Source organism: Rhinopithecus roxellana, chromosome 17 (assembly GCF_007565055.1).
Source record: "Rhinopithecus roxellana isolate Shanxi Qingling chromosome 17, ASM756505v1, whole genome shotgun sequence".
NCBI classification, from domain to species: Eukaryota; Metazoa; Chordata; class Mammalia; order Primates; family Cercopithecidae; genus Rhinopithecus; species Rhinopithecus roxellana.
Window position 1 is genome coordinate 107,994,077 of NC_044565.1, and position 288,358 is coordinate 108,282,434.

Consider the following 288,358-nt stretch of genomic DNA (forward strand, 5'->3'; position numbering starts at 1 on the left):
AAATAAATAGACCTCTCCAGTGGGAATCCACAAAACGTCCCTCTAAGATGTCAACTCTCCTGCCTTACACAAAGGTTGAACAGAGGTATAATAAGGACTGTTAGGTTTGAGGACTGAAAATCATTTGCCTGCCTGGAGTTCTGCAGACTCTTCCAGCTTCGCTTTCCCTCCCAAGCCCCAGGGACCAGGCCAGTGACTGCTGGGCCTCAAAGAGACCAGAACCACATAATATGAACTTTGTAACTCTCTGGTGTTTGTTAGCGGGGCTAATCACTCACATGTTTTTACTTTTACTGATTAGCAGAGAATCCTTAAAATGAAACAAGATCTGAATGCTTCCCTGTAGGGGCAACAAGAAAGTAGACAGGTTGCATTCCCGTCCACCAGCTTTAGGGGCGACAAATCTAAGGGGCTAAAGGAGTCCTCCTTGGCAGTTTCATGCTGGACTGAGCTCCAGAAAGGTCCAGTGGAACTTTCCAAGAAACGTCGCCAAAAGATTTTTAAAAGGAAAGAGGCGTGGTGGTGAAGAGGTGCTAAAGAGGTAGTGTGGTTAGCCCAGGCCTGGGAGGTTAGTATGGAGGCTGTTTCTGTGACCCAGCTTAAATGGGGCCCAAATGAGGCAGCAACTAATATGACAGAGAGGAGAGGAATGGCACAGGAAGTATTTGAAATTAAAATCAACAGTTAATAACTGAATTAGAGACAGTAGATACATTTTAACTTAGTTGAAAAGATCATAAACTTAGTGTACTTGAGTTCACATTTCAGTCATTTCACATGAGCCAAGACTTTATAGTTTTCCAAATAGAAAGGTCATGGTCTTTCTGGAAATAGGACAGAGTTGGAAAATAGCCTTTTAATGAGCAAACTTTAATGAATCAAAAGTTTAGGGATTAAAATTCCCATGATGAATGTGGGTTTAAAGAAATATTACACAATAAGAGTTTTCTGAGTTTATCCAAATTTTGAACACGTGTAAGATTTAAGCAAAGCTAAATCAAATTAGTAGCAAGGCACACTCTGCCCTTTTTAAATGACTTCCAGCTAGAAAATCCTAGGATGATAAATATGCTGTCCATTAAAAATATTGTTCTGCTTAAAAAAATGCTGACAGCAAATTAAAATACAAATTATTTTACAGGCAAATCAGATCTAGAAACTTTTGAATGTATAAAACATGTAAAAATCGTTAATCCAGTTTCACACAGCATTTTTAAGAAGGGGGTTCCTTTCTGGTTCTTTTAAAGAGTAAGTGTTCTAGTGCACGCAAAATATTTTCACTTACCTTTTTCTCAGGATTAGAACAATTGTATGCATAATAAAACTTTTTGGATGTACTTCTACGGCACCCTCTCTGCCATCCAAAACCGATCCTAGTCATAGAACTGGGAAGAACCATCCGCATTCTACACGGGAGTAGTAGGAGCAGAGAGCCACAGCAATGCAGCAGGGAAAGAACTTTGCTCTCTTGGGCCAATGGTTTTGGAAAGGGCATTGCCATTGCAGTAGTTCTCAACCACAGTACACCAGGGTACCCTCCTTCAGCCCCATGGAGCCTCATGATGGGGTGGCTGTCTGTAGTTGGCAGAAATCTTCTAGATGCTACGGCTATGCCCCCACCCTCAACATGGCATATGTGCACACATCTTACATGGAGACACACATATGCTGCCCACATCACTGATATCTAAATGTTGGTGGCAAAACCCCATGCAATTCCAGCTGAGTGAGTTTAATGATGGGCTATAAATGAGTGCTTTGGTGGAGAATGCCTTGGTCGCCTCCATGGATTTTACCTGTGTCAAGATTAAGATGTTGGTGGGGCATGGTGGCTCACGCCGGTAATCCCAGCACTTTGGTCAGCTGAGGTGGGCCGATCACTGGAGGTCAGGAGTTCAAGACCAGCCTGGCCAATATGGCGAAACCCCATCGCCACTAAAAACATAAAAATTAGCGGGGTATGGTGGTGGGTGCCTGTAATCCCAGTTACTCGTGACGCTGAAGCAGGAGAATCACTTGAACCAGGAGGCAGAGGTTACGTTGAGCTGAGATCGTGCCACTGCACTCCAGCCTGGGAAAGAGAGAGAGACTCTGTCTAAAAGAAAAAAAAAAGATTGAGATGTTTCCAGAAACTTTTTTTTTTTTTTTTTTTTTCTGTTTTGTTTTGCTGTCACTTCTACAGTAAACCATTGTTTTTCTGGCACAAACTTTAATACAAAGATCAGAACCTGACAGGCCAATGCAAATACTGCAACTCAAAAAGCTGAACACCTCTGCCTGACTTACTGATTGCTTGCTTTCATCTTTTCCATATCTTTGATTATCCTTGAAACATCTTGAAATTAGAAAAAAAGAATTACTGGTGAAAAGATGTAGGCAGGGATGTATAACAAGGGACAGAGGAAATTGTACAAATTTGTTAATTTATTACAAAATTTTCACTCACAGAAAAACACAAGAAAACTTTTATACTTTTATATTTGGGAAAGGAACTGGTATCTCAGATACAAAATAATTTACACATAAGCCATACAATTTTATTTTATATAGAAATAGGTCATTATTACAACGACTGTACAATTCACTACGCTTCATCTTATAATTACATAAAATCTTTTCTTTAGAAACATCTCAACAAAACATACAAAAAAAGCAAAGTGCATTTTGAAAAGGAAAATCCAATTCTCAGTATTCTCATGAAGATATGTAGAAAGATGCAGCATTCTCACTCAAAGGGCCAGCACATGGCGGGGTCTCCTTGGGGACCGCAGTCCCCCAGGCCTGTCTGGCTTGCGAAACCTCTCCCCTCACAGGCTTGGAGTTCTCAGCAGAATTCTGGAATGTTGGCTGGCATGATTGTGCTTTGCTTTGAGTCCACCTTTGCAGTTGCAATCAATGAAGTAAACAGGAAATAGTCCAGTGTTTTATTTAGGGGCTAAAAAATCACCACCAGCATGGCATGGGGTGAAAAGCCTCATCCCATTAGGGTTTAGGCCAGAAAGTGTGAATTTGTAGCTTGGTTAATAACAACCAGCTTCTCTGATTGGTGGGCTGTTGTTGTTACAGTGGTCTCTGAATGAAGCCATGAGACCTTATTATTTTTTTTAAAAAACAGAAAGTGCCTAAGTTATTTCCTCTGTGCAGCTGTGCAAATTAAAACAAAAACAACCATTTAAAAATAATGAAAAATAATCTCTTTATTCTCTCTCTCCAACAGATCTCTGACCCAGTCCTTCTCCAATACAAAGGAAAGACGATCAAGAGTGAAGGCCAGCTAGCGCAGATGGGCGGGCCGCAGGTGGCTAGAGCAACCAGTGCACTCTTGGGGGATGCAGCGAGATGCGCCATCGCTGAAGGTAAACCGACCAACGATGCCTACACGGGGCACCTGGTTCCCGTCCAGTATGGCTATAGAGTGTGCCCAAGAACCTCGGAGGCAAGAGAAACACGGTCAGTATTCCTGATCATTTCCACTGCAGCAAGCACTGCACTCCACAGATGGTTACCATCCAGGAGTTCTGAAACGTATGCAGTGTGCACAAAAGCCAGGGGTTTAGTTCAGACTCCTCTCCCCATCTCCTGTGGCCACCCCCTCTCATCCATTGGTTAAAGCTGATTGTGTCCCGACTTCAGTGCCGGGGCACTATCGGGGCGGCTGCTGGAGGCCTGATGACTCAGACAGACTGCTGACCCTTCGGGGAGGACGTAGGGGCTGGGGCTGTGCTGGGGGTGGTTGGGGGTAGCCCAGGGTCCCTGGCTGTTGTGAGTAGGTGGAGAGAAGTAGTGAGTCCTGCTGCTCACTGTGCAAAGAGGTTGGTGCCTGTACCTAGAAAAAAAAAGAACAAAGGGCTTCAGAGGTGGTTCTGATGTCTGCCCCTCAGCTGTCTTACAGGGCAGTGTGGGGCATGCTGCAGATTGAGTTAAGACTATAGGGCTGTCTTTCTTGGGGGTCATGTGGGGAGAGGTGGCTTTGGCAAGACCTGGGGGTGTGGTGGGGATGGGGACGAAAGGAACCTTAGGGTGAATTCTGAAGCTAACTTCTCCGCCAATAGCGGGGGCACTTTCTGGCCCAATCAGCCGAGGCCTGTGGCTGTGGGGTACGGTTTCATAAACACGTGCACATGATCTACGTTGTAGCCAGAATGTTTTTGGATGATGGAACCTGAGGCCACATGCAGATAGTTGACAGGGCAGAATCCAAACACACATACAATTTGCACACTTTTCACTGCTGGTCCCTGATACCGTAGCTACCTCCAGATTCACCAGCACCTACTAGGAGCACCTTGATTGGAAGTTTACAAGCTTCGACTGTCCAAAGCCTGACTTTGGAAACTTCAATCTTATCACCCACTTTTCCCTTCCATGAAATCTCCTCCTGCAAGTAACCCAGCACCCCCCTGCTCTCAACACTGCCCAGGCACAGCTGCCCTGAACTTTTGCTCAGGCTGTCTGGCTGGAACACTGTATCTTCACCCTCACCCACACTTCAGGCATTTCCTGGACATCAGACTCGGCAGTGGATGCCTTCTGAGCCCTCCCTCTTCTCAAGTCCCTTCCTCCACGAAGGCTTCCCTACCACAGCACTCCCACTCTTCCCAAATCCGAGCCTGACTGCACTCTGTGCTAACCCACCTTCTGCACCCCACCCCGAGGCCCCTAAGGGCAGTGAGTGGGCCGAAGAGCTCTCTGTATTCATAGCCCGCATCTTGTATGCAACAGGTGCGTGCACACTTGTCTGTTGCTCATTTCCCATCCAAAATCACTTCTGGGTCTCGATAACTGACAAGATCTGCAAAGCCAAAGTCTGAGCTGACTCCCACTCTGCGTGGGGTCAGGGAGATCTGAAAATTATAGCACAGATGGCTTAGCAGCATTGGAATTAAACTACATTCTAGAACTTCAAGGACAGCTATCTTCATCGCTATCTACAGTACTCAAGAGGTCTCAGCCTCTGCTCATTCTCCATGGCTTTGCAGGTGCAGGTAGAGCTGCAGGCCAGGGAGGAAGCCCCCCAGGACACAGAAGGGCTGGGTGAAGAGGGGCAGCCTGCACATGGGCAAGGGAAGGCCAGGCTCTTCTGGAACTTGGCAGACGCAGACGTGTGGCTCCCACGTGAACCTGCAGATCAGTGGCTCTCACCCTCCCTGCTTTTGGCAATCTTGGCATTTGCCTGAAGTGATTTTTGCCTTCTAAGTAGTGACCACATGTAAATGAGCTCCAGATTTTCCTGGCAAGCCCAATTTCACACATCACTGTATTTACTAGGCAGGTTAATGGATCTTTAACTAAATGTGATTTAACTTTATGTTTATATAGGACTTTATAAACACACTGAAAAGTCCAACATAGTCATCAATGTTTTTTGACTTCTGCTCTAAAAACTATGAACATGTCTAGATGCAAATCCTTGAGTAAAAACTACTTTTTAAAAAAGGAACCTTTTCAGCACATAACCACATAAGGCATAAGAGCCGACTCGTAATTTCACATACTCCGTAGACATAGACTTCATAACCTTTAAGCATGAAAAACAATCAAATGAGAATCTTTCTGGGGCTTACTTCTATACTAGGGATAGAACAACCTTGAAAGCAAGGGAATAAAATATCTTTGAGACTCGGGGTGCAGAGTGTGGCCCGGCTCCCAGGCCTGCACGGGGACCCCCTGGGCCATGGCACCCACCTGCAGGTAGTGCTGTGGTGGCTGCTGCCGAGCCTGTGCGGGCTGCAGGGGTGACGGTTGGGAGGCGGGGAAGCTGGGGTGGAGCACTGCCTGCCCCATCAGCAGGACGGGCATCGGGGCACTGCTGCTGTTGACGGGGTGTGCATCTGGATTTGGAAACACGGTCTGGCTCTGTGCGTACCTGTTTCACGTGGGAAGGAGAAAACAGGTCCTTTAAGAAAGCAATATTGATATGACACCCAAAGCATGAGCAACAAAGAAAAAAACAAGTAAGTGGGACTTCATAAGAAACTTTTAGCCAGGCGCAGTGGCTCATGCCTGTAATCCCAGCACTTTGGGAGGCTGAGGCGGGAAGATCACAAGGTCAGGAGATTGAGACCAGCCTGACCAATATGGTGAAACATCATCTCTACTAAAAATACAAAAATTAGCCAGGTGTGGTGGGCGCCTGTAGTCCCACTACTTGGGAGGCTGAGGCAGGAGAATAGCTTGAACCCGGGAGGTGGAGGTTGTGGTGAGCAGAGATCACGCCACGGCACTCCAGCCTGGGCAACAGAGTGAGACTCCATCTTAAAGAAAAAAAAAAAGAAACTTTTTTGCATCAAAAGACACTATCAACACTATCAACAGAGGGAAGAGGCAGCCCACGGGGTGGGGGAAGACATTTGCATATCACATATCTAATAAGAGACGGATACTGCAATATATAAAGAATGCCTACAACTCCACAACAAGAAACCCAAACAACCCAATCAAAAAATGGGCATGGGGCTGACATTTCTCCAAAGAGAAGCTAGAAATGGCCAACACACACATGAAAACATGCTCAGCATCGCTAGCCATTAGGGCAAAGCAGATCAAAACCAAAATGAGATGTCCCTTCACACTCATTACAATGGTGATTATCAAAAAACCAGGAAGTAACAGGTGTTGCTGAGGATGCAGAGACATTGGAACTTTAGTGCTGCGTTGCTGGGAATTGTCAAATGCTGCAGCCACTGTGTTAAATGTTGGCTCTGTGTCCCCACCCAAATCTCATGTTGAATTGTAATCCCTAGTGTTGGAGGTGTGGCCTGCTGGGAGGTGATTGATCGTGGGTGGGGACTTCCCCCTTGCTGTTCTTGTGACAGAGTTCTCCCTAGATCTGTTTGTTTAAAAGTGTGTAGCCCCTCCCCCTCTTTCTCTCTCTCCTCCCGGCCACGTGAAGTTGTGCTTGCTTCCTCTTCACCTTCTGCCATGATCATACGTTTCCTGAGACTTCCCAGAAGCAGAAGCCTGTACAGCCTGCACAATGGTGAGCGAATTAAACTTTTCTTTATACATTACTCAGGCTCATGCATGTCTTTATAGCAGTGTGAGAATGGACTAATATGAATGTATGGTAATTCTTCAAAAAATTAAACACACACAATAACCATTCTACGATATGATCCTGCAATTCCACTTCTGGGTACATACCCAAAAGAAGTAAAAGCAGGAACCTGAAAAAGATAATTGTACTATCCATGGATGTGTATAATCATATTTTGATTTATTGTGAATAAACCATTATATAATAAACAATTATTATAAACCATTATTCACAATAACCAAAAGGTAGAAACAATCCAAGGGTCCACTGAGAGATGAATGGATTAAAAAAGTGGTTTGTCCATACAGTGGAATATTATTCAGCCTTGGAAAGGAAGGAAGTTCTCACACATGCTACAACGTAAATGAACCTTGAAGACATTATGCGAAGTGAAATAAGCCAGTCACAAAATGACAAATGTTGTGTGATTCCTCTTATATGAGGGCTCTGGAGTTGTCAAATTCTTAGGGACAAAAAGTAGGATGGTGGCTGCCAGGGGCTAGGGGGAAGGGGTATTGGGAGTGGGTGTCTAATGGGTACAGGATTTCAGTTTGAAAAGGTGACAAAGTTCTGGAGCTGGATAGTGGCGATGGTCACACAACTGTGTGAATGTACTTAATGCCATGGAACTACACACTTAAAAATGGTTAAAATAGTAAAATTATGTGTATTTTGCCACAATAAAACATTCTTAGGCCAGGTGTGGTGGCTCATGCCTGTAGTCCCAGCACTTTGGCAGGCCAAGGCAGATGGATCACTTGACGACAGGAGTTCAAGACCAGCTTGGCCAACATGGTGAAACCCCGTCTCTACTAAAAATACAAAAATTAGCCAGGCATGGTGGCACATGCCTATAATCCCAGCTTCTTGGGAGGCTGAGGCAGGAGAATTGCTTGAACCTGGGAGGCGGAGGTTGCAGTGAGCTAAGATCGCACCACTGCACTCCAGTCTGGGTGACAGAGCAAGACTCCATCTCAAAAAACAAAACAAAACATTTTTTAAAAAAGAAAGAGATGGTGATGATAATGGTCCACTAACAAGGAGCAGAGAAAGGCCGTTTAGGAACAATCTGGGATTATGGACAGGAGCAAATGTCTAAAGAGACTGGAGAGAAGTCTGCTTTGCGTGATCTTTTTTGGAGGTGTGATTTCCCTGCATGGGGTCATCTGCGACAGGCACTGGGGGTTCCAGACTTCCCCTGAGGAGGCATCTGTGTGTGTGGGAGGCAGATCCTGACACACCCTGGAGGGTGGACTGTTAGGTCATGTCTGGAAGAGACAGTCAGGGAGATGGGGAGGGTATAAATTATCGATTTGACCAAAAATGGCAGTTAGAATTCCCAGAGGAAAAACTTTCCATACTTGCCTAGTTCATGGCGTTTTAAGCATCTCTGGAAAGTGATGTAACAAGAATTTTTGCTTCCACTTTCTTTCTTTTTTTTTTTTTTGAGACAGTCTCGCTCTGTTGCCCAGGCTGGAGTGCAGTGGCACAATCTCAGCTCACTGCAACCTCTACCTCCCTGGTTCAAGTGATTCTCCTGCCTCAGCCTCCTGAGTAGCTGGGATTACAGGCACATGCCATCATGCCTGGCTAATTTTTGTATTTATAGTAGAGATGGGGTTTCACCATGTTGGACAGACTGGTCTTGAACTTCTTACCTCAAGTGATCCGCCCACCTTGGCCTCCCAAAGTGTTGGGATTACAAGCATAAGCCACTGCGCCCAGCCTGTTTCTACTTATTTAGATCATTTAGGAAGAACAGGTAAAATCTGAAAGCAAAACCAGCCCACTTCCCCCTGCCTAATGATAGACATGAACGGACAGCTCCTCACCACCTGCAGGTCCCTCCTTACCCTCCTGTGACCAAAGGGAGGGCCAGAAAGTCTCAGGGGCAGAGGCTGCCTAGAAAGTTATCCTGAGGTGTGGGGAGAGACCCCAGACAGGGCCAACAAGGTGGACTTTGAAGATTCAGGGAGCCAAAGGGGCCTGTGGCCTGGAGTTAGCTGGCCTCCAGCCCCACCATCTGCACTGTGTGGCCTTCGAGAATGTAATCTAACCCGTTGAAAGCCCAGCCTCTTCACTGGTTTAAAAAAAACAAAAACAAAAAACAAGCATGTGCCTATACCCTAGAGATTTTATCGGGATGAAATGAAATAATGAACATACAGACCCTGACCCTCAGAAAGGCAGTAACCATCTGCCGTTACTCTCAGTGCTGGCTGAAGGAGGACACGGAAGAAGGACTTCCAGGGAGAGGGGCCTGGGGGTGCCTGCAAGGCCTCTACATGAGGGCATCCCAGGCCTGATCGGCTAGCACTGTCCTGGTGAGCTCTGGACACGAAGTCAGCCAGTGTTAATATGAAGGAGATGTCTGTGTGATGGCTCTATTTCGGCCTCATTCCCAAGGGCCAGAAACTGTTTTCCAGCAACTTTTAAACTATTCCCCCTGTGTCTCCAGTAACCGCTGTCCCTAGTAATTAAGTAGCTGAGTAAAGCTGCTCTGGTCCTGCGAGTGCTAGTGGAGAGGAGGGTGGAGAAGGGAGAGCCGGGGCTGCTCGTCTGGGAGGGAAGGGCCCAAGGACAGTGCCAGAAGCACGGAGCACCAAGTGTGCCTGTGGAATGTCAGCTGGAGCCTGGGGGAGGGTCCTTGAAAAGGGGGATGGTGCTACACCTTCCAGGGATGTCTCCAGAGGTGAGGGCTTTAGACCTGTAAAGTCAGAAGATGATGGCAAACAGCGGGGTGTGAATTGTTTCATTCAGTGCTGCTCTAAGCATGGAGTGCTGAGTTTTTTCTGCTTAAATGGGACACGGTAGAAGAAAAGCTGAGGGGCAGTGTCCCCTTCACAGCTGTGGGCACACTCAGACGCTGCCTTTAGTGCAAGGTTCATGTGAGTGCCGCTGGCCCAGGCGGGTGAGGCTGCCCAGCCTGGAACCACTCCGCCAGCGCTTGCCTCCTGCCTCCCGCCAGGGTCCACGTACTTGACTTGCCGTCCCGTCCTGCTGACCTCCGAGGGCTGCCTTGCGTCACAGGACCCGGGCATCATGGGCTGGATGGGCTGGCTCAGTAACAGCCTTTAAGCAGAGGTAGGGAAATAGGAAACTGATCAGCACCTGAGCCACAGACCCACTGGTCATGGCAGCACTTGCTCAGCCCGCCCGGACCCTTTATGGTTGACCCTAATCCCCACTCCCCTGGCTTCATTCTCAGAGGATGATGGACACAGTGGGTAACTTCCCCTGGACCTCAGGACCCCAAGCCCTGTCCTTTGCTTCCTTAGCTGAGATCAACTGTGGACATTTTAGAATCTGTCTGAACTCCGCCTCCGTCTAAAGCAGAAAGCTGAAATGAATGGGGTAAAATGATGCCTGGGTTATCCTTTCAACAAGGGCAGTCTCATACCTGAGCTGCCGATCATGGCTGAAGTCTGGGCTGGGCTGGCACTGGCTGGCATCCTGGGAGGTGGAAGCAGGTGTGGTCAGATTCAGACTTGGCGGGAGCACAGCTGTGGCACCGCTGAACGGGGACACTAGGCTGCTCCCAGAGCGGCCGCTGCTCTGCATTAGCTGTGAGCTTCTCATTGGCTTTGGACCCTGGAGCATCATTTCAATGAGAAAGGTAAGACTTGGACTCAACCCTGGGGCCATCTCTCCAGGAAACCTCCCAGTGTCTCCTCCTTCTATCTACCCTTGCCTTTCCTCTACATCAGAACCTCCCAACTACTGAATTACTTTGATCTTGTGACTGTCTTCCCTGTTGGATTGTATTTGAATCCCTTGGGCCTAGGACAATGCTGGACTCCAGGCAGGCAAGTAGCAAATGTGCCTTGAACTGATCTACTTTCTGCTTCAAATGCTACTGCAGACGTGTGGCCCTTCTGGCTGCTTCTCCAACTCACCAGGCCTACTCCTGCCCTGGGGCCTTCGCACAAGCTTACTGCTCTGTGGAATGCTCCTCCCTGACATTGACATGGCTCATTCTTTCACCCCCTCAGGTCTTGACTCAAATATTATCTTCTTCACGAGGCCTTACCTGGCTACCTCTTTACACCTCCAGCCCATTCCTGGCCCTCACCGGCATTCCTGTACCATTGCACGTACTGTAATTTTCATACGTTTGTCTCTTTCCTCACTTGGAACAGAGATTCTTTTTTCTTTTTTGTTCACTGCTTTCCCTCAGTGCTCAGAATTTCGTGCCTGGCACACAGTGAGCTGAGTGAAATAATAAAGGAGTGAGGAAGTGGGCCTGCACCTGCTTTGGGTTCTCTGTCTGTTTCACTGACTGTCCATTCATCCGATAACACAGTACTCTCATTCTTAAACTTTTTACAAAATTTCCAGTATCAGACAGTATGAATCCTTCCTCAGTTTCCTGTTTTCCAAAATTAGCTCTTCTCACCTATTTTTCTGATGACCTTTTAAATCAAAAGGCTGCATTTTCATGCAAAACCCTTACATTTGAAGAAAGATGGCCTAAACACTTCCACATGTGTGCTTATCCGTATTGTGCTGCAGGTTATGTAAGTTCCCAGATTCTCTACTGAACTGCAAGCTCCTTGAGGCCCGGGACAGCTCTTGCTCATCACTATTCCCTGGGTCTTGGTGAACTCAGGAGCTCAGCTGACATTTACTAAAGCCATGAGGGCACGGAAATGTGAGGCTGGAGGAAAGGCTGCCTTCCCATCTGTCATCCTCCAGGAGCCCTGCTCCAGACTTCTCAATTCCATTCAGTTTGAGTGCCATTTATCTGCTGGCAATTTCGTCCAACTGCAAGGTCACTGGTGGCTTGGAATAGGTGGAAATGGCTGCAAGGGTTTGGCAAGTAGTCTGGGGGGCCTGGAGGAGCAGGGAGGCCTAGAGGGAACAGTAGGGGCCTGGAGGAGCAGTGGGGGCCTGGAGGAGCAGGGAGGCCTAGAGGGAGCAGTAGGGGCCTGGAGGAGCAGTGGGAGCCCGGAGGAGCAGGGGGCACCTGGAGGAGCAGGGAGGCCTAGAGGGAGCAGTGGGGGCCTGGAGGAGCAGGGGAGCCTGGAGGAGCAGGAGGCGCCTGGGACAAGGGACAGTGAACAGCAGTGGCTGCTCACGTGGGTAATGGTAAAAACCAGAGTAGATGGCGAGGACTGTGGACGTTGAGTGTTGGGACATTCAGCTGCCAGGGGGTCTCTGGGAGGGCCATATCTGCCTCCAACCCTAGGTCAGCATCAAAGGTGAACGTTTCTGCTGAATGATATCTTTAAGCACAAGAGCGAGGGACTGAGGTGGGTGTTTGTAAAACACAGAAGGAAGCCAATACAACTTGGGGTTTCAAAGTGACTTTAACAGAAGCAGGAGAAGAAGGCTCACTCCCAAATCCACCCGCAGTCCATCAGGGAACAGGGCCGTAGGCCTCAGTCCACGCAGGCTGCAGCAACCAAGTATGTCCCAGACTGCAAGAGGGTGTCTGCTCTAGAGGCAACGAGTGAAGCTGGCAAGGGCACATTTACCTGGGTTGATATCACACTTGATTCTCTGAGCAGGTGCTGGCTTGTGACCTGGGCAGAGGAGATCTGCCCTGGAAGTTGGGGGCCTGTTCCGAGCTGGGGCTGAGTCACTGCAGCTGACCTTTGCTGTAGCTGCTGCTGAGCCTCGGGTCGCTGGGTGCTGCTGAAGCTCAGGGATACAGCTGGCTGCTGCAGGAACATCTGGGAGACCAGAAATGCTGGTGAGGTAGGGGTCATGGGTACCTCACCAGTGTGCACCTTCTTTGCATTCCCTGTGCCCAGTAAGAACTTTCTTGCTCTGAGCTGCCTAGAAATAGTTCATTTACTCCACTGGTGAACATGAAGCACCTGTGATGCCCCAAGCTCAGTGCAAGGCACTGGCCACAGAGCCAGGGGCTGGAGACACTCTCTGCCTTCATGAAGGTTATAGGCAAGTGACTGAGGCCTAACAGTGTGAAAGCTGTTTAGACCCAGATGTTCTCTAAATAATGTGATGTACTTGTTTAGAGTCTAGGTTGGCTTACCAGCTTCTTACTAGAAGGGAGAGATACCTGGTGAGTGGAATGCATGATGCAGTAATGATAATATTGCATCATGATAATAGGGGCAGAGGGATGGCTCACCTGTGGCCTGGGCCGCATTGCCCCCGCAGTAGGACCAGGCTTTGTATTTGCCCTTGAATCTCTGACTAGTGACTAGTGTCTGTACCTACGCGTGGTGACTCACGCCAGTAATCCCAGCATTTTCAGAGTCCGAGGTGGGCGGATCACCTGAGGTCAGGAGTTTGAGACCAGCCTGGCCAATATGGTGAAACCCCATCTCTACTAAAAATACAAACATTAGCCAGGCATGGTGGTGCATGCCTGTAATCCCAGTTATTCAGGAGGCTGAGGCAGGAGAATCGCTTGAACCTGGCAGGCGGAGGTTGCAGTGAGCCAAGATTGCGCCTCCAGCCTGGGTGACAAAGAGAGACTCTGTCTCAAAAAACGAATAAATAAATAAAAGTAAAACAGTTGTTTAGGTGCTTAGAAAGATTTTACTTCTTAGGTTTATAGGTCTGCCTTATTAGCTACATAAAATGTTTGAAAGATTCAGATAAACTAAATGTGTAAATGAATAGCTTTGGTAGATAATGTTGATTATTCACAATCAACTTATCAACTAATTGAACATAAATAAAAATCTAGTTAAAGCATTGCTCTTTTTAGACCAAATTAGTACATTCATGAATAAAACAGAATCTGCCAATTGACTCCAAAGTTTTAAGAAAGACAGCTTTTGTAATTTTAATAATAATTTAACGAAAGACCTGAAACTGGCTTTTTAAACAAAAATACCTCTTGGGTATTCAAAACATCAGATGGCATTGTGTCTGTCATGATTCTCAACATGCGCTGTTCCAGTCCATCAGGCCCTTAGCTTGGAGTTCTTTAGGGGGAAGGCTCTCTGGCTCCCAGCCTCTTGATGTTTTTCACCCCATTCCTGTACTCAGTGCAGTCCCACCTCATATGCAGTACAGGACCGACAGGCTGACATCTGCTGAGTGTCAGCGCAGGTTTGGAGAGGCAGGCGAGGATCCCACCCTGCAGACGTGCTGGGGAGACTTATGGATCAGTTCGCTAACGCGTCTGCTTCATGGGTGGGGTTGAGCCACTTACCAGAGGCCCGAGATGGGCAGATGGCTGAGCTGGGGCTGGGTTCTGATCTTTCTCCATCCCATGGGACCTCCCCAAACTCCTCTCATGCCCCACCCACCACAGAGAAGCCTGCAGTTTTGAAATGAGGACTCCTTGTCACTTTAGAAATTAAGAAGAATTTTCTGGGTATCCATCATTTTACACATTTTGAGGATTCATGTTTCATGCAGTCCCAGCTCCCTATTAAAATATGACTTGTTTATAGCACATAGGGGAATATATACTTCATCACTTCAGCAAAAACCTAGTAGTCAAACCCAATTACCATGCGTTTTTCTGGTAGGATACAATTTACCTTTTGATTAGAGTTTGAATAAATTCAACCTTTACTGATGACAGGCAGTATAATTTATCTTAAAGCAGACCTACCTTAGCTCAAATTCCCACCCTACCATTTACTAGCAGTATGGCCTTGGGCAATTTTAATACCTTTTCAAAGCCTTAGTTTCCTCATTAGTAAAATAGTGACATTAAGAGCACATACCTTATTAAGGACTAAATGAAGTTAATGCATAAAAATGACCTGAGACATAGTAAGTACTGAATGAATGTCAGATAATAACATTCAAAATGAAAAAAGGAACTTTTTCCTCCTTTGCCTCTTTGGGCATATAAAAACTGTTTGATAAATGAATGAATGGAATAAATGCATGTATGAATGAATAAACATATGAATAGCAATTTCACTCAGAGAAGGGCAAACTATGTCTGCTAGTGTTATTTATGTAACAGACTGTAACAGACAGGTGTGCTACTCTGTCCCATCAATGCATATCCTCTGACAGTAGAAACGCTCTCCTGTTTATCTTTCTGTATCCTCACAGTGCTTAACCACGTGCCTGGTAAATAAAGGATGTCAGATGGATGGATAGATTAAAGGATGGATTGAAGGAAGAAAGGGTGGGCAGAAGGATGGATAGAAAGGAGCGTGACTGAAAGAAAGGATGGACAGATGGTGGCTGGATGGAAGGAAGGATGGATGAATGGAAGGATGGACAGATGGTGGCTGGAGGGAAGGATGGATAGATGATGGCTGGATGGAAGGAAGGATGGATGGCAGGATGGATAGATGGTGGCTGGAGGGAAGGAAGGATGGATAGATGGATGGATGAACCAGTTGGGGAACACATCATTTGCCATTGCTACAGGTGTCCTTCTAGGTATTCCTTTGAGCAGCCAGCAGAGGGCGTGCATGCTCTCAAAAAGAGCAAGAGGCAGCCTTGGAGGGGGCGATGGGCCTTTCAGCACAACAGCTCCTCCATGTAGCCCCCCATTCATGACCCCATCCAGGTGCAAACACCAACAGCCCTACAGGACTTCTTCCTCATAACCCAACATTTTTATGGAAAAAAAAAAATAGTAAGCATCACAAGCACATATAGCCTCGAAAGTTTTGAAGCAATGAAGTAAAAGCATCGCAAGTCCACTGAGGTTGGGATAAAGGCCACTGGGTGGGGAGACTGGTTTCTGGTTTGCTGCTGGGCACCATACTTCTGTAAGGCCAGCCTCCTTCCCCAGAAAGGATTATCAACAATAAAGTTGATAAAATATCTGTTTATCAACAATAAAGTAGAATTTTATGGCTTAAGGGGATGGCGTCTTAAAAGGGCTCTGAGGTCAACTTTGTGGAAAACGTGAAAAAAAAAAAAAAAGTTCTCCAAGTGAGAAAAGTTGTCGGAGAAAACAAACCAACAACTTCTAGTTTTCAAGAACAAACCGATCCTACACTCACAGATGATTTCTCATTAGTGTTATCTGCTTATTTCTACAAATACTTGTCATTACAGTACATTTTAGAAGTATACAAAATAGACAAGTGATATAATGAAACCTTGGCATCATCATTAGGTTTCAAAAATTATCAATGTTTTGTCATTCTTATTTTATCTATCCCTCTACTTTTGGGGGTAGGCTGGAGTCATTTGTAGTTGCTTATTTTTCACACTTGAATCGCACAGTTTAGTTTAAAAAAAAAAAACAAATATCACATTTTGGAACCTATTTCTTTAAGTCTTACAAAAAAACAAGGCAGACTCCTTGAGGAAATGTCCTCTGTCTTGACTATCTGTGTGGATTTCCATGATCTCTGGAAAATTCCACTGCAAAGATAAGGCCTCAGGAATGAACACAGGGCAGGAAGGCACCGGAGGGCGCGATTCCCACGCCGGCTGGCTCAGAACATTCCTCGGTGCACTCTGGCATAGGTACTTTGGGGTTAACCAAAGGCATGGGTCACAAGGAGGAAAAATACTTTGTTATAACAGGAGTGAAAGCAGTAACTTTGCTGCCTGTTATTTTAAAATTCAGCCTTAATGTTGAAAAGGCAGGAAGCAGAAAAACTCCAGGCACTGAGGGGGATGTTCATACGCCTACCTCAATTTTAGCAGTTTCTGGCTCGATTTCCCCCTTCCTGTTAGTGTAAAAATTCCATTAAAGCAATTGGAGTCAGGCAAGCATTGGGCTCCCAGTCAGGCCCTGGATCGGTGAGAAAAATATTCCAGCTGGGAAGGCGTAAGTAAAAAGCCACTTTTTACCTATTCTGGTAAAAGGTGGAATGGCAGCTTGGTGACTCCATTTCTTTTCACGAGAAGCCTGACCCTTTTCCTGGTCAATGTAAGGGTGCACCAAGGAGGTGGGAGAGCAGCAGGGCTCTGGCATGGCCCAGGCTGTCTGAGTGAAGCCTGCTCAAGGTGCACACACGGCGTCTTGAGGGGAGCGGGCGGGGAGGTGGCCTGTCCAGGGCGGGGCTCTTCTCACCTCTGAGAGGCCTGTGCAGGGGCAGGAAGGGGAGGGACAGTGAGCCTCTAGAAAGCCACCAGGAGTGCAGGCGGAGCTGCTGGGACCTCAGTGAGGCAGGATGGCCAAATGAGCAACTCCCTAAGCCCCCAGACACTTGCACCGCTGTGTGTTCATCTCAGCGTGCCCTGGCTCACCCCGCGCTGGGCCCCGACAGAACCCGCCTGTCTCCTGTGGTAGGTGTGGCTGCACTTCAAGAGCTGTGTGGCCAGGGGAGGGTCTGCGTAGATGGGTGATGGGGGAAGCAACAGGGACAGTGCTCCGGCAGAGATGTTATTTCTGCTTCTTTCTGTCCCTTCTAAGGGTCTCCAAATGCTTAGTGCTCTCAGGGCAGACGCCAAGGTTAGCTAGAGTTACATTTACAATCAAAGGCTGGGTCAGAATCAGGCACTTCTGAAGATACACAGTCCTGGACTAATATAAGTAAAACATTATATATTATTAAAAGAGATCCAATATAAAAAGGTGTTCCTCCAAAACAAAACAAAAACCAAAACAAGACCTCTCCAAACAATTCTAGTATCTGGGGGTCACAGTGAGAGCTGCCGCTGCTGGGGCTTGCAGAGCCTCCCTGCTGGCACACCACAAATGGGGTGACACCTAGCTCCCTCTGCAGCCTCCAGTAGGCTGTGATATGGATATCATCGTCTCCCACATCTCCCTGGATGCCTGCGTTGGATGAGAAACAGCAGAGCTGCTTCCATCTCCTCCTGATGGCAGCCTGGCCTGGGAGCTAGGAAAGCAAAGTTACAGAGGTGCAGGGAGGTGCTACCCAGGACCGAGGCAGGCATCCACGCAGGGCAATCCAACGCCAAGTGCACAAGTGCAAACGCAGGTGGAGGCAGCGAGTAGATGTGCCTGCCAGAGTGAGGGGCGAGGGAAGACATCAGGGTGTGGCCCGGAGGCAGGGATGAGGACCGGGGTTTATTCCTTGTCCTTTGCGGAGACTGCAGTATGCTTTCATAAGCAAATGGGGGCTTGGCAGGGCAGTGCACAGGGCTTGGGAGGAAGTCCTGGCTGCCTGGAAATGGTGGCAGGACCCCTCCCCATTCGGCAGCAGGGACAGAGGCCAATCCGGGAAGGGGATCACCTGGACGTTGGAGTCCTGGACCAGGCAGAGCTGCTCCTGGATCTTGTGGAGCTCTTCCTGTTGCCACCGGATATTGGCCTGCAGGATCCGCGTCCGCTGCTCTAGCTGGTCTTTGATGGTCTGGAACATGCTGAACTGTGCCGAAAACTTCAAGGTGGAGCCGAAAAACATAACCAGATGAAAGAGTTATTTCAGCCTTGCAGGCAGATCTTGCTGCTGCTCAGTCTGTACACTTCATTTCCGTCCCTTAGCCGTCTTTCCCAGGGTCCCTAAGGAGCCCGTGGCTGGGTCCTGGGCAGTGAACAGGGGCTGCAGATGAGGTCTGGGCATCCCTGGGGCTCCTGTGCCAGTCTTTCTCAGGCTGGCTATGACAGCAGGCCCGCCTGAATCTGCAGACCTGACTTACTGCCCTGCAGTCTGGGAGGGCCACAGAATCGGGACAGGATTTTGTAAGCAATGTTTACAAACTGATATTCCAAATTTGGAGAGATGAACAAATGGTTTTGGAGATGAATGTCAAAAGCAGGGCATCAGAGAGTCCCTTTTCCCCCTCATTTAGGGCATAGCAGTTTGTATGTGACAGCTTCACAGGCATTTGTGGGTCTGGTCATTATCCTAAATCTGATCCTGGCTCTCTCCAAACCAGCCTGGGATCATAAAGGACTTATTCCCCTCACCCTCCCCACTCCAGGCTTACTTGCTACTACGCATGTCTCTGAAATCTGTGCAAAAAAAGAACAAAACAATCACCCGGTCTTTACCCTGAGGGTCCCCCTCTCCAGTGTGACCTTGAGGTAAAGACAGGGTGATTGTTTTGGGCCTCCCCTTCCTTCGGACCCTTAATCCTTTCTGGGAAAGGAGGCCGGCCTTACAAAACTTGCAGGTGGTCTCTGCCTCCTGTCCCGTCACCCTCAACACAGGCTCCTCTGCTTGCAGGAAACACTGGGAGGGATGGCAGGAGGGGCCTGTAGCCCCTGCTCTGGGCTCTCTGGGGCTGTGACTCCCGTATCTTGAGGCAAATGAGTTTGCTAGATTCATTTTGTTTTTCTCTCTCTCCCTTTTCACCATGACTTGGCCTCCACTCCCTCAATCTCTAGCCCAACAATCTCCTTAGTCTGTTTCCCGGCCACTGTCTTTTGCAAATGCCCCCAGGGCCTCTCTCTTTTCCTCTGCCCTTTGACCTCCCAGACACAGAGAAGCAAGGAGACCAGGAGAGTTGAGAAACAGATAGGATGAAATAACTGAAAGCATAGCTTCTGAGGCAGCGAAATAATAATAAAAAGAACCAGCAAGAATAAGAATAGCAGGTGCTGACATTTGCAGAGACCCTCAGGTGCCAGCTGCTGCCCCAGGCAAGTAGAGGTATGTGTGTTACACTTCTTCACAACGAGCTCATGCCACCGCAAGAGGCTGCACCCTGCTGGAAGTCACACAGCGAGATGGTGGCAGCACCAACATGCAAATCCCAAGTCTTAGGAGCTAAGCGTGGCCAACGAGTTTTGCCCACAAGACACTCCCACCTTGACCAGAGCAGCTTTGACCTCAGACTTCCTTTAAAAGGAAGGTTCTGTTGCTACCCATGCATTTAAAAATACCTGCGCTGGGCCGGGGGTGGTGACTCACGCCAGTAATCCCAGCATTTTGAGAGTCCGAGGTGGGCGGATCACCTGAGGTCAGGAGTTTGAGACCAGCCTGGCCAACATGGCGAAACCCCATCTCTACTAAAAAATACACAAATTAGCCAGGTGTGGTAGCGGGCACCTGTAATCCCAGCTACTCAGGAGGCTGAGGTAGGAGAATCACTTGAACCCGGGAGGCGGAGGTTGCAGTGAGCCAAGATTGCACCACTGCACTCCAGCCTGGGCAATAGAGTGAGACTCTGTCTGGGAAAAAAAAAAATATATATATATATATATATAAATTAAAAAAAATACCTGCGCTATCCCAGACTCACAAAAATCCCAGTCAGATTGTGACTAATTAGACCACTCTGCGAGGATTTTGAAAGAGAATTCGATGGAGAAAACAAACGAGCGATCGCAGGTATTTAACAAAACACAAAAGCTTCTCTGGCAGGTTCTACAAAGTTGGGAAACTCAGGGTTGCCCCTTCCACCTGCAGTGGAGGCGGCTTATGGGGGCCGAGCTGGCTTGGAAAGGGAGAGGTGACGGGCTGGGTTAGGAGGTGGTAGCTGCCTCTCACGTTATTCTGATTTTTTCAAGGCCTGCCAGACACCCCATCATGGGGCCCTCCTTACCTTCTTGATGGTGATGTTTTTGATAAAGAGATCTACTCTAATTTAAAGACAGTTTAGAACCACAGTATGAAGAAAGAGGCTTTTTGGAAAACCAGCAGTGACCCAGATAACCACTCCTGAGATTTTGGATTTCATTTTTCCCTCCTTTCCCTGAAGGGTGAGGGGAGTGAGAGGAAAAACCCCAGAATCTCATTGTTTCACACGCAGTGGGTATGGGAAGAACTGTGTGGCTTGGAAAGTCAGTATTATGCAGGGATGTCTTAGAGAATATAGTTACTGGCTGGGCGCCGTGGCACACGCCTGTCATCCCAGCACTTTGGGAGGCCGAGGTGGGCGGATCACCTGAGGTCAGGAATTCAAGACCAGCCTGGCCAACATGGTGAAACCCCATCTCTACAAAAAATACAAAATTAGCCAGGCGTGGTGGGGCGCATTCCTGTAATTCCCAGCTACTTGGGAGGCTGAGGCAGGAGAATCGCTGAAACCCAGGAGGCGGAGGTTGCAGTGAGCCAAGATGCTGCCATTGCACTCCAGCCTGGGCGACAAGAGCAAAACTCCGTCTCAAAAATAAATAAATAAATAAAAAGAATATAGTTATGATTAAATATAGTACATATGGCAGACTAAGAAGTTCAATAGATGAAAAATCAGAATTCCAAAAGGGACTGCACCACACCCTTGTGTCTTATAAACACAGACATTCTTTATAATGCAAGACCCAGAAGTAAAGACATCTTCATTTTATGCCCCCTTTGGATTAAAAAGTTACTAATTTCATACCAAATATGCCTTGGAAATGTAAAGAGAAAAACATTATTCAGGGCTTTTTTATTATTATTATTATTTTTGGCCTGATGAGGGTGAATATAGGCAGTTTTAATGAGTAGATCCCAGAAGGCCAGCTTTTACACCACTCCTTAAGCCTCACTCTAGCAAGCAGCACGCCTTAGCACGTGTCTTACTCCAGGAATGCATGAGAGTGCCCCACTAAGAGGGCATATGTTCCAAAATAGTTTTCATCAGTGGTGACAGATGTGTGCCAAGACAGAGAGGGGCACCTGCTGCTGAACCACCATCTGGGACGCAGCTCTAGCTTGTGGCCATGGTCTGGGCAGAGCTAAGTCTCCTATGAGGGACCTGAAGTCAGAGCTCAGGCCTGGGCAGGGTTTGTCACTCCCCGTGTTCATTACTCCCTGCTGAAGTACATCCCTGCTGTCCCCCTGCCGCACCATCTGGCAAGCTCCTACCCACCTTTCAAGGCCAAGTCAAGCGTCATCTCCTCCAGGAAGCCACGTCAGACTTCCCTGGGCAGAGTATTTCCTTCATGGTTCTATAAAAACGCATGCCCTGCCACGGCGGCGTCTCTGTTTACATGCCTGTCTCTCCCTTTAGTTCTGAGTACTAAAAGCAAGGGCTGACTTACATCTTTACATCCCTAACACCTCGCTCACTGACTGACCCAAATAGTAACTCACCGAATGTTGTTGAAACAAGGATGGAATTACTCAGCAAAGCCGTAATCCCTCTCTTTTCTTTCTTTTTTTAAACAAATGTGCTATTTATAGTGCTGGACTCACGGGTTTTAGATCCTTTCAGTCTTTCTATGACATGCAGCCCAATTCACACCTTTTCTAAAACACCACGGCCAATTGGGAGTCGTAAAGAACAAGAGGAATGTGGAAAAGTGGCAAAGAGGTGAACAGAGACTGTTAAAAGAATTAAAAAAACAAACCCTGGACTTTTGCAGCAACTTGGATGGAGCTGGAGGTCATTATTGTAAGTGAAGCAACTCAGGAATGGAAAACCAAATATCATATGTTTTCACTTCTAAGTGGGAGCTAAACTATGAGGCCACAAAGGCATAAGAATGAAATACTGGACTTTGGGGCTGGTGGGAGGAAGGGTGAGGGGCATGAGGCATAAAGGACTACATATTGGGTGCAGTGTACACTACTCAGGTGACAGGCACACAAAATCTCAGAAATCACCACTAAGGAACTTATCCATATAACCAAACACCACCTGTTCCCCCAAAACTATTGAAATTTAAAAAAAGAAAAACCCAGACACCAGAAAAAAGAACTTGGAGAACAGAGGGTGGGTGTGGGGGGAACCTCATGCTGGACACAGGCCACATGCACATCAGGAGGGACATTCCCCCACATCAGGGCCTTGGTTGGTACCCAAGTAAGTACACAAGACCGTCAGCGCAGCACACTGCGGGCTGCTGGCTTGAGAGCGGCTGCCCTTCCCTGGGTCCCAGACTCACCTGTGCCATGGGAGCGGGTGTGCTCTGGAGAATGGTCTGAGGCAGGAGCTGCTGTGTGAGGTCGCAGGACGATGGGGAAGGCAGAGGGGCCTGTGGGAGAGAAAGGGACTTTGTTACCACTGCTTCTGCCGTTCCAGGAGACAGGGATGTGGTCTCTTGGTCCAGTGGGTTCTCTGCGTTCCACACTGGGGTGAACAGCTGAAAGTCAAGACTTCTAGAAAGTATAGGTGTCTGTTCCCTGGCTGCACTGCTTCCCATGCAGGGCACACAGGCAGAGCCCCCGCACAACCGGTGCAGGCTCCCGCCCCACCACAGTGTGCTCTGCCAGGCTGCTGCTACCCGCCCAAGCCTGGTAGCTCAGCTCCGTTTCCCTTCCCTTGCCTGCCGTCCTGGACTCCGCCTTGGGTGGATTTGGTTGCCCTCCTCCCAAATGGATTAATTCTTAGTGGTGCCATCAAGCAGGACGATGTGCGTGAACTGCTACCATGAGCTGGCCCGTGCATCCGTATCTTTTCTGCTCAGTGCTGATACAGAGGGACAGACCATGCATGTTTGTTCAAGAACTCATCCAGGCGGTGAGGACTGGGGCAATTTCACCAGCCTCTATCCAGAACCTTTTGAGAGACTCCGGGGAAGTGAGCTGAGTCACATCTGTGTTCCCTGATCACTGGGGTGGGTGGGGGAGACAATGTATAGGAACAAGAAATGAAACACTCTGCTTCACAGGCTAGTGGTTTTTTTTAAAAAGAACAGTGAAAGGACTCGTCTCAAGTTATTCCGATATGGCCCCTAGTTGCTAGGGCCTATATAAAAAGCAGCTCAAATGGAAAGTGTCACCCAGGACAGCACTGGGAGGGAATGACACCAGGAGACCTTGTTTCAGTGAGAAGTCCTAGGCACAGGGCTGAACCAGAAGCTGGTCTGGGCTCGGTTTCCCTGCACAGCTGGGAGGAGACGGAAGCACTCTGGGCCTCCATTGTTGGCAGAGTGAGTCACACTGGACAGGAGAGTCTAGAAGAATGGCAGGCACAGCTTGCAAGCGCATCTGGAGGTGGCTGGAGAGAAAATAAGTGGTCTTTGCCATGTTCTACTTGAAAATGAAACGCATCGCCCAAGCTTCTCAAGCAGGGTGCGCAAAGCCTTTATGGAGACAGCAGGCAGGAAGGTGGAACGTTCACTCCATCTCCAAAGTGACAGTGAAGTGTGGGTGGGAGGGGCTTGGCAACTATCTGGAGGTGGCCCCTAAAATTCCTGGCTACTTCTCTCATCTAGAAGTGGAGGTCTTTATCCCTCTCGATGGGTGAGCTCGGGACTGCTTTGACCAAGAGGTATGGCAGTTGTGACACTATGCTGACTTCCATGGCTAGGTCACAGAGGGCTGCATGGCTCCTGCCTGCCTCTCCAGATGTCTCCTCTTGGAACCCGGAGTCCACCACCATGCCAGGAGCAGCCTAAGGCTTGAGAGGCCTGTGCAAGTCGATGACGGAGGGCCTCGGATGAGCCCAGCCCTCAGCCACCCAGCCTGGGTGCTGGACATTCATGTGCAGACACCATCTGGAGGAGGGGGTTCTGTAGCCTAGGCCCATGAGACCCCTGACACCAAGGAGCAGAGAAGTGCCATCCCCATGATGCCCTTTCGGAATTCCTGACCCAGGCTCCATGAACTTGATACACATGGTTGCTTTAGGCCACTAAGTTAGGTGTAGTTTGCTACCTGGCAATAGATGACCAGAGTGGTACATGCCAGCGACTTTACACATGGCCAGTGCGCTTTCTCAGGGCCATGCATCCCCTGACGTTCTGGAAGGATCTGGCACACGTTGGGGTCGGGTCCTACCTGATATGTGCAGAGGTACATTTTTGTTGCCACTGAGCTGCTCAAACATTTACACCAGCATGAAAGGGGATTTGAAACAGAAGAATCCTAATTGTGTAGCCTCAGAGGCTCTAGGGGTATGACGGTATGACCCCGGGTTTGCAGTTTTGCCTTTTATCCTTAAAATTCACTTGGATTTTGTATTCTATGGATATGCATCCATGTTAATTTTGTCATGCAAATGTTTAAAATTAGTTGCCAATTAAATTACTTAACTTCCCACCCCCATCTGCCACCCTACACTCTCAATCCCTAAGTAAGAGGATCCTCTGGGCAGACGCAGCACATCGCCTGTGGCTCTGCAGCCCCCACCACTTTGTGGTGTATTCCCGTGGAGGAGTTTGGGGTCACCCACTTACCGGCATGGTGGCTGCCTGGCTGAGCCCAGTGACAGGTAACTCTTGGGGCAGGGTGGCTGATCTTGGCAAAGCCGGGGTGCTGGCCTCTGCCATCAGCTTGGTGGGAGTGGCTGTAAGAAAGCAACGAATGACCTTCCTAACTTAGACGTACTTAGCATGTACTCATCCGAAGAGGAGACCCATGACCGTGGTGTGCTAACACAAGAGCTCAGTTGGGATCGCTGACAAAGGAAGTCCACCATGCAGGGTTGAGGTGAACCACAGAAGCCCAGCCTGGCAGCAGGCAGGAGAAACCACAAACACTCCCAGAACTTCATTTCTGCTGCTTGGTCCAGTGAGCTGCCTGATCAGATCCCTCCCCAGAATTACTAAAAGCAGCCAAGGGATCAGATCTGTGCACCACCCACTCAAGGTCTTGGCTTGGCACGGAATGGATACCAGAGTGTGGAGAGGTGATCAGAAGGCGGGAAGTCTGGGAAAGGAAAGGAGGAGTCTAGACTGCATGGCAACCTCTGTCGGAGGCACAGACTGCCCGGGGACCCTCTGTGGGGCTGTCCCTCTGGTCCGATGGCATCCCCCGTGCCACTCCCCATCCATGGACTTGCACTCACAGGTGGGTTCTGACATGGCTGTGTGTGAGGATTTGTGGGAACTTCTTGAGGAAGCTGATGGCGAATGACTGGTATTAAGGCCCGAGGCACCCACGTCGAGTGCATTAAAGTGCTGCCGAGGTTCCAGGCTTGAGCCCTTGTCCTGAAACAGACACATCAAACAGTCCTCATGTCAGCATCCAGAGGAAAGAATCACTGGGTGTGACTTTAGTTCTAAATATGTCGACAACCTCAGAAGCTGCTGAGACAAATACCATAGTTGTTTAGGGACGATTCCAAAGACGCTTGGGTAGTGTATATACATACATGTAACCTAAAGCCCCAGAGGCTTGCAGCCGAAGAGCAGTGTTTATTACCCTTTCTTGCCTTTGGTTTTTATTGTTTATATTTTCATAACTGACTTTGCATTTTATTTTGTCCACAACATTGTCACCTCACCACCCAGCATCTTGACTTTCCAAGAAGAGGGAAAGAGTTCTAGAAATAAGGTTGCTGCTGGCAGTGGATTGTAAACTCATCCAGTGGGACAGGTGCCTTTGGACCTTCCTGGGTCTTTCCCACGCTTTCTCCTGTGACTCATTCTCTGCAGCCTCAGTGTCCCCTGGAGTGGAGAACCAGTGAGGGCAAGGGGTCGCTTGTCTTTTAACCTCTCGTTCCTGACTGACCCTGGCTCTCAGGATGTCTCTGCCTCAAATACAGTGTGACGAGAAAGCAGCTGTGACCGTCTGACTCTGAGGGACTGTTTTTCCATCCTCTGTGGCTTAGCTCTTATAGGCACATGAAAATGGGTTGTGTTGGGGCTGGGCGCGGTGGCTCATGCCTGTAATCTCAGCTGAGGCAGGCGGATCATTTGAGGTCAGGAGTTCGAGACCAGCCTGGCCAACATGGTGAAACACCGTCTTTACTAAAAATATAAAAATTAGCTGGATGTGGTGGCAGGCGCCTGTAATCCCAGCTACTTGGGTGGCTGAGGCAGGAGAACAGCTTGAACTTTGGAGACAGAGGTTGCAATGAGCTGAGATCATGCCACTGCACTCCAGCCTGGGCGCCTGGGCAACATAGTGAGACAAGGTCTAGAAAAATAATAATAAACAAAACAAAGGCTGGGATCATTTTTAAGCTAAAGAAGAAAACAAAACAGTGACTACCCTCCTGAGCCGCATTCCTACCTAATCTTAGAAGAATGGAAACTGCCAGCATCTCTGGGCTACGTCAATGGGCTGGTCTGTGTCCCATGGCCTTGGGTATGAAATCCCATGTGTGCATCTGTGTGGCTGTTTTTTCTTTTGTGTCACGGCTGCAGTGGGGGTGGACGCTGTGTGCGTACAGTAGGGCTGAAGTGACTGACATGTGACCTACGGGCCTTTGTGCAAAACAGAAATACCAGATGTGGCTGGATGTGCTGAGGTAAATGGCAATTTGGGGACCTTGCTGCTTGGTTACAGTTTCCCTTTGACCAGGCTCCTTAGAGCGGGGTCCCAGGACACGGCTCTTTGTGAATTACGTGTTCCTAGTCAGCAGAGAAGTCGGTCCAGGAAGTGAGCATAAGCACAGAGGGACTTTGATGCCCATTTGACATCTCTGCACATCACATCCACACACAGGAGGAATCTGCATTTTACAAATGCACTGGACAGTGACAGACAGCAAAGCTATAAAAACCAAACTGGTTCAACATCACAGATAGTTTGGGAGATTTGGTGGCAGCTTTTACTTTAAAGGGATTTCTTAACCCAGTGCCCAAGATTGTGTTTGTATTTTTGTTATTATTTTCTTTGAGACTGAGTCTCACTCTGTTGCCCAGACTAGAGTGCAGTGGTGCCATCTTGGCTCACTGCAACCTCTGCCTCTGGGATTCAAGTGATTCTCCAGCCTCAGCCTCCCAAACAGCTGGGATTACAGGTGCGCGCCACCACGCCCAGCTAATTTTGTATTTTGTGGAGACTGGGTTTCTCCATGTTAGTCAGGCTGGTCTCGAACTCCTGACCTTGTGATCTCCCTGCCTCAGCCTCCCAAAGTGCTGGGATTACAGGCATGAGCCACCGCGCCCGGTGATTGTGTTTATATCTATACATATGTGCATTTTGATGAGAAGACATTCTTTCACAGGGCTCCAGTACTCCCCAAGGATCAGAAACCTCAATGATAAATTTCTGACTGGATGATACACACTACACCTGTTCTTCAGCCATGATGTATGGTGTGTCTAACATCTGCCTATTAGCAGCTGAATTCCCTTCTATGACATGATACATAATGTATAGTGTGACAGGGCTGGGTAATAAACACTTCCATAAACAATGTCAGCTGCGTCCTATCAGCGCGCTGGTGATCAATTGCCATGGAACACACCACCACACGACACAGCAGCCGGGGAGGCTGTGCCAAGGCACCCACTGCTCTCTGATCTTGAAAGGGTATTTCTCCTTCCTCCCAACTTGGCCCTTCAGGGGTAAGAGATGCTTCTGTTGGACCACAGACAGCCTGCAAGGCTGGACCACTGCTGTGGCACCAGCCTCTGGCCCAAGGCTCTGGATTTGGGGTCACTGGGCCCCCTGGAAGTTGAGCTTCATCAATTTTAAGAGGTAGTCCCCTCTCCAGCACTCACATTTGAATACTTCTGAAATTAAGACATGTCCTTCCCTTGATGAAAAGAAACTCTTGTTTCAGAGATTGGTTGGCAGCAATTTTTCTCTTAGTGGGAGAAAAAAAATCACATGGAGGCCAGGCATGGTGGCTCACGCCTGCAATCCCAGCACTGTGGGAAGCTGAGGCGGGAAGATCACTTGAGGTCAGGAGTTCGAGACCAGCCTGGCCAACACAGTGAAACCCTGTCTCTATAAAAGACACAAAAATTAGCCGGGTGTGGTGGCGGGCACCTGTAATCCCGGCTATTTGGGAGACTAAAGCAGGAGAATTGCTTGATCCGGGAGGTGGAGGTTGCAGTGAGCCGAGATCGAGACTGCACCATTGCGCTCAAGCTGGGGCAACAAAGTGAGACTTTGTCTCAAAAAAAAAAAAAAAAAAAAAAAAAAAGAAAAGAAAAAAAGAAAAATTCATGTGGATCTTCCAGTTGACAGCTTCCTTAACTTCGATGAAATACAACACTCCCTCCCTTTCTTGCTTTTTTTCCTTTTCTCCCAACATTTGTGTCTGCTTTAAGAATGGACTCTGAGGAACAGGGCTCTAGTCTACTTGCAGATGGTCCCTAAGGTTCCCAGGAGCTGTGGCCCAGGAGCAGGGACAAGGAGACGTCTGGCTAGGCAGAGGGGAGCAGAGGGCTCAGTGTGGAAGGAAGGACGGAAGGGGCTCTGTGGAGGGAATGCCTTTCTAAAGCAGGGCTCCCTGACCCCGAGCTGGTTCCAGCATGATGTTCACCAAGACACCTGAACACAGAAATAGAAAGCACAGGTGACAGGGAGGATGGTGTGCGAGGGCAGTCTCCCCATCGGGTGCCTGCGTCCTGGAGAGGGTGCCTGGGTCCTGGAGGCGGTGCCATGGCCCTCAAGCAAAGGAAGACCAGGGACTCTGGAATTCCTCCACAACCCAGCAGGGGAGGGAGGAACTCCCCCGTGTCTTATCTGTGGAGGAAATGCCCAGTGGACTCACTGGAGCCATGCTTGTAAGGCTGGAAAGTCGCCGAGCCATGCCTTGAGTCCAGGGGCTGTGTGTAACCCAGCTCTGCAGGCTCTTTCTTTCTTTTTTTTTTTTTGAGATAGAGTCTTACTCTGTCATCCAGGCTGGAGTATGGTGGCACAATCAGAGCTCACCATAGCCTCCATGTGATGGCCTCAAGGGATCCTCCTACCTCAGCCTCCTGCACAGCTTGGATGTGTCCTTCCATTGATGAAAATAAACCCTTGTGGCAGAGACTGGTTGGCTGCATCAGCCTTGGCTGTATCCATCTAGCGGGGATGGCCATACCTTTAGTGCTGAGGAGTGGAGGGCCTCGGATGGCGGGTCTTCCAGAGCCAGCTCCTGCCTCCTTTCCACCCGGACATCTGCATAACTGCACAGGAAATTAAGAGACCGCAGTGGAGATGGAGCATTCCAGGACGGGACAACACCCCCTGAACAGACTGCAAGGTACATCGAGGTTCTCTAGGTAACCCTTGCCCCCCACAACAGTCAACACAGAGGAGCCTAGCCTGCGACTTGTTGGAAGGAATGAGCGTCATTCTCTGCCTTAAATTCCACCTGAATGACTTACAATATGACGTTCAACATCTTTTTATTTCTAGGATGTCTTTATTCCCCTCTCATTTACTATTCTTTTTACTTCCCTGAAATCTCCAATTGTAATTGTCTTTAAAAAACCCATTTTCATCTATGGGATAAGCTGCTGCCTTTAAATAATTAGAAGCCTTTCTTGAAACCTGCTCAGTCTGGACCGTGCATATGGAAGAGTGACACGAAACTTTTTTAGTAGTTCCATTTCTCAGAAAGTTTCCTCTCAAACAAACGCAGGAACAGCCAAATCCAGACCGTAGATGAGCCCACAGGCCCACTTTTCAGGAGTGTGGGTAAATCCACTCAACCCAGTGATGCCTAAGTGATCCCATGGTGCCTCTGCCCTGGGTGTGGAGACCCCGACGTGGCTCCTGGGCCTCTGGAATGCCTGCCACCTGATTCATTCACTCTGTTCTCTCCCTCCTTTCTCTGAGAGTTTCTTCCAAGGATTTGAGAGGTGGAGGATGGAGAAGAAGAGCTGGTAGAGGGCACAGCCTAAAGAGCGAGGGGTCAGAGCTGCCCAGCCTTCCCTGGGGGTAGGAGGCCTTCAGGCAGAGGACCAGGCTGGGTGGCAACAGGTGGCTGCCATGGAGTCAGAGACCACTGCTCCTGCATGCCCAGTGGTGGGCTGGGAATCCAAGATCAAGTCCCTGAGCGAGGGCACGAAGTGTGGTCAATCAGGGTCATTGGCTGCTGAAAACTAGTGTTTCTCCCCTATTCTGCATGTTAAGGAAGAATGCCTGGTTTGGTGACCTGATGTATGTATGGGGTGTGTGTGTGTGTGCACAGTGTCTGTTACATATATATAGTCATGTGCTTATGGGACATTAGTGGTTCCCAAAGACTGGAACGCCGTATTTTTACTGTACCTTTTCTGTGTTCAGATGCGTTTAGATGCACACTTACACCTGTGCTATGACTACCTGTAGTGTTCAGCACAACAGCATGCTGTACAGGCGTGTAGCCTAGGAATAATACACTATACGGTATGGCCAAGGTACCACACCATCTAGTGTGTCCAGTACACTCTATGATGTTTGCATGATGACAAAATCACCTAATGACACATTTCTCGAAACATCCATTATCAAGCAGCAAGTGGCTTATATAAGAAATGCATATGAAATTTAAAGTAGGTTTTTCTAATTTGTGGAATACTATGCAGCCATAAAAAAGAATGAGTTCATGTCCTTTGCAGGAACATGGGTGAAGCTGGAAGCCATCATCCTCAGCAAACTAACACAGGAACAGAAAACCAAACACCACATGTTCTCACTCATAAGTGGGAGTTGAACAATGAGAACACATGGACACAGGGAGGGGAACAACACATACCAGGGCCTGTGGGTGGTGGGGGTGGTAGGGGACAAAGGGAGGGAGAGCATTAGGACAAATACCTAATGCATGTGGGGTTTAAAACCTAAATGATGGGTTGACAGGTGCAGCAAATCACCAAAGCACATGTATACCTGTGTAACAAACCTGCACATTCTGTACATGAATCCCAGAACTTAAAGTTTAAAAAAAAAAAAAAAAAAAAAAAAAGGCATGCTGTCCTTCCAACTTTTCTTTCTTTGCCCTTCTCCAAGGCTTTTCTGTAGGCCAGCTTAAAACTAATTTACGTTCTTAAAATTCTGTAGTGCGGGAGAGGACCATTTTCCCCTTCATCCTTGGGAGCAGTGACCCACAAAGGCGGTGTCTATGAAACCCTGGCCACGGTGCGTCTCTTTGAAGTCCTGCTCACCCGCCCTGGGTGGAGGGCTCCCTGAGGCCAGCAGGGACCTCCCAGGAACCTGCACCCACTGGCAGCCAGGCTGTTTCCCCAACACTGCCTCAGTTGCCAGCAGGGGTTTTTAAAGCATTAAAAATAAAGGGGAATATGTGTTTGAGTTATTTAGAGGTAAAATTTAAATTTTCTACTCAAAGCAGGAACAAGGGAAGGCTGTGGGTTGGATGGAGATGGGAAAATATGTAAGTAGGTCAGTGAAGCAGTCACTTACTAAGTAATATCCTGGCAGCCTGCGAGAGTCCATGAGGCGTTCAAAGGGGCCTGACTGAGAGCTTAAAAGGAGTCTCAGCCCTGGGAGGACAGAGCCAGTGGTGCCCGGAAGCGAGCTGAGCTCTGGGAATTGTGCTGTTAATGGCAGGGGATGGCCTGGGCTTGATCCTCGAAATGGGGAACACCTGAGTGACTACTGATCTGACTCGGCCATCAGGGGCCACCCTGTACCCCGCCGAGGTGTGACAAGGACACAGCCGCACCCCTGCCCGTGCACGGTACCTGACCACCGAGTGTGTGCACACGATGAACTCGGGCTTGGAGTTCCACTGGTGGTAGGTGATGTAATAGTGAGTCTGCAGCCAAATCCACTGCTGACCTTTGGTCAGAAACCGGTAGCAACACGACTTCCCTTTGCCAAACTGCATCACTGTGAGTAGAAAATGGATTCTGCATATAACCAATGTTAATATAAAAGTGATCCTTTCCCCCGGAGTTATTGTTAAGATCAGCTTTCAAAAGGACAATACCAAACATGGCTTGTTTCCCCGGTTGCCCTGTATTTTAAGTAAGTATCAGGATCATGGTACACTGTCATGAATTCTTAAACAGTAGAAGAGTGATCCATATACTTTCCCAAATGCTCAGAAGCTTAAAGAGATCCTCAAATAAGGGCAGATGCAGACAGATTTTCAAACTGCAGGTTTAATGAAACAGGCCCAGGTTTGCCTGCTGCTCATCTTCCCGCGGCAGGCAGGGCTGTCTCTGGAGCTGCAGGAGCCCAGGAGAGAGCATCCAGAATTGGCCCGAAAACAGACCTGCCAGCCAGCAACCTCTGGACGGACTCTGTGGCTGTCAGTCAGCGGTTCATGCACAGCTGACACAGTTCTCAAATAAAGAGTCGAGGACAGATGCCTCCACCCCAGGCTTCCTCCTTCCCCAGAGCCGCTGGAGCCCCCCATCGTGATGTCTGTTGGTGGCTCCTCCAGGGGTGTCCAGAGCGGAATGGAGGCTGACGGTGTATCAAGCCTGGGCAGGGCAGAAAGATGGACTACGGATTCAAGGAAGAAGAACGATTTGGGTTTTATTGCCATAGTGCCTGGAATTTAGTACCTCTTTAGGTAAATGGTTAAGAGAAATCTCAACTAGGAAACTAATGCCACAAAAGGACACCGACTTGGAGAATGGGACTCTCTGAAGAGGAGAGAAGCCCAGCAGATTGAGGGTGTGGCCGCCACAGAGCAAAGACCTCTTGCCCCAGCCATTGAGAAGCCTTTCAAATGCTGAACGTCATTCTTCACTTGGGGATCTTGTTAAAATAGACACCCTGATTGAGTAGGCCTGATTCTACAAGTGTAGCATCCTTCCCATGATGCCTATGCAGCATGGTCCTAGACCACACTTTTGAGGAGCAACAAGTTACAGTTTTAATGATTAGCTTTAAATTCTAACAGCCGATCCAGATGGAACTCAAGCCTATTCTTCCTTCCCTCTCCACAGAAGAGAAAGTTCTGGCCAGACACGGTGGCTCACGCCTGTAATCCAAGCATTTTGGGAGGCCGAGGTGAGCAGATCACTTGAAGTCAGGAGTTTGAGACCAGCCTGACCAACATGGTGAAACCCTATCTCTACTAAAAATACAGAAAATTAGCTGGGCGTGGTGGCACGTGCCTGTAATCCCAACTACTCCGGAGGCTGAGGCGGGAGAATCGCTTGAACCCGGGAGGCGAAGCTTGCAGTGAGCTGAGATTGCGCCACTGCACTCCAGCCTGAGTGACAGAGCGAGAATCTGTCTCAAAAAAAAAGTTCTCATGGGTACTACAGGTGAGGCATCTTTTAAAGCACAATGTTAGTGGTCAGTTCATGCATCAGGATCAACAGGTCAGTGTTCCTGTTTAAAGTTAAGAGTTGGCACTGAAAATACAGCTTTAAGTGGTTCATTCTTAAAGCCACTTGCTAAGTGAGAACTTGGACAAGCTTGTAGTTCTCACTCCCCCACATCGTAAGTCCCATCTCCCATACATTTGCTAATGTGTTCCCCTCTTCTGTGGCAAAGAGCCTTCCCTGAACCCAGCTGTGAGGGTCCTCTTGAGTCTCCCAATATGCTGTGTGCATCCCCTTCAGTGCACCAACCACATCCCACAAAGTCATCCATTTCTGGCTTTCCCAGCAGACCTGCCCTGCAGGACAGCAAGTAGGTACTGATCGCCCCCATCTGCCGGGCTACTCAGTATCCGGCCTATGGTTAGCGAGAAATACATATCTGCTGATGAAAGAACAGTTATGAGAACCCGGTATTTTATCTCTGAAATGCATAACTTAAAAAAAAGTCCCTGCATCACCTTAGTTTCTTAATTAGGGTTCAACAGGGCGCCTGTCTGGATGACAGTGGGAAGGTGCTAGGGTTTGGGGCCAAGTGAATTCCAGGTGAAAACCTGACATGGGGGTAGATGCAGGTAAGGGGCCTCCACCATGCCCCCAGATCATCTCAGAGAAAACCAAGTTCCCCACCTTAAAAAGAAACCAGGTAACGAGCAGAGACATCTGGAGTCCTAGAGCCCTGCTGCCGGGCCCCACTGGAGTGAACACAAGGCCCCCATGCCTGGGCTGGGCAGTGGTACTCACGGTGCTGGTGGCACCTGGCCAGGAGCTCCAGGTCATCGATGTGGTAGTAGTCATAGCCTGAGGTTCCCAGCACTTCAAAAGGCAGGTATCCTATGATTGGAGGGGCTCTGCACAAGGACAAAGAGGACTTGTCATCAGGGAGGAGACACACTGCAGGACTCACCCTGGTAGCCATGCCTTTCCATAATGATCAACATGGAGGCCTCATTTCTCAAGAACAAGGGGAGAAAAATAACTCTGCAATGGTCAAAACCAGAGAGGCTGTGTTTTCCAAGGGGCTCAACCTTTTTTTTTGGCATATAGATACTCCTTTCCCTTGGCATAACTTGGCCCAGATAACAATAAGCTTTATCACTTCTGGGTAATTAAAAACAGCTACAGATTGGATCAACCCAACACCAAAGTGTAATACAAAATTAAAGGGTGGGGAGGGGCGATTTGGAGTTCTTCAATTGCAAATCATGTTACAAAAGAAAAAGTAAAGATTGGGCTCAAGGATCAAAGGAGGTTGAAAAAAATGAGATGAGAGATTTGTCTCACACTTGCTGCTGCCTTCCTGGGAGCTAGGAAGGGCCCCAAGGGAGGACCATCCCAAAGACGGCCCGGGGCTGAGGCATCAGACCCGAATACAGAACATATTCATGACGGGGCAGATGCAGTTGGAGAGCAACCACCCACCCTTGGCAGGGGCGACTGTTCCTAGCGCCAGAGAGTCCTTCTCCTTCAATGGACCAGGGCCGACTCTACTCTCCCAAGGAGAGCCTGGCTCACGCAAACAAGACTTGAGAAGGGCCCAACCCAAATATGTTTTTCTTTTCTCAAACCTGTGATCCAGAAATAAAAATTTCCATTCCAAGCTATGCCTTGAAGTGAATTCCTCTAAAGGTTCGTCAACTATGCACATTTCCTGTATTGGAAGCAGAAAAAAAAAAAAAAAAAAAAAGTTGCTTGGGTGCCAGATGCTCACCCTAGGTTTGTTCAAGAGGAACGCATGGTGGGTAACAGAAGTTAAAATCGTTTTGAGCAAGTCTCCAAGTCGTGTTGGACTGAAACTCATCATCTGTAGCTAATTTCGGTATTAGCTGATACTAAATTTATTTCACAAGCTGGGGAAAAATACCTAGGAGCCAAAATGTCACACCATCCCTTCCCATTATCGAGAAGTGTGGCAAACATGTGGAAAATGGCTTTTCATCGCAACCTGAATTACTCATTTAACTCAAGAGTCATGCCATCGATGTTGAAGCAATCACAGAGGAGAAAAGGCAGACAAACCCCCAATGCTCCGACACTCGGTTCTCACCCAGGCCTGCCCTGGATGGTCTCAATGCCGGCGTGAAAGGTGGGAAGATGTGCGGTTATCAAACAGCAGAACAGCAAGTGCCACTGCCTTCAAACAGAACTATTTGCAGGAAACGGGGCAGGGGAAAGGGCGTGTGTGCAGGCACAGAAGCCAGACACTTCGATTTTCAAAGCCAGTGACAACTTCCCTGCAATTTATTCCCTCCCCAAAGACCATTAATTACATACAACAAAATGTGAGTCAATCATAACAGCTCTGCACAATGAACCTGCCTCTCAGATACTTGCCTTTAAGAATTGTGGTGTTGCCAGACGAACGGTGGCAATGAAGCAAACCTCCTTTCCTAGTGGCACCCGGCAAGGTCTTGAAAGGGTGTTGTCAAAACCGTTACAGGAGGGGCTAGGCACTGGGGGGTTGGGAAGAAGAGGACACATAGGTTAGCCCTGTCCAGTGACATCAGCCAATTCCTAGCTGGCACTTAACCGTAAGCCAAGCACTGCCCCCAGGGTTTATGTAGAGCATATTAACTCATTTCATTCTTACAACAACTGGACGAGGTAGGTCATACTATTATTCCCATTGCAAAATGAGGAAACCGAGGCACAGAAGGAAGTAACTGGTGCAAGGCCAAAAAGCTTGCTGGAGCTGGGATTTGAGCCCATGCTGGTCACCAGCATTCAGCACTGCCTCTCACTTCCACTAGCCCTATGGCTTATTATGCTGGGAAAAATAGTCTACAAAATGAGAAGACAGGCCGGGCGCAGTGGCTTACGCCTGTAATCCCAGCACTTTGGGAGGCTGAGGAGGGAAGATCACTTGAGGCCAGAAGTCTGAGACCACCATGGCCAACAAGGTGAAACCCCCATCTCTACTAAAAAAACAAACAAACAAAAAACCAAAAATTAGCTGGGCATGGTGGTATGTGCCTGTAATCCCAACTACTTGGGAGGCATGAGAATCACTTGAACCTGGGAATCGGCGGTTGCAGTGAGCCAAGATCGCACCACTACACTCCAGCCTGGGTGACAGAGTAAGACTCTGTCTCCAAACAAAACAAACAAACAAACAAACGAGAAGACAGCCTCATTCTGCAGTAACGGTGTGAATACTCCAGTCAGTGTTTTAAGGTGAATTCCATAATCAGTGTTCCTGATACTGATGGTCCCAGGCAAAGTAGGGGTGTCTCAGCATCATTGACACCCCCTTCCCACCCGTCTTGGCTGGCACACCTGGGGTTCAAGGGCCTCTGTCCTGAAATTCCCCCTTGGGAGCCCAGGCTGATACAGGGGCTGGGTCTGGGCCACTGAGGAAACGGGGCTCAGGATTTAGGGTCATCCCCAGAGGAACATAACGCCTACAACAAAACTTGCTAGTTTCCTGGCGTGGCCCAGGTGACAAAAATCCACTCTCACGCATCTTCTTTCATCTTCTCACACATCTGGGAGGGCATTACTGTCCTAGGCCCAGAATGGTTCTATAATTAACCACAGGCACTCAGAAACAACAGCAGGGATGCCATCAAGTTTTTGGGCTCTAGGCCCAGGGTTCTAACAGGGCAGGGGGGGATGGTTCGAGGCCCACACCCATGGGCGCCTATCATGACGACAGCCCACACCTCCGGTAGCCTCGGCAGAGTCTTCTCTGTGGGACTCGGTCCCTGCCTCCAGGGCAACTGTGGAGAACCAACTGACCTTCTAGGCCAGAGAAAAAGTTAGCTACTTTCAGATGGAGTTTTCCAGGTGGGATAAAGAACCCTGTTAGATAGGAGAAAAGTCAATTTACTACGTACATGGAATTCTCAAAATTGGCTACGCGTGGGGTTCCCTTGGGACCCCGGGCACCGCTGCCTGGGCCCTAAACAGGTCAGCTAATTCAGAAACTCTAGGATAAAGCCCAGGCACCGGCCTTCTCAAAGGCTCTGCAGGTTCACCAGCATGCAGCCAGGCTGAGGATCCCCAGGGCTGATAATCTGTGCTGCGTTTTTCACAATTATATCCCGCACATTCTGAACTGAAATATCATGATGTTCTCCAAGTTAACGAGGAACATATCGAGCATCAGAAAGCTAAATCATCATAAAATGAAATCTGCAAGATTTTCTTTGGATTTTAGCTTTCCAATCACTTTTTAAAATATATATATATATATATATATATATATATATATATATATATATACACACACACACACACATATACACACACACAGGTTTCTAAAAGATTCTATAATGTGGTCTTCTCTCCACTAACATGAATAAATTCATTTTACCAAACATATTCTCTGAATTCATTCATACAAATACTAATGTTTCCAAACATGAATATAAAGTGGGCAAAATAAAAAGCAGTGGTCTCTGGAGAGCTTACATCTGTCACAAGTTGGCTTAGCCTATTGCAAATGAATTTGTAAGACGAGCCAAGAAACTTATCAAAGGGAAGGAAAACAATTCCACATAAGGGACGGGTCTACAGATGTGAACATCTGCATAATTGAAAAAAAGAGAGACATTTCAAAACTTCCCAGATGTGAAATCCTCTCTCTGCTTGAATCTAAGAGATATTACCCAGCCAGATAATGACTAATAAAATTCTGACTCTTTCAGAATACCAAGACCTTCCAAACAAACTTCTGAGGACCTCCCAGGAATTTTAGAGAAGGCCTCCCCCTTAATCTATCTCTAAACGATGCAACTTCTTTGTACGATCCTTTCAGCTGTTACGTTTCTGTGCTCTGTCAGAAATGCCTTCCCCCGATTCACTGTGAGGAGGAGAAGGGGACAGAAAAATACTGTGAAGTGGGAAACGCCTGCCCCAAGACATCCTAGCCCTGGTTCCTTCTTCAAGGGCAGCAGCGACCTGGCCCATGGACATTAGGTGGATGTATCGCAGAGCTTACTGTCACCCTGGCTGCTCCCCAGTGCAGTTTTATCTGCTCTTTTACAGCATCTAGGTCTTTCAAGATAAAAATGCACCCCCAAAAGGGAAGTTTCATTATTGCTTGTAGCCTGCATTTGATGAGCTAGATATTTTACAGATGTCCAGAACGCAACAATTTCTCTCTTCAAGATGCCTTTCCCACCAAAAAACTTAAAAAACTGAGGACATGATCAAGGGTGATAATAAATCCAGGATGAATGTTTTAATATAGGCCAAAGAAGAAACCTTGGGGAAAACTAAGGCAAAGAAGATACTTTGAACTTTTTGCCAGTTGCATTGGAAATAACTTTTCCTCGCAGCATGAGTCTTCTTGCGTATTCTGGAGGCAACACAGGCGCAAACTGCTCCCTGGGACTTCAGAGTCATATTTAGCACTTAGAATAACTTCTCTGGCACTTTGTATCCCAAGGTAGTTTAAAGACATTAATTAATGATTCAATTAGTTGTTTCAATTTAAGTAATAGAAAGAATATATCTAATGACAACTGCCTTCCTGAGACTCTCAGAAGGATTAACCACTAACTGCAGGAGCAGCCCTGTTTTCTCAGATCTCTGACCACTCACAATATACAGAAAAGCAACTCATCCTTGCTCCATTTTCCCCGCTAGGGTCGTCTTACTCAAAATTGACCTTACTCTTGCCAAAAGCTAAATATATAGCCTTCCCCATGGCAGGAACTGGGGCTCATTCTCTGTCTCCACCTCTGAGCAGGTGTCCTGCGCACAAGTGCTCAACATGTGTTTATCAGATGAATCTCCCATGAGATGGCCTGGCTCATCTCCAAACCCTAGCTTAAGGTCCAGTTCGGGAAGACATCATCTCATCCTTGCCAGCAACTAGCACACAGGCCTTGGGACCCCAAGGTGGCTTCCCCTCTGCAGTGTGACCCACCTTGGTGCTGTTGGTGGCCTGTCTACTCTGCCAGCTGTGGGAGGTGCCCGTAGCACGTGGCCTGGGTTCCACTGGCAGGCAGGTGAGCTCACTGCCCGACTGATACATTAACGCTGGTCAGCAGGAGGCCTGGCCAGGGAAACTGCTGCAAATCAGCACACGGCAATCACCACTCTGTGATGGAAAACAGAGCAGGTGTGCGGCGTGGGCTACTTGTGGAGACGCAGAGCTAGCTTGCTTTTTGAGACAGAGTCTTGCTCTGTGCCCCAGGCCTGTGCCACCATGCCGGGCTAATTTTTGTATTTTTAGTAGAGACGAGGTTTCACCATGTTGGCCAGGCTGGTCTCAAACTCCTGACCTCAGGTGATCCACCTGCCTTAGCCTCCCAAGTGCTGGGATTATAGGCGTGAGCCACCGCGCCTGGCCTCGTGCTGTCTTGATGGTCTTCCTATTAAAACAGTCCACAGGTTATCATGTCCTGAAACTTTCATTACACTCTTAACTTCAGAGACCCTGAAAGAGTTTTGTCTTGGGCTGGTATTCTCGGGATTCCAAAACCAGGAGAGTCCCAGGGACTCAGAATGACTCATGTCTGCCTCACTTGGAAGCACCCAAGGATGGCTTCCAACTCTGTCTGATGACAAAGGTGAGCTCCCAAATCAGCCATGATGAGGAGAAAAAGATGACTGCGAGGGCAGGAAGATCTCAGGTGGTAGAGAACTTTTTTCAGAAGGGCTCAGGAAGGAGCACGGAAGATGCAGAAATGGTAATAGCATTAGTTAACAGCAAGGGAATAGAAAGAGCTGGAGAGAGATGTCTGGCTCTGTTCCACTGAGTTACCAGCTCACTCATCAGCACAATTAGGTATTCTCATCGGAGATGACCTGCTTATGATAAATCAGTTGCAATGGCTGGAGGAAAACATACTAATAGTCCACAAGGAAGTGACAAATAGCTTTCTCGGCACTTCTCGAAACAAACGAAAAACAAGGCTGACAGGTGTCTGGGAAGATATGAAACTATCAGTGATGAGGTTTCGCTCCAGGAAGAATAAAGCTGTTAAGTCCCAATTGTGATAAACATCCAAAGCATTCAGGCTATGGCTTTGGAATGCTGAGGGGAAAATAACTTTCTGCACATTCATGAGAAATCATCTCCCACTAATTGAGCACTATTTTCAGACTCTTATTTTTTTTCTCTTCAGTGTGCTTGACCCAATGTGTTCTGAATAGCCAGGTGACTAGGTTCTTAGGAGAGCAGCGTGATAATCCTGCCCACTTCTTGGCAAGGGCACTGCCTACCTTACCCAGGGCATATTTGACCCTTTCCTTTCTTTCAGTTCTGTTTTGCATAGAAAAGAGCAATGTTGGAGAAAAGGCAGGAGACACAAGCGAGAGCTGGGGCTTTGCGATTTTTTTTTTTTTTTTTTTTGAGACAGGGTCTACCTCTTTCGCCCGGGCAGGAATGCAGTGGTGCAATCTAGGCTCACTGCAACCTGGACCTCCTGGGCTCAAGTGATCCTCCCACCTCAGCCTCCTGAGTAGCTGGGACCACAGATGTGAGCCACCATGCCTGTTTTTTTTTTTTTTTTTTTTTTTTTTTTTTAAGGGACAGGGTTTCACCATGTTGCCCAGGCTGGTCTCAAACTCCTGAGCTCCCATTATCTGCCCACCCAGCCTGTCAGAAGTGCTGGGATTACAGGAGTGAGTCACCGTGCCTGGCCTGGCTTTGCAATTTGCTGGATTAATAAATGACTCTAAAGGGAAACTGCATGTCTTACTCAAATATTTCTTCTTCCCCCCGGCAATTATTAATGAAAATTGAGTATTTTTAGGGGCTAGAATGTGATGGTGTTGAGAAGATATCCACTAGATGGTTGGTGTGGATGGGCCAAATTATTTGTATGTTCAGGAAAGCGAACTTCCCTCGTCCCTGTCTTCCGAGTGGATCTCTCACGCACATTTTTATCATGATTATGGGACAACTTGTATGAACGGTGCCCCCACTCCCAGACTGAAATGAGCAGAAAGATGAGGTTGCTTAAAAGCCTGCCCATTCCTCACTGTTCCATTTTAGTATGAAGCCTAGGTGTCTGTGCGGGATGATGCCCTTGGGGCACAATTTTTTTCATAGTGATTTTAACTCCTCTGCGATCTCTCTGGCATCACTGACCCCTGCAGGGGAAGGATGGCCTGATTCTTAGCTGGGTGGAGGGGACACTCTGCTTCCCACTCTTAGGGTCCTGAGTAGATGAGACACTCCTTCCACGAAGCCGTCCACACTTGCGTCTCCATTCCCAGTGAGGTCTGGCGTGCATGCGCTTTGTTCCCTTTACTGAGGCATCTCAATTAAGCTCAGCAAGGAAAAAATTCAAACCACCCCAAAGCCATAACATGAGGCAACCTCCAGAAATCCCACGGAACATACAAAGTCGAGTGTTGTAAGCTGCAAAGCCTCCACTTCTGCCAGTATTTCAAATCTGGTTGTGCGGTTAGAGGCGAGTAGGTAAAACGAGGGCAGGGAAAACTTTTATACTCTGATGTGTGGTTTCTGGAAAGCCCGGAGTGGAATGTTTGCCGAGGGTGACCTATTTGGAACCACACCAGCAACTTTTGAAATACTGCTTTCTGGATTTGTCAGACGCACATCTACATCCAAGTCTGGAGGAGGAGCAAAAAGGCTCAGAGAAAGGACTGCCTTCTTGCATGAAGTTACCTTTCAGGATCTGGAAGCCTGCATATTAGGACCCCGTAAAGCAAAGACCTTTCCCCATGCCTTTGAAAATCACCCGGCCAGTTTCTTTCCACTAAAAGTGGGGTCGGGTGGGGCTACAGGACCTGGGTGCCTGGGGTTTGAGAGACACTATTTTGCTGGCGAAGCAAGAGATGGAATGGTGTATTTGTCTGAAAGCATCGCTCTTTTGTTGTTGTTGTTTAAAATATCTGTTACAAGCAAACATAGCCCTAAATAAAATCATCTCGTTAAGTTCTATTCTGGAAACAGTCGATGAGAGGAAGACAAGGGCTGCTCCTACCAGTGGTCCATGCCAGTGCTGCTGGCTGGCCAGGTCCAGCGTGGGCTTTACATGGGAAGAGAATGGGACACGGGGTTACATATCCCAGCTCAGAGTCCTCCAAGAAGCTCTGCACAGACTGGGTTCGAAACTGTCCTCAAGTGAAACTCTTTTAAAAAAGACTACTTTCTTTTTTTTTTGAGATGGAGTCTGGCTCTGTTGCCCAGGCTGGAGTGCAGTGACCGGATCTCAGCTCACTGCAAGCTCCGCCTCCCGGGTTTATGCCATTCTCCTGCCTCAGCCTCCGGAGTAGCTGGGACTACAGGCGCCCGCCACCTCGCCCAGCTAGTTTTTTGTATTTTTTTAGTAGAGACGGGGTTTCACCGTGTTAGCCAGGATGGTCTCGATCTCCTGACCTCGTGATCTGCCCATCTCGGCCTCCCAAAGTGCTGGGATTACAGGCTTGAGCCACCGTGCCCGGCCAAAAAGACTACTTTCTTGTCCCGTTTCCTGACACATATTTCTTCACATTTATTAAACATCTAGGTTAAAGATGTGAAGTCCTGTTTTCCCTCCCCTGCCCCCAGAACATCTGTGGCGAATGATGAAGTCCTAAGGAGTGACCAAAATGTGCAAACATTGAAGTAGGGGGAAATTCCACTTGGCTGAGGGACCCGAGCAATGGCTGGTGTGTTTACACTGCCACAGTGAACGGGGGCAGAGGAGGGGGGGGCATCGTCTGCTGGGGAGTCTGGACATGTTCCGTTGAAGAGTGTAATGTCACCTCGTTCACCAGAGCAAAGGGGCTTTGTTCCTCCCTTCCCCTCAAATTCCTACGAACTCACCCCCTTAACGTTGTGTACAGAGCCTGACAAATCCCGGGTAGCCACGTGGGTGGGCAGACAACCAGATGGGACCCTCATCTGTGTGCTTCAAGGCTCACCCAGAGCCCTCTCCGGCTCAGCCTCACCCTCTCTCCTCGCCCTGGAACCTACACATCTCTCTTTGGTTTGGGGCCTGAGGCTTCCTGTTGATGTGATTTTTGAGTGGTGGCCCAGGGACTCTCTCAGTCTTGGGCCAACTCAATTGATCAGAGGAGCAAGAAGAGAGCGCGTTAGCCATGGAATACTATACAGCCATGAAAAGAATGAAAATATGTCCTTTGCGGCAACATGGATACAGCTAGAGGCCATTATCCTAAGTGAATTAACGCAGGAACAGAAAACAAAATACCACATGCACTCACAAGTGGGAGCTAAATATTGAATACACGTGGACATAAAGATGGGAACAGTGGTCACTGGGGGCTGCTGGAGGCTGGAGGGAGGAGGGAATGAGGGGGTGAAGGCTGAGGGGCTGCCTACTAGGTGCTGTGCTCACTGCTCAGGTGACAGGATTGTTGGTACTGCAAACCTCAGTGTCAGGCAGGGTTCCCATGTGACAGACCTGCACATGTACCCCCTGAATCTAAAATAAAAGTTAAGCTGGGTGCGTGGTTCATGCCTGTAATCCCAGCACTTTTGGAGGCCAAGGCGGGAGGATTGCTTGGGCTCAGAAGTTTGAGACCAGCCTGAGTAACACAGTGAGGCCTCATCTCTACAATAAATGAAAGAATTAGCCAGGTGTTACAGCATGCGCCTATGGTCCCAGCTACTCGGGAGGCTGAGGTGGGAGGATCTCTTGAGCCCAGGAGGTGATGGCTGCAGTGAACCATGATGACGCTACTGCACTCTAGCCTGTGTGACAGAGTGAGACCCTGTCTCAAAAAAAAAAAAAGGCTGAAAATATTTTCAAAAGAGAGAGAGGATGTCAGGAGCATGGGGCAGGGAGTCCTGGGTCGGGACATCTACTGGCCTCCAAACACCCAGGCAGCTGAGTTGAGGCGGGGGCTTGATGGTGGTGGCAGGCACAGAGTGGGGAGTGCACAGAGCCCACAGACGAACGTCCCCAGCCACACACGGCTGCTTCAGAGGCCCTCAGTGTGGACAAATCACAAGGCACCAGAAGCGACACACTCCAGTTTACCCAGCGCGTACCCACCTGTGTTCAGTCTCCACCTTGGATTTAAGGCCAAAGAAGTGGCTGCAGCTCTTCTGCCTGTGAGTACCCGCTATCCCCAGAACGCACCGTGGAGCTGGTCGAGGAGACAGCTCTGTGAGCTCCTAGGGAAGCTCTCTAAGTCTCCAGTCTGGTCTGAACCCTGCTCTGCTCTCCACCAGCTGTGTCCCGGGGCCAAGATCAAGCCTCACTTTAGGTCAACCTATTTTTACCCGCTGCTTATTGACGTGCTGCGTAAGGACTATGCTAGGCCCAGGAAGCGGGTACAGTGAGTAAGGGTTGCTGTCCTTCCCATTCCATTATTTATACATATATATAAAAAGGACAGGCATCAAATAAGAATGTACCACATAACACTCCACCAACTAAACTGCTCTGCAGAAATGCTAAGACTTTTCACGGTCATGGACCAAGGTAGGTTTCCTAAATAGTTCATTAAGGTGTGAGCAAGTGTCCTATAAAAAATACAACAGCTAGGCCAAGGCGGGTGGATCAACTGAGGTCAGGAGTTTGAGACCAGCCTGGCCCACATGACGAAACCCTGTCTCTACGAAAAATACAAAAATTAGCCAGGCATCGTGGCACATGCCTGGATTCCAGCTACTTGGGATGCTGAGGCAGGAGAATCGCTTGAACCCTGGAGGCAGAGGTTCCAGTGAGCCGAGATCGCACCACTGCACTCCAGCCTGGGTGACACAGTGAGACTCCATCTCAAAAAATACCAAACCAAACCAAAACAAAACAAAAAAAACCGATACTTCTTCTACACAAAAATAATATCTAATATTAATATGTAATATGTGTAGATTTTTATTCTACACATATTACATATTAATATTAGATATTATTTTTTCAACTTTTGCCACACCTGGGAACTTGGAGCTTGGATAAGTTGTATGGGGAGGCTTGTGTAATAGCTATATTTTCTAGTTTCTTTCTTTTTTCTTTTTTTTTTTGAGACACCGTTTTACTGTGTCACCCAGGATGGAGTGCAGTGGCACAATCTCTGCTCACTGCCACCTCCACCTCCCAAGCTCAAGCAATTCTTATGCCTCAGCCTCCTGAGTAGCTGGGATTACAGGTGTGTGCCACCACACCCAGCTAATTTTTGTATTATTAGTAGAGACACGGTTTTGCCATGTTGGCCAGGCTGGTCTCAAACTCCTGACCTCAGGCAATCTGCCCGTCTCTGCCTCCCAAAGTGCCGAGATTACAGGTGTGAACCCACCGCACCTGGCCCACATTTTCTGGTTTCTGTGTTTGACGCTTTGCCATCTGGGGCCTTGCTGGTGCTGGAGGGACTACCTCTCCCAGGGTTAGCTAATTCCTAGGGAGGACAAAAATCACCTTCAGGTACCTTTCATATGCAAAGCAACCCACCTAGAACCCACACCCCAACCAGGTCCTTTAGGCTCTCACGTTCTGGGCCCTGTCCCCTGCCTTAACCAACCCCACAGGCATCAGATAATCAGGGACAGCTCCTCCCTCCCAGAGCCCACTAAACTTATTCAAACTCACCAGTGCTAAGCCTGCCCACCCTCTCTCACCCATTCTTCTCTTGGAAGCTACAGTAAAGGTTCCCTGGGCCTCCTGACCAGCGCCAGTGCTTCTCTGTGTGGCCCTGCGTGGTGGGCTGTGTGTGTCTCCTGCTCCCAGGGAACCGAGAGCGCGAACCTTTCCCTTCACGACAGTTATTGCCACAACTGTGTGTCTTCGTGTTTGATTAAAACACATCTCGGGTGCCCTTCACACAGCCTGGCATGTGGGTGCAGGGCATCTGACATGCATAGGCACAGGCATCGTAGGCATCGTGGAGCAGCAGAATGCCAGGAGGCTGGAGCGGGCCTGTGTCTGTGTGTTTCATTCCAACACAGATGTGTGAAAGGGAGCAGGCACTGGGCTCTGGGTTAGAGGGTCTGGGTGTGAATGTGGGCCCCTGACTTCCCTCCCACACATCATAGCTGCAACCCTTCTACGTGTCCATTTCCTCCTCTGTGAAGATGGGATGATGCCATCAACTACCTCAAAAGGCTGTGGCGAGGATTACATGATCAATGCAAAGCCTGAGCTCTGGGCCGGGTGCTTAGAAAGCATTCCCAGGGCGAGCTGTTTTTGTTACCTCGTTGTTCAATGTTTATTTAGAAGTAAACCTATGAAGTCAAATTTGAGTTCTTATTGGAAAGCATATCTCATAAGTCACAGTGGTTAAATATTTGCAATTTTATAGGGTGCTCTTTTTTTTTTTTTTTTTTTTTTTGAGATGGAGTTTCACTCTGTCATCTAGGCTGGAGTGCAGTGGCACAATCTCAGCTCACTATAACCTCCGCCTCCTGGGTTCAAGCCATTCTCCTGCCTCAGCCTCCCGAGTAGCTGGGATTACAGGCACCTGCCACTATGCCCAGCTAATTTTTGTATTTTCAGTAGAGACAGGGTTTCGCCATGTTGGCCAGGCTGGTCTTGAACTCCTGACCTCAGGTGATCCACCCGCCTCAGCCTCCCCAAGTGCTGCGATTACAGGCGTGAGCCACTGCATCTGGCCTTTATAGGGTTTAATCTGAGAAATTCATTTGTCTCTGACAATTTTTGCTATCTATTTTAATCCAAGTTAGAATGATATTTCATGTACTCCACAGTTCCACGGGGAACTCTTGTCTCAAGAAAGCCCCTTGGACGCTGGTTTGTAGAACAGGCTCTGAAAAGCCACTCTGCACTCTTGCTATCAAATTTTCCACATTCAGTGCTGCGTGTTTATAGCAGTAATAGTTTCCATACAAAAAAAAAAAAAACCTCACACATAATTTCCACACATTCTCTCAGGCAAACAAACACTATCTCAACCCACAGTGAAAGCAGAGCCTTGCTAGTTGAAAAAAAAAAAAAATCCCAGGTATTCAGAATGAAGCCTGCCTATTTCCTTGAAATCCTCCAAGATGTGGTAAATGACAGGATGCTTCAAAGGGATATTTGGCAGCATCTTAATGAGATCGTGGAAATGTAAATTCACAAAGGATACAACTGCTGCTCACCAGTCAATCACAGGCTGGTTTTCTGGTTTTTTGGTTTTTGTTTTTTTTTTTTTGAGACAGAGTTTTACTCTTGTTGCCCAGGCAGAGTGCAAATGGCGCGATCTCGGTTCACCGCAACCTCCGCCTCCCAGGTTCAAGCAATTCTGCTGCCTCAGCCTCCCCAGTAGCTGTGATTATAGGCACCCGCCACCATGCCTGGCTAACTTTGTATTTTTAGTCGAGACAGGGTTTCTCCCTGTTGGTCAGGCTGGTCTCGAACTCCCGACCTCAGGTGATCCGTCCGAAGTGTGTGCACTGTTGCCATGGGGCAAGAAAGAGCAGCATCCTGTGATTCCCACCCCTGAGGGCCAGGGTGCCTTTGCCCTTTGCCCTCTGTGCACGTGGCCATTGGGGTGTGTTGCCATCGCAGTAGCTGCCATTATGGCCAAAGCACGTCAGTTTTTAAAAATTGTGGTAAAACACAAATAACATGAAGTTTACCATCGTAACCATTTTTAAGTGTACAGTTCAGGAGGGCTAAGTCCATTCACATTGCTGTGCAACCATCCCCACCATCCACCTCCAGGACTCCTTTCATCTTGCAAAACTGAAACTCTGTCCCCATTTAGCAACTCCCATTTCCCCCTCCCTCCAGCCCCTGGCACCCACCATTCTACTTTCTGTCTCTATGAATTTGGCTATGGGTTCCTCATATAAGTAAAATCATACAGTATTTGTCCTTTGGTGGTTGGTTTATTTCACTCAGCATAATGTCAAAGTTCTTCCATGTTGCAGAATGTCAGAATTTCCTTTCTTTCTAAGGCTGAATAATATTCCAGTGCATGTATATACCACACTTTCTTCATCCATTCATCCACTGATGGACACGTGCGTTGCTTCCACCTTTTGGCTATTGTGAATACTGCTGCTATGAACACAGGTGTGCAAATATCTCCTCAAGTCTCTGTCTTCCCTTCTTTTGCATACATACCCATATGTAGAATTGCTGGTTCATATGCTAGTTCTACGTTGAATCTTTTGAGGAACCAGCACACACATGTAAAGCAAATTCCAAATCACTGTTTACATTAACTCAATGATAAAGTTGTCTGGGAGGAAGGCCACTGCATTCTCTACAGAATGGCACTGGTATCACACTAGGGCAGTGCTTTTCAAAGTCCATAGCCCCTGGAAGCAGAACCCCAGAGCACTCCCCAACTGCACGTTCCTGGGCCCTACCCTCCGATCTCCTGAGCTAGACTCTTCAGGGCAAAGGCTGAGGATCTGCCTCTTAACAAGCTGCCTCACCCAAAGAACCACTGCACCAGGGTTAGTATGATGCTGGGTTCTCTATGAGGGTGCCTCTTAGGTCAGTTTCTTTAACTGAGTAGCCCAGCGAGCTTCCATTGACTCCTTTGTGTGGTTCATTAAACATTCATTTCATGAAGTTTGGGCAAGCCCTTCAGATGTGTAGGATGAGGCATGGTTAGGCCTTGGCTTTATCTGACTTTGCCCAGACGTAGGGGGCCACTTGGGAGGATGGACCTCCCACCACTTGCGACCACCTTAAGCCCTGGATGGGTCTGTTCCTAGAAGGGCCTCCCAGTTGGCCCAGCAGCCCACCATCCAGGCATAAGTCCTGCACCCTGGACCTGAAAATCATGCTGGCAGGATTACACTAAAGTTTTAGCATCTAGTTGGAGCCTTTTAAACAAAGCATGTATATTTATGCAAATAACATACAACAAAGGACCATCTGAGGTGGAAGGAAAAATCCTGCTTAGCCTCAATGTGAGGACTTGGTGCCATTACTTTGGCTGTTTCTAATAGAAACCCTGGCACTAATTTGACTGAGGGGATAGACCCACCATGTCCAGAGTGAAACAGCGGTAAAGAACGCCGCAGAAGTTAACGCTGTCATCTTCTGTTCTCTGCATCTCCCCCTCATTTCTGCAGCTCATCTTTCTGTTTTTGATTCCTTTGGTATTTTTCTCATTTCCTCTTTTTTCCCTTTTCCCTGTCAACACTTTTTTTTTTTCCCATCTTTGCTGCTTTATGAAATGTTAGCTGTTTCAAAGTGATTTGTTTTGTATTGTTTGGAGGAGCCCAGAAAACAAAATGCAGGCCTTCATGAGCTCAGCCCATAACCAAGTCAGCTCGGGATTTGGTTTCTGAATTCCTGGCCTCAGACCTGCATTCCCATTTCGCAGGGGTCAAAAGAGAAAATAAGTGTTTTAGTCTAGTTCAGAGCTGTTGTCTCTGCAGTCAGAGTTTAGACAATTAGGTATCCGGGTAATTTCAGAAAATAAGACTTTGCTGCTTGGCTTATCCTGCTTGATAATTCATCCAATGCAGATTGCTGGCTCATTGTCAAATGACCCCTTGGCTGTGCATTAGGGCCACAGTGAGCAGAAGAGCTACGGACCGGGTCTACTAAAGCACGCTCACAGCAGTACTGCGAGGGGAGGGAAAAAGTGCAGAAGGCAAAGGTTATGGATCGTCACGTCACCACGAAGGCCTGTTCGGCAGAGTGTGTAGGCTGAGCCTGTTCTGTATTCACTGTACGTTGTTTCTCACAGTACAGAATTATTTCATCAGCCTGAAGATAAATAAACGAATAACGTGTGTTTCAGCGGGACTGTGTGCACCGGCACAAACAGGTGTGGGAGTGTGTTCCTCTCGAATGGGAGAGAACATTGATGAGCACAAAAACACATCCTGGGGACTTGAAAATTCAAATGCAAATGTGAAAAGCACACGTTCTCCCTCCTCCTCCCTGGGCGATTCTTAATGCCCCCATGTGCACGTTTGCATGAGAAAAGACACTGTCACAATTATATGACAATTAAAGCTTACCATTGTTGTAAGAGCGAAAATTTCCTACAAATTTTATGTATTCATAAGTTGGAAATTCCTTTGGGTTCAAGCTGCCTCTGAGAAGGTGGCAATAAAACTCTAAATCGCTGTCAGCTGGGCCGTTAAAGGAAGAAGAGGAGAGAAAGGGGTCGTGAGCATCGCACAGACTCTAAACAAGTAGCGTCTCTGTGAAAACTCTTACGGGATTTAGTCTACACATGGCCAGGCTAGTTCTCTCATTACAACTGACTTTTGGACCTGGTTTGTAACCCTTGCTGCACAGGGGTTTCCTTCCATCATTCATAGATATTTTGCATTCCATACATGGACCCAATTAGTCTTAATTTGCTCCCAGATGTCTGTGGTTGGTGACGTCGGCATTGATTCGTTCCAGCTGTTTTCATATGGTATATTAAAATAAAGCAGCTCATATAGAGCTGCTCCCTTTAATTTAATCTTTTTGCTTTGAAGTAAAATCAGACGTATGACAGGACAGATTATTCATGGAAAATGGACTCAGGCTTGCACTGATGCAAGCAGCTTTGCTACCTCATGCAATGGTGTATGCTTCATTAAGCGACACGTGGTTCATGGGGCATCAAGGTTAGCCTTCTATCTAGGTTGCCAAATATTTTGATAAAAACTTCTAAATTCCACAGAACACAAAAATGTATATAAATAACCAGGTGAGAGCCTCAGGAGGACAGAATTTGCATTTTGGACCTAATGATTCAGTTTTCAGTTGGTTTCTTGATATTATATGAATTTAGCATCACAGTATCCTCCACGATGAGCTGATTCCTCACTGATGTTTGCACTGTTTCTTACTAAAAGACTCTCATGTAAAAAAAAGAGGAATCTTGTCATATACACAAAATAAATTATTATTCTTGAGTTCTCTGCTTTCAAATTTTCCACATAAAAGCCAAATGTCTTACATATTCCAAATTCCAGTTTTAGCTTTAAACCTAAAATATACCTCTAAGGATCTTGGAAATGTTCTGAGTCATGAGGAAAATTATTCTTAAAATTAGTTCTCCCTTCTTAATTCATTCTAACCTCCTTTCAAAAGCAAAATTCTCATCTTTCTAGCTTGTAAAACCACAAAAATTAAACTTACATTTTAAGTATTCTGGGGAGGGGGAATCCGTCACAAGCATATGGGAAGAAAGGATTTTATAAACTTCTGAATGTTCTTGTTCTGGGAGGAAATTTAACAAATTCTGATCCATGACATCCGACTGCAAAAGAAAATAAAGGACAAAGGTACACCCTCAACGCAGATGAAAAACAAAAGCAAAACAAAAACTGCACATTCACAACGCAGAACTGGTTTCTGAAATGGAAAGTTCAATATCTGATTTTCTGTGGACACTCTCAGTTTATCACTCCCTTGTTTTAAACAGTTACCTAAAAGGTTGTAGGTGTTCAAATACGTATGTGCTGTTGTCTGTGGGCCCACGAGGGAACTAAGAGTGAAGTCAGACAAACGTAGGAAGGACTCCTCTCGCTTGAGAAGTGCTGTTTGCTGACACTCCTGTGCGTTGGCTCGGGTGGCATGGCCCCTGTGCACACCCGGTACGAGGCCAATCATTTATTTAAATGGCTCCAAAGAGCCCATGGGGTTCCTTTCCTGACCCTTAGGGCAGCAAAGGGCTGCCTGTCTACTTCTTAAACGTCTTTAAGTTACGGAACTGCACGTGTTTTTCTGAGTACCTTGGCACTGTAGCTACAAAATAAAGATAAGGTAAAGATTGAGTGGTGTCCAATAGAACTATCTGTGATGATGGAAATGGTCTGTCATCTGCGCTGCCTGTAACAGGAGCCACTAGCCACACGGTTACTGAGCACTTGAAACATGGCTAGTGAACAAGGGACTGAATTTCAAATTTATTTTATTTTATTTTTTGAGATGGAGTGCTGCCCTTGTTGCCCAGGTTGAAGAGCAATGGTGCGATCTCAGCTCACTGCAACCTCCACCTTCTGGGTTCAAGAGATTCTCCTGCCTCAGCCTCCCAAGCAGCTGAAATTACAGGCGTCTGCCACCATGCAAAGCTAATTTTTTGTATTTTTAGTAGAGATGGGTTTCACCGTGTTGGCCAGGCTGGTCTTGAACTCCTGACCTCAGGTGATCCGCCTGCCTCGGCCTCCCAAAGTGTTGGGATTACAGGCGTGAGCCATCAAGCCTGGCCCATTTAATTTGAATTGAAATTTAAACAGCCACATGTAGCTAGTGGCTACCATATTGGATATGCAGGTAGGAGCTCACAGCGGACAGAGGAGACAGGCACCTCTCTCTTCCTCAGTTTCCCTCAATAAACTCATCCACTCTCAGAGCTTCAAACACAATCTGTATACACTTTCAGATTTGAATATCCAGCCAACTCTCTCATGAGCCAGCCTCAACGTTCCAACTGCCACTCACATGCTCCCTGGGGACCACAGATGCACACATGTCCCGAACATCAGCATTCTTTCCCACCCATACCATCTCCAACCCCTGTGTTTGCATCTCCATCAACAGTATCATCGGTTGGTCACCTGCCTGTCCCAGACACTCTGGTGGCATCTTTGTCTCCTCTCCTTCTCGTCCTCACCCTCAAACCAAACAGTGTCCAAATGCTGACCATTTTTCTCCCTCAAATTCTCTGCTCCATCCTCTTCTATTTCTCCAGCTTCCACCCTAGTCCAGACCCCTATCCTCTCTTGCCCAGGAATGATTTGGCCAAACTGGTCTTCCCACATCCACTTTGGTGCCTATTTGTTCTATTGTTCAGCACCAAATTTGTTCTCCATCAGCAGTCAAAGCAGCTCATATCAGATCAAGTCACAACGGTCTCTTGGCTTCCGACTGCTCCTGGGCTGTTTCCTCAGGCAGGAAGATGCTGCACCCTGCCCTTGTGTTTAACGAACCCCTGTGCAACCTTCAGGTCCCTGCTTTGAAGTCACTGCCTCTGAGAAAGCCCCAGGTGACACCCTCCACCCCCACTGATGATTTAAGGGCCTCTGAGGGAACAATGACCGCCTTGATGGGACATCAGGTGACTAGTATCATGGCAAGGCAGGTGAGAGCTCAGAGCCCAGGCTTGAAAGCAGGTTCTGCCCCTCCATGCCGCATTTTCCTCAGTTGCAAGAGGAGGAAACCATGAGGGTTCCATGAGCTCACTGGCCTCCACTGCTGATAAAACAACACATGGCAGACATTCAATAAATGCCAAGTGTGATTAGGCACTGAATGGCCGGTTACAGAATGACTACAAGGGCACCTGCACCACAGTGACGTTTTCCTGTACAGCTGTGTGCTGACTGGTGCACTCTGCCTCCCTCCCTCCAACTGGAGCTCCAGGAGAGCAGGGCCCAGTGCCTTGTTCACCACCACATCCCCGATGTCCAGGACGGTGCCTGGCCTTCGATAATACTGCACTGACCAGCTGAAAGAATGGCGTGGCCAGCACTATGACAGGTATTAAAACAAGGGGCCCAGGGAACACTGCGGATGGTGCGCTGCCTCCAAAATGACAGGGTAGAGGAGACTCCTGGGGAACAATTCCCAGAAGGAGGAATCCTTGAGTGGGAACCGGGGGACAAGACAGGGTCTGCCAGACAGTCAGGGTGGGAAGGTGCTCCAGTCAGGGCATTCAGCGTGCACAGGGGCATGAGGTGGGCGCTCTGACCATACTGCAGGAAGGTGGGGAACAACAGGGAGGGTGAGAAGCCATGAGAGAGGAGGTTGCACAGGGAAGCAGGGCCCAGATGAGAGAGGCCTCAGAGGAGTCAGGGCTCGACCCTGTGCCAGGAGGAGCCATGAAGCACCTGAAGGAAGAGGGTGGTCAAACTGCTCATGTGTTTTAAAGAGATCCTGTGTGTGGTTTGGAGGGAGAGAGCACTGGAGACCCAGGCTGGAGACGGCCAGGGTCTCAATAGAGACAGGGGAAGGAGTGGAGAGGAGCAGACAGAGTCCCAGGCAACTCATCAATATTGTAGTTTAACCAATACTCACTGAGAGCCACCACGTGCCAGCCGCTGTTGGACACGGGGAAGACACGTTGGGAAGCAGGCAGAACCCCTCTCTGCCTGCAGTCAGTGTTCCGGTGGATGTGAGGACAGTGGACACAGCTTGGTGGCTGATCGGAGGACGGGAGGAGGGAAAGGAAGGACTCAGCGTGGCTTCCACAGGCTCTGACTCGGACCCACTGGCCTTTATCTTTACGGACTAAACTCGACCAGGATCCTCTCTCATCTATGCTACCATTTCTCATTCTGGCTTTCTCCAAGTTTCTTCGGATGTTCTGGTTTTATTTTAAGCCCATTCTCTCTAGTTTTTTTAGAAGATGACTCATGTTCACAGATGACAGTAGTCTTTCTTCTTAAAGATATTTCAAATACTTGAAAATGAAAACTAAGTGACTCCATGGCCTCTTCTTGGAGCGCTCCATCTGAAGCCACTTCCCCTGACATTGGGTGTGGCAGAGAGCAAGGCTGGGTGGCTGCCTGGCCGGGTCACTTGTGTGAGAGAACTTACTGATATAGGTCCAAGGGCCAGTATCAGGCCACAGGTTCTGCACAGAATCAAGATGAATGCTGGATGCAAGTAGGGGCAGGTATGATATGTGGGAGGTTGCGAGGATGATGAGTTAACACACAGAAAAGGCTTCAGACTGTGCTTGGCTCTTGTATGTATTTGCTAGTACATTGCTATTACGCTATTTCCACATGCTGAAAACCAACACAAACAATGATCATTTGAAATTTTAACCCTAGTGCTTACAGGAGAGAAGATGACATCTACAGTTGAATGATCCCCTGAATGAGCTGAGTTCTGTTTATTCAAATAATAGCAGTTACGGAGGCAAGGGAGGGAATGTGCCATCCACAGCCGTCTTCACAGCAGAGTCCCACGATCGGGAAGGTCACCTGCCCGTGGAGGTGGGCAGTCCCCGCTCCCAACTGCCTGATGGGCCTTGAACAAGCAGCACCAGTGCAGTGACACCCAGCTGTGTTAAATGAGCCTGTACTAAAAGCACAGTGAGGCTGAGCTGGAAGTGGGCTGGATGGACACTTCCTCCCAGCGTGTCCCTGAGGCGCTCTGGCGGTTTTGGCTTGAGATCTGTGCTGGCTGCAGCGAGAAGAGGGAACGGTGAGCAGCCCTGGAGAAAGTTCACCTTGAGAAAAGAAGGGCTTATGGGAAGTCACTTGGGGTCTTAGGCTCCCTAAAGGACCAGGAAGTTGGCGGCATATTTGATCCACTTAGATTCAGTTTAGATTCAAAGTCAAACTCATGGCCATACAGCTAAGCTTTCAGAAGGCATTGTAGAGAATGGCTTTGACTTTGTAACAGTAAGAATTAATTGCGATGTAAAAGGCATGAATTATACAGAAAGAATCTCTGTTCATCAAAATGCCCTAAAAAAGGGGGAAAGGTAAGCCACAAAGTGAGACAGGATATTTGCAACACATACGTCTGTGGTATGGCCCAAAATTAAAGTTCTAAATTATATGCTGCCTTGGTATCTGGTAAAATTGGAAGGGCCTCAAATGGCCTAACTGCAGGCTCCCTCCCCACACAGATGAGGCCCCCCAGCCAAATCCCCTTCTTATCACGGGGGCAGGTACAGTTTCTGCTCATCCCTGAGTAGCAGGTTGTGAAATTATTCAAACAAGTCAATCCCATCCTCTTGTGGGGACCGGGGGTCACCTCACCCTCTTGTTACTGCAGAGCCTGCCTCCCATAGCCTCTGCTGGTTCACTCTCTTCCCACGGGCACCCCTCTGTGGCCCTGTGCGGTCCTCCTCTGGGGTGTGAGTATCTGTGACTAATTAACTGCTGTTGGCCTCATCCAGTGTCAGCTGTGGAGTGTTCAGACATCCCCATTACCCTAGAGTGGGGTGAATGAGAGGCAGTTAAAACAATACCTGCCCACAGCTTGTGCCTGGATCGCAGAAAGCAAGCCTCCTCACAATTGCAAGAAAAAACCCAATCAAAGGGGAGGATGTCCAAACACCTGAGCAGGTAATTCAGAAAAGATGGAATCTAAATGGTTGACAAACATACAGACACTCAATCTCATTGGTAACTGAGAGAAAAGCAAAGTAAAACTCCATGAGACACCTTCATGTACTAGATTGACAAAAACAAGAAGTCTGACAATGCCAAGTTCTGATGCCACAGCACGGCGACGTCTCCACCTTGCTGGTGCGGGGCAAACTGGTGCCACCGCTATGGAATCATTCTGGCATTATTTAGTAAAGGTGGAGGCAGAGCTTGCCTCAACCCAGCCATTCTCCACCTAGTCAGTCCTCCAGGGATGCTTGCAAACGTTCATCAGGAAACACTACAGGATGTTCACGGAAGTAACTTCCAAGAATTCCTAACTGGGATGAACGCAGGAATTGCAGCACATTCCTACGACGGAACACTACCCAGCAATAAGAAGAGCCCACAGCAGCTACATCTGCCAGTGTGAGGCAGGTGCACCGCACAAATGGTGCTGAGCAAAAGGAGAAGTCACAGGAGTCCATTTTCAATGATTCCATTTACATACAGTGAAACAAAAGGCGACACCAACTTAAGAGTTTAGCAGTGAAGTCAAAGTTGGTGAAACTACAAAGGAAAGCAAGCAAACAACCATCTTAAAAGTCAGGAAAACGGTTGCCACCAAGTGGAAGGTGGGGGTGTGATGAAAAAGGGGCAGACAGGAGCTTCCGTGGTCCCAGCCACGTTCTATGTCTTCACCTCAGTGACAGCTGCATGTATATTCACTCAATCAATTTAATACTGAACGTATGTTTTATACACACATCTGTATGGTATATAAAAATCAAAAGGCATTAAAAAAAACTAACTAGAGGCCTGGAATATTTTAATCCATGATCCACTCTAAGCTGCAACCACACCTGTCAGGGCTCTGCTCCGACCCAGAGACACCTCTGACAAAACGACGTGGATCAGGTGGGAGCTTCCAGCAGGTGAGGGCAGGGTGGGGTGGGAAGGGCAGAGGGATGCTTCCTGAAAAGCATGTCTCATGGTCTTGGCCTTGCTGCTGTGCTTTGTGGTAACACAGGCCAGGGGCTTTGGCTTTCCTTTTCTGGGACCTCTTCCTGCTGTGCCCCTTCCACAGGAACTTGGCACCAAATCCCATTCTGGTCTTGTACTTTCTTCTTGCTGGGGCTTGTACCTGGTGAGCCAGCATGATATGGAGGTATTTTCTGGCCTGCAGATTTCTCCAGTTTTAGGAACACTTGTGCCTTATTTTCCTTGGGGAAGGTAGGGTTATCCATACACACAGTTCTCACATTCAAGGCACTCCCCACCCGTGGCAAGCTGCCTGCAGTTGCTCATAACCCCAGTTATGAACTCAGTCCCTCGTTCAATGAACACTTAGGCACATGGCAAATGTTCAGGGCTGGGGATATGATGTTTGCCTTAAGAGCTTAGCATGGTCCAGCTCATCAGACAACACCGCATCTATGAACAAATCAGAAAGTAACCCAGGAAGCTAACTTTCAAAAAGTCAAAAAAAAAAAAAAAAAAAAGCCCAAACAGGAAACACAGATTATGCCTACTTTTGGTCTCTCATTTGGTTCTGCCTCAGCCATACCCTTTCCCCATTCTGTCCAAGGCACGTGACTCATGCCCCTTGCATCTCTCCTGCAAGGTTTTCATTCCAGAAGCTCCCGTGAGCCCTTGGCCTCCATTGTATGCACGTCTGTCTTGCTTATGTTCCTTGCCTGTGTCAGTTCTAGACACTAAAATGTGCTGGTGTTGCCATTACTGAAAAATTCTCATTATTATTGTTATTTTGTTTTTGAGACAGGTCTCACTCTGTCACCCTGGCTGAGGTGCAGTGGCGTGATCTCGGCTCACTGCAACCCCCTCCTCCCAGGCTCAAGCGATTTTCCCACGTCAGCCTCTCAAGTAGCTGGGACTACAGGCACACGCCACCACACCTGACCAATTTTTGGATTTTTCGTAGAGCCAGGGTGTTGCTGTGTTACCTAGGCTGGTCTTGGACTCCTGACCTCAAGTGATCCACCCACCTCAGTCTCCCAAAGTGCTGAGATTATAGACGTGAGCCACTATGCCTGCCAGTTCTCATCTTAAAATCACTTTGCTTTGAGCTATTTTATTCTCTTTTTTTTCTCCGCCAATTTGATAAAGAAAGTTCTAGGCTATGTCATCAGAAACTGCTGTACAAAAATCTATCACACGAGCTTCTGTTACATCTGAGATGCTGGCAGTGTGAAGGAAAGAGAGAGAGACTTGAAGCCCCACAGCCTGAGAAGTGGGAAGGAATTCTGGCTGCTCTTGTCCCCCTTACAATGGCTCTCCAATCCCCAGTCACACAAGGGGCGTGGGATGGGACCCTGGCAGGCCAGCCTGTGCTTGGTGTGACACCAAGAGGGGTATTGCTGCCGGGGTCCCCAGCCTCCTGCCCTCTGCTACCCTGTGTCCCAATCTCCACGAAGAAGAGCCGCTTCTTCCTCGAGGACTGACCACCACCTCTCAGCTCCTCATTCTCGCTTTCGGAGCCCCACACCCTGAAAACATCCAGCTTTACTGTGTCCTGTATAGGATTCTGAGGAGTGGTTAAGGACCAAGCTCTGGAGCCAAAGTGCCTGAGTTTAAAACCCAGCTCTTCACTGGCTGGCTGTGGAACCTTAGGTACATTGTTTAATCTCTCTGTGCCTCAGTTTCATCATCTGTGAACTGGGTAACTATGTACTTCATAGGATCCATAAGGATAAGGAGAGCAAACATAATATAGCCTCGCTCCGGGCCGGGCATGGTTCTATGCGCCTACACATACCAACGCATGTGAGTGACTCTTAATGGGTGCCTGCTACACTGTAAGTGCTCAGTGTTAGTCACCCAAGGTTTAATGGGTGAAATCTCTCAACAAAATTGCAAACTCCAAAGGAAAGACAACCTCACAAGTTTTGAAATGTTGCATCATGTGTGGAAAGGACCTGGGCTCACAAGGAGTGATATTTAATCATTAAGTGTGCATCTAAGTAAACCACACCAAAATCAGAATTCCTAAAGTATGACCCAAATCCTAGGCACCAGAAAGACACCAGAGCAGAGTGGTGACCAAGCTGGGTTCTGCAGTCAGCTGCCCCCATGGTAAGCCCCGCTCTGCCCCTCACTGCCTGGGCTACTGGGGCTTCCTCGCCATAGTGGAAGTCACGGAGGTCTGACTCCCAGATCCGCTCCTCCGCCCAACCAGCTGTATGCTGACTGCACCAGGGAAGTGTCCATCCTCAGCAGCCTTTGCCTACCCACTTGCAAAGGAGGATCTTGGTGAAAACTGGACAATGAAAGCTAAAAGTAAATTGCAGTTAAATGTGGGGACTGCCCAGCCCAGGCTCACCTGCACCAGGGAGTTGAGGGCTGACTCCCTGTGTTTGGACATGGGTATAGACACAGACTCTTAGTTTGCATTTGAGTGGGTCCAGCATTGATAAATTAGAGTCGAGTCATTTCTGGCCCTTGTAGAGTTAGAAAATAACTTATGAAAGTGGTCCTAAATTGCTCCATAATTTCAGGTCGGAAGAATTTGCCTCTTACTTTCTAAGTCCTGTCTGCCACATACAGCAACTGGGTCATCAGATAATTACAAGAGTGTAAAGCAGAACAGTGCAAATCCTGTTTACTCAAACAGCTCTGGCTCGTATCTCTCATTCCCAGGTCAATAAGCAGGCCACGTGTGGTTGCTTTCAGTCAGTGCCTACCACTGCCGAACCCTTGCCATTCAATACAAAACATAAGCGCCCTCCAAAGAAGTGCCCCAGCTCTTCTGTCCTTAGACACACTCAGATCAGCCCAGCTTATCTGGGTTGATGATGGGGGTCACTTCTGTATTAATGGTGGCAGCCCTATCACTGGCCTCCTGGCCAGAGATGAACATCAAGGTGCAGCTGCACCCCCAGCTTCCTCCTTCAGGCTGAGTGAGGATGAGCCTCTTCTGACGGCTATCAAGAAGAGAGAGCCCCCCTGCTCCCCGCCACCAGCCTGACGCACCCTTGTTTTAGGAAATGGGCTGGAACACAAAGGGGAGACAGATTAGGTTAGATGAGGGCCTAATGGGAAGGCATCTGCTTAGCAACATAAAAAATGCTTTTGTGGGCCACGGCTCAGTGAATGCAAAGAAAAATGTAGGCAGCGCTTCGATCCGCACACAGCATCGTTTGCAGAAACGGTGGGACGAGGGAGTGGCTTCCAGGGAAAGGTACGGCCCAGGATGATGCGGGCCCTGGGCCACCAGCAGGGCAGGGCTCATCACTCTAAGGCAGATGGAAGCTGCCCGTGGAACAAGGCCACACTGCTCTCTGGGCAGGCGCAGCTAAGGAGAGGGAACCATGGTCCTCCAGTATCATCCTGGCCCAAGCTTTCCTATGTGGGAACCCGGGGCAAGCTTTCCCCTTTTCGTCACATCAACTGACCGCCCATCCACGGATGAGCAGGTGCGGGGGGCACTGGGGAAGTTTGGGCTGGGCTCACTGGGAGGAGAGAGGACAGAAGAGAGAGGACGTTTTGTTCTTGTCCATCACACTTGCTGCTCCTGGTACAGCTGTCATTCTCACTCAGGCTCTGTAGGAACAGGCAGTGGTGTGGCAGGAGATGGAAGCCTGGTCAGATGCCCATGAAGGAGCCTCAAAGGTGGCTCCTCCACCAGCCAGGTACAGACCTGAGAGTCACTGAGTCAGGGCTTACCAGAGAGCCAGCAAGGCTTATGCAGAGAGGAGGGAGGTAGGGAGGGAGGACAAAGGCAGAGGGAGGAGGGAAGAAGAAGGGAAGGAAAGGAGGGAAAGAGTGGGGAGGGACATCTGTCAGGGCCTGTGACCATACCACAGCCCCTTGTGCCATCCTGGAGTGTCCATGGTGCACTCCTGGAATGCAAAGCCGACCCTCTCCAGGTCCACCCAGACACTCCTCACTCCCCAAGGCCTTCCAAGACATCAGTCTTCCCAGAGCAGTTGAACCGCCAGGAACTAGCCGTGCTGCCGAACCCTTACCACCACCAAGTGCTGCTACCCAACTGCAACCTCAGACATGTGCCAAGTAAGCCCCAAACCATGTTTCAACCCAAGTCATCTTTGTCCTCTCCCTTGATCAGCTGTCAGGTGACCCTGGATGTCTGTCAGCCTCCATGATGGCTCTGAGCTCCACTAACAGTGCTGTGACTCTCTCATCAGTCCCCATTTCTGACCCCGGAAAAGAATCTGGAGCCACAACTCCCACTCCAGGCCTTGCCTGTTCCAGGATGGCACACACCTGCATCTGCCCTTTTCCTGGAAGGCTCCTGGGACCTTGACCTCGGCCTGGTCCTGTCCCCAAAACTCAGTAGTCCTTTACTGTCCACCCCCTTCTCACCTGCAGCCCCCTGACACCTGCACCACCTCCCATCTGAGATCTAATGATTCTCAACAGAAACATGATAACGTGAACCGGTTAAGGCCATTGGAGCAGAAACTCACCGGTAAATGCCCAAGGAGAGGCGTGATACTGTCAGAGACATAGATGATGCTGCCGTCTGTTGTCACCGCGATAATGAAGCCATCTAATGCCTGTGGAAAATGCAACATTTGAAAGCTCCTTAGCAATGCTTTTAGGGAGGAGCATGTCACCGAAGCAGAGGACACTATTTCAGGACACTGGCTTTGTTTGATAATCCTCAGAATATTTCCACGAATAACCTCACGGCACTTCTTGGCCTTCCACGGAGGACAGCTTCTTACAGAGAATGTGTCTGGCCCAGGAAAAGCATTTGCAAAAGCACTACAGGATCAGTGAAAAATGTGACCTAGTGGCATAATAAAATAACATTTAGCCATGGAAATTCTCTAAGTAGGTTTAATGATAAGCACATTATTAGCCTGATTCAGAAACACCACCATTGCCATTAAAAACATAAGCCATAGCTGATGGTTCCCATCTCCCTACCCCTGCCATCACTGAGTTCAATGGTAAACATCTGCCCTGATAAAGACATCAGACCTAACAGATGCACGAGAAACAGAAAGTATGCCTGTTGGCCGAGGTGGGCCTCTGCTCACATTCATTGCCACAAGACAAATGCCCACTGAAGGAACTGCTTGTAAAGAACATTCACATGATTCTACAGGGCTGGGTGGGTGTGGGGGTTGTGTAACTCAACTGGATCCATAAGCATTTCAGAATGTCTGAAAAATTCATGCATTTGAAAGTCTCTACTGAGTACCTGCTCTATGCTGGGTACACTGTCCTGGGTGCTTGTGATATAACAGGTTGAAGGGGGGCAATGCTTTCTCATAAAGCAGACACTTTTGCTCGTGGTTTTTTTTTTTTTTTTGAGATGGAGTCTCACTGTCGCCCAGGCTGGAGTGCAGTGGGGCGATCTTGGCTCACTGCAACCTCCGCTTCCCAGGTTCAAGCGATTCTCCTGCCTCAGCCTCCCAAGTAGCTGGTATTACAGGCACACACCACCATGCCCAGCTAATTTTTGTATTTTTAGTAGAGAGAGGGTTTCACCATGTTGGCCGGGCTGGTCTTGAACTCCTGTCCTCAAGAGATCCGCCTGCCTCAGCCTCCCAAAGTGCTGGGATGACAGGTGTGAGCCACTGCGCCCGGCCACTTTTGCTGGTTTTAGATTACTTATTGGGATTTATTTTGGTGTGGGTGCTTGTAATGCTATCATAAGATGTATCTGAAAGTTGATTTCTAAAACAAAGATGACATAATTCAGCAGAGAATAGGATCATAGTGGCACCTGGCTGTCTAGGTGAAGGGGAGGAGTGCCAGTGAAGGGGAGGAGACTAGAAATGAAGCCTACCTCTCCAGAAAGCAAGTCTTTAAGGGAATAATAGGCCCAGGGAGACTTTCACTGGAAACCTGTCATTGTCGATTCACTGACTTTTTCTTTGAAAGACCATCTTTCCCGAATCTGGAAATTTTTCCGCTTAGGAAAAAAAGTGAAATATGTGCTTAGAAAGCTCTGGAAGCATGTTGCATGCACTCAACCAGATGGTCACATGATGTCTGAGAATCTGCGTGGACGAAAGGGCATTCATTCTTTCACGTGAGGAGGGTGTGGTTAAGTGCATGGCAGCAGAAACCCGGAAGAGGCCAGGAGCAGTGTGTGAAGGGTACCTTTGTAGCATATGCCAAAATGGGGAAGAGTTCTTTTCACCAGGAAAGTTAACAGTAGACTCATTTATTATTTTACACTGACAGCTGGCAGGATTTAGACTGAAGAACAGATTCAAGTACGTTTCTTAAATGGACCTCATCCTCTTGGATGACATCAGTGGTTCTCAACTGGGGGTAATTTTGGTAATGTCTGGAGGCATTTTTGGTTGTCACCACTGGAGTGGGCGGTGTTGGCATCTAGTGCTGCCAAACATCCTGTAATACGCAGGACAGCCCCCACGACGAAGAACTACCAGGTCCAAAATCACCATAGGGCAAGATTGAGAAATGCTGGGTTAGATTTGTGAGTTACGGTAAACGAAGAAGTACATCCCAGTAACTTTTCCTTCCCAAGTATTTTTCTAAAAATGTTTTAAAGTCATCTTGGCAGCCCTCTAGGAGGTGAATTTTTTTAAGGGCTAAGGGTACTGTTGATGACATCAGTGAGACTTTTCTGGAAAAGGCAGATTGGAAAACTGGGTAAAGCAAGGGCAGTGCAAATGGTCTTGCACAGTGAGCCCATGTCCCTCCTGAATGTCTAAAGCAAGCGAGTGCTAAAAAGCTGAAGGTATTTATAGACGGAAGATAACTTTCATCAGCTCACTGGCATTTCCATCAACTCTATGAGAGCTGCACTGAGTCACTGCTTTGAGAAAGCTTGCTATGGTTCTGGAAGTCCCATCAGTAGCATCTGAAAGGGATTCAACAGCAAGAGACTGCAAAGTGCTGTGCCCCTCTCCATGGAAGGGTGTTTTTGACTGGGGTGTTTCCAAAGGAGCCATAATGGCTCAGAATTTTATACCCGCCACACACTAGAGGGAAAGGAAACCTTCCCTTTCTGCTAATTCCTGAATCAGTTGGAACATTTCTTGTGTTCTCTGGGACAACCTCTGGGCTAAGAGAAGAGATTGCTTTTCTGATTAAAATTCAGAAATTTCCACAAGCTCCCTATTCTCCGGGCCACAGGCACTTTGTCTTCTCTTGAGTGAAATTGTTCCAATGCTGGTAGCCACAGTCTTTGCCAGCTGATACTTTACCAGCTCAGCTGGTCTGCAGCCAGGTCAATTTTGTTTTTTCAAACTTCACAGCTATGTGAGTCCCCCTGCAGTCTGGTTTTGTGCCTCTTTGAGAGAAGATGGAAGAAGACAGGAATCACATCTGGAGGGCATTAGCAGTTCCCTAGAGACATGATGGGTTCTCTCCTGGGCTCTGTCCTCATTTTAAAAAGGGAACATCCTGGCCACTAAGACATGGCACCTGGATTCTTCACAGTCTCTGAAATGGCTCTGAAAAAAACAGAGGGAGGTGCAGCTGGAGAGAGACCCATGCTATGGGAAGGTTGCACTGGACAATGATGACATCACCCTGGAGGCTCTCCATCTCCCCCAACCACAGCTGGGGCTCAGGCCATCAGGAAGGAGATGCTAGAAGGCTCCAGTCACTCAGCACTAGGTCCGAGTGAAGAGCAACAGGTTGGAAGAGAAGCCTGACACAGTCAGGGTCAGCAGTACTAGTTGGTGGCCTTCCCAGACCACTCACAGCTGCCATTCACCCAGAAGGCCTGCTGGTTGTGCAGCTTAATTTCAGATCCAATTCATTCATCTAGCATGATTTCCTTTCTACCGGCTTCTAGGAATCTACACCGGGAGCAAGGGAAAGTAAAGACTATACAAATATCAATCTTCCTTGTCTAGAAATTCCAGTCTCCTGAATCTCAGTCCTGTCTTCTAGCCCCGAAATTTATTCATTTTTAACTTTACAAAAGCCCTATTTCCTCAAATACTTTCGATAGTTTGAAACTCACTGGGAAAAAAAAAAAAAAAGGTTGTGCTACAGGCTCTTAAAAAAAGGCTGCTGCTATAGGGTTATGTGTTTTAACTACTTTTCCATAAGAATTAAAAGATAAATCGATTTATGTAAATTAGCATAATGATACATTAATTCAACATTTCACAAGCTGCTTTAAATTTAACATACTTAAAAATGCATTGCTTCTGCAGAAAGTTCTGTATTTTCTTTAAATATAGTTCACATGTAGATTTAAGTATCTTTCATCTTATGCAAATGTTCATTAATGCGTTTACATTTCATAATATTTGGACATCTTCATTCTGGCATTTTCTTACTCCAGTACTTTCTGTTTTCTGCAAGTTAATCTATGTAAATTGAAGTTTACATCAGTCTTATATAGGCACATAGATATGAGAGAGAAAGATTTATCCCCAGAAGCCACTCTGCAAACACCCTGCCAGGAACTACTGGTCTAACTTCCCTTTGCTGAGCTCATCTGTCCCAGTTCACCTCTTCTTGGTGGCAGGCCTGGATACGCCATGCCTGGAGCTTTTTCTGCCCCACTGCCATATCCATATACTCCGAAACTTATCCCCAGGTGAGAAACCACAGCACCTTGGCAGTTGTTTCTGTAGAGGCTTATGCTCATCTGTACTGAGGAGTTTCACCCATAATCAAAGATATGATGTTGAGATCAGCCAGGTTTTCACAAATATAGCCCTATAGATGAGTATGGGGCCTCTGACCCAGAGGGAGGAACATGAGCATCTCACTCAGCACAGAAAGGGCGTGAGCCGGATGGGGAGGCACCGGGTCCCTGTGGCTAACATCTGTATGCCATGTGGGTGTAATATGAGTTCAAGTTCAAAGCATATCTTTAAAAGACAACTTTTAATTTCAAAACGTGTTTCTACTAAGAGAACATGTATAATCATAGCAGTCTAAAGAGAAGACTCTCTGAGTCAAATGACAGTGCCAGCTGATTCATCTTCCCGCTGTCCTTCTCCTCTCTCTACCTACCTCGAACCCACCCTTCCTGGCTCCCCAGCAAGGTGTCCTCTGGTTGTGATACCATCAAGGGGTTCATCCTGTGGTCACTGTGTTGAAAGCACGTGACCACATTCAACTTTGGGATTCTTGTTGACATGGCCCACAGGCAACGGCAGGCAGAGAGCCTCAGGGAGGGTATCTGTTTCAAAGCCAAGCCTTCCCTGGATCAAGAACGGTAGTTTCCTTTGGGCACAGGGGCTTATCTGCAACAAGTAGCTACATTTTAACTGGCAACTGTTTAAGCGATTTTGAAAGTGCATTTCACCTCCAACATCAGCTGGGTGAATTCTTCATTACTGAGGAATGAAGGCTTCCAGTCTTGCTGAATGTCACAGATTTCCGTTTGCGCTGAGACTTCTAAAAAAGAGACACAAATAAGCCTTTATAGTCAATGGCACCTAGAAATTGGAATTAACAGATGAAGCACATGTTACTTCTGTGTAATTTTGTGTAAACTTCTGTGTAGTTTAATTTAAGAAGCCAGCATAAGGAAATATGTTACCCTGATTTCCAAGGACTGGGAGCTTTGAATGTTCTCACCTCCCTTAATGAGGCTTTAGGGAGGATCATCCCCCACCTTCTCTATGGCTGGGGTGCCTGCCCTTGCAGGTGGTACCACGGCCCTGAATGTCTACATGACGAACTCCATCGCCAACAGTTGGAATTAGGTAGTTGCCACCTACGAAGGCAACAGGAACAAACACTGGGATGGTGTGACACCTTCCTAAGTGGCTTCTTCATGGTCCAGGTGAAGCAAAACACTTCACAGACCTGGGATTTTAAAAATTCCAGATACATCTTAGGCATGTGGAAAATAACCCACTGTGTTATACAGAACATACCATACTTTTCCGCATTTCCGTTATTGAAATACAGCACGCTATACCCATACACAGAATGTATTCTTCTCAAAACTTATTGGGGTTAATCTACAGTTTATCCATTTCATGCAACTGCCTTGTACTGAAGACATTATGCACATTTATAAATTTAAATAGTCATTGGCCTATAAGGGGTTCCTTAAATATTTTAGCTCTTCTGCACTTTTAATGAATGTTTTGTTCTATTATTAAATTATTTCTGATAAGATAATTACAGGTAGCTCAAATGCAATATCAAACACTGTTTGTTTTTCCTTCTGTTTATCCTCCATCTTAAACCAACATTTTGCTCCATTTCATGTAGTAATAGGTTTCTTCAGAGACTATTTCCTTGGTGCTAAGGAACATAAGACTCATATCTCAGAGAATAAAACTAACCTGTTTAACAACTTCCTGGAGAATGCAAATGGTCCAGGCAGATAATCCATCAACTTTAAGCCAGGAGAAAGATTTCAAGGCTCTTTCCTTTGTGCCTGTGTTTTTGATAATCTCTCTTACATGGAGCATGAGGAATGGATTCTGCCATTTGAATGAATGAATATGAGTGAATGCAGCAGCTACTCATGAACAAAGGATGTAAAGAACTGAGTTATGGCCGGGCGCAGTGGCTCACGCCTGTAATCCCAGCACTTTGGGAGGCAGAGGAGGGCAGATCACGAGGTCAGGAGATCGAGACCATCCTGGCTAACATGGTGAAACCCCGTCTCTACTAAAAATGCAAAACAAATTAGCCACGGGTGGTGATGGGCACCTGTAGTCCCAGCTCCTCGGGAGGCTGAGGCAGGAGACTGGCGGGAACCCGGCAGGCAGAGCTTGCAGTGAGCCGAGATCGCGCCACTGCACTCCAGCCTGGGTGACAGAGCCAGACTCCGTCTCAAAAAAAAAAAAAAAAAAAAAAGAGCTGAGTTGTGCATGTGACCCTGTAAACCCCCACTTGTCCCAAAATCCAATGTTCCCAGCAGTGCTTGGCTCCACCAGGAAGGTTCTTTCCTTCAAGGTGTCAGAAAGAACAAGTTGCTGCTGCTGTTATACAACGTTGGATTTTTGTCTTTGTGATTTTAAAGGGGCACAAGAGAGCCGCAGTGAGCCTTTGGTAATTGAACACTGGAAGAAACCCAGGAGAGGAAGCTGTGCTGGTGGTCAGGCAGCCAACAACACTGAGAGGGCCCCTGGAGGAAGGGCCGCACTGTGGGGACACACCCAGTGCCAGGTGTCATACGCACATGGTGGAATGCAGCATGGGAAGCAGAGGCAGGTGCTACATGCACATCTTGGCCAGAATCTGTTCTGTGGTGCTGGCCGAGGCGAGGAAGAGAGGGTGCAACCCCACCTCTTCAAACAAATGGTTGCCACAGTTTGGCCACTTAGAAAAGAGAGGGACTGAAGATGTGCTACAATATTAACCTCACAAACGCCTTTCCTCTTCTCCCCAATATGCACACTCAACTGTAAGACTCTTTTGACCACTAGGATCAAACTGTAGATTAATTGTTTGTCTAGCAGAGGAGTCTTTATGGCAGCCCAAATTTCATTTAGATAGAGATCCATTCAACGTAATGGTGAAGGAAAATGAAAGACCCACTTCTTTAACCTAAGTAATTTTTAGATCATTCTGTGTGACTGGGTATTTTGTCAACGCTAGCATAATAACACGGAAAGCAGCCATCTCATTCACTTTGTATTTCAACAATTGAATTAGACTCCTTGGAAGTGAAGGTTCAGTTCATAGCATATTAAAAAAATATGTTAGATACGATGTCTTAAATCGAGGAAAAAATGTTACACTGGGAAATAAAATTCTGTGTTATGGTCAAAGTGGTTTCCACATTTCCAGGGAAACAAAACCACCTGAGAGCCACTTTTGTAGGAAAACATTGTGATTAAGAGCCAACCCCGAGAATTCTACTCCAGTATCACCTTTAGCCATTTCCTAGAGTGCTCAACTCCCGACTGCTCCTGGTATATCTGAATAATAAGCAGTATATGTTTGAGATGTATGTGGTCAAATAAAATCCTGGAAAATGGGGCAGAAATTCCACAGCTGTCCTGGGTAAATATTACCCTGTTCAACAGGGAAGTTTCTCCTTGTTCTACAGCTCTCCCCACCTCACCTTCCATCCATGAAGACAGACACATTAAAGAGGTGTGAATGAGGAATGGGATTTAATATTAGGAGAAAATTTCATTAGGTCAGCTTGAGACTCACTCAGGAAGAGGATAACGTGTAGGCCAGCCTGACCCTGTAGAACATTTAGATGGATGTAGATAAGGATGTCCAATATGTCCTGCCTATTTACAGACTTTAGGGACGTCTCTCTTACAATAGCTACTGTTACAACATTTTGCTACAAAGAATCATGATCAGATTCTCATTTTGATTTGTATTACTTGTACAGTCCAGGATCAAAATTTATTTCCCAAGCTGAGAAAACAACAATGCTGAAAGATTATTGGGGAAAGAGCTAAATAATTATAGCAACTACTTGGACCTAATCATCTGTCCTTACTTATCATGTGGTCTGCCTTTAGCATGAAGGCAGGAAGCATGTTGAAATTCATAGTTCTTAATCCTCACTGCATGCCGGAATCACCTGGGGAGCTTTAAAAATGCTGATGCCTGGGCCTTACCTGACCACCTGCTGGTGAAAGGCTCTCCACCCTCTACAACAAACAGCCCTGATTTGCAGTGTTTGTCCCTTTCTGTGGTGTAAATATGCCTACCGTGGCTGATCTCAAGCTACCAACTTTGGCAAAACTCCTGAAAATTGAACAGTCTTCTCTTGCACGCTGGTATCCCAGTGTGGTCCCACCCCTAGAGATCGTGACATACTGGTCTGTGGGGGGTTACCTGGTAATATGTATTTTTCAAAAGCTCTTCAGGTGATTCAAATATGCACACAAGGTTGAGAACCAGTAGTCTAAATGGACACACTCAGGAACAGCTGTAGTGCAGCTGTGGTATAAAGAGCCACAAGAAGCCCTGTAGATCGCCTCTCGTGGAGGAGCCATAGAGTGTAGTGCTAAAAAGCTGGGCTCTGGAGACAGGCTGCTGGGTTCCGGAGACAGGCTGCTGGGTTTAGATTCCACGTTTTCCTGGCTGTCTGAGTTGGATGAGTGACTTGACCTTGTGTGCTTCATCTGTGCGATGGAACTAACTCGAAGTGCTGCCATGGGCCAGGCGTGGTGGCTCACGCCTGTGATCCCAGCACTTTGGGAGGCCAAGGTGGGCAGATCACTTGAGGCCAGGAATTCGAGACCAGTCTGGCCAAAGTGGCAAAACCCCATCTCCACTAAAAATACAAAAAATCAGCCAGATGTGGTGGCACGTGTCTGTAATCCCAGCTACTTGGGAAGCTAAGGCAGGAGAATCGCTTGAACCTGGGAGGCGGAGGTTGCGGTGAGCCAAAATTGCACCACTGCACTCCAGCCTGGGTGACAGACCAAGACTCTGTCTCCAAAAAAAAAAAAAAAAAAAAAAAAAAAAGCGCTGCCATGAAGAGGAGCTCTATGTAGAGGAGTTCCTGTATGTAGAGCTCCTAGAATACTGCGCAGCTCACAGCAAGCCCTGCATAGATGCTTACGGTCAGTATTCTCTACTCTGTTGCAGATGTCTGCAGAGTTCATGTCCATTTGGATTGCAAGTAAAGTGATCGCTCTGCTTTTTTGCTTTAATCCAAGTTTTGCTCTAACAACTCTACTTCCTCAAAAAATGTACCAGGAATTTTCTGCTTTCTTTTGAACATGAAATCAGAGACGGGTGAGATCCTGGCATGATCCTGATTGTGCTTAAGTGGGTTGTGAGGACTAGACCTGCGTCTTAGGAAAAAGGTGAGCTGAAGCAGGCTCTCCCGGTGTTTGGAGGCTGCATTTCTGCTGACTGATCCTTTCCAGGACTCAGATTTGACAATTCTGTAATTCCACAGTGGACAGAGCCTGGCATAAATGTCAGGCTGATGAACTTGATCCCAGCTGTCCTATTTAACAGCTGTCCTGCTTCTCAGTGGCACTGACCTAGTTTGAGTAATTTGCACAAAATATCTTGGCAATCAAACCAACCTGCTATTTCACTTGGCTAAATCATTATTTAGGAAATATAACCATTTTGATTAAATTATCAGGGCGATCAAATACTGCTGGAACACTTCATTCCAATCCTGCTTGATTGGTCTTCCCTGACTTTTAACAAAAGCAATTAACATGTTCTTTATTCTCTCCTGGGCAGCTTTGGAAAAAAATAATATGAGGACATATCATTACTGTCACATTTTTAATAGGTATATATGATCATCAAAGAAATAATAAAAGAATAAGAAGTATAATGAAACTTTCTGATGTCCCAGCCGCACCCTCTTTTATGAAATCATCTTGTCTAGGAAAATGTTCCGTGGAAGAGACACATCACTGCCTGCCTGGAAGAACTGTAATTATTTCCTCACTAAGTCTGACATTTCTGACTTATTATGTTTGGTGTCATGATTAAAGAGGAAAGAATTCTGCTCTTCCTGCTTGCTAATAAGCCCTCTCCAGTATTCTGTGACTTTCTGTAACATCCTGGGTGACTGGCAGGGTAGGTGCGATCACACTAACAGGTAAAAGGGTTTGAAGGAGAGGAAAAGGGGAGAGAAAAAGATTTGAGAAAGACGTGAGTTCAAGGATGGGGTCAAGTGGCATATGCAGGCAATCATGTGATGGAATATTATACACTAAAGAAAGGAACCAGCAACAGCACTGGAAGAATGGGAGGAATCTCTAAACATCATGTGCATAATTCATGGTTCCATCTGAATAAGGCCCCAACAGGCAAAACCAACCTATGATGGGGTTAGAAGTCAGCACAGAGGTTCCTTCTTTTGGGAAAGCAGAGGAAGACAGGAAGGGGCTTCTATTTCTTGACCTGAGTCATTGGTTCCCTGGCTGTGTCTGCTTTGTGATAATCAATTCAACTGTACAGTTATGATATGTATAGTCTCTGTATGTGTTACTTTTATAAAGTACTACAAAGTTAGAAAAAGAATGGAGTGCCAGGATAACTGGAAATCCACATGCAAAAGGATGAATTTTCACAGCCTACCTTACGACATCCACAAAAACAAACACAAAATGGATCAAATATCTATGCTTAACCTAGTTTAAAATTATAAATCTCTTGGAAGAAAACATAGATATAAATCCTTATTACCTTAGATTAGGCAATCGTTTCTTAGATAGGATGCCTCAAGCACAAGCAATCAAAAGAAAAAAAATAAATTGGACATTAACAATTAAAATTTAAAACCTTCGTGTGTCAAAGAGTATCACTTGAAAAGTAAAAAGACAATCCACAGAATGGGGCAAGATACTTTCAAATTCTATACCAGATAAGGGTCTAGTATCCAGAATATATGGAGAACTCTTACCACTCAAGCATAAAAAGAAAAATCAATGATTTAAAAACGGGCCATGGATTTGGCCATTTCTCCAAAGAAGATACACAAATGGCCAATAAACACATGAAAAGATCATGAAAAGGAAAACAGCATTAGTCATTGGGAAATTCAAATCAAAGTCATATAAGATATCACTTCATACCCACTAGGGAGATGGTATTAATAATAGTTATAATAAAACAAGACAGTAACAAGTGTTGGCAAGGATGTGGAGAAATTGGAACCCTCATACATTGCTGCTGGGAAGGTGAATTGGTACAAGCCACCTTGGAAAACAGTTTGGCAGTTCCTCAAACAGTTAAACACTACCATTTAATGCAGCAATTCCCCTCCTAGGAATACAAACAAGAGAAGTGAAAATATATATCAACTTACAGATTTGTACATGAATGTTCACAGCAGCATCATTCATAATTTCCAAAAATTGTAAACAACCCAAATATCCATCAACTGATGAATGGTTAATCAAAATATGGTATTAATATATCCATACAACAGAATACTGTTGGTCCATAAAATGGAATGAAGTACTCCCGCGTGCTAAAACACAGATGCTAAGTGAAAGAAGCCAGATACAAAAGACCACATACCGTATGATTCTATTTGTATAAAATGCCTAGAATAGGGGAAGTGATAGAGATAGAAAATAGATTAGTGGTTGGCAGGATCTGGAGGGAGGGGGAAGAACGGGAAATGATCGCTAATGGATACAGGGTTTCTTTTTCGGCATGATGAAATTAGATAGTGGTGATGGTTACATCACCTTGTGAATATGCTAAAGACGCCTGCACTGTACACTTTAAAATGGTGAATTTTATGGGATGGAAATTATATCTCAATAAAAACACAATGAATGTGACGTTAAGAAAATACATTCTTTTCACTGTATTTTTTCATGATGTAGCTCCAAAGACCAAAGAGTTCAAGGGCAGTGGCAGAGAGGGATGAAATGACCCACACAGTCTGATCCCACAGGAAGGGAGTACTCAGCCACTGCGTCTGTTCAGCATTGAATAAAAGTCACTTATGCCAGGGATTTTTGATCAAGATGTTGTCACTGTGAATGCCACACTGCTTCGGCTGGGTGCTGCCTGTGAGGTTGTTTTGGATTCTCTCGTCTGGCTTATAATGCAATTGGGAGGTGTGTGCCCTCTCCCCACCTAGCCAGAGATGGGCTGATAGAGGGTGGAGTGCCTTTGAAATGGGAAGCCCTCAACTGGTAAGGCTGGGCCTGGCTGGGGAGACAAAACCAACCAGGCAGCCCAGATTGGTGAAGTCATCACCACACGGACAGGGAGGGAGGAAGAAAAACAGAGAGAAGGGTGACCTTTACCATTGTGTTTCTGCAAAAATCCGATGACCTTTTCCAACACGGTGGTTTTGTCCATTTTCCGTGTGTTACCAGGCAGCATGGAACTGAGCTCTTTGATGAGAACATTGAACTGGTCCCGACGCTTCTTCTCAGACTTGTTTCGAGAAGCTCTGTAAACACAAAATGAACAGGTTACTGGAACATCCCACGTCACAAAGGCTTTGCGATGAAACAGAAGCACTTTCTATTAGATCACATTCTATTGTGATCATCTATCTTATCAAAAAACTCTTTCAGGAAGGTCACGCTGGCCACATTTCCGAGGCAGGAGGATAGAAAATGTTTTGCTAGACTCTTGGCCACAAAGACAGATGGCATTAATAATCAGTGAGTTCTGACTCAGCCGCAAAATCTTACACAGATTACCTCTGAGAATGGATGCTGCTCACTCGGACTTCACAGAGCTTTCGCTTTGAGAGAGCAAAGGACACACTGCTGACTGAGATGGCTGTGCTCAGAGAGCCCTTCCTAAGACTCAAACCGTGTCCCCTTCAATCCAGAACACCCAGCCTGGTTCCGGGGCCCAAGGGGTGGCCAGGTGTCCCGTGTGCCACCAGCACCTATGTCCTGGCCCCTGCTCCAAAGAGCTCATCGCCCTGTTCAGGGAGGCAAGACACACCCTGCCCACAACAGCCAGGGCTGTGCAGACCCAGGGCGGACATAGGACAGGTACTGCACATGGCTGTCAAGCTGCTAAGAGGAGATGAACCCTTTTTAAAATGACATGGAGGAAAGTTAAATGCATATTACTAAGTTGGAGAAGCCAGTCTGAAAAAGCTACACATTGTATGATAGCAAGTATATGACATTCTGGGAAACGCAAAACTACAGAGACAGCATAAAGCTCAGTGGTTGCTAGGGGTTAGAGAGGGAGGAAGAGAGGATTTTTAGGGCAGTGAATCCACTCTGTATGACACCGTACTTGTGGATATGTGTCATTACACATTTGTCTAGACTTGGAGAATGTACAACACAAGAGTGCACCTTGATGTTAACTCTGGGTGGTAACAATGTGTCAGTGTAAGCTTATCAGCTATAACTAATGCATCACTCCGGTGGGGGACGCTGACAATGGGGGAGGCTGAGTGTGTCTAGGGATGGCCCAGAGGGATATGGGAACTCTCTGTGTCTATCACTCAATTGGTCTGTGAGCCTAAAAATGCTCCAAAAAATAAAGTCTATTTTAAATAAGTGACACCCTGTGCTGCACACCTATAGGAGAGATCAAAGTGAAGCTGCTTCGTTTGAGGGGAGGGGCCTCCCCCAAGCCACCCAAGCACCTCTGAGGACCCTGAGATCCTCAGGAACTTGAGTAGGGAGTCGTGGCTCTCAGGGATGCGCTAATTAACAACCAACAAGGAACACGTGATGCAGAAAGCCCTCCTGAGAAGTCCAGAAACAGCGCTACTTGAGGGGCCTCCATCTTCAATGACATGCCACAGGCCCTTCATCAACAATCCACCTATTTGAAGGTGATGCAGGGCTGAGAAAGCTGGCTCACTCCTCCCCAATTCACTGAAGACAGACTTGTTCCAGAAATCCACTCTCAAGAGAGAGAACAGGGGCCCAAGAGGCCGGGCCCATAAAACACTGCTGCTTTTCCAGGCACCTGGGGCCCGGGATCATGGTTCCCAGGGGAGCAAATCCTTCACCAGGAGGCTCCTGGCCAATGTGCGGTCAGGACAGAGTGTGCTGCTGGATTTGGATCCACCTCCCTTGGAGCAGGTATACATATCTACAGGTAACAGTATCAATAAAGACTCTGCTTCCCAGGACAGCCCTTGGACATAAAGGGACATATTTCCAAAAACCCTTTCCCTAGATACCACGAGGACCCTAACCACTCAGTTTGCCGCTGCCTAATTGCACACAACCTGCCTTTATTTCAACACACATGTTCACGACCCATCTTTTACCTGTCCTATCTCAGTTTAGGCTGTTTCCTGATAACATGTGGGCAATTCTTCAAAGCTCAGCTAATGTGCGCGGTCACCACCCTTTACCTAGGGGTCTTCTCCTGCCTCTCCCCTCCTCCCTGTCTGTTCTTGGATTCTGGATTAAGGGACTTCTACAAAGGCCCTGTCCCTCGCCGAGCCACTCTCTTTACCTGCGCTCTCTCACATCACACACTAACTGCAGGCGTGGCGGCAAGATGTTGCAGCGTCTTGTTGCTAGTCCAGGCTAAAAGACCATGTTCAAACACACAGGAGAGAAGAAAGGAACCTTTAACTTTCCGAGTGAGTGTCTATGCATTATAAATAATTTTTTGGCCTAGATTTTAAAGAGTGACATGCAACCTCCTTAGCCAAAAAAAGCTCTGTTCCTGTCCTAGTTTGCCCATTATAAATTATTTGTGAGCCGATAACACCCAGCTCATTACTGCTCTGTTCTCTTCTTCAACGGGTGTAATGACGACCAACACGGCCTGGCAGCAACTCTGATGAAGGCTCCCATCGTTAGTGACAGAGACAAGCTTGTTTCCATCCACCTCCGGCTGGGACACACTGTGGTGCCCACTGGAAACTGGTCGCTGTCAGCTGGTTCCGCTGCTCTCAGGCAACAGAAAGAAAATGAGCCTGGAATGACCTTATTCCCAAAAAGAGGGTCCTCTCGGCAGGCCCCGAGACCACCACACACAGACACTGGGATGAAGGTTTTGAGAGACACCCCAACAACCAGGCTTTGGTTTTTTGTTTTTGAGAGAGAGTCTCACTCTTGTTGCCCAGGCTGGAGTGTAGTGCTGCGATCTCAGCTCACTACAACCTCCGCCTCCCAGTTCAAGCGATTCTCCTGTCTCAACCTCCCGAGTAGCTGGGATTACAGGCACGAGCCACCACACCCAGCTAATTTTTGTATTTTTTAGGAGAGATGGGGTTTCACCATGTTGACCAGGCTGGTCTCAAACTCCTGACTTCAGGTGATCCACCCGCCTCGGCCTCCAAATGTGCTGGGATTACAGGCGTGAGCCACCATGCCTGGCCAGGCTTTGGGGTTTTAAGGCATTTTTAAAAATTCAATAAAATTCATCCATTTCAAGTGCATAGTTTGGTGTATTAATTGGGTAACTACCACCAAAATCAAGATAACAGTTCCCTCTTCCTAAAGAGGTTTCTCCTGTGTCTTTGTGACTGACCCGCCCACCCCCAGCCACAGCCACAGGCAACCACTGATCTGCGGGTGGTTTCACCTGGTCTAGAATTTAACAGCCCTGGAATCACAGTATAGTCTTTTACTTTGACTTAGCATGACATTTTTGAGATGCATCGTGTTGCTACACATATTAACATCCCATTCCTTTTTCCTGCTGACTAGTATTCCTGTGTATGAATATGCCACACATCTGGTTCATTTCCAGTTTGGGGGTAGTAAGAATAATGCCATTCTGAATACTCAGGTACAGATCTTTGTATAGATAGAGGCATTCATTTCTCTTGGGTGAATACAGAGGCATGGAATTGCTGGGTCATCTGGTAAGCGTATGTTTAACCTGATAAGACAGGGCTGCACAAAGCTGGCTACACTGTTTTTGCTTTTCCACCAGCAATGTATGAAAGTCCCGGTTGCTGCAATCCCTGTCAACACTTGGTGTTACGAGCATTTTTGTTTTTTTTTTTAACTTTAGCCATTGAAATGTTATGGCTTGGATTTGCATTTTTCTGGTGACAAGTGATGTTGGACATCTTTTTACATGCTTAATGGCCATTTGTGTATCTTATTTTGTGAAGTGTTTGTTCAAACCTTCTGCCTATTTTCCAGTTGGGTTGTTTGTTATCTTCTTATTAAGAGAGAGAGAGAAATAATAAAAGATGAGAGAGAGAGAGAGAGAATAAGAGAGAGAGAGAGAATAACAGACAGCGAGAGAGAGACCAAGGGAGGGAGGAAGGGAAGGTATGTGTGTGTTTTAAATATACATGGATATTGATTTTTGAATGCAGGGCCTTAGGTTATCTGTTCTGAAGCGTCCATCATCGAGCATCTTGGGAGTTTGGGTCGGGTTACACAGGTAACACTTGCTGGGCACTTACTATGTATGTAACGGGCACCACGTTGAGAGCTTTACATCCATTCATTCCTTCAATCCTCATGGCAACCCTTTAAGGCAGGTACTATTGCATTTCCATTCCAAGGGGAAGGAGCGTGGCACTGAGCGGCTGTGTAACTCACCAACATCACAGGTCTGGGAAGTGGTGGCACAGGCTGCCCAGGGCCCACACTGTGAGGCTGTGCACCCTCCTGCCACTTCCTACAGCTCCCTCCAAATCACCGTGGCATGATCTGTTATGGACCTATGGACCCAGTGTTCTGGGAACACAGAACTGAGAGTGACTCATTCTGGCTGCTTGAGTTTATAGCACAAAAACTAAGCACCCGTGCAGAGAAACAGTGTCACACACTAACAGGAGGCTGGTGTTTGCGTTCCCTCTTGGGGAGGATACTGCAAGAAATCAAGGGAAGACTGTGACCCTCACTTCCGCTCCTAGGAGGAGCGGCCTTTCCCACTTTGGTGGTCACCTGTGGTGTTAGGATTTCTGTTCACCAAATATTTCCAGTTTGTCTTCTAGACACAGTAGGATTGCGCTTCCCTGCCCCTTCACTCGGCCAAGAATATGTAGGCACAAGTGCCATGTCGGTTCCCAGGGAGAAGCATGAAGAGTCTGTGCAAAATCTGCCTCATTCCTTTTAAAAAATGAGGCAAAATCTGCCTCATTCCTCATTAAAGCCGATGAGCACATCGGCTTTAATGAGATTTGGGGATTTTGTGCCATACAGCACAACTAGCCTATCTGGATACACATGGTAGGGGATTGAGGCAGAAAGGCACTCATGGGTAGAACTCAAACATCTATTTATTAAATGCAATACAGACAGATCTCCAGGGAAGTGGGGGACAGGTTACCCTCCAGGACCCATAATAATGGTACATGTTTATGGGGTACAATGTGATGTTTAGATGTATATATATATATACACAACATGGAATGATTGAATGAAGCTAATTACCATATCTGTCACTTCACTTATTTGTGGTGAGACATCTGACATTTACTCTCCTTGCAATTTTGAAATATACAACACTGTATGTTGTTATTAACTACAGTCACCCTGCTGTGCAATAGATCTCAAAATCTGATTCCTCCTGTCTAACTGAAGCTTTCTACCCTTTGACTAACATCTTCTCACACCCTCCCCCTTTGACAGGGCCTCTTCCACTTCTGATTTGAGGGTTCTCTGGACCAGGGCAATGAGAGACAGGAAAAATATCCTTTGTTCTATCTTCTCTGATTTGCACCTTCTGCGCACAAGGCGCTCCATCAAGCAATATGGAGGAGGCACCAGTGAAGAGGTCTTGGCCCTCAGCTAAAAGCAGCTCAGTGTCTAGAGGAAGAGATTGAACTCACTCCTCAGAAGCTGGTACAGGGGGTGCAATACACTACTGCTCGGTGAGAAGTTCCAACGAATCGTCAAGGGTGTTCACCAAGGAGGGAGCCCAGCCACAGAGTCCCCAGAGGCAAGCATATGAGATGGCTTCGTGGGGTGCATGGTCAGGAGTGGAGAGGACAGCCCAGGGGAAAGCCGGGTGGTCAAGTCTGGCAGCAGAGTCCGGCTCCATTGGAGAAGGGAAGGATAGGGTGGGGAGGCAGGGGGAGGCTGATGGCATAGCCGTGAATGGCAGACCAAGCAAACCTGGTCTGAGCTTTTGGATGAGTGGGGACAGGGAAAGGAAATGAAATGAGTCCTCAGAAAAGGATGAGGAACCCAACTTAATGGGAAGTGAGTAGAGACAGGAAGGGTCCAGGAGGCTCCTCCACCCCAAAGCCCAGCACTGCACTGCTGCTCCCCAGCGACCGCAGCGGGGGATGCAGGGAAAGAGCCAAGTAAGGTTCAGTCAAACTTCATTAGCCTCAAAAAAGTGATGCTGACGCTGGATGCTTTAAAACATTTGTTTTTTGTTTTTCCTTAAAATTAACACACAGTGAGCCTTTTTCTTCAGGGGCACGGTTCTATGCGTTTTAGCACATGTATAAATGTGTGGAACAGTCATCACCATCAAGACACGAGACAGCTCTCTGCAAAACTCTCTCATGCCCTCCACTCCCCGAAAACCCTGGCCAGCTCTCCTCTGTTCTCCATCCCTATGCTCTCTTTTCGAGAATGTCATAAAAGCATAATCCTATAGCATGTAACCTTCTGAGCCTGGCTGCTTCTACCCAGCATAATGCCTTTGAGATTTATCCAACTTGTGTCTGTCAATACCGTGTGCCTTCTCGTTGGTGAGTAGTTTTCTACCGTGTGGGTGTTCCACAGCCAGTTCACGCATTCACCCATTGAAGAAATTTGGATGGTTTCCAGTTTGGGTAATTATGAATAGAGCTGCTATGCCCATTGGTGTACAGGTTTTTCAGTGAATGTGTTTGTATTTTTCTGAAGTAAAGAACCCAGGACTAGAACATCTGGGTCATATGGAAACTATATGTTTATAAGAAACTACCAAACTGTCTTCCAGAGTGGCCATGCCATTCTACCTCTCTACCAGCAATGAATGATCCAGTGTTCTACAACCTTAAAGGGAATTAATACTATCAGTACTTTATATTTTAGTTAATCTAAGAAAGTTGAGGTGGTACATTATTAGTGGCTTAATTTGCACGTCTCTAATGGCTAATGGCAGTGGACATTTTTTCACTTTTTTTGGCATCTGTAGACCCTCTTTGAGGAAGCATCTCTTCATATCTTTTGCCCATTTTAAAATTGGGTTGTCTACTTCCTTACTATTGAGATTTGAGAGTTGCTTGTATTTTCTGGACACAAATCTTTTGTCAGATATGTGATTTGTCAGTATTTTCTACCCGACTATTGCTTGCCTTTTCATTCTCTTAATAGTAACTTACAGAGTGAGTTTTTAATTTTGATGAGGTCCAGGTTAACAATTTTTTCTCTTATGAGTTGTACTTTTGGTGTTAGGTCTAGGAACTCTTTGTCTAACTTTATAGACTACAAAGACTGTCTCCTATTTTTGTTTCTTATGATTTTATAGTTTTATGTATTTTATATTTACATTTATAATCTATTTTAAGTATTGATTTTTATTTCATGAATAGATGTTGCAATTTGCCAAAGTCTTTTTCCGCATCAATAGATATAACCATGTGGTTTTTCTTTTATAACTTCATAACGTAGTGGATTACATTGATTTCTGAATTCTGAATAGCTTTGCATTTCCTAGATAAGCTCCACTTGATTGTAATTGAAATATATATATATATATATATATATATATATATATATATATAGTTAGATATAGTTTGCTAATGTGTTGTTGAGAAATTTTGTATCTACACTTATGAAAAGTGCTGTTCTGTAGATTCCCTTTCTCATACTGTCTTTGGGTAATGCTGGTATCATAAAATAAATTGGAAAGTACTTCCTCATCTTCAACTTTCTGGAAGAGTGTGAACAGAACTGGTGACATTTCTTCTTTTAATGTTTGGCAGAATTCACCAGTGAAATCATCTGGGTCTGGAGATTTCCTGTTCAGGTTTTCAAATACAAATTCAATTTCTTAGTTATAGGACTCTAGGTTTTCTCTTTCATCTTTGGTGAGTTTGGTAGTTGTGGTTTTTAAGGAATTGGCCCATCTCATCTAAGTGGTTGGATTTTATGTGGATCTAATTGTTCATAGTATTTCCTTATGGCCCTTTGAATTTCTCAGAATACCTAATGATACCCCTTCTTATTCCTGCTATTGATAAATTGTGCCTTTTTCAGTCCCTTGACAGACTTACCAATTTTATTGACTTTATATTATTTTTATTATTTTTTTTAGATGGAGTTTCGCTCTTGTCACCCAGGATGAAGTGCAACAGTATGATCTCAGCTCACTGCAGCCTCCATCTCCCGGGTTCAAGCGATTCTCCTGCCTCAGCCTACCAAGTAGTTGGAATTACAGGCGCCTGCCACCACGCCTGACTAATTTTTGTATTTTTAGTAGAGACGGGGTTTCACCATGGTCAGGCTGGTCTTGAACTCCTGACGTCAAGTGATCCGCCCACCTCAGCCTCCCAAACTGCTGGGATTATAGGCATGAGCCACTGTGCCCGGCCAATCTTTTAAAAAGCCACCTTTTAGTTTAGTTTATTTTTCTGTATTGTTTTTCTGTTTTTAATTTTATTACTTTGTGTTTATCTCTAATTTCCATCTTTCTTGCTGTGAGTTTATTTTGCTTTCTGTTTCTAGTTTCTTAGGGTAGAAGGTTACTTGTTGATTTGAGACCCTTCCTTTTTTTCTAGTACGAGCATTTAATGTTGCAAGTTTCCCTCTAAGCATTGTTTTCGCGGCAACCCACTAATTTTGAAATGTTATATGTTCATTTCTATTCAACTAAAATATTTTCTAATATCGTTGAGACTTTCTCTTTGACCCATGGATTACTACAAAGTTCGTTGTTTAATTTCCAAGATGTGGAGATATTTTTCCTGCTATCTTTCTGTTTCTACTTTTTCATCTGAATTTCTTTACATTTGTTTTATGAAGCAGGGTTTGGTCTACCTTGGTAAATGTTCAATATGTACTTGGAAATACGTGTATTCTGCTATCGTTGAGTGGAATGTTGTATAAATACCAATCAGATTCTGTTGGCTGATGGTATTTTTCAATTCTTCTATATCCTTGCTGAAGTTTACTCTACCAGTTCTGTTCCTAAGAGGAGCATATTAAAGACTCATCTAACTTCTTCAGGTTGTGCTTCATGCACTTTGAAGCTTTGTTTTTAGGTGTATACATATTAGAATTGTTATCTGTTCTTGGTGAATTGATCCTTTATCATTACGTAATGTCACTCTTTATTCCTAGTAAATTTCAGTGCTCTGAAATCTATTTCATTTAATATTAATAAACCATTCTGGCTTTAATTAGTGTTTGTGTGGTATATCATTTTCCATAGTTTTACTTTCACCTTCTATCTATATTTGAGTTGACTGTCTTGCAGACAGCATATATTTAGGTATTTAGGTTATTGAAAAAAAAATCATTGCAACAAAATCTGTTTTTTAGTTGGCATATTTAGACAATTTGTATTTAATGTAATCACTGATATGCTTGGATTTATATCTTCTGTTTTAACATGTTTTCTTTGTTTGGGTTATTTCCCCTTTCCTGATTTCTTTTGGATTGTTTAAACATTTTTTAGTATTTCATTTTTATCTATTTCTTTGCCCTCTATATTTCTTTGTATGACTTTTAGTAATAATTTTAGGGATTGTAATATATAAACGTGTCTTTTCAAAGTCCACGTAGAACATTTTATCATTTCAAATGGAATCTAGAAACTTTTCTCTATACAGCCCCCTCTACCTTCCCCCCTTTTTTATGCAGCAATTGTCTTATGTGCTGTCTATACATACACTGAATACCCTGTCAGATTATGCTGTTTTTGTCAAATATTTACCATTTCTGTTATTCTTCCTTTATTCTTCCTATTCCAAGTTTCTATTTCGTGTCATTTCCTTTCTGCTGAAAAAAACCTTTAGTAACTCTCTCAGAGCAGGTCTCTTGACAGGAAGTTTTCATTCATTTGAAAATATCTTCATTTTACCTTCATTCCTGAAGGATATTTTCACTGCATGTAGAATTCTGGGTTAATAGCTCTTTTCTTTCAACATTTGAAAAATATTGTACCCCTATCAGAAGGCTTCCCTGGTTTCTGATGAGAAATCCATAGTGCTACTAAAATACGTTCCACATGGCCAGTGTTAGACCCTGGGTGGTGGTCTATTCTGAAGTTCAGACTGAGTGTCTATGGTATGCTGCTCAAGATCAGATCCATGCAGATTCAGCTCAGGGGTCAGCGCAGAAACTCACAACCAGCTTTATAGAGTCACTTTCCTGAGCACCTTCCTCTCTGAAATCTGCCCAGTACCTTCTGGTTCCGAGGCTCCCTTTCTGTTCCATTGGCCAGAAAGCTGGCTCTATTTATCCTACCCTGCCTCATACTACCTACCTCTGCGCTTTCATCTGGGGCCAAGCAGTAGGAAGATAGACAGCAAGGGGGAAGAAAGCAGCAGGGTTTCATCCCACCCTCTTGGAAGTGTAGCTGCTCTGTCTGGAGAGAGGTTCCCCGCCCTCTGCATAAAAGGTTTCATGTGGATTCTGATTGTCATTGCTGCTCCTGCTGTGCTGCTGTCAGAGGATTGCTTCTAGGATGCAAGGAAATAGAGAAAAAAACAAAAAAGGACAGATTTAACCTTGCACAATCTGAGCATTAGGAGACCTTGTTCCTGCTCCTTAAGCCAGTACTAGAGCTCCTGGTCCTCTCTCTGTCAGCAGAGGCCCACTTCTGGGTGTGGGGCATTGTCTATGCTAGGAGATATTACAGGGGAAAAAATGGTGAACTCGCTGCTGGTTTGGTAGTGCTTCCCCAGTCTGCACCCTACTATTTACTCTTCAGGGTCCTCAAATAGCTGTTTCATGAATTCTGCTCAGGCTTTACAGCTGCATTCATTGTAATGGACAGGACGGAGTAGGCTAACTCCATCTCACCAAGATCCAAAACTCTCATATATCTTTTCATATAGTAAAAGAGTTTGCAAAAGACCTATAGGAATCAAAGGGTGGAAACACAGAATATAAAAGCCTGGTGGCAGGGGCTGTTAATAAGATCCTTTTGCAGAAAAGCATATGGGGTGAGCTGGACTGTAATTATAAGAGACTCTTGAAGAAACATATTTCTGGGTAGTTCTTGCAGAACAAAGAGAATGACAGATGAACTGGGCAGGCCCTTCTTCCCTTGGTAATAGTGTATTGCTCTGGAATGAGCTGACATTAAAAAAGCATCAAAAGGAATCCGCCATTGCACATCAACATGGAGTTTTACCAACCCAATAAAACTACTGTCCTATGCTTCCCTACCCTCTGAGAGTAGATGTGCGCCTCAGGCGTAGCTCTCTAGAACTCTGGAATTCCAGAGGAGGGTTGTACTTGCAGCTCAGGATCCAAGTGAGTCCTAGCACAGCAGCCCCACACTCTTACAAAGGGACGGTGTCTATGGTATTTCAGGAGGGCCGAAGGAAGGAGAGTCACCACATAGTGCAAGGCAGGAGAGGGCCATGGTTCCAAGGCAAAGTGCCACACACACCCACACACCCACACCCACACCCCCTCGGGTTTCTCCCACAGGTGGAACCTTGGAGGCCCTTCTCTGAGAGGATTTCGTAAGACAGATGCATATTATATACACCATACTCAACGCTTCTCTCCCCTCCTTCTTGGTGAAGAGATGACACAGGTGTGCACACTAAGTGTGCAAGACTGGACTTCACACCCAGCTGCCCAAGAGGCATGACTGTAGCTGGGATGGGGATCAGGTCCTTCTGAGGGGCCTGTGGCACAGAGGAGGAAGGAAGATGCTCATTTCCCATCCTGCTGGGAGAGGCCCTGTGCCAAGAATAGTTTGAGCACGCAGGTGAATGTCAACGTGCACCCCCAAGTTTGTGTCCTTGGCCCTCTCTCTTCCTTAAATTCACAAGCACACGCATAGTGGTCCAGGTGCATTTTATACGTCACCAAAAGGCCCATGTTTCCCTTGGGAAAAAATTAAAAACCATTGAATTGGAATTCCTCATCTTTGAGCTGGATCAGGAATGAGGATAAAAAGCAGTAAAAAGAGAAAAGAGGGGGAAAATCTATCATTCCTAGCAGGCTCTTCCTTTTAATCCATTTCAAGTGTGGACTGCTCTGGCTGGCAATATCTTCAGCTTATGCATCTCTGGCACCCATTGGGAAACTATCTGTAACATCTATCAGGCTTCCCTGCTACTAGGATGCTTCTCCTGGTGCCTCTTCCCAAGGGTGCCATCTTTTAAACTGGCTCCACTAAGTCTAGTTCTGTTAACTGAGTTAACAGAGACATCCTGATGGGGGAATACAGAAGATGTTCTCTGAATCAAAGACAGTTGACCAAATGGAGTGAAAGTTCATAAATTAAATGCTTTCCAATCAAGTTGGAAAGCTATGTTCAGAACTGCTGAAGGAAGCAACAGCAGGCTCCCTTGCTGCCAAAAAGAGCTGGTATTTGAATAAGAGGTACAGTAGTAGCTATGCAAACAGATGTGCAGTTCTCTGAAGAGTGACTTCTTGTCCTTGGAAGGTCTCTATGGTGAGGAGCTAAAGGCATTCTATGAGGCATCCTATTTTCATGTTCCCAGTTTCGACCGGGAGATGAAGAGTGGTGGAGGGAACAGCAGAATCCAGACGATTTGGATTGGCTGAGATGAGCATCAGACAGGCTTCAGAAGATGTGAGTTCTCATCCTCGTTCTGCATCTACGCCAGGTGAGAGTAAGTAAGGCACTCCCAACCCCACAGACCTCAGTTTCCTCTTAAAAAATAGACAGGACATTGATATGGTGATTCTGACACACAGCATTTTAAATTCTCGAAAGCTCATCAAAAGATGGGTTCTAATTCTCCTTCCCTTGAATATAGGCTGGCTTTGGCTGTTGGCTCCTAATGAATAGATAGCAGCAGCAGTGACAATGTTTGACTTCCAAAGCCAGGGACTAAGAGGAGATGGAGCTTCCCCATGACACTCGCCCTTGAATGCAACCATGTGTTGTGAGGAAGCCATAGCTCCATAGGGAAAGCTACTTCCAGTGGACGTGCTGGTTGAAAGCCAACATCAACCAAAGGTGTGGGAGTGAGCATGTCTTCAGAGGGTTCTACCCACCATCTTTGAGCTACTCTGGCTGATCCACCTGGAACAAAACAGGCACTCCCTGCCAAGCCCTACCCTAAAGATCCATGAGCAAAATGAATGCCATTGCTTTAATCCCTCACACTTTGGGGTGGTTTGTTACATAGCAACAGAAACCCAGAATAGTTCATGCGTAAACCAAAGACTCACTGATACCCAAGTTCCTTCTAGATGGGGAATTCTGGCGTATCTTACCTGGGGTCACTAGCTCTGCATTATAGGATGGGACAGGAACTGAAAAGGGTGCAGCACTAGGATTCCCAAATCCAAGTTTTATAAACTGAGCAAACTGACCCTTTCTAGAAGGCATATCAGGACTAGGCCTTGTTCTTCTTTTGTAGTCTCCACAGTGCCTAAGACTGAGGTTGTAGAAGGAACACAAATTTCTGGTAGAACTGAAATATACCAGATAGGTGTTCACAGTTTTAAGAGGCAACTGCAGCATGTGATGCTCAGTGAAGACAGTGCTGTCCATAAAAGGTGAACTTTTCTAAAGAATACATTAGAGCTGGTCATCCACATTAACAAAGAGCATCTGTGAACATTCCTATTAAAACAGAATGGAAGCCGGGTGCTGTGGTTCACGCCTGTAATCCCAGCACTCTGGGAGGCCAAGGCTGGTGGATCACTTGAGGCCAGGAGTTTGAGACTAGCCTGGCCAACATGGTGAAACCCCATCTGTACTAAAAATACAAAAATTAGCCAGGCGTGGTGGTGCATGCATGTAATCCCAGCTACTAGGAAGGCTGAGGCAGGAGGATGGCTTAAACCCGGGAGGTGGAGGTTGCAGTGAGCTGACACTGTGCCACTGCAATGCACTACAGCCCGGGCGACAGAGCTAGACTCTGTCTCAAAAAAAAAAAAAAAAAAAAAAAAAAAAAAAGAAAAAAAAAGAAATTAATGGAAATGTATGAAAAAGGCTGATAGGGAATATGCTATAATATTAACAGTGGCAGCCGGGCACGGTGGCTCAAGCCTGTAATCCCAGCACTTTGGGAGGCCGAGACGGGCGGATCACGAGGTCAGGAGATCGAGACCATCCTGGCTAACACGGTGAAACCCCGTCTCTACTAAAAAAAAACAAAAAACAAAAAAACTAGCCAGGCAAGGTGGCGGGCGTCTGTAGTTCCAGCTACTCGGGAGGCTGAGGCAGGAGAATGGCGTAAACCCGGGAAGCAGAGCTTGCAGTGACCCGAGATCGCGCCACTGCACTCCACCCTGGGCGACAGAGCGAGACTCCATCTCAAAAAAAAAAAAAAAAAAAATTAACAGTGGCTATCTCCAGGTGCTATGATTATAAATGATCTCTGTGGCTGGGCAGGAGAATCGCTTGAACCCGGGCAACGGAGGTTGCAGTGAGCCATGATTGCGCCACTGCACTCTAGCCTGGACAACAAGAACAAAACTCCATCTTGATAAATAAATAAATAAATAAATAAATAAATAAATAAATAAATACAATCTTTGCTTGCATCTTTAAACATTTCAGAATTTTTCAAATGTTGTTTTGGAACTTTTTATGTCTAAGAAAATGTAAAATTATAATGGGAATACAGCTGACATATCTATTGCCTGAGACAGTGTCGGTCAATGGGTCTTCTGTGGAAAATCATGAAGAATTACTTGAAGAAAGGGGAAGGACCATGGCCAGAAGAGGTTATTTCCTTGCTGCTACCTTTTTATTTTTCAAGATAATTTTTTAAATGCAGGATTGAATGATTTTTGGTTATTTGCTCATTGCAGTCTTCGCACCTTTAATATGCTGAGAAGCCCTGAAATTCTCCACAAGGGAGAAACAGTAAACATACACTCCACGATTACTTTGGGGTCATTTCCTGGGATTAATATTCTCCAGAATATATTTTGTGTAACATTGGCATAAAACAAGGTCCATCTAAGGTCAGTGTAGTCCCCCTCCTGGGCCCAGGCTTAGAGCCTGGAGACAGGTGCACAACTCCTCACTTCCATAACCCAGGCAGCATCCCTGCACACTGAGGCCACGGGGTTTGGAGGCATCACTGGGCTCAGAATCTCAAGAAGTTTGGTGTAAGAAGACATGAGGCTGGGCATGGTGGCTCACGCCTGTAATCCCAACATTTTGGGAGGCTGAGGCAGGTGGATCACTTGAGGTCAGGAGTTCAAAGACCAGTTTCACCAACATGGTGAAACCCAACTCTACTAAAATACAAAATTAGCCAGACATGGTGGTGGGTGCCTGTAATCCCAACTACTTGGGAGGCTGTGGCAGGAGAATCACTTGAACCCAGGAGGCAGAGGTTGCAGTGAGCCGAGATCACACCATTGCACTCCAGCCTGGGCAACAGAGTGACAGTCTCTGTCTCAAAAGAAAAAAAAAAAAAAAGATGTCATCTGGCTGTGTGGGGAGAAAAGTCAACCCAGCAGGGCGGGCTGATGCCATCCTCATCTCATGGAGAACTTGGGGAACTATTGCAGAGACTTAGCAAAGCGTCTGGGGGTGACTGAGAGCAGCTGAGGCTGTCTATTCTCCCGAGAAGCAACAGAACAGCTTTACTCTTAACCACAGTTAGCAGAAAGTGTCTGGGCCCAAATGGGAAGCTGGCCTAATTTCATAGTGACTCTTAGTTAACGGTAACACAGGCACCGTTTAATTGGAACATGATAGTTAGGAAGTTGTCACCAAAATTCTAAAAAGAAACGTTTAGCCTTTTCTAAAGAAAGGCAGCATTTTCAAGTGGTGCATTCCTGATCATCTCTTTTCAATTTAAAATTTACTGAAATTATTGAAAAGGCTTCAGTAAACTGCCTTTTGCCTCAGATGCCCCCAGAGAGGTTCTGGATCTCCTTGAGCAAAGACATTTCCAAGTTTCTAAGCCTGCCAGGCACCACGCTTCTCTGACAACTCCTCTGAGCCAATCAAAGAACGCTAGCAGGGTAAAAGCCAAAAGCCCCCAGCAGAGGGAGGCCCCTTTTCCATTCCACCGTTTATTGGGCCACAGGAAGAATTAGCATTCTGCCTGCAAGTACAGTTCTACTTTCCCCTTTGTTTTGAGAACAGAATCACTCATCTGGAAATTACAAGGTAATATACACGAATTGCATGTCCTATTACCTCCCGCATTCTCGCGATGCCATTCTCGCGATGCCTGCTGCTGCCTTAACCATCAAACAAAACAAAGAGGAAGCCTCAGAGATGTGTTACTGCCATTTTTTCCCCCCGTGTGGGAGCTTATGATGATGTAAGTAAAACCCTATCCAAAGCCTACGAAAGGAAATCACTGCAAAATTAGCACGACAGGCTCCAGCTGGGAGCATCAGCCCACTGTCCAATGCTGAGGGCCCGGGGTTCTCACTGCACTGTGCCTGCATGCAGGGGCACTCTGCAAGCGTGCACAGGGCTGGAGTCCTCCACAGGGGCTACAGCCTTTCTGGGCAGAGCTTTGCTTTCAGACCCACAGAATTTATGTCCAAAGAAATGGTACAAATGAAACAAGAACAGACTCTCTTCTTTGCCATATTACTCTCCCTGAAAGAGCAACTGGCTGAAAGGGTTGAGCTTACAAATTTCAATCACCATCCTGTCTTGGCCTAAAACAGACTCTGCAGAAAGTGTTTTCTTTTTCTTCTTTACGTTTAGTTTCATGAATGCATCTCTAACTCATCTGAAAGCGCTCTGAGGGCAGGATAATGCTATGTATCCTCATCTGTAGCATCCACTTGCTCACCACATCACTTAGTTAACAGACACAGATGGGATAGTCTCAGCCATTCATTGGTCCATGTCATTAAACGACCCTATCCTTTTCCTCTACCCTGGGGGACCAGAAGAAATAACCAAACGTTCTGAAATATTTGCTTCTGCAAAATGGCATGCGTAGGCTTCTTGTTTGCTGTGTTTGAACTCTTCCCTCTCATCTGAACCACTTTATTGACATTGAGACTAAGAATTAGGGTCAAAGAATCATAACATTGTTTAGCTGATGTTTCAGAACCAGCATCCACTCTATTAAGAGCCCCAAGAATCAGCAAATCTGGCCTGACACTCTTGATTCTCATGAACAAAGGCAGCAGAGCCATAAACTCACCTTCTACTCTCCCTCTCTCAACCAAAGGTATAGGACTACGGAAACAACCTCACAGCTGACTGGAGAGAGGTGGTCATGGACTCATTTAATACTGGATTAAAGGAAGAGGTGAATATGAAGCAGTTTCTTCTTAGCCAACAGGTGCTCATTTCCATCAATAAATGGAGTAAGCTGGATTTTGCCAATACTGCAAAGTTAGACAACTGCTCTCTTTGGAAAGCAAGAATTCCTATCAGAACTTACTGTCTTTACCCCTTGGGAAGGTGTTGACTCAAAAGGAGTGGCTTCCATAGATGCATAAAATGTCATAGACACTGTTAGGAGCCCAGATTTTAGAAACAGATGCGTGCATTTGAATCCCTGCCTGCCGCCGACTGGCTGTGTGATCCCTGAGCCTCAGGCTTCTCAACTGTAAAATGGGGCTAAGAATAACCTAGTTTATGAGGTGTTGTAAGGTTTGCAGAATGACTGCATGTAAAACGCTCCAGGCAGGCTGTGAGTGCTTTGCAAATTTTAGCTTTCCCTATCAGCACTGGGTACTGCACTGTGCCAGCAGGTTAGATGCAGCCGCATTTAATTTCTGCAATAAGTAGCTACTATTATCACCCCACTTGACAGAAGAAGAAACTGAGGCTAAGAGAGATTTAGAGACTTGCCCAAGGACAGACAGTAAACAGTGGCAAGAGTCAAAGCCAGGCCTGTCTGATTCTAACCATGTGCACTTCCTGCTACCCCACACTGCTTCCTGGGTGACCACACATGCACGTGCACACACACACACAAACACCCTACAATACTCTTTCACAGCAGAATTAGAAAGACATGCTTATAACTGGAACACAGAAAAAGCAGTGAACTTCATTATCTAGGGATTACAAATATCTCTCCATCAAGCTGTTTTCTTCTTGAGTACAAGGACTATATTTTTGCATCTTCCCTAAAGAATAGAGCACTCAGTTCTGAACACACAATAGACACTCCATTAATACTGTCTGGATTTACACGGAAATTCACGGAAGAAAGTGGAACTGTGCCCTTGTTTGGAATACTTGATCAAACAACCCAAATACACCATGAATTCCCTCAAGCATCGAAAGCCTTGCCTAACACAAAGCATGTTTTCTGGAGACAATGAGAGTTTTGATCTCAAGCTAAACATTTCTAATCTCATCAAAAAGAGTGGGTGAGTGAAAACAATCCATGCCAGGCCTCCAGGTGGGATTAGGGGAAGGGCCTCCCATGTTACTGCTATAAAAACTACTTTGAAAAGAATACAGTCTTAGGGGTGTGTGTGTGTGTGTGTGTGTGTGTGTGTGTGTGTGTGTGTGTGTTCCCAAGTGTTAGGAGGGGTACTGCATCCTTGCTATTTCTGGGTACCACCAAACGTTCTAAACCCCTTTTCCCATCTGAGGACAAGGGAGGAGTGTGGGCCCCAGCCTCACTACACAGGTCTCTGTGCAAAGATTTCCAAGCAGAGAAGTTTTGGGGTGGGGGAGGTATGCTAATGGCCCAAAGCAAATGGGGAGGGGAATGAATGAAAAGAAACTGCATACAAACTGATTTATTTCTAGGAACTTTTAGCCCAGATTTTTTTTGGCATGTCTATATTTGCTGATTTCTGCGTATGGTAGAGCCTAAACATGCATTTTTATCTCTTCCTGATTTAGAGGTAAGCGGTGCAGGAGAGAGGCAGGGATAAGACTAGAGGGGTTTGGAGGGTGATATTAAAGATGACGACAGCAAAAGTAAAACTCCTGTGGACTCCTTAGTCACGCTAGAATGCAACTTTGTCTAGTCAGCCAGGTAGATTGGGTTTGGTCTTATATGAAGAGCCTCTTGTGGTCTGGGGATAAGAATAGAGTCTAAGATCAAAGAAGTCTGTATTGAAGTTCTCATTCTGCCACTTCCTGGAACTTTCTGATCTCTGACAATGCACTCAACCTTGTTGAATTTTAGCCTTGTCACCTGTAAAATGGGAATAAGAATGACACACACTTCAAAGGAATGTTGAAAAGATAAAATGAGATGATGCACATAAGAGGACTTAGCTCAGTACTGTGGGCACCCAGAGAATGCTGGCTACCACTGCTGTTCTTTCCATCATTTCTAGTAAGAATGCCCTGCGCTTGAACCCAGGAGAGGGAGGTTGCAGTGAGCCAAGATCATGCCACTACACTCCAGCCTGGGCAACAGAGTGAGACTCCATCACGCACAAAAAAGATGGCCCTGTAAATGTACTATTGCAAAGTGTGCTGCATATTCACACACATGTAACGAGGAATACTTAAAAAAGTGCTACTCAGTGTATTTTGTAGCTAATTTCCAAAATAACCAGTGAGGAAAGCAGGATAGACATTATTACCCTTGTGTTGCAGGTGAGAAAACAGAGGCTTTGAGGGATGAGGGGTCAGTTGGAATTCATCAGCTAGCACAGGGCAGGCCAGGAATGCAGCTCACATCTGTCTCCAGTGCTGCGTCCATAGCTATGCTGGAGGAAACCAAAACACCCCAGAGGAAGGAACTCTTACTCTGGTCTGATCTAGTCCATTCATTTGTTGCCTGGGACCCAAGTGGATTTTGCAACCCTTGTAGTTTGTGACCTACAGTTTGCAAAGCACCTGGGTCCCAATGCCAAGTGAAGGGCCTGTCACTTTAGCTGGGGAGTCCTTTGTACTGATGCTGGTTTGAATTTTTATTGCAGAAATTTTCAAACACATGCGAAAGTAGAGATAAGAGTACTATGAGTGCCCAGTGCTGATCTCCCAGATTCCTGGGATGAAGGCTGTTCTGCCTATACCTCTGGCCATCTCCTCTGCTCCCTGATTTTTTAAAGGGAATATTGGGGGAGTTTAAAACAATCCAGACTCCCCCTATGCCTTGCAGGCTCAGGTCTGGCAGGTCTGGGGGTGGCCGGGGATTTGTGGTTCTCATGGCTGCCTCTCCAGGTGACATGGAAGGACAGCTACCCTGCAGCCACAGAGCTGGGAGGTACCGGGGGGCACTATCATTTGCAGGTGACAAGCAAGTAGTGGGTTCTGTGAAGGGAAGTGGGCAAACCCTTTAGCTCTGCAGGCTCATGAGGCTGTCACAGAGAACGGAGTGCCCTGCCACACACAAGTGGTGGCAGAGGCAGAAAGGGGTGAGATCACAGCGAGGAGGCTGGTCCAGTGAGGCTGCAATGAAGGGTGTCTCCAGAGAGGATGTCCCCTGCTCCCGAGGCTCTGTGGCTGGGCCTCCACCCGAATGACCTGCAGTGAGCCACTGAGGAGGTCACAGTTTTTTCCCCAGAGCATGGCATAGTGACTGCTGACTCAGGTGAATCGTGTGAAACTGATGACATTCGACTGTTCCTGACCCGCTCCATGTCACCGTTAGGATTCCACTGCGTATCGAGTAGGCATTCAACACATGTCCAATGAAGGAATCAACACAGACAGGTTATCAGGGGCTCTCACATGCCAGCTGCCAAGTTCATATTTCTAGTTGACCCAACCACAGTGCAAAGTGTCTATGACATCTCCAATCTGCAGCTGAGGAAACTGAGCTAATCTACGTACACAAAAGTGCTTAGCACAGTGCTGGGTGATGACTGCATGCTCACCGTGTGGCAATGATCATGATTATTATCCAAAGCCAGACAGAGCCCCGGCGACTGAGTTAGGACTTGAACCCAGGCCTGCTGGACTCCAGTCAGCCTGCCTTGTCAAGCAGTGTCTGTCCTGGAAAAGCAGTAACCAGAAAGCCTGAAGGATGACCAGTGTCAACAGGGGTACAAGGGAGCATGACAAAAACCCAGACCACTCGGCAAGCCCTAGACAATGTGTCATTTCACACGGAGGGGCAGGGCTGAGCGAGCTGTCTAGAAGGCTTCTCACGGAGCACTGCGATATGTCACGGAGACAGTGTGTCCCGCAGCTGCCTGTCTTGCTGATGGCCTCCCCTGCACAGAGTGAAAGCCAGCAAGACTCTGCCAGGTAGACCCTTGGGGGTCAGAGGGCTCTACTGAGGAGGGGGACGGCTGCATCTTACCTCTTGGCTCTGTCTTTCTCATCTTCATCCATGAGATTTTCTATGCAGTTTTTCCTGCAAAAAAAAAAAAAAAAAAAAAAAAAAATTAATTAATTAATTAAAAAGAATGGATAATTACTGTCTGCTTCTAGATCTTTCTTAAAAGTCTTTCAGGTTGTCATCATTTCGGTCTTAGCCCAGCGGTTCTCAAACTTGTTGGTCCTGGCACCCCTTTACACTCTCAAAATGGACTGAGGTCTCCGAAGCACTCCTGTGTATGTGGGTTAAAGCTGAGAAATGTTTAAAGGCACAAGCACCCATTTCATCGGGCATCGGAGCAATGAAGTCACCAGATGTCAAGTAACTTCTGGAAGAGTCAGAACACTCCTGTTGTGTACACTCATAAGACAAGGAGAGCTCTTCTAAAAGGAGAAACAACGAGTTAATTATATTTTGAAAAAATGTCTTGACCTCAAGGACACCAAGGGTCTCCAGACCACACTTTGAGAACTGCTGTCCAGACCTGCTCAGTGAAGCAGTGTCTGTTCCTCTCAAGCCTTAGGTCACACGCACCTTCCAGCGCCCGCCTGGGATCCATTAGTGACGCCACAGCGGGCATTGTTCACTCCTGCTTGCAGGACCCCAGTAGCCTATGACATCCTAAAGGAGAGTGTTTATCTGTCCATTCAAACCACACAAGCTCCTCTGACAGGTGGCCTGGAAGAATCAGCCCCAAAGGAGTGTCATCCGCAGTTCCTCCCTTAGGGCATTTACTCTCCTTGAGACAGCGAAGGTGCACAAATGTGAAAGATTAAGTAACAATCCAGGAATGTTCTTCGTCACCGCCTGAGCCTCTATTCTCCCAGGCCACTGGCTTGACGCTTCTCAGGCCCACAGACCCAGCTTCCCCTCATACCACATGCAGGCCTGGGTTCCCTCCACCCCTCAGAGCTGCACTGACCTGGTGCCTTTCTTCATTCACACGTTTCCCAGAGCCCCACCTGTCTGGGGTGCGCCCCCAAGCAGAACCATTCTCAGGGTGCTCATGAGGTCAATGCCAGCTGTGGGAGGCTGAAGGCTGCGGTGGCTGGGAGGGCAAAGTGTGGTTGAGGTAAAGGTGGGGACCATGGAGAAGCGGAATCACCATTGCCCACACGCTTCTCTGCTCAACACACAGGGTCTTCAGTTGGAACTCCCAAACCAGCACTTCGCAAATGTACCACCAATTACTCTTGAAATGGGAAGTTTCAGATAAAAGTTTTCAATGGAGTCAATCAATCTTTCTCTGAGCTCATTGAGTTTTGTGATTTTGGTCACCTACACACACAAACATGGGTCTGAGCCAAAGCAAAGATGAATTCTGCAGCCACAGCCCCTGTTTACAAAATGCCCATGCACTCAACAGCAGGCATATTCCACCATGGACTAGCAAGAAATGCTGCTTAGAAGTTAAAGCCTGTGGCCGGGCGCGGTGGCTCAAGCCTGTAATCCCAGCACTTTGGGAGGCCGAGACGGGCGGATCACAAGGTCAGGAGATCGAGACCATCCTGGCTAACATGGTGAAACCCCGTCCCTACTAAAAATACAAAAAAAAAAAAAAAACTAGCCGGACGAGGTGGTGGGCGCCTGTAGTCCCAGCTACTTGGGAGGCTGAGGCAGGAGAATGGCGTGAACCCGGGAGGCGGAGCTTGCAGTGAGCCGAGATTGCGCCGCTGCACTCCAGTCTGGGCGACAGAGCGAGACTCCGCCTCAAAAAAAAAAAAAAAAAAAAAAAAGAAGAAGTTAAAGCCTGTATCACAGTTCAGTCAGCATTAACACATCTGCAAACAGGCCTGTGCTTAATGTTTTCCAGATGGAATCTGTTCAACATTTTATGTCAACTCATCGAATGATGCCCTACCCCAAGCCTGTGCTTCCAAGGAGAATGGTGGCTGACCAAAGCCCCGGCCGCGCTGTGTTCTTTACCAGGGTCCCCTGGACAGAGCTTGTCCACAGGAGGGTTAGCTGCTGCTCCTCAGTCCACTCTCCTGAGCTCCTGGGATCCTGTTTGGATGACCAGGGTTGCTGAGTCATAAACTAAACATCTAAAAATGACTAACAGCTATTCTGTATCAACCACATCTTCTGTGATTTGTATGTTTATCCTGCAGACATTTCCTGAATCTACAAAACCTGGATGCTCTACACCCACTTCCTCTTCTTCAGCATCCCTCTCATTTCCCTGTCCTGCTCCTCTCACTTGACCCCTGGCTAAGCCATTCAGCTGAGCTACACCCAGTGTGAGAGGGCCCCTAAGCTGAGTTCCCACTGCACCTGCCACAAAGGCTCCATGCTGATATTTTTACTATTTTGTCACCTCTGCTGTCTACCATGTTATTTTTTAACTTAAAAAATTATGATGAAATCCACCTCACAAATTTACCATCTTAACCCCTGCTGAGTGTACAGCTCAGTGGCATTAAGCACACTCATACTGTTTTGCAACCATCGCCACCATCCATTCTAGATCTCTTTGACCTTGCAAAGCATAAGCTATCCATTAAACAAGAAGTCCCCATTCCCCACTCACTCCAGGCTTGGCAACTGCCCTTCTACTTTCTGTCTCTATAAATTTGACCATTCCAGGTCTGTCATGAAGGTGGAACCAGACAGTATTTGGCTTATTTCACACAGCATAATGTCCTCAGGGTTCATCCATGTCACTGCATGGGTCAGAATCTCCTTCCTTTCTAAGGCCGAGTGATATCCCATTGCATATGGAAACGCAGTGTTTTGCTTGCCCATTCATATGTCCATGGACATGGGCTACTTCCACCTCGGCTGCTGTGAGCGTGGGTGTCTAACCTCCCTTGCGTTTTAGAGTCATCCTTTTACTGAATAATAGGATCTGGAAACAGCTTGAAGGCAAACAAGGAACAGGATGGAAGGGAAGAAAAGAAATCCTCTGAGATCAGGTTGAAGGAATCATAGAGAAGTTTGGGGGTGACAATGACTCTTCTCAGCCATACAGTTTTCAGTGAGAAGGATTTTGAGCAGCTATTTTTTCTTCTTTTGATCACAGAGTGCCAGAAAACAGAAAAGGAGCTTAAATGAAAGCAGAGATTTTGTTTGGAGCTGAGACATAATGGTTGAGGTGATTAACCCCCAGAGTGAACAATGGAGGGATGCCGTACAGCCTTTTACCCCAGATAACCATGTGTCCTACGTGGCGAAGACAGTCACGAGGTGTGTGAATCAGGGTCCCGGTAGGAAAGCAGACGGCAGGTGGGAGCCTCTGAGGAGCGTTGATTTACAGGGGCGGCTCTTTGTAGAGGTGTGGGTGGGGAGTAAGGAACAAAGAGGGACAGTGTGGTTACCTGAGGTGGGGAGCGGCAGAGCCGTGAACACCTCTAAGGGGAAGGGACAAGAGGGAAACCATTTCCCAACCCCGGAAGGAGTGTGTCTCATAGGAGGTGGCCTTCAGTGAAAGGACAAGAAGGGAGCCAAGGGAATAAACACCTCACTCTCATTCTCCACCCACCCTCTGATCTCCTGCTGCATCTCCTTTAGCCACGTCCGCAGGATCCTCCGCACAGGGGAGCCTCAGGGAAGTGAGAAGGAAACACGCCCCGGTAACATTCATCTCTCAGGGGCTCTTCCAGTTCTGGATTTCTTGGGTTTTCCTAGAACACAAACTCTCAGGAGTCTTTTTAAGCTTTGTAACATCCCCTCAAATTTGAAATCCAGGCATCTGCACCTAGCAACTGACCACACAAGAAATAATAATCAACAATAACAATAATTACGGGAGCCTGATGAAAAGAGAGGCTGAGAGGGGTTCCCAGGACAACCTGAGCAACAAAATAAGTGACAACCATATTGATTATAGCCTGTGCAACAAACTACTCATGAGTCTTATTTGTTTTATCGTTCTCCACCTCAGGTAACCACACTGTCCCTCTTGGTTCCCTCCTCTCCACCCACACCTTTACAAAGAGCCCCCAAATAAATAACAAATGGGGAGGTAGGAGGAGGGAGGGAGACAGCTTCCTCTTACAGAAGATTCCAATTAATAAATGCAGAAGAAAAATGGCAATAGAAAATAGCCATCATGCCTCATGCCTGTAATCCCAGCCCTTAGGGAGGGAGAGTGGGGAGGATAGCCTGAGCTCAGGAGTTTGAGACCTGCCTGGGCAATATAGTGAGACACTGTTCTCCACAAAAAGAAAAAGAAGAGAAGGGGAGGGGAGGGGAGGGGAGGAGAGGAAAGGGGAGAGGACAGGAAAGAGAAGAGAAAAGAGGAAAGAAAGGGAAAGAAAAGAAAGAAAAGAAAATCACCATCAGCATACCATAGTAATCATTGTTGCAGGCAAGATCCACCGATGGATGCTAAAATTAATGGGAAAAAGCTTGGGGAGAAACAGGATTTTGCAGAGTTTCAAAGTATCGCTCTCAAGATATTTATTAATTACAAAAGAAAAACATTTTACAGGGAAGAAGGTTGGCAGACACCACTTTCACCTACTGGTCAGCATTAACATTACCAGTGTTAAGTCACATAGAAGTCTCTGTGGAAATAAGCGCTCATTCCTCTTGGGTGTGTATATCTAGGAGTGTCATTCTTGGAACACAGGGTAGCTGTATGCTTACTTTATTAAAAACTGCCAGGCTGTTTTCCAAAGTGAGTATACAATTTTACATTTGCACTAGTAGTGTACAAGGAGTTCCAGTGTCTCCATTCTAACATTTAATATTGTCTTAATTTTAGTAATTTACGTGGGTGCGTTACGAGATCTCATTGGGATTTCCATTTCCCTGACGACTAATGATGCAGAGCACTTTTCACTGGCTATTTAGATATCTTCTTTTGTAAGATGTCTGATTCTTTTGCCTACTTAAAAAAAATTGGACTGTTAGTCTTCATCATATTGATCATAGAAGTTTATCTCTTCTGGGTACAAGTACTTTGTCAGAAAATATGTATTGTGAACATTTCTCCCAGGCTGTGGGTGGCCTTGGTTGCTTTTTGGGTGGTGTCTTGTGATGAGCAGTTTTAAATTTTGGTAAAGTCTAATTTATCAACTTTTTATTTTATGGTTAATGATTTTTGTATTCTAAAATACATTTGCCACCTCAATGTTGTGATGAATTATCCTATGTTTTCCTCTAGAAACTTCATCACTTAGCTTTCACATTTTGACCCACAGTCCTTTGCAAGTTAAATTTTATGTATGTGTTGGACAGGGCTCAGACATTATTCACCACCTCCCACCCCTACCACGCCCCCAATATGGACATCCCTGTTCCTCCAGAATAGTTTGTTAAAAAGGCACTTATTTCCCTGTTGAATTGCATTAGCACTTTCATCAAATAGTGTGTGGTCTTATATGCATTATTTATGGACTATATTTAGCTTCATTTATCCTATGTGTCTCAACTCTGCAGGACACAGAGTCAGGATGTCTGTGGAGTGAAGACACATAAGATAAACTTACTAAAAAATAAACTTCATTTTTAAGAACAACTTTAGAATTACAGAAAATGCAAACAGAGTAGAGAAAGTCCCCTTATCCCCACACCCAGTTTCCTGTTACTAACATTTGACATTAGTATGGCACATTAGTCACAATTAATGAACCAATACTGATACATTATTATTAAGAAAAGTCCAGGCCAGGTGCCAGTGGCTCACACCTGTAATCCCAGCACTTTGGGAAGCCAAGGCGGGTGGATCATCTGAGGTCAGGAGTTTGAAACCAGCCTGGGAAACATGGTGAAGCCCTGTTTCTACCAAAAGTACAAAAATCAGCCCATGTGAGGGTGCATGCCTGTAATCCCAGCTACTCGGGAGGCTGAGGCAGGAATCGCTTGAGCCTGAGATGCAGAGGTTGCAGTAAACCGTGATCACGCCACTGCACTCCAGCCTGGGCGGCACAGCCAGACTCTGTCTCAAAAAAAAAAAAAAAGTCCATAAGTTTTAGACAAACTTGCTCACATTTCCTCAGTTTTTACGTAACATCCATTTCCCACTCTAGCACTCCATCCAGGACACCACAGCACGCTTTGTCAGCATGTCTCCTCGGACTCCCCCTGGCTCTGCGAGTTTCTCAGGCTTTCCTTGGTTTTGCAGCCTTGACAATTTTGAGGAGTATCTGTAGAATGTTCTTCAGTTTGGGTTTGTCTGATGTTTTTCTCAAAGTCAGGCTCAGAATACAGGTTTCTGAGAGGAAGGCCCAGGAAGTAAAGTGTCCCCCTTATCACATCATGCTGTCAACATGGCTTGTCACTGTGGATGCCAGCCTTGGCCACCTGGCTGAGGTGGTAATAAACTCACTCACAAGATGTATGCTAGTTACATTTACATGTAATATGTACAAGGTGTTTTCCTTCAACTTTCAGATCTTTTTTATTTTTTAGGTGAAGAATGCCTAAATTTAAAGTGGTAGATTCAATTATTAAGCTGAAAAATTTACATGATTTTCCCTGTACTTTTGGACTTAGATACATAATGATTGAACCTTTTTTCAGATTAGCAATTGCAGCCATTGCTTTACATTTAGAGGCCCTTCATCTGGAAACATATCGAGCATTTCATTTGAAAATATAACTGCTCTGTTGTTTAAACAAACTTATTCTATGTTTCCCAATTCCACCACACCCTTTGTCTATTGTTATGCCAGTACCACATTACCTTAACTCCTAAAGTTGTGCAGTCATTACTGACATAAATGTAGGGCCGGCCCTTCCAACTTTGTTCTTACTCAAGTTTGTCTTGGCCATTCTAGGTCTTTGCACAGCCACATAAATTTTAGAATTAGCTTGTCAATTTCTATAGAAATACCTGATGCAGCTGGGTGCAGCGCCTCATGCCTGTAATATCATTGCTTTGGGAGGTTGGGGCAGGAGGATTGCTTGAGGCCAGGAGTTGCCTGGGCAACATAGCAAGATCCCGTCTCTACAAAAAAGTAAAAATTAGCTGGTCATGGTGGTGCATACTTGTGGTCCTACCTATTTGGGAGGATGAGGCAAGAACACTGCTTGAGCCTGGAGTTCAAGGTTACAGTGAGCACCAGCCTAAACAACAGCATGAAACCCTGTCCCTCAAAAAAAAAAAAAAAAAAAAAAAAAAAAAGAAAGAAAGAAAAAAGTTTGATAGCTTGATGAGATTTTGATTGAGAATGAATTGAATTTGGGGATCAATTTTGGGAAAACTGACAACAATGTGCAGGTCTCTGATCCATGCACCATGTGTACTATTTCCTTCTGTTTGCCTCTCCTCCTGGACTCTGTGATGAGGCAGGAGAATGTATTTGCCAAAGCACAAATGTGCCATGTGCATATGATATACGGTGATTCAACAGATACTCCCTGAGTGCCTGGGCAGGGGGGAACACACTGGGAGCAAAGCTGGTACTCTCATGGTGTTTACACGAGGTGGGGGATGCATGTGTCAGGGGAGTTGGGGAAAACTGCAAGCAAGCAAATAAGTAAACACAGAGCCTGTTCTTTGGCTATCACTGCAGTGCAGGAAAAGGTGAATCCTGGGTGGGACGGGGTTCGGGGAGTCTTGCTCTGATGTTTTAAGGAGCCTTGGAAGACCTCCTTGATGAGACGCTATGTGAGCTGTGACCTGAAGGGAATGTGGGAGTCAGCGGTGAGGGTGCCTCCCCCAGACAGCAAGGAAAGCGAGGAGCAGCCAGAGGCCAGCCCAGGGATGGCGTTGGTGAGGGGAGGTGGAGCCAGGGGCCGAGGGGCATTGTGGCTTTTGCCCTATGTGAGATGGGAAGGCACTGGAGAGTTTGAACACCAGTGACAGACACCTATCTCAGAGGACAGTGGTAAAACTTAAATGAAGTTAAGTTTGCAAAGCCTGGCCTGCAGCAGACAGTCAAAAACAGGTTCTCTACTTTGATGGCAAGGATTAGACAAACAGCATCTTCCCCCATTTCACGATGGCTCGCCCAGCCCTGGTATGGTTTGGCTGTGTCCTCAGCGAAATCTCATCTTGAATTATAGTTCCCATAATCCCCATGTGTCCTGGGAGGGACCAGGTGGGAGGTCATTGAATCATGGGGGCGGTTACCCTCATGCTATTCTCATGATGGGAGTTAGTGCTCATGAGATCTGATGGTTTTAAAAGTGGCTTTTCCCCCTTTTGCTCAGCAGTTCTCCTTCCTGCCATCATGTAAAGAAGGACGTGTTTGCTTCCCCTTCCGCCATGATTGTAAGTTTCCTGTGGCCTCCCCAGCCATGTGAACTGCGGGTCAATTAAACCTCTTTTCTTTATAAAGTACCAGTCTCAGGCAGTCCTTTATAGCAGCATGAGAATGGACTAATACAAGGTCCTTACCCATATTAGGTGCTCAATAAACGTATGAGGAAAGAAGAAAAGGAAGGGAGGAAGGGCGGGAGGGAGGAAAGGAAGGACACAGCCGGGCCAAACCCCTATGTGAATTCCTGTGCCACTACCTGACATTCACTCCCACAAACCTCTCCATGATCATGGTGGCTCCACAGTAATAGTGCTTACAAAGTACATGTGAAGGTACAATTATATCCCAGTGACTAAAATTAAAACAAAAACTTCTGCATGTGCAGGAGCCACTGACTAAAGGGAAAACCCGCTCAGACAGCACTGACAGCCAGGGCTCTTTGGGAAGGCCCAATGGGTCCCTCACCAACCCTTGGCAGCTGCCAAGTTCTGAAAAAACATAATCTCATTTTGTCTCCGTCAGTTCTGTGGGTGGAATGGGCTGGCTATAGTTATCCTCCACTCATAAAACAGGCAGCACCACTCCCCAGCAAGGCTAAGTGGCCTGCCCACAGACACAGGCTTGGGGACAGAGCAGACCCTGGGCTCTGCCTCCTGGCACTGACTCAGGAGGCCTTTCTCCACCCACTGCTGCTCAGAATAGGGGGTTTCCGACTTCAGAGTCAGTCTGATTTAAATCTCCATTCCAACCTACTTGCTCTATGACCTTGAGCAGGCCCCTTACACCTCATGAGCCCCTGTTCCCCTCATTCCTAACATAATGCAGCTAACACCCACCAGGCAGCGATTGCACAAGGTGCAAACGGGAGGCAGGTCTGTGTGCAATAAAGGGCCCAGCATGATGCCTGGGGCACAGAAAGCTCTAGGTGAGTTCCATTCATTGCACACCTGCGTCACCTAACTGTCCTACCCCTTATTGTTCACACTGTGGCCACTGAGCCCCTGCTAAGGGAGGTGACACTAAGCTTCAGCCTTTCTTATCTACTTTGAATGTCAATGAACACATTCTCCGCACAGTAAGGAGGTCACCAGGGGTGAAACAGACATGGACTCTGGGGTCACAGACACCTAAGGTTTCAGAGAAGGGCTCCCGAACAGAGACAGAAAAGGCCGTATTGGTAGGAAGAGTGCCTTACGGCCAAGAGGCACCTGCAGGCGGGGGCTCCCGCTGAAGCCGGAACCTGCCCCACCCCTAAGGACTACCTGTGGCTGCTGCAAACAGGACTGTGAGGACCACTGAGCGGGGGCATGGGGGTAAGGAGCTCTGCCAGGCCCAGTAAACAGACCAGCTGGAAATCTAATCAAGCAAGGCCAGTGGAGCACTGATTGTGGGGGCGGGGGGTCGCAGGGAGGAGGGCTGGAACTCCCAAGGGAATTGGCAGACAGCCACCCCTGCTGCTGGCAGGCAGGGCTAGTGGGGCACATGGGTGTCAGAGTTCCTGGGTCCAGCATCCACATCTGTGAAGGGGAGAACAGCAGTGGTGGCCTGGGGTCAGGTGACCCAAACTGAGACCGACCCAGGTTTTGCCCTTCATTATCTCTGTATAACCTTGGACAAGTGTGATGCTCCCAGCCCTAGCTCCCCAACTGCAAAGTAAGAGAACAGAAGGGCTTTTCTTACTGTGTGGCTGTGAGAAGGCATGAGAGAATCCAACAGAAGCCCCCAGCAGAGTCCCCGGCACAAAGAAATCATCAAAAAATTGTAGCTGCAGAATTTTAATTACACTATCAATAATGATCATGAATTAAAGGACTCACACTAGAAACTGGTGCTTAAGCCCAACAAATGTCTTTGGGAGAAACAGGATAATCATTCCCTTCTGCCAGTGTTGAAAACTTGTGTGTGTATGTGTGTGTACGCATGGTGGAAAGACAGACACACACACGCTGTCTAGAATACTGGACTAGCTAGCAATGACCTGTATACAGCACCCTTGACACAGTAGCTCCATCTTAGAAAGACTCCAGTGACAGGCGGATCACGAGGTCAGGAGATAGAGACCACCCTGGCTAACACTGTGAAACCCCGTCTCTACTAAAAAATACAAAAAACTAGCTGGGCGAGGTGGCAGGTGCCTGTAGTCCCAGCTGCTCGGGAGGCCGAGGCGGGAGAATGGCGTAAACCCGGGAGGCGGAGCTTGCAGTGAGCTGAGATCCGGTCACTGCACTCCAGCTCGGGCGACAGAGCAAGACTCCATCTCAAAAAAAAAAAAAAAAAAAAAAAAAAAAAAAACCACCTTACCAACAAGACCGGATGTTCTGCCTCATCAACAAAGACTGCTTCCGACAAGGACGTAACCAAGCACACCCCTCCACTCAGTCCTCACCAGAGGACTCTACGGCCATAAGAGCAGGACTTCACCAGCTAGAAATGGCTGTCCCCACAGACCCCATCTTGCTGTCACCTGTGATCAGCACCCAGCATCCACTGCCCAACGCTCTGCCCACATCAAAGACTCTTCCCTGTGAGACCAATGGACTGCCCAGAACAGGCCAGGACATTCTTTTTTTTTTCCACATTCCTCTCCCCGGACTGGTTCATTAACCCCTTTTCCTATCCCTTTTCTTTCAATGTTAAATGTTACTTCATTTATTGTGCAATGTTTAATCTATAACATATATATATTGATTAAGTGTACTACTATGCATGGTTTAGCAATATTGACTGACCTGTGGAGTGGCTTGAGCCTGTGTGCCCGCGGCTCTGACTCCTGAGTGAATGGGAAGTAGTAAGGGGAAGTTCCTCCTTGGGAACTCAATGGAGTTTCCAGCTTCTGTGATTGAAATCACATCAATAAAAGTCTGACCTTGTGGAAAGACACAAACGTGCATGGACCTGGTTATCACGGACCCTGAGCCGCTCATAACTGAACAGCAAAGCAACTGACCATTGTGAGGTTGTGAGGAAGGAGAGAAGGGAATGGAATGACTATCAGGTGAAATGACTGGGGTTTTCCTTCACACAGCAGACCCTCAAAAAAATCTATTGACTCTAACCGAAGCAAAGGACAAAAGTGAAGCCTGCAAATGATATCTATGCACCCGGGTGAAATTTCTGCCCCAAAGGCTTTAGAACATTCTTTCTCACAGCCACCTACTACACAACTGATTAGAATTCTGGCCCCTGGCGAATGAGGACCTGGAAATGGTAGCAGGATTATTTTGTCACGCCATATCTGCCCTGGGTCCCAAGTGCGTCAGCAGTGAGACAGAAGACTAATGAGTCATACAAGTGACAGGCTCCCCCAGGGACTAGTAGCTCACCCAGGTCTCCAGAGAGGGCCTCATGCAGCATGCATGGAAAAACACGTTACTCCACTCAGGCAGGAGGTGGCAACCCTTTTCTCTAAAGGGCCACCTGGTAACTATTTGAGATGTAGAGCATCCGCTCTTTGTTGCAACCATGCAACTCTGCCTTTACAGTGCACTGCAGCCATAGACAATATGTAAATGAGTGGGCATGGCTGTGTTTCAATAAAACTTTATTTACGAAAACAGGTTGTGGGCCAGATTTGGTCCCCAGACAGCAGTTTGCCAAACCATGTTACAGCATCACCGGAATCACTACTAAACTTTCCTCTTCAGTGTCTTTTAATTTAGAATTTTTGTAAAGTCTTTATAGGCCCACTGGGTCACTCTGTATCATCATGAATGTTCCCTGAAATGACTACCCCAAGCCTGTTGTGTTGCAAGGCCTGTGTTTTTACAAACATAAAATCATGATGTTTTGAAATTGGCTGAGAAGTGGTTTGAATAACAGGTCCCAAGTTAGCTGGAAAATCCTAACACTCCTCCCCACTATACCAACCAAGCCCGGTAGAATTTAATCAAAAGAAAAAAATACTGAAAACAAGAACAAGTTAAAATCATAAGAGGCAAAGCCAAGCACACACATCTCCCCAACTGACGGGGGTTTATTTATTGCCGACAGAGTGTGTACCTTCTGTCCTCCCAGCCAGTCCCTGGTGAGGGGACCTCATGTCGTTTTGGATTAACGTCTGTATCGCACACATGGGAGCTTGGTAATGATTTTTCCTCATTATGTTAAGGAATAAAAAGCCTTTGAGAAACAGTTGCTGATGAACTGCGACGCTCACTTATCTTCCTTTGTCATTTGGGGAAGCTAGGAAATAACTTCCATATTTTGACTCTTCCTCTCCAGGGAATGGTTTTGGTGTTGCAATGATTCACTCAGTGGGAAAAGATACATTTCTAAGGCCAAGCGCAGTGTGGCTCACGCCTCTAATCCCAGCACTTTGGGAGGCTGAGGTGGGCGGATCACTTGAGGTCAAGAGTTCTAGACCAGCTGGCCAACATGGTGAAACCCTGTCTCTACTGAAAATACAAAACATTAGCCGGGTGTGTTGGTGCACACCTGTAATCCCAGCTACTCAAGAAGCTGAGGCAGGAGAATTGCTTGAACCTGGGAGCTGGAGGCCACAGTGAGCAGAGATCACGCCACTGCACTCCAACCTGGGTGACAGAGCGAGACTCCATCTCAAAAATAAATAAATAAATAAAATAAAAAATAAATTTCTAAAGGAGATGGACAGTGAAAGCCTGACAGCCAGCAGCTCCTGCAATCCCAATTCCCCTCCAACTAAGGAGTTCTCATTGCATTCTGGCACATTCTCTGACCTGGAAATGGCAAGGCGGACAGATCCAATCCTAACACTAGCCCTCTCCAGCCTTGTCCCAAGGAGCTGGGTCTCATGGTGCTTGCTGGAGCCTCGTAGAGCCAGATTGCTAGAAGAAACCAAGACAAGACTCTCACAAGCATCATGACCATAAGCAAACACCACCACGAGTGTCTAAAAAGCCAAGCTGAAGCTTTATCTGCTTCTTACAACCATGGTTCCTCCTTCCTGCTTTTCTTTTTCCAAGAATCCGATGATTCATTATTCAGAGAGAGGGTGACATATGCAATGAAGGAATGGATGAAGAAAGTTGGAAAATTTGTTATTAAGTAAACATACAATAACATTGTTTGGTCAGCTACGAATTCTCAAGATAGAAAGGAGCATGATATCTGGATGGAAGGGTCCTCCTAACATGACATATTATTCTTGCAACCTTTGACATTTATGTTGCAACCGCTTCAGGTTCCTTTTAGGGCTCCTCTCTATCAAGAGTTCAGATGGCACAGTATAAACCTGAGTCAACTGGAGACTCTGATGGGTGACAGTGTGTGGTCAGGGTGTGGACAATAGATGCCTAGAAAAATCAGCAAGAGGGGAAAAGGAGATTTATGAGTCATGCTTGGAGCTGAGTCAGTGAAAGCCTTTGTTGGAAACCGCTGTTCAGCTGCCACAGACAAACTGAAATGAATCCACAAAATACTGCTCCAATCGGCATCTCCCTCCATGGAACTGTTCCCCAAGTGCTCCTTTAGGTTCAGAAACGCTCATCTTCACTGTGCTCAAGTTTGCAAGGAGAGCAAAAGTAGGTGCCCTTGAAACAAGAAGTCAAATGAGTTTTGGACACCTAGACTGTGGAATCTTGGGTTTAACATCAACAGTATCAAATAATATTTCATCAAAACGTAGGAGGTTTCATGTGAATTGCTAACCATAGGAGGCAGCAGAATTAGTTTGGGAACTAGCCAGATCTAGGTTGAAATGTCCCCAGTGCTCTTGCCTTCACTGGTATGGTGGCCTCGGAGCCTAGGCATGATGACCTCATCTGTAACCTGAAGCAGATAGACCCATTTTTCACAACTGACAGGAGAATCTATTGGGACGCCTCAACTGGTTAATTGCCTCCCCTTCCACAGCACAGTGGTCAGAAATGGTGACTTTAGAACGAGAACAGGCGGGACCTTCAGAGCCGCAGGTCATGTGCTCATGCGTTTCCAATGCTGCACACCTGGTTGGTAGGAAGCACCCTCATGTCACACCATCTTCCTTCTCCTGTCATCCTCACTTTTTTTTTTTTTTTTGAGAAGGAGTCTTGCTCTGTCGCCCAGGCTGGAGTGCAGTGGTGTGATCTCAGCTCACTGCAAGCTCTGCCTCCCGGGTTCACGCCATTCTCCTGCCTCAGCCTCCTGAGTAGCTGGGACTACAGGCGCCCGCCACCACGCCCGGCTAATTTTTTGTATTTTTAGTAGAGACGGGGTTTCACCGTGTCAGGATGGTCTCGATCTCCTGACCTCGTGATCCACCCGCCTCAGCCTCCCAAAGTGCTGGGATTACAGGCGTGAGCCACTGCCCCCGGCTCATCCTCACTTCTTTTACTTACAGTTTAAGCAGACAGTGCACTGCCAGCCCTCCCCGTGCAGCCAGGGACCTCCTGCCCACCACCCCTGCTGACTCAGCCAGGGCCAAGCCAAGCTCATGGGCTACAAGGGGCCCCGCAGGGAGCAGCCGGCACAGCACCAGCAGCAAGGAGCGCTCTTTCTTCACATCCAAGACTCTCTCATGATGTCGTAGATTTAACATATTCACTGCTAAAGTATCTGTGATGTTAGATCCTCCTCCATTCTTTCCACTGTCACTATCATGCAATTCAGCCTAGCCTGGAAGAGGCATGCAGGCAGAAGGAATGGTTTGTTCAAAGGCCCCGGGGCATGAGAAAATGGGGCATTTGGAGCCCCTCAAGTGGCTCTGAGTGGCTGGCTCCTCACTGTAGCTGGGCCTGATAACCTGACGGTACAGGGACACCTATGGTACTGCCCACAGCACCTGCACCTGTGCCTGCCCCGAGATTCCCCATAGGCTAGGGTCCCTGGGAAGGCCTGCACAATTTTGTGTGGAGGTGCATTCAGGGGTAGAAACTATCAAGGAGATCAACATTACTAACTTTGCCACCCCTTCTCTGCACCGACCTGTCCCTCTAGTCAGAGACGATGAGGGGCCTGCGCTGGGTCCTGAGGCCAGCTGAGAGCTCGCACTACCTCTGAGCCAGGCCTGCTCCCTGGACACAGGCAGCCCGACATGCCTTGCAGAGGCGCTATACCAGGGCTGGGGCCTAAAAACTCTCAGATACGTGACCTTGTTAGCTGTCATCCCGGCATGTCACACTAAGACCTGGCAAAGCTACACACCTCATCAGTACGCACACAGAAGCAGGAGGGTGCCCATCTCACTCCCAATGAACCAGGAACTCACCACTGCACACTGCCAGGAGGAGGGTGTGCAAGCGAGGAAAACCTCGATCCTTCTAGTTGTTCTACATATCCCTCCCCGTCCCCGAACACGCCCACCCCAGGTTCTCAACCTCAGGGGACGTCTCCATGGCATCTACACAAATCTACACAATGATGCATTAATACGGAAAATGGCACTAATTCACCATTTTAAAAAAGTCAATTAAAAAGTGAAAAGCATTGAGATGTATCTGCTAGGTCACCAAACTGACAGGCTGCTGCTTCTCTTTTTGAAATCTGAGTTGTCTGAAAACCCTGGTTGGTTGGGTTTGATCCAGGTCCAGCTGGGAATTTGGGATCTATTGGTGACTGCCGCCCGGCGAGGCCTTTCTCCCACCACCTTGATACAACTAGACCCTAATCCACAGAGTGAACCAATCCTGGACATGCCTCTCCCAAAACCCCAACCAGCCCAACTTCAGGATATCCGGTCTGGCAAAAATGTGTGCGTGGATCAAATACACAGGAACAAAACTAATGTCAGGAAGACCAACCAGTAGGCAGAGAAGCTGGGATGTGGGGATCACAGGTCAGCAGGGAAAAAAAACTGGTCAGGACAACTGGTCTCCTTGAACGTCACACGGCAAAGGGCATGTCTCTGCCTGTGCCAGAAGAGCCACTGGATACAGGGTGAACCTCAACAAACAGAAAGCCCCATGGCAAGCCCTTCACCAAGAGCTTACAGCTTTCCCCAGTGAGGAGCTTAGGCAATGTAGGGTTGAATATTTCCATTTTCCCTCTTCAAACACCAAGACTCAGAGTCCCATACAGGTTTTCAATAAACGTTTGCTGAATGTCTAAAGAAGAGCTACTGCCTTAATTGAGTGATCAACATTACCATCACAGGTAACGGGACATGTAGAAATGACCAACTTTTATGTCATCTCTAGGTCATTTGGGTTTTGCCTCAGCAGGACTAGACATCTCCAGTTTCTCAATGTCCATTCAGATATTCATGTCGTAAATTAAGGATGTTTTAGATCTCTCTCCTTGCACCTGTCACTCTGCCTCTGAATAATGCTGAAGAAACTGCAAGAGAAATGAGAAGTACATATTTTTCTTCTTAAGAGACTGAGTTCCTCCTTTTGCAAACGTCTAAAGTGGCCCCAGTTAAGGCACAATTCACCCACTGGCCCGACTCCTCCTCCAAAGCTCTGGGTGGTGGCTTCAGGGTGTCAAGGAGAGTCCAAGACACGTCCCCCTGAGTCAGAAGTCATGGCATCAGAATTAGAAGGCCCAGGCCCAGGACACAAGGCATGTTGCTACGCACAAAATCCATGAGCTGGAGAAATAAACTATGCATGAAGCTCTGGCTGGTGGTTTTCTTGTACATTAGCTTATTTAATCATGACAGTCTGGGTCTGATCTTAACTATTTTCCTCTGAACAACTCTAACAGACACTATCTTACGCCCACAGGCAGCAATATAGTAATATTTCAGCAAAGAATAAAAGCAATAAATACGGGGTGGGGGGATAACATGTACATCTACTAGCACTTCACATGGTTCCAAGTCGTAGCATTCAAACCCTCAGATGACAAGCTGCCAGTCTGTGACTTTAGCCCCATCCTTATCACGTCATCCCCCCTCCAACACCTTCTACCCTACTAGCGCATCTTCCTCCACCCCCACGGCTCATCCCCATCCTCTTCCGTTTCTGCCTCACCTTGGCTTTTGCTGTTCACAACCCTCCCCCACTGGATGGTAAACCCCTCAAGCACAGGCATGGGTCCCACCTTCCTGGCATCTCTGCAAGTGGCTGATGTTCTTTGGGCTTAGTATAGAATATGAAGAGCTTCCATTTAGGAATCTGTTTAAAGTTTAGAAAGAAGCCTGGCACTGCTTCCCGCAATAATTCATCTTAATGCAGGATCTCTTCAGGAGAGGCTGGATATGGGCTGCAGGATGCCCTGTGCTTGGACCTGGGCTCAAGCCATCCTGGGTGCTGGGCCCTGACTCTGCAAACTAATGGCAAAAAGGGCAAACAGATTCAACCACACTCACTCAGAAGACTGCCATCTGTACGACTCGGAAAGCAACTTGTTCTGCCCAGCCCCTCTGGACAAGGCTAAACAGGCTTAGCCTGCTGTGGGCAAACAAGAAAAGTAGGTCAGCTTGACAGCCCAGTTCTTCCACAGTGATGAACTAATGATGCGAATGCAGGGCCCGTCCGCGGAGAGGGGCGGTGCCGGCACCAGCCCAGGCCCTCGGCTGATCCCAGACCCAGCCTGGGTGGCTCATGCCAGCCTGTGGATGGCAGACAGGGGACCTGGGTAAGAGGAAAATCCAGAGAACACTTGGGAAGATGGCTTAAAAAAAAAAAAAAAAAACTGCAGAAAAACAACAGTGTAAATGGACACACTGCCATTTCCCTGTTATTAAAGAAGCATCAGTTCATGTCTACATGGTGCTGTAATACTTGCACAGGCTGCTGGGCCTGCACGGGTGCGTTCTGGTGATAACTTGCACGAACACTGCTGAGCAACTGTGGTGCTACCTCCCAGCTCGCCTGCATGAAGTCCTCTTCCCTCACCTCTCTGTCAGCCACTGGCAATAACTAGAGGCTCACTGGGGCCGAGGACAGATTTGAGTCAGTAGTTGAGTGGTGCTGGGACTGGTGGATACAAGGCCCCGTGCCACGGAGGAGGCCCCTGCTCTGTTCCTGCTGTTCCTGCGTCCAGTCTGGGCTGTAGCTGTCCAGATAGAAAGGCTTCCACTTCTGGCCTCTCTGGCTGAGAAGCTGGATAAAATATGGAACACTTTGAGGGAATTGCCCTGAGTGCTTGGGTGATCTACTTACAGGAGCTAGTGTCTGGCTTGGGGTTGTCTCAGGAGGGCCCAGCACAAACCTGGAAGCTAATGCTGGGGTCCTCAGGAGGCCAGGTCCTGCTCCCTAGAGCTCACATGAGGACAGGACCCTTTGCTCACTCCCCAAACAGCTCAGGAGCAACTGGGAGTTAGTCTAGGGGTCCCAGAGTAGTTTCCCAATGGAGTAGTGGCCTTGCAGCCCAGGCCAAGGAGGAAGCGAAGGACTCTGTTCAAATGCAGTTATGCATAATATTTAGAGCCCTTTCTTCCAAAATGCTGGACATTCTTCCTCTTTATGTCATTTTTATAACAAATGTATTAGATGGTTCTGTCAATCAACATTTTAGAAACATTCAAATCTAAAAACTCATGACTCTGGGAATGTTTACCCCACCTCTTCCAGGAAATGACCTTGTCTCAAAGTTTTCTCTTTGGCATTTTTAAGAATTGAAGGACAGAGCCGACAATCATTCCTTCTTTCTTTCTTTCTCCTGTTCCTTGGCCTTTGTTCATGAATTCATCTAGCAGATATTAAAGGAGATGGGAAATCTACCATTCATGAAGAGAGGCGAGGACTCGCGCATAAAGTGGGAACAATCCTGAAAGATCCTGGCTTCTAATCATGACTGTTGCTTAACTAGCTTAGGTAAGTTCCTAACCCTCTCTCTGCCTCAGTTTCTCCCCTTCACAGGCCATCTGTGAGACCTGAGAACGCAATCCCTTAAAGCAGCTAGAATGTGGGACAGTAGAAAAACTCAATGAATTGTTAGCTCAGGTGGTGGCTATTATCACAATGCAAACAACAACTCCAAAGGCATATTTAAATGCTTCTACATTTAAATAACAGATCCTAGCCACGGACATCAACTATCTTCATATTTAAACTCCCAAGATATTCACCAGCTACCAGGGAGCCTGCAGAGCGAGTCCTTTTATGTGTGGACCTCGGGATCCAAAAGGTTGCGGGATAGGTGACCTCGATTTGTGTAACAGTATTTTCCTGAAGAGCTGACGACAAACAAACTTGGGTAAACTGAATCATACTTTAAATGTGCAAGCAGCTCAGGGCCCACTAATTGGAGGAGTGTGGATTCCCACCCACCCTCACTAACGAGCCTTCTGCAATGCAAAACTCCATGCTGCCAATTAGTGTGCTTAACAAAGTATCATACACCTGGTTTCCAGGCGACCACAACTCACTGCAATTTTGAAATTCTGGATAAAATAGGGAGAAGTTTGGATTTTTAGATTTTAAATAAATGATTTTACATGTCGAGCCAAATTTAACAAAGTTGAAAGTGAAATGCTGTTAAAATAAATTGGCTAGCTGGGCTCGGTGGCTCACGCCTGTAATCCCAGCACTTTGGGAGGCTGAGGCAGGTGGATCACCCAAGGTCGGGAGTTCGAGACCAGCCTGGCCAACATGAGGAAACCCTGTCTCTACTAAAAATACAAAAATTAGCCAGATGCCTGTAATCCCAGCTACTCAGGCAGGAGAATCACTTGAACCTGGGAGGCGGAGGTTGCAGTGAGCTGCGATCACACCATTGCATGCCGGTCTGGGTGATAGAGCGAGACTCCATCAAATAAATAAATAAATAAATAAATAGGCTATACATTAGTCCTACGTACTATTCAAAGCATTTCTTAGAATGCAACAGCATTATCTCAAAGAACGTTCCATTTACTTGATTTACTTAAGCAACTCAGTATATTTTAGTGTTATATTCCTATCTTTACCTAAATAAAGCACGAACTTTTCAATTCCCAGAGTACGCTAAATTATGGAGTTCATTTAAAAACTATCAGATTCTTTAGAACAGAACTAAATAATCATTCCAAGGCCACATATATACTCTTGCATGTTATAAATTTGAACAGAAATTTCATTTTTGCAACCTATTTGGGAGAAAAAACCAACAAGGAAATAAATTAAAAAGTATATATGTCTGGTTTAAATAAAAACATTAACAATTTTTCTGCTTTTGGAGAAGCAATACATATTCATTGTAATTCATTCCCTCTTTCATTAAGAATATAAAGGATCAGCTGGGCGTGGTGAATCACGCCTGTAATCCCAGCACTTTGGGAGGTCGAGGCAGGTGGAGCAGGAGGTCAGGAGATCAAAACCATCCTGGCTAACACGGTGAAACCCCGTCTCTACTAAAAATACTAAAAAAATTAGCCGGGCATGGTGGCGGGCACCTGTAGTCCCAGATACTCGGGAGGCTGAGGCAGGAGAATGGCGTGAACCTGGGAGGTGGAGCTTGCAGTGAGCTGAGATCCGGCCACTGCACTCCAGCCTGGGTGACAGAGCGAGACTCCGTCTCAAAACAACAACAACAACAAAATATATATATAAAGGATCTTAGGCCATTTTCATTAAGGAGAGCCAAAATGTCTCTTTATATACTAAAAAAATATATTTTAAAACAAAACGGCAGAAGTACTAAGTCCTTCTAACTGTCCTAGAAATATTAATATTTTCTCTTGTCTTTACCCATACTCTCACTAAATCACTCCTTTGAGTCTTTCCTCCTTCACATGGTTTAAACAGTGTATTCTGCCTTGCTCTGGAGAAACTACGTTCATGTCTATGTAAGAAGGACCCCAGGCTGACTCCCTCCGAGGAATGCTCCATCTCTGACCCCAAGCTTGCGAACATTCTGAGGTCATAAAAACTTCTATTAACGATAACACCACCACAATCTTTCTCAGCCTTGATCACAAGAAGTCTTAATAACGTGTGTATGCGAGCATGTATGTCACATGGCATCGCAGCAGGATGTTATGATAAGACAAGGGATACTTATCCAAGGGGCAGGAAGAACTGGTTCGTATCAGAGACGGTGGGGCTAGTGAACTGTACAAGGCATACACAGTCCTCTATCTACTGTCTCTTATCTTGGTTGTAGAAAAACAAATGCAATATTTTTTTTTAATCTTCTGAAGGTACTTTCTGAAGGTCTGCTTTCTGCTAAGTTCCTCAGTGCCCTTGAGACCAAGAGGTCTCGGGAGGAGATGAGGGTGTGACTTGCATTTAGGCAAAGAGAAAGGAACTGAATTCAAGAACAGCCTCACAGAAACTTAAAATACTGACAAATATAGGGGTTTCACACAAAAAGCAAGCGGCTTGCAAAATGCCCCACGGATCGCAGCCACAGTACTGAGTTTGGAAAACCCCATAATCCAGAATCAGGGTCAAGTTCTCTCGAGCACCTGCCCCCAGTTTTGGAGAGCATTTAAGGGACAGGACATGAAGAGAGGAGTCTGACTGTGCTCCCCACGGAAGCAGGAGCTGCTCCTCTCCTCTTTCTTCCCACAAACTCACGAGATGCTTCAGGGCCCTCTCCAGGCGTGAAACAAACGCTTCTCTGTGTGGGCTGGGGCCTCACCAACAGGAAGGTGTAATGAGAAGATGGGAACTGTGGTGCTGATCCATCACTGACCAGGTAGGTGGCCTCGGGGGAGGCACCAAACTTTTTTGGACTGTGGTTTCTTCATTAGGTGGAATAAGAAGTAACTTTTGTAAACTATGAAACCTCATATAAATATGAGGTTTTATAATCACCCGAAGATGGCTGTTTAGCTCATGTACTATTCTGGGCAAGAATGGCCTGCACAGGTGGCTGTACAGGTAAACATGGATGGGGAAGGGTGCTAAGAACCCATGGAGAATGGGAGCGCTGGTTACAACAGAGCATTCTCCATCTGTGACTGTGCCATGGTGACAGATCAGAGCCATTCATGCCGGTCCTCTCGGCTGCAAGCAGTGGGCACATAAATCTGCAGCATCCCAGTGTGTGGCTACCTGAAGTTCAGGTTTATGCTGCTACCATGTGTGGCTCCGATATACAGCTCTGCAAATGAGTCAGCAGGTCAGGAACCTCATTGCCCCACTCCAGTCAGGTGCTGATGTCCTCGGTTAGGAATCTCTGGGCTGTGAACCCGCCCTGAACCATCAGCTTTGCTTGCACCATCTCCGACCCAGTTCACCGATAGCCTGGCATAAACCCAGCCACTGATGACAACATCTGGCCTTGGTGATCTCAGCCAGACATCTGTACTTTGGACTGGGGTCAGTTCAAAGATAATCATCCTTTTATTTAGAATTTAGCATGAAAGAAGTAAAATAGCTACACTTGTGGGTCATCTGCTCCTGTGGTTTCTGGATGCAAATTCTTCCTCTCGCTCTGTAGATTCCAGTCCATGGTAGACACTGGCGTGGAGCTATGTTTCCAGCATGGGAGAGAAGTGATTTCAAGTGATTGCCTGCTGGTGAGGTCAGTTTCCTTTTCTTACAGATGAAAGCAACTTCCGTCCCCAAGACCATCTGACTTTGTGTCAGTTTCTCCTCTAAAAAGAAATACAGGTAAAAGGAGTGGGCCCCTCCCCTAGCCCAGCCAAGGAGGAACAGGTCTCAGAACAGCCACCAAACACTTTGAAGCCTTCCACAGAGAAAGTGCATGGCATGTGTGTGCGTGCATGTGTGTGTGTGTGTGAGAGAGAGACACTTCACCCAGGCAAGGCAGAGGTCGCTGACCATACCACTCTAGCAGGCCACCTCGCTTTGTGGATGTATAGCAGCTCGCTCTCTTGCCAGCAGGAAATCAGTCTTTATAAAGTGTGTTTGCGGGGACCCCTTGACTTTTTTTTTTAAGTCAAGAAAAGAAATGGTGGTGGTTATGTAAATCCACACATGTGGCAAATGACACAGAATTCTACATATCCTTGTAGCAGTGCCGCCTTCCTGGGGGTGATATTGTGCTATAGTGATGTAAGATGTTGCCACAGGGGGAAACCAGGTGGTGGGTACACCAAACTTGAACCTCTTGGTGACTTCCTTTGAATCTATAATTATTTCAAAACAAACAATAAAAACAGAAAGGGAAAAGCTAATGACAGGCTGAGCCAAGCAGTGAGGATTCCCATGGCATCAGGCTTCAAGCTGAGGCACAGGGTCTCCCCAATCCCAGCAGTTTCAGCACATCCAATGTTTACTCAGCCTGGGCTCTGGGCAGGGCACTGCGGGCACATGAGGGAGGTGGTGGATGTCACAGATAGCTGAAGCAGGCCCTGGGCCTGGGGGAGAAGGCCCTGAATGGGGCACATGGGGGACCGGCACTGTCCGTGGCGTGTGGAGTGAGTGAAGCCCTCTGCGCCTGGACTTCCTCCCCTATCAAATGGCTGAACAAACTGGTGATTATTCCGAAGATAAAATGAGGAAAAGCAGCTCGAAGTGTCTTGCAAATAAAGATCAACAGTATCAACAGCAGCACTTTTTTTTTTTTTTTTGAGATGGAAGTCTCACTCTGTGGCCCAGGCTGGGGTGCAGTGGTGTGATCTCAGTTCACTGTAACCTCCACCTCCCAGGTTCAAGCGATTCTCCTGCCTCAGTCTTCTGAGTAGCTGGCACTACAGGAACCTGCCACCATGCCTGACTGATTTTTGTATTTTTAGTAGAGATGGGTTTTCGCCACGTTGGCCAGGCTGGTCTCAAACTCCTGGCCTCAAGTGATCCACCTGCCTTGGCCTCCCAAAGTGCTGGGATTACAGGCCTGAGCTCCCACACCCTGGCCCAGCAGCACTTCTGAAACTCAGATGGGCACACAGGTCCCCTGGGATCTTGCTAAAGTATGGATTCTGACCAGGCGGGGGTGGGGAGGGGAGACGCTGCATTTCCAGCCAGCTTCCAGGTGAGACAGATGCTGTGGGTATACCACTCACACTGAATGGTGAGGATCCTAGGCTCGCAGGCACCAGTCATTAAAACAGAAATCCCTGTTGGGGCCGAGGTGGGGTTGGAGGGACACATAAAGGTCATCTGTTTCCACCTAAAGCTGAGCCACCAGCGGCCTTTGTCCAGATGCCCAGTCCACACCTTAGGCCAACAGCATCAGCATCCCTGGGGTGGGGCCCAAGCGTGGCTTTCTTGTGCCACCAAGTGAACCCCACATGTCCCCGGGGTGAGAACTGCTGCTCTCAGGCTTGAGTGCAGTACCCGATAGGCGCTCTACAGTCTCCCGCACTTGCTGCTTTCTTGGGCGGCCTCTTCAACCTCCTACTAGTTGTATTTATTAGTCAGTTTTTCCTGCTGAGCAAAAATACTGCTCTCCCTCCTCCCTGCTGTGCTCCTGGAGCTTCTAGTCATTTCCTCTTGCCATATGTCCAGGGGTCACATAGAATGACAGCCCTCAGATTATTGTTTAAATTGAGGTAAAATTCACATAACATAGAATTAACCATTTTAAAATGTACAATTCAGTGGCATTCACTGCGTTCATAATATTGTGCAACTACCACCTTTCTCCGGATTCAAAACCTTCTTATTTTCCCAGAGAAACACCCTGAACCCACTGAGCCATGCTCTCACTCCCACCTCCCCTAATTCCCTGTCTCGAAGGATTTTCTGTTTCTGGATATTCAGAGAGAGGGACGATATGACCTTTTGCCACGGCTTCTCTCATTTAGCATCATGCTTTCGAGGTCCCTCCACATTCGGGCATGTTTCAGAATTTGCTTGCTCTTTAAGACTGAATAATATTCCTATATATACATATGGTAGCACATTTTCTTCATTCATCCACTGATGGGTGCTTGGGCTGCTTCCATATTTTGGCTATTATGAATAACGCTGCTGTGAACATTGTTCATAAGTTAACATAAGTTTCTGTGGGGACATATGTTTTCATTTCTCTTGGGTATAGACCAAGGAGTGGAAGTGCTGGGTCATATGGTAATTCTATGTTTTAACGGTTTGAGGAGCCACCAAACTGTTTTCCACAGCGGCTGCACCAGTTTACATCCCTACCAGCCATGTACGAGTGTTCCAATTTCTCCATATGCTCACCAACACTTGTTATTTTCTATTTCAAAAAAATTTTTTTAAATTAAAGCCATCCAAGGGATGCAATTGGCCCTCAGATACTGGAGCAGAGTGACGTTGTTCCCCCAGATGTACCCCATTTTCAGACCAAATATCTTTAGCTGCTCCCCGCTTCTTGACTATCAAAGACACCCTGAAATGTGGTCTTCAGAAGTGGGCCCGGTGTCCCTATGTGGAGGGACCAGTCCTCAGCCATACAGGCCACCAGTGACCAACCCCAGAGCTGACTCTCCTGGCCACTGATTCGGGGTCTCTCTCCTTGAGTGACTGCTAGGACACACCTTGTCCCCTGTTGACGGTTGTTTTTTCACCTAAAAAAGTGAAACCGTTTTGCAAAGAACACAGCACCATATCCAGTGTGAAGCATGATATTAAGGCCCAGCCACAGTGAGCACTGTGTCTAAAGAGGGAATCAGGAGGTTCTACCATTTCCCACAACATGATTGGGCCTGGAGGACATTACGCTAAGCAAAATAAGTCAGACACAGAAAGAAAAATACTGCAGGATCTCACTTACATGTGGAATAAAAAAAAAAAATAGAGATAAGAGAAGAAAATAATGGTTACCAGGGGTTTGGGATGGGTGGAAGAGAGAAAAGGAGGAAGTAGAGTTCAAAAGATACAAAGTAGCAGGTGAGGGGGTTGAGCAAGGCTAGAGGACCACTAGGATTGTAGTTAATAACATTGTAGGGCATTAGGAGCTGTTGTTAAATGAGTACATTTTAACCTCCTCTTGTCACACACAAAAGTAACTGTAACATGATGGATATGTTAATTTTCTTCACTATAGTAACCCTTTTCCTGTCTATACATATCCCATATTATGTTGTAAACCTTAAATACAATTAAATTTATCTTCAAATATAATTATCAATGAAGCAAATGATTCATGTTTAGCAACATGTACCCTGGAGATCTATTGCACCTTCATGAAAATATTTAGAAGGCTTTTTTTTTTTTTTTTTTTTTTGAGACAGAATCTTTCTCTGTCGCCCAGGCTGGAGCACAGTGGCGTGATCTCGACTCACTGCAACCTCTGCCTCCCAGGTTCAAGCAATTCTCCTGCTTCAGCCTACCAAGTAGCTGGGATTACACTGTGTGCCACCATGCCTGGCTAATTTTTGTATTTTTAGTAGAGACGGGGTTTCACCATGTTGGCAAGGCTAGTCTTGAACTCCTGACCTCAAGTGATCCACCCGCCTCGGCCTCCCAACATGCTGGGGTTACTGGCATGAACCACTGCGTCTGGCCAGAAAGCATTTTCTTTTTTTTTTTTGAGACGGAGTCTCGCTCTGTCGCCGGGGCTGGAGTGCAGTGGCCGGATCTCAGCTCACTGCAAGCTCCGCCTCCCAGGTTTACGCCATTCTCCTGCCTCAGCCTCCCAAGTAGCTGGGACTACAGACGCCCGCCACCTCGCCCGGCTAGCTTTTTGTATTTTTTAGTAGAGACAGGGTTTCACCGTGTTAGCCAGGATGGTCTCGATCTCCTGACCTCGTGATCCGCCCGTCTCAGCCTCCCAAAGTGCTGGGATTACAGGCTTGAGCCACCGCGCCCGGCCGGCATTTTCTTTTAAATAATTTACGATGCCTTAAAAAAATTAGTGGTGAACATTTAAAACCCAGGTTATATTATTTGGACTCAGATGAATTTCAAACAAGTAAACATCTCTCCCTTATAGTTGGGTATCAGTGAGAATCTACAAAATCAATGCCACCAAAAGTAGAAAACTTTTTTTGCAAACAAAACCGCGAAGTTACCTTGATTCTGTTAGCAGACAGCTGAAGGTGTATATTCTTACTGAACCTAATGTACCACACAGGGCCATTTCAGCTGATGGTTCAGCAAAAGGAACCAGGTGTTCCTTTTGAAGAACAAACAAAGTAGCCAAATCTCTGGGCGCCTTTTCTTCTTGCTTCAATGTCACAGAGGGAGCTATTCTTCTCTAGCTTGTTGCTGTGGGTCTTTCTCATGTCCTTGTCCAACACTGGGAAGAGGAACTGCTGGTTTTCCAGGTCCTCAGCTGTTTCCAAAGCAGGCTATTCCGTTGTGGGTGACAGTCTCCTCCTGGCCTGCAGAGCCCTTGCTTAGGCAGAAATGTCAGGGACCGCTGCTTGCCTCACTCCTGGCTCCTTCCCGAGTTCCTCAGACAGTCCTCCATATTTTTTTGCCTTCTGCCCAGCTTTCCCTAGTGTCTGGAGCCAGGGCCACCGATCCTTGCACGGCCACACGCACTGACCTGGTCCCTGGAGGCTGTCCTCTGTCACAGGCAGCCTGTCTCAGCTGCTGCCAAAGCACCTTCCACGGACATTGGGCAACCTTGACTCGTCACCACTTTTTGCAATCAAGGCAGGAGTCCATGGGGCCTACAAAGAACCGCACTCTGGTCTTAGCTATACCACATGTAACTGATCAATTCTGCAGGCCCCAGACTGTAAGTTTCCAGCACTTTCCATGTAGTGTTTCAGCCATGTTTACTGCTTGATAATTTCATTTTACTTGGTCCCTGTTGTACAAGGGAAGGTTCTTGGTATTCTTACAAGGCAGTACATGAAATGAAATAAAAAGGATGCATTGGCTGAAGACACAGCTGCACTTGAGCCAAACAATGGGATTCCCTAAGGGGGATGCCAAGACGACCTGCTTGGGTGATGAGTCACGCCATATTCAACTGGCCGATGAAGGTTGGAACAGTAAGTCACAGGGTGAAAACATATCAGAAAAGGCGCATGGGGCTGTGTAAAATGGGTGCTGTGACACTCACAGGATACTCGCAAGTGAGAAGGTCCCCTGTGAAAACCCTTGGGGCTGTGAGCCCACCTGAGGGGAGGGGAAGCTGAAGGCTGCTTGGCCAATGCTTGCATGGCTCCACTGTAAAGAAAAACAATCTTTAGAACCAGCTCTTCCAGAAAGCTCTCTTATTTCAACCACTTCTTTTTTCTTTTTCTTTTGAGATGGAATCTCGCTCTGTCGTCCAGGCTGGAGTGCGGTGGCAGGATCTCGGCTCACTGCAAGCTCCACCTACCGGGTTCACGCCATTCTCCTGCCTCAGCCTCCAGAGTAGCTGGGACTACAGGCGCCGCCACCTTGCCCGGCTAGTTTTTTGTATTTTTAGTAGAGACAGAGTTTCACCATGTTAGCCAGGATGGTCTCGATCTCCTGACCTCATGATCCACCTGCCTCAGCCTCCCAAGGTGCTGGGATTACAGGTGTGAACCACTGCGCCCAGCCTATTTCAACCATTTCAAATATAGCAATTCCCACGAGGATCTCACACTGCCCTAATTGCCTCAGCAGAGTTAACTGAACATAACCATAAGCTCTCCCAGGTGGCTCAGTCATCAGGAGGAACTTGATCCATGACATTGATGGAGAGGGCTCCGAGGAGGGTGACTGTGGGCTCCAGAGTCAGGTGCCCTGTGAAATACCAAACCTCTTTGGTTCTTCTACCAGCTTTCTATCATGTTTCTGTCCTTTCTCTGGTCCATGGGAGTCACCTGCATCTCCTGGTGGCTGCAGCTCTTGTTCTTTGCAGCATTTCTTGAACCCTGAGCACTGAAGGGCAGACGTCCACCTCCACATGTCTGAGTCAAGAGTCGGGGAGTGCTCTCAGGGAGTGCTCTCTGCCTTCCTTAGGAGCTTGGTGTGGATGGCTCTGGGACCTGTTTTCCAGACAGGTGAGATGGCCAAAGAGATGGGATTAGGCCTGAGCCACCGTAACATGCACGCCCCTGCTATCAACAGCAACAAGCAGAAGGGATCTGAAAGACTCCCTTTGCCACCAGCCACACACCAGGCCCACATCTAAGCTCTTCATGAGTTACCGCTGATGGGGAATCACTGATTTCAAGGCCATAGTCTCTAAATACACTGGGTAGCTGAATTACTTGGAGAACAACTAAAATACAGACTCCTGGGCCCCTAGGGCAGCTGGAAACTCTGACATACAGCCACATGGGAAGGGCAGGTCCGAAAGGGAGAGACAGATACCTGATTCTGCGTTCTCCTGAAGCCCTCTTAGGAGATGTGGGAAGCAGCAGCACGGACAGTCACAAGGGTGACGGGACCCTGAGTAGCAGGCGTGGGGACCAGGTCATCACTGCATTTCTCCACTCAACGTGTTCTGGCCCCACAAAATGACACCAGCCACACACCTTGGTTCAGGAGCTGTGAATACTCTGTTTACCCTGGAGAAAGGTTGCTAAGTGAATCTGTGGCTCCCAGGTGCCACTACAAATACCAGATAAGGGGAAGACAGGAACAGCACCAGGGAGGCCCCAAAGCAGGTCTGTGTCTGATGTCAGCTGTCTCTGAGCAGGTCTGCTCTCATTTACTCAAACAACAAAAAATTAGAGTGGTAAAGGTACAGAAAAGCAAATAATTCCATCCGCTGGGGTGTAATGGGATAACAGGATTTATAGCGTTTTTGAGGCTAAAAATAGCTTAAGAGCCCTCACTTCAGAACTCTGAGCACTTCACAGGGTTTTAACTCATCCTCCCATTTCCCTTCTGTGCTAATATCACGTGGCTTGAAGTTTGCTTTCTGCGGTATTTGATTCCATGTGGGTGTTTTTTCCTCATCCGTCTCCCCTTTTGTTACTTCAAGGGAAAAATAACCCTGGGGAAGCTTTCATGCCGTCTGCCATTGTTCTGCGTTTAAGGAAAAAAATGCATGCTGCTTAATCTGGGCCTCGGGACCAAGCAAGCTGGCAAATTCCAGAAACTTTAAATCTTTGTTAAAAATGCCAAAGTAAACGACCTTCGGTCTACAAAGCTAAGGGAAGGCAGCCCTGCCCGCGCCTTTCAAGCCTGGACAAGCTGCGCGTCCAGGAGCCGCGCTGTGTAGGAAGCAGCTAAGGAAAGCGACCGTCTCATCCCTCCGAGAGGCCAATGCTGGGGCGTCATGCTCACATCTGTGTGATCCCTACATGCTCTGTGTGTGTGTATGTGTGTGTGTAAGCTTTTCATTTTTAAAAATTTTATTTTTAAAATTGTGGTAAAATACACATAATTAAAAATTTGCCATTTTAACTGTCTTTAAATGCACAGTTCAATGGCATTAAGTCCATTTGCACTGTTGTGCAACCACCAGACAGAAACTGCACCCACTAAACGCTGACTCCCCATTGCCTGCTTTCCCCAGCATTTGGCAACCACCATTCTGCTCTTTGTCTCTAGGAATCTGACAACTCTAAGTGACTCAGGTAGGTGGAATCATGCAGCATTTGTCCTCTGTGACTGGCTTATGTCACTTAGCATAACGCCCTTAAGGTTCATCCATGTTGTAGCCTGCGTCAGAATTTCCTTCCTTTTTAAGGCTGAGTAATATTCCACTGTATTGTATGGATAGAGCACATGCGCTTAAGCTTTTCATCCTAAAAATGATAAAATATCAACCTATGTCTTGGATTCCACGCTCATTTTGAATAAATAGAAACTTAATAGACAAATGATCCAGCATGAGGCCCACCACAGTCATCGGAGCCCATCTGCCTCCTTGGGTCCTTGGTGTGGGGCCTGACAATGAGAACCCCTGGAATTCCAGGATAGGAGACAGCCTGGAGGAAACGGCCCCGGGTGCTGGGCATTCTCTGCCTTGGCCACACTTTGCAGGGCTATGAGAAAACTGATGTTTACTTCATTTTTATCTTTTTTTTTTTTTTTTTGAGATGGAGTTTCGCTCTTGTCCCCCAGGCTAGAGTGCAAATGCAATGGTGTGGATCTCAGCTCACTGCAACCTCTGCTTCCTGGGTTCAAGTGGTTCTCCTGCCCCAGCCTCCTGAGTAGCTGGGATTACAGGCATGCACTACCACACCTGGCTAATTTTTGTATTTTTAGTAGAGACAGAGTTTCATCATGTTGGTCAGGCTGGTCTCAAACTCCTGACCTCAAGTGCTCTGTCACCCTCAGCCTCCCAAAGTGCTAGGATTACAGGCGTGAGCCACCGCACCCAGCACATTTTTATCTTTTTAAGTGGTAATTGCTATATTAGCATTCTTAGCTTCTTAGATGAAGCAGAGACTATGCCTCCACCTTGTACAAGACAATGTGGGGTGCTCAGCATATGGCAAAATCAAACATGACCAATCGCTCTGCTCCATCATGTGGGTTATACTCCATTACTTTCCTCTACTTGCTCAACAATTAAGAGTTGGTTATATACACTTTGGGAGGCCAAGGCAGGCGGATTGCTTGAGGTCATGAGTTTGAGACCAGCCTGGCCAACATGGCAAAACCCTGTCTCCACTAAAGATAAAAAAATTAGCCAGGTGTGGTGGCATGCACCTGTAGTCCCAGTTACTCAGGAGGCTGAGGCAGGAGAATCGCTTGAACCCAGGTGGTGAAGGTTGCAGTGAGCCGAGATCACGCCACTGCACTCTAGCCTGGGCAACAAGAGCAAGACTCCATCTCAAAAAAAAAAAAAAAAAAAAAAAAAAAAAAAAAAAAAAAAAGTTGGTTATGTATAAAACTGCCAGCTGAAGAAGGGCTTCTAGAAGCCCCTCTTATTTTTCAGGTTGACCAAAATGGAAAGACATTTCTGCCTTTAAGCCTTTAAAGCTACAGACAGTTATGATGGGGAGGAACAGGGCGGGTATGACGCTCAGGTATGACTGTGGCTGGGATTTCCGAGCTTACTTGCGCATCCATTAAACCAGTGCAGCAGCCCTGCTCAACCTGCAATCCTAATCCACTCATAAATGAATCCCCTGCTCCATTATTATGAAAGTAAACACTTTATAATATTGTAGTTATAAAATATTTTTACAGAGAACATAAAGTGAAATGGCGTTTGAACAAAATGTAAAGGAGAAAATACAGAGGCTTAAAGGACTATATATGTAGCTGAGTTGGCATATATTTGGGGGTTTACTTTCTGGGCATATTTCCATTAACTGTGAAATTTGGAGACAGGTTAAAAAAAGGGATACAATATATAGTACTCGTGAGATTCAGTATTGTTGTGTTGAGTAAATGAATCATACTGCAAACTTCTTAAGAAAGGTAGCTTATGTGTTTTCATATATATATTTGATATATATTTGAAAAAATGTATATAAATATATGTATATGTGTATATATGTGGATATATATACACACACACATATATACATATTTTATTTTTTTGAGATGCAGTCTCGCTCTGTTGCCCAGGCTGGAGTGCAGTGGCACAGACTTGGCTCACTGCAACCTCTTCCTCCCGGGTTCAAGCAATTTCTGGCTAATTTTTGTATTTTTAGTAGAGATGAGGTTTCACCATATTGGCCAGGCTGGTGTCAAACTTCTGACCTCAAGTGATCTGCCGACCTCAGCCTCCCAAAGTGCTAGGGTTACAGGCATGAGCCACTGCACCCAGCCAGTTTTCAAACAGATTTTACCTGGCATTCATTTATTCATTCATTGAACCAGGAAGTCTTCGGTACTTACTAGAACTTAGTCTGTTAGTCACAATAGATATGCAGATGAATGACACCAGTCTCTGCTCCAGTAGACAAATAGGATCTCAGGATGCCACAGAAGCACCAAGGTGGTAGGGGGTTAGAGAATCAGGGAGGACTTCCTGGAGGTGGAGGCTGAGTCTTGGTAAACAGAGTCAGCAGACAAGAGACAAAACCTTTCTGGGCTTCTCATCTAGTGTTCAGCTCTAGAATAAGGCAGTAAGAAGTTACCAAAGACCCACCATGCTGAGGATGGCCACTAGGTTCTAGACGTTTCTAGAAACTATTTCTTTTGAAAAAGGAATTTATAAATAGCCTTAGTAGGAAAAGGGAGATAGAGAACAAATATAAATGAAACCCCAGAAAATGGTATCTATCTACCATGTATTTGGCTCCTACAGTGTCCCCTGTTTTGGTGCTTTAGATCCATCATGGTTACTCCTTAAACAAAATAAAAGTTTGTTATTATGATTTCCATTTTACAGCAGGAAACACAAAGTCAGAAAGATTAAATAATATATTATGATAATGAATTACATTTGAAGACTTCCTAGGTTGCAGGCATGGTTCTAAGTAGTTTAAAATCTATTATCTCAATTTGTCATGTTAGTAACCCCATAACCCCTTTGTCCAGATGAGGAAACTGAGGCACAGTGAAATTAAGTGACTTGCCAATGCCCATTGGTTAGTCTGTGCAGAGCAAGGATTCCCAACTAAGCAGTCTGACATCAGGTTGCACACTTCTGACCACAAGGTCATCAACAGCCCATGCTCTTGCAGCCACAGAAAGCATTTTGGTGAACACTTATACAAAACACACTTGCTGGTGATGGCTTCCAGTACAAATTAATTCTTCACTGCTCAAGCTGCTGATGTAAAAGGAGAACTCCTCTAGTGCCATTAAACGCTATTTAACTTGCTGTGTTTCATGTTTGTTGTTGCTGTTACATTTCCAAGACTACCTGCTGCTTGAAATGTGCATTTGGACTGAATGTGTAAATGGATGGAGTCAAGATATCTGCCTTCCCCCAAAGGGTCTGCAACAGAAGACCTATGAAGAGTGGAGTGAGGTCCCTGATGTGGAGTAGAGAGACTTTAAGTGTCTAACTAAATTAAGTAAGGGTTTCCAAGGGCAAGCTACTACATTGTCTTTCAGCATGCAGAGCTGAATTTCTAGTGTTTCAAAGGGCAAATCATGAGCAGGCTGAAGACAGCAGGAAAAGTTCAGTGGAGCAAGGCTGGAGCTGGAAAGGTGACAAGTGTGATTAATGAGGAGGGGAAGGTCTGGATACAGGATGCTCTAGGGAAGAGTTAAGACGACGTAGGCAGGCCGGGTGTGGTGGCTCATGCCTGTAATCCCAGCACTTTGGGAGGCTGAGGTGGGCAGATCACTTGAGGCCAGGAGTTCAAGAACAACCTGGCCAACATGGAGAAACCTTGTCTCTACTAAAAATACAAAAATTAGCCACGCACAGCAGCATGTGCCTGTGATTCCAGCTGCTCAGGAGGCTGGGGAATCACTTGAACCTGGGAGGCAGAGGTTGCAGTGAGCAGAGATTACATCACTGCACTTCAGCCTGGGAGACAGAGCAAGACTCTGTCAAAAAAAAAAAAAAAAAAAAAAAAAAAAAAAAGGAAGAACAGGTGGACAGCAAGCATCTTAGCTCAGGACCTTAAAGCTAGGCTGAAAAACTCTTTGCAAAGTCAGATTTGGTAAATATTTTCAGTTTGATGGGCTACCACAGTGGGAAATTAGCCAAAGGTAATGTGAACGGGTGTGGCTGTGTTCCAATAAAACTTTATTTACAAAAATAAGCTATGGGTGAGATGTGGCCCACAGGCGATGGTTGGCCAACCCCTGCCTTAGAGCATGGCATTGAAGAGAAAGCAACAGGTTGCCCAGGGCAGTGTGATGGGACACCCAGGCCCAGCTGGGAGAAGGCTGTCAGAACAGCATTAACAGGAAAGCCAAAAGTCACTGATCCTCTGAATGATAAAGAACTTGACTGGTCCAAAGTCCAAGGAGCCACTAGAGGCCACACAGCTGAATTCAGAGGTGAGGAAGTGGAAGCATTGACTCCCCACAGGAATCTTCATCTGGATGGGACTGAAGCATCAGCATTTGCCACAAGCATATCTGTTGGTACATGCATAGCTCCTCACACCGTAGTGCTGGCTGGGGGTGTGTGCTCAACTACAGACAACATGGAAGAAGGGACCTGCCTATGCCACCCTTAGCTAGAGGAACTGAGCAGAGAAGGCTGGGTGTGGTGACTCACACCTGTAATCCCAGTACTTTGGAGGCCAAAGTAGGAGGATTGCTTGAGCTCAGGAGTTCAAGACCAGCCTGGGCAACATGGCAAAACCCCATCTCTACAAAAACACAAAAATTCACCAGGCGTGGTCGTGGGCACCTATAGTCCCAGCTACTCGGGAGGTGGAGGTAGGAGGACCACTTGAGCCTGGGAAGCAGAGGTTGCAGTGAGCCAAGATCGTGCCACTGCACTCCAACCTGGGCAACAGAGCAAGACCCTGTCTCAAAGAAAATGGGGAGTGGGGCGGAAACTAAGCAGAGAAGTTGGTCCCTGTAAGAAAAAAGATGGGGCCCCTTGGCCTTAACAACACAGAACACTTACAAACTGCATGTGATTCCAGCGTATACCCTGGGCAGCCTCCTGCTGAAGTCAGCTAAAAAGGATAAGAGAATAGGAAACTTCTGAATAACTGTTGAGCTGATACGAAAGTCAGGAGTCTGCTGGGGCCAAATACAGAGAGGAAGTGGGGTCCCGAGAGTAACAGGGTTGAACTAGCATGCTCACGGGAGGTGAGCCCTGGCCCAAGCCTTTGATGTTGTGTGGATGAGGCAGGAGGCCAGAGATGAAGCCCGTCCTTGGAGGGGAGGGGTGTGCCTAAGAAGAGACCCTTGCATAAAGCTCGACCTCAAAGAAATGCTGTGCTCAGTAGTAATGGGCATGAGGAATAACCCCACCCACGCGGAAGGGACAGGAAGGGAAAGTGCCTTTTTCAATGCCAAGGAGAAAGATAGCGTCTCCCAAACAGTCCTCGCCCAAACTGACCTTCGCACAAGGTTCAGGCCCAAATTCCCACTGTGTGGTTTGAAAATCCTTAAGAGATCACTTCGAGTGGTTTCAGGTTGACAGCCCGCAGGTGTGTCATAGAACAAACACAAATCCTCTGCAGAGGAAAGTAACTTTAACCCAGGCTTCAAAAAATTCTCACAGATCAAGTTCCAAGGATTAGAGCCCAGTCAAAATTCACCAAATGTACAAGGAAAATGGTCAGCCTGGATGGGATCCAGTAGAAACAACAAAGAACAAAATCAGATTCACAATGACTTCAAATACTGGAGGATCATGTCAGTTATAAGATAAGCATGTTTAGACCGAGCATGGTGGCTCACACCTGTAATCCCAGCACTTTGGGAGGCTGAGGCAGGTGGATCACTTGAGGTCAGGAGTTTGAGACCAGCCTGGCCAACATGGTGAAACCCTGTCTCTACAAAAAATACAAAAATTAGCTGGGTGTGATGGTGCATGACTATAATCCTAGCTACTCAGGAGGCTGAGGCACGAGAATCCCTTGAACATGGGAGAAGGTTGCAGTGAGCTGAGATTGCACCACTGCACTCCAGCCTGGGTGCAGAGTGAGATTCTGTCTCAAAAATAAAAAATAAAATAAGCATGTTTAATATGTTTAAAGACATAAGCATGAGGCTTGAAAATAAAAGCAAGGAAACAGGGATTAGTTTTAGAAAATGAAGACCAAGTAAACCTGAAATTTGAGAAAAGAGGCCGGGCGCGGTGGCTCACGCCTGTAATCCCACCACTTTGGGAGGCCGAGACGGGCGGATCACGACGTCAGGAGATCGAGACCATCCTGGCCAACATGGTGAAACCCCGTCTCCACTAAAAATATGAAAAAAACTAGCCAGGCGTGGTGGCGGGAACATGTAGTCCCAGCTACTCTGGAGGCTGAGGCAGGAGAATGGTGTGAACCCGGGGGGCTTGCAGTGAGCCAAGATTGTGCCACTGCACTCCAGCCGGGGCAACTAAGTGAGAGTCCGTCTAAAAAAAAAAAAAAAAAAAAGAAATTTGAGAAAAGAAGAAAAGATAATTTCTGGAATAAGAATGTATTAATTTTTTTAAAAACCCAATAGACTGATTAAAAAGAAGCTGAGACACAAGTAGAGTGAGAATTACTAAAGTTTAACACAGATCTGAAGGAATTATCCAGATTGCAGAATGCAGAGACAAAAGACAGAAAATATAAAAGGGCGAGTAAAATCAACAGACAGTGATCTAACACATGCAAAACTCAAGTTCTAGCAAGAGATATTCGAGGGAATGGGGTCTAGGAAATATTCAAAAGAAAATTTTCCAAAATTAATGAAAACCACCAATTCTTGGATTCAGGAAGCCTAACAACCCCAAGCAGAAGAATTTAAAATGTATCTATTCCTGGAGACAATCACCATGACACTGCAGATTACCAAAGTCAAGGAAATGATCTTAAATGCAGCCAGAGAAAATGTTGTCATCTAATAAGGAAGAGTAACTGGATAGGCAGCAGGACTTTCAATACCAACCATGGAAACCAGACAAGAAAAGAATCCCTTCAATGTGCTGAGAGAACATCACCATCACCCAGATTTGTATACCCTGCAAAACTATCTTTCAAGAATTAAGATAAAACAGAGATATTTTAGATGATGAAAAAAGTTTGCTATTAACAAAATCTCACTAAAGTAAATCTAAATAATACCCTTGAGGCAAAAGGAAATTGTCCCAGATGGGAGTTTTGAGAGGCAAGACAAAAAGGTGAAGAAATACAGTGTGCTTTATAGAAAATAATACTGGGTAACAAAAACATGTAAGTAATAAATCATTCTAAGGTCTTCATATTTGGGAGGAGAAAAAATAATTAAAATTTTTCAGTAATTAAATTGAAATTTTAATTTGAAAGAAAGGTCAAATTAGTAGAGGAAAAATGTGATACAAGGAGGAAAAAAGTAAAGGCAGAAAAAATGGGACAAATACCAAGTATAATATAAAATAGTTAAAAATAAACAAGTACTTTAGCTGAGCACAGTGTCTCATGTCTATAATCCCAGCACTTTGGGAGACCTAGGTGGGAGGATCATTTGAGCCCAGGAGTTTGTGGGACTGGCCTGGGCAACAAAGTGAGACCTTGTCTACAAAACAAAAACAAAACAAAACAAAAAGTACTTTAGTAATCATAATAAACATATAATCTCTCCAGTTAAAAAGATTAAAGGGTCATCACATAGGATTTTTTAAAACCCAGCAAACATTGTTCTCAAGAAACATATCTGAAATCTAAAAACAGAAAACCTAAGAGTCAAAGGACAAAAAACAAATACCAGGTAAATACTAACAAAAGGAATCTCCCATACATCTGTTAATATCAGACAGACTTTAAGGCAATAAACATAACTTACTAGCTTATAAGCATAACTTTGACATCAGAGAGGGTTACAAAATAAAGATAAAAGTTTCCATTTACTTGGAAGAAATGATAATCCTAAACGTACATGCACCTAATAATATAGCCTCAAAATACATAAAGCAAAAAGTTCCACACCTCAAAGAGAAACTGACAACTCTATCAGAGTCATGAATGTCTGACATATCTCATAAGTGATACATCAGGCAACATAACAATTAGGATAAATAAAATGGAGCAGCATAGATCTAATGGACATATATGGAATATTTTACCCAATAATGGGAGAATGAACATTCTTTTCAAGCACACAACAAACAAATACTGACCATTTAGGAAGAGGCTTTTTTCGGTCACAGTAGACTATATTTCAGTCCTCCTAACAGGGGATTTGGAGCATCCACTTGAAATTCAGCTATTTGTCAGGTGACTAAATATTACATTGGATACAAAATAAATTAACTAACCTGTAAATGACTGCCTTTAAAATGGTGTGCTTTATGTCACCCCAAAAAACAAGGATTGTTTTCCCCACTCACACACCTCACTGGACTGGAGCAAATAAACAGCAAATTAGAAACAGAATAGAAGCTACAACCCCTAAAATGACCATTGGGAACCTAGATAAAAGATTCACTTCACCCCAAATCTTGGAGAATGATGATTTGTTACTTGCTAGAATGTCAGTAAAATAAGAGCAGGAATCTTTGTTTTGTTCACAGATGTATCATCCAGTGCGTAACAGCATTTGTTAAATACTTCTGAATGACTGGTTGAATACATGAAGATGTTACACTACTATTAGATGTTCTTTGCCTTTCCCTGTGGCACTGTAGTAATTCTGAATATTTTGCGATGTATACGCTATTTGGCAAGTGAGTGATCTAATCATCCCACATTCAGGTTCAGACACGGTATTTCGGAAAGAAAGCACCCAACATGTGCGTTGCTTTTCTGGGCTCCTGATGCCAGGTTAACTCTGAGACTGCTGGACAAAGAAAAGGATGCCATGATGGACATATCTGGGCTTGCTTACGGCAGCAAAGCCTGCTGGGAAAAGCCGAAAGAGGGTAGATAAAACAAAAATGAACCGAGCTCTACTTCCCTAGTATTTTTCTTACAGGGAGGGGAATAAAATCACACAGTCAACAAATGACTCATGAGTAGCCTGCTCTTGACAAACTGTGTCAGGAGTATCCGAGGAGAAAAGCAGAAGGTGAATAAGAATGCTTTACCCTGATCAACGGTTCTCTCCCCATCACCCCCCAGCCTCAACTCCTCTGTCACAGTGCTCACTCCACTTTCAATCTTTCAGGCCTCACTGATGGCACAGCTGAGGCCCCACAGAGCGCGTGGCCAGACAGCTGCAGGGACCAGCACCAAGTGATGAGCAGAGCAACCGTCCCTTCATAAACGGAAGAGCGGAGCATGAACATTGCCTGAAGGGGGGCGGGTCACCCTGGGCTGTCAGGCTGAGGGTTGGGTCCTGGCTGGCGTCAAAGTCATTGAAGAGACGGGAATAAAGAGGTATCAGGGCCAGGGTCTCAGCAAGCACTTGAGATTGGTAACAATGTTAGCTGGAGGTAGTTCAAGGTTTCCATCTGCAGTACTGCCTCAGGTGTGACCTTCCAGAACTTAGAGAGTTTGATCCAAACAGGAGTCTGCTTGTTCCCAAAGTCAGCAGTTATCCTTCCTGGAAAGAGCTCCCTGAGTTTCCAAGTCAAATGGAAGCATGACTTCCTGCACGTGTGTTGAAGATCCAGTCAGTAACACCAAGCACTTGGAATTGCCCCCTTTCCAAATTCTTCTCTGAAATGGGGTCAGAGGGTAGATTTTCGACGAGGGTTCTGAGTGTTTAAGAGCTTACCTTCTTATTTTAACTAGAAGTCATGGTAGTGATTGGTGTGGCCAGGTTACCCAACTTGAGAAAGGTGTCCTACAAAGTAGAATATGTCAGCAGTCACTGGCCATGGAACCAGGTGAATCGTGTGAGCTTCCAAAAGGTCAACAGTGCAGGGAGCAGTAGTCTAAGACACATAGCAGGCAAGCAGGGCCTCAGTTCCACACACGCAGACAGGAGTCCATGTTACGTTCCCAGTACAGAGGGAAGATTGGACACGCATCCAGAGGAGCATGCTGGCTCAGGCGGCAGCACGACCTGCTTCCTCCCAAGGACTCCCAACATCATGGACAGAGAACAGATTCGTAGTTGAGTTCAGGGTTCTTATGTTCAAGAATATTCCAGTTCAACTAATTACTCTGTATTAGCAGTTCTCAAAGTGTGGTCTGGTGACCCCTTGGGAGCTCATGATGTTTTAAGGGGATCCACAAAGTCTAAACCATTTTCCTAACAATGCCAAGACATGATCTTTCTCAATCTCATTTTCTCACAAATGTACGGTGAAGGTTCCCAGAGGACACTGGCACGTGATATTTGCCTTCTGTGAAGCTGGACATTGAAGAGATTTGGAAAAATTAAAACAGTGCTACTCTTCTCACTAAATTATACTGTTTGGGGAAACATAGTTATTATTTTTGTGTTAAAATGCAATGCACTTATTATTTTTAAATGAATTAATAACCATTTTTAAATGTTCTCAGTTTTCATTTATAAGGTGATAAATACTCATAGATAAACCCACATGAACAAAACCTTTTTGGGAATCTCAGTAAATTTTGAAGAATGTAAAGGAATCCTGAAATCAACAAGTTTGGGAACTGCTGCTCTAAATTTTCAACATAAATCCTTGGTTTCAAATGTTGACACTTACCAGAAACACTTAACAGTCACTTTAAAGACTAACGGAGTGTTGTGCCCCATTTTTTCTTTGTTATGTAGATATACAAGCAATATGAAAGACTTGGCAACCATTTTTCAATGCCATGCTTGTTGGTGCCTCAGAAATGCCTCCACAGTTTCAAGGCAGACACTTCCCACGTGTCCCAAGGCAAGGTTCCCATGGATTTTTTATTCCAAGGAGTTGTTGGCTGATCAAATGGAAACTTAATGCTGAATCCAGCACCATTAAATGCAGGTGAGGCTTTATTTATATCCGAATATTATTATATCACACAATTTTGGAAGAGATCAGGGAAATTTGTGAGCAATTTAAATATACTAATATTTTATCCTGATGGACTACTCAGTCTAGAACTTAAGGTAATTTGGTAAACAACTAAAACAATAACCACAAAATGTTTTTCTGACATTCAGATGAGCCCTCTTCCTCTACACAACCAACACACAAAACAAAAAGCCGAAAAGATAAAAGATATCCCACATGGGCTCTGAATTATGTATAACTCCCAAAGAAACAGGATGCTAATTCATAATAATGTAAGTCAACCAAATTCCCACCAAGCATCTAGCTACTGATAGCTCACTACATATCCCATCTTCATGACGTCTCGGCATAATGCTTTCACAATTAGACCAGTCTCGATATGACAGAAATATTTTCATTCACATTTCAGACAATTTCCAAGAGCTGAGTTGTGTTCGGTTTGGATTTGGCAGTGTGACAAATTAAGGTGTGCTTTAGGTCCAAAGCTTACATTCATGGAGGACACTGTCCATGAGAGAGAAAAAAGGAGATCGGCAGCAATCCTCACATGACAAAGTGGAATGCAAGGAAGGCTATATAAATTATATACATATATACATTAGCACTCACAGATGGAAGAAACTAAAATAAGAATGGTCAAAATGGCAAAGATATAACATATTTGCACAAAAAACATGTCTTCACCATTGTGTGAAAATGGTCCAACTGCATTTAAGGATGCAACTCCTTAGTGTTTATTTCCCATTCCTGTGTTTACACTCGTAGAAAGATAGAAAAGCTATTTAGAGTCATTCTCATGCCATTCTGACCCATTAGATATAATTCTCCACGAGCAGCTCAAGCTGGGCTTCACATCCCTCTAGTATGTTGAAAAAAGCAACCACTCCTCCAAACATGGGGTACAGATCTGTGGGCCCACGGGCTGTGTGGCCACTGATGTGCACATCTTTCTATCTGCCAGGATCTCTCTAAGACACAAATAGCAACTCAGGAAAGGGCTCAGAGGTAACTGCCTGGGTCTCCCATCAAACCAACCAACCAGCTAATCCACCAAGCAACCCACCATCAAAGTGGAAGTGGCAAACAGGAAGCACAGTCTGGCAGCCGTGGCCCTCTTTTGCTTGAATGGAACCAGTGTGGCTGACCACCCAACTCCTACACCCGTGTGAGATGCTCCAGCACTCGGGTCATTATGCTAAGTGCTACTAGCTGTAGACTAGCCCCTTCTGCTCTCGCTCTTATTTTAGGAAGCGAGAAGGCGGGGCTGTTGTTTCAAAGTAGGCTTTCAGAGGCGTCAGATTAACCAAGAGGACAGGTGACTGCCATGGTGGCACTGCTGTGCACGGGCTAAAGCTCTTAACACGGAAGTGAAGATACGTCCTTCCTCATTAGAGAGAACACAACCCTATAGCAAGGCGGAGCTTACTCTTTCCTGACCTGACACCACCATTTCGCTAACAGCTCCACAGACAGCTGTTACTAATGCTGCCAAAAGGCAGGGTAAGAAGAGGGTCGCTCACATACGTCCCACTCACTGCCATGTCTAGCCTGGGGAGGACACAAAATGGGAGGCGTCCACGAGCAACTTCCGGAAAAGGAAGAGCTCATTAAGAAGAAGTGGAGCACTGTCTGTCCCTTTCCACACAGAATCTAAAGCCAAATTATGCGCAAAAGCCAGGCCCAATGCGTGTTTCAGGTGTGAAAAAGGAACAGCAGTGTGCTGACTTGCTGGAGAAACTATACCATGGTACATGTGGATAACCTGGGCAATCCTGAAAACCTCTTCTAGCCTACTGAGAGGTCAGGAAGGTTATGGGCAGGGAAGCTCTGGGCAGTGACCGTCAGGCAGCTGCTGAATCTCCATTGCCCTGCACCTCCAGAGCTGACCACAGCCTCCTGCACTGCCAAGCTATGGTTAACACCAGCCCTTGATTTGAAATAAAAATTAAACTATGAGGCAATGAAATCTTCCAACTTTGCTTTTCAGACAAAAGCAGAAAAACAGCCCGATGAACATCAGCTGTTTCTGATTTAGAGGCAAAAAAAAAAAAAAAAAAAAAAAAAACCAGCAACCAACCCTCAGTAAACATTACCAAAAATGCCAAAACAAACAACATTTACATCTACAGAAATGGTTGAATTTACTGCATAGAAGCCAGATCCCTTTCTGAGGTCTGTCTGAGGAGGAAGTTTTGTACAACAAAACCACTATGTGTTTGCGAACTATACATTTACTTAGCAGCAGCTCTGACTCTAGCTTTCCTTGGTTGAGATGTATTCTTTTAATTTTTTTCCTTTTACCCATCCAATAGGTTGTGAGAATGCTATAATGATAGTTTCCTTATCGTAAATTATTTATCCATAATCTATTTTTAATTACCCCTTATCAATTTTAATTTTGACATCATGTATTTTTTTGACAGCAAACATTTTAAGTACTACATATATACATACATATGTACATGTATGTGTATACACACATATACACACATTCTTTTAACACAGATCACTTAATACAAAAAAAGTGACAATTCCTGTTGACATCTTCCCCAGTCCACTGGGTTGGTAGTCATAGGATGGTGCAGAGAGGTAATCTGTTTACACTTCTTTTTCTTGATACACATACCAACAGCCAGACCCAGAAAACATGCTAAAAGGCTTTCATATCTGTTGTGAAAATGCCAAGCATTTGCCAAGCATTGCAAAGTGAAAACAAGGCAGAATATGAATTGCAGGACACACTCTTCTACCCAGGACAGCCTTATTCAATACCTGTAGAAGAGGCTCCCAGGCGTGTGGTCAAATCTCACCCTTCTCAGATATGCGTCTCCAGCCCAGACCTCCCTCCTGTGTTCCAGACCCCTGAGCCCACCTGCCCCTCACATGACTGCCTGGCTGACACAGAACTCTCAAGCTGCACAGGCCTGAACCGGAACCTTCCATCTTCCCTGTCCAAGGCAGCTCCTCTCCTCCCCTTGTGTTTCTTATGTCAGAAAAGGACACCTCTGTTCTCCCCGACATTCCACCCATCACAATTCTGTCAGTTCCAGCCTCAGAATCTACCTTAAATCCATCCCATTCTCTGTCTGTACTGTGAGTATCAAGCCCAAGCCAGCAGACTGAGCTACACCCTAAAGTTTTCCAAGTGTTCTCCCCGGTTTGTCTCCTGCTTCTCTCTTCAATGCGCTCCTCAAGGGTAGACACAGTTATATTTTAGAAATGCCAATCAGATTAGGCTGCTGAGCAGCTCCGAACCCTTCAGTGCCTCATTCTTCACGAAAAGAGCCAGGCTGGGCCAGGCATGGTGGCTCACAGCTATAATAATCCCAGTGTTTTGGGAGGCTGAGATGGGAGGATCTCTTAAGGCCAGGTGTTCCAGACCAGCCTGGGCAACAAAGTGAGACCTCGTCTTCAAAAACAAAATAAAAAAATTAGCTGGGGGTGGTGGTATGTACCTGTAGGGAAGCTGAGGTGAGAGGATCGCTCGAGCCCTGGAATTCCAGGCTGCAATGAGCCACTGTACTCCAGCTTGGGCAACAGACCAAGACCCTGTCTCAAAACACAAAACAAAACGAACAACAACAACAAACAAAAGAACCATGCTAAGTCCAGGGCGGAGGAAGGAAAGTAAAGGACGAGCCTGGACAGTCAGAAGAGCTCAAAGAATGATGGGGACACATCAGAAGCCGGCTGGAAAGAGCTCTCCCCGGCCAAATCTGGGACAATCTGAGAACCCAAACTGTAATTATAATCCACCAAGTAAAAGAAATCTACAAACCCATACTGATGCAGATAATAAAGAAAGAATGAATGAAGCCGGGCGCGGTGGCTCAAGCCTGTAATCCCAGCACTTTGGGAGGCCAAGACGGGCGGATCACGAGGTCAGGAGATCGAGACCATCCTGGCTAACACGGTGAAACCCCATCTCTACTAAAAATTACAAAAAACTAGCCGGGCGAGGTGGCGGCGCCTGTAGTCCCAGCTACCCGGGAGGCTGAGGCAGGAGAATGGCGTGAACCCGGGAGGCGGAGCTTGCAGTGAGCTGAGATCTGGCCACAGCACTCCAGCCTGGGTGACAGAGCGAGACTCCGTCTCAAAAAAAAAAAAAAAAAAAAAAAGAAAGAATGAATGGATGGAGGAGAAGGAAGGCTCCTCCTTCAAGGAGACTGCCAACTAACACAGTAGAAGGGAGGATGGAATTAGAAACTTACCATTTGGCAACCACCATAGTAACGTTTCGAGCGAGAAACATCAATGGATACTAAAACCAGTGGGTGAGGCTTGAGGAGAAACAGTATATTTACATAGTCTCCGAATATCTCCCACGACGTAATAATTAAAAGGAAAAATAGTTCAGTGGAGAAACCTGGCAGATACTGCCTTCATCAAGTGATCAAAGTTAACATCACCAGTTATGGGACTAATCAACGGCATGGTCGTCTGATCCATTCCTCACTCTGATATTCCTGCCAAAAGAACCAAATCTGAATCTAATCATTAGAACACACCAGACAAACCCCAACTGAGGGTCATTCTATGAAGTCAATGACCTGTAATCTTCCAAAACGTCTAGGTCACGAAAAACAAGTGAAGACTTAGAGAACCGTCCCAGATGGAAGAGACTAAGCACCAGAAGACAACAAAATGCAATGTGTGACCCTGTATTGGATCCTGAATCTATAGAGGACATTATTGGGACAATCTGTGGAATTCCAAAGGGGTCCAAGCATTAGAAAGAAATACTGTATCAGTGTTAATTGTCTTCTTTTGATGACTGAACCATGGATACATACACAGCAAGGAATCCTTAAGCCTCATATCTGCAACTTACCTTCAAATGGTTTAGTGAAAAACAGTAATATGTTTATAAATACAGAACATGAGAGGCAACTGTCATCAAATGTTAACATTCTTAGCAAAGGCTATAAGGAAGCTAGTGGCCCTATTCTTGCAACTTTTCTCTTAAGTTTGAAATGATTCTAAATAAAAAGTTAACATCAACCAACCAACCCACCCACCCTTACCACTTTCCTGCTGCACTTTTGGCAGAATTACCAGGGCCTTGGTGATCTGCACCTATACCTCTAATCACCCCTCAAGGAACATTTCCCATCCTCTCCACCCAAGGTGTCCTTCTATGCTGCTCCCTCTACCTGAAAAGCTCTCCTTGCTCCCCTGGCATCACTGGTTCCTACTCCCTTCCCACTATTCAGGTCTAAGTTCAAATCTATCCACTTCCTTGGAAGGGCCACCCCTGTCCCCAGACTGGACCAAACTCCCCATCGCAAGGTGACAGTCTACAGTGGTTTAGGTGATTATCCATTTAACGCCCATCTATCCCACTACTCTATGAGCTCTGAGTTTGACTTGTTTTCCTCACTTTCAATTCCCAGGGCTGAAGCATAGTTTCTGGAATAAATGACTGAACAAAGGATCTCGACCACAGAGACTTGACCTGGCTTCCACTCTCAGAGGCAGTGGCCTTTCCATCACAAACGCATGCTTTTTTTTTGAGATGAAGTCTCGCTCTGTCACCCAGGCTGGAGCACAGTAGCATGATCTTGGCTCACTACAACCTCCACTGCCCCAGTTCAAGCAATTCTCATGCCTTTCAGCCACCTGAGCAGGGATCACAGGTGCGTGTTACCATGCATGCCTGGCTAATTTTGTATTTTTGTAGAGACAGGGTTTTGCCACGTTGGCCAGGCTGGTATTGAACTCCTGACCTCAAGTGATCCAGCCACCTTGGCCTCCCAAAGTGCTGGGATTACAGCTGTGAGCCACCGCGCCCGGACAAACGCATGCATTTTTATTATTTTACTCCAACAACTTATATTCTTGAGGCCTTGATTATGCAACCTTACTTAGTTTTACGAAACATCTTATTGAGCAGGAAAATTACCCCATGAAGGGCAAGGGCTGCTATGTTTAAATCCAAATAAACAGGACAGGGCGTGCACACTGATGTGTAACGTGATCACCTTTAATGACTTAAACAACTGATGTCGGTAATTAGGACTATTTTCAGAGTACAGAGAAGGTGATTAAAAAAATAAAGTACGGAGTAATTAATTGCACATAATAGTCACACTGGGACCTTTTGTGAGAGCTGACGTTAATGATGTATTTCTTTTCTGTAATTAATTTTTATGTGCAGTCCTGGGAGCTCCCCGCCACCTTCTGAATTGCTCCTTGCTCAGCACCCCAACTCTTCCAGCCCCACCAGGTCAGGCCAGTCTTCCCCATAAGGAAAGGGAACACAGAGACCACTGGAAACAGAGACCCTCGCAGCAGAAACTTTAGTGTGACAATGTTTTCTCTGCTCAGCGAGGAAATTAAAGTAACTAAAACAAGTGAAAGTGCATGCAGGAAGGAGTACGTTTTTCTCTGCAGTTTTTTAAGCATTAAAGCAGAGGACAAAGGGAGAGACAAGGGCAAGAGACTCGAATTTCAGTCTAACCATTACCACCACCTACCAGCCTGGCAAATCACTTTCTTTCTCTACGTCTCACTGGTCGTGGTTTTAAAATATGGATAGCATCCTCATCCCTGAAGGCAGAGGCTGGGTCAGATGGCCTGTAGCTTTCACAGTGAGAAGGAACTACAAATTACAGCAAAGTCCCTGATATGATGCAAAAGAGAGGCAATGAGACCTCTTTTCCATGACTTAACCCCTGACCTCTTTGTCTAGGTCTATCATGCAAACATTCAGGTTAACACTGAATCATGTTTTTTTTTTTTTTTTTTGAGACAGAGTCGCTCTGTCGCCCAGGCTGGAACGCAGTGGCCGGATCTCAGCTCACTGCAAGCTCTGCCTCCCGGGTTGACGCCATTCTCCTGCCTCAGCCTCCAGAGTAGCTGAGACTACAAGTGTCCGCCACCTCGCCCGGCTAGTTTTTTGTATTTTTTAGTAGAGACAGGGTTTCACCGTGTTAGCTGGGATGGTCTCGATCTCCTGACCTCGTGATCCACCTGCCTTGGCCTCCCAAAGTGCTGGGATTACAGGCTTGAGCCACCGCGCCCGGCCTGAATCATATTTTATAAAGAGCTGCATCATTTCTTTCTCTTGAGTACTGACTTTTTCTTCCGGATTCCTAAAGAAAAGGATGTTTTACAACCAGTTTTCCAACTTGCCTGTAGCTGATGATGGCCAAATACACAAAATTAAGGCAATGTGCTTGTTCTTCAAAGCAAGGAGGCAGCTTGAGCTCTCCGAAGCAGATGTAAGAGAGACCAAGTGTTACAGATCACAAAATACACACATGTGGTTGCTTCAGCGGGACAAAGAGTCACTTGGTGAGAATTGAAGGAAAGCGAAGTTCCAGAGTCAAGTGTGGCCTGCCTGTAGCAGACGCTGAGTGCACAGAAACACTTGCTGTGGCCACGCAGCCCAGGTTAACAGGAGCGTGTTTTCACGCCACCCATTTGTAGAGCCTTGGCTAGGCTCCCACTCTTGGAGGCAGTGGCCTTTCACACTTAGAACCCTCCCTGAAACACATGTCTAGTGACCTGTCCAATGGTTACCAAGTCACTGCAGTGGCCTGCTCTGGCCTGTACCTGAATACGGACCCAGGAAGCCCCATGGCGACATCCAAGGGCAGCCATCACACTGAGTGACAATCCACTGGGCTCCTCTCTCATTAGCCAGCTCCTTGACAGCAAGGACGGGGCTTTCTATGTCCATGTCCCTGCCATCTACTACACAGAAGGGCCCAGCAAATGTTTTCAACAAATGAAAGCTCAGGGGCGATCTCAGGGAATGATAATGTTTTTTTTTTTTTGAAAGGAGTTTCACTCTTGTCATCCGCGCTGGAGTGCGATGGCGTGATCTCGGCTCACCTCAACCTCTGCCTCCTGGATTCAAGTGATTCTCCTGCCTCAGCCTCACGAGTAGCTGGGATTACAGGTGCTCGCCACCACGCCTGGCTAATTTTTGTATTTTTAGCAGAGATGGGGTTTCACCATATTGGCCAGGCTGGTCTCGAACTCCTGCCCTCAGGTGATCCACCTGCCTCGGCCTCCCAAAGTGCTGGGATTACAGGCGTGAGCCACCGTGTCCGGCCAGGAATGATGACATCTTAAGCTTGTGCTTGGACAGCCTGTCCTATCTGTGCTGCACCAGCCACTCTTAATTCTGGCAAACATGCACCCCCTACCACTCTCCATCACCTGCCCCGCTTCCTCAGCCACATGCTGTCTTACTACCTGCTCTGGAATTTTCAAATGACTCATAACTTATCTGAAAAGGTCAGGGTGCAAGCAGAGTGGACATCTCTCTCTCTCTTCCCATGTTGTGGTCCTTCCCTGGCACTGCAGGTGCTTCATTTTGATTCACATGGGTTATGATTCTGCTAAACACATGCCCCTGTCCCACCCCACCCCACACACATTCTCTCTACATCGCTTCCGATGTCCGAGCTGCTAAAGCAGATGCAGTGCGCTTGGAGTGTGCCCATGGCTTGAATTCTGTGAGCATTATTTCCATTTCTTTTCTTTATAAACATCAAATTTTGAAAAATCAATTTCAAAGTCTGAATGAAAAATATATATATTTTTTTACCCTGAGTCTTTACTAATTTACTTCCAATTTGATCTAAATGAACATTTAAATGCTTATCAAAGAACACTTCTTCCATACCCAACCAACAGGTAACACAGGTACCCTCTAACCGGATCTGCACAGAGGACCGGGGGCTTGTGAGAAAGCAGACAGCACTGGGAGCTTGTGCTCAGGAATGCGGACAGGGATGTAATGAAAGAGAGTTCTCAACAAAATTAACTACACGTTTAACTCGGGAAAAGAAAGGTGACTAATTAGCAAGCAGAATTAAACATGTGACACGTAAATCCTAATGGATGGTCTTGTCTGATTTTTACTGGGCAGTTACATGCCACAGGGAGAGTTACCTGTAACTGCCAGACAGAGCTGGATCCATTTTTCTGTTTTGGTTTTGGATGGGTTTCTCTCAATATGTCAATTTTAGACAAAGCTCCTTAATTTTGCTTAAGTAGGGCTCTTAGCTCCAATCCCTCTAATCAAAATTTATTACTGGAAGACGTGATAAGCCGAATATGTTTGGAGGGAGGGGGGTTATTTCGAGCAGGGGTTCTCAGAGGAGTCCTCGGGAGAAAGCAGCATGGACTCCAACCCTTACCCTAACCTTCACCTTACAAGCTGAGTGGGCTGAGACCCTGTGTACTAGGCATTGTGTACTTTTCCTCCAAGAGTTTTGGGGAAAGTTGGTTAAGAGCCAGTGATTCATCAGACATGCAGGAAAGCTGAAGCTGGTGCTACCATCTGACAGACCTGTGAATTTGGAGAACGGGCCTGGTTGCCTCACTGCTGAATTCAGCCCCATGCCTGGCACATATTAGGGGCTGTCACAACTTGATAAAAGAAAGGATGGAAGGACAGACAGAAGGCTGAATGGAGGGAGATAAGCATGAGACCAACAAGAGGGCAAAGACTTTCCATTTTGATTAGGCTCTGAAGTGCTTTCTCACATCTGGAGTGTGGAATCAATGCATGATGGGTCAACAAGGAGGTAAAAACAAAATCTGTAAGAACTAACACAAGCAACTTGGAATGCTAGTGCTTTTCATGGAGACACACAAACCTTCACGAATAGGATCCAAGAATGAGATTCCAAAAGTTGTGACATCTGTCACTCACTCTTTTCCCCCTGAATCTCAGGTGGTTCCAGCTCTACCCACAGTCGAGGCCTTCGTGAGACAGGCTAATCAAGTTAGGAGGGCAACCACAAAGGGCAAACGATGACTCACTGAAACCCCCAACACTCGAACGGGGTGCGCACTGAAGTCTGAGGAGATAATGTCAAGGCAAACAAAAGTAGTGACCCAGTGGATAGTGAACTTAAGGATTAATACCCCCAAGGCAGAAATATGGACACAGCACTGTCAAGAGAAATATGAGCCACATACGTAATTTCAAATGCCTATGAGCCACATTTTAAAAAGTAAAGCTATATGGGTGAGTATAATTTTGAAAATACATTTTATTTCACCTAATATACACAAAATGTTATTTCAACATATAATCAACATTAAAAAATAATAGCAGAGCTTGCATTCTTTTTTCCTACTAAATCTTTTAAATCCAGTATGCACTTTACACTGACAGCACATCTCGCGCCACGTTTCCGGGTCCAGCAGTCAACATTTCAGGATCTCGATAGTCACAGTGTGCACAGCTGTAGAGACAGGTGAATACATGTACCAACCCTGGGTATCATCAAACGAAGCAGCAGGTTTGGAGTGTACCCCCTTTGTGGTGCCTCGCTTATTTTGCTCTGTGTTTATTTCCTGTGGATTTCTGTCATCCAGTTTTAACAAGGCTGTGACTCGTAGTACTTGTCACCTCACTCCCAGGGTAAGCACCTGACCCTGGCCTCCTAATCATAATTCAGGCTAATGCTGGAGTCCAAGAGAAGGGCCTTGTGACCAGGCAAGGCCAATTCGAATCTTTCCCTCGGACTGACATATGAAAGCAGCGGGGGAAAATGCTTTCTCTTTCCCCTGGTGTTGCTGGGATAGATTCTAGGTCTCTCACTATCATAGAGACCTAGATCATAGTCTGTCTCAGGATGGGGTCACGAAAAGGTAAAGAAACACCCTAGCTCCATGCCCTGAGGCCCTGGTTCAGGTCTCTCTCTCTCTCTTGCTTGGATTCAGCCACCTACTCCACTTCCTTCCCAGTAGTTGCTTTCACTTCCTTAAGCTACTCTCACAATTCCAGCCCATGGCCATGCCCTCCCACTCCACAACTAGGAGCCTATCTCTAAGGCTACATGCCAGGCCACAGAGAGGTCACCAGCCAGACTCAAAGGCAGGACTTCATTTTTTTTTTTGCAACAGGCTGTGTCCAAAAGCCTGTTGTCCAGGCTGTTGTCCAGGCTGGAGTGCAGTGGTGCAATCTCTGCTCACTGCAGCCTTGACCTCCCAGGCTCAGTGGATCTCCCAACCTCAGCCTCCCGAGTAGCTGAGACTAGAGGCACATGCCACCACGCCCTGCTAATTTTTTGTGTTTTTTTGTAGTGGGCTGAAGCCATCTGCCCACCTCGGCCTCCCAAAGTGTTGGAATTACAGGCATGAGCCACCGCACCCGGACCAGGACTTCATCTTTTTAAGTTTCATCAATGCTGCGCAGCGCTTGTTCCCTCCCTGGGTTACTGCTTGGTTTTCAGATCGGCACCCTCACACCTCCAACCAGCCAACAGATGTGAGCCAGAAGGCTGAACGGCTCCACCTGGCTGTAGACGCCCCTGGGGCTCCCCTTTGTTCTCCACGTGTCCATTGTCTTACCTCACTTGCCCCTCCAGCATCCTGCCTTGAGAAGCAGAAGGGTGCCCTGAGTTTGCCTTTTCACTACAAGATCTAACTGGCCTCCTTGTGAACCATGTGAAAAGCCTATTCTGAAACACTGACCATTTAGAATCAAGTGAACACAAAAGGAGACTGTTCCAGGACGGAGGTTACAAACATAAAGACGATCATGTCCTCTGTCCATGCATGAGATTCTCACTGGTATTCCCAGCATGACAGCAAATACGTACCACGTTCACCCAGGAAACAGCCACTTAGGACACTGGTGAGCTACTCCTTAGGGGGTTGTGGAAATAAAGCCCAACCTGGCCTTGACCTCATGGCAGAGCACGATTTACTGAGCGAATTCAAATAAATGTGAATTTAAATTTACACACAATGCTGTTCTTTTCAGAATCAAGATTCTTTAGCTTAATGCGTATCAACTCTTCCTCCTGTTTAGGTCTCATTCTCTCGTATGCAAGATTCCGACAGAAGCTGAGAGGTGCCTTCTGGTGTTTGATCAATACATTCCCTTGACAACAATTTATTCACTGTAGTTACAATGGATAGTCTTACGAAATCTTAAATAGCTGCCTTGAAAGTCCACAGGGGTGTAGACAGGGCTCTTCACTCTACCTCACACGATAGAAGTTTATAAGATAGGGAATTAAAATCCACCATTCAAATTATTCTTGCTCCTCTTAGGAAGTTCAGCATGCTAATTTAATGCTTAATTTTTTCAGGGCTATGGGAAGATAATAGTGAAATTCATATTGAGCCATTAGCGGGTTTTTTTTTTTTTTTTTTTTTTTTTTTTTTTTTTTTTTTTTTTTTTTTTTAAGAAACCACTGAACACCCCTGCAGGGAACTAGTGCTAACCTACCCAGTCTGGTGCCTGTGCAAGGGGCAGGCAGAAGGGGTCCATAGTTGCTATTTTGCTCATTTTCCTCCTGTAGCTCTGAACAGTGCAGGACACCAGGGCAGGGAGCAGTGCCTGCCATCTCTCTCCTACAGCGTAGAGGCAGGGACTCCACTGTGAGTGCAGGAATCCCCTCCTGCAGTGCTCCATCACAAGTGGTCTCATTGTCTCCCTTCTTCTCCACTCTAGCTAGACAAGGACAGGTTTGTGGGGCCAAATGGGGTATGCTGTGCTAGCCAGGGGTCCCTGCATTGACAGATGCAAATATTTGTAAAACATAAAACGAGGTCCTGTTCTTATGCCAGTGAGCAGAGTTCCATGGGGGAAAATTCTTGCCTCAAAATGGCCAGACACCCATTCCTGGAGGCTTTCAAAAACTTTTTTATTTTTATTTTTTTTTTGAGATGGAGTCTCGCTCTGTCACCCAGGCTGGAGTGCAGTGGCCGGATCTCAGCTCACTGCAAGCTCCGCCTCCCGGGTTCACGCCATTCTCCTGCCTCAGCCTCCTGAGTAGCTGGGACTACAAGAGCCTGCTACCACGCCTGGCTAAATTTTTTGTATTTTTTAGTAGAGACAGGGTTTCACCATGTTAGCCAGGATGGTCTTGATCTCCTGACCTCGTGGTCAGCCCGCCTCAGCCTCCCAAAGTGCTGAGATTGCAGGCGTGAGCCACCGCTGCCCAGCCAAAAACTTTTATTTGCTAAACCCAAGGCAAATTATCTAACCTGCTGGAACCTCACTTTCTCCTGTTCAAAATGGGAGTACAACCCCAGCGGCCTGATTTGGTTATTGCAAGAACCATGTAGCTAATGTGAGACTCCCTGAACAGCCTCCTCCACCAGGGTCTACCTGTAGCAGCCAATTGCTTTCCTTTCTTTTCCTTCACTAAAGATCATTTTTGACTGTGTTCCCATCTACCACACACCTTCCCGATATAAACAAGACCGCTTACTCATTCAAAAACCCAGAAGACCCAGACAAGTAAAAACTAAAAATGTTAAATCTTCCATGTATTCATGACCCCAGACAACCACTATTAATATTTTGTGTTTTCATTCCTGGGCATTTTACATAGTTGAGATCAAGCTGTAGATATAATTTGGCATATTCTCTTTTTCACGGAATATTCTATGCATTTCTGCATGTCACTCTGTAGTCTCCAGAAACTACACTTTCCATAGCTGCATGTGATTCCAGTCAGTGGGTGCTCAGGGTTTATTTAACCACGCCAAGCTTTTCAGGAGTCTTGGCTTCCAACTTTTTGCTAACATGAACAACACTGGTTAGTAAAGCCTTTCCTTGAGTTGGGTTTATTCCCTTGGGAGCAGTCCCCAAAGCAGAATGATGGCGTTCAGGAGTGAACATGTCAAGGGCCTTGATGTACGCTGCAGAAGGCTTTCCCTGTGCTCATACCATACGCAATGCTGTGGAAAGCTCATTGCACATGCCTAGAAAGTACCTTTCAGAATTTTTGACTTTTTAAAATTGTGGTTAAAAGACACATAACACAGAATTTACCAGGTTAACCATTTTTAAGTGTACAGCTCAGTATTGTTCACACTATTGTGCAAGCTATGTCCAGAACTTCTTAATCTTGCAAAACTTAAACTTCACTCCTATTAAATGATATCTCCCCATTCCTCCCTCTCTCCAGCCTCCGCAACTCCCACTCTACTTCCCGTCTCTGAATTTGACTATTCTGAGTACCTCATCTAGGTGGAATCATGCAGTGTTCGTCCTTTGGGACTGGCTCATTTCACTTAGCATAGTGTCTTCAGCATTCATCTATGTGGTAGCATGGGTCAGAATGTCCTTTTTTTTTTTTTTGAGACAGAGTTCACTCTTGTCGCCCAGGCTGAAGTGCAATGGTGCGATCTTGGCTCACTGCAACCTCCACTCCCTGGGTTCAAGTGATTCTCCTGCCTCAGCCTCCCGAGTAGCTGGAATTACAGGCATCCGCCACCAACCCTGGCTAACTTTTGTATTTTTTGTAGAAACAGGGTTTCACCATGTTGGCCAGGCTGGTTTCGAATGCCTGACCTCAAGTGATCCTTCCACCTCAGTCTCCCAAAATGTTGGGATTATAGGCATGAGCCACTGCACCTGGCCTGTCTTTCCTTTTTAAGGCTGAAGGATATTCCACTGTACCTATAAACCGTATTTTGTTTATCCATTCATCCAGTGATAGACACACTGGTTGCTTGCATCTTTTGGTGACTGTGAATAATGTTGATATGAACATGGATGTACAGCCCTGTAACATTTTTTTGGATACCTTGATTGATACAAAATGATCTCGCCCTTTTTCTTTGCACATTCTTGACTTCGCTTTTCCTGTGAACCATATATCATTCCTTTCTCTTTTGTACCCTCACATGAATGAACGTCCTCTGCCAGAGAAGAGAAAGGATCCCAACTTTTAGAGGCCGAAGACTTGGCGGAAGAGTTTGGCAGAGGACAGGAATCTACACTTGAAACTAAATTTGATGCAACCTATTCTTGGCCAGAATTTGAGAACTCGATTACAGTATTAGTTTTAAATTTTGTTTATTTTCCTTATACTGAAGATGTTAATTCTTTTCCGCAAATTCCTCTAAAGGTTAATGATCTTTACATTTTGATTACCTTTTTTTGAAGTATATGAGTTTAACTCAAATCGGTCAGTATGTTCCTTAGTTATTTCATTGAATCAAAATTCTATACACTCTGAATTTCACAAATGTTTCTTTTTCTATTTTCTCTCGCTTTAAAAAAAAGAGTTACTGTTAGATCTATCTGGAGTTTAAGTTGGCTATGTAGGGTAAAGTGAGATGTAAAATTTTATATTTTGTTTTTGAAAAAGTCTAACCACGTTCCCTGACCATTACAGCATAATTTCTCCCTCGCCAGTGACTCTTGATGCCTCTTTTAGCCAACATCAAATTCTTCCAGACAAAAGGACCTCTGTGGGACCAGAACCACGCTGTGTCCATTCCTCTCCTCCCCAACCTCTCTCCAGTTTTTCAGGATCTCTTTGTTACAGACTCTAGCCCTGAGAAATCTGCTGGCCCCTGAAAACTTCCACAACCTTGCTTTAGAGCAAAGCAAAGAAGGTAACAATTCAAATTTCTTCCTACAGAGAGTGAGGAAATGCATTATGGCTTTTTGTAAATACAGAAAAGTCAAGCCTATTGTTTCATAATCATGTTGTGATTAGAATATGGTTGAGGCAGAGATTTTTCAAGCTGAAGGAAGCCCAGGATCATCTACCCGGAGTTCTGACCCTAGGAAGAACCTGAAGACCTGGGGGGTGAAACCAACTGCGCCAACACTGCAGCTAATGGTGGCAGGGCTGGAACTCACAGCCCTCGTCTTTGCTCCAAGCCATGATCCTCCCACTGTGACCTGCTGCCACTGGCCTCCCCTTTCTTGGATTTATTGGTGTAACAAATAGGCAGGGAGATGACCATTTAGCTAAAGACTCTATTTAGGGTATCTTCATTACTTTCATTCACACACTCAGCTACACAAAACCAAAGCACACAACTATCACCCTAAACCAGAGAAGAGAGAGCTGACTTGAGACGGATGCACCACTCTGGTCAGAGAGATGCTTCCAGCGGAATGGTCTAGATAAAAGGCATCTTGCAGGCCGGGCGCGGTGGCTCAAGCCTGTAATCCCAGCACTTTGGGAGGCCGAGACGGGCGGATCACGAGGTCAGGAGATCGAGACCATCCTGGCTAACACAGTGAAACCCCATCTCTACTGAAAAATACAAAAAACTAGCCGGGCAAGGTGGCGGGCGCCTGTAGTCCCAGGTACTCGGGAGGCTGAGGCAGGAGAATGGCGTAAACCCAGGAGGCGGAGCTTGCAGTGAGCTGAGATCCGGCCATTGCACTCCAGCCTGGGCGACAGAGCGAGACTCCGCCTCAAAAAAAAAAAAAAAAAAAAAAAAAAAAAGGCATCTTGCTCGCGGAGCAGCCTTTGAGAAAGGCAACCGACTGCCTTCCACTTCCCAGCAGTTCTATAAACTTGGGTTACACCTAGATTTCAAGTGTGCAGAGAAACCTGTATTCCTGACATGAATGCACAGAAAAGGTGGCTGGATGACCTGCGGCAATCTGCCCTGTGTGCTGGCTGTCCTCCTGGCCCACGCATGACAGGCTGTGCCCCATGGCAGGGTTTTGGGGACTCAAGGCAGAGAACATGTCAGGGCGATTTGGGACAAACCACCACAATATTTTCCCCAAATAGAATTATTTTAACCAGCGTACAGCCTAAAATTAAGTAGAGAGAGTCTTATTGGACATAAAGAAAAGTTTCTTGTCTACTTGAAAGTTAAAACTAAAGTAATTTCCAGCTGCAGATCCATGTATTCGTTGACTAGGGGGTAATGTCCTCTTTAAGCATCTCTCGCTCCTTATTGTTGAATTGTGCAAGTAATGCTCTCAAACACCCACCAATGTATGCTGAAAAGATCACTTTTTCAACCTATGAGGGCACGTGTGTATTCCTCTCATTCAACGGGTGCTTCAGAAAAGTAATGTGTGCTCTGGATGCGGAAGTGACCATTTCAATGCCAAACTGTGTGGGTCAATTCGAGGCTTTGGAAATTAAATTCTCTTTTCACTTCCCTTACCCTCCTCCTTTAAATCCTCCCTGTTTCACGAGTCTCCTTGGATCCCAGAAAGGCAAACACTCAAGGCTTCATCCAGATCTTGCCTGTAAGATTTGTGTCTATAAGAACTTCCCACTGACATTACCTCCCAAGTACGATACAGGAATTTCTTCTAGAATACTATATGATCCTGGAAGATCACACCCTAAGAAAACCCGGGCCTATGGGAAAAGCAGGGCTGGGCAGACGACTGAGGACCCATGGGACTCTGTAACCAGGGTCTTTGCAAAATTGAAAACAATGCCAATAAAAACATGAGTCCAGTCGAATCTCCCAGGCCCAGCCATGGCATCATGATGGCCCACCCAGTGCAGGCTCCTTCCCGGGGCCTCTGCTTCCTCCTTTAAGGGGAAAGTCCTTGAAAACATCCACTTCTAAATGACACCAGATTTGTCAACACTAAAAATAAGGTCCAGGGGTCCCCCTCTGCACCAACTCTTTTCTTTCCTCTTCCTTTAAACACAGGAGGACATATTTCCACAGCGTCTTTATCTGTACTTGTAGCTTCCCCAAACACAGTAGATTCTCGAGAACAAAGTGGTTCTCAAGGCCACTGAATTAGCCACTTCTTGTACCAAAAGGTGGCCCTTCTACAGTGTTCTTGGCTTTTTCCTACAGGTCTTCATGTACTGTGAAGGCATTCTGATTACATGTGTAATCAACACAGAACATTAACGTGCCAGGAGAAAAACCTCACTATAACCTTTGAGTCCTACAGACGTCGCACCTGGCCGAGTTCCCCATCAGCTCACTGGCTTTATAAAAAAAGTATTTCTTTTTATTGTGGTAAAGTATACATAACCTAAAGTGCATAATTTTAACCATTTTAAGAGACAGTTCAGTGGCATTAAGTATTTTACCACAATGAAGAAATGGAACTCTGCTAAAAACTAAAAAAGAATTCCAAGATAAGAAGATAGTCATAAGTTATTTTTACTACCATCATCCCCCTTGTTTATTTTTAACCTGTCTTTTCTCAAATTTGGCTTTATAGATAGCAAATCAGTCCCAACAATATCACCAACAGCTGAGAACAAACTCCAGGAAAGAATGGAATGATTGTTATTATTTCTCATACTCCAAAAGCTTGAAGGGTTCTGAGCTAAAAGCATATATAGTAAGTAGTTCTCTTCCAGTCCAGGTTTATGTTTTGGGGAGACACAAGAGAGAAACTAAGCGCCTTGACAGCAGGCCATGGAATCTTCTATGGTTAATGCAGGCTTTTGGTGGATGATGGATGGCCCAGGTCCAAACTGTGGCTGTGTGACCTCAGGCAGATGGCTGAACCTTTCTGGGCCTCAGTTTACAAGCTATAAACTGAGAACGGCATGCGTAGATGAGTTAACATATGTAAGGCATTTTCAACACTTTATGGCACAAATAAGTCCTCATTAAATGATACCTAGTATTGTTGAAAGGCTAAGACCCTGCAACCAAAATATTTTAGTTGAAGGACCAACTAATATGGCATTTTTATTGTGTGCAGCTAAACATCAAAATGTTTTAGAATTCACAGAAATACTTTAAATAACTTAAAGACGTGAATAATTGTTCTTTCAGTGACAAAAATAAATATTCTTTTTTAACTTAAAAAGAAGGTTTATTGTTATTCTCGGTAGTCAATGGCACAAGACTTGTTATTAGGAGAAAAAAAATACTCTTGACAGCTTTGACTTAACTCCTACACACAGCGGATGTCATTTGATTTAAACATACAAACATACACAAAGACAACAGAAAAAATGCTTTTTTAAAACCATCCCCTCTTCAAAAATCACAGATGTCTTTCAAAACCCCACATCACATTTTTAGAGTTTATGTATAAAACTTAAATACTTTAAATGCATTTTATGTAAAACTTAATGCCTTAAACTCTGGAAACTTTTTATTCATATATTCTAGCAAAGTAAAAGATTCCAGTGTCTCCCTTGACTACCAATGATGTTACCACCCTAGAATTTTCCCTAAATGTTGGAGAAAACACACAAGAAACACATAAGCAGAAAACCAAGAGGGAGGGGCACCACCTTCAGAAAACCACACGTGGGCCTGCAGGTGCTGAAACCATGGGCACCGAGGGCTGGTCCACATGGCCAAGCCATCTGGGCACTGCCTCCATTCACCTCGGGCCCCGACACAGCACCCAGGGCGGGGAAGCCACAGCACTGAACTTGCAGGAGTGGCAAGAAACTGACCGGAGGAGGGGTAGGTCCCTACAGAAATTCAAGAATGGTTTGGAATAATCCATTCCTGGCCAGAAAACCCTCTGCCATGGTGAGGAACCAGGTCAGAGCTAAGAACAGGTGCATGATGACATGCAGGAGAATCTTTTACTGTCAGGGGAGTCCCTAGATGACAAAGACAGCTGGTCACTACCAAAAATGGGCTAAAATCTGGGCTAGAGCTGCCCGGTCCAATAAAACAACAGCATGCCTCTCAGAGAAGCAGTTCTCTGATGTGAATCCGAAATTGAAGGAAGGCAGTTAGGAGCTCACAGCACACAGGCACTGCACTGTCAACAAGCCCCCTGGCCAAGGATGCAACTTCCCACCAGGGCTGACATTGGATGGCTGCAGTGTGGCCCCAGCTGGCATCCACCCGGAGCAGTGTGAGTGCCTGAGTGCATCTAGTTAGCTACCTGGCTGGGTGGCTCCCATGCTAACCTATGCCAACTGGTGTGCTAGATCTGTTGTTTGTTCTTAGCCAGCGCTACACTGGCACTGAGAGACTGAATGTGCAAATGGACAATGGGCAGACCATATGTAAAAACAGAACCTGATCCCTGGCCTGCAGCAACCTGTACAGGAAGTTAGCCCCTCATCTACAATAATCAGCATGGAGCCAGCCTGCTCTAAGTCAGACTTGCAAGAAGTCAGACCTCTATCTCCAGCCACCATCCAGGAAGCCAAACTGTAACGATCAGCTCCAACTGGCCAGGACTTAATTAATAAATGACAACTGTCCTAATTCCACCATGATCCACTGCTTCCAACTTAGAACCAACCAGAGAGAGCCAAACATGCTCCCCTAACCGACCACACAGGAGGCCCCATTGCTAGTTAGCCACCTGCAGCTCCTCCACGCCAATAGCCTCCAATCAGGGCATGCCTGGAGCCTTCCCTCTTTCCACCGTGAGGCTTTCCCACCCCCTGCCCGCCTCTAAGTCTCTGCCAAGCACAAGTGCTGGTGCAAGTTCTCACTAGTGCAAGTTCTGGATAAATGGCCTCTGTTCTCATTTGGGTGGTCTTTGTTTATTCCCACAGTACAACGTCTCTCATGCCTTCCTCACCCTTGACTCTCTCTCTCCTTCTCTAACGAAAGTGGCACAAGGAAAAGTAATTAATTTCAGTGAAAGAGTCAACTGTTGCTCTGGAAAGAGGTGCAACGAGACACGACCAGTACGAACGATCACAAAACACTCTCGTCTCACTTTCTCGTACTAAGTATGACTCATCTGGACAGCATCAATATGAAATACTCACTGATCTAGATTTCAAACAACCAAACGTTCCCCTATATTCATCTGGTGACATAGGAGCTAAATGGAAAAGAAAAATATGAAGGGTTTGTTTCAAAACGCACTCTGCAGTCGATGTGTAACAGTGTGGTACCCTACACCTTTCATAGCTGCAGAGCTGGTCGGGAATCACGCAGAAAACTGTTCAGAATCATGGGCTCCTCCTCCTCAGTACCACTGGAGGCTAATTGAGCAAAGAAAGGTGAACTTTTCTGTAGCATTTGAGTAGACTTATTTCTTCTAATCCTCTAAAAATTGGTGTTCCAAGTATAAAATATATGCTTAACGAGATTTATCAAAACACTTGCTGATCAGAACCCCTGACTCTCCCAACATCCTGGGCAAGGGTCCCAAGGGTCCTTCCTAGCCCTGAGACTCCCCCCAACCCCAAAGAGTCCTCCTTCAACGGTACCCCACATCCAGCACAGAGCTGAGCATGGTGGGAGCCTGGTACTTGCTGGGCAAATGCTCCGTAGCTAAATCTTCACTAACTATGGGCCTGATGACACAAACCCTATTCTTAATTGGGTCAGGATTGACGGAGAAATCGGGTGGCCAGGCTGTGAGCCTGCAGACAGTGAGAGCTGACATGGCCCTGGGAGTCTGTGTACTATGGGTGACCCGGCCCTATCAGGGCAGTCACCTTCACCACCATTTCTCTTCTCATCTCCTCTTGGAGTATCTAATCCTCCTAACCTTCCATTTCTGTCTCCTTCTGAGCAAACGGAAGACATGGGAGCTGGAATTCCTTAGTTCTGGAATGGCCTATCAGGATACCATCTTCTCATTTTCCAAACCATCTGAACAACTGATTGATGGGTGAGATAAAGGACATTCTGAAAAGGAATTATTCCTTCATGCCAGAGTTCTTTCTAAACCTCATCCATTTTCCTTTATAAAGAGATCCTTCAGATCTCTTTATAAATATCACCTACTTCCTTGAGAGAAATGGAAATTTTTCTTAATCGAGAAAACGTTAAAGTGAATACTGAAGTTTGGAAAGCATTTTATGTTTCTTCTGCTTAACATAAGTGTTAAATAACAGAAAACAAGGGTCAGAGCCATTTCAACAACGCGCAAATATCAGTATATAGGACAAACTATGTCAAAACATACTGAAAACTTACAGTGAAAATTTTTCTAAGCAGACTTTTACCTGAGACTATCAAAACATTTTCCCATAATGGAGGCTCCGATTCCCTATTTATCTAAAAATGTGCTTTTTACCTGCCCCCTCAGCCCCCAAAACTGTATTGCTGTTTGGCTGTAATCTGATTTTAATGTGTGTGCAATGTTGGGGGCAGGGGAGGCTTTATAGCCAATGATTAAAGCTCAAGCAGAGACTTTGGACTTTGATCAGAAAATATATGAAATTCCCAGGTGAGGCTGATCAAAAGTGGGGACACCAGGGAACAGATACTAGCATTTTTTCTTTTTCTTTTCTTTTCTTTTTTTTTTTTTTTTTTTTTGAGACATAGTCTTGCTCTGTCACCAGGCTGGAGTGCAGTGGCGCAATCTCAGCTCACTGCAATCTCTGCCTCCCGGGTTCAAGCAATCCTCCTGCCTCAGCCTCCTGAGTAGCTGGGACTACAGGCATGCACTACCATGCCCAGCTAATTTTTGTATTTTTAGTAGAGACGGGGTTTCACCATGTTGGCCAGGATGGTCTCAGTCTCTTGACCTCATGATCGGCCCGCCTCAGACTCCCAAAGTGCTGGGATTAGAGGTGTGAGCCACCGCGCCTGGCCGATCCCAGGATTTTCTACTCCTCTCAGGAATAGCTTAGGATAGTCACTTCATTATAATAGAACTGTACTTTTCTGTAAAAAGAATCCAGCTACAAAACTGGCTGTTTGTTGATGCACTGAATGTCTCTGCAAAAAGAAGGAACACTGGCGGGGCCACATGGAGCCTCCTGTTCTCAACAACGCACCTGTGGGCTGTGCTGATCTGTCATCCGGTTCCTCAAACACATCACCACATCCCAGAGACCAGGACACAGGTTTCTCTAGACCAGTGAAGTGCTCAGTTATATGCACCTGCTTTGTGAAACTGTGCAGGGTCTGAGATGCTGCTCACCGTGCACGACTGAGGACTTTATATAAGTGAATACTGCAGAAAGAGGAGGCAGCCGGATCAGGGAAAAGAGCCCTTTCTTTACTGACACTCACACCGTGACTAACAGCCAGAGTAACTGCAGCACCAGCCCCCACACTCAGACCACAGGCAAGGTGATGACAGTCAAAGGAAATTTTCTATGTGGGCGCAGACGAAGTTCCCATTGACAAGGGATGGCACACAATGCATTCTGTCTACGTGCAGGAGTAGCTGCCTCCCTCCCCAAGCAGAAAGAAGGGAGAGAAACATTTAGCTCCTTGGAGATGGGATGGAAAGGATCCTAGGTTTTTACCCCAACCTTTTAAAGTGTAAATAAAATATCTCCAGGGGTCAGAAAGCCTCATGAGTCTGGGCTTTTATGACCTAGAGTTGTCTCTATGATCTGGGCTTCATGAACCCTTCGGACATGTAAATATCTAGGAAGACAGTGCTCCAGTCTTCCTGGCACCTGGGGGCTTGTGTGTGTGTCTATGTGTGTGAACATGTATGTGTATATGTATGATGTGCATACATGCACGTATGTGTGTATATGTGTACTGTGTGAATGCATATGTGCATGTGAATATGTTGTGCATGCATATGTGTATTTGTGTCTACATGTATTTGTGGGTGCATATGCATGTGTGTGCATGTGTATGTGTACATGCACTTATGTATAAGTATGCATACATGTGCAGTTATATGTGTGCACTTTACATGTATATTGTGTACACATATATGTGCATGTGTATATGCTGTGCATGTATGTGCATATGTGTCTTTCTGTGGGTGTATACACGTATTTGTGCATGTATATGCATGTGTGCATATGTATATGTGTGCATGTGTGTATGCATGTGCATGCAAATGTATATACACATATGCAGGTATGTATGCATGTGGTACGTGTATATGCATGTTTGTATATGTGTATGTGTAAATGTATTTTTGTGTGTGTAGATGGAATTCTGGAGGATCAGTCTGGTTATTGAATGTTCTAACCTTTGGTCATTGGTCACATCAACAAGTCACCAGCCCCTCTGGCCCCTCTACACAGGGCCAGATATTAGGCACATGAATAGGGATTATGCTTGATTTCTTCTTTTAACACTTTCTCCAAATTTTTCATAGGTATATTTGGCATGGGCATACATAGTCACTGTAGAAAATTCTTTTTTTTTTCTTTTGATACAGAGTTTCACTTTTTCATCCAGGCTGGAGTGTAGAGGGACAATCTCGGCTCACTGCAACCTCCGCCCCCCAGGTTCATCAAGCAATTCTCCTGCTTCAGCCTCCAAAGTAGCTGGGATTATAGGCTCCCACCACGCCTGGCTAATTTTTTTTTGTATTTTTAGTAGAGACAGAGTTTTGTCATGTTGGCCAGGCTGTTCTCAAACTCCTGACCTCAGGTGATCCACCTGCCTCGGCCTCCCAAAGTGCTAGGATGACAGGTGTGAGTCATCGTGCCCAGTCTAGAAAATTGAACAGTAACAAGTAATAAGCACTGTTTGCTTACTACATGCCAGGCACAACTGCAGGGCTTTGCATATGTTGTCTCCGTGAATCCTCAGAACATCCTGAAGCAGATCCTACAATTATCCCTATTGTACAGAGGAGGAATGGAGAGCCTGGATTGAAGCCACTTTCCTAAGTTGCACAGCGAATGAGAAGTGGAGCTGAGACGTAAATCCAGGCAGCCTGACTCCAAACTTGACTGCTAAGCACCGTGTTCTAGACTTCCTCATGCTTATATTTAGACAGATCATTCTTTTCACTTTTTCGTTTTTTTTTTTTAAACTAAAATGGAATCAAACTGTTGTTTGCCCCCTGCTCTTTCTCTTCGCACACGTGACCTTCTCTGATGGCGATGGTTCTCAAGGTTCCCTGCCCCACCACTGTGAAACCGATGACTTCACAGGCATCTGATGTTCTCTGACAGATCAACTCTGGAATTCCAGATTCTAAACCCCAAAGCCTCAGGAACATCAGGTTGTTGTGGATTAAGATTTTTTTAAAAAGTGGGGGCTGTGGAGAGAAGACTGTCTGGGGTAAAAGTGGCTACCAGAAGGTTGCATTAGAGGGTTGTGAGGAACCTGGGTCTGTGAATACAAGTGGATTTAATAAAATGGTGCATCTCAAGGACCTAAAAATGATAATTTTAAATAATTTAAATAATTTTAAAAGGTTGGTCTCCGTTCAAATGAACAGAGGCTTCCTGTCCTTCAGTGCAGTTCAATAAACATGGATGGAGCAAGTCTACTCCACAGCAGCTCCTGAAAGATGAGAGAAAAAACATGTGGTCCCTGCTCCGGGGAACCGACAGTCTTCACTGCAGTTAACTGAAGGAGAGAGCCACACTGGTAACCTTGGAACTGTAAAATCTAGATACTGCCATGTAACAGACACGCAGGAGGCTCTGTCGGAGCCCAGAGGACAGACATCCGACCCCTGTGGGCAGGCTCTTAGAAGCCAGAGCCGTCCGAAAGGGTGAACAAGAATTGGCAAGCAAGGATGGAAGGAAGGGTGTTCCAGGGCAGCAGTAACAGTACGGGCAAAGGCCCCGGGGCCTGGAGAGGTGAACGGAGTAATGCCACTAACATCTGCTGTTCATGTAAAGCATAAAATTCCCTGAATATAAATGAGAAAAATCTGCCTTCACACACTCTGCATCTACTAACCATGAGCAATTTTTAAGTCAATCCTAAATTCCATCAAAAAGAAAAAAAAAATGTTATTTAAACATAGAGTAGCTGTTTACGGTTCTAAGAGTGTCTATAGAAGAAGATGGACTTCAAAAGTGAAGCACAGGAGGGTGGATCACCTGAGGTCAGGAGTTCGAGACCAGCCTGGCCAACATGGAGAACCCTCATCTCTACTAAAAATACAAAAAAATTAGCTGGATGTGGTGGTGCACGCCTGTAATCCCAGGAGAATAGCTGGAACCCGGGAGGCGGAGGTTGCAGTGAGCCGAGATCGCACCATTGTACTCCAGCCTGGGTGACAAGAGTGAAAATTCATTTCAAAAAAACAAAAGAAAAATGGAAATCCATAGTTAGGTATAACAAAGAGAATAAGATATTAGGATCAATATAGCCTTTTACAATCTAACTTTTAGACTGTCAGATAGATCCATTTGGGGCCTCAAGTAATCTGGATGAATTATCTAATCTGCCTGAACTCAGGTGAATTCAAGCTTCTGCTTTACCTGAAATAAAATCTCCTTGGGATGCTAGATCTGTCCTAGAACATTAATAACTCTGGAAGGATGGGGACCCACTGCTGTATGGCTCTAGTGTCTGTAAGCGATGTAATTTACTGGAAATAGCAATGTGAGTGTGGCCACCAGATGAGCCACACTGAAGTGTTCAAAGGTATTCTTGGTTTTAGTTCTTGATCCTGAAAAAATCTGCCCCAGAACTAAGAGGAGCATCATGTTTCACCATTCACAGACCTCATCTCATGTTCTTTTCAAAGTTCTTTCATATTTCTGACCAAACATTTCCCCATCTGGGAAAATGGAGGAAAACCCCATTCCTCCCAAACCCATATATCTCTTTCCTCCAACACTATACATGTGGTCCAGGGACTTGCCTTCGTGACGGGGCAAAGCTGCAATGCCACAGAACCCAGGGAGGCACTGCAACCAAGATGCAAAAAAATTCCGTGTGTACGGAAAAAAGAAGGGCATCCACCTGGTAGAGCCACCTCTGACCTGCATAATGGGAACTCGGAGGTACCCCTTGAATCGCTAACTCCTGACCCTGTTATTCCACGGCCGGTCCTACAACAGGTCATCCCAACCTCACCCTCCCCTACCATCACTGTCCCCAGGCGCAGGCGTGAGTGGCCATGTCTTCCAGCTGAAAAGCCTTCCCAAATCAGTTTCAGTATTGCTTCCTAGAACTCTCTGAAACGATATACAGCCCAGAATAATTCAGACAGATGTTATTCAAGGATTCCAGGTGGGGAGAAGAAAACAGAACAGAAATGATTCAGGTCAGGGTAATATGCTTATTCTGAGAAGGCACGAGGTGGCTGTTCCCATCACTCTGGTAGGGGGGTGGTACATATCGAATTAAGGTCGCTAGGGTAAATTTGATTTTGTGTGTCTATATGTATGTCAATCCAATTACTTTATTGATGTTTATGTTCAGATTTTGCTTGTTTTCATAAACGGTGGCAGCAGGAAGGTAGACAAAGCGGAAGTAACCTAACTGGGCTCCTCACTGCCATCCCACAAAGAGCGCCTGGCATCCCTGCTTACAACCAAGGCTGGTGGCGGGAGTGGGGCTGGGATGCTCTGAACTGCCCTTAATTAGTTAAGTGGATCACTACGGAGATACTCCCCAGCAGTTAAACTGAGGAACAATGACTTACAAAACCCTGTTATACAAAAGTCTGTAATATCTTGCTTGCATGTATCTCCTTTATATTATGTTGAGCGCTGAGGTCTGTGCTTAGGTATGGAGGGGAAAAGGGGCAGGAGGATATGTTTTTGGGTGATCCTGAATGACTTCTAGGAGGCTTCCCCATAAATTCAGTCCATCTTGGGTTTTCCAGGCACAGAATGATGAGACCCAGGTGAAAAAGTGTTTTACAAATGTGGTCCAGGAGGCTGGCCCCTACCTTTCCCTGCTGGCTTCTAGGTTGAGCTCAGTTGAAGAAAGATGTACCTGACTCCAAAATGAGGAGAGACATAATGAGTGTCCTGATTTAACAATCCTTATTACAGCCAGAGAAACAATTTTGGAAAGCTGGTTCGCTACTAAAAGACAGCAAGGAACAGAATAATGATTTTGTCCTAAAAAAGATTTTCCTGCAAGCGTTCCTCTTTTGTACCCTTTCACACACAGCCTCCTCCTCCGAAGGGTAGAGTCGAGCATGGACACCAAATGGGAGTGGTTTCCTACTCTGGCATGCACCCAGCTGCTGCACGGTGACCTCCTGCTCAACAAAAAACTGCTGAAGCTCAAGAAGACAGGCTCAGATGCTGGATTTGGTTTACACACATCCTATTTTCTTCAAAGCAACATTTCAGAAAAAGTAAATAAAAACGAGCTGTTCTATTTCTGGTTCTTCTCTAAACAGTGAAATTCAAGTTCCTGTTCTGACTGTCCTCATGCCAGCCATTTAACTTACCTATGCCTCGGTGGCCTGTATGGAAAATGTAATAGGACAGTGCTTCCCTCCAGTGACTGCTGTCAAAGCAGATGAGCAAACTCGTGTCTGTAACGATGACTGTTGAACACAGGGTTCCCCACTCCCAAATGATCCTTGGACCTGACGATATTTTTACCTTGCCTCAATCATTATGGAAAAATGATAAAGGGGCTGGACGCGGTGGCTCACCCCTGTAATCCCAGCACTTTCAGAGGCCAAGGCAGGCAGATCACTTGAGGTCAGGAGTTTGAGGCCAGCCTGGCCAACATAGCGAAACCCTGACTCCACTAAAAATACAAAAAAAAAAAAAAATTAGCCGGGCATGGTGGCGCATGCCTGTAATCCCAGTTACTTGGGAGGCTGAGGCAGGAGAATTGGTCAAACCTGGGAGGCGGAGGTTGCAATGAGCCAATATCGTATCACTGCACTCCAGCCTGAGCGACAGAGTGAGACTCCATCTAAAAAAAAAAGGAAAGAAAAGAAGGAAGGAAGGAAGGAAGGAAGGAAGGAAGGAAGGAAGGAAGGAAGGAAGGAAGGAAGGAAAGAGAGAGAGAGAGAAGAGAGAGAGAAAAGAAAAATGATAAAGGGATAGCCAAGGATGGCAATGTTATGGGATTGAAAAGTGTGGGTGAGAAAATCCTGCAGTTGACCCTGACCCCGCCTGGCATACACAAGAAGCACTATTAAAAGTTGGTCAAGTAAGTAGGCAGTTTATTCTCCTTCATAGGCATGAATGAGCTCTGTGTGTTGTCTGTTTATCTGAAAAAAGTCAGATGTCCGCGCCTAAGCGAGTCAGCCGGTTCCCAGAACTTAAGTGGACGGTCCGTGTCCATCCTTGTCCTTGTTTCTCCCTATATCCAGCTGCCTCTAGCAACCAGCCTTCCTTATCTTATGCCACTCATGGCAGACAGCAGATTGTGGAGAGCACACAGAGAGATAAGGCGATTCAGGCAGACCGGGCAGTCGGCCTGTGGCGTGGCCCTCGTAAAACCTCTGGGTGGAGGGTGCGCCGGCTGAGCCCAGAAAGCCTAGTCCTTACGGACTCTCTGGAAGCAGGGCCTGAGAAACCCCTGATTCTCCAGGTGAGGAAGCCTCTCCAGGGCTCATCAGAGAAAGAGAAGCACTGAGCCACCAGGAAGGGGTCGGCAGGTCTGTTCGGTGCCAGGCAAGCTCCAGGACTCAGCAAAGGCCTCTTTGCTTTCTGAGCCTCTGGTTTTTATCTGGAAAACGTACACCACGTTGTACCAGATGATCACTGCAGTTCTTCCCCTCCACCTCAAAACCAACGTATTCACCAGAATTGGGAGTGTGTCTCCAATCTGAAGAATAAACTGCTGGTTCCACTGAAAACCAGGTGATCCTTACTTTTTAGAGGATCCTGACATAGGAGACAAACAACAGGATCCTTTAAGAACTGCGGGAGCTGAGCCTCCATTCTGCAAGCCAAGCCTCTTTAGAAAAAAAACAAAAGACCACACGAAGTAGCACATGTCACACTCATCATGGCAAAACAGCCCCACACATCCCGTAAAAATCTCAGAATCCATGGGGTACACAGAGGCTATTTGATTTGGATTGAAATATCAGACACAAAAGGTTATCAGGATACTTTGCTCTCAGAAATGGCAAAAGCTTTCAAAAGCACACTGTGCAGCCTCAAGCAACTGCCAAGACATTCTGAGTGTCTGGCTTCTGGAGCTGAAGTATTTCACTTCCTCCACTTTATGTTAGCTCTCAAGAGAACACTGGGATATGTTGGGGTTTTAATTGCTAGAATGTACCTTGTCTGAAAAAACCAAGTACTTCATTCAAGAAGAAAACACCTTGAGGCTGGCATTTACCCAGCTGGGTGTGCAAGAGTTTGAGTGAACTGGTCACAGCGCGAAATAAATCAATAGCAGTACTTTTCATTTTTATGAAACTCTAACAAGCATTCTCTCCTCTTGATTCTCATCCTGCGTATCAGTATCTCCCTTTCACAGATGAAGAAACTGAGTCATGGGGTTTATGCAACTTGCCAAGGTCACTTGGTCACAGTGACCATATCAGGGTGTCAAAGCTTCCTGCTATGGGTCACGTGCTGTCCTCGTTACACCATTTAAAAGCGCCCTGGCCCATACGGCGATGGTCACTCACACACTGTGATTTAAAATCCGGTCATAGGGTGCTGCTGGCATACCCATGGCGCAGGCTCAATGTTTTTATAGGTGTCTCATATAAACAGGCTGCAATAGATGCAAGAGCTGCCAAAGTCTGAGTTGTTAGAAAACAGACATCGCCTCAGGGAAGCACGTCCGAATGATACCACCCAAAGAAGTACAAAATGGGCAATGAAATGCCATTGCTTCGTAGAGATATGTGCTCAGACACATGGCACGAGGAAACACAAGGAGATTTTGTACGAAGAGGTTAGATAGCTGACCACTTTGGACAGCTAACTCATGCAAACACAGCACAGCTTCCCAGAAACTGGGAGCCCAAGAATTAACTATTCCTTTTAAAATTTAAGTATGGTGTGTCCTGCACTAGGAACCTCCACTGTTGCCTGGGTCTTTGCCAGGTAGGGGCCAATCCGGGTCTCTCTTTTTTTTTTTTTTTTTTGAGACGGAGTCTCACTTTGACGCCCCGGCTGGAGTGCAGTGGCTGGATCTCAGCTCACTGCAAGCTCCGCCTCCCGGGTTCACGCCATTCTCCTGCCTCAGCCTCCCAAGTAGCTGGGACTACAGGCGCCCGCCACCACGCCCGGCTAGTTTTTTGTATTTTTTAGTAGAGATGGGGTTTCACCATGTTAGCCAGCATGGTCTCGATCTCCTGACCTCGTGATCCGCCCATCTCGGCCTCCCAAAGTGCTGGGATTACAGGCTTGAGCCACCGCGCCCGGCCATAATCCAGGTCTCTTAAGCGGGCCAGCAGCAACGTTCTCGTGGTGAGAATGCTACTAGATCAGGCATGGCGAGAGGAGAGAAACCTATTGCACAGTTGGAAGACTAACCAACAACCCCCACCGAGGGACTGTGTATATACCACACAGCACAAACCCAAACAGATGCGGAGCACACTGGAGTGCACCACCTTGCTGCCCAAGAAATCCCCATTTTTTCACAGAGCACCAGGAACATGACTCCCTGAACTGGTACAGCAACAGCAGCAGGCCCCGGCTGAGGAGCAGCCAACAATTACCAGGGCAGGTGCAGCATGGCAACTGCCAGGTGAGTGCTTAGAGCAGGTTTCTACAGAAATCAGGGGACGAGGATGACGAATGACCTGCCCAGGGCGGGAAGGGAGATACAGGTGGCTCAGGGTGCAGTCAGTTTCCTGAGACTCTCTTCGAGGGGCTCATATCTGTTGTCTGGCATTCAGGGGCCAGCAGTTCTTCTCTCATTCTCTCCACGGAATGGAGAGATGCAGGGGACTCAGCGGGGATCACAGGCCCAGGCAGAGCCCAGCTTGGTCATGAGAATCACACACACACATGGGGACAAGAGCAATGATGCCAGCAGCTGGAGCCTTGCCAGGAAGCACCCCAGGAATAACTGGAGAGCAAGTTAAGGACTTGGGGCCCTGTGAGCTGAGAATCAGCATGCTAGGGGGTAAATGACAGCAAACGAAGGCAAAAAGAGCATGGGTTTGCAGGTTTGAGAGAATGGAAAAGCCAGGAAGGAGACGTAAAATGCAGGATAGGGGCCTATTTTCATCAAGGTCACCTTGAGCTCCAAATCCAGGGCTCCTGTGCTTCCCCTGGACAGAGTCTCCAAAAGTGGTGCCTTTTCAGATCAAATGAAAAAAGATTGTATTTTGCTTGAGAGATCATAAAACCTCAACAAAATTGCCATGCAAATTGGCTGTGAATGAATTTCTCTCTCACACAATGCTACGAAGGGGAAAGAGGGGAGGCCATAAAAGGAAAATTCTCTCTGACCATTAAGGAGGCCTTGGAGAGGTCACATAAAAACTTCCGTCTGCTTTTGGTCATTAGATGAGCTGAGATGACAGAGCTGCACAGCAATCGTTCTCAGCAAGGTTCCACTTGACACATCCGCCCCCTACCCTACCACACACCCCACAACTTGGGGTTTAAAGTTTTCCTCATATTTGTTATTAGATCTTGATTTCCAGGGAATTAGGCATCTTTTGCAGTAACTGATGATACCGTATGCCATGTCTTTCATAGATAACACAAACGGAATTGTTGACGTGGCAAACTATGATCTATTTTTATTTTATTTTTATTTATTTATTTATTTATTTATTTATTTTTTGAGATGGAGTCTCGCTTTGTCACCCAGGCTGGAGTGCAGTGGCACAATCTCAGCCCACCGCAACCTCTCCCTCCTGGGTTCAAGTGATCCTCCTGCCTCAGCCTCCCAAGTGGCTTGGATTACAGCTGTCACCTCACCTGGCTAATTTTTGTGTTTTTAGTAGAGAAGGGATTTCACCATGTTGCCCAAGCTGGTCTCGAACTCCTGACCTCAGGTGAGCCACCTGCCTCAGCCTCCCAAAGTGCTAGGATTACAGGCATGAGCCACAGTGCCTGGCCCAAACATAAGATTTGGTAGATCAATGTAGCAGACAGACTGGCTTCCCCTTGTCCTCACTCCAACCCACCTCCTCAAAAATCCTCTCTACCTACAAGATAATGTTTCCTCCCATCCCTTACTGTCAACACTCTGTCAACAGGCAGTGATCAGCACTGTTTGCCCCGTGACCTATATGGACCTATGATGCTGTCCGCTTCTAAAAGGTCTTTACCCTCCATGATGGAATAATGGAAAATTGAAGCCATCAGGTTCTGAGATTGAAAAAATAATGGACAGATGTTTCTATGTAACACTAAAGACAGATCTGACTTCTACTGATGGGGACTATTTGTGAAAATACTCCAAAAGGACTCCAGTCCATGTTGGAGAATCATGACTAGCCGCTGGGTTGGATGAAGCTAGAAACCATCATTCTGAGCAAACTATCACAAGGACAGAAAACCAAACACCGCAAGTTCTCACTCATAGGCAGGAACTGAACAATGAGAACACTTGGACACGGGGCAGGGAACATCACACACCCGGGCCTGTCATGGGGTGGGGGGAGGAGGGAGGGTTAGCATTATGAGATATACCTAATGTAAATGACGAGTTAATGGGTGCAGCATACCAACATGACACACATATACACATGTAACAAACCTGCACATTGTGCACATGTACCCTAGAACTTACAGTATAATAAAAATAAAATAAAATAAAAAGAAATGGAGTTAACCTGTCTGAATTAAGGAGAAAACAAATGTTTGCATTTGTATGCCAAAAATACAGACATTCATAGAAATTAATAAGAAATGGAGGCATTCTCATTTCTTGGTGGTCTCGAAGTTTCTTCTACCACCTGTCATGTTACTGCATGTAGTTTGATGACTAATAATTCTATTCCTGCATTAGGATATTTGGGATGCCTCAATGCATGCAACAAAGACCAAAGAGCTATGCTGGCTGCCTCATGATGTCCCTGGGAAGTCTACTGATAGGTTTTTTTTTTTTTTTTTTTTTTTTTGCTTTCAAGGTATTTTTTTGTGTGTGGTCTCTATTGACTCTGAGAAGGTTTTTTCTTTTGTCATCTTGCCTTTTCCTTTCCTACTGGAGGACAGCAGGTGGTGGGTGTTCCTGGGCTATGCACTATCACTTAGGAGTGAGAAAGTAGAAGGATGATCAGAGGTCCATGATCAAGAGTGGTACTTTTCAAATGTGCCCTTGCCTGAAGGGTGATTAACATTTCTTATGAGTTTTATCCATTTCATTTGCCTTCCTCTGTTCTCTAGCAGATTTGAAAAAATTTTAAGAGCATTCCCCTGGAGAACTGCAACAAGATGAGGATGCCCACTCTCACCACTTCTATTCAACGCAGTACTGGAAGTGCTAGTCAGAGCAATCAGGCAACAGAAAGTAAAGGCATCCAAATAGGAAACAAAGAAGTCCGACTCTCTTTGCTGTTGATGTGATTCTACAGCTAGGAAACCCCAAAAAACTTCACCAAAAGTCTCCCAGAACTGACAAATGACTTCAATAAAGTTTCAAGATACAAAATCAATGTGCAAAAATTAGTAGCATTTCTATGTTATTTCACACCAATAATGTCCACGCTGAGAGCCACATCAAGAACACAGTTCAAAAGCTCTGGGATCAGGCGAATGAATCAGTTGAGGTCAGGAGTTCAAGACCAGCCTGGTCAACATGGCAAAACCTTGTCTCTACTAAAAATACAAAAATTAGCCAGGCATGGTGGTGCGTGCCTGTAGTCCCCAGCTACTTGGGAGGCTGAGACAAGGAGAATCATTTGAACCTGGGAGGCGAAGGTTGCAGTGAGCTGAGATTATGCCACTGTAATCCAGCCTGGGCAACAGAATAAGACTCTGTCTCACAAACAAACAAAAAAATCAGTTCCATTTGCAGCCAGTTACAGTAGCCATTAAAATATAAAATACATAGGAATACAGTTAACTAAAGAGGTGAAAGATCTCTACAATGAGAACTATAAAACACTGCTGAAAGAAATCATAGATGACAGAAACAAATGGAGAAACATTCCATGCTCATGGATTGGAAGAATCAATATTATTAAAATGCCCATACTGCCCAAAGCAATCTACAGATTCAATGCTATTCCTATCAAACAACCAATGTCATTTCTCACAGAACTAGAAAAACCTCTTCTAAAATTCACAGGGAACCAAAAAAGAGCTTGAATAGCCAAAGCAATCCTAAGCAGAAAGAACAAAGTTGGAGACATCATATTACCCAACTATACTATAAGGCTACAGTAACCAAAACAGCATGGTATTGGTACAAAAACAGGCACATAGACCAATGGAACAGAATAGAGAACTCAGAAATAAAGCCACACACCTACAGCCATCTGACCATAAACAAAGTTGACAAAAATAAGCAATGGGGAAAGGACTCTCTCTTCAGTAAATGGGGCTAGGTTAGCTAACCATATGCAGAAGAATGAAACTGGACCCCTACCTTTCACCATATACAAAAATTAACTCAAGATGAATTAAGGATTTAAATGTAAGACTTCAATCATAAGAATTCTAGAGAAAAGCCTAGGAAACATCACTCTGGACACTGACCTTGGAAAAGAAAGTCCTCAAAAGCAATTGCAACAAAAACAAAAATTAACAAGTGGGACCTAATTAAACTAAAGAGCTTCTACACAGAAAAAGAACCTATCAACAAAGTAAACAGACAATCTACATAAATGGGAGAACATATTTGCAAACTATTCATTCAACAAAGGTCTAATATCCAGAATCTATAAGGAACTTAAACAACTGAACAAGCAAAAAAACAAAAACCATATTAAAAAATAGGCGAAAGACATGAACAGACACTTCTCAAAAGAAGACATATAAACATGAAAAAATGCTCCATGTCAGTAATCATTAGATAAATGCAAATCAAAACCACAATGAGGTACCATCTCACACCAGCCAAAATGGCTATTACTAAAAAGTCAAAAAAACACATGCTGGAGAGGCTGTGGAGACAAGAGAACACTTATGCACTGTTGGTTGGAATGTAAATTAGTTCAGTCACTATGGAATGCAGTTTGGAGATTTCTCAAAGAACTTAATACAGAGCTACTAATTTGACCCAGCCATCCCACTACTGATAGTAGAATCTATCCAAAAGAAAACAAATCATTTTACCAAAAAGATATATGCATTCACATGTTCATCACAGCACTATTCGCAATAGCAATTGTGATTCCATGTCCATGTCTACTGGACACGGAATCAATCTAGATGCCCATCAATAGTAAACTGGATAAAGAAAATGTGTTACATATATACTAGGGAATACTATGCAGCCATAAAAAGAATAAAGCCATGACCTTTACAGCAACACGGATGCAGCTGGAGGCCATTATCCTAATTAATGCAGAAATAGAAAACCAAATACTGCATGTTCTTGCTTATAAGTGGTAGCTAAACACTGGGTACTTGTGGACATAAAGATGGCAACAATAGATACTGAAGACTGCTAGAGGGAGCAGCGAGCCAGGGGATAAGGACTGAAAAACTAACTGTTGGGTACTACACTCAGCACCTGGGTGATAGGATCATTCATACCCCACACCTCAGTATCATGCAATATACCCAGGTAACAAACCTGCACATGTACCCCCTGAATCTAAAAGTTGAAAAAAAATTCAAAGAATACAGCAAATGTACTTCTCAGCTACGTCTCATGCAATGTACGAAGTGTTTACGTAACTACTGTACATTCAGAGAACTGAATTTAGAACCTGTCTGATTGTAAATCTGATGGATTCTAAAAGCAACAAAGCTTCTTAGAACTGCTGGAGGCAGCCTACCATCTGACTGGATTGAGAAAGACCTAGAAGGCCATCTCCTCAGGGTTTTCTTGGAAACGTATCACTGGAGGGGTGTGTCTCCCAATACCATTTCCAGAAAATCTTTCTGATCGACTGCAAGGTCGATCATATCCACTTAATTTTCATAGACAATCTCTATTTCAAATATTTCCTTTGCGTCTTCATGTACCATCGAAACACTCCAAAAACAAGTATAATTATTATGTAGCCAAAAAAATTTAATTTAAATTTTTATTGTCAAGGAAAAATGCTTATGTTCAGGTTAAGACAAACAACCAGAATAGCAAACTATAAACGGTATTACCTTAAACATGTAAAAATGCATAAAAAAAGCTTTAAAAGCTGGAAAACATCTTGTGTTAGTTAAGAAATGCAGACAAGGCACCCTTCTATACTGTAGATGGGGCGGTTAACAGGCATAGCTTTTTTAGTCCCCAATTTGGCAGCATCTATCAATATTTCAAACAGATGTGCCTTTACCCAGGAATTCTAATAATCCTTGACCTAGAAAATCTTGAAATGTACACAAAGATATACAAATAAGGAAGCTAATACAAAAACTGTAATAGTGAAAAAGTGGGAACAAAATTCAATAGATTGTTTATTAATAGGGATGGGTTAAATAATGTCCTATTTGTACTTCTGAATAATACTCTGTAGCCTTTAAAAATAAAGAAGGTATGTCATAAAAAATCCATGCCACATTAAGTTGCTAAATAATATACATACAATGAGTTGTTTTTATTTTTTTATTTTACTTTTTTGAGACAGAGTCTCGCTCTGTCGCCAGGCTGGAATGCAGTGGCAGGATCTCGGCCCACTGCAACCTCCGACTCCCTGGTTCAAGCAATTCTCCTGCCTCAGACTCCTTAGTAGCTAGGATTACAGGCATGTGCCACCATGCCCAGCTGATTTTTGTATTTTTAGTAGAGACAGGGTTTCACCGTGTTGGCCAGGATGGTCTCGAACTCCTGACCTCATGATCCGCCCACCTCGGCCTCCCAAAGTTCCGGGATTACAGGCATGAGTCACCACAGCCAGCCTTAGTTTTTAAAAGTGTACGTGTGTGTATACGTAAATGCACCAAAAATGACTAGCAGAACATGCCCCATGGTTATCAGTCACTACCTCCTGAGAAGGGTGGAGAGTTACGGGATGCTTTTGGCTACAACAGAAAACCTAATTCACCTTGCTTCATCTGGTAATGGTTTCACGATCTCACAAGTGTTTGAAAACAGACTCTTCTTTGTGTAATTCAGAAGGTCAAGGGCACCACGGAGACCCCCCCCCCCCCACTGCCCCCTGTCCCCTGCCCTTCTTCACCTTTGCATTCTTCCACAGGTCAGCTGAGACCTGGCCCAGCCCCTCTGATGGCTGATGGCTGCCCAGTTTGCAGGCATTACAGCCTCATATCACAGTAACCAGTGGAAGGAAAGAGCTGTTTCCTTCCTTGCCTCTTTTAAGACCAGGGAAACTTTCCCAGAAGCCTCCCAGTAGCCCACCCTCACATTTTATTGGCTAGAACAGGGTGCACATGCTCACCCTGAGCCAGTCACTGGCAAGGACAGCAGCCCCACCCTCACTTGCATGGCCAATGAGATAAACCTCCTGAGACAAGTGTGGGTTGGCAGTCTACTGTACAAAATCCACTTTCTGCTAGGCAAATAAAAGCTGAGGGGATGATTACTGAGTAGGCCACAGGGACGAAGGGGATTTTTTTCTTTCTATCAGAAATGGTTCTGTAATATTTGAAAATGTTTACAAGATTATATCCATGTGCTTTTTAAGATAGACTATTATAAAAATATTCTAACACATAGAAAAAACACTGAATAGAAAATATATCTTGAAATTGTGGGGTTTTTTTCCTTCTTTTCCATCTTTTCCAAAAACTATGTACTTTTATAAACAGAAAAACAATAAGTTTTTCAGATGACCTCGAGCTCTGAATATTTTACCACCAAGGAACTCAAATATCCTTCATAAAACTGCGCATGTCATCTTTGGCTCAGAAGAGGCTAGAAGAATCACACCACTAGGTTCTGTCACCTTGTCACCTGTCTGCCTTTAGATGGGCCTGTGTTTTCTGGACGCCTGGATGATTTTCAGTGGTCTGGGAACATTATCTGCCATGGCCTTCAGCAAAGCAGCAAAGTCCACAAATTGGGTCCTGGGGCCCAACCTCTCAGCTTCAGCCTCCATCACTGCTCCCATCTCCATCCTGGTACTCCCACACCTGATGCCTTCCTCTCCCTCTCTCCTCTCCATCCTCACCCAGGCCTGCCTTGGCTCCAGGGGTTCCTCTACGTTTCCTTCCCCCAAAACATCAAACTGCCATTGCCATTCTCTTAGAGCTTGGTTTTCAAGATTTACTTTTAGGGAGTGTGGAAGGCAAATGGTAGCAGAGAAATCGCCTTTGCAAATAATAAATGGAATCCCAAAATATATTTTAAAAAATCAGAGTGATGTTGGTTGAAGTGTTTTCAGGGCCACCCAGGTGACCCCTCCTAATATCAGGGTGAGGGACACCATTGCCTTGCAAGAGCCATCTCTCCGAGACGGCAGGAGGCAGCAATCATCTCAGAGTGCGAAGCATAAAAGGCACCCCAGGTGAATTTCAACACACCCGGCACTAGTTTCAAGTAACTCGTGCTATGGTCGAAAGATGGACCGATGGCTTTGATCCTAGAAAGTGACCCACCATGGAACAGACCAATACTCCTCAAAGGGGACAGCTGTTTGTCCTCTCCACTACATTTTTAAAGAGCGCTTGATCGCCGCTAGCAGTCTTGATCAACAGAACCTACAGCTTAAGTACCAGGAACAGCTTCAGATGAAAATATCCTAGGAAGGACTATCAACAAAGCAAACCAGAAGCCAGGGACTGCAGGAGAGGGTGGAGATAAGCACGCTCCCAATAACTCCATTTTGCCTCTGATTAGCTTCCACAGCTGCCTGCCCTCCGGCCCTGGCCCGGTTCTCCACAGCCGGCCTTGGGTTTGCTGGTTCACCAAATTGAATCTCTAATTGGTGAACTACATGGAACGTATTTGAGTAACCTCCTCGTCCTCCTTGCTCTCCAGTCTCCTCTCTCCTGTCAACAGTAATAAAAGCAATCACTTTTGTTAGGCCTAACACACATCCTTGACTGGTAATCCTACAAACTTGGCAAGGTTAGCATCATTTGCACTGTTTTTCTGACAAGGACTCTGAGTCTCAGGGAGGTTAAAAATTGCCATAGCTGAGCTGGGAGGCTACCCCAGGTCTGTCTGACTTCAAAATCTGCATTTTATTTCTTGCCAAGTCACAAGGCTCTCCATTTAAATATGACTACAGGTCAAGGTCAGCAATGTGGAAGCCCTACCAGCAACTCTCCTTTCCTGGGCCCCTTTCTGGCCACCACCCCGGAGAATGGCATCTCAGAACCTCATTTTCAGTTTACACTCCCTCTCTCTCTCCCCCCGCACCTCAAGTTGTTAGCTCCTCAAGGGCAGGTACACCCCATCTTCTTATTTTTGTATCATCTGGGCTCTCTATGTGGTATATGCTCAGTAAACATGCTGAACTGGATTCAGTGCATCCCAGAAACTTGCCAGCGTACAGCATCTAGCAGCTGTGAGAAATGCAGCTCAGGTCCTCTCCCAGGCATCCTGAGTTAGAATCTGCATTAGCCAAGGGCCCCAGGTGATTCCAGGGCACTGTGATATCCAGCATCCTCCATCTCCTTATACACAGTTTTTTTCATACCAGTGTAGAGGATCAACACTCTCCTTTCTATTCTGAACCATCAAATGGAACCACCCATTGTTTTAAGACTTACAAAAGTTTAAGTGGTCCCTGGGGGAACTTTACCTAAGAAATGACTTTGCGTAAAATGCCAAGGGGTCCTCACTCTCAGTTAATTCAAGTGAAAAGCAGTAGTGCCTTAAAGACTACATTAAAAATTCCCCCTTTAAACATATGCTCACATTTAATACATGTTTATTTAGTGCCCTGAGATACTATTAATCATCAACACCTTGAGATTTAAAATAGAATTACTCATAGTTAAGTACCCCATTAGCATTCAGAAATTTCTAACCTTTGGATAGTGATCACCAACAATTCAGCTCCTTTCCCACACCTATTTACTGAGCATCTATTCTGAACAAGGCCCCATCGGGATGAGATGCTGTGGGGAATATGAAATGTGACAGTCCCTGACCTCACATCTTTGCTACAAATAGAACGAGGATCAGGAACATGCTAATCAGACATTTCTGTAAGCAAATAATGCACCAAGTACCACATCCACTATTTAAATGTGAAACTCAATTAGATGCTTGCTATGATGCAGCCAATTAAACCGTTGGCATAAAGCAGCCAAGAATACTGAGTCACTGGGCTATTTTCAACACCTCGAAATCTGACCTCTCTTGGGAAAGGGTTGCACCGTGCGTGGAATCAGCATGGGACAGTGTCGTGATCACATTGGGAGAACCGACGATTCATGTAAAGAACAAAACACATGCTTGTTTTAAAAATTAAGAAAGAAGACTTAGCCCTTTGGGTTCTTAAGGTTCAAAAGCAAGACTCTGAAAACATGAACATGTAAAGATGGTTATATTAAAAAGTATATGCATGTCTTATTATTTTAATTTGAAGAAATTAACTTTCAGTCTTTAACCTAGTAAGCTGCAGTGTTGAGTGAGCTATAAAGATTACCAAGAGTTAAGAAAGATTGTTAAAAAAAAAATAAGGTGAATTCAACTTAAACATGGCACACGTCAGGTGATATGTGTTATCTTTGACAATTTTCATCATTTGCATTATTAAACAGCCAGAAATTTTTAAAAGGGTCCAAACTGTTCTAAGAGAACCAAATGAGCTTAAAAACAATTGTTGTTTTCTATATAAAGATCAATTCTTCAGTCACCATCCGAACACTCTCTTATCAGACCACTAATTAGTAAAGCCTCACTTGGTTCTTTTTGGCGTGTTTAACTCTTCGGGAGGTAACGTTTTATTAATAACATATTTCCTCTAGAATGTATTTCCTTCTTTCACCTCCACAGGAGCCCCTCTGGGAAGCAGTGAGAATAAAACCGATTCTACATTTACGCACAGTGGGGCAGACCAGCAAATAAATAGAGGCATCGATTTCCAAGAAGCAAACGACTAAAAGCAGCGCATTTACAATTCTTCTAAGCCACACTCCACATCTCTCTGTGAGATGGAAGATAATTACTGAATGTCTTTATGTTGCACACTTTATTTTTAACGAAATCTTTAAGTAGACTGCTAAGAGATACCAATACTTCTACTGGTCCTGGTTTAGCGCTGTAATGAAACACTGAATTTTTGCTTTTGTAAAATAGTGGCGCAGGTCAGGATAACTCTTTTAAACATTACACTATTTATTTAGAGGTTATTTTTGGCAAACTTTTTCCTTTAAGGACATCTTAGTGGCAGAAAGATGGAGCTAGTGTGTGCGCTTGAATGTGAACAGTGCCTCCCAAGGAGGGCAGCTCTGTGTTTAATGCAAGCCATAATTAGTTGGTCAATTCACTGATGGGCACCAAGTTACACTGAGAGACACAGAGGTGCTAGCAGAGATTTCTTGCTGGGAACTACTTTAGAACTAATTACCTGGGAAGTCCAAACAGGAAAAACCTTTCTATTAAGGAAAATAAGGTTTGGGTTCTAAAGGATCAAGGCGGTTTAGCTCGCCTCTGCTGATTAAGTTAATTTAATAAGTGCTCAATGTTTTACCTGTGAGAAAACAGGCTAACTACTTTAATGGAGTTGGGGTGGATGCCAAAGCAACGGGTAAAGACTAAACTCCTCTCCGGGACCCTCCTGAACACCTGTTGAACTCCAGGGCTTCTAACTTTCCGTACGAACGCCTCCCGGATACAACCTCGGGAGGGTTTAGCCTTCGTGGACGTGCATGTGTATATTCAAGGTTTCCATCTTGCTTAATCAACAAAACTAGTTACTAATTATTTATGAATCACAGGGCTGAAACAAACTTTCTTACCTTGAGCAATTAAGGAGTGGCAAGCAGAGGAACGGGACTGGTTTTGAATTTAGCCCCGTGGTGCCTGTCCCTTCCCCGGTTACCGACTTGCCCAGCTCTTTAGAAAGGTCAAAGGTGCGTCCCTCCTCGGCTGGGAAAGGGGCACATCTCCCAACAAAACCACACGCAGACATCCAACCTGGGGAGCTCCGGGGTGGGGTTGGGGGCAGCGATGCAAGGAGCCAGGCTGCACCCTCTCTGCGCGCACGGGGGTTGGGTGCACAGACTCCACACCCAATCCGGCCCGGAACCAATTCCGACCCAGGGACTCCGAGAGACCGCGGGCCCAGGGCGCGCATGCCGCACTCTCCAGGGGTCCAGGACGCTTGACGTTTCGGAGGGTCGCGCGATGGGGCTCGAAGAGAACAGCGGGCAATCCCCAAAGCTGTTGCCCTGGGGCACGATCCCTATCCACCCTATCGGACACCCCGAGGACCCCCAAATTCCGAGGCTCGGGTGCCCAATCCTCTGTCTTCTGCGTCGAGACGCGCCCGGAGCCCACCGGCCCAGCGGCTGCTACCTCCTGCAGGACGCGAAGCCCCTAGCGGCCTGACGGTGGTGGGGGGAACCCACCTCTCCGCGCCCCCGCGTCCGGGGTCCCCGGCGCCGCGCAGCCTCGCGCCTGAGCGCCCCTCCGCCCCCGCGCGTTCTCCCCGCTGGCACGCAGGTGACCGAGTCCTGCGACCCCGCGCGCTCGTACTCCCCACCCTGGGTCCCCCGCGCCCCCTAGGCGCGGCCCCTTACCTCGGAGCGGGCCGGAGCGGCCCCGCGGGGCCGGGCGCGGACTGGGCCGGGGAGACGCGCCTCCCGCCGCCGCTGGGAGACGAGGCGGCGAGCGGGCGCGGCGAGCTCCTCCCGGGCGGCGGCGGGAGGCGCTGCTCTAGCTGCTGCCGCCGCCGCCGCCGCGGCTGCGGGTCTCCTGGCTCCGCGGCCGCCGCTCCTGGGCCGCAGCCGCGCGGGTCCCTCGGCTCCTGCGAGAGGCCGGCTGCTCGCGCGGCAAACTCTTCCGCACGCAGAGCCGGCGGGGAGAGCCGCCTCCGCCTCTGCCTCCTCCCCTGCCTCCTCCCTCCACCCTCCTCCCTTCCCACCTCCCCCTCCTCCCCCCCTCCTCCTCCTCCTTCCCCTCCTTCCCTCGCCTGCCTCCGCCTGCGGGGTCTCTCCTGGCCCCGACCCAGCCTGGAACAAGCACCCCGCGCGCGCCGCAGGCAGACGGACCCCTGGACCCCTAGACCCCCGGTTTCCCTGGGCGGTGCAGACACCCGCGAATCCCCCGGCCGCCGCCGCCGCCTCTGCTGGTCTGCAAGGGACGCGCGGCGGGGTCGGGCCTGGGGCGCAGGGTCGGGGTTGGGCGCCGGGGCTGGGGCAGTGAGGGGTTGTGCTTCCAGGTGAGCCGGCCGGGAGGAGAGGCAAGTGGAGTAGAGGCTGCCAGCCGAGGTCCCATTAAAGTTGTCACTCGGGGGGAACAAGGAATCTTCCGCCCCCGCCTAGTGTAGACCCTCGCAGTGCGAGTCGCCACCCTGCTGTCCCGCGCAGGGGGTGAGGGGGGATGAGCACGCGACTATCACCCCCCTCCCCACACACACACACTGTCCTCCAGGGTCAGGGCTGCGCGCGGGTCTCGACCCAGGGCACAAAGCGCGTCTCTGCGGGGACCACTGCGATTTCTCAGTGAGCTGCGGGGGTGCGGCCCGGCGGCAAGTGGGAGACGGGGGGTCGGGGGAGATGCGGGCGAGCGGTGCTTGGCGGTCGGGGGAGATGCGGGCAAGCGGTGCTTGGCGGAGGACAGCAGCGACTGCTGGGGAGGAATAACCGGTGCCTGTCCTAAGGCGAACGTAGCTGGTCCGGAAAATGGGTCAAGGATGGAAAGGAACCGGCTAATTGCCCCCCTCCCCAGCAGGGGCACGTGGGGTGTGGGGCTGCGGCCAGGAGCGGGCACTCGGAGCTCCACTCTGCCTCTCCCTCCCCTCCGCCGCTGCCCTCCTCTCCTTTTGCACCAGTGCAGGAAATGTTCCACTGACCTACATATTTTTCCAAACATACGTGACCTTTTTTTTTTTCCCTCTGTGGGAGGAGACAGGCGAGAATCCAAGAAAAAGAAGCTGGAGAGAGAGGCGCGCGCGAGAAACAGGGAGGATTTTACCAAGGCTCCCGCAAACGCCAAGCGGAGGGAGGCAGAGGTGCAGGAACAGCCCCCGGGTGGTGCCGGGGCTGCTGTCTGATGCCCTTCGGGGCTCCAACACAGAGCCGGGTGAAAACCGGAGACCGTGAGCCCGGCCGAGGTCCGGAAACGTGGCCAGTTTCCCCTTCACCCGGGCGGCGGCGTTCACAGCGGGGGGGCGCCTGGGTGGAAGCCCCGGAGAGGGGAAAGGTCCCCCTGCACGCCCCCACGAGGTCACCGCTTCCCTAGCCTTAGGTGCCTGGCCTGGCGCAGCGCTCTGAGCGAGGCAGCCTTTTCCGGACGTCTCTCAGTCCCTCGTACATTCCGGCAAGTGGCTCTGGAAGGAAAGCGCCCCCGCTGGCCCATTTCTGTCATACTCGATTTTGTGGCCAAAAGGGGTCTCCTAGGGCCTTTGCCCCGAGCGCGCCAGGCGCCTGCGGTGGACTGGGGGTCGCCCCGGACGCGGTTCCTCTGGCTGTCTAGTCCTCTCCCTCGAGTTTGAGACGTGCCCTCTCCCGCGCAGATCCGACCAACAGCGCCTTATTTGGGCATGCAACCCCACACCGTCAATTAGATCAAAACGCTCACACAGAGCTCCTTTCTCCCCCCCTGTAAAGTAGGTCATTCTCTTTATTTCCCACTTGTAAATTATTTGTGTCTAATTCTCCTCCTGAAAAATAATCAGCTGCAAGGAGCTTTGAGCATCCTAAGAGCAGCTGTTATTCTCAGGCTTGCTTCTGACTTGGAGGGCTTTTCAAGAAAGAGGAGGAGGCATTTGGCCCGTTATGATTTTGAAGTCCCTCCCTTTCCAAAAGAAGAAACTTTTTTTTTTTTTTGATGTATTTTATTTTGTTTTGTTTTTCTACCCCATCCTTTTCCTCCAGGCAAGTAGGTTTCACGCCGCCTTTAGAGCGTGGCCATGACTAATATTACTAAAGGATGAAATTGTGTACTTCTAACCGGTTTTAAAGCAGAATTTAAAGTCACCTCCCTTCCTTTTTTGCTTTGGAAGAGATTCCAAGTCCCTTTTCCTACTCCCTTTTGGGAACATGTTGAACAAGCATTAAATGATCTTTTAGGAAACCTGGAATGTCCTGTAGTAATAACTCATCAAATAATTCTGCAGTGCAAGAAGTATTTTTGCTGTGGTCTCTTTTTCTCTGTTGTCCAGTAGATGCCCCTACTAAATGTGGTTTCTGCCTTTATAGTCTTGGAGATGATATGTATGTGGTTGTCGTATTTATTCCAAACTCCATCCCGTGTCCTAATGTTAATCCCACCCAGATGAGAAGGATACCTCTAAGCTAGGCCACATATCCTATCTGACCATAAGGCAGAGTGGATTCTGCATCACAGAAGCCAGTTAGACTAGGCCCTTTCCCCGACATACAGAAGAGAGCTGCAGAGGAGAGTTGACCCTATGTTCATTCTATGCATTTGACAGTTCAGTTCCTTTTACTGACATCTGTTGAAGGCTTCCCATGAGTCAGGCTGGGCTTGGTCTGTGAAGGATCAAGGGAACATTAAGGCAGTTTCTATACACAAAGGGTTTACAATGTTGAGGCAGGCATAAACATGAGCCAAATAGGGCTAGGACCAGAGAAGCCCTCCAAGTCAGAAGCAGATGCCCCATGGGTGCTGAGGAAGGACTCAGGATGAGCTTCCTGGAAGAGGTGGCATTGGTGCCTGGATTTTTTGTTAACCAAATAACAAAGCCAAGCTACAATAGATCATAATCCATGTATTCTTCAAAATGTGCGGCGTGGAGCAAAAGAGCCATTTCAAAACTGCATTGCCAGTTTTAGGACATTCTCACAGGGTTCCAGTCATTGGGCCTTTAAAAGAACATGGCTTTACTGATTGACTGTTGCCTGGATGTATTCAGGAACCCCAGATATTTTTCAAAGAATCCAAATGTATGGAAGGGAGGATCAAAAGTTTTTTGCAGTCAATTATATCAGTCTTTAGAGATATCAGTGAAATAATTCAACGTTCTCACAGTCAAATTGGATATTCTTTTCCATCACAGAAGTTGAATCTGTGACACATCCTAATTTTAAATATGGATACATTAAATTTTCAAAATATGTATTGGGTGACTATGGGTGTTTACCTGTGGTATTACATAAGGGCAAGAATGTGTGGGCTGCTATACGAATTAACGGCACTAGCCTAGGGCTTGGGACTCTTGTTGGGTGTATATGTTCAATGACTTCAGCACAAGCTTTGGAACAGACAAAAAGAACAGGGTTCCATGCCAGATGTTAGCACAGTTTTTCTAGTTAATCACAAGGTGAGAAGGCCCTCTTCATGTGAATGTCCAGAAGTCCATTTGTGGGTTCTTACCTCTGATTATCGGTTTTCACTTCAAAACTCAAAAGAAAAAACAATGCCATGCACCGTTAGATAGAATAACATTATGCTAGAGAAGAAAATTGTAGCAACCAAGGCAAAGGGAAGTTGGGTCAGTATAAACATGAAGAAGAGGACTTAGAACCCACTAATTGGAGAGTGACTCAGAGGCCAGGGCTTATGAAGAGTACCTTTGAAAGCAAGACTGAGGAACGCCTATCCTGTGTTTCAAGTATCAAGATTAGGCCAGTTACAGTGGCTCATGTCTAATCCCCAGCACCTTGGGAGGCTGAGGTAGGCAAATTGCTTGAGCTCAGGAGTTCGAGACCAGCCTGGGCAACACGGTGAAGCCCCGTCTCTCAAAAATAAGTAAATAAATTTTAAAAAAGAACCGATATCAAGGTTAGCACCTTGATGTGCTGGTTCTGCATAAGCTTCATACAATAGAACAGGGCTGGAGGCAGCAGGCTCTCGCCCTCCCGCCTGGGCCAGAGGATGCTACCAGGAGACAATCAAGGCCTTGTACAGCCTGCCTGGTGGGGTTAAGACTTGACTTGGCTTTTGTGCCTATTAGATCATGTGGTTGGCAAACTAAAGAATGAAGTAAGATTTCCTTACAAAGACCGTGTGGAGGAGCCAGGGAGGAAAACTGGGCTGGAGGAGTCTGGAGGTGACAAAGCCCTAAAGCCTTAGCACAAACACACACACACACACAAATCTGAAAAAGAGGTGAGATTATTGCCAATACGGGCACTTAAGAATAATATTTCCTTATGCTTAAGCCCCCCTGAGGAAGTTCTTTCGTGTCTACTTTCTCTAACAATAAAGTGTGATTTTAGATACTGTCTACTTCTAAGAGGATTTTCATAAATAGACATTATTGTTTTGAGCCACTTTTGACTCTAAAAAACTGAAAGAAAATACAGAAAGGTCCCATACACCCCCTCTCCATGCACAGCCTCCCCGACTATCAGCATCCCCTCCCTCAGTGCTGTTTGTTATATACATTGACACATCATAACCACCTAGAGTACATAGTTGACTTGAGGGTTCACTCTTGGTGTGTTTGGCCAAAAGTGTAATGACACAAATCCACCATTATAGTGTAATAGTGTAATACTGAGTAGTTCCACTGCCCTAAAAATCCTCTATTCTCTGCCTATTCATCCCTTCCTCCCCACTAACTACTGGCACCCACTGATCTTTTTATTGTCTCCATAGTTTTACCTTCTCTGGAATGTCATAGAGTTGGAATCACATGGTGTGTAGCCCTTTCAAATTGGCTCCTTTCAGTTAGTAGTATGCATTTAAGGTTCCTTCATGTCTTTTGTGGCTTGATAGTACTTTTTAAAAAAAACATTGAATACTATTCCATCATCTGGATAAGAGAATTTTTAAATGATATTTTACTTAATAATGTTTTCAGGAATAAAAGGTTACATTTATCTAATACTTATATGCCAGATATTTACATTACCTCATTTCATCTTCATAAGGTCCTATACAAAAAAGTATTTAATTATTTCCAGTTGGCAGATAAGAATCTGACTTAGAGGCTCAAGGTGCCCTCAGTCCCTTGGCAAATGCGAGGCAGAGCAGGACTTGAACCTGACTCTGATGACTGCCAAGCCTGGGCTTTCTCCCACCCAGCCCAGCACATCGCCACATCCAATGCCAACACAAAGATATTCACGGCATTTGCTGGGTAACAAACTGATACCAAAGCAGCATTACACACTTCTTGTCTGTTTTCTTTCATCCTCTCCTCAATGCATCAGTTATTAATATCTTTACTCCATTCTTAAAGCGGCTGTCTTCCAAGTGCTTGAAATAGAATTCCAGGGTAAAGGATGGGATTGGTAAAAGAGCAATACTAGGTCCTGATTCGTATAAGGAAATGAAGTCAGTGGGTCGATACATGGGTTATTGGCACACTGGCATCTCACCAAGGGCACTGTTTGGACTTTGGCAACACACTGGATGGGAGTGTTCTTTCGTAAACATACGCAGTCTTCAAACCAGCTCTGGGCTTCAGGTTGGGAAAGGATGCAAGTTCCTCTCATTAAATGGAAAGTTCGGGTGCAGGTCAAGCATGCCCTAAAGCCTTAGCACAAACACACACACACACAAATCTGAAAAAGAGGTGAGATTATCGCCAATACGGGCACTTAATAATATTTCCTTATGCTCAAGCCCCCCATGAGGAAGTTCTTTCATGTCCATTTTCTCTAACAATAAAGTGTGATTTTAGATCCTATCTACTTCTAAGAGGATTTACATAAATAGACATTATTGTTTTGAGCCATTTTTGACTCTAAAAAACTGAAAGGAAATACAGAAAGGTCCCATACACTCCCCCCTCCATGCACAGCCTCCCTCCTGGCCCAAAAGTGTGGGACCAGTGCAGGTCAGCCCAAGGCAGGAGCTTTGCTCAGCTGTTACCTCTGGTCATCCTACTGGTTAAGGTAGTGGCTGGGGATGTAGCCTTGCTCACTGGAACAGGAGTTCCAGTGAGTTCCAGTGCTCAGCCCAAATTGTGAGTGCTCCAAGGAGGTATTTAAATGACCCCATCCCAGCCAAACAGCCATCACGAGGGAACCTATGGAAAGCAGAAGGGACACTGATTTCAGAGCATGTGGAAAATAGAATGAAGAAAAGTCTTTTGTGTACCAGGGTGCTGGGAGTTGTGGGGAGAGGAAGGTGCGAGGGCAGCAAATGTGGGGGAACTGTAAATGTACCAGAAGAATGGGAGGTGTTGTTTAGCTCCTGCAATTAGCTGAGAGGATTTCAGATGTCACTGTGGAGTTGGAGCTAAAGTGCATTGAATGTAGAAAAATCCATTTCAGCTCTTTCAGGTGTTTGCCCCTGGCCCTCCTTCATGGAGGCTCAAACAAACTTGAGATTTGCACTTTTCTAACGAGTGCAAGGAACACCCTTTAAGAACAGAGCCGAGAAACAGCTGTATGGAGGCTCAAGCAGCCATTGTCTTTAGTTGCTCTCAGCACCTGCCCGTTTAACTCAACTATGAAGAAGCAATTTAATGTGTTTGCACACGTCTGTTTGTAAGAGCGCACATACACCCTAAGTGGGCACTTCCAGTCAGTTTCATAGTGTGGTTTTCTTCTCTGTCTCATTTAAAAATTCTCTGACTTCGGTGCAATGCTGTTTGTTCAGTTTCTACATTAACAAATGCATAATCTGCCATATACTTTGCCCAGGAAGAACATCTAGTGATATGAAATTCATTATACTAGTTCACTTGAAGTGAAAGCTAATTATAGAACAATGTTCTCCAAGGAGCTATTTATAGCCCCTCCCAAGTAGACAGCAGACAACGCATTTCCTGTATGGGTAAGGGTTGTTTTATTAGTGTGTTTTGTTGAAAGATTTTGGTGAGAAAAAAGCTTTTCTCAGTGGCCCCAGTTGAGCACTTGTGTGGACAGTGAACACGATTCCATGATAAAGATAACCTCATTTGATGTTGTTAATCACATGTGCTATTACATGGTGCTTCAGATTTCTTCCTTTCCAGTCAAATAAAGGCTTTAAAAGACACTTTTATCATGGCAACTAGGCTTGATTGTATTTTTACATTCCAGAAATTGGTAATTAAAGTCACCTTTCCTTTCTCTTAGTGAGTTCCAGATGGTTCAGGGTGTCTATATCTGGGATCAGTTATTAGGGCTTTTATTTAAAGACTTTTCACTTGAGAATTTAAAATGCCAATAAGTGACATTTTGTTTTCTTGACTCTTCATAATTCAGAGTAGTGGTTTTCAAAGTATGTTCTTTGGAAGAACAGCATCAGGATCACCTGTGAACTTATTAGAAATGCAAATTTAGAAGCACCACCCTAGACTTGTGGAACCTGAAACCCTGGGGAGCCAGCCCAGCAATCTCTGTCAAACAACCTTTCCGGAGATTCTAATGCCTAGGAAGTTCATTCGAGGTCCACTGGTTTGTAGAGTTGGTGATGAGGCTAGTAGGGGGTTATTCAACAACTCTCTTATGGTTTGCACTCATTGTATTGATCTTCCTGTGCCAGGCCCTGGGCTAAGAGCATTAACTTATTTAATCTTCATACTTACCCCCTGAGGGCAATTTTCTTATTATCCCATTTGACAGGTGATGGAATGGAGGCCTAGAGGTGTGGAGTTCCTTGCATAAGGCAACATGGCTGGCAGGCAGCAGAGCCAGGTTGGACACGTGGGCCTCTCTGCCACCCACACCTGTGCTTTGAGCAGTCTACAGTTATGCTAGCTTGAGGGGTACTTAGTCAAGTGATTGATAAGAATTTTAAATAAGTCTTCCTCAATTTTCTTCCCATTTCTCAGTTCTCTGGTCCTTTCCCTTTCTCTCAGTATCTCTTGCTCTCACTGTCTCCCCCTCCCTCCCTGATCCATGGACATGAGTACTTTAACATAGGACCATCCTATCATTGATCTCTTTCTCAGTAGATCCTCATCACAGTCCAGTTTGGTCTAAAACATAGTGTTTTAGACCAAAGTCTAAACATAGACATAGTCCAGAGTCTAGAACAGTGTTGAGCCACGACCTTCTGACTTCAGGGTGTGTGACGAACCAGTTGGCTTGATGTGGCTGTGAGATAAGGGGAAGCTGGCAGGGTGGGACATTGAGTTACAGGCATCCTATAACTCCCTGTGACTCCCCCTGTAATGTGACTCCCCCTGAAATGGACAGGGGATTTACGAACCACAGTGAGCTGTGCCTGCCACAGTGCAAAGCAAGTTCTGTGGGCATTGTTTGAACTCACTGGAGCTGGCAGTCTAAGGGAAATGACACTATCTTGGGTCACCAAGTCAAGAAGTAGATGTCTGTAGTCTAACATAAAAATAAAAATATTGGTATAGGACATGGATGACAAATGTAAAACATGAAGGAAATAGAATGAGAGCACAGAAATACACCCTTACATTTATGGTCAATTGATTTTGACAAGAGTACCAAGACAATTCAATGGGGCAAAGAGTAGTCTTGTCTTGTCTTGTCTTTCTTTTTTTTTTTCTTAGAGTCTTGCTGTGTTGTCCAGGCTGGAGTGCAATGGCGTGATCTCAGCTCACTGCAACCTCCACCTCCTGGGTTCAAGCAATTCTCCTGCCTCAGCCTCCCTAATAGCTGGAATTATAGACACACACCACCATGCCCGGCTAATTTTTGTATTTTTAGTAGAGATGGGTTTTCACCAAGTTGTCCAGGCTGGTTTCAAACTCCCAACCTCAGGTGATCCACCTGCCTCACCTCCCAGAGTACTGGGATTACAGGCGTGAGCCTCCACCCCCAGCCAAGAGTAGTCTTTCTAGCAAACAATAGTACTGGGACTGGATATCAAGACACAAATGAAGTTGGATCTCTACCTTGCATCATGTTCAAAAATCAAATGGATCAACTGCGTAAATATAAGAGTTAAAATGATAAAATCGTTAGAAAATGTAGGCAGTAAAGCATCATGACCTTGAATTTGGCAAAGGATTCTAAAATTGGCAAAGGACTCTTGTATAACACCAAAAGCACAAGCAACCAAAGAAAAAGATACATTAGACTTCATCAGAAGTGACAACTCGTGATGATACTCTCTAGAAAGTGAAAAGACAAGCCGGGCGCAGTGGCTCAAGCCTGTAATCCCAGCACTTTGGGAGGCCGAGACGGGCAGATCACGAGGTCAGGAGACCGAGACCACCCTGGCTAACACGATGAAACTCCGTCTCTACTAAAAAATACAAAAAACTAGCCGGGTGAGGTGGCAGGCGCCTGTAGTCCCAGCTACTCAGGAGGCTGAGGCAGGAGAATGGTGTAAACCCGGGAGGCGGAGCTTGCAGTGAGCTGAGATCTGGCCACTGCACTCCAGCCTGGGCAACAGAGCAAGACTCGGTCTCAAAAAAAAAAAAAAAAAAAAAAAAAAAAAGGAAAGTGAAAAGACAGCCCATGAAGTGGGAGAAAATATTTGCAAAGCATATATCTGATAAGGGACTTGTATCTGCAATTAAAAAAAAAAAAACTCTTATAACTCAGTAATGAAAGACAAATAATCTAATTTTAAAATAGGCAAAAGATCTGAATAGATGTATCTATCATGTATAGAAAGTGTCCACTTGGCCAAAAAGGACATGCAAACATGCTCAACATTATGAGTCATTAAGGAAATGTGAATTGAAACCAAGGTGAGATACCACTTCACATTCATTAGGTTAATAAATAAAAGAAAATTGAAAATGACAAGTGTTGACGAGGATGTTGAGAAATTAAAACCCTCATACACTGCTGGTAGGAGTGAAAAATGGTGCAGTCACTTGGAAAGCCATAGGATACCTCTTCAAAAAGTTACACATAGAGTTACCATATGATTAGGCAATTCCAGTCCTAGATATGTACCCAAAAGAAATGAAAACAAATGTTCACACAAAAAACTTGTACAAGTGTTCATAGCAGCATTATTTGTAATAGCCAAAAACTGGAAACAGCCCAAATGTCTGTCAGTTGATGAACAGATAAACAAAATGTGGTATATCTATACATGAGAATATTATTCAGCCATGAAAAGGAATGAAGTACTGATACATGTCACCACACGAATGGGTTTTGAAAACATTAAGTGAAAGAAGGCCGTCACAAAAGAAGACAAACAAGTTCAGTAACTGAGGATTCCTTTTATATGAAAGTCGAGTAGGTGAATCTATAAAATAGAAAGTAGATTTTTGTTGCCTATTTCCGGGGACATGGAGACTTGGAATGTGATGGATAAAGGGTATGGGGCTTTAGGGGGTAATGAAAATGTCCCAGAATTGATTGCAGTGAAGGTTGCATGACTGTGAACACGCTGAAAACCATTGGGTTGTACACTTTACATGGGTTCATTGTGTGGTAGGGGGGTTATGTCTGAATAAGGTTATTAACAGACAAATGAAAAATATAACTAACTCTTCCTTCTTGAAGCTTTGTTCATCCTTCCAATGTCATGCTTCCTTCACGCTCAGGCCTGACCTATCCTTCTCCTCCTCCTCATGCCTCTCCCCTTCTTCTTTTGCTTCTTCCTGCTGCCCCATAAGTGAGCACGTCTCCAAGGTTCTATCTTTAGGCTCTTGCTCTTCTCTTTCTCTCTGGGGAGAGCCCAGCCCTGTGGTTCTTTTCCAAAGTCTCTCTCATCTGTACCTCTGATCCTGACAGCTTCTCTCAGCTCTACTCCCACACTCCCAACTGCCTGCTGATATTTCCATTTGGACGTCTCCAACTTATCTTATCTAACACTACATCGATTCCTTTTTCCCCCTTCGCCCTACCCTAGCTCTTTCTCCCAACCTCAGTAGTCCTATTCATGAGGTTACTTTTCTCCCAGTTATCTGAACTTGAAGCTGAACTCTGCTTTGGACTCTCTCTCCCTTGTCTTCCCCCGTTGTTCAGTCACTGAATCCCAGTAGAGTCTTGCTTCCACCTCCTGCTTTCACTCAGCTCTTCCTTCCCATTCCCACTGTCTCTGTCTTCTGCAGTTTAGCCCTAATAGGGAATATTCACTAACCTTCTTACTGGTCATAGTAGCTGCAGAATATGAATTGTAGAAGAAAAAGGATGTAGATATGCAGCTGAAGGGAGGGCTTCAAAATTCCTGCTGTGACCTCCATGCTGGAGGTTTTGCAAGACAGTTGCACAAAAGAAGATAAAACCCAAGGGCCTGGAGAGAAGCCTGTTCAAGGAGGTTGTCTTGGGAAAATGGAAAGACATCCAAAGGAGTGGGTTCAGAGAGCCCCATTAACAGGCCTGATACTGAGCCAGTGGACACTGGCACCGCCATACTGGTGGTTAACATGCTAAACTATTTCGTACCGGTTGCTAAACAGCCACCGTCCTGAGCCCCCGATGGTCTCCCACCTTCCTGCTGATCCTGTAAGACTCCCCGAAACTCCCCACCACATGGCAATAAGAGGCCCAGGGCCCTGTGGACGGCTGTGCAGTGGTATCGCTCTGATTCTAGAACTTCTGGCTTCTCCAGTGGCTGTCAAATCAAGTCCACACTCCCTGGCATTCTTGGGGTCCATCTTTTTTTTTTGAGATGGAGTCTCACTCTGTCGTCCAGGCTGGAGTGCAGTGGTGCCATCTCGACTCATCACTGCAACCTCCACCTCCCGGGTTCAAGTGATTCTCCTGCCTCAGCCTCCCTAGTAACTGGGACTACAGGCATGCACCACTATGCCTGGCTAATATTTTTTTCTATTTTGAGTAGAGATGGGGTTTCACCATGTTGGCCAGGCTGGTCTCGAACTCCTGACCTCAAGTGATCTGCCGCCTCAGCCTCCCAAAGTGCTGGGATTACACGTGTGAGCCACCGCGCCTGGCCTTTGGGGTCCATCTTAATCCGGCCATAACCCAGCTTTCTGGTCTATCTTCCTCTCCTCCCTACAGTGAGGTCCCCGGACAGTACGGACTTTTGCTCTCCCAGCACCACATCTTTGCGTTTGCCTTTCTTCCCTTCTCAGTCTGCTGAAACTCCTCCTGTTCCTTGAGGTCTTGATCATGTGCTACCACTTCCAAGAAGATGTCGCTGAGTCCTGTCAGAAGTAGCGTTTCTTCCTCATGGCACACGTATGTACACATATATACATATGTACATATTCTTGTATGTATTTTTATGTCCATGTATATGGTCAAGTGCATAAAAATGGTTCTATCGGTTAAGATTGTTTTCCATACAGAAAAAGAACTCTGCTTCCAGGGCGTGGGCCTCAGATGCCCTCTCTACCTACCATACTTATGAATCTGGTCAGTTCATCCAGCCTCATGGCTGGAAGTTCTGTCCAATCCATGGGCCACTGGCTCCCAGATGAGTAGCTCCAGCCTTAAATACCCCATTGCCTACTTGGCAAAGTAAACTTCCTAAGTCCTAACTTAGGCAGTGGGAGAATGGCGTCCAACATATGCAGAATTCACAGCTTTTCCCTGCTACACTTCATACTTAAATGTCTCTCTTAAATTAAACCTCATGTGCTTTGAGTTGTAAGCTCTAGTGTGTCTGTCAGCAAAATATTTTAACAGCTTCCATTTTTAATTTTTATTTTATTTATTCATTTTAAAAATTTTTATAAATTTAGGGAGTACAAGTACAGATTCCTTACAAGCATTTATTGCGTAGTGGTGAAATCTGTATTTTGGTTAAAAAAAAGTAGTGACAGTTCTAGCTTTCCTGAACTGGTGAGCAGAAAGGACATTTCATGTACAAAGTCAATGTCTAGTTGAAATAAGAGAGAATAAAATTGCAGTGCCCTATCAGGGGCTTCCAAGTGGACAAGAGCTCTCATTTTATATCCTAGATCCCAGTCAAGGGCTTCAGAGTTGGTTCCGTTCCAATGACGTCTCCTGGCATTCTCAGGTTCAGAGAGTGTTCCTGGCTGCCCTTCCTCCCCTCTGCAGCACAGCCTCATGGCCTTAAGTCCTGCACACAGGGATATTTGGTTGCATGATAGAGACGTGGAGGCAATTTTAGGAAGATTTGAGTTCTCGCTATGTGCCGGGTGCTGTACATGTTGACACTTAATGCTCACAACCACCTGTTCAGGCCAGTACTTCTCTCTTTAGCTGATGAGGAAACTGCAGCTCATAGAGATTCAGTGAGGTTCCAGATGCCATCCCCCACGTACGCAGTAGGCCTGGAACGGATGGAGAGTTGTGCATGGTGATTATGCATGCAGCCTCCTGTTGAGGTCCTGTCCCTGATTCCCTTGGAGAAGTTTCCCACCCCCTGGCTCCCCATTGACCGCCTTCCTCTCTCCCTCCTGAGCCCCTGGGAGTGCAGGGTCTCCACGCATCCAGCCACCTCACCACCTTCTCCCCTCCTCACAGCATCTATCCCCTCATTGTTCTCCGGGGAGGCCCGTTTCCCTCATTAGTCTCCAGGGAACTGTGGTCCAGCCATGCCCCCTTCATGTTCAGTTCCACACCAGTCAGACCACAATCACCTGGGGCCATCGGGGATGTCCAGGTTCAGATACACTCATGCCAAGATTCTAGCAGAGGCAGATTGCAAATGGTTAGAATTCCTGTTGAGTTCAAATGAATGAATTGAAAAGTCCCGGAAGCAGCACTTAAATCCTGCCTTAATCACCGAGTGTAAGGATAGCAAGTTGGCTGGGGGTGCAGCAAAGAGGGATGAGAGGCCACTCAGGGCCTCCATGTCAGATCTAACAGCAGCTGCGGATGCCTCGGAGTGTCCCATTGCTGTGCAGCGAGTCTGTGCAGATGTCCATGGTGACATTGCTTCTTTTTTTTTTAATGTCACCTTACGCCTCCTCCTGACCCTTGTCATCCAGGCTTGCCTGTCCTGTGTCCTGGGCCTTTAAGGCAGTCTTTGTTTCCTACCAGAGGAGCATGTGTTGTGGAAAGTTATCCATGGTAAAGGAATCCTGTTCACATGTTGGTGAACTTGTGTATGACCTCTGTTAAGTAACATAATGGGTTAACCAGGGCTCTAGCATTCAGCTGTGCAGGTTGTGCACTGCACAACTCAGGGGATTAGTCGCATAAACTCATGATCCACTCAAAATACCCTAGAACTCAGGAAGCTCTTAGGGTGATGACGCAAAGGGTGGGAGGTTGGTACCTTTGCATGGGGACTCTGGAAGGGATGATATATTTTGCAGGAGGAGACAAGCATAACCTGTGGCAGGATCAAGAGCTTTAGAAATAGGCCCACCTGGCCTTGGATTTCATTGTCACCATATCACCACTGAGTGCCTGGATCACCCAGGCAGTGTACTCAACTTCTCTGACTCTGTAAAAGGGAGGATGGGGAAGAGTTTTCAAGTTTGGGATGGGGGTGGTGAGAGCTAAATGAGATGATATGAGTGAGGCACCCTGCAAAGAGGACACTGACACATGTAACTGTCTTTTTAAAGATGGGCTTTTGGCAGCACTTCCTGTCCTATCGTGCGGGCAAGCTCTTCCTTCATTCTCGGTGCTGGGGCGGCCCCTTTGGCTCTGGTCCTGCATTATTGGCCTCTGCTTCCTGCATTATTTCAGTCCTTCCTCTGCTGGGAAAGGGAAAAAATTATTTCAGTCCTTCCTCTGCTGGGAAAGAGACCCATCTGAAGGATTCCTCAACACCTGAATCCAGACACAGAGAGCTTCGGGCAGTTGTGCATGTGTGCGCGCACACACACACACACACATACACACCCCTTTATTGTGATAAAACAGGCATAATAAAAATTTACCATTTAAATCATATTTTTGTGTACAAGTCAGTGGATTAAGTACATCATATTGTGCAACCATCACCCCATCCATCTCCAGAAGTCTTTTCATCTTGCAAAACTTGAATTCTGTACTCATTAGCACTAACTCCTCACTCCCCCTCCCCCAACCCCCAGCCCCTGGCAACCTCCATTCTACTTTCTGTCTCTATGAATCTGACTACTCCAGGGGCCTCATGTAAGTGGAATCATACAGTGTTTGTTCTTTTGTGATTGACTTGACTTCACTAGGATGTTGTCAAGGTTCATCTATGTTGTAGCACGTGTCAGAATTCCCTTCCTTTATAAGGCTGACTACTATCTTATTGAATGTATAGACCACACTCTGCTTATCCACTCATCCATTGATAGATGCTTGCGTTGCTTTCCTCTCTTGGCTACTGTGAGTAGTGCTGCTATGAACATGGGTGTACAGAGAGATCTGTTCAAGTCCTTGCTTTCAAGTCTTTTGAGTATATACCCAAAGAGCAATGGCTTGATCACATAATTCTATTTTTAAATTTTTGAGGACCTGCCATACTGTTTTTCATAGGGACTGCACCATTTTATATTCCCACAACAGGGTACGAAAGGTCCAATTATTCTACATCCTCTCCAACATTTGGTATTTTTCTGTTTTTCTTAAATAGTAGCTATCCTAATGGGTATTATAAATATATTTTAGAAATTAATAATGCATGCCTTCTTGTAGTTTTCTTGATTTCTTCATGGTCACCTCCTTAGATTGCTGAGGGCGGAGAGATGGAAATTCCTCCATCTTCTCAGAAGTGGTGGGACAGAGGAGTCCCCAGAAGTGCACACCTGACTCAGTCTGTCCTGAAGATAGGGGGACAGTGGGGTGAGAGGAAGCACAAACTAGGTTCAGTTGTTCCTCCTGAGTGAGGTTCCAGGAAGAACTCTGAAGGGGATAGCCCCAGAAGACAATGATTTTGTCTTGCAGATGTGTCTTTAGTATCCCCATGAAAGCAATGTATGTTTGCACATTTTTTTATTTGGGCACAATTTTGGCACTCCATTAACTTCAAGTAATAGAATTGCTCTTTCATTCAAAGCAATCATTGGCAATCTAGTGCTGGTCTTTTTTCTTTTCTCTCTCCTCTCCCCTCCCCTTCCCACCCTCCTTTATTTTTTTTTCATAAAATGGATGCTGAATTATCACCATAAAGAAATAAAGAGGCCAAGAGCAGCCTGTCCCCAGCTTGAAGAATCCTGACGCACTGCCGTTAGGAAATCGCCATACCAAACACCAGAGGTTTGTGTGGGCCAATGTGGCCTGGAGAAGTTGCCTTCTCAGATGAGTGTGGCCCAGGCTCTGCCCTGGGCTCCAAGCACAGCATCCCCTGAGACGGTGCTTAGAACTGACTCTTGTGGCAGGACTTGGCCATCTGACAGCAATCATCTGCAATCTGTCCTGAGCTATCTGCTGAAGAACTCTGCCACTTGGAACCCCAATGTGGCCTTTCCTGCCTCTGCTCCTGATACCATTTGGCTCTGTGTCTCCACCCAAATCTCATCTTGACTTGTAATCTGAGTTGTAATTCCCATGTGTTGGGGAGGGACCTGGTGGGAGGTGATTGGATCGTGGGGGTAGTTCCCCATGCTGTTCTCACGATAGTGAGTGAGTTCTCGTGAGATCTGATGGTTATGCCCCTTCACCTGGCACTTCTCTCTCCTGCTGCCTTGTGAAGAAGGACATATTTGCTTCCCTTTCTGCCATGAGTGTAAGTTTCCTGAGGCCTGTGGAACTGTGAGTCAATGAAACCTCTTTCCTTTATAAATTACCCAGTCTTGGATATTTCTTTATAGCAGTGTGAAAACAGACTAATACATTTCCCAGACTTTTCAAATAGCCCTCTCTCCCAGCTGCACTGGTAGCCCTCAGGAGAAAGAACAGGAGAATTCTGCACACTTCCACTGGACTAGAAATGACGTGAAGAATAATGCAGGAAACAAGAGGATGAGAGAAGACTGTTCACTCAGTAACCCCTGGCTTTCCTGGCCTGAGTCACCCTGAAAGCCCTGGAACCCCACCCTTCCCTCCACTGTTCATAGATGGAGGATTTGGGACGCGCACCTTCACCGCATGCCCGCTACAATAAGCATCTCTCTTCTGGTTGCTGTGTCATTCAGCAATTATTAAGGATCACACCTTGACTTTTCACCTACATTAGTTAAAAAGATAGATCAAAGCAATGGAGAATGTGCGATAGCCATAGAGAGAAGATAGCAGCAGGCAATTTTTAAAGATGAATTTGGATTTAAATCCTGACGTACACCTCCACAACTGCCTGCACTTCCCACTTCCTAACAGTCGGATCCAGGAGAAGGTTACAAGGACCGCTGGGAAATAATAGTTCTCCAGCTCCTTCATGTGCAGGGCCTGAGCTACCCAGTAGGGCTTCTGTAATAAGTAAGTGGCATTTCCATCTGAGTGCCGGAACCAACGGGAACAAGCCCCTGCGTGGGTGTGGGAGTCATAGCGGGGCTCTTGGGCCGAATTTACATCCTTTGTCTGAATTAGCCCGTCGCTCCTTCTGAGAACACGAATAGTTCACTCTGTCATAAATGAGAATGCTGTTCTCACCCCAATGGGAGGGAAGATACCCAGAAACATGTTTAATGGGTTTTATTTGATACTTAGAAACATTGCAGTGATTTTCTGTTTCCAAAAAGGACATGTTGATAACTTTTCCATATGGTAGTTTTCTGCTATGACTGCTAGTGGCTTGGCAATTTTGAATATTAAATTCCGAATGGTAAGCAGAATTCCATCCAGTTTTAAATCCATAAGACCAGTTATATTTTTAGAGAAGTCATTACTTTTGTGTTTGTTCATATTGAAAAAGTATCTCTCTGTCACTGCTATGGTCCAAATGATGTGTCCCCTCTGCTTCCAAAATTCATAGTTTGAAATCTTTACCCCCAAGGTGGTGGTGTTAGGAGGTGGAGCCTTTGGAAGGTGATTCAGTCATGGGAGTAGAGTCTGTATGAATTAAATTCACGCCCTTACAAAAGAGGCCTGAGAGAGACCCCTGGCCCTTTCAATCCTATAAGGACGCAGTGAGAAAGTCTACGAGCCAGGAAGTGGGCTCTCATCGGAAAACCCTACTGGCAGCCTGATCTTGGAATTCTAGCCTCCAGAACTGTGAGAAATAAACATTTCTGGTTTGGGTTTTTTTCTTCTAAGAGACAGGTCTTGCTCTGGAGTGCAGTAGCATGATCATGGCTCACTGCAGCCTCGACCTCCTGGGCTCAAGTGATCCTTTCACCTCAGCAACTGCCATCCCCCCATCCCCTTGTCCCCCCTCCTCAAGTAGCTGGGACTACAGGTGCACCACCGCACCAGGCTAATTTTTTTTGTTTTTTGGTGGAAATGAGGTCTTGCTATGTTGTCCAGGCTGATCTCGAACTCCTAGGCTCAAGTGGTCTTCCCAAGTCAGCCTCCCAAGCAGCTGGGAATACAGGTGCGTGCTGCCATGCCTGGCTAATTAATTCCTGTTGTTTATAAGCCATCAGTCTATGGCATTTTGTTATAGTAGTCTGAACAGACTAAGACAGTCCCCAATCCCACAGTTATCCCATCTTCTCAGATGTGGCTCCAGGCTCATGAAAGCCCTGGGGGATGGACTCAAAGGCACCCTCCTCGCAGGCCTGTGGTTCTCATGGTTCAGAGTCTCTGGCATCGCATTTCCCCGCGCTACCTTTTCCAATTCCAATAACATTCTGTGCGTCAGCGTTGCCAGGGCAGATGCAGCCAGGCCCAGGATAGAAACCTTTTTTTCCAGGCAGAGATGACTCTCATGCAAGCAGGCCGGCTTCCCTGCCCAGCAACAGGCTGTCTCACACAACTGAAAGATTCAAAATGTCTTTTCCTAAAAATATCCAAGAAGACTCTTAGAAAAATTGTTTAGTATCACTTGTTTTTCTCTCTTACGGGTGGTATTCGTAGTAGAAGAAATTACATTTATGCACTTAATAGAGATAATGAAGATGATCTTAACAATGGTATTAGCTCTGGAAATAACCCAAATATGGGTGATGTCTGATATGAAAGCCTATCTTCAGCCTGAGATTTCTACAACTTTTGAATTGATTTACAACCCTCCCATTAGAATTGTGATTTTCATTTGTAAAAGGCAGGAAATTCATACATGTCAAGCCTGAATGACTACTTAATGTAAAAGATAAATGAAAACCAGCCTTTTCAGATGCAACTTCGGCACAACCCTTCACTTTTGTAACGTTTTTCTTTCTTCTGTGCCTCTGTAAATTAAGCCATTTTCAGCTCAAGGACTGAGGCAAAGTGATGCTTTTAAAAATCTTGTTTATATTTATTTATGCCGGACACTAGGCATGCCATAACATACCAACGTGCTGATGCCAGGTTGTAACTTTAAGCAAATCACTTCACAAAAACATTCCTAGAATGGTTCTCTAGGCAAGGGCTTCCCTGGTACATTTTATCTCAGGGATCTGTAAAATGTGACAGACTATATGGGTCTGGGTTCTTAGTTGTAGGTAAAAGAACCGTCTCTGTTTAAGCAGAGAGTTATGAGGGATGGAGCCAGCCTTCAGAATTGTTGGCAAGGATGAAAAAAGGCTCTACGATAAAATCACAGGAACAATGTCCAAAATCACCCCCACAGAGCTGGGTACCAAGGAGGTTGCTGTCACAGCAACCCAGGATCGGGCTGCCTAGGCCTGGACTGGTACCAGCCCACAGAGCTGGGTACCAAGGAGGCTGCTGTCACAGCAGCCCAGGACCAGGCTGCCTGGGCCTGGACTGGTACTCGCAAGTGAATCTGCCCTCTCTCCATGCAAATCATTTCAGAATCCAAGTTGCCTGTGCTTGCATATGATCTGTAGTTCCTAAGTCTCACCCTGATCCCTAGTTGCCAAGAAATCTGGAAAATGTAAACTTGAGCTTTCCAGCTCCTTCTGTGCAGGAAAGTGCATTAGAGTGGGAGAGGAATGGAGGTTGAAAAAGTCAACTCAAAGTAGCTACCACATGTGAAACAGAAACAGAGTGGCACATGGTGGGGAGGGTGGCTGGGAGAGATGGGGAAGGAACAGACGACACAGGCTGGGCACATGAAACCCATCTTTCAGCTGCTTTGGACAAGGTTTAGCCCCCAGAGAATACAGTTTGAACCAGTTGGTGGAGAGGCTAGGATTGGTCAGTGATCAGAGGATCCTGGAGAAGTTTAACCAGCACAGTGCCTAACGGGCCTGCTGGGGCCCCTTCAGGTCCACCTTACAAGGTACACTGCAGGCAGGTCAGAGAATGTCATTACCAGTTGGGTCTCCTGTCTGGGGAGGGCTCCTGGCCTCTTCTCTCCCTATCAGGCATCCAGAGGCCTCTGGAGTCCCCCATCCCTGCCTCACCCAGTCCTCCCCTGTGTCCCGGTCTTCTCCTGGGTGGCCCTGGCTCTTGGAAGGTGGCAGGTGCTTCTCCTCCAAGCTGGGGCCCAGTTTGTGCCTCCTCATCATCTGAAGTGGAATGTGCAAAATCAGGCATTTATTTCCATGTGTAGCTTGAGAAAGCCATCTCGTGACAGTACAGCTATTCCTTTTATGTTTGCTTGTCTCTTTTTAGTTGGCTTTCATAAAAACCACCAGATTTTAAGGGAATTGTGGATATATTTGAAAGAGGCAGTAATAACAATGGTCTCATTGTATTTTTACTACACTTTTGCATCTGCCTATACAACCATCTTGTGGGCTAGGTTCATCTTCAACTTATAGATGAGGAAACTGACATTCAGAAAGGTTAAGTGACTTGTATAAAGTAACACAGCAGCTCCAGTCCAATCACTGTCTCGTGACGCTCACGTAGGAGGTTCTTTCCTCAAATACCTTACTCTCTTGATGGAAAGATATGAACAATAGAAGCAAATGGGAGGCTTGCTATTGGTGAGGGATGTGTGTGAGAGTGTTTGTATGTCTGCGTGAAGGGTGCATGCAGATTTTTATGAATTTTACCTAAATGTACAGACTGTATATTAATCCAACCACGGTGCATGGCAGGTAGGACGTTGCATTTTCAATTGAGATCTTGCACCGTGGCAAGTTATCTGTCATTATTCCGTTGCTCTACCTTAACAAAGCAAGGGTGGTGGCAGGAGTCAGGCCAGGACTGTACACATGCTTTTTATGTGCCACATGGGGCCGATTGGCAAGAGACCTGCAGAGAGCTGATGCTCCAGGGAGCTAGAAAACACTGATCAGTACATGATGCGGTCAGAGGCTATGAAGCATCTGTCTGGAAGAATGAATATTGCCTGACTTTGCCTGCTAACCCTCACTCTGGACTGGCATTTCCATTTGTCATCTCATGTCACTAGTGAATTAAATGATGAAGGGGACTATGTGTCTTAACCAAGGTCCTTTAGCGAGTGAGTAGCCTGAGGGACCTGGTAGGTAAGGTGACTGTCTCTGGATGAACTCTGTGGGCACAGGGAGCATCTATCTGTGTTACTCCCTGGAGGGAAGGACCCTTCGGCCAGGGGCAGAGGTTCCTGAGAAGGGCTAGTCCCCAAGGAAAAGGGCCGAGAGTCAGAAGGGAGCCTGGCAGGCATGGCAAGAAGCTGTGGAGGGGGAGATAGGGAAGCCTAGATGGTGCCAAGTTCACTCATCCATGGAGCATCCTTCCCTACGGAGTGCACATGACACTGGGGACACTGAACTGCCCTTTACCAAAGGACTCTTGCTTTTGAGAGGGTTCTACTAATTATGATATGGACTATGACAATGATAATCAATAACACCTAACATGTGGAGAGTCATATTAGCCAAGGCCTGCTCTCAACCAGGAGGGCTTTATCTTATTCTACCACCTACAGAGCATATGCAACTGTGGGACCTCATTTGGTCTGCATGACAGTTTCTGGAGACAGAAAGATCAGGCTGCTGCTGGCTCTTTAGTGAGAATCTCTAAGGCTCAGAGAAGTGAGACTCAACCTTCCTGCTCTGCCCCCCAGCACTCTTTATTTCCATAACACCAACGGTTTTGAGCCAGAGGCACATTATATTAAAGCAAAGGGAAGGAAAACAGTGAAAACAGGGCGGGGGAGATACAGAGTTCCCTATCCCCCAGCCCCACCATCCAGAGCCAAGAGCTCACTCCCTCACCCTCCTGCAACCAGACACAGCATACAGCACATCTTCCTGACCCAACTCATGGGAAGCCTGTTGGCTCTCTCAAGTCTTCTGCCCATCAGCAGGTGGCTTCCTGTGTTATGTCCTCCCTACCTGCCCGCGCAGAGTCTCCACTGGCTTTCTGCTACCGTAGTGCCTTGTAAGGAAGCCACCTGACCACGCCATGGTGGGCGACAGACCACTTGCCCACCGGCTCCCAGTGCAACTGGAAAGCAGGTCGGAAGGTCAGCCACCCGACAGTCCCACACTCTGTGTAAAACACTGTTTCCTGGCCCCTGAACATGGTCCTGATCCCCGCTCCATCCTCCTGTACACACACCAAGAAAAGGTGGCCCCAAAGTTGAGATCATTGCTCTCATCCAGGCTTTAGGTATTCCAGAAATTACGGCTATCACAAGTCCCTGATGCTCCGGGACACAAGGCAAAACTCATCAATTGTCAGAGAAAGGGCAGACACCGTGCTGAGCCTGGAAAGTCCGGTGGGATTTGGAGAGGCGTGGTGGGAAATGTCCAAGTATTTTTGAAACTCTTCATGTTGTATTACAGGTTTAGAGACTATCAGAAAACAGCGTTAATTCTATTAGTTTTCTAGGGCTGCTGAAGTAATTACTAAAAACTGAGTGTCTTAAAACAACAGAAATCGATTTTCTCACAGTTTTGGGGGCTAGAAACCTACAGCTACACTTTAGGATCCTTCCTTGCCTCTTCCTAGCTGCTGGTGATTGCAGGCAATCCTTGAAGTTTGGAGCTTGTCGAAGCATCTCTGATCTCTGCCTCTCTTGTTGCACAGCGTGCTCTGTGTTTGGCTCTGTGTCCAAATCTCCCTCTCCTTTTTTTCATAAGGACACCAGCCATATTAATCAAGGCCCGCTCTCATCCAGGAGGGCTTTATCTTAATTTGAGTATTTTCAAAGACCCTATTTCTAAATAAAGTCACATTCACTGGTACCAGAGGTTATCGCCTACCGCTTCAGATGATTCTCCTGCCTCAGCCTCCCGAGTCGCTGGGATTACAGGCGCCCACCACCACGCCTGGCTAATTTTTGTATTTTTAGTAAAGACAGGGTTTCACCATGTTGGCCAGGCTGGACTTGAACTCCTGACCTCAGGCGACCAACCCGCCTCGGCATCCCAAAGTGCTGGGATTACTGCGTGAGCCACCGCATCTGGCCAGCAATAGGAGTATTCATTCAGGGGTGATTGGAGGTAAACATAGTATTTTAAAAAAACAATTTTCTCACAAGAAAGTCCTTATCATTTGACATTGAATGGAAAAGAAAAAACAACAGAGAAAAACCTGTCACTGATGACAGTGAATAGAGCATTTAATCTGATTTAAAAGTCCTGTGTTTCTAACTGCTTACTTGGCTAAGAAAAGCTCTTTAATGCATTAGGTTTTATATTCAGCAGCCTTAAAAGTAAAATAAAGAAACTGTACAGCACAGCATCCAAATACATAGTGTTTTTCAGTTTCAGCGATTTCATAATTTCCCTTTAATTTAAAGTTAATTCCCTACTTTAATGGAGACTCATATTTCTGATTTCAGATTTTCTTTTTTTGAAGGAGGGAGTCTAAATTGTTCTGTTTGCACAAGTGGACAACATTCCTTTTAAAAGACCAGAACTGCCAAAGACTAGAAGGCATATTCTGAAAACAATGGCTAGATTCAGCAGGACTTGCAACAGACCAGCCATAAGGACGGGAGAGGGGACAAGGTGGGGCGATTCTTTGGGCTCATGGAATGCGGTAGTCCATTGATAATTTGATGAATAAATGAACCGCAGCAGACAGAAGGTAGGTGCCACTGTCTGAAATGAAGAAGACAGAAGGCATGGACTGGAGCAGGAGTGGAACAGAAGACGTGAGCTTTATTTTGTAGATAACGATCTCGCATCTCTAGAAAGATGACACTGGGGGGTGGAAATGCAAAACTGAGATTTAGCAGTGAGGTCGGGGTGAGGGTACCAGTGCAGGAGACATCTATGGGAAATAACAGTTGAAATCATGGGAGCTGATGCGATGTTTGATAGAGACTATACATAGAAGAGGAGTTGGTTGAGCATAGATATACACTGGAAATTGTCCACCTTTAAGGGTTAGTGAGTACGATGGTCTGAATGTATGTGTCCCCTCAAAATTCCAATGTTGAAACCCAATGTGATAGTACTAGGAGATGGGCCCTTTGGGAGGAGATTATATCATAAGAGTGGAGCCTTCATGAATGGGATATGTGCTTTTATAAGAAGAGACCATAGAGATAGGTAGCTTCTTCTGCCACTCGAGGACACAGCAAGAAGTTGGCTGTTTGCCACCTGCAGGAGGGCCCTCACCAGACCCCAACCATGCCAGCAGCTTGATCTCAGATTTTCAGCCTGAGATCAGGCTAGAATAGATTTCTGTTGCTTATAAGTTGCCCAGTCTATGGTAATTTATTATAGCAGCTCAAAGAGATGAGGACAGTGGGGCAAGGAGGGCTGGAGGAGATGAATGAGATGATGGATCAGCATAAAGTTCAGTGTCTGAGCTAGACTTTGGTCAGTGGTAGGATGACCTAGCTAAGGCTGTCCAAGTCCAAGACGGGACACAGCTCCAGTGAAGCACAGGAGCTTGAGGATGGATGCTGCAAGAAGGGCAGGGAGGACACGGCTGGCAGAACAGAAGGTACTCAGTATCCTAAAGTTCTGCAAGAGTGGAGCTGGAGCTGCAGTTGGTGCCTCAGGCATGGCTACCCCGGGAGGCATGAATTGCATGTCTTGGGGTGATAGTGGTGGGTGGCATGCTGGGAACCAGTGAGAGAAAGGCATCTTGTCAGTCTTGAAAGAAATTTGAGTAGCACAGCTTTACGGTTTTAAGAGCCTGGGCTCTAGAATCAGATCCCTGTTCCAATCCCAGCTCTGCTATGTTGGTGACCTTGGGCAATTTTCTGAAGTTAGTTGATGTTCATTTCCCCACCTGCAAAATGGTAAGAAGCTATGAACTGACACAGACCATGCGACTTCATATAAAGTGCCTAGTCCAGTGTCCCGGGCACAGTAGCTGTCCAGCGAATGTTGGTTATTCACAACAGCAATAGTGATGGAACAGTTGTGAAGGCAGGGACGCAGATTTAGAAGATTGGTCCTGCTAGAACAGGACGAGTTCTGGAGCCTCTTCTTTGGCTGAATGTTGTTGAGATTACATGTGTTGCCTGGAACCATGGCAGCTATCTTGGGTCCATGAGGTGACAGGCCTGAAATCCAAGTCAGTGTTCAGAGAGTGGCAGGGCCATGAGATAGAGGGGGCCTGCGTATTTGAAGATGAGTTGAGCTGCCAAACCAAGCCACTTCCTGTCTGGGACCTCCTCGTTAAGTGAGATAACAAACCCCTATGCGTGAGCATCCTAACCAACACAACACTTGAGAGATGGTCTGCACGGTGGTTCCCATAGCGGGCTTCTCTGAAGAAAAAAATGCCATGATGTATAGACTCCTCCCTGCCTTTTATATTACTGTGCTATCATCTCTCTTAGTAGAGAGAGACGGTGAGGGTGGAATATGTTGGTTGTTCACTAGATCAGAATTATGTGGTCACCACTACGAAGCAATTAAATGCAGAGAGCAGGCTACACTCTCTGTAATGGGGACATGGGGCTGGAGGTTAGGATTTGAAACATATGGCCAGTGAGCTCCCACTGCGTGGAATCCCTCTCCAGTTTCTCTTGATTTTACCACCTAAATACCCCTCTCACCTGCCCGGTTCTCTCCCACTCTGCTGTCACCACTGCAGTCTTTTACCAGGGCAATGATAGCCTCCATTGTCATTGCTAACTTGGGTCTAGCCTTGGCCTCTCTGGTTTCTTTCTCCCACTGCAGCCAGAGTGAGCTGTTAAAAACACAAACCTGATCATTCGTTCATTCCCTGCTGAAAATCCTTGCCTGTCTTCACCCCTTCAGACTCCAAAATTGCTCAGGATACAGGTCTAACCCCTTTGTCGGGGGACCGCCTCTGGCTGCCCAACTGCCTCTCTGCTCCTCTTCCAGCAGGTCCAGGACGCTCAGCCACACGGCCCTTCCCTTAGCTCATGGTGGTCCTCTGGGCTCAAACTGTTTGTGTATGCTGTTCCTCCCTTCCAGAAGCCTGTTCCCACTGACTCTGCTTAGGTAACCAGCCCTCGGAACTCAGGCCTCACTTCCGGAGAGCAGCCTTTCCCGGCCGCTCCAGCAGGCTCCTCACCGGGCACAGTTGTGGCTCCTGCTGGCTCCTATTTAATCACTGTTTCTCCCACAGAACCTTAAGCTTCAGGAGAGCTGTGTATTCTGTTCATGTCATCTCCTCGGCAGTAGCACGGAACCATTCTGGAATGGATGATTGACATTGATTTTTTTGTTGTTTTCACTTTTTTCCCCTCATGGTTACCTGATCTTACTAAGTTCTTCTCTCCTCTTGAGTACAGAGAAATCAGGGAGGGTGCTGTGGCGTCAGAAGGATTTGTAAGGATGGGGCTGGGGAGGTCAACAGAAAGGAGACAGCCCACGGTGGGAAGGATGGATGAGCAAAACCTCCAGTGGAGACTGTGTTTACAGACGGGCCCCAGCAGTGGACAGAAACCTGCCCCGGTCACCGGGATAGTGGGTACTTCAATTGTTAGTTCAACAAAGTACCGTTTGTTGCATTTACTCTGGGACTGGTGTAAAGAAGACATGGAGACAGATGAGTAGGCAGCTGATGGATAGCTGTAGTCGCTGGTGCTCTGGTCACTCAGGGAGGTGCACCTCACCCAGGCAGGAGGCTGTGGGGAGTCCCCAGACTCCCCCAGGAGGCATCATGTTTAAGGATGTGGGAGGGGAATGCCGGAGAAGGCACAGAGCCTGTGAGAGCCGGAGCACTCTGCACTGTATGGGGCTTGCCAGCTTGAAGCAGAGAGCTGGTGTGGAGCCAGATCCCGAGGACCTGGTGCTGAGGTGAGCTCTAACCTGACAGTCATCAGGAGGCCCTGGATAAGCCCAGGTGGGGAGGGCCGTGGTCCCATTTGCAGTTTATTTCTCAATGTTGCTGCTTGAGCAGTTGTAGGGGGTTGAAGGGTGGCCTCCCCAAGCAAGGCGTCCATGCCCCAGAACCTGTGCTAGCTTATTTGGGGAAAAGGGTCTTTGCAGGTGTGATGAAATTAGGGATAGTGAGATGAAATTGTCCTGGGTTATGGTGGCCCCTAAATCCAATGACAAGTGTCCTAATAAGAGAAGGGGAGAGGAGGCTAGGCGCAGTGGCTCACGCCTGTAATCCCAGCACTTTGGGAGGCCAAGGCGGGTGCATCACTTGACGTCAGGAGTTCGAGTCCAGCCTGGCCAACGTGGTGAAACCTCGTCTCTATTAAAAATACAAAAATTAGCCGGGTGTGGTGGCGAGTGCCTGTAATCCTAGCTACTTGGGAGGCTGAGGCACGAAAATTGGTTGAACTCGGGAGGCAGAGGTTGCAGTGAGCCCAGATTGCACCACTGCACTCCAGCCTGGGTGACAGAGCAAGACTCTGTCCTCCTCACTCCCCGCCCCCCAATAAAAAGAGAAAGGGAGAAGAGACATAGACGGGCAGAGGCCATGTGAAGTTGGAGGCCAAGATGGAGCTGTGCAACCACAAGCCAAGGGACGCCTGGAGCCACCAGAAACCAGAAGAGGAAAGGAAGGATTGCCTCCCCTCTTGGCCACCACTCTGAGCCTTCAGAGGAAGTATGGCCCTGAAAACACCTTGGTTTTGGTCTTTTGGCCTCCAGACCTGTTAGAGAATAAATTTCTGTTCTTTTAAAGTCACTTCGTTTGTGGTACTTTGTTACTGCAGTCCTAGAAAATGAGCACAATGATCTTTCCAAAATAAAAATCGACAGGTGCCACTCCTCTGCGGTCTCACAGGGCTCAGGCATTCTCCATTTGTGCAAAATCAAATCATATGCCTGGGCCTACATGGCCCTTCCTGTCCTGCCCTCCCCTGGTCTCCTCTCTCAGCGTGCTCTGTGCTCTGGCTACAGCCTTGGTGGCTCTGTCAGACTCTGTGCTGCCCCTGGGCCTTTGCCTCGGCAATTTCATCAGCCTGGAACATTCTTCCCCACCTGGCTCCCAACCTGCCCTCCCCAAAACCTCGCTCTGCCAGAGAATGAATGATCCCTCTGATCTCAGCTTGGCTGTCACCTCCTCCAGGAAGTCCTCCTCCACCTCCCAAGCCAGTGAGGAGTGCCTCCTTCAGGCTGTCAGGGCAGTTGTCACAGGGTATTGAAGTGTCCTCTTTCGAAGTCAGTTCTCAGAGAATGTCCTGCCTTGTTCCAGTGTAATCCTGGGGATGTAGCCCAGTATCAGCTGTTCAGTGCACTCAGTTATTATTTATTGAAAGAATAGCTCAGATGTGGGCAAGACCTGAGTTAAAGATAACGGTGCTGGGGCTGGGGAAGAGGGCTGCAGCAAGAGACGTGGGGAAGGAGGATGAACGGTGCGTGGTGACCGGCTGGGGGAGGGCGTGAGTGACAGTGGAGGCCACCCTCTGTTGTCTGGCTCATAGCCAGGGGAGAGTGATGTCATTCAAACAGGGAAGATAAGAATGGCAACAGATTATTGATTTGGGCATATCAGCCAAAAATACACAGAACCCTCAATTTCTGCACAGTGGGGGAAATGACTTTTTTCCTTGGGGCATGAGAGGAGCCACTGCCCTCAAGTAGATCTCTTCCTGTTATAATGCCAGGACCACGTGGATCTCACACTGCAAGATGAGACTCAGAGGCAGCTGGTAGCACAGGTCAGGAAAGGCACACACAGAGGTAGCATTCCTGGCCTGCAGGCAGTGACTGCTAGCGTTCCAGGTCATAATGGGTTCAAACAGATGTTCTCAAGTTTTGGCAAACTGGGAATCTTTAAACTCTGAGTAATTGAGAGCCATCCAAGGATGGACAAAAGGTGTAGATTCATGAGTGTCCTGGGTGGCAGAAAGCCCCCGGCTCATCTTAAATGTAGTCACAGCCTCGCCCAGATGGCCCCAGAGTCTGCTGCAGGCTTTGGTTGACTTGTCTCCTTGTCTGGACCATGCCCTGCCCGTGCCCAGCAGGTTGGATGGATGCATGAAGAAGTACAGAGAGACCTGTGACATGTTCTTATGCCCATATCGTCTACTAATCCATTAATGTTAAATTTAAAAAATAAATTAAAAATGTACATGCAATGGAATATTATTCAGCTTTAAAAGGGAAGGAAATTCTGCCACCGATTAGAATGTGGGTGAACCCTGAGGACATTATGCTAAGTGAAAGATGCCAGTCATAAAAATACAAATATCCCATGATTCCATTTGTACAAGGAACCTAGAGTTGTCAGATTCGTATACAGAGAATAGAACGGTGGTTGCCAGGGACTGGGAGGCGGGGAATGGGGAGTTAGTGTTTAATCGGCATAGAATTTCAGAGCAGGAGTGCGAGAAAGTTCTGGAGAAGGACTATGATGATGGCTGCCTGAGCTTATGATGGTATTGAATACCACTGAACTGTACACTTGAAAATGGTTAAAATGGTAAATTTCATGTTATGCATATTTCACCACAATAACAAAATTGGAAAAAATACGTAAAACTTTTTTCGAAAAGCTAGAATGTACATGCTTCTACCCAACATTTGCCAGATTTCTTTAGCAAGCTAAGGAGAGAAAAAAAAAATCACTTTGATCATTGCAAAAGGAGAGCCTGAGAACTCCCTACACTGTGTATAGAAAATATTTCAATGTAGATGGAGAGAAATGAAAGGAGCGGTTGGATCTGGGAGCAGGACAAGGGAGACATGGATGTACCCAGACCAGCACCACTCTTTGCCCCACAGCATGCTGCAGAGATAGGAAGTTAATACCAATTGACTTCTCTTTATTTAGTATTCATATCTATGTTTAAGTTGACATCTTTAATATTATAATTATTTATTTTTAGAGCTACTGAATAAGCTGCATATAGTTCTCATTCCATGATGTGGGCTTGGACATTCTCAAGTATTCCCTCTGTGGACTCTGGAGCAAGGATGTCCTCTTGGTGTAGTTCCGGGCTCACCTCACAATCGCAGTCTACCAGGGCCCTCCAATAAAACTGTTGGTGGTTGGCCGGGCGCAGTGGCTCATGCCTGTAATCCCAGCACTTTCAGAGGCCTAGGCAGGTGAAATACCTGAGGTCAGGAGTTCGAGACCAGACTGACCAACATGGAGAAACCCCGTCCCTACTAAAAATACAAAATTAGCTGGGCGCAGTGGTGCATGCCTGTAATCCCAGCTACTCGGGAGGCTGGGGCAGGAGAATCACTTGAACCTGGGCAGCAGAGTTTGCGGTGAGCCAAGATTGTGCCACTGCACTCCAGCCTGAGCAACAAGAGTGAAAAACTCTGTCCCAAAACCAAAAAACAAACAAACAACAACAAAATAAAACTGTCGGTAGTAATGGAAGCTATTCAATATGGTGGCTATCAAACACTTGAGATGTGGCTAGTGAGACCAGAAAACTAAATTTGAAATTCTATTTAAATTTAAATCTAAATAGCTATATGGCTAGTGGCACCATTTTGAACTGCCCAGACTAGATTTTAAGTCCAGAGTGAACATGCCAGGTAGTACCCACCTTCTGGAGCGGGGCTAGAACTCTCCAGATGGCTCTGGCCTGGCTGTTGTCTTTTACATGGGCCATAGTGAGTTCTGGCTCCTTCTTAGAAGAAGATGCCTGACTATGTATGGTGGGGCCCTACATAAAACACTGGGCAGGCGCAGCAGAGACTAGGCCAGCCTTTTAAAGAGGCTCTGTGAGAGGATTAAGCCCTGAAGAAAATAATGGGAGTGAATTTTTTTTCTCAATGTTCCAAAAGCAGTACTTAGCAAAGATCATTCCAGGAGTGCAGGGGAAAAGTGAATTGATTCTATTCCATGGATGTCTAAGGACCTCAGGGCTTACTTTTCTCCTGGACCTGGGGTTGAGAAGGACTGCTGTAAAGACAGGACTCTGTAAAGTAAAATTGATGCACTGAATCCAACCTTCTTTTTCCTTCCAAGGACATCTTTCTTGAACCTACAAAAGCATAGTAGGTGTTAGATGGAGTGACAGCCTATGGTAGACCAAGTCCTCTGATATAGGTCTTGCTCATCGACTGTTGGTATATAAGAAAAAGCCTTTATTTCATCATCTGAGAAAGCAGTTCTAGCCAGTGTCCAAGCCATGACCAACCTTGTTTTCTTCACCATTACCCACATCACCATCACCCCCTCCTCATCACCTGTTTCCACAACACTAGGAGGAACCTGATTTCCTGGCCAACCATGCCAGGCCCCACATGTGTGGATTAAAACAAATAACCTTTAAGAGCCTACAAATACACACAGGTACACAGAATGTAGGTCATGCTTGGCACACAAAACCTATTCTGAGAACTTATGTGTAAATCAACTCATATTTTTAAGGCAGTACATAGCTGGCATTTTTAATAGAATGCAGAAAAGTACAAGCAAGAAAAGAAATATATATGATTCAGAAAATATAGAATAGAAATGCAATAAAGTACAGATGAAAAGTTCATCTCTTTCCCTTCTTCTTCAATTACCTCTTCAAAAAGGCTATTTTGTTTTCTTGATTTCTTTCAGAACTTAAAGAAACACACCTGTAGGTATGTATATGTGTTCATGTCCATGCATACACACTCACACACACATAATTTACAGGGGGTTCAAAGTATACAGGCATAAGGACCGGCTTTTTCACCTGCTTTGAAAGGAGATTTTTACTCTTAGCACACTCAACACCTCTCCTTCTTTGTCCTGGCTGTATAGCATTTCATTCTATAGTGTTAAGGGTTAAATTGTGTCCCCCACAAAAAGATATGTAACTCCAGTACCTCAAAATGTAACCTTATATGTAGATGGTATTTACAAAGTAAGTAAAAATGAAGTCATTAAGTGGCCCTCATCCAAAATGACTGGTGTTCTTACTGTGAACAAAAGTTCTTTGAAAAAGAATTTGGAAGAAGATGACTTTATTCTAGTAAACAGTTTGCAAACTAGGAAAACACAGCCTTTGATATGAAACAAAAGTTTGTTCCAGAGAACAAAAGGAAGACAGGTTTTACAGCAAAAGTTCTTGCCCAGGTTCCCAATCAGGTCCATTTATGCAAAGGAAGTATTAAGACTCATTTAGTTCTGATTGGTTGACACAGCTGAGTTCTTATTAGTCAATGGAGCTGAGTGCCGATTGATAGATACAGCTGAGCCCTGATTGGCTAAGGCAGGTGAGTGCTGATTGGTTGGTTATGGTGAGCTCTGAAAGTCCCAAAGTTTAAAAGGTGTGGGTTTTTGGGAGAACATAGAGTACACGCGTGACCTCTAGTCAGCAAATGGCTGCTTGGCTCTATTTTAAATTTAGGCCCAGTTAGCCACTTGAAAAATTGGCTTTTTCAGGTTCACATTTGTTCACACGATAAAAAGGGGAACTTTAGACACAGAGAGAGGGAAGTTGATCTGAAGAGCACAGGGAGAAAATGACTGTCTACAGGCCAAGTAGAAAGGCCTCTGAAGAAACCAACTCTGCCAACACCTTGGTCTTGGATTTCCAGCCTCCGGTACTGTGAGACAATAAATCTCTGTTGTTTAAGCCACCCAGTCTGTGGTACTTTGTTAGGGTAGCCTGAACAGACTAACGTATATGGTGCATCATAATTTATTTTACTAATCTCTTTGATAAACACTTTGAATTCAAAAGAATACTTTTAATGCATTAGGTAATTGGAAAAAAACCCATTTAGTAAGTTGTATTTTTTGTAGAACAAATAATTATTTAGGGGGTGTGAATACTTATCCATTCATTTTTCAGACTGGATTATTTGCATTTCAACACGTCAAGCTTTCTTAAAGTGAGTCCACCTATAAACCAGATGCCTGTGCAAGTAGACAAAGTACTATTACAGAGATTTCATATGTCATAGTGAGATCATGACTGAAAGAGAGTCAGGTGACATTATTAGGAATATTTTGGTTGCAAATGACAGACACTACACTTAAACCAGTCTGAGAGAACAAGGAAACTAATTTTAAGGCTCTGTGTCCTGCGGGATCTAGGGATAGCTGGACATCAGGGCAAACAGACCAAGGACTCAAACACCCTCAGAACACTCTATTGCTAAATTGAGTCCTGTCCCTCTCTGGATATTTGATCAATTGTCCTTCTCTTCTAGAGATCAGTTTCCTCCACTTTTGTGGCCTGGCTTTGAAAGGTATCTGAGGGGCTCAGCTTGGATCAGGTGGTCACGCCAGGACATACCCTGGTGCATCTTGAGAGAAGACTCACTATACTAATCTGACAGCAACCTCGGGCACAATTTGGATGATGGGAGTAGAGCAGCATAAGGATGGGGGCTGGGGACTGTCAGTGTAAGGGGGGGTGATGTTTGAGTGGCCATCACCTAGGGTCTCCTCATTGTTTTTGATGAAAATTTCCTGGAAGAGGTGGAATTTCAGCAGTGCCATCATTTGGAGAAAACCTAAGGCTTTGTAACACCCACCCCAAGGACTCTGGTCATGCCATTCTCTTGAGCCTCAGAGAAGACTCCCTAACTAAGTAGAGTCACCCTTGATAGGTACAGGCCACCAAATGTGCCTGTGCTCTGCAGCTGTGCCATCTTTCCAGGCAGAAGCAGAAAACAGCAGGCATGACTGCCGAAACAAGACTGGGCTCTGCCTGCAGGAAAATCCGGGCTGTGGTGGTGGCTCAGTGCCTGCCAAGCAAAATACCAGTTAGGAGATGTCGCTGGCATGCAATTTAAAGAATCATTTGACTAGTACTTGAGGTTATTTAGAAAAATACCTTTGGTCACATGCTTTCCAGAATGTTATGTACTTGAAATGAATCATCCCCTACCCAGCCCAGAGCGATTTAATTACAATCCCCTCCCATGTTACTTCTTTTAAAACTTGACCTTCTTTTCTGGTTGCAATTCAAATTCGGCAAAATATCAACTTGGTTTTCTTTTTTGGAAGCCGAGGAGGAATCTTTCTATAGCTGAACAGTTTCAGACAGGAAGAAGGGACCGAGTTCCACAGTGAGAAGCCTTGCAATACAGCAATGACTGCAGATTACCATTAATAACTGGGAAAATATGATTCGTCTGTGAGAGTTGTAAGATAATTTGTCTCAACATCGTACCCAGCTTGTAAGCAAAAACAAACATCTAAGGTAATACAAACAGACCAGGTTCCTAGTACTCTGGTGAGATTATGCCAGCCACACATTCTTGATGTGTGTGTCTCTAGGCGAGGGTCACTGTTCATACACAATGCTGGGGCTTTAGGGGTGAGGCACTTGATGTGAATTTTGCTTTTCTAAATCTGAGCATCCTCGCTGGCTTGTGTTATTGTATTTGGAGAACCACCCATGCCAAGGGTGTGTCCTCTTAAGTAAGCACCCATAGCAAGGCACCTCTTGCTTGCCTGAGCGCTCATGCATTGAGTGGGTAGAGATGCCCGCCTGCTGTCAGCCCTAAGGTTGTTGCTTCTGCTGGGCCCGGGATCCTTGTGGCCCGACATGGGCTGTGGAGACAGACAAGCCTGCAGTCACGTCTTTGCTCTGCCATTCACCTAAGCTCTCTGAATCTTAGCTTCCTCATTGGTTAAATGGGGATAATAATAATAGTGCCGACGTCATAGAGCTGTTGTGAGGATTAAATGAGATAATCTATGTGTCTGCCGCAAATCAGGAGTTCAATAAATGGCAGTCTGTTCTGTAAAAACCACAACATCAGCTCGAATTGGAATCAAGTAAGTCTCCAATAAAACAAAAAGCAAAGGTTTCCAGCCATAAATCATAAGAAATAGCATTTTAGACTGATAGAATGCTGTTTACTTTGCAGTGCGATCACTTCCATTAGCTCATTGTATTTTTCTGCAACCCCCATGCGAGAGGCAGGACAAGGATCATCAGCCCAGCCTGTGGATAAAGCAGCTGAGGCTCAGACAGCCTTCATTTTTCCATGCCAAGTGCCAAGGGCAGACCCGGGCTGGGATGGTGCCCTATGAATGTGTAACTGATGGCACACAGGCCATTGCAGCCGTCTAGGCCACAGAACAGAGTGGCCAGCAGGGTGCAGGGTGAAGAAAGCATCCAAAACAACAAGATATCCGGACTAGATGTTAAGCTCCTAAGGGCAGGCATTGCAACTTGAATTTTTTCACAAACATCACAGTTTGTAGCCTGGACTCTGCATATGGTAGACAATGTGTACCATTTCTGCTCGTAAACCATGCCTGAGTTGCTCCGGTCAGCCTTTGTGACTGACTAGTCACACTTTAAAAGTTATAAATCAACCAAAGGCTTATTCATCTGAAGTACCAAAATGGGTTGTGCAGATGATTTAATAGAATGACCTTTGACCTTCAACCTACAGATGATCAAGAACCAGGAGAACAGGCTCTGGGGTCAGACTCGGGTGAGTTCAGGAACCCTCTGAGCCTCGGTTTTCTCATCTGTAATGCAACATCAGTAATACTCACCTTGCAAGGCTGTTTGTGCAACTGAGAGAAAGTGGATATGAAATGATTGGCACATGATAGAAGCTTAACAATGTCGATCAGTGTTATTCCTTTTTAATCTGCTTTTTGGTTTCTGGTAGTCAAATTGTTTCCATCTCTGAATCTGAAGCAAACATTGCATGATTCAATAACATGTTGGACAAAGGTCTCACTCTCATTTTCTTTATGTTCCAAATTAGTTGTTACATCCAGGAGATGTTGACCCTAAATAACCACATTCGTGGATGTCAGTCAGGTGTTGATCAAAACCTATTGTTCTCGAATCAGCTCTCATAGGGTGAGAGTGGGAAAGTGGGAGAACTCGGCCAGGAATGGGAGAATGTTCAACTTGACCATCTTTCCAGAGAGCCACTGTGGGTTCCGTGGGATCCAGAACCTTCCATCCTTTCCTGGCTTCCATCCCAGACCCCTTCTTCCCCAGGTCTCATTCTTGCTCACTCCCTCCTTTCCAAGAATCATGCTTGGGAGGGGACATATGCCCGGGGGAGGGCACTTTCAGCTGTAGGACTTGACACTCTTGTTTTCTTAGGTATTTGAGATAGGAATGTTATTCACAACACCCAAGAGGGGCGTCCTCTCTCAAGCGTCCATCAGCAAATGAGTGAATGAACAAAGTGTGGTCTATCCAATGTGGCCCATACAATGGAATATCATTCAAGATTTGTATACCATTTTAACTTTTTTTTGGGAGGGGTGGGGGACAAGAGTCTCTCTGTTGCCCAGGCTGGAGTGCGGTGGCACGATCTCGGCTCACCGCAACCTCCACCTCTCGAGTTCAAGCGCTTCTCCTACCTCAGCCTCCCGAGTAGCTGAGATTACAGGCACCCGCCACCACGATGATTAATTTTTGTATTTTTAGTAGAGGTGGGGTTTCACCATGTTAGCCAGGCTGGTCTCAAACTACTGGCCTCAAGTGATCTGCCCACCTTGGCTTCCCAAAGTGCTGGGATTACAGGCGGGAGCCACTGCACCTGGCTTCAATTCTTTTGGCTGCCTACGCAGAAGTGAGATTGCTGGGTAATATGACAATTCCATTTTAATTTTGAGGGGAACTGCCGTACTGTTTTCCATAGCGGTGGCACCATTTTACACTCCCACCAACAATACACAAGCGTTCCCACTGCTCCACGCCTTTGCCAGTGCTTGTTATTCCCTGTTTTGTTTGTTTGTTGTTGTTTGTTTGTTTTCATAATAGCCATCTTACTGGGCATGTTTTAGAGGATTCTGAGCAGGAGAATGATGGGATCTGCTTTGTGTTTTTAAAGGCCACTGTGGGGAGAAGGAAATCCTACCTCACTGTGCAGGGTAGGAAGTCCTCATAATTTACTATCTCACCAAGGATAATTTTGAGAACGAGGCCTCTATGTGTAAGTACACAAGGACAGTGTGCCAGTTACATTGTTCTAGTCACACCAGACGTGTGGTCAGTTACGTTTGGGAGGCAAGAGCGGAGCAGCTCTGGAGGCCTGCGAGGAGGCTGTTGCAGGGAGGAGTGAGGGCGGTGGAGAAGGGGTGAGTAGGTGCCTCTACAACAGAGGGGTCGAATGCCAGGATTGATTACTCTAGTGAGAAGGGAGCCGGGATGGTAATCAGGGTGGGGAGGCAGGAAGCCACTCCCACCCCCAAGCAAGGAGAGGAAAGAGAAGGTGGTGTCGATGACTCTGAGGCCCCCATGGGTCTATCCTATGGGCAGTGGAGCCAAGGAGAGGTCTCTCTGCAGTCACTGCCCCTGACTGTCCCAAGGCTCCCCACTCTCCCCACCCCTATCTCTTACAACCTCCCATGGCTGAGCTGGGGGCTTGCAGAGTTCAGCCTCTTGCGACAGAAAGGACAGAGGGGAGGGACTGGGGCTGGCCCCATCCAGGCTCAGCACTTGGACTGGGAGAGCCTAGGTAGACAGAATCAACAGGTCTGGATGGCTGTGGGTGTGAAGGAGAGGGCAGTGGAACTGAGAGGAGGCCAGTGATTCTAGACACAGCTCTGGGTGAATGGAGTTGCTTTTCCTGAGGTGGGAGGTGGGTCGGGAGAGCAGGGAGAGTTGGTTACAGGGGTTCACCCTACCCTAATCCATTCAGCTGCATGTTCGTTTTGTGCAGTTTTCTGTTTGAGTTTTTCTTTTTTTTTCTTTTTTTTTTTTTGTTTGAGACAGAGTCTTGCTGTCGCCCAGGCTGGAATGCAGTGGCAGATCTCAGCTCCCAGGTTCTCACCATTCTTCTGCCTCAGCCTCCCGAGTATCTGGGACGACAGGCGCCCGCCACCACGCCCAACTAATTTTTTTGTATTTTTAAGAGACAGGATTTCACCATGTTAGCCAGGATGGTCTCGATCTTCTGACCTGGTGATCTGCCTGCCTTGACCTCCCAAAGTGCTGGGATTACAGGTGTGAGCCACTGCGCCGGCCTGTTTGAATTTTATTTACATAATAAAGTGGCAAATTAAAACAAGAAAGGAAAGAGGGAAGGAAGGAAGGAAGGAAGGAAGGAAGGAAGGAAGGAAGGAAGGAAGGAAGGAAGGAAGGAAAGGAGGGAGGGAGGGAGGGAGAGAGAGAGAGGTGGGCTGTTTGGACAATGAGGGAGTCTAACATAACACTTTTCTCTGTGCCTCTGACAGATTGAGACAGATCAACACTGTAGTCCTCCATTCTTGGGCAAGAGAGGCCCCAGGCTTTGCCTCAGTGATGACTGGGAGCTGACGACTGGGGAGGGAGAAGGAGAGAGGTGCTTCCCCACCCAGGCTGTGAGACACTCAAAGAAGGGTAAAGGGGGCAAAGACAGATCCAGGCAAAGGAGAAGCCAGAATCACTGGGTCCCACAGGAGAGCGGGAGGCAGCAGCTACTGGAACCCTGGCGGCTGGGTGAAGACAAGCAAGTAGGTGAAGGCAGCTGGCCCTGGGGATGCAGCATCAGGCTGGGGCAGGGCAACCTGCAGCGTATTGTCCGTGGGCCGTACAGCCTGCGGCTGCAGGCCGTCCTCATTTGGGAAAGCTTTGCTGCCTCCTCCTCCTCCTTCTCCTCTCCTCCTCCTCCTCCTCCTCCTCCTCCTCCTCCTCCTCCTCCTCCTCCTTCTTCTTCATTATTATTATTATTGTTATTTGGTTTTTAGAAGAGACCAGATCTCACTATGTTGCCCAAGGGGGTCTCAAAATCCTGGGTTCAAGTGAACCTCCCACTTCGTCCTCCCAAAGTGTTGGGATTATAGGCATGAGCCACCGTGCCTGGCCTGCTTATTGTTTTAGAAAACATTTTTCTTGACTTTACATTTTAAGCAGAACTTACCACTAAGTCCTCGTGTAAAGGACATTGAGTTACACACGGCACAAGGCCTGCGTCATCAGTTTTGCAGAAGACTTCAAGAATATTCAGTTTTACATTGTTTATTGTTTCTTCATATATCCCCAACTAAAGCTAAACTTGTATTTTGGACAGCGTATAACCCAGTACAGAGTACGTGGCTGGCCTGTTGATAGAATGAAGATTTATTTTTACCTATTTTTAAAAAAATGTTTTACTTGGGATGATGACATTGGCACTTGAGAAAAATGCAGCTCCTAAGATATGCTTTGCTGGGGAAGCAGGTAAGCCTTTGTGGGAAGAGCTTTTCTAATCCCCTGAAAGCAATCTATTTATATTCTAAAATCCAAGTTTTTAAGGAAGTGTATCATTATTATAGCTTGCATAACTACAATTATGTCAGAGAACTATTTCTACTGCCCTAGAATCATCTAACCATGTTCCGAGGCCTCCATCCTGACAGGTGGAGTTTGCAAACCGAATTTCTCTCTGCATTAGCTGTGCACCGACTTTCCTGTAATTCCTATCAGTGGCCTCTTTGTTCTAGGATTGTGCAACCGAATAACACAGGGGAGTGATTCTTGCTTACTTTCCCTCTTAATAATTGTGAATGTGGCCTTTCAAGCCTTGAAACTCATTTCCTCTCCTGGCTCTCATTGCCCGTGAGACAACCACAACCTGGACATCATCAGCTCAGCTCGAGGGGAGGCGGCAGAGAGAGGCAGAGGGGAGCACCTTCTCGTAGACCCACCCTGACAGGCTGTGTGGGGAGAGGGCGCTGTGGAAACTGGGCAATGCCAGCCTCCCAGAAGGTAGGGTTTGGAACACAGGCAGAAACGCAGGAAAGGGCAAACTGTCCCAATGAAAGCACTGTCCAAGGAGGAAGGAGTTGATTGAGAGGAGGCAGTTGAGAGGGAGAGATTGCTGTAGGCTGAGGCAACCAGGAAAGGACGGGGCTGGCCTAGGGGAAAGACGGGGTGAAAAGCCAAGAGACTCTGTCCACTGGCAGGAGTAGAGGGTGGAGGAGTGGTGAGAGAGAAGACTGGAAAGGTCAAGGCAGGTGCAGGCAAGATTGTAGAGAGCCCCATGCCGGATGAAGGAGTTTGGACTCTGCCCCCAATTAAGTGGTCACCAGACCTCTGGATTTCACAAATCACTGATTTTTTTTTTTTTTTTTCTTTTCTTTTTGAGACAAGGTCTTGCTCTGTTGCCCAGGCTGGAGTACAGGGCCTGATCACAGCTCACTGCAGCCTTCATCTCCTGGGCTCCAGCGATCCTCCTGCTTCAGCCTCCTGAATAGCTGGGACTACAGGCACATGACGCCACAGTCAGCTAATTTTTAATTTTTTGTAGAAATAGGGTCTTGCTCTGTTGCCCAGGGTCATCTTAAACTCCTGGCCTCAAGCAATCCTCCCACCTGGACCTTCCAATGTGCTGGGATTATGGGCATGAACCACTGTGCATGGCATGTGTTTTTTTTTTTTTTTGGAGAAGTAGAGCTAAGGTGGAGAGGAACGAACATGGTTGCCAACTTAATTTTTCCACGACACACACAGTGAACCCCCATCCACTATCAGCCTGCTGTCACAAATGAGGAGAAATCTGAACACCCTTCAGAAAAAACACAGGAAGAGCAAAATGTTGAGCTAAAGGAGAATACCTCTGCAGAAGGACAGCGGGCAACCTTATATCTCGCGTGTGCCCGAGACTGAGAACATCATCTCAGGCTGGTGTGTTACACAGACAAGCTCCGCCAGGGCCATGGGAGCTGTGGGGCTGTGTCTCTAGTTGGGGGCCATAGCCTTGGGTTCCCAGGCAGACTGGGGGTCAAATGGGCTGAGTACTGGAGTGGTGGGCGGCTGTCAGGAGACAACTTGGAGGCTGCTGTCTGAACCTTTTTGCCCCTGAAATCCCATCCTCTAGTGCAGCTATCACCCATGTATACCCTTGTGTACCCCTAGATTGTGAGTGGGCTCTGACTGCTTCCCGGCTTCTACCTCCTTCCCTGTAATCCATCTTCCACATAGCAGCTAGAATGGGCCTTGAAAAAAATGCATGGATCATGTTCCCTACCAGCGAACACCTTCCATAGCTCTCCAGTGGGGGTAGCATAAAGTTCAACTCCTGGCCCTGGCCGGAGGCCCTTGGAGCAGCATCTGTCTGCAGCTCTGACATCAAAGGACCCCCCATCTTGCAGGGATGTCACTGGCTGGAGGTAGTTCAGCTCTCTAGGGAGCCACGTACTGGGCCATCGTGTTCTCGGTCATGCTCCTCCTCTGTCGGGAGCATGTGCCTTCTGCTCTTGGCCCCGTGAACTTCTCCTATGGTTAGGACTGTCTGACATAGAACTCCCACCGAGGGTTCTTCTGGACGCCCCTTGCTAACGAGGCCCCTGCTGTCTTCCTCACATCACTCGTGCTCTTCCTTCATGGCATTTACCATAGTTGGGGTGTTGAGGGTCCCCAAAACCATCCCTACATTTGAGATCTGGAAGGATGCACAGGACTTGGCATATAGTTGTGTTAACAGCTAAGATTGATGACAGTGACGTAGCGAAGATCCACAGCTAGATCACAAGGGAAAAGAAGCAGAGTCTGGAGAACATGTAGGTGGTTTCCCGATGCTCTTCCTCCCCTGGGGGGGTCCCACAATGCACACGCCTCCCCCAGCAGTGAAAATGCTGCTGTGTGTGAGGATTCTGCCCATGGGAGCCCAGTAGAGACTCAGCACCAAAAATTTTTCTTGGGGACTGTTTATCTAGGCACCCTCTGCCTAGCACATGCCAAAATTTCACACCCCTAGAAGGAAGGCAGTGTTCAGCCTAGACCATATCATTTGCATAGCTAGGCACAAGGAGTCAGCTCATCAGCTAGCTGTTGACTGGGAGCGTGCTGGGAGCCAGGTTCCCAGATGCCAGTCAGGGGCCACCTTGCAAGCAGGTATGCTTGGTTCTCTTTCCTGTGCCATTTGTAATGAGACCTTTATCTCTCTGTCTCTTTGGGTATGGCCTGTTTCGCGTACTAGGCTGTCAGCAGTGGGAGAGCAGGACCCCCGTCTGCATTATCCATGATTCCTAGCATCAGGCACACAGCAGGACTCTGAGAACTTAAGAGCAGAGGAGTGTCTGCAGGGGTCTGAGTCCTTGTCCACTACTTCTGATCCATAAGACTTCAAACAAGCCCCTTAGCTTCTCTTGGCCTCAGTTTTCTTATCTATCACAAGGGGATAATAATAGTGCTTCCTTACAGAATTGCTGTGATTGCTGTGTTGCTATTATTTGTTCAATGGATGCAACCTGAGATATGGGCCTGGACTCAGTTGACAGATACAGAAATGGAAACCCTGAGTGAATTCCAGAGCTATTTATTAGGGAGAATTGAAAAACAAACAAACCAAAAGGTGGTTAGTCTTGGAGGCCCAGGAAGGAAGAGAATGAGGAGAACTGAAGTTTTAGGTCTGAGTGGTTAGAAGAAAAGACATCAGTAGAAATGTGGTTGTTGAGTTTGGGACAAGGACAGATGTTGATACATTTTGACCAGTCCTACCATAGTCCTCATTCCTAACCATCAGCCGTCTGGTCATCAATAGACCATGTAGGTTCTCAGTCCCCTCTTCTGGAGGAGCAGACTGGATTTGAGAGGAGGCCCTTATGAGAAATGCCCCGCCCTGTTGGCGTGTGCAGAGACCCTGGTCTTTGCCTTCTCTGGCCACTCATCCCTTCTTCTTCCAGGGACATCCACCCTGCCCTGGCCCCTGTTGCTGCAGTGGCCATGTTCTGCTCCATGGGACCCACCTCGGTCTTGCTCACTGGATCGGGGCACCTTAGGGTTGGTTGGCCAGAGGACTCTGACCTGTGATCCTGGTCTGAAACGATGAGCTGGGCTGCCAAGGTTTTTTTCACAGGAATTTGGAATAGGGCTGGTTAGCAGTAAGCTTCCAATGATAAGGGTGCAGTGGGGCTGATGTGGGGGCCGGGGCAAGCCTTTGAGAGTCAAAGTTATGAGGAAGCAGAAATGGCCGTGTACAGGGCGAGGATGTGAGGACAGCCATCAAAAGACCAAGAGAGAGACACCCCTTAGCTCCGCTTTGGGCTCGGATGGTTTCTTGAACCAGTTTCAGTGCACATGCATTTTAGAACCTGAGACAATTTAATCAAGCCACTTAGAGTTTGGCTTCCACACTTAAACTTGAATACAGACTCTGTCCCACGCAAGCTGTGTGACCCCAGGCAAGCCCCCTAAGCTCTTTGAACTTCAGTTTCCTTAGTTGTGTAATAAGGGGAATAATATTGCCAACTTCATAAGGTTATGGTGAGCCCTAAATGAAACCTGGCTTGTAAATGGCTAAGCACAGTTTCTGGCATATTGTAAGTGTTTAAAAATGTTAGACAGCATTACAATATAGTCATGCACGGGGATACGTTCTTAGAAATGGGTTGTTAGGTGATTTACCCTTGTGTGAACATCAGAGAGTGTACTTACAGAAACCTAGATTATCTAGCCAACTACACACCTAGACTATGTGGTATGGCCTATTGCTCCTGGGCTAACTTGTACAGCATGTCACTGTACTGAATATTGTAGGCAACTGGAACACAGTGGTAAGTACAGTCATACACTATATAATGATGCTTTGGTAGATGACCATATATGAAGGTGGTCCCATAAGATTATGGTGGAGCTGAAAAATTCCTATTGTCTAGTGATTTGTGTTATAATTGCCTATGGTATTTGGTTCAGTAACATACTTGTAGCTTAGGGGCAGTAGGCCATATCACATAGCCTAGGTATGTAGTATGCTGTACCCTCTAGATTGTGTAAGTACACTCTGTGATATTCATAGAACAACAGAATTGCCTAATGGTACATTTCTTGGGATGTATCCCCATTATTAAGCAATGCATAACTGTATTTGCATATCTAAATATATCTATACATATCAGGTACTATGCTTAGTTCCTGGGTGATGCGTAATCTATACGCCACCCCTGTGACATGAGTTTGCCTATATATAACAAACCTGTATATATACCCCTGAACATAAAAATTTAAAAAGGCCAGGCGTGGTGGCTCATGCCTATAATCCCAGCGTTTTGGGAGGCCGAGATGGGTAGATCACGAGATCAGGAGTTCACCACCAGCCTGGCCAAGATGGTGAAACCCTGTCTCTACTAAAACTACAAAAATTAGCCAGATGCAGGGGCAGGCACCTATAATTCCAGCTACTTAGGAGGCTGAGGCAGGAGAATCGCTTGAACCTGGGTAGCGGAAGTTGCAGTGAGCTGAGATCGCACCACTGCACTCTAGCCTGGGTGACAGAGGGAGACTCCGTCTCAACAAGAAAAAGAAAAAAAAAAAAAAGTTTGAAAAAAGAGAAATTAGGGCATAATGAAAAAAAAATCATAGAAACATAGAAAAGACACAGCAAAATACTGTGTAAAAGATAAAAAAAAATGGTACATCTGTGTAGGGCAGCTCCACTATAATCTTATGGGACCACCGTTGTAATATGTGGTTTGTCATGGGCTCAAATATCATTATGCAAGGCAGGGCTATATTTTCATAACTTGGTTTTGTGATGTCAGTCAGGTGGCTCTCTGTTTCTGACCACAACAAAGCAAAACACTGGCATGATGGATGATTCTTTCCCTGTGAGAAGGATTCTTCTAGGAAAATTATAGTTCTTAGTGCTTCAGCTCCAGGGTTCCTCCACCTTACTGTACAGAACGCATACTGGCATTTAGCAGTATTTTCCTGACAGCTGATGGCAGTCAGCTCTTTCAAAGCATTCAGATTTCTATTTCCATGTTTTAACTGCAATTAGAATGCTTCCATCAATTTCCACACAGTCCATTTGGTGAATTTTACAGTTTCTCTCTGAGTCTGACTATACATAAAGGATGGTAACAGTCTGTTAAAATCTCTTTAACAGATTTAACACGAGATTTTTTGACCAATGGAAGTGTATTAATTCTCATAATACTACTTAATGTGTGTTACAAGTGTCTGTGATCTATTTAGGATTTAGAAAAATGGAGGCCTTAAGAGAGGAAGCAGTGCAAAAGGAATAGCACAGAGCAGAGCCTTCCAGAGCCATCAGGTCTGCAAAATCCATATACTCCCTCCCACTGCCCTGAGCCGCCCTCCCCAAGTTAGAGACACCAAGCCTCCTTCATCCATTTGGCAAAGTATCTTCCTGCCTCTAAGATGAACTGTTCCATTAAAGTTGTGATGAAAATGACATTTCTTCCCATCAAAGAATTTAAACTTGTTTTAATGATAGAGCTTTTAAATGCATCCAATGAAATAAGACTCGGGGGACTTGGAGAAGTGCATTTTCTCTCAGCATATTATATTCTTATTACAGCTTCCTCTCTCAAATCTTTTTATCAGGGGAGTTATGCACTCTTTGGTTAACACAATTGAATATAACCTTTTGACAAAAACATAGTATTTTAGGTTGTGGATGAATGCCTAGGTTAAAAGATTGATTTTTTTCTAACACCATCTTCTGATTAAAGTGGACCAGCCATTTTCTCTCTCCTGGGCTGTTGCATCTGGCTTCCTGCAGGTCTCGGTTATTCCTGTCTCTCTCCTCTTCCCATTTATCATCTACTCTGATGAGCTCTCAAAAACCGAATCTGATGCTTTTGTTAAGAGCTGTTGCTGGCTTCTCCCTGATCGGGTTAAAATCTAGCTTCTTTAGCACATCTTGGGAGGCCTTCAGCGCTCCTTCTCCCTGCCCTTGGCCATGCCTCCATCCTGCCAGCCACCTTCAACTTGCTTCACTCCTGGTTAACTCCGGTCCTCAGTACAGCTCTTTTCTTTGTTTATAAACCCCTTCCTGTGGTTCTCTGCCTCTCAGGTCAAGGCATCCTTTAAATTGTTCTAACTCTGACACCAACTACTTCTTCCGCCTTTCTCCTGGGTGTGTTGTTTACTCCTCTCTCTATAGCACTCATCTTGCTGAGACTGTAGGTCTGGGGACAGAGACAGAGTTGACATAGAATCCTGGGCAGGGCTGACCCAAAGCAAAATTGTGAAGAAAGCCAAATACTGTCTTGAGCTTCTCCTCACCTTTCGTTATTATCACAGTGGTTGCTGTTCTTTTTTTTCCCTTTATTTTACCACTTCATTGAAATGTAATTTACATACCATAAGTTCGTCCCTTTAAAGTATACAATTTAATGGATTTGATTCTAGTAGACAGATAATCCCTGACTTATCATGGTTCAACTTAGCATTTTTTGACTTTACAATGGTGAAAAAAGTGATACCTATTCAGTAGAAAGTGTACTTCAAGTACCCATACCACCATGCTGTCTTTTGCTTTCAGTATTGTATTCAGTAAATTGGATGAGAGTTTTATAATGTGGCTCTTTGTCTCTAATAATGATTTGTCTTCAGGTCTATTTTGTCTGATATTAGTGTTGTCACTCTAGCTTTCTCATCTTCCCTCCCTTTTAATGTTTGTATGCTTTCCATCCTTTTACTTCAACCTAATTGTGTCTTTCCATCTTAAGTGTGTCTCTTATCAACTAGTTGGTTAGCTCAGTTGGTTAGAGCGTGGTGCTAAAAAAAGTATGTCTCACTATGTTGCTCAGACTATTCTCAAACCCCTGGCCTCGAGTGATCCCCCTGCCTCAGCCTCCCAAAGTGCTGGGATTACAAGCATGAGCCACTGCACCCAGCCCAAAGTTTATCTTTGATATGTCTCTCACTGGGGCTGCAGGAGGGATGGGGTAAATGTGGTGGTGGCAAAGGGCCTAGACATTCTATTGGAAGTTAATTGTTAAGTACTGTGGAGTGCTGCCAAAACTTAGTTCAGCGTACTGCCCTCCCGGCAGTATGTGAACTTTCCTTATGCCCATCATAGAACTTTATATAACTAATGGAATCTCAAAGATGATCTTGCGCTATGCACCCACTTTCAAATGAGAACCCAGGGTAACAGGAAAGTTGTGTTCTCAGGGTAACACAGTTTGACATAGAGGCTAACTCTCACACCCTGTAGCATGTCGTTCTCCCCAAATTTCCCACTATTCTTTTTCATGCTAGAAAAGGCATGGGAGACCAACATGTGGATCTCTATTTGTGGAGGACAGCCAAGGACAGAGGTGGATAGGGCTTGGGTTTAGAAAATAAGAGTTCAGGTCTGATTCTGCCACCAAGAACTATGTGATTTTTTTTCAAATTTCTTCATATTTTTTGAACCTTGGTTCCTCTAGTCTAAGTGTTAATGATAACACCTATCCAAGTGAGTGATTGGGAGGATTAAGGGAAATAATGTATGTGAACCCCACATGTATACTCTTAGCAGCCACAAGAGTGAAAAAAAATTTAAAAGACTATGACTTTGGGGTTTCTTTGTTTTGTTGTTGTTGTTGTTGTTGTTGTTGTTTGTTTTCTGTTTGTTTGTTTGGTTTCTTTGTAAAAACTAAACTCATACGAGAAAATATCTTTTAAGGCAACACACTGAAAAGAGAGAAAAAAAATTCCCTTAGGTTAAAAAAAAGGTAGTATGTTTTAGTTCACCCTAGCTATGGACAAATGAGTCGCAGCTCATCTTCATGACTGAGGACAGAGTTAGGAGCCGAATTAGAGAATATTCCAATAGAATTTTAGCCTCCCTCCTCTTTTAGACTTGGAAAGCCTGAGCAGATGGAGAAAGTATGTTTGGTTTGTGCACTTAATCACCTCATTATTTTGCTTCTCTCTTTTGTTACATATTAAGCATCAAGCACTGTAGTAAGATCCGAGCAGTCAAGAGTGACTGAAGCCCCACTCTCAGCTCTTAGCTGTTCTAGATCTGCAGTTGATGTCACTGAAAGAATGTTCTGTCTGTATCAAACATAAACAAACTCATGGGTGGAGTAGCATGACATAACAGATCCTTGTTATGGGCTTAATTGTCTCCCCTCTAAATTCATGTGGTGAAGTTCTAACCCCCTGGGCCTTAGAATGTGACTATTTTTGGAGACACATTCTTTACAGAGGTAATTAAGTTAAAATGAGGTCATGAGAATGGACCCTAATCCAATATGACTAGTGTCTTTACGAGAAAAGGAGATTTGGAGACAGACATACACAGGGGGAAGACCATGTGAAGGCACAGCAAGAAGATAGCCATCTAAAAACCAAGAAGATCATGCCTGTAATCCCAGCACTTTGGGAGGCCAAGGCGGGTGGATCACCTGAGGTCAGGAGTTCAAGACCAGCCTGACCAACATGGAGAAACCCCGTCTCTACTACAAATATGAAATTAGCTGGGTGTGGTGGTGCATGTCTGTAATCCCAGCTACGTCCGAGGCTGAGGCAGGAGAATTGCTTGAACCCAGGAGGCGGAGGTTGCGGTGAGCCGAGATTACACCACTGCACTCCAGCCTGGGCAACAAGAGCGAAACTCCGTCTCAAAAAAAAGCCAAGAAGAAAGCCCTCAGTGTAAACCAACCCTACCAAAGTCTTGATCTTAGGCTTCTAGCCTCAAGAATGGAGAGAAAATAAATTTACATTGTTTAAGCCACTCAGTGTGGTAATTGGCAGCCCAAGCTAATCAATACAATTCTCCCCCAGGACTGACCACTGGGGAGATTAGTACTGCCGTGGTAGGTTAATGCAGCATTAGCCTGCAGAATTTAACTCATATTGAAATGTTAATAAATGTTTTTGTGTTAGTCAGGGTTCTCCAGAGAAAGAGAGCCAATAGGATATGTATAGATACATATAAGAGAAGACTAATTATGGTAATCAGCTCACACAATTATGGAGGCTGAGAAGTCTCATGACCTCCCATCTGCCAGCTGGAGACCCGGGAAAGCTGGTGGGATCATTCAGTTTGAGTCTGAAGGCCCAAGAACCAGGGGGGGCCAATGGTATAAATCTCGGAGTCTGAAGGCCTGAGAACCAGGAGAACCAAAGCCTGAGGACAGGAGAAGATGGATACTCAACTCAAAGAAAAAGAGAATTCTCTCTTCCTCCACCTTATTGTTCTACCCAGGCCTCAAAGGATTGACTGATGCCTGCCTACTCTGGTGAGGGAGGTCTTCTTTACTCAGTTTATTGATTCAAATGCTCATCTCTTCCAGAAACATCCTCACAGACACACCCAGAAACAACACTTTACCAGCTATCTGGGCATCTCTTAGCCCTGCCAAGCTGACACGTGAAACTAACCATCGCAGTATTATGGTGCTGGGAACTGTCAAAACAACATTTTATTAATCTAATTTTATTGTACCCAAGGCTGCCTGTCTCTCCCACCGCCTCGCACATGTGAAGGATGGAACAGAGCTTCCTGCTCCTCTCTAAAGGAAAGACGAAGCGTTGGTGCAGGAATAGAACAGCCACTCACCATCAAACCCTGAGTTATGGCACAGGGTTTGAAGTCTGCGCATGCACACATACACACACACGCACACACAAAATGCTACAAGGTTAAAGGAAAAGAGATAATTCTTACACTTAATATAATTATTGTTATATAGAAACAATAAAGGTTATAAATTCTATGTATGGAGAAAAGAGTGGAAGGAAATATAGTACTTCACACCATTTTTTTTTGAGATGGAGTCTTGCTCTGTTGCCCAGGCTGGAGTGCGGTGGCACAATCTCTGCTCACAATCACCTCTCCCTCCTGGATTCAAGCGATTCTCCTGCCTCAGCCTCCCGAGTAGCTGGGATCATAGGCGCCGGCCACCATGCCGGGCTAATTTTTTGTATTTTTAGTAGAGACGGGGTTTTGTCATGTTGGCCAGGCTGATCTCCAATTCTTGACGTCAGGTGATCCACCTACCTCGGCCTCCCAAAGTGCTGGGATTACAGGCATGAGCCACCGCGCCCGGCCCACACCATTTTTGGTAATTGTTTTGGAAGCTGGTATTACAGCTTATTTTTCTTTTCTTTTCTATTACTTGCTTTTCTGAATTTCCCATATTTTCTATAGTAGGTATATTCACTGTTCTAATAGAAATAAAGTCAATAAACTGTGTCTTTTTTGAAATAAAATCAATAAACTGTGTCTTTTTTAAAGATCTCAAGTTTGACAATGATTTCTGGGGTGTGCAACTGTCTGTTCCCACTTCAGCATCTTTTCTCAGATATAAAGCAAGTAAAAGAGGCACCTAAAAATTTTCCGTTATTCAGATCTGGATGATTTGAATCTTATGATGATTCTTTATACTTTCTAAGAAAAGAAAGCATTTACAAAGTAAATTTGTACTCAAACCAGTTCAGTGACTAGTCTACTTTAAAACTCAAGTTGTTTCTAAGTGCTTAAAGAAGCAACAAAACCCATCTACTTTAGCAGTATCACATCTGCATATAAAAAATGACCTCTTGGCTGGGTGTGGTGACTCACACCTGTAACCCCAGCACTTTGAGAGGCCAAGGTAGGCAGATCACCTGAGGTCAGGAGTTCAAGACCAGCCTGGCCAACATGGCAAAACCCTGTTTCTACTAAAAATACAAAAATTAGCCAGGTGTGGTGACTTGCACTTGTAATCCCAGCTACTCAGGGAGGCTGAGATAGGAGAATTGCATAAACCTGGGAGACGGAGGTTGCCATGAACTGAGACTGCGCCACTACACTCCAGCCTGGGAGACAGAGTGAGACTCAATCTCAAAAACAAAAACAAACAAACAAAAAAACCCAACTATTTCTGACATATTCATTAAAGGGATGCTCAGAGGACCCCTTCGTAGCAAGACTTGATCTTCTGTTACTGTAGGCCTAGAATATTAGCAAACATGCATAGTACAGTTTATAGCCACTGTCCTAACAAATAATTTCACATACATTAACTCAATGTGACCCACCCGAGTCCTGTGAGAGAAATACCATTATTAACCCCGTTTTTCCATGAAGGAAACTGAGGCACAGAGAGGTGAAATAACATAGTAAGTGATGGAGCTGGGATTTGAACCCCGCCAGTCTGGGTCCCAAGTCCTCTCTCTTAAACTTTCCGCTACGGAGGGGACTTGGGGTAACAACCTGTCAAAGCTTTGGCAATGTGGCTTGGTGCCAGGACCTTATCTCTTCTCCTTTTCTCCTTGCCGGTGAGTTAGTGAACCTTACTCTTTGCCAGGTGGGAGTGTATTGAGGTAGAATGAGATTGCTAATTGCATATCCCTGAGGACGGGAAAACTGCTCTGTTGGTAGCAGTATCAGCTCATGCCCCATCTCCATTGTTCTTTCATTGAGATTTCTAAAATTCTGCAGGACTCAGTTAAAAGTTTCCATCGGTTCAACTGAACTCCGATCACATGCCTCTCTCTTCTATTCATTTTCTAATGACTTTCTCAGGTTAGAGCCACCCGATTTAACAGAGAAAAAGTTGGTAGCCTTATAATAAATCTTGGGAAAGTGTAGAGAAAACACTCCCTTGCTGCCTTTGGCAAATTGAATAAGCAAGTAAGTTCATGTTCTTAGAAGAAACTCAATTCTTAGAAACTCTTCCCCTTCACACAGCTGCGAGGACAATTGTAGATTAATTAATTGAAGTGCATTGGAAGAGATATATACTAGAGAACATTTTCCAAAGATGGCTTTGTCAGGGTTTTAAATTGAAACTGTTGATGGAAAAGTCTATTTCAGTGACTAGTCCATTGAGCAGTCTTCTCATTTGTATGCATGGGAAATCCCAGCAACCCATCCGCCGGGCTGGTCAAGAGGCTGCTGAGATGTTCTTTGCCATTCGCTTTCTCCTCCGGTGGAAGCCTGAGACACAGAGTCAAGTCTAGGAGTTTGTTATTTATCTTTGATGAAGATCTTTTCCACAGCCAGGGAAGTGTCCCAGTTTATGTGTGGGGTCAGCCAAGGTTAGTCCAGATGGCTGGCTGGGCAGCTGATTCTAGTGACTCTAGTCTTGGGTGGCTGTGGCTGGGATAGGGAGGGCAGGGCGTCAGGGTCCTTCCTGAGCGTTGTGATGGAGGATCCTCTACCCTGTGCAAGGAATTCAGCCAGAGATTAGATTCTAGAGCAGTGTATTCAATTTGGATAAGGTCGGAAGCCAAAGAACAGACTGCCGTTCGGGAGAGAAGGACCAGGAAGCCAGGTGCAGAGTTATTGGCCTCCGCTTTGCTTGTGGCTGGTTGACTGGGGAAGCTGCCTGAATTGTCCCTTGAGTCTGTGGTCTGAGATATCAGCTGAAAGGTTGCCTGCCCATTTCTCTGCCACCAGGAAGTTCTGGGGCCCACACTTTGGCCGCTTTTGAAGCTCTTTCCCCTAAAGGAAGCCAGCTGAAGCTGTGATTGCTACTTCACTGTTTAATATTTCCTTTTTGTTCTCCCCTGGCTTCCAGCACCCAGTGACTAGCGATGAGGAAGGGAGGTGCTATGGAATCACAAGGACTCATTTTGTTTATCTTTGAAAGTATTGCTTTCAAACTCTAAAAAGAAGAGAGAAAACACCCACTGTATAGCAACCTGTCAAGCAGCTTGTGCCCAGGACAAGGGTTATGGCACCTCAGCCCATTCATGAGCCCTGAGGCTCCCGGTGAATTCAGGAGGCCATGTTGACTGACACAGAGGAAGGGAGTTTAGGCTCCATTGCCTCACCTACTACTCACTGTCTATTTAAACTTTCTGAGTCTTAGTTTCTTCAGGTCCAAAACGAAAATCAAAACACATAGCCCACAGCTTTATCAGGTGGAATATGACATTTTAAAGTGCTATGAAACGACAAATAATTATTCAAATGCAAACAAGAGCTTGTCCTTATAACAAAGATCATAAAGCACTTGTATTTGGCTATACAAAGATCATATAGTCCTTCTTCTTATAACAAAGATCATACAGCCCTTGTATGTGGATATCTGATACTAAAATCCATGTGTTGAATACTGACCATCCTCTGCCAAAGCTCAGAATTTTATTGAGCCTATACTAAGGAAATTCTACAGAGCTTGTCATCCAACTGGCATTTTAAATGGTCACCTTCATCCCTCTGTAATTGCTGGGAAGTCATATCCAGGAACTGTCATGCTATATTCATTTATCCCACAAATATTATGACTCACTTGCTCTGCAGTCCCATGGATTTGATTTTATAGGGTGAGCAGAGCTCACCAACCCCTTTGTAAAACATCCAGGAAGGAGGTGCAGTGAGGCTCTGCAGAGTCTTATTTATTCGAGCATCTCCAGCACCCAGCACACATGTCTGAAAAACGCCTAGGAATCTGATGGATGAAAGAAAGGATGAGTCAACGTACCGGAATGCACTAACTTCTTCCATTGTCTCTGTAGGATGTTTTCCAAGAGTCTACAACTGCCTTTCATTACTTTAAAATAGGAAGACAGATTATACCTTGTCACCAATGGAAATCGGTGAAAGTGAAACCGTGGACCACGCAGGCTTTCAGAGGACAGGGTAGCTAGTTATTACAGGAAAGGTTTAAGACAACAACAACAGCAACCCTGAAAAGTCTTGGCTTGCTTTCCATTCCCAGGATCAAGTCAGTGATGAATGACCATGTTCTAAACGAAGGCTGCCGCCTGTGTGGTAATTCTTGCACCTGAGCCGAGGTGCTTTCCACAGTATGCAGGAGTCTCTGGGACTCCCCAGGGGAAGCAGAGACCTCCTTGAGGGCCTGCAGCTTTGAGTCCCCAGGGAGAAGGTTGTGATGAGGAGTGAGAGGACCCAGACATTTCTATTCTAGGGACAGCAATGGTCAGTGCCCAGTCCTACGGCGAGGATAGGATTCCCTGCAGTAATAATTATGTGGTAATGATTCACTGATGAAATCAATGTGGAGTCAGTCTAATCTCAAAACATTGTTGCACCTGACCCGTTAAGGACTTGGAAATCTATTCTTGTACTTGCAGGATATCCAAGGTCTTTCTCTCCCTTGTGTCTTCCTTTCCTTCTTTAACCAGGATTCCTTTTTCTCAGGGTTTCAATGTCACTCATTGGTAGCCCTTATTCTGAGCCAGGTGCTGAGCAAACAAAGATGTAGGAAGCAGAGTCCTGTTCTCGATGGGCCTCCAGTCCAGTCAGGGAGGAACTCTTCATGGATAATTACTCTACAAGCATGAGAGGGTAGGCATCCTAAAGCTGATTTGCACAATGCGTTGGGCAGGGAGTGGTTTATGTATGCTAGACTCAAGGGAAAGAGGGTGGCTTCCCAAAGAAGACAGCCCCTGAGCAGGGCTTAGCAATCTGCCACGGAGATAGAGACTGGGCATTCCAGGTTGAGGAAGGCCATGAGCAAACGTGGAGGGGGAAACATTGAGAAGCCCAGACTACAGCCAATGGGTGAATGTGAAGATAGCACAGGGAGAGGCAAGGCTTCTTGTGTCCGGAAGAGCAGACATTCCTTACCTGTTCTGCTCGGGAGCTCAAATTTCATTCTGTAGGCAATGGGGACTCACCAAAGGTTTTTAAGAAGGAGAAAATTATAACCAGGTCTATAATTTGCAAGATCATGACAGCTACCTCAAGGAGGATAGATTGGGGGTAGGCTGAATAACAGGGAGCTGGAGGTGTAGAAACCTGTTAGGGTGAGGTTGCAATTGTCCACATGAGAAATAGTGAAGGGAAGAGAAACCAACACTTATTAAAGCTCTATTATGTGTCAGGCTGGGCATACTAGGTACCTTGACTGGCTACCTCATTTAATTCCCAGGAAAGCCCTGCAAAGAAACTATTATTGTTGCTACTCTAGCTATGAGGAACTGACAGGTGCAACTGTGCCAAGGTCATGCAACAAGAAGTGCCCTCCCTGCCTCTAAGGGGCCACTGGCTGGAGCATGGGGTGGTAGAGGCCGGGTGAGAGTGAGCTGTGTGAGAGCTGCTGGAAGAGGGAGAGGGAGGCATAGGGCAGGACTAGGGATGAAAGGCAGGGGTGGGAGGGCAACGAGGACTTTTAGCTTAAGGAGGTGCTTAGCAGGGGTTCAGCCAGTAAAAGGGACCAAGAACAGATTACTGTCCAGACAGCAAGAGCTTATTCTGCCATACATTCTCAGGTACACATCTTTATTACTACCAAACCGCATTATTTCTGATGAGGTATTTTTTTACATAAATACTTTGAAATCTAACATCTAAAGCAAAACATAATATGCTAAGTCAATAATACAAATGTTCATATTTGGAAAAATATTTTAAATAGGATTTGCTATGATCTGACATTAACAAAATCATCAATAAGTCTTTAACTTCCTCTTCTTTTTAAAAATGTGGTTGAGTTTGTGTGCTCAGCACTAACTCCTTTAGAAGTTGCTGCACTATGGTTAAATAATATTAAATTAGTCTTAATTTTTAAAAAAAGTTCTGTTCAGGGAAAATAATGAGAACTGTTAAAATAAATAACAATCTCACTTAAACTTACTCTTGTTTTAGAGTTTTATAATAACTCTCAATGAATTCATAGATTTAAAAAATATTTTCAATTTCACTTTCTAACATTATACAAAGTAATCACACCAGTAATGATTCTGCTTGGTTTTGTGAAAGTTTATTTTGAATATTCTATGTTATTGTTTATTAAAACAAACTTTTCGTCCACATGAATTGATTGGGTTGAAGTAAGAAATGCACCTGTCAGCAACTCAGCTTAACCCTTGGAAATTTGGATTTAGCTGTGTATTTACTGTATTAGTTTGTCTATGCTCATCATGCCTTGTATTCATCTGGATTCTCCAGATAAATGGAACCAACAGGATATATGTCTATATATAATATTTACTACAAGAAAGTGGCTCCCTTGGGTACGGAGGTTGAGAAGTCCCAAGATACACAGTCAGCAAATTGGAGACCCAGGAGAGCCAATGGTTTAGTTTCAGTCTGAGTCCAAAGGCATGAGAACCAGGAGAGCTGATGGTATAGGTTCCAGTCTGAGTTTGAGTCTGAAGGTAGGAGAAGACCTCCACCCTAGCTTGCAGACAGCTGAGCAGAGAGGAGTTCCTTGTTGTTAGCAGGCAGGGTTAGGCTCTTCATTCATTTAGGCCTTCAACAGATTGGATGAGCACCACCCGCATTAGGGAGTGGTAGACTGCCTTGCTCAGTCCACCAATTCCAATGTTAATCTTGTTCAAAAACACTCTCACAAACATACCCAGAATGTTTGACCAAATTTTTGGGCACCTTTGGCCCAGTCAAGTTGATGCATAAAATTAACTATCACAAAGGCATGGCCCACATGTGGGCCTAAAAAATGTTGTGAATCAAAGACAAGTAATATTGATTCCTGGGTTTTGACAAGTTGAAGTTGATAAAGCAGCAATATTAAATTTCACTTAGACAATAAGACAATCATATTTTCTACCATATGTTAATGCTAATTCTGAAAAACATTTCAGCCTCCTTATGACTAAAAGTACCCAGATATCAAAGGGCTAGCAACTGTTACTCTTTGTCATTGCCAATGCTTGTAAGTTTTCTGAATCCTGTTTGTTGAAGTTGCTGGCAAATTTCAAAGAACTTTTACAGGAGAATCCCAGCATTGCCAGGGAGGCCTTGGAATGTCTACGATACTTTTGCAGAAGTTAATATATCAAATAATTTATATTCTGCTCCAATAACCTAAGAACTCATAAATTGAGAGGGCTATGCTTTGGGGGAAGTAGAAAAAGTCTGGATTATACAACAAACTTGACTGTGTTATTGTTTACATTTTGGTTCTTATATTTTCTTCAGTAACATATAATTCAGTCTTGCAGCTACTTACACAATTAGAAATTAGGAAGGTAGCATTTACATGTTAAATTGACAGAAGGATTGATTACTCTTTGGGTCGATGGAGAGAACGGAGTCTTAGCTTTATGAAATTTCTCCTCCTTTATTGTCATGGAGATAAGGCACCATCCTACAGTAAGTATGCCAGGTCTGTGATTTAGAGCCAGATTTTAAAGAAAAAGGAGCTGAATTTGAAAATTCGAGTGCAGTTTTTTTTATTATTATTTACTAATGTCATATTGAATTTTTAAACATAAAGCCAGATCAGTGTCCATGATTGATATCATTGAAGTTCTGGACTTGGGGGTCTATATTAGTCTGTTCTCATACTGCTGTAAAGAACTGCCTGAGACTGGGTAATTTATAAAGAAAAGAGGCTTAATTGACTTATAGTTTTGCATGGCTGTGGAGGTCTCAGGAAACTTACAATCATGGTGGAAAGGGAAGCAAACACATTCTTTTGCACATGGCAGCAGGAGAGAGAAGTGCAAGCAGGGGAAACGCCCGATACTTATAAAACCATCAGATCTCGTGAGACCCACTCATTATCATGAAAACAGCATGGGAGAATTGCCCCCATGATTCAATTACCTCCACCTGGTCCCACCTTTGACACATGGGGATTACGGGAATTTCAATTCAAGGTGAGGTTTGGGTGGGGACACAGAGCCAAACCATATGAGGGCCCTTCATAGCTCCATGGTCCTGATGTCATAAATTGACTGCAAATGTTCAGTTGTACCACAGATAGATCATGGATGAAGCCATTGATTGAAACAGGACAAATAAGAGCAGAAACAGATTTGGGGAGGAAGATGGTTTGGGACTTGGATTGCAGGTGCTAGTGGAAACCCTGTTGAATTGTCTAGCAGGCCCTTAAAATCTGGGTCTGGAGTGCACGAATGAACACCAGCTAGCTAGTGGATATGGAAGTTGTTAGTTATGATTCTAAGATGGCCAGGCATGGGGCTCATGCCTGTAATCCCAGCTACTCAGGAGGCTGAGGTGGGAGGATCACTTGATTCCAGGAGTTTGAGACCAGCCTGGGCAACATGATGAGACCTTGTCTCTACAAAAAATTTTAAAAAGTTAGCCGGAGTAGTGGCTCATGCCTGTAGTCTCAGCTACTGAGACTAAGGTGGGTGGAGGCTGAGGTGGGAGGGTTGCTTGAGCCGGGGAGGCCAAGGCTGCAGTGAGCAGTGATCACACCACTGCACTCCAGCCTGGGTACCAGAGTGAGATCCTGTCTCAAAAAAAAAAAAAAAAAAAAGGCATAGGTAGACTGGCAAGATTTTTCTGCAAAGTGCCAGATAGTAAATATCTCAGACTTTGTGAGCCAGAGAGTCACTATAGCAGTTCTTCCATTGTAGTGCAAAAGCAGCCACAGGAAATACGTAAATGAATTGTATGTTGCTGTGTTCCAACAAAACTTTTTATTTTAAAAACTGAGGTTGGAATAGGAGTAAGGGAGAGGACGATGAGGGTGGAATTTGGTCAGAGGTCTACTCTAGACCATGGGAAAGAATGAAACTATGAAAAGAGCATGTAGGGTGGACTGTGTCCAGATGAGAACCTTAGAAATGCCTATGTCTAAGGCAAAGGCACAGAAAAAGCCAGGGAAGGAGAGAGATGCATTTTGAGAGGAAGAGGGAACTCAAAAGCTCAAGTGCCCCAGAGACTAGAGGTTGGTATTTTAAGAAGGAGGTGTGTGCAGCAAGGTTAAAATACCTCCCGAAAGTTCAGTGGGACAGGCATTGAGAAGAGACTGTTGGAATTAGTGATTAGGATGGCATTTCTGATTTTGAGAATGCAATTTTATGGGCAGTATGGACACTTAAGCTCATGAATGCAGGTGGCTGTCAAGGTGATGGGTGGTGGGGTAAACACGACAGCAGTGGGGGCAAGGCAGGCTCAAGGGGAGGCTGGGAAGAGAAAGTGTTTCAGGCTTGGAAAGATTAGTAAGTTGGAAAGACTGAAGGAAGAAGCCAGCACATTAGGAGATTTTCAAGACACCAGAGAGAAGAAACTCTAAATGTAGCAGTTCCTGGAGGGGATGCAGTCAGGACCTTGTGGCAGGTGATACGCTGGGCATAGTACCCATGAAGCCTCATTAAATGCCATTACAACAGCACAAAACAGATACCTGTATCAGACACTGCTAGAAGTGATGCAACATCCTTTCCTCCCTGCTTCCTTACTAATAACCCCTCAAGTTTGCCCAGGGTAGCAATGCGCCCAGCTAGAATACTCACCTTATCACACTCTTGAGCTGCCAGAGGTGTCCTATGGCCCAGATCTGACCAATGTGTTGTTCACAGATGTCTACAGGGTGGGGCTTTGGAGTCAATTGTTGTTTATCCTAAATTTTTAAAAATAGAGTCAGCTGGCACTACCCTTTGCCCTTTGCTCTTCCTTCTTCCTTTCTTCCTAGAAGTAGAGCAGCCATCTGGTGGCCTTGAGGATAAATCTCCACTTGCTACAGATAGTAGAGCAGGAAGAGTCAAGGGGCCTGAGTCTTTGAACAGCAGCACCAGCCCTGACCTCTCTATCCCTGGACTCCTTCTGAAGTGAGAAAAATGAACCTCAAACTTGTTCACCATTGTTTGTCTGGTTCCTATTATGTGGAGCCAAATGCAAACTTGACCTCCTATTCTGTACCCTCCTGTTTTTCCCCAGTGGAGGAAATGGGCTCAGACAGTTCAACTAACTTCACCAAGATCACTTAGGCCCTTGAGACTTGCTATGCGAAGTGTGGTCCACGGACCATCAGCATCAGGAGCACCTGGGAGCCTTTTAGAAATGCAAAGTCTTGGGCTCCGCTGCAGACCTACTCAATCAAAATTGGTTTAAACACAATCCCCAGTGGATTCATGTGAAGTCTGAGAAGTGTTGGCCTGGATAACAAACAACAGAGCTAGGATTAGATCCCACGTCTCTAAGATTCCAAAGTTCACGCTCTTCTTCTGAAATAGGAGGAAATGACAAGATACTGATGTTTTCTGTACAAATACGAATGTCTGTTGAGGTAGAAAGAAAGGTCACTGAGAGAGTCTGTGGCAGAGGGCCTCAATCTTCTCAGGATGAGGGAGTGCTAGAATATTCATTCACCGAGCAGAACTGCTCATCTACTCTGTTCACCTGGTGCTAGGAGTAAAAGACCATCTCTGTCTTCAAGGAATTCAAAGGTAGTGGGTAACAATATAACCCACTGGTTATACTTGGTCATTATAACAGTAGCCAATAATCATAATATTATGATAAATACAGTAGTAGAGTCTTGAAAATGATGGAACAATACCCTGTTTCCTAACGCCACATCTCAGCCCTTAAATTTCTTGAATTAAATGGAATTGTATTGCATCAGTGACTGTGACCACAATGCCCCGAGTTAAAGGAGGCACAATTGTTAGCGGATTGATTTAATCAGTATTGAGACATAGCCTGAGCTAAAGTCAGACCTGAATTGCAGAAATTACACTGAGCTGCTTAATTTACCTTTATTTTTGTGTGGAGCAGGCACTACTCAGTACAAGTGGTTATTTCAACGTAGAGAAGAAAGGTGAGTTGCAGAGGGCTGAGAAGGGGATAGGCTAAGGGGAGCTGAACAAAAGGTTGCAGTTTCTTGTGATCAAGAAATTTTATTTTGCAGTTGGCTAAGGGAACTGCAAAGAAACAAGTGCTGCCTAGGCAAAGTCTCCGAATGGTGACTACTAAACTGATAAAGCTTATGTTATTAATGCTGCACAGAAGACAGCTTCATGCAGCTGAAAGAGCTCACTACTTGATGCCTAAAGACTAGGTTTGAAGGTTGGGTTTGTGTACCAGCTCTGCCATTTGTCTTGAGGCTTGTCTTAGGTTGGCTTTCCCATAAAGCAGACACCAATGCCAGATTTATGCACAAAAATTCATGTGGGAAGTGAGATAGGCTAGGGAAGGAAGCCAAAACAAGGTTTCTTTTTCTTTTCCAAATTTTTTATTGTGGTAAAATATGCATAACATGAAATTTACCATTTTATCCCTTTTTGAGTGTACGATTCAGTGGCAGTAAGTAAATTCACATTGTTGTATAATTATTATTATTCTCATTTTTTCTCTCTGTCACCTAGGCTGGAGTGCAGTGGCACGATTTTGGCTCACTGCAACCTCTGCCTCCTGGGTTCAAGCAATTCTCTACCTCAGCCTCCCAAGTAGCTGGGATTACAGGTGCCCGCCACCACGTCTGGCTAATTTTTGTATTTTTAGTAGAGACGGAGTTTCACTATCTTGGCCAGGCTGGTCTCAAACTCCTGACCTCAGGTGATCCGCCCACCTAGGCCTCCCAAAGTGCTGGGATTACAGGCGTGAGCCACCATACCTGGCCATTGTTGTATAATTATTACCACTATGCATCTCCACAATTTCCCAACATCCCAAACTAAAACTCTGTACTCATTAAACAACTCCCATTCTTCCTCCTCCAGCCCCTACTTTCTATTTCTATAAATTTGACTCTCTCTCAGGACTGGCAATACTATGTACCTCATATGAGTATCTGTTTGTGTTTGATTGATTTTATTTAGTGCAATATTTTCAAGGATCATTCATCCAAGGTACATTGTGGCATATGTCAGAATCTCCTTCTTTTTTAAGGCTGAGTAATATTCCTGTATTAGTTTGCTTGGGATACTGTAACAAAATATCATAACCTGGGTAGCTTTTAAACAATATAAATTAATTTGTCATAGTTCTGGAGGCTGGGAAGTCGAGGATCAAGGCCTTGCATGCTGAGGAGAAGATAGCCATGGAAAGATCTGGAGGGAGAATGTCCTGAGCTTTTGAGCACAGCAACTGATAAGTACAACGTCCCTGAAATTAAAATGCAGAGAGAAGGTCAGTGTGGCTAGAGCATAGTGACTGAGGGGAAGAGTAGCTGGAAATGAGGTCAGAGCATGGTCAGGGGCCAGATGAATCTTGAAGGCTGTCTCAAGAGGGTTGTCTTTTTTTCTGCTTACAATGGAAAGTTATTGGTTGGCACAGGGCTGTCTCTGACTGTTGGATGAAGAATTGACTGCAAGGATGACAATATAAGCAGAGACCTGTCAGGAACTTGTTGTGGTTGTCCAGGTGACAGATTGTGATGGGGTAGGAGAGTAGCAATGTTGTTTCTCTTTAGTTCAAACAGTAGGTAATTTACTAGGCCAAATTCCTGCTTTTGGTCTTCCCAGTCCAGCCTCCAGTGTTAAGGCTGCAGAAATTAGTTTTCTGATGTTAGTCAAAGTCTCTACCAGGTGGGTCAGGAAGAAGACTCTTTTCCATGGAACTAGAAGCAGCATGTCTGAAGCACAAAGAGCAGTGGCATGTCATGGATGTCATCAGTCTTGGCTTTAGCAAGATATTAGACACTGTTTCCCATGACTCCTTTTGAAAAAAAAAAAGGTTGAAATATAGTCTGAATCCAGGACAGTGCGGTGGATTCACTGCTGGTTGGACAGCTCCACCTGAGAGTGCTGATTTATGATTCTGTGAAGTCCTAAGGAGTCTCACTGCCTGTTTGTCCTCGTCAACACTCTCATCAGGGACTTGAGAGAAGCTCTGGAAGTTTGTTTATCCTCTTTGCAAATGCCATACGCCAGGAACGATGAGTCATGGGTTGGAGGACAGATTCACTATTCAAAGGTCTCGGAGCTTTATATCCATGTTTGTGCCTCTCTGCTCCATCTCTTGGTAGGTAGCCAGCATAACATGCATAAGAATCAACCAGAATGCTGTTTTAAGTTCTTAATATGGTCTGGCTCTGCGTCCTCATCCAAATCTCATCTTGAATTGTAATAATATGGGCAGTTCCCCCATGTTATTCTCATGATAGTGAGTGAATTCTCATGAGATCCAATGGCTTTATGAGGGGCTTTTCCCCCTTCACTCAGCACTTCTCTCTCCTGCTGCCATGTGAAGAAGGAAGTATTTGCTTCCCCTTCTGCCATAATTGTAAGTTTCCTGAGGCCTCGCCAGCCATGTGGAACTGTGAGTCAATTAAACCTCTTTCCTTTACAAATTACCAAGTCTCAGGTATTTCTTCATAGCAGTATGAAAAGAGACTAATACAGTGCTGGTGGTTTCCACTCCTGGTAGGCTTTGGGGAGGTCAGGAACACGCGCTTTTAACATCTGCCAGTCAGATTCTCCGGTAGGTGGTCTGGAGTCCACATGTTGGTTAACCCTACTCGATGCCACAGCGTTGTCACACAGGGTTTGTAACTGCTTATCCATGTGTTCTCCCCACTAGTCTGTGAGCTCCCTCTTTACCTATTGCCAGTGCCTAGTATCTAGTGCCTAGTACCGACACACAACAGAGCTAATCAACGTTGTTGAAAGATCAGGTTGGAATATTGTACTAAAACCAACAAAACTACATTTTAAGGGGATACAAGTAAAGACCATTTAAGATGAACAGCTCAGTTGGATAAATACAAAATGGGGAATTCTTGGCTTGGAAACATTTCCTGTGGAAAAGAGCCAGGGCTTTTGGCTCAATACCAAAGGCTGTTAAATAATAGCATATGGTAGCATCAGGAAGTTGAGAGCCCTTCATCATTAAAGATAATCAAGCAGAGAATATAATGAACCCAGGCATCCTATGTCATACAAGAAAAATTCCCCTTTCCATTTCTGTAAAAGTGACCTCAGTTAGGTAGCCATTATTTCTTAGCTAGAATGATGCCATCTCCTTCTGGGTCATGTTTTTCCTTCAAAAATTCCTCCCTTATGGAACATATGTAGGACCCATTTATTGACTCCTCAGCACCTGTTTCTTCCTTATTCCTTATTTGCAGAATTCTACTTTTGTTGGGGAGTCCAGCCTTCCTCCCAATTTCTTAGGTGTAAATAAAAATCAGGTGAAGCCAGTCATGGTGGTCCCATTCTCTTTATCCATGATTGATTTAGGCCAGGACATCTGACTCAACTCTGGCCAGTGAGATGTAAGGGGAAGTCTCCTGGAGGCTTCTGTGAATGATTCCCTTATTCCTGAGAGAGATAGCAGGAAGAGATCTTTTCTTCTTCCTTTGGATGTCATGACATATGACTGCCAGATCTGGGAACTGGGGCAGCCCCTTTCTCAGAGGGAGCTACATTGAGTACAATGCTGGCATTCTGAGAATGGCAGAGCAGAAAGATGGAAGGCTGTTACTGAAAGAACCAACACTAGAACACCTCAACTTCTCAGCCATCTTTTGAATGAGTTAGTAAATGCCTTCGTTGGTCAAGCCATACTGAGTTGGGTTTTCTGTTCTTTGTAGCCCAAACATCCCACCAGATGCATAAAACACCCTACTACATACAGTGTTGCCAGACTAACTTTCATAAAAGGCAATTTCGATCATGCCACACCTGATCAAAAACCTCAGATTTCCCCCTCAGTTTCCAATGTGTTTAAAATCAACCGCTCAAGACTTGCTTTCCAAGGTAATTTGTCTCCTGCACTGAAATCAAATTTAACTTCCTGATATTTTGTCCATATGGTTGTTCCTGCATGGGGTTCCCATCCTGGGATCCACTTCCCCTTCACCCATCTTTGTTTGTTGAAATGTTACCTCTAAGGCACCTTGCCAAATCCTACCTTTTCCATGGCAGCCTTTTATGGGTAGCATTCCTTTCTTTCTGAATACCACCCCCCACCCCATTGCTTTTGGGCACCTCTCTTAGCACTTAATATATTCTTCCATGTTTATTATTACTTATATAGCTTTCTCATTCTGCCTACCGGTTGGTGAGCCCTGGGCACAGGGACCACATCTTGCTTGTCTTGGCAGGTTCAGCAGCTTCCAGTTTGGTGCTTCACACAAGGTGGACGTTCAGTAACCACTTGTTTAAATGCTGTATTGGGCGAGACACCAAAGGTCCTTCCCAATTCTAAAGCTCTGTGGTTTCTGTGCCTTCAGCTTGCTAATTTTGACTTAATTATTAAAACAGAGAAGCATTGTAACCTCTAAGTAAGAGTGTGAAATGGCTCCAATCGAGTTTGAATTCGTTAGAAAGACAATTCTTGAAACTTGGTCCTGTTATGTTTTTGTGTGGATAATCACACAAAGGATTTAAAATTCCTAGGCTTCAGTTTCCCCTCTATTAAATGGGGATAATAGTGGTTACCTCATAAGGTTGTTGTGGGGACTAAGTGCAATGAGTTATATGTAGCAATCCCTTCTGAACGTTCACTCGCATCCATGTCTCTTCCTTCTGGTTTAGCTCAGCTTTGTGCAGCCAGGAGCATCTCCAAGGGAATTAGCTAGTCCAATTCCTTTGTTGGTGGTGAACTCAGGCTTGGAGGGAATTGTGGCTGATATGATATGAGGAAACATCTGCTTGGGACATTCTTGCAGAGGCTTCCTCATTCTTAGAAAGAGACCTAGAGGAAGAGTCAGCCTCTTCTACTTAGCAATATCATCTTGAGAATGACAGTCATATTGTGACTTTCAGGGGAGCCCCAGGATGGCAAAAAGGGATGGTGGCTTTGATGGCACTGAGTCACTGAATTAGCCAACTAGGAGTGATCCTACTTTGGGACTTCTATGATGTGAGGTAGTAAACCTTCTTTATTGTTCATGCTATTATTCAGAGCTAAGTTTTCTATGACTGCAATTGAAAGCAGTGCCTTACATGTGGTATGTATTCCACGAATGTAAAGTTGTACATCATTTAGTCCTTTCCTATCATTTCACATGAGAACATCTGAGAAAACTGGAAAGAAAAATACTTAACTAAAATAGTCTTGAATAAAACAGCTTTTATAACTTGACAGTTCTTTTTTTTTGTTTTTGCAGAGCTTGCTGATTATGAAATAAAAAAAATCGGTCAGGGCAAAGGCTAGAATAGGTGATAAATGCAACCCATCTGGTGCTATAAGAAATATTGAATATACCAAGAAAAAATACAAATAAATGTAAAGGTTAACTTCATGCCAATAATATCTACTGGAACCTGATGTCTTGTTAAAACTCTAACATGTTTTATTTTCATAAGGCACAGTGAAAATAGAAAAATCATAAACCAGTACAAGAAAAAGAAATGGAGGCTACTCCTGGAATTGAAGATTTGGGATTACTGAATGTCAACAAACTAGGTTTTGTTTTTTGTTTGTTGCTTTGTTTGTCTTAAAATCAATGGACAGCTTTTGAGTAAAAGAATCTGCCAAAATATTTCTGGAGAGATTCCTAGGGTCAGTAGAAGAGATTTCCTTCTGCTTTCAGCTTCTTAAGAGACAAAAAATAGAAGCATGTAAGATAGCATCTCTAAGCAAATCTACCCATATACCAAGTATCTGAAAGAAAGGCTGACATTTCATTGCAAAGAATGTGGAAAGTTAGTTACTTAAAACTAGGTGTAAGCAATTTCTTCTCCAATGCAAGCTTCTTCCTGTTCTGGCCTTAAATGAATCTTGGAAGCTTTGTCCTTTGTGGACTGTGTAAGACTTGGACATTGAAACTCACTAGTTTGTCCAATGAACTTGAAAAATAGAAATCCATGGGCTATTGTGGCCCCACGTCAGAAGAAATGAGTGCCCATTTAGAATTCTTTACCTAAACATTAGCAGATAATGCCTGAAGGACGGAGAAAGAGGATCCAGAAGCCCAGCAAAGACCCTCTGTGCATAGTTGGAACAACAAAAACAACTTTATTTCAAGCATCCCCCTGGTTCAAGCCTGAGGTGCCTGTCACTGGCTCCTGAATTCCTGACCCCCAGCAGGCAGGACTCCCTCCTTCTGCACTCAGTCTCAGGGCTGCTTCTCTTACCAGCAAGCCAGGCAGTTTACCCATTTGCAACAAGGCCCGCCCATCAGCTCAGTATGCATCAGTGACTTGGCCTCCAGCTCTCTAAGTCTGGGTCCAGAAGCTTCCCAAGTGTCTTGCTATGAGGCCACTGAAGGTTGAGAGCCTCCACGTTTCCCTCCCTGGGTAATGAGGTGAACTTACCATCCTTTCATTTGGAATTTCAGTGAGCTGAAGGCAGATCTCTGCTGCTGGAGAGAGCCTGGTGGGAGATTAACTCTTGAGGTAGTGTCTGCCCTACATATCCCTCCTCCCTGATAGATACACTTGGAACTGGAAGAGGAGTATGGTAGTTTCAGGTAGTCATTCTAGAGTTGGGGACCACTGAGGATCCTATAGAGCAAACCTTTTCTGTTGTACCAAGACTATTTGTAGTTGGTTTGAAAGCAGAGTGTTTTGATCTAATACTCCCCAAACAGCAGTGGGCCCCGTCTCAGTTCCTTTGGTACCATGCCCATGTTTCTGTTCTAATACCATGTCGTGACTGTTGAAAGGAGCTTAGGCTGTGGAGACATGCCAATCTGTGCTTGCATGCTGGCTCTGCCACTTACTACCTGGGTAACCTTAAGTTAGTTACTTACCCTCTCTGAGCCTCAGTTCCCTCCAGTCTGATACTGAGATTATAACTCCCAATTAGTAAGACTGTGGTGGGCTGAAATGAGATAAAGTGTATAAAATGGCTTGCATAGAGTTGGTGCATGGTAAATGCTAGAGAAATGGGTGAATATTATTCCTTCCCATTTATCACATTGTCTTTGACGTGGTTTCATGCCATCTGCAGAGTTTGATGACAAGCTTTTGAGAACATGAACTATTCGTCTTCTATTTTCAGTATCTAACCCTGTACCTGACTCATAGGTATTGCACAATAAATACGTTTTGAATGAATGGAGAAAAGACATTCATGAATCTGAAATTCCCACTCTTCTAAATGTAGAATAATTGAGAAACTGTGTTTCTGTATCCTTTTTTTGTTGTTGTCTTTTATGAGATGTATAGATTCACTTTCAGTTTTCTCATTGAGGCAATAGTTTGAGATGACATACCACCTTCATACTGTATAATAATCGTATAGTGAAGTGAAATATCTGTACTACTATCTTAGTCTGCCTCCATATTTGTTTTTGTTTCCATAGTGGTCAGGTCAAGCAAGAGGACACTATGGTAATAACCGCCACATCTCAACGACATGGCAGGCTGCTTTCTCACTCATGCTATATGTTCAATGTGGGGCAGCAGTGAGGGTCATAATGATAGAGATTCTGTCAGAGCATTTAGAGGAAGGGGAAGGTGGTGAAAGATGCAACAGCTCTTAAAGCTTCTCAGACGGGGCATACATTGACTGGGTGTAGTGGCTCATGCCTGTAATTCCAGCACTTTGGGAGGCCGAGGTGGGTGGATCATGAGGTCAGGAGTTCAAGACCAGCCTGGACAAGATGGTGAAACCCCGTCTCTGCTAAAGATACAAAAATTAGCTGGGCATGGTGGCACAAGCCTGTAATCCCAGCTACTTGGGAGGCTGAGGCACAGAATTGCTTAAACCTGGGAGGTAGAGGTTGCAGTGAGCCAAGATCGTACCACTGCACTCCAGCCTGGGTGACAGAGTGAGACTATGTCTCAAAAAAAAAAAAAAAAAAAAAAAAAAAAAAAAAAAAAAAAAGTCAGCAGGGGGCATACATCCTTTGCCCTAGAAGTTTAGTGGCTGACACAACTTGTATAGCCAGGCAATCCCTTCTTGAGCCCAGAAGGAAGAAAGACAGAAATACTTGGTAAATGATCTGAGTGGCTCCACAGTTCAGGAAAGCAGAAGTCACAGCTGCAAAATGAAGAGCTTTTGCATAGAACATAATAGCTTTTAAAAATCATTGAGAGAGCTGGAGAGTGGAGGTAAGAGAAGCCAGTCCCCAAAATCTCAACCTGCAGCACGACAACTGGGGAAAAGGAACTCACTGGAAAGCCCCTACAAGTCCCAAGAAACCCCAAGAAACTTCTGAAGACCATCTAAGCCTGCAGCATCTAAAGAAGCCGCCACCTACTAGGTCCACTGCCTACATTTTTCAGGCAGGTGATGCTTACCTGGAAGCTGCCATGAACCTCCTACCTGCTGGCTGCCCACACATCTGCCTGTAACTTCCTCCTAGAATAATTCCTTCTCCACCTCCTGCTCCTCTCAGTGGCGGACTCTACCCTGCAACTGCATAGGGAAAGTGATTCTGGGAGATGCCATTTTGCATCTCCCCTGCCACAGAGGCCACAACATGTTAACATCAGTCAATGCAACAGTTTTCGTTGTCAGAAGGATGATTAGCTGCTTCAAGTTCGAGCCTGTCACCTAGGGACTGTCATCTCTGAAATAACCTAAGAGATTATAGGGGCAGAGTCAGAGGATGAGGGAGGGTGCAGATCCAACACAGCAACATGATACTAGCAAGAAAAATTCTGCTAGACAGGAATACTCCAGGGTGATGAAAAGGAGCTGCAGCCAGGTTGCTCATGTGAGATATTTCTCTATTTCAATTCTCATTAAAGGTAAAGGACCACCTCCTACATCTTCACTCCTGCTACATGCAAGGGGAAATGAACTTCCAGAGTATAGACAAGGGAGAAGGTAGGGTGAAATGGGTTGGAGCGGGGCGGTGTGTGCTTGGGCTGGGTGTGTGGGCAGCAGAGACCCAGATCCTAGTCCATGCCCTGCTAACTGGCCATGTGACTTGAAGTGGGAACCTTCCATTTTCAGGGCTTTTTTTCCTACATTGAATTTAAAGTGTGTTTCTTGTCAACAGCATATAGTTGGGTCATGATGTTTTAGCCACTTTATCAATCTGTCTTCATAGTGGTACATTTAGATTATTTACATTTAAGGTAATTATTGACAAGTTAGCACTTATGTCTACCATTTTATTATTGTTTTTAATTTGCTTCCTATGGTTCTTATTCCTCTGTATCTTGCTTTCCTGTGATTACTTGAATATTTTTAGGATTCCATTCTGATTTATTTATAGTGTTTTTGAGCATATCTGTATAGTTGTAGTGGTCACTCTGGTTATTATCTTAGCCTACTGTATCAATGTTTCCATTGCAAGTGAAGTGTGGAAACCTTATTTCCTTTTAGGTCCCTTTACCTTCCCCACATTGAAATATCATTGGCCTGAGTATTAGATGTCGTCAAAACTTTTGTTTCAGTTATCAAATTATGATTTCTAAAACTCAGGAAAAGAATTATCTATAGTATGTACCCATATTTCTTCTATTTCTGTTGTCCTTTTGTTTTCCCAATGTTCCAGGCTTCCTACTTCTATCATTTTGTTTGAAGAACTTTCTTTAGTCAGTCTCTGAAGATAGGTCTGCTAATGACAAATCATCTTAGTTTCCTTTGTCTGAGAATGTCTTTATTTTCCCCTTTCATTACATAAGGGCAATTTTGCCATATAGAAATCATGGTTGTCAGTTCCTTTCTTTCAGCCCTTGAAAAATGTTGTGTCACTGCCTTCTGGCCTCCATAGTTTCTGATGAAAAATTCAAATTGATGCTTCCCTGTAGGTAATATATCATTTTTCTGTAGTTGCTCTCAAGATTTTTTTTCTTTATCTTTAGTTTTCAGAAATCAAATTGTGATGTATCTTGGCATGGATTTCTTTGGTTTGTCCTATTTGGGGTTTTCTCAGTTTCTTGATTCTGTAGGTTAATATCTTCCACCAAATTTGGGAAGTTTTCAGCTATTATTCCTTCATTCTTTTATCCCAAGTCTCTTTTCTTCTTCTGAAGATCCAATGATGCAACTAAGTTTCATTTTTTCATGAGGCTCTTTTCATTTTTTTTTTTTTTGCCTTTGCTATTTTCTCTCTGTTATTCATTGGGTAAATTCTATTGATTTGTCATCTAGTTCACTGATTCTAACCTTTGTCTTCTCCACTCTACTACTGAGATTGTCAGGCAACTTTTTCATATTTGTTATTGGATTTTTCTATAGTATAATTTCCATTTGGGTTTCCCCTTTCCTCCTCCCTCCATCCCTCCCTTCCTCCCTTCCTTCCTTCCTTCCTTCCTTCCTTCCTTATATGACAAATGAAATTTTATATGTATATATATATTTACTGTGTACAAGATGACATTTTAAAATATGTATACATTGTAGAATGGCTAATTCAAGCTAATTAACACATGCATTACCTCACATACCATCTTTTGTAGTGAGAACACTTAAAATCTACTTTCACAGCAATTTTCAGGAATATAATACATTGTTATTAAATGTAGTCACAGTGTTGTACAATAGATCTCTTGAACTCTTTCCTCCTATGTAGCTGAAATTTTGTATCTTTTGACCAATATCTCTCCAATCCCCCTGAGTTTCTTTTTTTTATAGCATCTACTTCTTTGCTGAGATTTTTATTTTTACATTCACTTTAAGACAGTTTGTAGTTGATTATTGAAACATTTTTATGAAGGTGGCTTTAAATTTCTTGTCAGAAAATTCCAACATCTGATTCATCGTGGGGTTGCAATCAGTTCATTGTCTTTTCTTACTCAAGTTGAGATTTTTCTGGTTCTTGGTACAGTGGGTGACATTGATTGTGTCCTGGACCTTTTGTCTATTATGTTAGAAGAACTCTGGTTATATTTAACTCTTATATTTTAGTAGGCAGTCACCCTGTTTAGATTTAGCATGGGAGTACTGACCTACTTCTAAGGGCTGTGCTTCCAATGAGAGTTAAGTTTTCTGGGCATTTTAGCTTTGTATAGCTGGTGTGCTGAGCCTCCCCCAGGTCCCTGCTGAGGTCCAGCCTGAGGGGCTGGAGGGTCTCTTGGTCGGAGAGGGGAGTTGCAGGTTTGCAGGGACCAAGAGGCTTCCCAGGCCAGGTGCTTATTGTAGGGTCCCACCTACTGATGCCCTCTAGCTCCCCTGGTGCCTCCACAAAGACCACTTATCATGTTGTGGTTTTCCCTTCGCGGTCCCCCTAACATCCATCTCTCAGTAGGTAAAGGGAGTGTTGGACCTGTGGGGAGAGACTATATCCCCTTGCTGCATAGTTCCTGGGGCTCCGGATCACCCTACCTGCCAGCAGTTTGGGCTCTTCTGATATTGGAGAAACCCCCACTTGGTCTGGGGGAGGAGTAATTGCCTTCTGTTGTTAGGTTTGGCTGCCTCAGACATGATTTCTCCAGGAAACCTTTCAGATCCACTTCCCCACATGACTCCTGCTTCCCCAGCATCCTCTCCTCCCCCTGCCTGGCACAGGACTGCAATCATTATTTCCTCACCTCTTCCTCCCGTCACGCCGCAAATTCCCTGAATCAGAGGCTGTACCTCAGCGGCTCTGTGGCTCCAGTGCCTTGCAAAGTGGACACCACTTAGGGGGCCAGGATAAATATGACCAGATAAGCACAGAGTAAAGTCAATCGTGGAAAAAATATCTGAATTTTAATGTAGCTTCTTGCAGATAATGTCTTCCCAAAGGACTGAGAGCACACAGATTGAAGACACCTGAGAAGTTGTTAGAAGGGCTGTTTCAGAAATTAGGCCTCTTGTGGCTCCTCTGATCTCACCAAGGAGGTAATCACTAGCTTCAGGACACTTAGACTAGGGTGGCCTGGCTTATCACAGGCCTTAATGTATGACTAATAGGGTTCAGAGTTGGCCTTTATGAGGAAACTGGCTTCCATTTAATTTACTTCATGTAAAGATAATTTTTTTTCTGCTCGCCCTCTATTTTATCTCTCTAGCAAGCATCTAACATGTCCCTACATCTGAACCACATGCTTCAGAGGCACTCAGAGCTGGGGGAACGTAGAGACGCTTGCTTCTGGCCCATGCCTTCATTCCTCATGTCTGAGGAAAGGACATGCCTGAACTTGCTCCCAGGGAGAGATGGGCCAGGGACTAGAACCTACGTCCCCTTCCTGGACCAAGATTTCCTGCAGATCATCCCACCACCACCTTATCATTTCGGTATAAATGTGGCCAGAAACTATTTTTTAAAATTCTTTTCAAATTTTTTATTTTTTATTTATTTATTTATTTATTTATTTATTTATTTATTTATTTAGTAGAGACAGGGTCTCATTATGTTGCCCAGGCTGGTCTTCATCTCCTGGTCTCACAGGATCCTCCTGCCTTGGCCTCCCAAAGTCCTGGGATTATAGGTGAGATCCACCACACCCAGCCACAAGAAACTATTCATCGCAGGCAATAAGAACACAGAAAATTAGCAAAAGAAAAGAAAAAGCCACTTGTAACTCTATCACCCAGAGGTGACCATTGTTGATTACAATACATATGCCTCTTTTTTTTTTTTTTTGAGACGGAGTCTTGCTCAGTCACCAGGCTGGAGTGCAGTGGCATGATCTCAGCTCACTGCAACCTCTGCCTTCCAGGTTCAAGTGATTCCCCTGCCTCAGCCTCCTGAGTAGCTGGACTACAGGTGCACACCACCATGCCTGGCTAATTTTTCATATTTTAGTATAGACAGTATTTCACCATGTTAGCCAGGCTGGTCTCGAACTCCTGACCTCATGGTCCACTCTCCTCGGCCTCCCAAAGTGCTGGGATTGCAGGCATGAGTTGCCGCACCCAGCCCACATTCCTCTATTTCTAAAAGCTACATTTTAGAATTTAAATTAGAGTTATGCTAATCATCCACTTTTGTATCTGTTTTAGAAAAATTAATAATTTATTTGTGAAAATGTCTCATGTCATTCACCTTCTACAATAGAACTGTTAATAGTAGGAAAATAATCCTAGTAACTAATTTGTATTGAAGGTCTAATACATATCAGGGAATTTTCTAAGGCCTGTGCTTCTCATCTTAGCCCCGCTTTGTGGATGAGGATGTAGAGGCACAGAAATGCTAAGTACTTGCCCAAGGTACACCGCTGGCAAGGCCCAGGCAGCCTGGCTTGAAACTCTGGGTTCTCAGCCTGTCTGCACCTCTTACCTAGGCATGTCATCCAACCACTGTGGATAGTTAGGGTGCTTATAATTCTCACTCCAGTTAACAACACTGTTCCCAATGACTTTGTATGGACATATTTGTATAAATTTCTGATTGTAGCACAAATTCCTAGAAGTGCAATTGTCAAATTGACCATTTTGAAGAGTTTTGTTATGCATATGCCAAATTCTCCCCTCTGAGGCATGAGAGCTTGAGAATGTCTTTGTCACTCACCCCTCTGGGCTGGGAAGGCACAACCTGTCACTTTTGCAGTTGTCCCTAAGACTAGTGAAAGGACGCTGTGATGGTTAATAATTAGGTGTCAGCTTGACTGGATTGAGGGTTGCCTAGATGGCTGGTGAAGTATTGTTTCTGGGTGTGTCTGCGTGGGTGTTGCCAGAGGAGATTGACATTTGAGTGGGTGGACTGGGAGCGGAAGACCCTCCCTCAATGTGGGTTGGCACCATCCAAGTGGCTGCCGGCATAGCTGGCACAAAGCAAGCAGAAGAAACTGGCGTGGTTGTGCTTGCTGAATCTTCCAGTTTCCTTCTTCTTCCAGTGCTGGACACTTGCTTCTGCTCCTCCTGCCTTTGGACATTAGATTCCAGGTTGTTTGGCCTTCAGATTCTGGGGCTTGCACCAGTGGCTTGCCAGGGGCTCCTGGGCATTGGGCCACAAACTGAAGGCTACACTGTCAGCTTCCCTGGTTTTGAGGGTTTGGTACTCAGACTAAGCCACTACTGGCTCCTCTTTCTCCAGCTTGCAGATGGCCCATCACGGGACTTTGCCTTATAATCATGTGAGCCAGTTCTCCCTAATAAACTCCTTCTCATATATACATATATCCCATTTGTTCTGTCCCTCTGGAGAATCCTGATTAATTCAGATGTTCTCAGTAACCAGTTCTACAAGAAGCCGGATCCTCATCTTTTCAGCAAACCTCCTGCATTCAACAGATATCTCAGGCCAGGCACTAGGAACATGAGGACCAAAGCATAAAGGCTTGTAAACAAATGGACGCAATAGACTAGAGTGTTTTCATCAGTTGAGGGTTTTCCTGTGTCACTCTTCATGCAGGTATATCGTCTTACCCTGTTAGGTAGGTATTATTATTATTCTCATTTTCCAGATGAGGAAACTGAGGCTTGAAGAGCGTGACTTGCCAGGTGCCTGCTGGAAAGAAGCAATACCCAGACCCCAGGTATTTGACCCCCACACTTTCTGGGCTCTTAACTATTGCTCCTACTGCCAGGGACAGTGGACACAGGATGGAAGCAGGGACAGGGACTGAGGCAGAGGCAGAAACGAAGTATCTGTGAGTTGGCAGGACAGGCAGAGGGAACCAGTTAGGCAATTGTCTGCGGCCCAGCATGAACTGGCAGGCTCCGGGCCTGAGATGTGGGGGTGAGTGTGGAGGGACAGTAGCCACAAGGGAAGAATCTGGAGGGGAGATCAGGTCACCAGTGGTTGGGTTATGGCTGTCTCTCTGGATGTCAGTCTAGTGAAAAGCTCATTTTATTAGACTGCAGCCTCTGCAATTCCCCTCGATCACATTTGTGTGTGAACACAGGTATGCCAGGGAAAGTGGGGGTTGTTCAGGTTGCATGATCTATTGCAGTAGTCTGGGTGAGAAACTGCTTCTGGTTTCTCCACTTTCACTTTCCTTCCTGGTGAGGTCATCTCTCACTTGGAGGTAAGGTGACCAACTCAGCCAGGGTTGCCTGGGACATTCTGCTTTTAGCACTAAATGCTCTGCATCCCGGGAAACCCCTCAGTTCAAGGCTATTTGGGGGACAACCATTTTGGGGGCCAGGAAGCAGAGCAGCCAGTTTCAGAGGGGCATGGGTATGGGTCGGTGCAGTTGCAGCCAAGAACAAAGGGTCTCAAGCCAGTCTAATCTGGATGGAATCCAGTGGTGGGGGTAGGCGTTGAATGTGAAATCCGTGCATCAGGCTTCATGAGGGCAGACTTGGGTCTGCTTGTCCTCAGCTGCCTCAGCAGTGCTCCGCTAAGTGTAACCCATCGGAACTGCCTAACTAAGGGCTGAAAGGGACCAAAAGAGATTGTTGCATTCAGATAAACTTTGATTTTCACAGTTGCTTCATGTCTGCTCACTGGGTCCACAAGATTCCTAGTAAAGCCTTTTCAGTTTTCCACGGTTGCTGTGACACCTCAAGTGACCTCCCCTTTAGCCCTGAGTTCTATGAAGGTGTAACGTATCTTGCAGTAGGTGAAGACCCTCACGTGACAAGTGCATAGAAAAACAAATTTTGCAATGGGCCAGAAAATGGAGCCTCAGTCTACTCTTGCGTGTGTCTGGTCCCCCACTCACAGTAGATAGGAACACACATATTTTGGTTTGAATTAAACTCTGGAGAAATTTGCAGCATTGATTACAAATGTGGGAAATGTGAGTGGATGCAGCGTGGCTGTTTGCCTGGGCCAATTCTGCCCCAGCCAATGATCTGAGGAAGGAAGAAGGGTTACTTAGCACAGCAGCAGTGCTTGTTCCATGGCCTTCACATCCTCCCTGAGTGCCCCCAAAGCAGCCCCTTCCTTGGTTGTGCTCTAGAAATACAGAATAAGTAAACATTCAGGTGTCCTTGATGGAATGATGAATAACTTTCCACCCTGAATGGGGAAGGGGCCACGCTGGCCCTGTGGTGCTGCTGCCTAGAGAACAGTGGAGGAAATGCGGATCTCTCAATTGTTTCAAACACAGGAGGGATTGATACTTAATTTTTTTTGAGAAAAAAAATTTTTTTTGAGACACAGTCTTACTCTGTTGCCCAGGCTGGAGTGCACAATCTCGGCTCACTACAACCTCTGCCTCCTGGGTTCAAGCGATTCTCCTGCCCTCAGCCTCCTGAGTAGCTGGAACTACAGGCACCCGCCACCATGCCCAGCTAATTTGTGTATTTTTAGTAGAGACGGGGTTTCGCCATGTTGGCCAGGCTGATCTCCAACTCCTGACCTCAGGTGATCCACCTGCCTCAGCTTTCGAAAGTGCTGGGATTACAGGTGTGAGCCACCATGCCCAGCCGGATATTTAACTTCGAACTTCCATATTGTATTGGAAATAAAGCATTAAATTGTTAATTCTTGCCTCTCTATTCACCTGTGACCTTAAGGTGTTAGGGTCTGTGGATGAATCAACCATTTGGATTCTAACATCTGCTCCTTTATGTGCAGAAACACAGGGAGAGAGTCAAGCCAAGTGCGGCTCCCCTACTTGGCCAATGTGAATAGTGAAGTGCTGTGTGAGTGGAAAAGCAGTTAGATTTCCTAACTTTACTACACTGGGATTTCCCAGGAAAGCACAGGCTGGAAGAATGATGTAATGGGTATATTTTACATATGTTTTCAATAAGCATGCCTGTGTGGGCCATTCATGGAAAAACCCTTCCCATCAAGTCACACCATGTGGGACAGAGGCTGGCGGTACCAGCAGTGCCCCAGTCCCCATAGTCTCCTGTTTCAGTCGTTAAAAGGCGATTTTGACTCTCCCTTTGTAGAAATCATACAGCTTGTGTATCTAATCAGAAGGTCAACAACACAATCATCTGATATTAGGCCAGAGGTAAGAACAGCAGGCTCTGGGGTTCCCGGAGGAAAGAATTGCCAATCTCGCCTGAGAGAACTGGTAAGAACCCTCCTCCATTCCCTGAAACTGAAACACGAAAAGAAGCTGAGTCCAGCTGTTCTTAATCAAGGCTGGGACTCGTCAAGTGTCATGAGTAGCCTCCCCAGACAGAAATGAGCGGGGGAGAAGGTTTTCTTAGTTTGAACCAATTCTGGCATCATAGTTTTGATCACAGTTGTCTGTTGGAGTGAACTTGGCACAGAAATACAGTAAGTCTGTGGAAACTCAGTCAGGATGGAATGCACAGTCTTCAATGGGGAATTTTATAAAGACCACAAAATAGCTCAGTTAAGACTGACTAACCCCACACAATGGCAGAAGAACGACATAGTTTCATTTATTCCACAAATATTTACTGAGTGTCTGCCCCAGGCCACGCACTGTCGGCACTGAGGAGACAACGGTGTACAGTGTGGCTGCAGCCCCTGGGTTCAGAGGGCTTGTATTTTAGACGGAGGGACCCATGACTAAACAGTCCATGACACAGATGTGTAAAAAGTGCAGTGGAAAGAGAAATGCAGGGTTGCACAGCCGACGCACACCTACCTGGTCTAGGTACAGTAGAAGATAGCGCTTGAGCAAATGGCTATTGGAAGATTTATTTTAAAAAAATTAATTGTGAGCCAGGCACGGTGGCTCACGCCTGTAATCCCAGCACTTTGGGAGGCTGAGGCGGGCAGATCACGAGGTCAGATCAAGACCATCCTGGCTAACATGGTGAAATCCCGTCTCTACTAAAATACAAAAAAAAATTAGCCGGGTGGCCGGGCACGGTGGCTCAAGCCTGTAATCCCAGCACTTTGGGAGGCCGAGACGGGCGGATCACGAGGTCAGGAGATCCAGACCATCCTGGCTAACATGGTGAAACCCCGGCTCTACTAAAAATTACAAAAAAACTAGCCAGGCGAGGTGGCAGGTGCCTGTAGTCCCAGCTACTCGGGAGGCTGAGGCAGGAAAATGGCGTGAACCTGGGAGGCGGAGCTTGCAGTGAGCCGAGATCCCCCAGGGCACACCAGCCTGGGTGACAGAGCGAGACTCCGTCTCAAAAAAAAAAAAAAAAAAGTGATAAGACCATGAAACACGAAATCTACCCTCTTAATAAATTTTTGAGTGTAAGCTACAGTATTGTGAACCACAGGCAGAATGTTGTACAGCAGATCTCTAGAACTTACTCATCTTACATAATTGAAACTTTATACCCATCAAGTCATAACTTCTGATGTCCCTCTTCCCCCAGCTCCTGGCAACCACCATTCTACTTTCTGCTTATAAGAGTTTGACGATTTTAGATACCTTTTTAAGTGACATCATGCAGTATTTGTCCTGTGATGGCTTATGTCACTTGGCATAGTGTCCTCGCTTTCACCCGTGTTGTTGCGTATGGCAGGATTTCCTTCTTTTTAAGGCTTAATCATATTCCATTGTCCATATGTACCCTATTGTCTTTACCCATTCACCTATTGATGAATATTCAGTCTGTTTCCACATGTTGGCTATTGTGAATAATGCTACAGTAAACATGGGAGTGCAAATATCTCTTTGAGATCCTAATTTTACTTCTTTTGGATAAATACCCAGAAGTGAGATTGCTGGACCATAAACTAATTCTATTTCTAATTTTGTGAGGAATTAAGATACTGTTTTCCATAGTGGCTGCATCATTTTATATTCTCACTAACAGTGTAAAAGGGCTCTAATTTCTCCAATCTTACCTTTGTGTTTTTTGGGGGTGGTGGGGGTGGAGGTGGGGGCAGGTAATAGCCCTCTTAACTAGTGTGATGTGACATTTCATTGTGGTTTTAATTTGCATTTTCCTGATGATTAGTGATGTTGAGCACCTTTTCATGTACCGTTTGGCCATCTGTATGCCTTCTTTAAAGAAATGATTACTTGAGTGTTTAGCCCATTTTTAAATTGGGTTATTCCATGTTTTTACTATTGAGTTATAGGAGTTCCTTATAAATTTCGGATATTAACCCCTTGTCAGATACATAGTTTGCACATGTATTTTCCCATTCTGTAGGTTACCTTTTCACTCTGTCAGTTGTTCCATTGCTATGCAGAACAGCATTCCCATTTTCCCATTCCATAGGTTGCTTTTTAATTCTGATAATTGTTCCGTGGCTGTGTTGTTTTTGTTTTTGTGTACTGTGATTTTGGCATCATATCCAAGAAATCACTGCCGATACCAATATAACTAAGCCTTCTCTCTATGTTTTCTCCTGGGAATTTTACAGTTTAAGTCTCTAATCCACCTTGAGATCATTAAAAAAAAAATACTTTGTCAAGGAAAAATTTACATAAAATATAATTTACCAACTTTAAGTGAACAGCTTCATGAGTTTTGACAGTTGATTGGAAATACTGTCACAATCAAGATGTAGAACTTGCCCACCACCCTCAAAAGTCAGCCTTGTGAGCCTTTGCTGTCAATCCTAATCTCACACCTCCAGTTTTAGATGACCACAGATCTATTTTCTACGTAAATCTAATCTATGATCGTAGAAAATAGATCTAGAAAGAATGTAAAAATATATTCTTTTATGTCTGGGATCTTTTCCTCGACATGACGTTTTTGACATTCATCAATGTTGTTGAACGTGTTAGTGGCTCATTCCTCTTTATTGCTGAGTAGTATTTTACTGTATGAATATCCCACACTTCAGTTATTTGTCTTTGGATGGTCATTTGAGTTTTTCTACTTCATAGGCTATTATGTATGAAACTGCTATGAATATTCATGTGTACGTCTTTGTATAAACACGTTTTATTTTTCTAAGGTAAATACCTAGAGCGCCATGCTGGGTGTTAAGGTAAGTGTCTGTTTAACTTTATAATAAACTGCCCAGCTGTTTTCCAAAATGCTTGTCCCATTTTATGCCCCCCCATAACTGTAGGGCAGTTCCAATTGTTCCATCTCTCGGTTATCTATAGCTGCATAACAAATTACTACACATGTAGAGACTTAAAGAACATGCTTTATGACCCATAGTTTCTGCAGGTCAGGAATCTTGGCACGGGTTATCCAGGCCCAAGATTTCAGAGTCTTTCATGAGGCTTCAATCAAGGGCAAGGCTCGTCTGAGGCTCCAGTGGAGAAGGATTCACTCCCAAGCTCTTGGGATTGTTGTCAGGATTCACTTCCTTTTGCGCTGTTGGAACTCAGCTCCTTGCCAGATGTTGCCTGGTGGTCACACTCAAGTCTTTGTTTCATGGGGTGCTGCATAACGTAGCCTACTTCATCGTATCCAGGAAGGGAGACAGTCATTAGATAGACTGGGCTGGCAAGACGGAAGTTACGCCTTCTGTGATATAAACACGGAAGTGACGTCCAATCCCCTCCGCCATATTCTATTGGTTAGAAGCAAGTCATAGGTCCGACCCATACTCAAGGGGAGGGACGCCACAAGGACGGGAGTACCAGGAAGGGGGATCACTGGGGACCGTGCTTCATCCACCTTTTTTTAATTTTAGCCTTTCTGGTGGTCGTGTGCTGTCATGCTGTAACTTTAATTTGCATTTCCAGATTATTAATATGTTGAGCATCTTTTCACAAGCTTATTTGCTATTTGTATATCTTTTTTTGCAAAGTGTAGGTTTTGCTCCCATCTCTTTTTTTTTATTTTTATTTTTATTTTTTAGATGGAGTCTTCCTCTGTCGTCCAGGCTGGAGTGCAGTGGCGTCATCTGGGCTTACTGCAACCTCTGCCTCCTGGGTTTAAGTGATTCTCGTGCCTCAGCTTCCCAAGTAACTGGGATTATAGGCACGCGCCACTCCACCTGGCTAATTTTTTTGTATTTTTGGTAGAAACGGTGTTTCGCCATGTTGGCCAGGCTTGTCTCAAACTCCTGACCTCGGGTGATCTGCCCACCTCGGCCTCCCAAAGTGCTGGGATTACAGGTGTGAGCCACCGTGCCAGCCTCATCTCTTTTAAAATTGAGTTCTTTTTCTTTTATTTCTGAATCACAGAAGCTTTTTATTTCTTTTGGATATAAGCCCTTTGTCAGATAATGTTTTTGCTACCATTTTATCACAATCTGTAGTTTTCCTTTTCGTTTTCGTAGTGATGTCTTTTGATGGGCAGAAGTTTTAAATTTTGATTAAGGGTAATATATCAATTTTTCCTTTTGTGGTTATTGCTCTCTGTGTCCTGTCTATGAAATTGTTGTCTAATTCCAAATCAGTAAGATATTCTCGTACATTTCCTTCTAAAATATTTATGATTTTAGCTTTTACATTTATGTCTGCGATCCACTTTGAGTTTTACTCTGAGTGTTATTTGTTTATGCTGAGACGGCACCGAGCTTCATTTTCTTCCCTCAGTATGAATATACAGTTGTTCTAGCACCATATGTTCAGAGGACTCTCTTTTTCCTGTTCAATTATCGTAGCCCCTCTGTTAAAAATCAATTAATGTGTGGATCCACATTTGGCATTTTTTTATGTTCTGTTGGTCTCACATTGTCTTCATCACTGTAGGTTTTATAGTGAGTCTTTAAATCAGTCAATGCGAAGACTCTAATGTTATTCTTCCTTTTCAAAGGAATAGCTTGGGATATCCTAGGTTTTTTGGATTTCCATTTGAGAATTATCTAATATTTATAAAAGAAGCCTGTTGAGAACTTGATTAGGATTGTATTGAGACTATAGATCAATTTGAGGAGAATTGCCATCTTATAATATTAAGTCTTTTTTCCCATTTATGTGGTATAGGTATTTATTTAGGTCTCCTTTAATTTATATCAGCAATGTTTTATAGTAGTAGTGTGTAAAGCCTTAATATATTTTGTTTAAACATATTGCTATGTATGTCATTTGGTGATATTGTAAATAGTGTTGTTTTTAAAGTTCAATTTATTTTTTGAGACAGGGTCTCCCTGTGTCACCCAGGCTGGAGTGCAGTGGTATGATCATAGCTCACAACAGCCGCCAACTCCTGGACTCAAATGATCCTCCTGCCTCAGCCTCCTGAGTAGCTGGGACTACAAATGCATGCCACCATATCCAGCCAGATTTCAATCTTCAGTTGTTGCTAGTAAATGGAAATACAGTTCATGTTGTTTATTGGCCTATGATTTTTACCCATGACCCTATTACACTTCAGTTTGTCAGTCCTAGTAGCTTTTTGCAGATTCTAAAAATCTTCTTTGTATATATTGTTTTTCAATAATGACAATTATACTTCTTCCTTTCCAATCTGAATGCCTTTTATATCTTTTATTCTTTGTCTTAATACACTGACACTGGCGTCTAGTATGATGTTGCATAAACCCCTAAAAGTAGACATACTGCCTGGTTGCTGCGCTTAGGAGGGAATTCATCATTCCTCTTGCTACGATGGTTGTAGGTTTTTCAGAGATGCCTTTAATCAGGTTGAGAAAGTTGTCTTCTATTCCTAGTTTCCTGAGAGTTTTTTCTTAACTGGATTTTTAATTTTGTCAAATAATTTTCCTGCATCTATTGGTTTTTCTTTAATTTTGTTAATATGGTGAATTTACACTGATAATTTTCCAGTGTTAAATATTGAATTCCTGGGATGAAACCAAAGTATTATTATTTTCATATATTCCTGGAATTCATTTTCTAAAATTCTCTTAGAATTTTTGAATCTATGTTCACGAGGGATATTTGTCTGTAATTTCCTTTTCTTACAATGTCTTTGTTTCATTTTGGTATCAAAGTAAGAAGGCTGATTCTGTGAATTAATTGGGACCTGTTCCTTCCCCCAATTTCTGAAAGGGTTTGAGTAGGACTGGTGTTTCTTCTTTAAATCTTTCAGAAAATCTGCCAGCAAAGTCATCTGTGCTTGTGATTTTCTTTGTGAGAATGTTGTAATTATGAATTCAATTGCTTACATAGACATAGAATTCTTTGATTGTCTCTTTTTTTCTTGAGACAATTTTGGTACTTGTGTTTTTCAAGAAATTTTTCCATTTTATTTATGCTGTTGAATTTATTAGCATAAAGTTGTTCATATATTTTCTTATCTCTTTTCTAAAAACAGCTTTATTGAGCTATAATGACACTATAAATTGTGCATATCTAAGTGTACACTGATACATTTTGACATATATCTAGCCCTGTGAAACCATTTTAGGGCCAGTTTTTACCCAGTGTGTAGGCAAGACCCTTCCAAGTATTCTCTCCAGCACCTCTCTCATTTGAGGTTTTCCTGTCTGGCTGGTTAGAATAAGCACCATTTCTGGCCAGGTGTGAGCTCCAGATAGTGTTCCCCCTCATCTTTTTGGGCTGTTCCTTCTCTAGCCTCACCAGTGGTTGATGAGGAGCCTGCAGACCTCCAGAGTCCTCTCTGCAGCTCTCTGCTCTCTGGCGGTCTGCCCTGTAATCTCTCGCCTCTGTCCTCTCCCTGGGCCATCAGCTCCATGTCTTCCACTCAGAGAATCCACTAGGTTCTAGCTATGTGCCCCATCCCTGCACCAGGGCCTGAAGACCCTCTTCAGGCAGTAAGACAGGCAATTATAGGACTCGCCTCATTGGTTTCCTGTCTCTCAGGGATTGTTGTCGTTTGTTGCCCAATCCAATGTCTCGAAAACCATTGTTTCACATATTTTGTCTAGTTTTTTATGTTGTTTCATGCAGGAAGGAAAATCCTGTGCAGTGTTTCATGGGTTTTGAATTTCTGCTATTGGGTATAAACATTGTTAGTGTTGTTAAGTATTCTTGCTAAATTGATCTGTTTATCATTTTTGAAATATTCCTCTTTATCCTTGGTTTATGCCTTGTTTGGAAGTCTGAAGAATGTCTTTGTCTGACACGAACAGAACTACTCCAGCTTTCTTATGAATAGTGTTTACATGGTATAGCTTTTCTATATCCTTTAACTTTTGATCTCTCTCTCTCTCTGTGTGTGTGTGTGTTCCCTTGAATAATAGTTCTTGCTTTTTTACTCAGTCTTATAATCTTTGCTTTTAATTGGAGTACTTAGACAAACCCTTTTCAATAGACCTTTCTCTGATAATGAAAACGTTATAAATGTTCCATCTAATATGCTACCCACTAACCAGATGGCTACTGAGCACTTGAAATATGGCCACTGTGATTGAGGAACTAAACTGATTTTATTAAAGTTTAAGTTAATTTCTTTTTACTTTTCTTTTTCTTTTTTTTTTTTTTTCTTTCTTTTTTTTTTTTTTTTTTGACAGGGTCTCACTCTGTCATGCAGGCTGCAGTGCAGTGGTATGATCTTGACTCATTGCAGCCTTACCAACCCAGGCTCAAGCATAGCTGGGATTACAGGTGCACGCCACCGTGCCCAGCTAATATTTTATTTATTTATTTTTTTTGTAGAGTCTGGGCTGGGCTTGAACTCCTGGGCTCAAGCCATCTGTCTGCTTTGGCCTCCCCAAATGCTGGGATTACAGACGTGAGCCATTGCGCCCAGCCTTGACTTAATTTTAATAGCCCCACATGGCTAGTGGTTTGTGTACTAGACAGAATAGGTTGACTACATTTAATATAATTATTGATGTAATTTTGGGTTTAATTTTACCATCTTATTTGTTTTTAATTTTTAAAAATATTTTTCATCTCTTCTTTACTCGTTTTTTCTCTTTGCCTCCTGATTTTGTATTGAATTTATTTCATTATTTTACCATCGGCTTATTAGCTATATCTATCATTTTGTTTTTGTGTGTTGTTCTAGGATTTACCATATTCTTCTTTAATTATCAAAGTCTACCTTTAATTAATATCATATCGGCCAAGCATGGTGGCTTACACCTGTAATCCCAGTGCTTTGGGAGGCCAAGGTGGGAGGATCTCTTGAGCTCCAGAGTTTGAGGCTGCAGTAAGCTGTCATTGTGCCATTGCACTCCAGCCTGGGTGACACAGTGAGACCTTGTCGCAAGAAAAAAAAAGGAGTTATTTTACCTCCTCACATATAAGGACCTTGTAATATACTACTTCCCTTCCCCACACCTTTTGTGTTATTATTATGTATCTACTTCCACTTATATCATAAACTTCACAATATACTCTTATTTTTGCTTTAAACAATTACCTTTTAAGGAATTTTAAAAAATTATAATAAGAAAAAAGTACTTTTATTTTTATTTTTTATAGAGATTGGATCTCCCTATATTGCCCAGGCTGGTCTTGAACTCCTGGGCTAGAGCAATCCTCCTTCCTTGGCCTCCCAAAGTGCTGGGATTACAGGCGTGAGCCATGGTGTCCAGTCTAGAGTATTTTTATTTATCACATATTGAAATTTTCTGTTGCTTCTCGCTTCTTTGTGTAGATCCAAGTTCCCATCTGGTATCATTTTCCTTCACCTTGAAGGACTTTATTTACCACTTCTCATGGTGCAGGGCTACTGATGAAGAATTATCTTAGCTTTTTTTTTTTTTTTTGTCTGAAAGCCTCCATTTTTTTTTTTTTTTTTTTCATTTAGAAGATATTTACTGGGTATATATAATTCTAAGGTGACTCTTTTTTGTCATCTTAAAATACTTTGTTCCGATCTCTTGTGTTTTTAATAATTTCTTACTAGGCATTTACTGCGATTCCTGTCTTTGTTTCTTTGTGTGTAAAGTGTCATTTTTTTGTCTGGTTGTCCCTAAGATAATCTTTCCAGGACTCTGTTTCGGGGATTTGATGATGACGTTCACCTGGTGTAGTGTTCTTTGTGTTTATCCTCCTGGGCTTTGTTGATTTTCATACATCTCAAGATTTCTAGTTTTTGCAAAATTTGGAAAAAATTGTTTCTTCATGTATTTTCCCCTCTATGTCTTCCCCTTGTTTTGGAATTCCAATTGTGTATTTATTAGACTGCCTGATTTGTCTTACAAGTCACTGATATTTTGTTCATTTAAAAAAGTTTTTTTCTCTTTCTGTTCTACATTTTGGGTAGTTTTTTGTTTTTTTGATTTGTTTTGTTTTTTGCTACATCTTCACCTTCAGGTTCACACCTCTTCTTCTGCAGTGTCTAATCCGCTGTTGGTCCCATCCAGGGCAGGGGGAGAGACTCTGCAAAGGTACAGAGATAGGCAGCAGCCGGGGGGGCTCTGGGAACTGCAGCGTCCACTGTGATCTCACCGTGCTCAGCTTCAGCTCAGCCTCAGCTCAGCCACAGGGAAGAGAAGTTCTGTATTCTGACCCTTTGCAGGGAGCAGGCAACTGAATGGAAATGCAGCCATTTCTCAGCTGCAAACTCTCCCTAGAGAGTCAAACTCTCTTCCCTTTTGTAGTGCAAGGGAGTAGTCATCTTCCCATCTCTCTTGAGGCAACCTCCCACTCTCGCCTAATTGGAAATATCTCCTGGTCCACACAATGCCACAGCTGGCAGTTCCCCCCGCTTCGCCCCCACCCCATTCCCTCCTTGCAGCAGAGCTGCTTCACTAACTGCTGTGAATGATGAGGAAATCTGAGCCACGTGAAAGAAGCACAGGAACCCATGCCAAGCCCTATTGTGCCACTGACCTTCGGATTTGAATGAAATTAACAATTGCCTGATGATTTGAGTTCTGATAATTTCTATCAATGCACTTTAAAGTGATGGGCCTGGAAAATTCATCCTGGGGATGAGGTAAAGGCAGCGTTTTTTTATTCAATGTGCAAATTATTTGAAAGTCTCTTCCACGTGATTCAGTGTCTTCGATGACTCATTTATAATTTTTCTGCAAAGGAATGTTGAAGTGACGGGGCCAGTGACCTTCCAGAGCAAGGTCTTTGCTGCTCTTCTGAGAGCTTTCAGCATCTATACTAAATGAATGCCAGTGCAGGAGCTTATGTGGGGAAAGACTCAGCTCCATGAAGGGCCCTGTTAAAAATATGACAGTCCCCAAACCCTCATGACCCCAAACCCTCACCATCCTGTGCTTGCAGCAAACCAACCGGGAAAGGTCAGCTTATCCTGGCTCATGTTGTTGTCAACTCTCTAAATTTAGGATTTTGAACTAAAGTTGTGTAGTCAGTCTTTTCCAGAAAATAAATTTTAATTTTTTTTTTTTGGCAGATAACGTCATTTTCAGCTGACACTAGGTGAATAATTTATATTTAATAAATTCATTTGAATGGGTACTATAATGAATGAATTAACACGATGGGTGACAGAGGAGGCAAACAATGTGATTTTAATTCTCACAACAAGCTTAAGACGGAGGTGCTACTATCTATTCTCATTTTAGAGAAGAGGAAATTGAAATTCAGACAAGTTCAGACACCCACCCAAAGTTACACAGGCGGTAAGAAACAAAGCTAGGACTTGAACCTATGACTTTTCAACTCCAAAGACCATGCTCCTAACTACTGTATTATACTCATTGCTCTTGCTGGATTTGGTGTAGGCACGTGTCTTTAGCAAGGATTGGCTGCTTGACTGTCAGCCAGTCAAAATCTGGTTGACTCTAGCACTGAGTAGTCATGTTAGTGGCACAATCTCCAGGGAGAGTTATTGCAATCTAAGGGCTGAAAAGGAAATAGACTCCTATACCTTACTCCCCAAATCCAAGATTCTTCAAGAAATCTACCACAATGCTAGACAAGCTCATTGACTTTTTTTTTTTTTTGAGACATAGTTTCGCTCTTGTTACCCAGGTTGGAGTGCAATGTCACCATCTCGACTCAATGCAACCTCCACCTCCCGGGTTCAAGCGATTCTCCTGCCTCAGCCTCCCGAGTAGCTGGGACTACAGGCATGCACCACCATGCCCAGCTAATTTTGTATTTTTAGTACAGATGGGATTTCTCCATGTTGGCAAGGCTGGTCTCAAACTCCTGATCTCAGGTAATCCACCCACCTTGGCCTCCCAAACTGCTGGGATTACAGGTGTGAGCCACTGCACCTGGCCAACTTTTTTTTTTTTTTTTTTTTTTTTAAGTTTACCCTAGAAGCATATCGAAAGGGCCAAGGTGAGATCAAAGTATGTCTCTCTTGGGTAGAGAGACCCTGAATGACTTTTATTTTACCCTTTATATTTTTCTGCAATGCATATGTATATTCGTTATAACACAGATCTTCAAGTGCATTAGCCTACATGAGTTCAAAGATTATTTTTGCCTCATGTAAACAGCCCGGGGCAGAAAGGTGAGCACCCCTTCATGAGTTCACCAAGGTTTCCAACTGGCCCAGCATATCTGCCTTCTTCAACATGTGGTTGTTCTTTGGGTTAAGGCTCCTGCTCCAGTTGTCCTCAACCTCATGGTTGAAAGTAGCTCGCCAGCACCACCTCCAGGAGAGGAGCTGGAGGACTGGGAGGATCTCAATAGCTTCATCTTGAAGTAATTACTTATATCCCACTGCCCAAAACCTGGTTAAATGGTTACAGCTAGCTGCAGAGTTGAGGTTCATGTTTGTGTGTGTATAAATGCCATCACAATTTGTTGAAAATACTATCATTTCTTCATTGAATTTCCTTTGCACATTTGACCAAAAAAATTGATTTGTGTCTATTTCTGTACTTTCTATTCTGTTCTGTTGATCTATGTGTCTCTCCCTCTGCCAATACCACACTGTCTTGATTCTTATAAGTCTTAAAATTAGATAGTAGGATTCTTCCAAAGGCAATTTTCTTTTGGCTATGCTAGTTTCATGGCCTTTTATATGAATTTCAAAATCAGTTTGTCAAATATCTACAGAAAATTCTGCTAGAGTTTTGATTGACATTACATCAAAAGCATAGATTGATTTGGGGAAAATTGGCCTTTTTCTTGTTGAGTCTACCAATCCATGAACATAGTATGTTTCTCCATATATTGAGGTCTTCTTTGAGTTCTTTCATCAGCCTTATATTGTTTTCAGCACATAGATTCTATGTACGTCTTATTAAAATTATTTATACATATCTCTTTTTGGGGGGGAGCTCTTACAATTTCTTGTTTGTTTTTAATTGTTTACTACTATCTTTATAAATATACATGATTTTTTTTGGTATTGACTTTATATTTTAGAATGTGATTAAACTCAGTATTATGTTTTTCCCCCAAAATCTACATGTCGAAGCTGGTTAACTCGATTTGGAGATAGGGGCTTTAAGGATGTAATGAAGGTTAAATGAGGTCATAATGGCGGGTCTCCAATCCAATAGGACTAGTGTCCTTATAAGAAGAGGAGAAGATATCAGGAATGCAAGTGTAGAGAAAACATCATGTGAGGACATAGCAAGAAGGCAGTGATCTGCAAGCAAAGGAGAGAGGACTCACCAGAAATCAACTTGCTAGCACCTTGCTCTTGGACTTCTAGCTTATAGAACTGTGAGAAAATAAATTTCTGTGGTTGAAGCCCCTCAGTCTGCAGCATTTTGTTATGTAGCCCTAGTGGACTAATACACTCACTGATTCCTTAAAGGAGCTTTTGGTAGACTTCTTAGGGTTTTCCATATAGACAATTGTGTAAACTGCAAATAGAGAAAGTTTTATGACTTCCTTCCAATCTGTTTGTATTTTATTTATTTTTCATGCTTTATTGCAGAATCTAGAACTTCTAGTACTATGATGTCTACTGTGGTGAGAGTGGATATCCTTCCCTGGCTTTGTTCCTGACCTTAGGGGCAAAGTATTCAGTTTTTCCCCATTAGGTACGATATTAGATGCAGGTTTTTTGTTGATGCTCTTTATCAGGTTGAAGTGATTCCCTCTATTCCTAACTTGCAGATAATTTTTATCATGAGATAGTGTTGTAGTTTGTCAAATATTTTTTCTGTGTCAATTTATATTATCATATGATATTTCTCCTTAGCTTATTGACACAGTGGATAACTTTGAATGATTTTTTGAATGATGAAGCAATTTTGCATAACTAGAATAAATCCTACTTGGTTGTAATATACAAGTTCTTGTATATATTGCTGGATTCAATTTGTTAATATTTTGTTGAATATTTCTACATTTAAATTTATGAGAAACAGCCTGGGCAACCTGACAAAACCTCATCTCTATCAAAAAGACAAAAATTAGTCAGGAGTAGTGCATGCTTACAGTCCCAGCTACTTGGGAGGCTAAGGTGGGACGATCACCTGAGCCTGGGAGGTGGAGGCTGCAGTGAGCTGTGGTCATGCCACTACACTCCAGGCTGGGTGACAGAATGAGACCTTGTCAAATAAATTAATAAATAAATAATAAATAAATTGATGAGAGATATTAGTTTGTAGATTTAATTTTTTTTTTTTTTTTTTTTGAGACGGTGTCTCGCTGTGTCACCCAGGCTGGAGTGCAGTGGCATGATCTCGGTTCACTGCAAGCTCTGTCTCCCAGGTTCATGCCATTCTCCTGCCTCAGCCTCCCGAGTAGCTGGGACTACAGGTGCCCACCACCACGCCCGGCTAACTTTTTATATTTTTAGTAGAGACAAGGTTTCACCATGTTAGCCAGGATGGTCTCGATATCCTGACCTTGTGATCCCCTGCCTCGGCCTCCCAAAGTGCTTGTAGATTTAATTTTTATACTGTCTTTGTCTGGTTCTGATATCAGTGTAAAACTGGACTCATAAAATTAGGCGGGATATATTCCCTTCTCTTTTCTGGAAGAGATTGTGCATATTTAGTGTTATTTCTTATATGTGTGGTAGAAGTTGCCAGTGAAACCATCTTGGCTTGGAGATTTCGTTTGTAAAATTTTTCAACTACAAATTAGTACTATTCGGGTTATCTGTTTCATTTTGAGTGAGTTTGGGTAGTTTGTGGTTTTCAAGGAATTGATCCATTCCATCTAAGTTGTTGAACTTATGTATGTGGAGTTATTCACAGTATTTCTTTATTGTCATTTCAATGGCCGTGGGATCTATGGTTCGTTTTTTTTTAATATTTCTTGTTACATTTCACAAGAAAGCATGTTACATTGGTTTTTATGACTTCTCAACTGTGTAATAATATCCTTTTACGGTCTTTTGATTTTGTATATCTTTGAATTATACATGAATTTGCAACAAGCATGGCATCTTTAGCCTTAGTCTGTTCCTGCTGCTATAATTAAATACCTTAGATTGGGTGATTTAATAAATAATAAAAACTTATTTCTGACAGTTCTGCAGGCTGGGAAATCCAGGATCAAAGTGTGAGCACACCCAGTGTCTGGTGAAGGCTCTCCCTCTGCTTCATATTAGTAGATGGCACGTTCATGCTGTGTCCTCAAAAGGCAGAAAAGCAAAAGGGGTAAAAGGAATGAACTCATTCCCTCAAGACCTTTTATAAGGGCACGAATTCCATCCATGAGGGTGAAGCCCTCATGGCCTGATCACCTCCTACAGGCCCCAACTCTTAATATGATTGCAATGGGGATTAAGTTTCAACATGAATTTTGGAGGGACGCCAACATTTAAATCGTAGCAAGCCTATATAGCAGATATAGAATGATGGTTGATTTCTCTGGTATGTGGGCTGTTTGCTACTTTCAGGCCTCCATTCCTTAATCTGGAAGAGCTCCCACCACAAGCTTCTTGGAAAAGATTGATACCAGCTCAAACACTGCTTTTATTCTTTTTTCAAAAAAAAATTAGATTCAGGGGGTACATGTGCAGATTTGTTATATGGATATATTGTGTGATGCTGAGGTTTGGGCTCCTACTGATCACCCAAGTAGTAAGTCAACCACTGTTTCTTCAGTACTTCTTCAACCCTCTTTTCTTGAGCCTCTCCCTCTTACCAGAGGAAAGAGATAAAAAGTATAGTATTTCTCTCCTGGAAAACCTCCAGCCCTGCCTTGATATTGTTTTCAAATCCTCATTGAGTATCTTGGAGGGCAGCTTGGAAGAAATTAACAACTTGGGTCTCTGCTATTGGTTCTTTCTGAGAATTGATTATCAGAAGAGTTAAGCCTTTGGGAGTTTCCTGTGGTGAGGAAGGGCCTCAGGGATTGTCTGTCCCTTTAAGGTAGGTATCATTTACTGAATGTCTGTCTCCAATATAACTGGCGCTAGAGTCATTGTCTCTATTACTAACAGAGACATCTGGCTGGGAATTATTGTTCTCATTTCACAGACAAGAACTATGAAGCTAAAAGATGTTCAGTTTAAGATTTTTTTTTTCATGGTTCTGGCTGGCTGTCTGATCCTAAGGTAACTAGCTGATCAGAAATTAAGTCTCAGTTTTTCACTTGTACAATGGGGATAGTACCACAACTTAACCCATAAGGCTGATTGAGGACTAAATGTGTCTGGCACACAGTAAGCGTTCAGTAACTGTTGTCATCATACTTCCTGTTATGATTGTACTACATACGAGCCTCAGACAAAACTCCTCAGACACCAAGTTAAAGAAGGAAGGGGTTTATTCGGCAGGGGGCATCAGCAAGACTTCTGTCTCAAGAGCCGAGCTCCCTGAGTGAGCAATTCCTGTCCCTTTTAAGGGCTCACAACTCTAAGGGGGCGCATGTGAGAGGGTCGTGATTGATTGAGAAAGCAGGGGGTACATGACTAGGGGCTGCATGCACCAGTAATTAGATCAGAACAAAACAGCATAGGGATTTTCACAGTGCATTTCTATACAATGTCTGTAATCTATAGATAACAGAACCAATTAGGTCAGGGGTCGATCTTTAACTACCAGGCCCAGGGTGCGGCGCCGGGCTGTCTGCCTGTGGATTTCATTTCTGCCTTTTAGTTTTTACTTCTTCTTTCTTTGGAGGCAGAAATTGGGCATAAGACAATATGAGGGGTGGTCTCCTCCCTTACTACTATTTCTTTGAAACTTTTGTATTAGAAAGTCTGTTCTAGATGCTTCTCAAAAGAAGACATTCATGCAGCCAACAAACATATGAAAAAAAGCTCATCACTGATCATTAGAGAAATGCAAATCAAAACCACAGTGAGATACCATCTCACACCAGTCAGAATGGGAATTATTAAAAAGTCAAGAAACAACAGATGCTGGCGAGGCTGTGGAGAAATAGGAATGTTTTTACATTGTTGGTGGGAATGTAAATTAGTTCAACCATTGTGGAAGACAGTGTGGCGATTCCTCAAGGATCTAGAACCAGCAATACTATTTGACCCACCAATCCCATTACCGGATATATACCCAAAGGAATATACATCATTCTATTTTAAAAATACATGCATGCGTATGTTCGTTGCAGCACTATTCACAATAACAAAGACATGGAATTAACCCAAATGCTCATCAATGATAGACTGGATAAAGAAAATGTGGTACATATAACACCACAGAATACTATGCAGCCATAAAAAGGAATGGGATCATGTCCTTTGGAGGGATATGAATGGAGCTGGAAGCCATCATCCTCAGCAAACTAACACAGGAACAGAAAACCAAACACTGCATGCTCTCATTTATAAGTGGGAGGTGAACAATGAGAATGCATGGACACACTGCGGGGAACAACACACACTGGATCCTGTCGTGGGGAGGCTGCGGGAGGAGGGAGAGCATCAAGAAAGATAGCTAATGCATGCTGGGCTTAATACCTAGGTGATGGGTTGATAGGTGCAGCAAACAACAATGGCACATGTTTACCTATGTAACAAACCTGCACATCCTACACATGTATCCTAGAACTTAGAGTAAAAAAAAGAAAGTCTGTTCTTAATTTGCACTAAATATTCTTTAAAATTTATAATTATTGATTTTTGTAAATGAAAGCCTTTTGTATTCAATCCAGAAAATCTTGACTAACCAGAACCCCACAAATTAACCCCTAAGTTAATCGGTATTTTGGTTGCCTTCAGATCCAGTTAATGAGAAATGAGCAGGGTGTATTGAGAGGGAGTGGCAGTCCTTTCTGCCTGCCGCAGCCTACCTTCATGTTCCTGGGCTGACTCTGGGGCAGGTGAGAGCCTTCAGCATCCAGACAGCCTTACTTGGGTTCGTTAGCATGAAAGTACAAGGAATCCACCTGTAGAGAGAGAAAAACAGAAATATTCTTCCTTCTCATTCTTTATCTCTTCCTCCTCTCTAGTGACTGCATGTTCTTGAAGGGATGGAAAACATATTCTCAGGACTAAGCTGGGAGCCAGCAACTAATAAAATACATCAATTTAAGCTTAAGTGTGACACCTCCGGGCCAGCAGTTTTTAAGATATTCTCCCCCACATTCCCATTGTTTGAAATATTTCCACTTAACCAGTGCCTGAGTACACCTAGATCCCTTTCAACGTTTGGAAGGGAGTGAGAATAATCCTGTTGATACTGAAGAGGGGACCAAGGATGACAAGGGGAGGCTTCTAGACATGGTAGTAAGCCCAACAAGGAACATGCTTTCAAGAGGAATGGGGGCTCTTTGCACTCCACAAACCACAGATCTAGAGCCAAGAGACTTGGGTGCTAATCCCAGCTCTGTAATTAATCTTCCGAGTGAACTTGGGCAGGCCACTAAGCAGGTAATTAATTTCCTATTTTATAAAATGAAGATGATATTGTCTCATACACACACACACACACACACACACACACACACACGCATATATGCATGCACATAGTTCTTTACACCAGTGTTTCTCAAAGTTTCCAGGATCACCTGCATCATACTCCCTGAGGCACTTATTATCATGTAGATTCCAGGGCCTTATCCTGGCCTTTATTGAATTAGATTCTCTGGGACCATGAATCTGCATTTGAACGTGTCCCAGGTGACTGCTAGTTTGAATGCTTTATTTTGACCTAATCATCCATGTTTGTATTATTCCACTCACTGAGATGATGAAACTCCAATTCTAGTTCTAATAGAGCAGTGAACAATTGTCCACACATAAGCCACCTTTTTTATTTTTATTTTACTTTAAGTTCCGGGATACATGTGCAGAATGTGCAGGTGTGTTACATAGGTATACACATGCCATGGTGGTTTGCCGTACCTATCAACCTGTCATCTGAATTTTAAGCCCCACATGCGTTAGCTATTTGTCTTGATGCTCTCCCTTCCCTCGCTCCCCATCCCCTGACAGGCTCCAGTGTGTGCTGTCCCCTTTCCTGTGTCCACGTGTTCTCATTGTTCAATTCGCATTTATGAATGAGAACATGTGGTGTTTGGTTTTCTGTTCTTACGTTACTTTGCGATGATGGCTTCCAGGTTCATCCATGTTCCTGCAAAGGACATGAACTTATCCTTTTTATGGCTGCATAGCATTCTGTGGTGTATATGTACCACATTTTCTTTATCTTTATAATTGACGGGCATTTGGGTTGGTTCCAAGTCTTTGCTATTGTAAATAGTACTGCAGTAAACATACGTGTGCATGTGTCTTTATAGTAAAATGATTTATATTCCTTAGGGTATATATCCAGTAATGGGATTGCTGGATCGAAATAAGGCACCTTTTAAAAAAACTGAAATATAAATACCTTTATTGAGTCCCAGGGGAAAATTGTGTCTTAGGTCATTTACTCTTTGGAACAGAAGAACGTTGTGGTAGAGTGAATGGGAAATGTCTCAGAGTTTTTCACTGTTCCGTCCTTGCATCCACAATGTGTGCAATGTGACATTGCTGGGCCTGGCATCAGAGGTAGAATCTGTTCCTCTTCCTCTTGAATTTGGTCTGCTTTGTGACTAGCTTTGGCCAATCAGATGCAGGAAAAGTGGAGGCCCACAGAGGTCCTGCAGTGCTCCACTGTCTTGGGCCCCTGGCGCTGTCCTGTGAATAGGCCTGGGCTGGCCTGCTGTGGGTAAGAAGCTCCTAAGGGAGAACCCAGCTGGCTAAGTCACAAGCATTTTGGAATTTTATAGCCATAGAGGAGCCAAACCCCCTCAAAATGAGGATGCATAGCCCAGATCAACAGAGCCACCTGCAGGGCCACAGCTGGCGGCCCATGCCCCCACTGAGTCCAGAAGGACTTCCAGGCTGATCTGCAGACAGTGAGCAATGGGAGATGGAATTGTTTTAAGCCATTGAGCTTTAAGATGGTTGGTCATGCAGCAACAGCTGATTCCTACAAATGTCAATGAGAATAATGACCATGAAAACATTGTTACTAAAATGTTATTATTATAACTGGCCATGTTTTCTCATATTCCATCCTGAAATCAAAAGTCAGGCAGCAAGGAGAAAGGGGTCAGGCTACAGTGGCCCATTGGCCATGGTGACACATCCCCTCCCCCTGCCACCTGTTCTAATATATCCATTTTGCTGCTGATTTTCTCAATTCCAATGGTCCAGAAAGTTCTGGATGGTGCTGTCATAGCTACTTCCCCATGTTGAGCCCAGCCACCTCCTTCCCCTTTCTTCTGCTCCCTGCAGAATGTGGAGGTGGTCTAGGTTTATTTGTCTGCCAACCCAACAATAAAACAGTAAGCACTTTAGCTGTGATCATCTAGTAGGTGAGGTCTACCCTTGGACTTCATCCCCAGTCAGAGATACTTAAGAAGCCACGTGTAGTGCAAACAGCATATTCAACATTATGTAGACATTTACCATTACAAAGTTTTAAAAAGCGATTAGTTTTTCTAGTACAAACTACCCAAAGTAACATTCAACAGAAGTTCTTTTGGGTAAAGGAAATATGCAAAATATATAGTGATTTTTAGCTGGGTGCATTTCAAAATTTGAGGGTGGGACGGGAACAGTATGAGATGTATACATTAATAGTAAAGAAGAGGCCTCATATACGAAAGTTTAGATGCTGTGTGTTAGAGCACTGAATTTAACATGTATTCACCTTTCAACAAGGCTTGAGTGGTCTCCCTGTGACAGCACTGAGTGGGGTTTTAATAATGGAAATAATAACTGCATCACCCATACGGTGTGGTTTCTGTAAACCATAGCTCTTGCTTTTAGTCTAATAATATCCCTGAAATGCACTGAAATCCATTAAAAATCCCTTTTGCAGATTCTGAGCTAAGAACATTTTATTTTAAGGTGGTAGATTGAATGGGACTTCAAGCAAATACCAAATGATCAACATTCATTCCTCCAGTCCTCTGAGCATTACTGGCAGACCTCTCTGAAATGGGCACATCACAAAAAGTTGTGTTTCCCACCCAGCTCCCAAACCAAACTCCAAGAACGTGTTAACACCACTCCCAAGGAGTTGCACCAGCTACTGGAGTGGCTTGGGCAGGGAAAATGTTTGTCTCCGCTTTTTCCACACCTAGATGGGAAACAACTTGTGGAGTTTCCCATTGTCTACCAAAGGTTTCGGCTGGACTCCGTCACGTGGGCTGCTTCCACACAAGTAGCAAGGAAGCAGTGAGGATGGTGTCTGGGAGGGAAGAGGAATTGGCTGGAGCAGAGACAGAAAAGTACAAGTGATCCAAAGTGTACTTCTAAGAGGGCAGAAGCAGGCAGGGCAGATGTCCGGGGCTCATGATTCCTGGTGGGCATTTCTACTGGCAAAAATGCAGGTACCCAAAGGAAGAAGCTGCCTTGCTGGGGGAGTAATGTGGGAGTAGGGAGGGGGCTACTGAGGACAGAAGCTACAAAATATGTCCCTGGGTGTCCTTGGGTTAATCAGATGGTCTCAGGATTTCTTTGGGGCCTGACTGCATTGTTAAATTCTGGGGGAAAATCCAATTCCACAGCCATGTTTAGGAACAAGGAAGTGTGCTCTACACATAAGGTCCGGGAGCCCCCTTTTCTTCCTTGCCTCTGTTTATGACAGTGCACAGTACCTCCGTTACCTGGGCTAAGTCAGTTCAGACCCTAGTTACCTACAGAGAAGCTGAAGTGGTCTATTTGGAGAAGCCATGAATGACAGTTTGGAGGGCATGAAACAATTAAGTATATGGAAGTAAAAAACACATGATGTGGTCCAATCTCAATGGCTTGCCCCAGGGTTATGGGCAGACAACTTCCCATAACTTCCCAAGTTGCTCCCTGGCAACTTTCTAAGCAGCTCACCCACTGAAATAAGTTCACTCTAAAAATTCCCAAATCTGCATTGCTCAGACTGTTTCTAATACCTGCCAACATTCCTAGACTAAACTTGACACAGTTGTTTTCCTAGTCCAGGTGAAGATTTGGGGGTGTCATCCAAATGCTCCAATAAACCCTTCCTAAGGTTGCTGGAAGCCCTCTGCTGGGCTGCATCTATGGCTATATGGGAAATACATTAAACTATTTGGGGTCAGGTTTTCAAAGAGTCAATTACAGTTGAAATTAGGAGAGAGAAAGAAGTTAAACATATTGAGTGTCAACCATGAGCCAGGCACTATTCTAGGTCTTCAAAATACGGAATCTAAATTTGAATTTAAAACTGGATTCAAATTTACATAAGAATGGGGCAACACAGATAATTGGTATAAGGACTGCAGATATTTCTGCACACTTTGAAGACTCCACTGAAGTTGGGGGCAGATGTGGAGGTGGGTGTGGCAGTCCTTTACATGGATGGTGTCTTTGTTACTAGGGGTACTGTAAGTGCCTTTATCCAGAAGAGCCCAGTGAAGACCTCTGCTCTGTTTTCAGACCACGAGGACATTTGGTAAGCTGCTCTGAGAAATTTCATCTGCTGTGGAAGCAGAGGGGCTGTTGATGGATTTCTGGAGGAGGGATGGTTGTCTGTTCTCTTCGCTTGCCCTACTCAGAAAAATGTTCAGATTTCTTTTTAAGGCGTTGCATGTAGAATCATTCTTGTTGCAAGATATGCATATGTATCTTTTTAATTTTAACTCAAGCTCTATACCAAAAGGCAAGTTCATTTACTCAGAGCCTAGACAGAAGGCTTTCCCAGTCCTGACACCTTGCTTATTTGCTACTTAAAGTCTTTTGGAAGGAAAGAACAGATTTTTGCATTTTGTTCCCTTTCCTATTTCAGGAAAAAAAAAAGAATTTTTTTTTTTTTAAATCTACACAACTGTCCTAATTGGAAGGGATTCTTGATCTGTTTCATTGCAGTCTGTTTATTTCTGGTAGGTGTCCAGACCACTTGGCCCCCACCCCTGCCAGGCTGTTCTCCAACAACATCCCGACTCCATTCCAGAGCAGTTGGGAGCCCACAGCAGCCCAGGAATCTCCACGCAGGCCCAGGTGGCATGCAGGGCTATGTCTCCTCTCTCCAGGGTCTGTCTTCAGCATCTCTTTTAGGTCCACCCTGGCTGTCCTGCCACATCAGCATCCCTCTGTATCCTCCTTTCAGGTCACCCAGCTTGTCTTGCTCCAGGCAGGGCTGCCCTACCCTAATATCCCCACACTCTGTGCATAGGCATGAACCTGAGAAGTTGCTGCAGCCAAAATTTCACTCTGGAAGCAACTAGAGCCCCTGTAGTGTGGTGTATGAGCCCGGGCCAGCTCCTGCCTGCACAGAGCTGCTTCGCGTTAAGGACTTGCGTGATAAGAAGGAACCTGCGAAAGGCAAAGAGCTCAGACTGGAACAGGGCCAAAGCTAGAGTCCTAGGGTTCAGGTGGAAAACAGCATTGCTCTACAAACACATGGCGATGCAGAGGAAATCAGCATCAAGGATAGCCTCAGGGGCTGGTGGGGGAGTGGAGAAGTCACCAAGATAATATGCAGTCATGATAGGTGTTAAAAGAAAACCTTTAGACCAAATAAACTTAATACGGCTTACTGGAGCAAAGGATAATTGACAAATCAGGCAGCACTCAGAACCAGAAGAGGTTCTGGGAGCTCTGCTGAGCAGTGTAGGCACTGGGCCTTTATAGGCTGGAGCAGAAGGGAGACAAAGGAAATAGATTCAATTAGCTAGAATGGAAAGTCCCTGGTTAGAGATTCATTGAGGGTTTCTGATTGGTAAAGTGTCCAGGTTTGTTTGCTGTTTACCTAGGGTTTGTGCTTGCTTATGGAGAAATTTAAAGAACAAAAGCGACCATAACCTAATGGCCTCCCAATTAAGATGAAATTTTAACATGCACGGTGGTGGTGGATCCTTAATATGAGATGGCAGAGAAGGACCCTAGTGATGGTATAGACCAGAAGTGGTCTACCAGTGGCCTCCAGGTATGTTCTGTTTGTCCTATGTAATGTGTGTGTAGGGGGGTGGATAGGTGTGTGTGTGTGTGTGTGCATATTTTCCCCTTAGTTGATGCTGAATGCTCTTTGATGGCACATGAATTCTGCTCTTTGCTATGGCTGCTAGGTATACTCACTGACCTCCTCTTCCCTATTGTATGGTATCACATAACTGTATATTACCATTATTACATTGTATATTATATTATATTACATTATATTATATTGTATGTGGCATATTGTATATTACCATTATTTTAAATTACCACATCACTGCTGGAGCAGCGATGCAGGACCCAGAGAGAGAGGGAAGGCAAGTAGTGGAGGAAGAATATACCTCCATTGTGCCTTAGTTGCACCTGGTCAAAAGCCTTGGGAAGGATGGCTTGGAACTCAGCATCAATTCCCCCAAATCATCAGACTTGGAAATGAGCCTGGTAGTGGTGCTTCGTTTTCCTCTTGGGAATCACATGCAGCTTCAGAGAGTTTCGTTTGCATTGAAACTTAGAGACAGATGTAATCTGTAGACTCCAAAACATGGGTAAAGGCTGCAAAGAGCAGCAAGCTCGCAGGAAGACGAGCAGCATCTAGGGCGGCAGCGGAGCTTGGAGAGCACAAGCAGAACTACACTTCCCAAGGATGAGGCACACACTGGTCCCTTGTTTGCATTTCCTGGGAAGGAGCTAGAGGTCCCTGCAGCAAAAGCCCTCAGGGACCCCGTGTGATTCAGAGAAGCTGAGGAGGCAGAGCTCTATAAAGGATAATACCATATTTTCAGGAAGCAGTCTGTCTCTGTGAAAACAAAGAAAAAGAGGTCCTGTGAGATGAAGAATTCTGGAAGACTGTTCTTGCCCCACCCCTGGTTAGAACATCTTGCAAAAAGCTGATCTAGGGAAGTTCAACTGGTACACTCTATGAATCATTTAAAAGAAGATGGAATAACCTTGATACAAACATTCTATAAGACACAAAGAGCAGCAAATCACATGAGAAGAACATGCACGCGTAAAATGTGGGCTGGAAGAGGTGAAAATTATGATCAAACATTCCACCATGAATTAGGAACAAAGCACCTTAACAAGGCAATTTGATCTGTAATGGAAAACCACAAAGCATAAATGCAGGAACTCAAATAGAAGATGACAAGCTGATGGGAGGTGATGAGATGGAGCTAGAAGACTCAGGAAAGAAGCAGAGGATAATAAGGGGGCGAAGTCACTGCAAAAGGCTCTGTAAGAGAAGCAAAGGAAGGGAGTGTGGAATGCGAATCTGATGTCATAGAGACAGGGAGTTAAGATTAGAGAGAAAGCAATCAGATAACAGGGAGGTGAAGGAAAGCCACACGTGCAAAACTGGAGTCTCTGAAGAAGCCAAAACAATAGAATGCAAAAAGTGTTTTAAAATACAATTCAAAACATTTCCTAAAATAAAGCAAGACTTGAATCTGCATATCGGATGTTCACACTACTTCCCAGGGAAACCTGATTTATAACAGTCTCCACCTGAGATGCAATCTAGTAAAGTTATTGGATTTAAAGAAAGTATCCTTTAGGCAGTAAAGCACAAAATACTAAGTCACATACAGGCAGAAAAAAAAGTCGGGTTGAACTCAGACTTCACCAAAACAGTATTTAACATTAGAAGAGGATAGAGAAACATTTAGAAGATATTTAAGGAAAGTGCAAACCAAGAATTTTATATCATCCAAGCTGTTCAACAATTGCAAAGGCTATAGCAGAATGTTTTGAACGTACAAGAGCTTAGAAAGTATAGTTCTTGTGAACCTTCTTGAGGAAATGACCAGAAAATGAACGTCAGCCAATTGAGAGTCTACTATGAAAGTTTTAACCGCAAGTCTGACTGTAAGTATTGATTATACTTCAGATCTAAGACTAAATATAATGTGGGGATTAGTGTAACATAATGGGATGTAAATCTTTTAAGCCTTGGCAATGTAGAAATAACACAACTCATACAAATTGGGATGGGAAAGGGGTAAAGATGGCAGGAAGTAAAGTAATTGCTTCTTGGATAAACTCAGGGAGACAAAGAAATAATTTAAAGCCAAAGAAACAAATTGTATTTTTGTTAAAAATGTATTTAAGAGTCCGAAGTAAAAATTAACAAAGATAATATTATTAAATTGAGTCAGAAAGTGGAGGGAGAGATAGGAGAAAGGGAAGAAAATACACACCAATTTTATTATTGCCTAATGCTGTTTATAAAGCAGATGACCAGGGTTATATACGACAATATGATTACAAAGAAATAATGAAACAACATTAAAATCATTCTAAATACCAGAACTTAATTCTCTTCTCATCGCTTGTGGCTTTTTCTCCTTTCATCGCCTCTCCTCTCTTCTCTATTTTTTCTTTGTCCGCTCCCAAAAAAGCAAACTGACCTTATATTGAAAGATTTTAAATAACTGCATTCAGAGAACAACAACAGATCAAAGATACCTGTCATATCAATAAATGTAAATGAGACTAACTCATTGTGATACAATGATATGTATATATCTATACAAGTTTTTATTAACTCACTGTGATATTATGATATCTGTATATCTAGATAGGTTTTTATTCATGGTTCCTGGCTCATAACTCCCATAGCCCTTGTTACAATATTGGGGCCCTTGGGCAGGCCTCAGAAAACAGAATATCTCTCTCTCTGGCCATCCCTTGCTCTCCTTTCACCTGCTCCTTTCTCTCCCCAGGGCAGGGCTCTACTCTTCCCCTGCCTTTCTGTCTTGGAACTGGCATAAAGCAATTCTCTGACCTACCTTCTGTCATTGTAGGACATCAGATCTCCATTTCAGACGTGGTCCTGCCCTGCACCCTGGAGGAAGGAGTGCTGCACAAAGAGGCCAAGAAGAATCTGAGCTGACAGGCCTTGCCGGGTTTCCCCACTCAGTCTATTAGCATTAGATCATGCCCTTTTTGTCCAGTTACATTTCTACATAGTTATCAATCATGCTTATCTAATGAAGACTCCATAAAAGGCCCAAGAGGACAAGGTTCGGAGAGCTTCCGGATAGCTAGATGCTTGGAGGTTCCTACAGGGTGGTACAGCACGTGAGCACAGGGAAGCTCGACGCCCCTTCCCCTATGCCTTGCCCTGTGCATCTGTTCATCTGTATTCTTTGTGATATTCTTTATAATAAACTGGTAAACATAAGTGTTATCCCTGAGTTCTGAGAGCCACTCTAGTAAATTAATCAAATCCCCTATTTGTAGCCAGTCAGAAGCACACTAAAAACCTGGGGCTTGCAATTGGCATCGGAAGTGGGGTCAGTCTTGTGGACTGAGCCCTCAACCTGGGGGATCTGATGATACCTCCAGGTAGGTGGTGTTAGAAGTGAATTTGAGGACACCCAGCTGGTACCTGTGGCAGAATGGATTGCTTGCTTGGTTGTGGGGAAGCCCTCCCCCAACACATCTGGTCACAGAAGTCTTGTGTGTTGATTGTGGTTGGTGTAAGAGCAGGGGAAACCCAGTTCATGATTTTTCCCCTCGGATTCATTCATTAAGATAAATGATTTTCACATTGTATCATAAAGCAAAATCCAATTCTATGCTGTTTAAAGGAAACATATCTAAAACAAGTGAACCATAAAAGATTGGAAATGAAAAGGATGGACAAAGGTGTACCAGGTGTATTAGTCAGTGTTACCTTAGAGAGAAAGAACTAGTAGGATACACACACACACACACACACACACACACATATATGTGACTTTATTAAGTATTGACTGACATGATCACAAGGTCCCGCAACAGGCTGTCTGTAAGCTGTGGAGCGAGAAGAGCCAGTTTGAGTCCCAAAACTGAAGAACCTGGAGTCTGTTTCAGGGCAGGAAGCTTCCAGCACAGGGGAAAGAGGTAGGCTGGGAGGCTAGGCCTGTCTCACCTCTTCATGATTTTCTGCCTGGTTTTTATTCACTGGTGGCTGAGATGGTGTCCACCTGATTAAGAGTGAGTCTGCCTTCCCCAGCCCACTGACTCAAATGTTCATCTCCTTTGGCAACACCCTCACAGACCCACCCAGGATCAGTATTAGATCCTTCAATCCGATCAAGTTGACACTCAGTATTAACCATCACAAGTCCACCCCTTGTCAACTTGAACCCATACACATCTCCTGAGATCATGCATAATCTTCAAATAAAGATAATAATAAGGTCATAATTGTGCCTAACATAATACAGCTACCCTTCATACATCTGGAAACACACCAGTCCCCAACCAAGTACTATTACATGAAATTAACAGTACTTACATGCTGATATGAAGTCAATAAATCTTATGTCACATGATAAAGGAAAAGGAAATAAAATGAGGATATTTTCTTTTTCTTTTTTTTTTTTTTTTTTTGAGGCGGAGTCTCGCTCTGTCACCCGGGCTGGAGTGCAGTGGCCGGATCTCAGCTCACTGCAAGCTCCGCCTCCCAGGTTTACGCCATTCTCCTGTCCCAGCCTCCCAAGTAGCTGGGACTACAGGTGCCTGCCACCTCACCTGGCTAGTTTTTGTATTTTTAGTAGAGACGGGGTTTCACCGTGTTAGCCAGGATGGTCTCGATCTCCTGACCTCGTGATCCGCCCGTCTCGGCCTCCCAAAGTGCTGGGATTACAGGCTTGAGCCACCGCGCCTGGCAAGGATATTTTCTTAGTACAAGTGTATACATGTACAAACATGTTTTTAACAAAAGGAGGAGGAAATACTCATGACAATTACAGTCCTTGTTTCTGCAGCTGGTCATGTGGCCGTAGCTGGTATTGATGACCCATTCTGTATTCCCTTTGCCTTCAGCAAGCACCTTAGCAGGTCGTGGTTTTTCTTCCTAGTGGAGTGACCCAAACCTTCATTCCTGAAGGATCTAAGTCATTTGTAGTCCCATTGACCTTAATCACAGGACATGGTAATACTAAGAGACTGCCTAATGGATCTCCTATATTCCATTTGTACTCTTCCTTACCTCCACTGTGGAGTAGTAGACTGATTTTGTCTTGATAGTCTGGGTCAATCACCCCAGCCAGCACTATAACTCCCTTCTTAGCCTGTTGACTTAAAGGTAGAAGGAGCCCAAAGTGGCCAGGTGGCAATCTTAACTTCCAGTTTAATGGGATCATTGTTGTGTCTCTGGCTGGCAGCGTTCCTCCCTCTGGAACTAAGACCTCTAGGCCAGTAGAACGTAATGTGGGGAGAACAGAAAGCAAAAATTTTGCTAATGGATCACTAGGGGTGATGGTGAGGGTGCCACTTCCACGTCCACTCCTTGATTCCTGGACCTATGAATCCTGGCTATGGGAAAAACAGTACCATATATTGGACACTGATTCAGAGCATTCGTGGCCTTCCAGAGAACTTTGCCCCAGCCCTGCAAAGTATTGTCACCTAGTTGGCATTGTAATTGTGACTTCAGAAGGCCATTCCACCGCTCTATCAATCCAGCTGCTTCAGGATGATGGGGAACATGGTAAGGCCAGCGAATTCCATGAGCATGAGCCACTGCTACACTTCTTTAGCCATAAAGAGAATGCCTTGGGCAGAGGCAATGCTGTGTGGAATACCATGACGGGGGATAGGGCATTCTGCAAGTCCACAGATGGTAGTCTTGGCAGAAGGATTGCATGCAGGATAGGCAAACCCATGTCCAGAGTAGGTGTCTATTCTGGTGAGGACAAGCATCTGCCCTTTCCATGATGGAAGAAGTCCAGTGTAATCAACCTGCCACCAGGCAGCTGGGTGATCACCCTGAGGTGTGCTGCCATATCAAGGGCTCAGTGTTGGTCTCTGCTGCTGGTGAATTGAGCCATCAGCAGTGGCTGTAGCCAGGCCAGCCTTGGTGAGGGGAAGTCCACATTGCTGAGCCCATGTGTAACCTCCATCCCTGCCACCATGGCCACTTTGTTCATGGCCCATTGGGGGATGACAGGGGTGGCTGGGGAAAGAGGCTGAGTGGTGTCCACAGAACAGGTCATCCTATCCACTTGATTATTAAAATCCTCCTCTTTTGAGGTCACTCATTGGTGAGCACTCACATGGGATACAAATACCTTCACAGTTTTTGATGACTCAGAGAGGTCCATCCACCTACCTCTTCCCCAAATTTCTTTGTCACCGATTTTCCAATCATGCTTCTTTCAAGCCCCTGACCATCCAGCCAAACCATTGGCTGCAGCCTATGAATCAGTATATAATCACACAGCTGGTCATTTCTCCTTCCATGCAAAGTGCATAACCAGGTGCACTGCTCGAAGGTCTGCCCACTACGAAGTTCCCTCCACCGCTGTCCTTCAGGGATGTCCTAGAAAGGGCTGTAGGGCTGTAGCTGTCCACTTCCGGGTGGTGCCTGCATATCATGTAGAACCATCTGTGAACCAGGCCCTCGTCTTCCCTGCCTCTGTCAACTGATCACAGGGAACTCCCCATGAGGCCATCGGTGCAAGCTGGGGGAGAGAAGGCAGGTGGCAGGAGTGGAGACCATGGGCACTTGAGCCACTTCCTCATGTAACTTACTTGTGCCTTCAGGACCTGTTTGAGCCCAATCACATATATACCACTCCCATTTGGTGATGGAATGCTGCTGTGCATGACCCACTTTATGGCTAGATGGGTGAGAAAACATCCAGTGCATGACAGACAGTTCAGGTTGCATGGTGACTTGATGACCCACAGTCAAACATTCAGTTTCCACCAAAGCCCAGTAACAGGCCAAGAGCTGTCTCTCAATCCTTATTCTGCAAATAAGGGTTGATCTCCTCTTATTTGCAGAAGACGGTAGGGCCTTGCTCCAAAATCCTAGAGGCCTGCTAGGTCATATGGCCCAAGTGGCAGAGCAGCTTGCACAGCCGCCTGGACCTGTTGCAGAGCCTTCTTCTGTTCTGGACCCCACTCAAAACTGGCAGGCTTTTGGGTCACTCAATAAATGGGCTGGAGTAAGACACCCAAATGAAGAATGTGTTGTCTCCAAAATCCAAATACGCCCACTAGGCGTGTGCCTCTTTCTTGGTTGTAGGAGGGACCAAATGCAGCAACTTATCCTTTACCTTAGAAGGAGTATCTCTATAGGCCCCACACCACTGGACCCCTAGAAATTTTACCAAGGTAGAAGGTACTTGAATTTTAGTCAGATTTATTTCCCATCCTCTGGCATGCAAATGTCTCTCCAATAAGTCCAGTGTATTTACTGCTTCTTGCTCACTGAATCCAATCAGCATCATATCATCAATGTAACAGACTTGTGTGATATCTCATGAAAGGGAGAAATGATCAAGTCCTCTCCAAATAAGATTATGACACAAAGCCGAAGAGCTGATATACCCCTGAAGTAGGACAGTAAAGGTATATTGCTGGCTTTGCCAGCTGAAGGTAAATTGCTTCTGGTGAGCCTTATGGACAGGAATGGAGGAAAAGGCATTTGTCAAGTCAATGGCTGCATGCCAGGTACCAGGAGATGTGTTAATTTGCTCAAGCAATGAAACCACTTCTGGTACAGCAGCTGTAATTGGAGACACAACTTGGTTAAGCTTATGGTAATCCACTGTCATTCTCCAAGATCCAACTGTCTTCTGCACAGGCCAAATGGGAGAGTTGAAAGGGGATGTGGTGGGAATCATCATCCTGCATATTTCAAGACCTTGATGGTGGCACTAATCTCCGCAATCCCTCCAGGGATGTGATATTGTTTTTGATTTACTATTTTTTCCAGGTAGAGGCAGCTCTAATGGCTTCCATTTGACCTTTCGGACCATAATAGCCCTCAACCTACCAGTCACAAAGCCAATGTGGGGGCTCTGCCAGCTGCTCAGTATGTCTGTGCCAGTTATGCATTCTGGCACTGGGGAAATGACCACAGGACTGAACCCACTGTAAGTCGGACCTGAGCTAAAATGCCATTAATTACCTGACTTCTAGAAGCCCCTCCTTTAACTGGAGGACCACAATGATGTTTTGGGTCCTGCGGAATCAACGTCAGCTCAGAGCCAGTGGCCAGTAGTCCCCCAAATGTCTGATCATTTCCCTTTCCCCAATGCAGTTACCTAGAAGCAAACAGGGGTGTTGGGAGCGGCTCCTGAGGAGAATCAACATTATTTTGCCTGGCCGCTGCCTCAGGGGAGGCCATCACTATTGCCTCACGCAGCTCAGGGTTGATCTCCTCAGACAAAGGTGGAAAGGCTGATGGCAGCATGGGTTGGGGAGGGGATGTTGCCACTATTGGGGATGAGGAAGCTGTTCCTTCTGGCAAAAAAAGGTTCATCAGAGTTTACAAACATCAGGGTCCTCCCACATGTCCCCAGTCCAAGTTTCAGTGTCCCATTCTCTGCCAATCAATGCCCTCACTTTAACAGTAGACACCTGGGGAGGCTGTGCATGCACCTTTCCTTGCAGGTCAGCCACTCGCATGATAAGAGCTTGTGTCTGTTTTGCCACAATTTCAGCTCTTTCTCTACAGGAGGTAAGACTCTCACTCAGGGCAATCTTAGCAGATTTGAGGGTCAGTATCTGCTTCTGAAGCCAGGAGACAGAATCCCCAAGTTCATCATTTTCTCTCATCACTTTGTCCACTGAACTTAGGAGCAACCAACCAGCTTCATTGTGTTCCTTGGTTCTCCACATATGGTCAAAGGTATTATGTATAGAGTCACTAGACTCCTTGCCTCTCATGAGTGATGAATCAGGAGTGTCAATGCATTTATTTCGTATAACACTCTAAAGAGTTTCCATCAAGGACTAGCAGTGTTCTCCATACTATTAGAAGTAGAGCCCTTAGCATTTTTGTGTTTAATAATATTAAGCAGCCAACCTTAGAAACCCCAAAACCAACAAAAGAACTCCACCCTTAGTATTCTGTGCCTCTAGAACCACTACCTGGTACCAAAATCTTTATTAGTCAGGGTTCTCTTGGAGGGACAGAACTAATAGGAGTTCATTAAGTATTAACTTACATAATCACAAGGCCACAATAGGCTGTCTGCAGGCTGAGGAGAAAGAGGAGCCAGTCCAAGTCCCAAAACTGAAGACCTTGGAATCCGATCTTTGAGGGCAGGAAGCATCCAGGATGGGAGAAAGATGTAGGCTGAAAGGCCAGGCTCGTCTCTCCTCTTCACATTTTTCTGTCTAGTTTATATTCTCTAGCGGCTGATGAGATGGTGCCCACCTGATTAAGGGTGGGTCTGTCTTCCCAACCCACCGACTCCAATGTTAATCTCCTTTGGCAGCACCCTCACAGACACCCCCAGGATCGATATCGCAACCTTCAGTCCAATCAGGTTGACAGTCAGTATTTGCCATCACACCAGGCAAGTGCAAACCCAAAGCAAGCAAGTGTTGCCAGTTTACCTTCAAAGAGGAAGAAATTCAGGACCAAAGAATATTAAATGAGACAAACAAGGGAGCATTCTAATGCCAAAAGACACAATGCACAGCAAAGATGAAATCACTAATGAGCATCTGTGTGCAAAAGCCCATAGCAACAATATTCATAAGGCAGAAATTACAGAGGATATGAGGAGAAATAGAAACACACTTGTAGTAGAAAACTTTTCAAAGCTATTAATTCATGTCAGATCAAATAACAGAAATAACTGGAAAGTAAGAACATTGATCTGGTTGATATATGTCAAAAATCTGTATCCTGAAAATGGAGAGTTTACCTTC

The 288,358-nt window shown here is 45.4% G+C and overlaps 1 protein-coding gene across 2 annotated transcripts; it reads right to left on the minus strand.

Annotated features, from left to right (window-relative positions):
- Positions 1-2,404: 2,404 nt before the first annotated feature.
- NPAS2 (neuronal PAS domain protein 2) lies at positions 2,405-179,093 on the minus strand. Of its 2 annotated transcripts, none has more exons than XM_030921647.1 (21): positions 178,830-179,093; positions 94,910-94,963; positions 74,031-74,179; positions 66,656-66,747; positions 61,860-61,949; positions 51,503-51,623; positions 50,383-50,496; positions 35,910-36,028; positions 35,144-35,226; positions 34,320-34,426; positions 31,977-32,124; positions 29,390-29,474; positions 25,466-25,607; positions 24,855-24,964; positions 22,620-22,709; positions 18,094-18,240; positions 12,514-12,711; positions 10,437-10,627; positions 10,016-10,108; positions 5,686-5,866; positions 2,405-3,826 (listed from the first exon to the last, which is right to left on the minus strand). In XM_030921647.1, the coding sequence occupies exons 2-21, from the start codon at positions 94,939-94,941 to the stop codon at positions 3,644-3,646; spliced, it is 2,475 nt and encodes an 824-aa protein (XP_030777507.1). In that variant the 5' UTR covers positions 94,942-94,963; positions 178,830-179,093; the 3' UTR covers positions 2,405-3,643. The 2 variants fall into 2 exon arrangements, with proteins under 2 accessions (XP_030777507.1, XP_030777508.1); XM_030921648.1 differs by having other exon boundaries at positions 3,172-3,429; positions 178,830-179,064.
- Between the last annotated feature and the right edge of the window lie 109,265 nt (positions 179,094-288,358).

What these genes read in the sequence shown, in the direction of transcription:
- NPAS2 (XM_030921647.1), bottom strand. Translation starts at nt 94,941, where the DNA reads ATGGATGAAGATGAGAAAGACAGAGCCAAGAG. An exon ending in TGCACACACTCGGTGGTCAG is followed by an intron (nt 29,475 to 31,976) that starts GTACCGTGCACG and finishes TTTCCTGTGCAG; the next exon opens with TTATGCAGATGTCCGGGTGG. An exon ending in CAAGTGTGATATCAACCCAG is followed by an intron (nt 10,628 to 12,513) that starts GTAAATGTGCCC and finishes ATGATGCTCCAG; the next exon opens with GGTCCAAAGCCAATGAGAAG.